Source organism: Prionailurus bengalensis, chromosome A1 (assembly GCF_016509475.1).
Source record: "Prionailurus bengalensis isolate Pbe53 chromosome A1, Fcat_Pben_1.1_paternal_pri, whole genome shotgun sequence".
In the NCBI taxonomy this organism is placed as follows: domain Eukaryota; kingdom Metazoa; phylum Chordata; class Mammalia; order Carnivora; family Felidae; genus Prionailurus; species Prionailurus bengalensis.
In genome coordinates this window covers 208,820,146-209,063,938 of record NC_057343.1, presented here as the reverse complement: position 1 = coordinate 209,063,938, position 243,793 = coordinate 208,820,146, and the positions used below count along the sequence as shown (strand labels likewise).

General features: G+C 39.2%; 2 protein-coding genes across 3 annotated transcripts; both read right to left on the bottom strand.

The window, feature by feature from the left end:
* Nucleotides 1-7,131: 7,131 nt before the first annotated feature.
* Nucleotides 7,132-161,134, bottom strand: FYB1 (FYN binding protein 1). Of its 2 annotated transcripts, XM_043599529.1 has the most exons (19): nt 161,029-161,134; nt 101,210-102,371; nt 57,083-57,239; nt 44,485-44,531; nt 42,229-42,248; nt 41,752-41,786; nt 40,672-40,792; nt 37,018-37,177; nt 36,391-36,535; nt 31,169-31,191; nt 30,086-30,152; nt 29,169-29,306; nt 27,662-27,687; nt 25,259-25,325; nt 22,317-22,407; nt 20,793-20,955; nt 11,603-11,636; nt 8,567-8,598; nt 7,132-7,788 (listed from the first exon to the last, which is right to left on the bottom strand). In XM_043599529.1, the coding sequence occupies exons 1-19, from the start codon at nt 161,029-161,031 to the stop codon at nt 7,766-7,768; spliced, it is 2,514 nt and encodes an 837-aa protein (XP_043455464.1). In that variant the 5' UTR covers nt 161,032-161,134; the 3' UTR covers nt 7,132-7,765. The 2 variants fall into 2 exon arrangements, with proteins under 2 accessions (XP_043455464.1, XP_043455472.1); XM_043599537.1 differs by lacking the exon at nt 29,169-29,306.
* Nucleotides 161,135-180,620: 19,486 nt separating this feature from the next.
* On the bottom strand, nt 180,621-236,761 carry C9 (complement C9). The gene is made up of 11 exons (XM_043599517.1): nt 236,607-236,761; nt 222,127-222,232; nt 221,582-221,726; nt 218,438-218,585; nt 210,645-210,783; nt 201,893-202,162; nt 197,067-197,307; nt 194,088-194,213; nt 192,203-192,381; nt 182,026-182,257; nt 180,621-181,051 (listed from the first exon to the last, which is right to left on the bottom strand). Exons 1-11 carry the CDS (start codon nt 236,681-236,683, stop codon nt 181,026-181,028), a joined length of 1,689 nt encoding a protein of 562 aa, XP_043455452.1. The 5' UTR covers nt 236,684-236,761; the 3' UTR covers nt 180,621-181,025.
* Nucleotides 236,762-243,793: the final 7,032 nt, after the last annotated feature.

Below are 243,793 nucleotides of genomic sequence, written 5' to 3'. Positions count from 1 at the left end.
TGGTAAAGTTAAGAGTTTCTTAAAAAAACACAAAAAGCATTGGGCAATCCCTATTCAACTGGGGGATGTGTATATTCCACTCTAGCATTTTCTATCCTGGATGTATGCCATAGAGAAACCCTCACACACCTGGAGAAACTCCAACAGGAATGTCCATAGTAACATTGTTTATGATAGCAAGAGTTGGATACAATCTAGCGTGACTTTGGTAGAAAGACAGAAATATCTGTGGTTTTTTTCACTTAATAGAATCTTATTCCTTTCCCAACATAATGAGAAGTAACAAAAGCAGGTTGCAGAAAAATGCATACAGTATGATACTTAGTCATACCAAATTAAGATATAAAAAAAATACTTGAAACATCTAATTTTTATTTATTTATTTTTATTTTAGAGACAGAGTGAGGCAGGGAGAGGGGTGGGGCGGGGGGGGGGGTGCAGAGAGAGAGAGAGAGAGAGAGAAAGAAAGAGAGAGGATGCTAAGCAGACTTTAGGTTCAGTGCAGAGCCCGACACAGGGCTAGATCCCACAAGTCTGGAATCATGAACTGAGCTGAAATCAAGAGTCGAACACTCAACCAACTGAGACATCCAGGCGCCCCAATACTTCAAACATTTTAAAGGATACATACATACATAAGGAAAGTATAAAGAAATGCAAGGGAATGGGAAACACCCAAATCAGGTACTGGTTTTCTCTGAGAAGGAGGGAAGGAAGGAGTAAAATGTAATTGGGATGAAGTAGCCACGGATCTTTTAATGTACTCATAGTATTTCATTTAATGAGAAAACAGTGTTTGAAAGGTGACTGAGAGAAATTCAAACCCGTTATACTATTATTATAAACTGAAAAATTAAGTATTCAGCAAAAAAAAAAAATCTATCTTTAGATGGTAAGAAAGGTTAAGGGGCATTTATGATGGACAAGAAACTGTCATTAACTTATGGTCATAGCTTAATTTCATAAGAATATTGCCTGTTTGTTCACCCATCTTAATTTTTTAAAATATTTTATTTATTTTTGAGAAAGAGAGAGAGAGACAGAGTGTGAGCAGGAGAGGGGCAGAGAGAGAGGGAGACGCAGATTCAGAATCAGGCTCCAGGCTCTGAGCTGTAGCACACAGAGCCTGACATGGGGCTTGAACTCGTGAACCACGAGATCATGACCTGAGCTGAAATTGGTCACTCAATCGACTGAGCCACCTGGGCTCCCCTCACCTGCCTTATACACCAGATGAGGTTTTAGCCTCTTGGTAAAAATTGAATCCGTTTTCAAAGGCTAAACATTTGCTATCTTTTGATAGAAAAGGTATTATAAATAAATTTTTCATAAGTTGCAAAGGCAAATTTGCAAGTGACATTCCTCCCTTTCTGGCAGAATAATAAATCTTATGCAAACCACTGAAATAAGTGTAGAGCACTATAATTGACTAGTTTGAAGGAACAATTCTACTTGGAATATGTAAATCCTGGTATTTTAGTTTTTAAAGGGTCAATCATACCAAGTTGTTACCATTTTTTTCCTGAAGTCATTATAGATTTTATAGCTCATGTTCTCTAAATTCAACATAAACTAAATATGTACTTTAGACTTATGAGTCTCTCTCTTGAAACTGGGTTCTGTACCTTATTTGACACGAACATTTCTGTTTGCCACCTGCATCAAAATGAAAAAGAACCAGCTATTTTCCTAATTTCTGGCTTCTTTGATTCTCACTAACAATTTTCATGATTTTCTGAGGCACCCGGGTGGCTCAGTCAGTTATGCGTCTGACTTTGGCTCAGGTCATGATCTCGCAGTTTGTGACTTTGAGCCCCCGGTCCGGCTCTGTGTTGACAGCTCAGAGCCTAGAGCCTGCTTTGGATCCTATGTCTCCTTCTCTCTCTGCCCGTCCCCTGCCCGAGCTCTGTCTCTCTGTCTCTCTGTCTCTCTCTCTTTCTCAAAAATAAACATTAAAAATTAAAAAAGAAAACAATTTTCATGCTTTTCATTATTATTATTCAGGAATCGGGAGAAGTGTGTATCATACACACGGAAAGCAGGATATCACAATAATAAGATCTTGAAACTTGGGCAAAGCACATATCACATCTACGTTGCATTTCTTCTGAGCCTGACTTGATAGGGTTGACATAAGTTTTAAACAGGACAAGGCTCAGAACACTCGGCAAAGTGTCTAGCATATAGTAAGCACACAAAAAATGCTAATAGATGGTGAGGATGACAGTGACAATGCAGCCCATATATGGAATTGGCTCGAATGATTTTACCTTTTGAATAAATGAGTAAGATACATAGAATAATGATAAACAGACTCATAATGAACATTCATCTTTCAGATGCCTCTCAACATACTTACCCAGTGTAAAATCTGGTGGCTTAGGTGACATTGCCACTGAAATGATTCAGGATGCTCACAGGACCTTGACAAGCTGGGACTACCCCTTAATGATGTAAGAAAGGCCAGCTTTAGTGTTTGGTCCATAATATATACACTTTTATGTCTCCTCCTGTTTGATGAGAAAGCCCACTATTTCTACAGAATTTTCTTTAAAGTTTATTTATTTGTGTGTGTGTGTGTGTGTGTGTGTGTGTGTGTGAAAGAGAGAGAGAGAGCGTGAGTGCACACAAAAGTGGGGGAAGGGGCAGAGAGAGAGAGAGAGAGAGAGGAAGAGAGAATCCCAAGCAGGCTCTGGTATGGCACAGAGCCCCATGGGGGGCTCAGACTCACAAACTGTGAGATCGTGACCTAAGCCGAAACCAAGAGTTGGACGTTTACCCAATTAACTGCCCCCACACCCCAGGCGACCCTCTGCAGAAGATTTACTTCTGATCTATCCCTGGTAACTTTTCCCGGTGGGTGCACCCATCCCTCAACTGTGTAAGAATTGACTACTGAAACTCACAGCTGCACCTTACTTGAGAGAGTTTCTCTCAGCCCAAAGAGGCAGTGTTACCCACAGTCACGTAGGAGATTGAGGTTGGGGGGAAGAAGCCTGCGGTAGCCAGCGACTGCTGATGGGGAGATACAAGCCCAGCTCCCTTGTCTCAGGGTGGCTGACTCAACGGAGCCATTTCTGCTCTGGCATTTTCTTTTGGAACCAGGCTGAACCCGGGCTGCAGTGAGACCCATGTCTTTATGCAACTCCTTCCCCTGCGCCATCCCGCTTCCTCATTCTTACAGATTCTTTTTCCTGCAGAGCCCCCTCAACAAATCCCTCACACAAGAATTCCAGTCTGAAGCTCTGCTTCTGGACAACCCTGCCTAAGATCCCTTCCGAGTATGTCTGTTTCTACAGCTATATTAGGAATAGGAGAGCACTTTCTGTTGTTTCTCTTGTAGACAAATGCATAAAAACCTTTAATACTTTGTGGTTTTGGTTTTCTAGTCCTGTAACCTGTGTATTTATTTAGATCTCGGAGGTTAGTAACCATTGTAGCTTAGTGCAACTCTTTTAGATCTACACATAGTAAAGACCAGAAACCAAAAAACAAAACAAGATAACGACAAAAACAAACCTCTGGTCCCCTGAAGCAATGTGGGTGGCAAGAGCATTTCAGTGCTTTTCTTTCTTTCTTTCTTTCTTTCTTTCTTTCTTTCTTTCTTCTTTCTTTCTTTCTTCTTTCTCAGTGCTTTTCTTAACACAGTTGCTACCATATAGGGTGAAGCTCTGACAAGCATATCATGTTAGCTAAAGAACAACAACCTAAATTTAGGGGTGCCTGGGTGACTCGGTTGATTGAGCATCCCACTTTGGCTCAGGTCATGAAAGTCTCAGGTCATGACCTCGCGGTCAGTGAGTTCAAGCCCCACGTTGGGCTCTATGCTGACAGCTCAGAGCCTGGAGTGTGCTTAGGTCTCTGCTCCTCCCCCACTCACGCTCTGTCTCTCTTTCTCTCTCTTCCTCCCAAAAATCAATAAATGTTAAGAAAAATTAAAAAAAAAGAACAAAACCTAAAATTTCATCCTAACTTAAAGAGTTTTACTCTCAATATTACTCCTAGAAGTATGATGGAGACTCAAGCTGCCATATCTGATGGTGAGGGTAAGATCAAGAGTTTGAAAGGGAAGAGATAGTTTACATGCCTGAATAAGATTCTTCATTAACTTTATTAAAGGTTTTGAAAAATACTACAATATCTCAAAGATCTGTTTCTAAGAACTGAAATGAGAAGGTGGTCGTAGAAGGTATTTCTTTGTTCTTCGTTAATAAGAACCCGGCCACTAATGGTCTGTATCAGCCATTATTATTCTCAGTTGGGCATGTCCCAAACCACAATTTGACTTTAAATTTCTGTTTCAGGCCATGGCATTTGCAACATATCAGATGCTAAGAAGTTAGTATGCAAGCAGCATTAGTTTTTTTTTATGATTATATTCCTGTTAGACCTCTCAATGGCATTCCGTGCTTCTAACAGAAATGTAATCTGGCTGTCCTAGACACTAAATAAGGTTTGTCCATCACTCACTCCCACAAAAAGGCTCCTTATTATTGGCAGGTTGGAGAGCTATAGTGTGGCCTGTGCTTCATCTGATTTATTTCGCATCATAAATGGCTGATGTTGCAGAAAAATGGAAAAATGTATGTGTGAGAGGAAACAGTGGAAGGGAGGCAGGGAAGGTTGGAGGAGCCATCGGAGAGCAATGCAAGTCTGACCTTAATGAAGAGGGGAGGGAAGAATGTCAGGAGGAAGCATCTCAGAGTACTATGCAGCGTAGGGAAGTTTTAGCAAGGCTGTTGGGGAGTCTTCAAGCCACAGCCCCACTACCTGAGGTCTTCTGTATCTTTTAGGAACAGGACTGCTATGCTCAGCCATCGGCTAGGAGCAGTCTATGGGAAGCCTGGTGTCAGCACAAGTGTGGTGATGGGTTTCAGAGTGTAGAAGGCAGGATCTATGGTGAATTAAGCTCCCCATAGTTGCAGGTCTTTGAAGCACATCTTTCTGATTGTCAAATGTTCCCTACCATTTTAAGATGATGGGATGAGAAAAGAAAGATAGAAATGGGCTGTAGTTAGAGAGATATTTAGATTCAAGGCAAGGTTTCTGTTGTTTTTTTGAATGGGAAAGACTTCAGTATGCTTGTAAGCCTAGAGGAGGGAATCTGCAAATTGGGAGAAGTTAAAGGAGAGGAAGGGAAGAAGGGAAAGGGCAAAAGATGGGTGGGGAGTTTGTGTGTGTATATGTGTGTGTGTGTTTTTTTTGGGGGGGGCAGGGGAGAATGAGAATGAATTGTGAAGAAAACTCCAGAGAAAGAGGAAGAAATTGGACACAAGTTGTAGCTTTGAGGAGTGGCATCTTATTCCCTGGGACAGTGTCTGAATATGATTAAGGTTGGACATTGTTGGAAGTTGAAGGGAATTGTGTTTGATTATTTCAATTTCATTCCAAATAGGAAGCAAAGTATCAGGGGCAATGGTGGAAGGTTTAGTCTTGAACAGGAGGAACAACATCCTCTGAGGTTAAAGCAAAAAGGTAAGATTGGGCTTAGAGAAAGACTTGCAGATGTGGGATGAAAATATGGGAGAGAAAGGCTGATGACCTCAATTTCTTGATGAAGTAGGAGGCAAAGTTATCCGTGGAAGGTTTTATTTGTAGCTCTTCTCATGTGACAAAATTCTATACACAAAACTATAACAGAAATAATATTTGGTATATTAAAATTAATATGTCAAATATCTTTTATATTAAGGTTATTACCTATTACATTAATCTTTTGTAGCAATGTGTGTGTCTGTTTCTTGGTGTATAACCCAAAACTCAAATATTCTCTTGATTTAATCTGGAATTTTAAAAACTGACATTGTATTGAATTTATGTTATTCTCAATCAGAAAAAATTACTGGAAATACATGGTCAGTGTATTATGTATATTTACTACCAAATTTAACAAAACGAAACCACTTTTGAGCTATGTAATTTAGTATTAAGATAATTTTATCATATGAGCATATACTGGCTTACTCCATCAAAAAGTAGACATCAAAGTATTTCATAATTGGGAGGGGACTTTGACATCATTGGTTTCTAGTGTAGGGAGTCTCAGACCTCCAGAAATCTATAAATTGAGTAGTAAAGGTTTATGATCAATTTTCAAATCTCAACACACCAAATGGAAATCCCACTTCACCTATATGAAGGCTGAGGTACAATTATTTCTTTTAAAGTTTATGTACTTATTATTTTGAGATAAAGAGAGAGTGTGAGTGGGGGAGGGGCAGAGACAGAGGGAGAAACAGAATCCCAAGTAGGCTTTGCGCTGTCAGCTCAAGCCTGATGCAGGGCTCGATCCCATGCATGACCTGAGCCAAAATCAAGAGTCAGATGCTTAACCAACTGAGCTACCACCCAGGTGCCCCTGAGGCTACAGTTATTTGAAATGATGTCAATTCAGTAGGGCCACTCTTCAGAAGCTCCAATGGGCCTTTGCAATATTACGATATGGAAAATGCATTAATCATTATTTAATCAATGAGTTTTAAAAATAAACAAAAGCTTCTGAAATATGAGGTTGGGGCTGAAATATGAGGTTGGGATTATAAAAGTTTGAGGTAACTGGTAGTCAAAAAGTTTGGAAAAACTGATTTAATCTAATTCTATAATTTCCAGATGAGCAAACGGGGCAGGGGGAGATAAATAAATTACCCAATCTCACATCACCATTCATTACTAGTAAAGCCAGCATTATGATTTGCATATTTTGGAAGTTGTGAAAAAATTACTTAACATGGGATTTTCCTGTGTGTTAGGGTTTTGCATTTTGTATCATGGTGTTTAGTGTTCTTAGCATTTGGAACCCAAATGCCCCATGTTTTGTTTTGGAGATGCTTTGGGAATGAATATGTATGAGTAGGGAACACCCTACTCCAAACAGTAGGCCAACTTTTCTGTAAAGTGGTTAAAAAAAAAAAAAAACAAACAGTTCCACAGAGGTAATTGAAAAACAAAAACCTTCAAACGAGGCTTTGTAGTAAAGAGGTACCATAAAAGTCTAATTAATTTCAAAGTCCGTTCTTCCATTCTTCATAATTTTAGGGTAGCCCTCATTTATATCTACTCTAGTTAAAACAGTACTTTAAACAGAGCACATAATTAAACTGTTAGTGGATGAATCTGCAAAAAGAAAACTTATTTTTGACTCTTCTACAGTTTTAATCTTAAATGTGCATACTAAATACATACATTCTTATCAAATAATTAACATATATTCACAATTAACAATCAGGGGCAATCTTTATACAAAAATTCTGCTACAGCTATAATTTTTGAAAACATTTATCCCCCCAGCAAGTTCTACCTTTTTAAAGATAGATACTTTGAATGAAGAATATAAGATACAATCATAATGAGCGGTTCAAACAATGGTTTTCCTTCTTGTGGAATGTCTTAAAATTTCCTTCCTTATATTTCTTTATTCTTTGTCCTCATGTTTCTTTAGACAACACAGTCATTTCTTCTTCTTTTTTTTTTTTTTTTAGGAAGGGGAGGTCTACTGATGGTCTCAGAGAAGCGCCTTCATAACTGTTGCTGAGGCAGAAATGGAATATTTAATAATTCTACATCTCATTGACGCAGTCTTCCAAGATGTTAAGATCATTTTCTAAGTCCAAAGTTTCAAAATTTTGTAAAGATAATCAGAATTTTAAAACAAATGGTAATAAGTCGTTTCTGAGTTCATTTTCTGTGATATCCAATAATAGGTCAGCTAAAGCTCAGATTTCATACTGGCGTCAAATGAACACGGCAGAATGAACATAGCTGAGACCTAGTCATTGTCATAGATGCAACCTGAAAAAAAAAAACAAAACGAATTTCAATGTAGTTATATAGAACACATATCTTCTAAGTGTTCCAAGGTTAGAAATGTGGGTGATTCACACTCCTCTGATTTAGGATTTAAAAAATGTAGAACTGGCTCACTTTATGAAAAAGTAGTTAAATGGAAGACCCTATATGTTCATTGCTCGGTATGCAATCCTAACAGAGTTTCTGGATAGATTTACTCTTTATCAAAATTAGACTCAGGAGTATTTTATCTGGCATTTAATTAAATGTACTCTTTGGTAGTCTTTCTAATTGAGATTAAAGATGTTAAAATCCAGCAAGAATCATGTTTAAAAGGAAACTAAAAGGCCACATGATTAACTCCATGTATCATTTCAGTTGAGATTAATTTTTTAGATCTTAATTTATAAATATGTGATGCTAAGAGAATATTAATGAGCATTATAGGTTATAAAATAAGTACCTACTAATTGGTCAAGTATGCGTATTTTTGTGTATGAAAGTAATTCATAGTAAGATTAATGGTATAATGAATACTCACCAATTATTTTCATACTTCTGTTTTCAAAGAAAATAAATAAGATTCTTGCTTGATTTTCAGTCATGTGCAAAGATAATTTTTTAAAATTATACCACGGCATTTACCTTTCCTAACGTTTTCAAGTGATTCAAATTCTGATCAGATTAGAAAGCTCTAATTTATCCAGCAAGCTATTTTTAGTATTTGTAAGAATGAATTCACTGTTACTGTTCTCTGCGGTGGGTGCCATGTGAAACTTACCATCAGCAATATCATCATAGATCTCTCCATCACTGTAAATGCAGAAAATAATTTTTATCTTAAAGAAGGTATCGTCTTAACATTAAGGCAATATTTAGATTAAAAAGTTAATCATATGATTTTATATGACACAATAAAGCATTTAAGGCTGAGAAGTTACATGTTATGCTTTTATAAGTGGGAAAAAACTTCATATTCATCTACATCGTCTTTCACTGGCTTAGCCTAATCTTCTGTTCTATTCTAAAAATAACCAAAAACCCACAACTTATTCCATATCATAGACACACAAAATAATGGAAACATGCCTCAAGAACATATACCATGCTTTATCATCTTTGGATCCAACCATGTGCCTAGCACACAAGCTATATCTGGTAAGAAAAGCTTATTAAGTTTGTGGAACTGAACAAGCTGAAAAATCATGGCATGATACTCCACCGGGGGCCCTAATGGATTTCTTTAAAATATATATATATTTAAGTAATCCCTACACCCCACATGGGGCTTGAACTCACAACCTCGAGATCAAGTCATATGCTCCTCTGACTGAGCCAACCAGGTGCCCCGTGGATTCTTTATATTTGTTAATATCAGATTTATACTTTTACTTGAACTTCAAATGTTGAATGAAATAGAATACATTTGGCATAGGAAGTAGGTGCACCATTTTTGCATGTTTCTAATTATAATTTGTAAATATTAATTATAAGATATGTAAATATTAGTGACAAAATGAGTAGCCAAGATGTGATTATTATGATGATTCTTATGTCATATAATTCTAAAAATATTTATAGTTATAGGTTACATGCATAATAATAGTTCTAGCGACTCTTACGTATTTTGGTTTTACTTGGTCCTGAATCTTTGTGAAATATTCTATTTAAAATATTTTTTTTAATGTTTATTTATTTTTGAGACAGAGAGAGACAGAGCATGAATGGGGGAGGGCCAGAGAGAGAGGGAGACACAAAATCTGAAGCAGGCTCCAGGCTGTCAGCACAGAGCCTGACGTGGGGCTCGAACTCACGAACCGTGAGATCATGACCTGAGCCGAAGTCGGATGCTTAACCGACTGAGCCACCCAGGCGCCCCGAAATATTCTATTTTATATACCTACTGAATCCCTCCTATGTACCAGGAGATATAAGTATGAGATAGGGGTGCCTGGGTGGCTCAGTTGGTTAAGTGTCCGACTCTTGATTTCAGTTCAGGCCATGATCTCACAGTTCGTGAGTTCAAGCCCACATTGGGCTTGCTGCTGTCAGCACAGAGCCTGCTTCAGATCCTCTGTCCCCCTCTCTGCCCCTCCTCTCCTTGCTTGCTCTCTCTCTCTCTCAAAAATAAGCTTAAAAAATAAAGATAAAATAAATATGAGATACAAGCTTTGATTTCAAGAAGCTTATAGTCTAATGGAGGAAATAACGATATATAAGTAATTAATATAGAAAGTGTTATAAATGCTAATATAGCCTTGAACTGTAGGATACAGTTTCAAAGTTCAGAAACACAAGGTGACTGTCAGACCAGACCTGCTTTGGGTTCCTGTACTGCCTCTGTGCTTTTATCATGGAAGCAGCAGCAGGCCCTCCAAGTTGGGGCTACTATGGCAGATGCTATGAGTTGCCTATGCCTTCTGTTTGGATCCTCTGAGACTGAGGGAGAGTTTGGCTCTTGGAAATCTGATATAAATGCAAAGAGGACAGATTTTCCTATCATTCATTCAATAAACATTAAGTATCAATTCACTTCTATAGATGGTGAACCAATAATTACTTAGAGTATACTTTCTTTTTTTTTTTTTTTAATTTTTTTTTTTTCAACGTTTATTTATTTTTGGGACAGAGAGAGACAGAGCATGAACGGGGGAGGGGCAGAGAGAGAGGGAGACACAGAATCGGAAACAGGCTTCAGGCTTCGAGCCATCAGCCCAGAGCCTGACGCGGGACTCGAACTCCCGGACCGCGAGATCGTGACCTGGCTGAAGTCGGACGCTTAACCGACTGCGCCACCCAGGCGCCCCAACTTTCTAAATTCTCTCTAATCATCCTGTAATAATCACTGATGAAGATGTGGTCCTATGGTTTGCCACATATTCTTTCTTGAAATTTGTATCTTTCATAAAATAGAAAAGTCCCTTGCCTACCATCGTGATTAAGGTTCTGAGAAAAATAAATATATTATGATTATCTTTCTTTTGACTCTTTACTAGTTTTCTGACAAAGCATTTGGCATTGACTTGCCTCTTTCTGATTAGTGTCGGTTGTTTATGGATATACTTTGTGAACCTTCCTTGACTTTATTATAATGCAGAATTCTGTAAATCTTTATGTTGGCATATGACCTGATAATGGAGGTCATTTCTTGCACTGATATGCTTGGAACGTTTGAGGGGGGACTCTAACAGCACACTGGTAACAGGCTGTGACAACATCTTATTCATAAGAATAGAAGAAACATTGACGACTATCTTTTTTTGGGCATGCTTCCAAAAAGACAACTTAATACTCTACTATGCCTAGTGTGAGTAAAGAAAAGCCCTCAATTGGGGGCCAAATTACTAACAGGTGACATTAGCACCTATTGTGTAGATACTAATTGGTCCCTGATTAATTCAATTCAACCAACTGCATTAATCAATAAGTGAAAGGCAAAATACTTATGAAAGTGTTAGTGGTTTTGACCTGTCTCCAATGTTTGCCATGTCTGTCTCCAATGAATGTGAACTGTATACTCATGAATGAGAAGGGTTCTTGTCTATTTAGAAGAGTAACACTTTATGAAAACCTTAACTTTATTAGGTATTACGATATTGACGTTAGTATAGCATATTGTTTTAAAATTTATTTATGATAGTTTGAAAACCTTAACTTTATTAGGTATTACGATATTGACGTTAGTATAGCATATTGTTTTAAAATTTATTTATGATAGTTCAGTAGGTTGTATTATTTAAATGATATTAGGAATCTTTCTTAAAGAAGAGCATAGCATTCTTTTTATAAGTATAGTAGTAGAGGGAAATGAGCTTACTTATCCACCAAGTAACTCCGAAGAACATAACCATCTATGAAAAAAAAAGAAAAGTAAATTTTATTAATAGTACAGCATTGAAAAATCTTTACCGTTTCTTTTAAGAAAGTGAAAAAGAATGGAATAACTAATATGATGTAATGTGATCTAATATACTGAATAATTAGATCTATCTCCAAATATGACCCATTTTTCTTACTTGTGTCCACTTTTCTCTCCTTCCTTTCTTCTCCTTTTCTAACTTTTCTTTCTCTCTCCTACACCTCTCTTTTCCTCCATTTACACTCTTTCCCCTTAAAGAGAAACAAACTATCTTAAAGTTACTGCAAGTTGGCACACAAGCCTCTTCCACATTTTACCCTATTTCTTCGAGGTGTTATCCATGTGCCCCAGTCTTGTGAAGAATATGCAGTTTCTCCAAATACAAAAGTAGTTCATAAATAGGTATTCCAAATACCACTGATCAGAACCTTAACTTATAAAATGTGATTAGGTTGAGCAGAGTCAAAACCGTGTTCAACTCCCTTCTCAGCTCAGCAATCTGGTGATTACTTGGGGGAGGATGGAATGGTTTGTATGCCCAGTGTGGAAGATTTTCCACCGCTGCTTTTGCCATTTGATCATGCCTTTTCATCTTTAGTGAATCAAATCATTATTTTTTAAAATAAACTAATTTTTTATAGAGAGTCAGTGAGCGAGCCAGAGTGGTAGAAAGAGAGAGAATCTTAAATAGTCTCTACACCCTTTGCAGAGCCTGACACAGGGCTTGATCCCATGATCTGAGATCAGGACCCGAGCCGAAATCAAGAGTCAGAAACTTAACTGACTGAGCCATTCAGGCACACCTCCCTTTCTTAAATTTAATTTTGTTTTTGAAACAAATCATTATTAGAAGAACACATACCAGGCAGTCTAGTGATTCCCTGTTAAACAGAAAATAGACCCATTTTATGCAAGAAAGCAAAGATTTTTTTTGAGTACCTTATCTGCGCCTCTATTGTGCAAAATAATCCTAAGAAAAAATATAAACGATTTTTCCTGAAAAAAAAAATGTCTGCTGACATTTAATTAGTATTACTAACATTTGGAATTCATAGTTTTGGACTGGCACCTAAACACTACTGTATGCTTGAGATTAGTACCATTTACTGCCTTGTCAATATAGCCTCTAAATTCTTTCACTGAATCAATCTATTGGGCTTGGTCCACTTTAGATATAAGTTTTATTAGAGTAAATGTGTAAAAAATTATAAAGCAGGAAACTCATAGACAAAGATTAATACAAATGATAATAAACTTACTTAGACACACTGATGTCATATCGCCATTGACTTAATATGCAAAAACATTTTTTAAAAAAAGCTGGGATCATACAAGTGAAACTCTAGATTAAAACTTAAGAAAATGAATTTTTCCTTGAAATATTCCAGGGTAAAAAGAACTCCATTGAAATATTTTATCAAGAAATTCACCACTTTTTTAAGAAATATTTTTTTAATGCTTATTTATTTTTATGAGAGAGAGAGAGAGAAAGAGGGAGGGCATGTGCCCATGAGTAGGGGAGGGGCAGAGAGAGAGAGGCAGGTAGAGAATCCAAAGCAAGCTCTGAGCTGTCAGCACAGAACCCGACATGGGGCTTGAACCCAACAACCACGAGATCATCACCTGAGCTGAAGTTGGACACTCAATCCACTGAGCCACCTGGGCGCCCCAAGAAAGTCACCACTTTTTAATGAAAACTTTATTAAAATCCTATTTGGAAAAGGAAAAATCAAAGTTCTCTTTGAATTCCTGTAGTATGGAAATAACGTAGCATATGTCAAAATGATAAAAGAGCAATAATGTAATATTTTCCTCAGAGTATGAAAAGTCAGACCTTGTTATACCTTCCTTTTTTATTTCAATTAAAGCAAAAGTGGCAAAAATTATTAATGTAAGAACATCTAAAATTAATATCCTTGGTTGTCTTTTATATCACAGTTCTTTTATCGATTTCATGTTAACAGACTTCTAAAAAAAATTAAGGTATATATCATAATTTAACACCATTTTTAAAGGGGAATAAGCTTGTCTCTAACAAATTCAATCTACATGTGTCTCTCAAAAGAGAAAATCTGTGCAGATAATAAGTTTTTAGAAGAAATTGTGGATTTTGTGTCAAGGTCCCAATAGCTGAAATCTGTCTTTACCTGTACTGATGTTTGGGGCTAAAATAAAATGTGAATAGTGCTCTATAGACAGTAATGGTCACAAACTCCCCACTAGTTAAAATTGGTGGTTCTGCTTATGTTTGAATTTTTTTCCTTAGAATAGAGCGGGAAATAGGGGTGCCTGGGTGGCTCGGTTGATTAAACATCCAACTCTTGGTTTTGGCTCAGGTGATGATCTTATAGCTTCATGACTCTGAGCCACCCCCCATCGGGCTCTGTGCTGACAGCACAAAGCCTGCTGGGGGTTCGTTCTCCCTCTCCGTCTCTCTCTACCCCTCCCCTGCTCACACTCTCTGTCTCTCCCCAAAATAAGTAAATAAACACTAAAATTTTTTTTAAAATTGGGAAATAAAAGAATACAATAATAAGTGTTCTCATGATATATTCATGTTTAAATTAATAATTTAAAAATAATGACATGTATGAGCTGAAGTTTTTACAGTGGAGGTAATCTCATTGTGAGCTGTTCAGGCTTTGCAAAGTCTCTGAACTAAAATTAGAAGATACAAAATTAGGAAAATGTTTAAGAGATTATAAACTGCTGCCAGAGGTTGGACTTACTCCAGCATTGAATATATTTCTGGGTTTTTTTTTTTTAGTCTTTATAATATTAAAGGAAATAAAGAACAAAACAAAGAGAATATAATCACCATTTTTGGATCTTAAAGTTTTCTATTTTCCTGTGCTTTTAGATAATCTACTTTCAAAAACTCATTTATGCTAAAATTTATAAGTAAGCAATAAACAGTCCTTCACATGACCAAAGTTAGTAACTCATGATATACGGCTTAATAGCCTGTCTTCACAAAATTAATTATAAAATACATATTCTTCTAGATTCTAAAGCCCCTATTACATTTCCTCCTATATCTTGCCTGTGTGAGAGCTCTAAGGAATGGCTTTCTCTTTTGTTGAATGCTCTGCTGTTGCTGTTGCTTGTGTGTGTGAGATAAATAAATATGACTGATTGTGAACATTATCTCAGAAACATGTATCAAGGAGATGCGGTGTGGGATGTACTGTATTCCTCTATTTTAGCTTTCTGAAGTGATAATTTGGGGCTCATTAGCTGTAAAATTACTATTGTATAGCATCTTTACAGGGTTAATGACTTTTAATAGAGCATAGGTTTTGATGTCTAGTACCTTTAAAAATCTCTAAAACTTCATTCTCTTAAAAGCATGATTCATGACAGTGTAAAAACAAGTGACTTACCATGAATTTTTATATTTTATATAATCTCCCCGTTATAGTCCCTAGAAATATTTTTTTTTTGCAGTAGAAAAATGATCTCCTTGCTTAAATGTTCCATGTACATCCATTATAAGGAAAATTAATGAAAAATATGAAGGAAATGAACAAAAAAGTCATCACGGCTCCATACCACGTAGAATGGTCGCCATGTTTACTGTGGGTGCTGGCGTACCACGGATTCTCACACAAAATATGAATTTATTATTTGGAAACTTCACATTCATAAAGCAGAACAGTGGCTTGAAACAAATGTTCTGAATTATGCGGTGGGTTAGAGCTAACTGAGAAAGTAATACCCATGCCTTACATGTGCCAGTTCTCAGGATTGACTCACCTTCCAGAAGGTTGTTGTGAATAAAATTATGAAGGAAATTCAAAATAATCTTTGGAAAAATAGAAAATATCTTCATTCTAATGTTTCTAAATTTTTTACTTAGTAATAAGCAACAAAAAAAGTAATGTTTTTTTTTATTATTTCATTTGTTCTAACAAGTCCAGATATAAAGTTAAATTTACTCAACTTGGCTTCACACAGTTTAAAAACAATAAAATCATGTTGCATAGATTTACCTCAGCAAATGGAATAATATTTGACTTCAAGGAAACATGGTCATAATATAACAGACAGAAAAAAATAAAACACTGCGTATAAGACTAGATATAAATTATTAGCCTTGTGTTATAGAAACGTTCTCTCTCCCTCTCTTCTTTCTCTCTGTCTCTCTATATTTCTAGGGCTTCAAATCAGTAGACTTTTAAAATTTCTGAATTAAAAAAATTTTCTTCAGTGAGCATGTTTTATATTAAACTGAAAACAAAATAACTTAAGGAAAGAAATGATCAACTGGATTTGAGAAAATCCAAACTCTCTTTGAAATTCCCCTTTCTTAGATGCCCAAAGGAAATGGAGAACATTTTAACCACAAATAATTCAGTTCATGTCTCCTTCCACACTTTTTATAGAAAATTTTTTCTCTGGTGACAGGAAGTGGAAAAACCCACAGCTAATGAGACATTGAGTTGTGGAATATGTGCAAATATTAGTGAGAAATTCTAAACATTTGGGAATGTGCCAGAAATACATATTTAAGATCTCAACACCTCTGCGATATGTGTTTCCATAAGTCAGTGAATGAACTGATCAAATGTGATAATGCTTGTGAAAGTGGCTTGTACTCCACTCCACAATGGGAAGAGATTATTGTTCATGCTTTCGCCTCTAATTTCTACCATTACAAAATAAGTTGAAGTAAACTATGCTTTCTTTTCTCTGGTGGATTGAAGAATGGAAAGTAAGGAAAATGTTAGGGTTACCATGGTGTTGGATTGCAAATGCCTTTATGGCGGTCAGATGTAGAAACAAGAAACTGAAAGATTTAAAATCTCCTAAATGATACATAACAAGCAAACCACATCACTAAAGCTAAGATGGAGAACTTCTGTCTTCTAACAAGTGAAACTATTCCATAGACTTCTTCCTGTGTGTGTTTATATGTCAGACTTTCATCTGGTTTTCCAACTGCAATCTCCAAATTGTTACATTCAGTTTAGTAAGCCAGCCCTGAGCAAGGTGCCAGGCACCAGGAGATGTACTGGCAATACAATGTTGAGAACATTTCAGTGAAGCTACTCTCAAGCTCAGAGGCTAATAAGAATAATAGATTGGTAAAACGGTAAGGACAATTACAGGGACAAAAGCCATAGCATGGTGGGACAGAGGAGAGATGAACTGTGATTGGTGACTGGGGAGCAGAGAGTGGATGTGCTCCCAATTTTAGATGACAAATGGATTGTTGTTAATAGACAAGTAGGGAGGCACCTGGATGGCTCAGTCGGTTATGCATCTGACTCTTGATTTCAGCTCAGATCGCGATCTCACGCTATGGGAGATCGAGCCCCGTGTCCGGCTGCGTGCTGAGTGTGGGGCCTGCTTGGGATTCTCTCTCCCTCTCACTCTGCCCCTCTCCCACTTGCATGATCTCTCTCTCTTTCAAAATAAATAGTTTTATTTATAGTTATTAATAGTTCAAAATAGTTATTAATAGTTATTAATAGTTCAAAATAAATAGTTTCTCTTTCAAAATAAAAAAATAGACAGTTATGGGCATTCGAAGTAGAATGAAATAGCACGGAAAGATAAAATAGCATGGCATATTCAGGGAATGACAAGGAAGTGATATATATTTTTGGAGTGTCAGTTGCAGATGGAGAATAGTTGATGAGCCTGAAGACAGATCTAAAGAGTTTTATGTATTAGCCTAAAGACTTTGTGTTTTTAAAAATAATATTTGAACAACAGTGTGGCAGGTGGATTGGATGAGAGTAACAGTAAGGTAGACATATCATTTGAAAGGCTATTGCAATAATCTAGATGAAGAAGGGTTAAATCTACACAATTATCCCAAATCCTATAGACATACATGAAGAATGGATCAGAAATTAGGGAAATTAAGAACATCAAGGATCCAGTTCAAGGAAGGAATAAGCAGGAGGTTTAGAGAAATTAAGAAAAGCAGGAGATTTGGCAAAATGAAAGTGAAATTAAGCAGATATGATAATTACAATTTGGAATAATGCTTAACATGAAAGGTAACAATAGATGCTCTAGGTGGCCTTGCCCATAGACCTTCACCCTCACCACACCAGTGACTTTGCTTCTCTCAACTTTCAACTGACAGCACTTGCATTTTTTTTTTTTAAACAGATCTCTTTTCTTTGGCTTCCAAAGCTCTTTGTCAGCTTGCCCAGTATCCTGAGTGGCTCACCACCTGCCCAGGAGTTAGGCTTCAACTTCACATGGACAGGAGTTGATGTATAAGCATCGCGATTTATTTCCCACTGGGTGGGATAACACTGCTACTCTGAGTTCCTAACTGGAATAAGCTCCAGTTATTCAAGTGGCAACCTTTTCCATAACAAGGCTTTGTTGACTGCCTTTCTCTTCCTGTCCACTTTTCCACTTGCGCATGATTTTTTCCCAGAATCACCTCCTAAATGGGGAAGCCAAGCTAAGACAAAGCCCAGTCAAAGAAAGTATTTAAATAAAAAGCAACAGGCACACAGCACTACTGGTTTAATCATCAGGTTTCCATTCTGTTTGGGATAGACCCCAAATCACCTAAGACTTGAATTAGTTATCAGTGAGCTTAGGAATTGTAAAGTGCACTTGGTATTGCACCAGAAAAAAATGATAAAAGTTACATGGAACCCTTGATTGTTGTCTATCAGTACTTCATGCAATCTTTCCACTTCTCGTTTTTAACTGATGATAAATTCTAAGAGGGTAGTAGCCCTCCAGTAGTCATAGCAGTATTCAGAATTAATGATATCCAAATAGGAAGTGATAGATTACAAAATCATCCCTGAGTAGTTATTATTTTCTTCATTCTTTTTTTTCTAAATGTTTATTTATTTTTGAGACAGAGACAGACAGAGTGAGAGCAGGGGAGGGGCAGAGAGAGAGGGAGACACAGAATCGGAAGCAGGCTCCGCCTTATCAGCACAGAGCCTGACATGGGGCTTGAACTCACAAATCACGAGATCATGGCCTGAGCCCAAGTCTGACGCTTAACTGACTGAGCCACCCAGGCGTCCCTATTTTCTTCATTCTTAAGGTCCACTGGCTTCTAGGAAGTTAAGGGTCTCTTTCAAATTTCTGTTTCTGGTGCCATATCTTCTTGCTCATCTACATCTATACAAGTTGTTGATGAGGTCATTTACACCTTTGTTACTCAAGAGTTTGTTCCGTGAACCTCAGCATCAATTACCTGGCAACTTGGTAAAATGCAGAATGTTACACCTCATCTCAGACCTACTGAATTAGAATCTGCGTTTTTGACAAGATTCCGATGTGATGTGTATGTATGTTGAAACTGAAGACCATTGCTTTAGATGGGATTAGTTGCTAAAGACAAGAATCTCAGGACAGCGTGGCAAGGTTGGTCTGAGGCTTGTGCCCTGGGGAAAGGGCCACATGACAAGTACTAGGATAATTTTCTCTTATGAAAAAGCAGAGAAAAGAAAACAGGTTCACTTAGGCTCATCACCTCAATCAGCCACTATTGGCCGTTTAGTTAATTTCTTTTATTTACATAATTTTTTGATATGGGTATAAGTCCTATCCCACATGAAGCAGGCTTCTTCCTTCTCTTTCTATTGTGTCATGAGAATTTCCGCACATTAATATCATAGTCATCATGTAAATATTCAGGCTGGTATATTAATCATAACTTACTTCATACTTTAAAAAATTTTTAAACTCTTATTTATTTATTTATTTATTTATTTTAATATGAAATTTATTATCAAATTGGTTTCCATACAACACCCCGTGCTCATCCCAACAGGTGCTCTCCAAAATTTTTAAACTTTTAAATGTTTTTTCTGACCCTTTCATGCATAGAGTTTTTCTACATTTGAAGCTATTCCTTGCGTTGCATCCTCACAAATGCTAGTGTGGATGTGGGTTTTCTTTGTCTCCTGGAGCACTGTCTACACATTATCTCCAGTGACCTTTGAGTGTTAATACTACACTACTCATGCCTTTTATCCTTTGTATCCACATTCCATTTTCTCCTTTTGAAAGCCAACCACACCTCCTCCATGATAACTTTAGATCCATTTCCCCAACCTTGAGTCACTGGTTTTATTCTTAAAACTCCCATTTCAGTTCCTGTCCCTGAGTCACCTTCCTGTCATTAAAATTCGACTCAGAGTTCATGTTTCCACACAGACTGGCCAAGCTGATATGGGGCAGCCACGCTGACCATTCAATTTTAAATACAGGACACATAATTTTGAATTACTCTTCCCCGGACTTTAAGTGAAATAAGCTTCTTTTTAAAGTTTGACAAAAACATTTCCATCTGTCAGTTTTAATAGCTGATCAAGTCAAAGAAGACAGGGACTCTCTTGTGTTCATTTGGAAGAGTATGTTGTATTAAGTGTGTCCAAATAGGAAATGAAAACAAGCAAATTTGCAAGGTAGGAAAACTGGAAATTCTGCACGTGACATGTGCTGTATAATTTCAAAACCAGATGACAGCAAGAGCCACTCACTGCTTAGCACAGTGGTTCTTGCTTCAGTATACTTAAGAATAAGCTAGGGTTCTTATGATCACAGGTTCCATCTGCCACCCCCCAGAGCTCATGACTTAGCAGGTCAAGAGTGGGGCCAGGCAACTGTGATTTTTTTTTTTTTTTTTTTAAATTTTTTTTTTTCAACGTTTATTTATTTTTGGGACAGAGAGAGACAGAGCATGAACGGGGGAGGGGCAGAGATAGAGGGAGACACAGAATCGGAAGCAGGCTCCAGGCTCCGAGCCATCAACCCAGAGCCTGACGCGGGGCTCGAACTCACGGACCGCGAGATCGTGACCTGGCTGAAGTCGGACGCTTAACCGACTGCGCCACCCAGGCGCCCCTGGGCAACTGTGATTTTAATACACAAAGGGTTTTCTGATGCTGGTGGTCTGTGGGACTGCATTTTGGGAAGTACTAATTTGGCATTACTTTGGTACCACAGTGCCGAATATAGCAGGCGAGAAACGATAAAGGATGAAAATAAGATACGCTGATTTCAGCACTGCAAATCTCTAGTTTCTTAATGTTTTCCACAATTCATAAAGCATAGAAAAAACAGTTAATAAAACAAGGGTGATCAGGAAAACGTGTCTGATTATTAAATCCTGGAATGCCATATTGACAAAGCGTAAGCAGTGACTTACATTTTCCTTCTTCATTCCTGCAGAGAACTTTCGTATCATCAGTGCTTTGTATAACTTCGAGAGATTCACCGGGCTTCACCTGTAGATCTCTGGTCCCCCACCTTTTAGAAGTTAAGGAGGGTGCAACTTTGGTTGAATATAAAACTCTAATTTCACCATCATACTGGAAAAATACAAACATTTATATTATTGATTGATGTGTATTATTAAAGTAATCCATTTACTGACAGATTTATTAAGAAAGTCTTTGCTAGGGCGCCTGGGTGGCTCAGTTGTTTAAGCATCTGACTGTCTCAGGTCATGATTTCATGCATTGTTCATGAGTTTGATCCTGCATCGGGTGAGCTGGAGCCCGGCCTCGGGTAAGCCCTGCTTGTCTCTCTCTCTCTCTCTCTCCCTCTCAAAAAAAAAAAAAAAAAAAAAAAAAAAAAAAAAGTCTTTGCCAAACAAGCAAAAAATAACGTAAAAGCATTACAGAAAAATTTTCGAGAGAAAAGCCACTCATAATCTCATGAAACTAATATAATCATTATTTTTAAAATTAAAAAATTTTAAGTGTACATGTGTGTTGATTTGATACACTCATATATTGCAAAATGATTAGCAATGTAGCTTTACCTAACACCTCTATCATTTCACATGATTACCACTTTTTGTGGTGAGAATACCTAAGATTTACTCTTTACAACTTCCAAGTATATAAGACAGTATTGCTAACTATAATCACCAGGCTATACCTGAGACCCCTAAAGTTCGTTCATCTCATAACTGAAAGTATGTACCCCTTTGACCAATATCTCCTCCATCCACCCACCCCAGCCTCTGGTAATTATCACTGTACCTTGTTTTTGTGAGTTTGGCCTTTGAAGAGTCCACATATAAGTGATATTATAGAGTATTGTCTTTCTCTGTCTGACTTATCTCACTTAGCATAAGGCCCTTAGGGTTGTCACAGTGGCAGGATTTCCTTCTTTTTCATAATTAATATTGCATTACATATACATCATATCTTTGTTTTATCCATTCTAGTTTTAGATTATCCTCTTACTAAAGTTCAAAGAACAACTAAATGTAAATGATTATTGCAGCATATATAGTGCATGTGTGAGACTTCACTTAATTTGTTATAAAATAAATTAAAATCTAAAGTAAATTTTGTAGTAAATAAAGGAGTTAGGATGGATAACTCATATTGATAATTACACTTAAACATTTTTTTTTAGTTTATTTATTTTGAGAGAGAGAGAGAGAATGCTCACATGAATGGGGGAGCAGCAGAGAGAGAGGGAGAGAGACAATCCCAAGAAGGCTCCATGCTCTCAGCATGGAGCCTGACGCAGGGCTTGAACCCATGAACCATGAGATCATGACCTGAGCCAAAACCAAGAGTCGGATGCCTGACTGACTGGGCCGCCCAGGTGACCCTATAATTACACTTTTAATAAGTGCATTGTGGTACTTAAAAGTCATTGTTTTTTTTTCATTAGCATTTTGTACTTTGTCTAATATTTAAATATGACATACTTTAAACTTTTTCCTGAAGTCTTTCTCTTCTTTTTCCTGCTTTTTTAGCTTCTTGGGGTCTTTTTCTTCTGTCTTAGCCTTGGCTCCTTGACTAAGATGGCAGAACACACATAAAACAACAGTTTAGTTTGAAAAGAATAGCGTACAATAAAGACTTCATCCATCACTTAACAATTTTGTTCAATTTTGTTTTTAGTTGGTTCCTTTTCTTAGAAATCTAGTACATCCATTGTAGTAAATGATAATATTTCATACCTGGAAGAGATTCTTCACAAGAACATAGTTAAAGTGGAAGTAGTGATTACTTATGTTGAACCATTGAAATGACTGAGGTATAGTGTAAACATGCTTACACATCAGAGGTTCCATATAATTCAGCCTATCATCAAACTCCCTATATATTTTCAGCCCTTCCTAGGTAATTAAGTGGCCTGGCCACTGTCATAGAAGAGGCTTTTTGAAAAATAATGTTTTTTAAAAAATTGATTTTTATGTCTTAAAAAGTTTATCTATTTAAAAATAAAAAAGTTTACAATTCTATTGAATTTTCTTGAGCCGTTTTTCATATCTTCTTAAAATGGAGCCAGGCTGGCATCTCATAGACACCAAATGGACTCCAGCTGGTTGTCATTAGAAGGGTGAAGAAGCCTAAGATAGTGATTCTCCAGCCTGGACACATATGGGATCACCTGGAAGTTTTAAAAAAGTACCACTACTTATGTCTAATTCCTAGAAATTCTAGGAATTAAATAAATTCTATATATTTAAAATTCTAAATTAAAATTCTATAAATTAAATAAATTCTAATTAAGTAGAACTGAGTGAGGTCTATACACATTTTATAGCTCCCCAGGTAATAGTAATTTGCAACCAAGGTTGAGGGACATTTGCTAGGGCTGAATGTCTATGTTAGGGAAAGGTTGGGAATCTCTGAAGGAGGGAATTTTAAAATCAGAATTTTTGGGTATAATGAAAAATTCTAAACAATGATATTAATTATTATCTAGCTTACCTAAAATAAATCTAGCAACTGATTTATTGAAAATGTTTGATTCTTTAACTTTTGAGTCTTGGGATTTAGTTCATCTACTGGGATTTAGTTCATGTACTGGATTAGCACATTATCCTTCCTTGGGTTCTGTATCCTTCCTCAGTTTCTCCTGTCTTATGGTCCTCTGGGCAGTAGTGGAATTGAGGTCCCAAATCAGCACTTTGGAGCCATCAGGACATACACGAGTGTTCAAAATGCCCCGTGAGCTCTCTTTAAAAATACCTTACTGAAATTTAGATTTAGCTAAAAATAGAATATTCTGTTAGAGAACATAAAATAGTCTTAAAGTCTGAAAATTAGCAGCAGTAAAGAGAACGGTACCTATCACATCAAGTTTAACCAGCTGGGGTTTATTCTACTTGAAGAAAAGGTCCAGTGCATAACCAGGTACCTAGAGAGCTGTTTAATGGAATGTGGTGGCATTTTTACAGGAATATAAAACAGAAAAATGCATTTAAAAATGTCAGGGATAGAAGTGACTTCCCAATGGTGAGGAATTTTCAAACTGAACATATCACTGAAGAAGATTAGATTTTCCTTCCAGAAAAAAAGAGAACAATTCTCTTTTCATCTTGCATGTTTGTTTTGCCTGTGGAACTTGATCTTCACATAGAAATGATAACGTATTCTCCCTTCAGTTTCTTTGATCTTGAAACTTTCATTCAGTAAAATTAGCTTAATGGTGTTGGTAAAAAATAAATGCTAAATGAATACATGCTCATGCACTCTTGCAGCATAGCTTAGAAGACGCTATGTATTGTTACCCGTTTATGTCACTTTCAGCCTTTAACTAATCAAGGCCAAGATCTTTTTATTCATCCTTTTTTCCTGAGAAAGCTACAGACGTGTTCTTGCTTTCATACACAGTATGTATCAGCTCATCGCTTGTGTTTATTGGAATATAGAAAAATCTTACCATGTTATTTCCTATTTCAAAAGAAGTTTCTTTTTTTAATTTCTTTTAAATAATTTTTTTTAATGTTTATTCATTTTTGAGAGACAGAGACAGAGTGCAAGTGGGGGAGGGGCAGAGAGAGAGGGAGACACAGAATCCAAAGCAGGCTCCAGGCTCTGAGCTGTCCGCACAGAGCCCGATGCAGGGCTCAAACTCACGGACCGCAAGATCATGACCTGAGCTGAAGTCGGACGCTTTACCGACTGAGCCACCAAGGCGCCCCTCAAAAGAAGTTTCAAAAGAGACTCCTTTTGTACTAACTGATCTTAACAGATTTTCATACAGTTTTAGCCTAAAATGAAATTGAAACCTTAGGTGAGCTGAAGAATGTCACTATTCACCTTGAACAGTTTTTTTTTTTTTTAATTTGAATGGAACCTTTGAGAATCTGATGCTTTTGTGAAAAAGAGACATAACAAAGTCCTTTTAAAACACAAATCATTTTTTTTCACAAAAGGAAAAAAATCTTGTGGAGGACAGAAGAGATTTGAAGAAGTTAGGTGAGGGTTGAGACATAAACTAAGAAGTGCATTCAAGACAAAAAGCTTTTAGGAAAAGGGTAAAGATAAAGGGAGGAGATGAATTGGTGAGATCAGTCATGATCAGGCTCTCAAATATTTCCCCAGTAAATGAATATTTGAATGAATAAATGAGTGCAGACATCAGTGAGTCACAGGGCAGGGGATAATCAGGGGACCAGCAGCCGAACTACTGGGAGAGGGGGAGGGGAAGAGGGAAAAGCAAGGGAGGAGAAAGGAGAAGGGGTATCAGGGCTCTCCACCCACAAATGGAGCAGAACCCTTAGAGCTTGGATCAGAGAGAGGACAGAGCAAACAGGAGCGAACACAGGAGATCCATAACCCACTGGGGTTTTATTCTAGTTGAATTTTCTGGAGCAGTCTGATTTCTGTCTCAAAATGAGGACATTTTAATTACCTCAGCTCTGCTGGTGGAGCAGGGAAATCAGACGCATCCACATCATCATAAACTTCATCTCCCATGTCTAACAAAAGACAAAATACCAAATGTTGAAACACTTTGGGTTTGAAGTTTTAAAATTATTATTATTATTATTTTTAAATTAAGTAGGTGCTACGTCCAACATGACCCCGAGATCAAGTGTCACATGCTCTACTGACTGATCCAGCCAGGGACCCCAGTTTGAATTCTGATATGAACATTCAGTCATGTTTTTAATTTAAAGATTTTTCTTTCAAAGACAACAAAAGAAGTTTCCCTGCGGTCTCTGTACATTTCTCCTGGAGGCAGTGTCTATTCCTTCAAAGGGAGAGGTTTTTCTCTCCCTAGATGCTTCTGTTAAATTTCCCTCAAGAAAGCCAGTGACCATGGTTGTAAGTAGCATCACCAGGATAAGTCCCCCCAAAACAGTGACTGAGATTATTTGAAGATCCACACTTATGATGAATGGAAGATAAGTAGATTGCTGACAAACAAATCAATATTACAGCCCATTGGCAGTAGGCAATAGAGATTGAAATCAAGATTCCTAGGGGATTTAGGATGCTAAGATAATATATATTATTTTATTTATATGCGTGTCTTTGTCTATGCCTGTCTATCTGTCCATCTGTCTATCTATCTATCTATCCATCCATGTATCATTCTTTTTTATTCACTGATCTGCTTTCTCCTTATTAACTTTTAATTTATAGCAATATTAGGTGTGGTATCACCTTAAAATAGAAAGAATATTTCTGTTAATAAGACAGAGCTGGTACCAGCAGGTATTGAGAACCAGTATTGGTGGAAAAGTGGCAATGACCTTAACTAGTACAATGGCTTTTCCAATCCATAGATACTTTTCTTCCTTCTAGAGCTCTTGTTAATAAAGTCAGGAGGATTGCTTCCTCTTTGTACCTATTGAGTTGCTCCACAGCAAATTAAGCTGAAGAGATGAGTTGAAGAGAGTAAAATGTTTTAAGGAATGATTATCATAGAAAGTTTAAATGCTCTCTGCTAGTGGCAAGGATTTAAACTCCTTTAAGAATTCCTCCTCTATCTGTAATGTAGAGAGTATATACATATATGGTATATACATATGCTACACACACATGTGTCTGTGTGTGTATTCCTCGCCCCCCCCCCCAGGTAATTAATTTCACAGCTATGTGAAGAATCCATAATTAATATATAAAAATATGACATATCATTGGTTTCCAGAACGGGAAACATTACTGTTCCATGCACACGCACTTAAAACACACTTGAGAACAAAAGAAAATGAAAAAAAAAAAAACCATAGTTTTTACTTACCTGATCACATTTGTTTCATTTTATACCTATCCTTTGTGGAGCTAAGATTCTTGAATGCTTTTTTTTTTTTAATTTTTTTAACGTTTATTTTTATTTATTTTTGAGACAGAGAGAGACAGAGCATGAACAGGGGAGGAGCAGAGAGAGAGGGAGACACAGAATCTGAAACAGGCTCCAGGCTCTGAGCTGTCAGCACAGAGCCCGACGCGGGGCTCGAATTCACGGACCGTGAGATCATGACCTGAGCCGAAGTCGGACGCTTAACCGACCAAGTCACCCAGGCGCCCCACTTGAATGCTTTTTGAAAATTATACATTAAGATATAAGCTCATTATCAGCTATTGATAAACTTTTATTAGTGCCTTACATACTTTCATATTGACAACTGAACACGAGGTCAGATAACCAGTTTGGAAAAAGAGATTATCTGTGTGTTTAGTTTTCTCTTTCAATTTATTTATAAATTCAAATAAACTTTTTGAAAGCCCCTGAATATTCTTATGAGGCATTTTATTTTGTTCAAAGTGAATTTAAGAAAAATCTTTTAAAGTTCTGTCTCAGATCTTTAAATTAAAAAAATAAGCTGACAGAAACTGTACAAAGAAGAAACTGTTTTATATTTAGCAGTGGAAGAATTTCCAAATACAATATAAATGATACATTTAAAAAAAACAAAGAAATTTAGATTTAGAAGGGCCTTGGTGGCATATAATCTGGTATATTTTTAGAAATCATTGCTCAGAGGCCCAATATATCAAGCTCTACTGAATTGGGGTGGATAAGAGATGGGAAATATCGATGTCCATCCCTGCCCACTTGTTTATTTCTCCTTCATGACCCCTATGACTGGGTGAACTGTTTAAAGACCATCAAGATGAAAAATTCTCCTCTTCCCACTCTTTCACTGTTGAAGAACTGTGGAGCAGTTACTTGACAGCTTTACACAAGTTATTTTTTCCAGAGTCAGAACTTTAATCCAGACACCATGACTATATCCAGTGCCTTCCCACCACCCTATCTGCAAAAAAAGAGATATAAAATATATACTTAATTTTTGTTACTTACCCAATTGTTTAGGAGGAGCAGGAAAACTGGAAGGAAAGTGAGAACACAATTATAATCAGACCAATCTAAACACAGAAATTGAGTCCTTTACTTAGGGATAGGCCTGAACAAGTAATAGCCCAGAGGCTTATAAAGGCCAATTAATCCATTGACTATCATTCCTTTCTCATCCTCCATTTTTCCACGGAGTTTCAGTTTCTGTCCATCAATTTGGAATTTCATGAGACTTTTTTTTTTTTAAACTCCAATGGTGGCCAAAAAGTCAACAGTCAAGACATTCAGTGGTTTATTTTGCCCATGGCCATTGGACCAGTATTTTCAGATTTGTCCTACGAGGTTTGGGCATATTATCACATCAGAGTAAAATAAATGGACTCAGTGTTTTGGAGTCATTGTGGCATAGCTCAGGCCAAAAGCTTTTATTTGACTAAAGGAGTAGAAATAGAGAGCTGAAATCAACAAAGGTCATAGGACTCTTTGCATGACCACGTTTTCCCAATATATGTACCCAAACAGGAGAATGGTGAATAAGAGAGGAATATCCACTGAAACTAGAGAGGGGGAGTTTATTAATAGAAGTGATCTGAAATTAGGACCGGGTAGCATTTAGTTGCAACAGAAAAAGACCTTCGCTTCTATTACTTTTTGAACTTTAAACACACACATAAACACACATTATTGGAAGAATGGTGCACAGTTACACTGAAGTGTGAGAGGTCATTAGTTCAGATTATTTAAAATAAAAATTAGGAATGTGCAGGTGGAGCAGGGAAAATAATCTCTGCTTTTATTTCTAAGTAATGTCTGCATTTGAATAATTCTGCATCAAGAGAGGATTTATTAAAAAAAAGAGGATTTGTTATGTTTACTTATAATTTTGAGTGTCCTGTTCACTAACTGTTGTTTTAGTTTTCACAAAAGAGTTTATAATGAGGAATTCTATGTGGAATTAACATTTTAGAAAGACTGTAATGAAATATGGAGACTCTAAATTTAACTACAAACACTTTAAATACTGTATTTAGAGAAAAGAAATTCCAAATTGCATCATTATTTCCAGAAAACTAATTTTTAAAAGAGAATGTATATTTTGAAGAGTAGTCACTATATTATATAACGTGGCATTGGAATTGTGAGCTTTTAGATATGATGCTGCAGTTAAAAAAAAGTCCTACTCAATGGAGTGTATGTGTATGAGTGTGTGTGTGTGTGTGTGTGTGTGTATGTGTGTGTGTTTTCATTTGTGTGTATTATCTGTGCATGTTTGTAGGGAAAGCAAAATATATCTTTGAACCATATGACAATTTTTGAAGACTTTGTGCTCTTCTGTAAATGTCTGAGTGTAAGGGTGACACAGTAAATAAGGCTCAGATGACTAATGGAAAATAACATTGAAATGACTTAAGCCTGTCAGAATTTGGTTATTGGTTATAAAATATTAGTAGCATTTGATTAAATTAATATTAGTGTAGTTATTGTGCACTGGATTTGGTTGGTTGACTCTTACGATGAACCTTCATTATTGTCTGACTCAGAGACTTTAGGTTTCTCTCGTATACTTTTCTTTTTGTCATCTTTTCCCTTTAACATCTTCAAAATCCCCCAGGACCACGAATTACTCTTCTCTTCAACCTGTAGTGTGGAGCTTAGGAGCATGCAGGCATTGATCAGAATGGAATAATCAGCGGAACACGAAGACATTGGGTGGACATTCAGATTTTTATAACTATACTGCATTGATCATTCAGGCAGTAAGTTACTCATTGTAATCAACAAGATGATGCTTTCAGGTTTATAGGCCTCAGTCTTTGAATACTGCTGCTGCTAGGTTAAGTAGTAGGTAAGTTACTTTTTTTCTATTTAGTGAAATTTCTTTTGGTTTTAAAATAGAAAGCTAAGTCAAAATTAAGTTTTAGACATCAATTTTGCTTTATGTTATATTTAAAATTAAGTAATTAACAGATCTTAAAATTTCAAATATGCCATTATAAAAGTTTAAGCAAGTACAGAATTAAGTCTTATGCTGATTTTGCCACAGATAGCAGATGGTCTCAGTGTATTTGGATTGCCTGTAACTCTGATCATTATATGGAGGATAGCCATGTATCAGATAAGCTCTCCTGAGATTACTGATTGATAAATGATTGGGAAAAGTTTGAAAAAGAATCTACAGCATTGGTAATTCTTTATTCCTTTTTCATTTCTCTTTTTTTGTTGGGGTTCTTTCAAACAATATACCACTTCATCTGAAATGTTGTGCAATTATACTTTCTGACTTAGGACTGCTATTAATTAAACATTCAAATAATTTTTGGTGTTATAATAAGGAACACTATATTTTGCTTTTTATTCTAACTAGAAATCAACATTAAATTTCAGTGTATCCAAAAATTTACAAGGAAGCAATTCACTGATTATTCTTACCCATCATCAGTATCTTCCTCTTCGATCCCATCGTAAATATCATCATCTGGGGGAGGTGGGAACATCCCTTCATGTGGATTGGCCAAGGGGAGAGAATCTTCTGTTAATTTTATAATTTTGTCAGGTAATAGTCACTCAAATTTGATAGTAAATCCGCCTTATTTAACTGCAGAAAAAGTTACTTAATAACCATGTAACTAAAAAATAACTTTATGTTCCTATTCTCACATAGATAGTAGGTAAATGAATTTTTTTGTTGAATATTTTTAAAGGAATTCTTAGAGATGAAATTTAGTAAATGTAGAAAGAGTGCCGAGCTTTGGAGATAAAAGGGATGGGGAAGAATAAATATGAGAAAAAAAATAAAATTGAATAGAGTGTAGAGTTAAATACTATGGAAAAGAGGACGGAGGAGGCAGTAAGAAAATTTTAATTAATAGTGAGGAGACATTCAGGAAAATATACTGATCAAGATATAAGTGAGGGAAAACAAATAGAATGACAGGTGAATTTGTGAATATTGGTAGTAGCTCTGGTTCATTTAATCAAAGTGATATTTTAAGGGTTAAACCCTTTGTTGTAAACCCTTAGGAACCTTGCTGTTTGACAAATATTTATTTAACAAGTGTTTATTGAATACCTCCTCAATGCAGAAATATGCACAAAGAACTTGAAATCTGACTTTTAGGATGAGTATTTTAGCACTGTAAATTAGTGCTAAAGGTATTAGTAAAATATCTTTATTTTGGTGATGAGCAAATGAGGAGTCTTTATACGTTATCATCCAAATAAGGATACTTCTGAAAGTGAAGGGGGACACTATTAATAACTGTGCTCAGACAACTGGCATAAATTAAGATTGCCGTGGGCACACTGGAAATGGAGTCACCCCATGACCCATAACAAACTTGGAAGAGAGAAGTGACTTCGTTAGGGTCACTCAGTGACCAGGACTGGAATCCAGGTCATTGGCTTCCAGTCCAGTGGTCTCTCTACCACTTAAAGATCTTCTTCATTATTTGCAGACAAAAGCATCTTGTAGTGATGACTCAAAGAAACTGCTGATAAAAGTTTGTGGCTTACCTCCACTTCCACTCTGACTGTGGCTAGGAAAAAAAAAATAAATTAAATTAGCATATGAATTATGTAGCTATTGGGAAGAGAAGTACATGTATTGAACAGTTATACAAGAGAGAAATAACATTGCAGTTAAAAGTTACCAGAATGTTTTATGTGAAGAGGAAGAGACATTGTTCCTTATCACAATAGATGAGTAGTAACAAGGCAAAAACAAAACAAAACAAACCTAATAAGGATCAGATGAGTAGTACTACATAAAGTTTTCAAAACAATGTTAATGTTTGCTTCTAACATTTCCCACGAGGTAGTTTTTAGCTTATACATTATTACACCATTCCATACATGGATAGATTTATGAAAAACAACCAACCAACCAACAGTATTATTCCAGGAATCATACAAACCCATTAGTTTTTTTAATGCTTTTTATATTTTACTTATTTTGAAAAAGAGAGAAACAGCATGGAGGAGGGACAGAGAGAGAGGGAGAGAGAATCCCAAGCAGGCTTCATGCTATCAGTGCAGAGCCGGATGTGGGGTTCAAACTCCCCTCACAAACTGTGAGATCATAACCTGAGCCGAAATCAAGAATCAGATACTTAACCGACTGAGCCACTCAGGCACCAGGAACCATTATTGCATTCAATTCAATTTTCTTTTAATATGTTATCGCCAGAGCATTTAACTCTTAGCCCAGTAGCATTATATTCTTTTTTAAAGGGAGAATTAAAAAAAAAATGGAAATCTTACTCATGAAATATTATTCTTATTATTACATATAATGTGGCCCCTGATTTTCTAAATTCAGATTGCCTGTACTTTTTGTTTATTTCTAGAACATTCTATATTTTCCCCATTAAAATTTTTTTGATGTTTATTTATTTTTGAGTGAGGGAGAGAAACAGAATGAGAGGCGGGGAGGAGCAGAGAGAGAGGGAGACACAGAATCCCAAGCAGGCTCCAAGCTCTGAGCTGTCAGCACAGAGCCCAAGGTGGGGCTCAAACTCACAAACTGTGAGATCATGACCTGAGCTGGAGTTGGACAATAAACCGATGGAATAACCCAGGCATGTCTATATTTTGCCTATTTTATAATCATCTATTTTCTTGCCTCAGTCTCCCACTAAAATGTGAGCTGTGCTACAGCAAAGGAAGAGTAGATTGTGAGAACTGGAAAAATCTCAGAAGCCTGGTTTAATCCCCTTGTTTTGCAGAAAGGAAATGAGAAATGGAATGACCTGACCAAACTCACTTCTAATGAACTGAAGAGTTGAGATAGGAACCTTGGTGCCCTGCCTTCCTGTATAGTGTTGTTTTGTCTATACCTCACTGCACTCCCTGTAAGCACCATTTTCGACCTTTGGATAATCTGCCTCCAACAGGTATCAGTCTGATATTACAACCATACATTATTAATTATACACTCATATCTGATTCTTCAATCTTAAGGTCAGAGTAAAGGAAATTGGCCTGACATAGATCTATGGGTTAATTTAGAAATAAAACCTACCCTTACTAATGGAACTCTGTAGCAAAGCATGCTATAAATGTCCTAATATATAAATAAGGAGTTGATTTTTAATGAAGTTTAAGTATATTCTCCACTTGCTTACATACTGTTTTCGCATTCATTTTGTCTGACATTTCCCTTTGAGCATGAAGCAAGCAGTCAGGATTATGCGAAAACTTGCAGTTTTGGTTGGCTGCCACTCCTGGCAAATAGAATTCATCCTGGACAATGAATACCAATCTCATACCAATCCCCAAAGAACAGGGTTTTAATAATCAGGAGCAAAGCTGCCGCACATCATTTTCTTTTTAGAGCAATTCTTCAATTTCCTAGACTTGTCTGTTTGGAATTCAAAGCACTCACCAGCTGAAGAGGAGGTAAGGAGAGGAGAGGGTGAGAAAAAAGGGAAGAAAACAAGGGAAGGAGAAATGTAAGGAAAAGGTTGGGGAGCAGGCAGAGAAGCAAGTTTGTCACGTGATGGGGAAGTATATATGTGTGTGTGTGTGTGTGTGTGTGTGTGTGTGTGTGTGTGTGTGTTTAATTTCCTTTTCTTCAAGGCCTCGTTAGTTATTACAGAAATTGCTTTAGTTGAGAAAAAAAGGAGAAAGACAGCGGTCAGGACCTGTGTTTCTAAGCCTCTTGTCTGCTCACAGAGTCTGAAGTTCGAAGTCAGTTCCCCCTTCTCTGGAGGAATAGGGGAGAGCAGGGTGCGGGGACAAAGGGGGCTTCTGGAGAAGGGGAAAGGGGATGGTGCTTTACTCCAACTCTAGCCGGGGCAGCTCCCGGCTGTCCTCAGCATCTTTCCTTGTTCTACTGAGGACAAAGCCTGTTCTGTTGTGAGATCTCACAGGCAACAGCTGTAGCTTCAAAAAAAGAAAAAAAAACACTTGTGTTTTCATTTTCTCTTCTTTCGCTTTCTTATTAAATATGCATACGGGGGGGCGCCTGGGTGGCTCAGTCAGTTAAACATCCGACTTCAGCTCAGGTCGTGATCTCACGGTCCGGTCCATGAGTTCGAGCCCCGCATCAGGCTCTGTGCTGAGAGCTCAGAGCTTGGAGCCTGTTTCAGATTCTGTGTCTCCCTCTCTCTGCCCCTTCCCCGCTCATGCCCTGTCTCTCTCTGTCTCTCAAAAATGAATAAACGTTAAAAAATTAAAAAAATATGCATACCGGCTGCAAGATGCTAGTATATACTCTGGGCCTAGATTTGTTTAAGATATTGAACATTAAAACCATGCACCTCCTCCAGCTCCATTTCATTAAATGGAAGATTCTTTTTCTGCTGCATGCTTACTAATCAGAGCATGTTTGAGAGTTGCTGTCTGTATGGACTCGATACAATGCAAAAAGTAATAGTATTAATTAGGGGAAATAGTTGCCACTTATGGTTAAATAATATTTCATTTTAAGAACATCACCCCTTTTCACGGATTTATTATTTTTTCTTGAGTTTGTATATCATAAATATGTATTTATTAATATTACTGGGGTTCTTTACTCTCAAAATAAGAGAATTTTTTTAAATAAATAAAGCTAAAGTATATACATTGATAACAGACACGGAATGACATACGCATGTACAGGAAATTTTGTACGTCTCATAATACGGCCTTTTAAAACTTTGACCTCAAAACTGGCATTTACCCCTACACTAGGTCAGAGTGTTTCTGATTACTAGAGCCAATTTATGATCTGTAAACTCCAGGGCACACGTGGCATGTTTTGATATGTGTTGCATAATTTATGGAGTATTTATTAAATGTACCACAAATTGTGCAACATATATCAAAACACGATGAGAAGACATTGCAGGTCTATTTAGAAAGACAAAACTGCCAGAAAGCAACATGACAAATTTAACTGATGACATGACGTGAACAACTACAGGAAGGAAATGGAATTCTTCCTACATTTTATATTACTATTTTGATCATTTCACATTTTAAAAATGTTTGATAATTGAAACATTTTTTTTGAACTTTGAGTTATGAAGAATGCAGACCCATTTTTACCCAAGTGAAGAGCTAGCCCAGATTGTGTGTTTTGAGATCACAGTGGATGTTTCCCAATTCTACAAAATGGGCACAGAAAACAAGGATTCTTAAGTGGGCTGGAGATTTTCATCTTCCTTTACCTTCAGCTTGAAGGGGTTATGGATTTACCAAGAAAAGGGAGATATTGGAGGGAGGAAGGAATGAAAGAAGGACAATGGAAAAGCAAGAAGAAGAAGAAGGGACAGGGAAGACCAGAGCTGGGAAAAGGAGCCAGAGAAGGAGGGATGGAGAAAGGCAGTTGAGGAACTGAGAAGGGAAAAGACGGGAAGAAAAAGTGCATGGGAGATAGCCAATCTCCCCTCCTGCCTCCTCCAGTAAGGATGTCTTGTTGTGTTCCTCTGCCCCAGGAAGACGTTCCCATAATTCCTACAGGGAAGGCCATTCCAATATACTGGAATGAATGGTCCAGGAAAAATAAATTGGACACTTTGCTGATTCACAGGGATCACAGAGAATTGAGCTTTTGCTTTTAATGTTTAAAATTTCTTTTTTAAATGTTTATGTATTTATATTTTTTTGAAAGAGAGAGAGAGAGCATAAGCAGGGGACGGGCAGAGAGAGGGGGAGACACAGAATCCGAAGCAGGCTCCAGGCTCCGAGCTGTCAGCACAGAGCCCGTCGTGGGGCTCAAAGTCAGGAACCATGAGATTATGACCTGAGTCAAAGTTGGCCGCTCAACCCACTAAGCCACCCGGGCACCCCTTACTTTTTTACATTTAAAGAGCAAAGTAGGGGGGTGCCCGGGTGGCTTAGTCGGTTAAGCGTCTGACTTCGGCTCAGGTCACGATCTTACGGTTCGTGGGTTTGTGCCCCGCACTGGGGCTCTGTGCTGACAGCTCGGACCTGGAGCCTGCTTCTGATTCTGTGTCTCCCTCTCTCTCTCTGCCCCTCCCCTGCTCATGCAGTCTCTCTCTGTCTCTCAAAAATAAATAAATGCAAAAAACGTTTTTTTTAAAAATAAAGAGCAAAGTAGAGCTGTATTAAAATTCATTCTTTTTTCTGTTATGTTTTCAAATAAGAACAACAAATACATTTAGACTCAGAGATTTCAGAGCAAAAATTTTTATATTTTTAGAGCTGAATTTTATATCTCATGCTTCATGTTTTTATGAAATCATATTTACTTTAGGCATAGCCCTAAGATCAAATCAGAATGATTATTATTAAACAGCATTTTGGAATGCTAACACATTTGGCAAGACCTGGCAAATGGACTATTCTTTTTTAAGTAGTATTTGATACATACAACCAAAGAGTAAAGTAAAAGACTACAGAGTTTAAAAATTTTTTTAATATTTATTTATTTCTGAGACAGAGACAGAGCATGAGCAGGGGAGGGACAGAGAGAGAGGGAGACACAGGATTGCAAGCAGGCTCCAGACTCTGAGCTGTCAGCACAGAGCCCAACGCGGGGCTTGAACTCACAAACCATGAGATCATGACCTGAGCCGAAGTCGGTCGCTCAACCGAGCCACCCAGGCGCCCCAAGACTACAGAGTTTTAAATGACCTTTCACCCCTATTGGAATACCTGTAGCTGTAAAAGGGTATTCAGGGATAGCAAGCAGTAAGAGACGCGGAAGGTAAAATTTTAGAATCTTAAAATACATCATCTGACGAGCCAGCAGTCTGATGTGTTTTACAATTTGTATTTGTCCATACCTGCTAATATCATCCTGCTCTGCGACGTCATCATATACCTCCTGGTCATCTCCAATCGGTCTTGATGAAAGAGCACCGAGAGAACTTTTCTTCAGCCTCAGGGAGTCGTAGTCGATCTCCACGGCAGTTGTTTTAATATAGCCGTCTATGGAGAGGAAGAAGGATTTATTGTCGGGCAACTGTAGTTTCAATATCTCAGAGCTGTAGACAGAATATCAATTGCACATCTGCACATCTTTCCCTTCATTTCTTTGCTTGCACTCCTGATTTATAGACTTCCGACACAGACACGTTTGACTGGACTTCGTCAAAGTCTTATGCTGTTGTGGTTTGGGATAAGCCTAGAGTCTATTTTAAAGATTCCACAGTGACTCACAGGACTCATTTTTTCACCTTTTAACATCAGTGAGGAACCCAATGCCCTTTGATTCTCCCTGGAATAAAACAAATATTTACACTGTTCCCCAGTAAAAAGACAATGCAGATGAAATGAAGATACGTCAATGTCGTTTTCAATCTTCCTATTTTTGTCCACCCTGTAAAATACTCCTAACTTAACAGAATGTCTTAAAAAAAGAAAACAACAACAACAACATTTGGAGATGTCATAGGAAAATTTGTACTCACATGACCCCCTGGCGGTTCTGCCCAGCCATTTTCCTTCAGGGTTGTCTGTGATGCGGATTATTTCAATTTGCTCTCCTTGCTTGAAGCTCAGTTCATTCTTTCCTCCTTTGACATCACAGCAAGCTTTTGCTTGATGGATGACTTGAATAGGGCCTGTTAGCTGCAAAGAAGGGGGGACATCACAATAGGCTTCCTTACTCTTCGGAAAATCTTTTAGAAATGGAGTTTTGAAAGCAACTTGCCGACCAGCCTATTTACATTTATGGTTTGAATTAGACACTGAAGGTGAATATCATCTAACAGATGTTCTTATAAGACGTGGTAGGGGAAAATCACAGTGGTGAGGCAGAACCAGCAAAGAACAGGTAAGCATGTGCTTGGGGTCCAGGAGAGAGTAGCAGTCATCTGTCGACCTTAGAAATCTGTGAAAGGCTTGCAGAGGAAGCCACTAATAATGGAATACGATTTATGTAAGACAATACACACTGGATGCCATGGTTTTTATGGGATATGATGGTGGTCTGCTTGGTAGATGGACGTTTTTTCATGTTTGCATTGTGTAGTTATTCTGATGGTTATTTTCAGGCTTCAAACAGCAAAGGGAAGGGAAGATGGTGAGTGGTTGTGGGCTACACTTATGGGAAAAGCATTTTCTTTTTTTTTTCTTTTTCTCTCTTTCTCTCTTTCTTTCTTTCTTTCTTTCTTTCTTTCTTTCTTTCTTTCTTTCCTTCTTTCACCTTGTGGTGTTGTCTGTCTATAAACTTAGAGTAGACATTACCTGCTATAAACAAGATAACATTCTAGAAATAGCTTTGTAAATAAAAAATAGCAAACAAGTGTTATGTGAAGTTTTAACTTTTTATTTATTTTACTTTTTAAAATGTTTATCTATTTATTTTTGAGAGGGAGGGAGGGAGATAGTATAGTGGTTTCTTGACAGTAGAATGCAGTACTCCTCCCTTGTCTGTGGTTACATTTTCTGGGGTTTCAGCCACCCATGGTGCACCATGGTCTAGCAACAGATGATTGCCCTTGTGGCCTATTGTCAGAAGATCAGTAGTGGCCTAATGCTATGTCATAACGCCTAAGTCATTCACCTCACTTCATCTCATCCAGTGGGAATTTTATTGTCTCACATCATCATAAGAAGGGTGAGTGGAGGACAGTAAGATATTTTGAGAGAAGCAGATGGACCACATTCAATAACTTTCACTACAGGAGAGTGTTACAATTGTTCTATTTTATTGTTAGTTATTGTTCCTTTCTTCCTGTGCCTAACTTATAAATTGAGCTTTATCATAGGTATATGTGAGTAGGAAAAAACATAGTATATATAGAGTTCAGTACTATCCATGTTTTCAGGCATCCACTGGGGGCTTGGAAATGTATCCCCTTGGATAAGACGAACTACTGTAATCTAGTTTAGAACATGAATCCTAAACTCCTAATCCTAAATGTGTGTCTTTCCAACATAATTTCTTAGATCTTTTGATATGCAAATATGCATTGTGATTTTTGAAGTTCTGCCTCATTTTATTGAACTCATGATGCTATGAATTGTGAGACATATCATCAATTTCGTATCACTGAGAAACAGCTTAATTTAAATTATGTTACACCAATGATGTTAAGATGCATTATTTCAGAATTTTAAAATGTGAAATATTTTATACCTTAGAATTAATGAAATATGGTGCTGTGTAACAGTTCTCACATTTAATTTCTTTAATTTTAGCATGTATTAACATTTTTGTGGAAGGAATATAGCTTGTGAAGTCCTAGTCTTTACAAACTTTGAATTCATATTTTAGTGGTATGATTTCCATACTGTATTTTTTCTTACTAAGAAATTTTATTTGAGTGAATGAGTGAAACAATGCAAAATTGATTTCTCCAAAGGAAACGCAAGAAAAAACTTCACATAACTCTTTCAAAATTACAAAGTACCTTCCTAAAAATGTGTTATGAAAAAATTTTTAAGTTTATTTATTTATTTTGAGGGGGGGGGGAGCAGCAGAGAGAGAAGGACAGAGAGAATCCCAAGCAGGCTCTGCACTGTCAGCACAGAGTCCAACGTGGGGCTGTAACTCACAAACTGTGAGATCATGACCTGACCTGAAAGCAAGAGTCAGACACTTAACTGACTGAGCCACGCAGGTACCCCTGTTATGAAGACTTTTTTTAAGAAATTAATTTTTCATATTTGCCACTTGGAAAATATGAACATTGGTACCCATATGTCTGTATGAGTTAAATGTCTTAACATTCATATTTATTCATACCTAATTTTACTTATATATAGTAGGCTTTTTCAAAATTTAATGAGAACTTTGGTAGATATAGTGCCTTATGTACATTATTTTATTTAATTCCACAACAAATTTTCAGGAGAGATACCATTTATTCTAAGAATAAGAATCTGAGATTCAAAGACATAAGAATCTGAGATTCAAACAAGTTTAATCATATGCCCACAATCACATAATTCACATGTACAACTGGAATTTGAATCCACATCTGTCCACTTGACTCTAAGCTGCTTTATGTTTTTCTTGCACCATGCTGTTGAACCTTTTTTTTTTTTTTTAATTTTTTTTTAATGTTTATTTACTTTTGAGACAGAGAGAGACAGAGCATGAACAGGGGAGGGTCAGAGAGAGAGGGAGACACAGAATCTGAAACAGCCTCCAGGCTCTGAGCGGTCAGCACAGAGCCTGATGCGGGGCTCGAACTCATGGACCGCGAGATCATGACCTGAGTCGAAGTCGGACGCTCAACCAACTGAGCCACCAAGGCGCCCCGAACATTTCTTTTAATACAACAAATATACTGGGGAGTTATATAGAAATCAAAATTTTTACAGCTGAAACCATATATTAAATGTTCCAGGGGAATTAAATGTTTAAAAGAACCTTGACATGAGTCTTTTTTATAGTGAAGAATAGTTCTGTAATACAGAGTCACCTTAAATATAGCTGACACACCAGACCCGTGCCAGATGGGCCATGTCATCAAAGACGGTGTAGCCAAAAGAGGATAGCCTACAAGCTTAGTGATGGTGGTAGAAATTTGAAATCAGGGGTCCGAAAAGAGAGAGGTCAGAAATCTAGGTGGGAAAAGAGGGATGGGAAATAGCGGGTATCAGAAGTCAACAAGTACATAAGCTAGAAATAAAGGCAAAAATGTAAGTCAGGTCTAGATACCAGCAGTGGGAGTAGTTCATAGAAACTTTATTCTGAGACAGGCCTGGTTCATCCAGAGACATTTACGTCCCTTATACCATTGTGATACCTGCCTCAAGGATACTTACGTGTGTGGTCCAAGCTCATAGTATAAGTAGGTTAATAACAAATATGAAATCTTGAGAGCCAAGAAGTGTTTGAGCAATGAGTATTCACTCACTCAATCAACAGAAAATTTCCTGGGTGCCCACTAATCATAAGCCACCATATTTTATCATATTACATTTTTAGTGCAGGGATAAGGAGGCATATTGGGTAAGATAATTACTGTTATGAAGGTAGTTACTTTTTAAGGAAACAATAACTAAGTAATTCTCCCACCAGGTAAGTTTTCAAGAATGGTGTGGTGCCCCTTTTGTGTGAAAATCATAGAGATCACTCTTTTTCTACCCATCAGCAAGCAAGCTCTTACTTTAAATTTCTTCTTTATTTCTTGTTCTTTCTTTTCTCGCTCTTTCTGTTCCTTTTTCTCCAGTTCTAATCTCTTCTTTTCCTCCTTTTCCCTTTTTTTCTCTCTTTCTTTGGTTGCTTCTCTGTGGATAAAAATTGTTAAGTTGTTTTGGCACTTGCGAGCATTGATGTGTTATGGCTCACATATCCAGGAGACAGTATCTCAAGTATAGACGAAGGTGAAAAGCCAGGAGTTGTCAAAATTACTGAGCGTGTGAGATTGTTCTTAAAACCAGTAGGAGGCAGACAAGTGGGGATACCTGCCAAAGGTTCTGTTTCCACTTACACCCTGTGCCAGCAAGCGGAAGACACTGCGTATATATAAAGACCCTGTTCTTTCTGCATATGGGCATGAATAGAATTGATCTCCGCCCCCACCCCTTCACATGCATGCTCTCCCAGGTACAGGGCATGCACATGTACATACATGCAAACCTTAGCTCAGAAACTTTAGTCAGAATTCATTGCTTAAGAACTAGGTAGAGCAAATTAAGATATTTGAATCAACAAGAGAGAAAATAACATATTTCTTTCTCCTTTCACTCACTTTCCAAGACATTTCTTAGTCCTGGGCTATGGGGAAGCCTGTTTTGGAGCTATTCTTTTAAAAATCTTTCTGCTGTAGCAGGTTGACACTTTGCCATCTGATGCTGTGGTAAATTATTTCTCAGAGCACCCTGGTGAGGTGGAGCACTGCCTCGATGGGGGAGTTGTAACACACAAATGAATTCATTTGCCCAAGGACACACTGAGCACAAGAAATACAGATTCCTAGCTCCGTGATTCCCTGCCTGTGGTCTATCCAGTAGCTGCGAGTCTCTTGCCTCTCACAGAACAACATTTTTAAGAGTCTTCCATGAAATTCTTAGGCAAATAAAGAATCTTTAGTCCTTTGTATTGAAATAAAGGTTATCATTATATGCCAGTCATTTGAACAATAAAGCTTTTTCCCCTTAGTGTTGAATATCCATCTATTCTCCCTCATACAAATCATAATATTCATTTTAGGCAGAAAAATCACGGTAAAAAATGTAACCCATACATGTCTTCATAGGTTTCTCCTTCACTCTCTTGTTCCTGCCAAGAAAAACATTAATAATGATTAATTTTAATTCCTAAAAAAGGGAACATACACATATTACATTGATCAAATACCTAGTAAAACAATCATAAATGTAAGTGTATGTAAATTTGTCTTGCTTAAAATGTTTTTTTCCCTTAAAGAGATACACTGGAAAAGTAAGCACAAAAAGATCTTATTTTATATTCTGCTATATAATTCAGATGTCCAGCCAGACTTAAGTTTATGTTCAGTGCTACAAAATTACTGTGAGTCAATGTAATGTTTGGTGTTTAATGTCCCAAGAAGTTCAGATGAAGTAATATTATAAATTGAAAAATATCATTATTATCCATAACAATTTTTAGTTGCTGGTTTATATCAACAGAACATAAATCACAGGAATGGTTAAATATTTTAGTTAAGCAATATAATATAAGAAGGGGGAAAAAAACTGACCTCATCTAGGTTTCCAGTACCTAAAAGTTTTAAAAAAAGAATAAAATTCAATATACTTTAATTAAAAAGCAGTTTACTACAAAATTATTAGACATAATCTATCCAAAACTGTTCATAATCTAACAGAACTTATGCTCTATAAAACACATAGAAGTACAAAATAGAATATGTGGATTAGATCTTTACTATGGCCTCTTTGATACTTGTAATTTCATTGTAAAACCATTTCATTGGCTTTCATAAAATAACACAAAAGCCAAAAAATAATGAAGACATTTTAACCTCTTCGTGAAAGGCATGCACATTTGGTTTTGTGGGCTAATGTGGAACAAAGGTATTACCAGAAAATCACAACTGGTTTGTTCTTTTTGACTTATTTGTTCCCAAGGATTTGTTTCCATGTATCAAGCAAATAAAGTTAATTAAGTTTTTTTTTTAAATGATATCCTTTTCTTGTTGTTGTTGTTGTTGTTCTTCTTCTTCTTCTTCTTCTTAATGTTTACTTATTTTTGAGAGAGAGAGAAAGAGACAGAGCACAAGCAGGGGAGGGGCAGAGAGAGAGGGAGACACAGAATCTGAAGCAGACTTCAGGCTCCAGGCTCTGAGCTGTCAGCACAGAGCCTGATGCAGGGCTCAAACCCACCATGAGATCATGACCTGAGCCGAAGTAGGATGGACGCTTAACCCACTGAGCCATTGAGGTGCCCCAAAGTTAATTTTTTTAAAAAAGATCCTTTACTATCCAAGTGTTTAGTAGTATCACCTAATTATTAGATATTAAGACATAATCTAGAGCAACAATAATAAAAACAGTGTGGGGTTGGTACAGAAACACATAGACCAATGAAATACAGCAGAAAACTCAGAGACAGATGCATAAATTTATGTATACTCTTTCATACACATGTACTGCCCACACAAATACACACACATACATGCATAGACATATATACACACCTGTAGAGTTAATGGAGTATAAAGATGGCATTAAAAATTATTGAGACAATGATGGATTTCGAAATATGGTAATGGGAAAAATGGTTCCCTAGGTGAGGCAATAAATCTGGATTTCTACTAATTCCTCAAAGGTACTCTGCAAATATAAGGAGAAAAGACTCAAATATAAGGGATAAAGTTCATAGAAGAAAGAGGAAGATAATAGTTTTATTTTTTAGGGATAGGACTCCTTAAGTAAAACTTTAAAACAAATTACAATGCAGAGTTTAATTAATTTGATTATATCAAAATTTATTTATGTTCGGTGATGGGAAGCTTGGGTTAATTGACCATGGATAGGATGAGAGAAGATAGTTGCAATTTCTGCAACCGACATGAGATTAATATCTGAAATACAGAGGAGCTCCTGAAAGTCAGCCGGGAAAGGATACCAACTCTAAGAAAAAAGTGGTCAAAGGATATGAAGTGGCAAGTTACAGAAGAGGAAAACACAAAGGCTAATACACAACTGAAGTACCCAGCCTCAACGGCAAGCAGAGATATGAAAATGAAGTGAGATATTATTTTATACATATAAGACTCAAAACAATTGGAAAGCTAAATAATACCAGGCACTGGTGAAAGGTAGGCATCTTGGAATCTTCATGCCCTGCTGATGTGAGTACACACAGATGCAGCTTTTCTGGAGAGCACTCTACTCCTAATTCCATACTACTAGAATATTCCACGAATATTCCATAGCTTACAAACAGCCATTCCACTACTGGATATATATACTTTAAAGAAAGTCTCTTGGAGGTCCACATGGAAATATGGACCAGAATGTACACTGGATTATTATTTGTAAGTACCAGTGAACTGGAAGTAAAATGCAAATGCATAGGATACATACCATGGAGTACTATACAGTAGTTAACAAATTAAATATACATATAGCAACATGGGTGGGACCCGTAAAACATATTATGCTGAGTGTAAAAAAAAGAGCAGAGTGAGTTCTAACATACTGTTTATGTAAATTCAAATATATACACCCATACAACAGTATGCAAAGAATATGTACAAACAGACACACACACACATTAAATGTATTAAAATATTTGTCTCTGGTAAGGGAAGCAGAGGAAAGGGAAGGGATCATGGAGATAAAAGGGAATACACACATAAGTAAAACAAGAGAGTGGTTTTGCAGGGACCAGTGATGACAATGGCCCAATAATGATCCTATCCAAATGATTAACTCACACTTCTGTATCTGAGGTAACAAATAAATAAATAAAATATCTTTGTGCCTCTTACCATCAGAGTGCATGACACTATCTTGATTTTCTTCATGTACAGCGCTTCTGAAAACAAGAAAGAAGAAAAAGTAAAAATGGAGCAAATAGATGCTTGCCGTACAATGAAAAAGGAAAAAGACTAAAAGGATCATATTTTAAATTATTCTTTTGTCTTTAACTTCTGCTCTGATTTAAAACTTCAGAAGTTATTAGAATGGGCTTTAGCCTCATATTTATGCTGCTACTGAGGCAAAAAAAAAAAAAGAGAGAGAATAGGGGAGCTTGAGGACAGTTCTGTCCATTCACAGTGGACACATAAAATCAATCCATTGCCTCAGGGTAGTAATATGTCTTCTGTTAAAATGGAAGTATATAAATAATTCAATTCTGGGATTCTGAAGGCATTTGATTCGTTTTATGGTATAGATGCCAAAGAGAATCAGTTCTAATCCTTGACTCCTTCTTTCCAGAGGTTCTCCTTCTGGCTTTACTTCCATCATTTGTGTCTTGGACTCTAAGTGCCACTGCACTCCAATTGCTCTTCACAGTTATCAGTACCTGGGCCCCACAAATCCCTAATGATTGATGGAACCATCTATATTTTCTATTTTTTATGCTCAGGTTGATTAGCATAGCTGGAGAAAATTGCCATTTCACTGATTCTGGATATTACAAATAATTGACATTTGATCTCAACTTTATCCTCAACACTCTTCTGTAATTTCATATACCTTTTCCTAATGAACCTTATTTTCCATCATCCTTCTCAAAGGCTATTCAAAACCATCACTACTTTCCTCAAATCTCCTGTCCCTGTCATCTCCCCTATAACCAGATGATCTTGTTTCTTATTTCACAGATAATAGAGCAAGAAAATATATTCTCTTTAGAAAATATATTCTTAAGAAAGTATATTCCTTTAACCCAACTTTTGCTTACCTTCTATCTACCAAAGTTCCTTCCACCTGTGTTCTGAATTCTATCTAAATTATCAGTGTTTTGCCCCATTTCTTTCTTCTGTGTGTCATTGTATCTTTTATATTATTATTACTATTCCTCTACTTTCACTTCCCATTCCTAAATATCTCATACTTTGCTTTCTCTCTCAGCCCCAGTTACTCTCATTCATAAAGTCCAAAATCTTCTCTTTACCTTTCTCAATTCTCCACATTACCACAGATACAGATAGTCCTCTCTTTCCCAGCCAACATGGAGAAGGCTGTATGGGCTCACAGACTTGACTTCTTTTTCTCTTGCTCATTTCTTCATGACTACCCTCTGGCTTCTTTTGCCAATCCTTCGCTGAAACCACTCTTAAAGAACTTACTTACCAAATCCACTGGCTACCTCTCCATGATAATCTTACATGATTACTTTGTGGCCCTTAACAGTATTGGCCATTTTGCTTTCCTGGAGTCTCTTTTGTTTCCATAAAAGATCTCTCCCGGCTCACTTGTGTTTCTAACCACGATCCCACAATTTCCTTTGTGGGTTTACTTGCCTCTGACTTCCCCCTTTAAGTGATGATATTCCTTTGTGTTCTGGTCTTGGTTTCCTTTCTTTTTCCACTCTACCCCTGTCCCTGAATGGCCTCATATATGCCCACAGCTGCACTTGTTCTCTTAGTGTTGGTGACTTCCGTATTGACATCTCCAGGGCAGGCCTCTCTTCTGAGTTTCAGACTCACATACACACATCTTGGATATTCCACAGCCAGTGCTACATTAACATCGCAGAAACAGAGGCTTTCCTCTTCTGTCCCAGCACAAACCTGTTTTTCCTACTAGCTTTCTTATCTTAGTGAATGGCACCACAGTTCCACATATCCACCTAAGCCTTAAAGGCATCCTCTTGCTCACTCTTCTTCGGTCCCTCACCAAGTTAATCATGTTCTGTCAGTTCCACGTATTTAATGTCTCCTCTAATTCACGGCCCCACTCTCCATCTCTCTCCTCTTTCCTGGTAGACAGGAGAAGAGAGTTCTATTATCTCTAGTGTGGACTCTTGCAGTAGCCATCTGCCTTGGCTTCCAGTGATGAGCATTGCTCTCCATCTTCTCCATCCTTACAGTCCCTTCTCCACACCACTGCCAACATTTTCTAATGCAAATGTGATTATATCACTCTCATGTTCACTACTCAAGCCACTTAAAGAACCCAAAAGATGCTGGTTACAAAGCCAACCCCATTGAAGAATCTGGGCTGGAAATGCCTCGTTATCCCTTAGATCATCAAACAAGCTCGGTGGGCACACTTGAGGCTCAGGAAGAATTGCCATAGATACGTGTCTCAGTCTCTACCTGGGATGGTAAACATATGTGGTCATCAATTGTTGATCCAATAAACTTACTTTTTAAACAAATTGAAATTTAAAAATTTAACTTATATATGCTTAGCTTTTAATTTAGGTTAAGTGTAAAGGCCCAATTAATCAATTCATTAACTTGATGATGACAAGACACTTGTTTCCCTTAGTGATTTTTTTGGTCCTTGAAAAATTCAGAATAAAATACAGAAATGATGAAGTAAGTCAAACCCATGGTACAAAAATTTGTGAAACAAGTTTTACAGTCATGGGAACAATGAACCTACTATGTTCAATATTATTTATTTATTTATTTATTTATTTATTTATTTATTTACAAATGTTTATTTATTTTTGAGAGAGAGAGAGGAGAGAACACAAGCAGGGGAGGGGCAGAGAGAGAAAGACACAGAATCCTAAGCAGGCTCCAGGCTCCGAGCTGTCACTGCAGAGCCCAACATGGGGCTCAAACTCACAAACCGTGAGATCATGACCTGAGCTGACATCAGATTGCCAACCGACTGAGCCACCCAGGTGCCCCAGTGTTCAATATTTTAAATGTTTGTAATATTTAAGAGATTTGTTACACTAGCAAATATTTAATTAGATGTGTCAAACTAAAATTTGTTATTTAGACTTTTTAGTGTAGTTGAAAAGTATGGATTCCTTGTGTCAGTATTGAGTGTCAATGGCTTCTCATAACAAAAAAGGAGTCAACCAGACTTTACAGCCTCCTGATAAAAGAATATACCATCACCTAGGAAGTAATCTGACCAAAGAAACTAGAACTAAATTTGGTCAGGCTACCTTTACCTCCAACTACCAATTTATAGGAAACAGAGGAACATACAAGCTAAACTATAGGAAAGCATTCAGCAAGATCTAGACTATGGATAATTATAGTCCCCTCAAAGAGCTTGATTTCTTCAACAAATAAATTGCAATAAATAGATAAATATAGTTATAGAGGGTAGACTTGTAGCTTCAAAGAGAATTACCAACGTATAAGCCAATGAAAATGTGCAGACTTTATATGGATTCTTCTTCAAACAAATTTAAAAAACCATACACACACTCAATTTAAGAGACAACTGGAAATTTGAACATGGACTTGATTTTTATATTATTATATAAAGTCTAATTTTTAGGGATACCTACTAAAATATTTATGAATATTTTGGCATTAGCTTAAAAATAATATGAAAGAGGGAAGTGGGTAGGGGTATTGATGAAACAAGACTAGTGATAAATTTATAATTGTTGAAGTTGGTGTAGGGGACATGGAGGTTCAGTTTACTCTTCTCTCTGCCTTTTACATATTCACCTTTTATAAATTTTTTCAAACTAAATATGCTTCTTAAAAAATATAAGAAAAATCCCATAGAAAATACAAGTGAACATTTAAGAGAACTGAATGTGCTTTAACAGATTTGTAAGAGTCACTTAAGTTCTTGAGAGGATTTGCAGTTATTAAATTTGTTCAGTCAGGTTTTTCAAATGCTTAAAAAAATTCAATATATAGATTTATCCATGCAACGTAAAACATGTAAGGGGGTAATTAAAACTAAATTTTTTAATGTAAGTATCCATTTGAAAGAATTTAACCTGAGTTGTCTAATCATTAATCAATGATCCCCCTGAAAGTAATTGTTCTTATTAAATAAAAATTACTAGATGTATAAATAAGATAGCAAGTTATATTATGTGAACTTAAGTACCTAAAATAAATTAGACTTTTGCCTTATTAAATTTAATCAACTGAGTATTAATTAAAAGCACAAGACATAAATACCTTAGACGTCAAAATACATTGACATTCTACAGAATAAAATTTACAGCCCCTTACATGGTATACAAAGTTCTTATGCCCAGCCCTATTCTCTTACAGTTTTGTTTTTCCTGTTTCTTCTTCTTTTTTTTTAAAATAGTTTTTAATGTTTATTTTTGAAACAGAAACAGAGACAGAGGGTGAGTGGGGGAGGGGCAGAGAGAGAGGGAGACACAGAATCCGAAGCAGGCTCCAGGCTCTGAACTGTCAGCACAGAACCCGACGTGGGGCTTGAATTCATGAATCATGAGATCATGACTTGAGCTAAGTCAGACGCTTAACCAACTGAGCCACCCCAGCGGCTATTCCTTCTTCTCTCATCTTCTTTTCATGTATTAATACCGACTCACTCTCTGAACACTCTCTGGTTTCTTGTTGCTCTGTGCTTAGCTCGCTTTCTTTTCCTTTTCTAGGATAATCTTTCTTCTCATCATCTGCTTATGGCCCTCCTTAATCTTTAAGGCTCTCTTTAAACATTCCCTCCTCTGTGAAGTTATCTCTGATGCCTTAAGCCCACGTTGTTGCTGCTTCTATGTGTCATACATTGCTTCATTATACTGATTATTTTGTGTTACTATAATTATAGAGCAATTGCTTGTGAGTGTCTCTTCCTACTATGAGACTATAATCCCCTTGATGAAAGAGATTGCCACTTTGCTAGTTTATTATTAGTTTATTATTATTATATTATTATTATTATGACTATCATTTTTAGAAAGCTATTAGAATAATTCCAGTCATGAATAAGACTTTGATTTTTTCTGATGAATTAATTTTGTCCCCATTAACTTTTGTTATGAAAGTGAATTGTTTATTATCATTAAAAACTTTTTTTTAATGTTTATTTATTTTTGAGAGTGAGAGAGAGACAGAGTGTGAGTGGGGGAGGGATATAGAGAGAGGGAGACACAGGATTGGAAGTAGGCTCCAGGCTCTGAGCTGTCAGCACAGAGCCCGATGTGGGGCTCGAACTCACGAACCGCGAGATCATGACCTGAGCCAAAGTCGGACATATAACCGACTGAGCCACCCAGGCGCCCCTGTTTATTATCATTTTTGAAAAAAAAAATTAAGTCAAAAGGACTACTGGACTTGCAGCTTACTTCCTAAAACACTTGGGTGGATGAGTAACAAATATGTGCAGAATGGAGAGTATCTGCATAGCACTTTCATACATATGTGGCTGCATGTTTATACAAACCATTAATCACTTACAGATAATGTTTGCATGCACACATTGGTTCATAGACCTAACACGATAGCGTGTAGATGTTAGTTTATATAGGTCTGAATTCACCATATATAACATGCAAATGTTCAATAGATATGAAATCGTAGAAGAATGAGAGTGAAGAATAAAAGGGAAAAACACGAGGTAGGTGAATGTCATGAATAAACCGAGATTAAACTGTTGCCGGGTCGAAAGGGTGGCTCAGTCAGTTAAGCCTCGACTTTGGGTCAGGTCATAGTCTCAAGGTTTGTGAGTTCAAGCCCTGCATTGGGCCCCTCGCTGTCAGCACGGACCGCACTTCAGATCCTCTGTCCCCCTCTGTCTCTACCCTTCCCCTGCTCATTCTCTTTCTCTCTCTTTCTAATAAATAAGTAAAAACTTAAAAAAAATAGTCACCAATTATTTAAAAAACAAAAAAAATAGTGCTGCAGGCTTTGAGAAACTCTGCTCCTGGAGGCAAACAATGAAACCAGTCACAACCCATAGTGGCACAGACTGTAAACAGAGGGAGCAGGTAAAGAAGAAAAGGAAGTTTATCGGTTGTTATAAGCCTGTGTCTGTTCACGGGGACCTCTCACGAGTTCTTTAGTTTCACACTGTGGCGTGCAGAATTACATAGGAAAGGCAAGGTTAACTCAGTATCAGGTCCATCATTTTTAGAAAGCTCTAATGTGCTCTATTTCCTGACTTTTAAAGATGTAAAGCTGTTGACCTTTATATCTTATTTGCTATTCATGACTTTAGCTTTTAATTGTTGGTTTTGTTTGTGTTTTTTAAAGAAGAAAGTCACACAACACTTTGTTCTATACCTGCTGTTGCTGAGAATAAAATCTCTGTGAACTTTTCTCTGGAACATGTCTTCCTGTATTGAACGCAGGAGGACTTATAAAAAGTACGACTCGCTTCAGCCAGTGCTTTCTAAATGGAGTTGGTAAGACCACCCGGGAGTGCCTGCCTGATAGGGCAAGTCTCAAATTCCAGAGAATGTTAAGAATTTATAACTAATAAAATGTTATAATGGTGTAAGTTCTGACTTTTCGTCTGATTTTAGAGCCAATAAACTCTGAAGCGGGCTACGAGTGATCTCATGGTAAGAACTGTTGAACTTCTCCCTCTTCCAACCTTAGTCACTTCCCATTATTTATTATTTCTTATTACTTCACCTTTCCTGTCTCGTTGCTATTAATAATCATGGAATTTGTTTTGTATACCAAAATATTCAACCGTTGGTTCTGCCTTCACATGAAGAATTAGTTATGCTGTTAAAATTATAGTTAATCTTTAACGATGGTGCCAAGAAACGTGTTACACTAAAAGATGTTGACCTGAACACTAGCAATGATACACGAGCTCTTTCGACGGGTTTCAGTTTCTCTTCAGATGCCTGAGTAACAGCAGAAAATGTAGCTAGCTGACTTCTCACCACTAGGTGGGGAAACAGTACAATTTAAAATAAAATAGAACTTTGGTCGCAACCACTTTATTGTTAAAGATGATTATTATTTCTGATTCTCATCTGCCTCCAATCTTCTACATTCTTAAGGCATCCTGATCGGAATGATGTCATTACAAGTGTCTTCCGGGGAGGTAGGTGAAAAAGGCCAGCCTATCTCCTGAAATTCCTTCCCTGATAGCAATTAAAAATTCGCTTTTTTGCCTTAAGCAACACAGACTCCACCCTAGAGAAGATTGTAGACCTTTCAGTTCTTTATTCCTTTGGAAAGCCACTCCCTCACCTGAACACTACTTCCCAGTTGCTCTAGTCTTGTTTCGAGAATTCTCCCCTGGCCGCCATTATCATTTTACTCTCTTTACTAGATCTTTCTCACTGCATGCAGACACGCTGCTATTTCTTCCATCTTAAAAAAAAAAACAAAAAATCTCAATTCCTTTTTTCCCAGCAGTTACCGCTCCATTCCTTTGCTTCTCTTTTCTCCTTGAGAAAGAGAACAACTCTTGAAAGAGTTGTTTACCATTGCTCTTTCCAATTCCTGTCCTTTCTTGGTCTTCTAAAGCTATTTCAGTCAAGCTCGATTCCAGGAGACTTCACCCACACTGACCTTCACAGGCCTCACTTATTTGACCTTCTGCAGCAGCTGACATAGTTATCACTACCTTCTCCTTGGGAATACTCCCTTTACTTGGCTTCCAGGACACCACACTCTTGTTTTCTTCCTATCTTATTCGTTATTCCTTTTTATCCCCCTTTGCTCATTTTTTCTTCTCCCAGGCTAGTAGAGTTGGAGTGCCCCAGGGCTCGGTTCTTCTCTCTAGTTATACTCACTTCCTTGGTGATTTTTTTAAAGTTTATTTATTTTGAGAGAGAGAGAGAAAAAATTAGGGGGGCAGACAGAGAGGGAGAGACAATCCCAAGCAAGCTCTGCACTATCAGCGCAACCCACAAACTGTGCGATCATGACCTGAGCCGAAATTGGGAGTCGGACACTTAACCGACTGAGACACCCAGCCGCCTCATTTCCTTGGTGATTTGAAGTCTCATGATTCTAAGTGGGGAATATATGCCTATGACTCCCTGATTTATTATGTTTTTAAACGAGAACTTTCTCCTAAACTCTTCACTTCTTATACCCAATTACCGCCTCGATATCTCTACTTGGATGTTTAAAAGATCCTCAAGCTTAAAGTAGCCATGCCTTCCTGATCTTCCCCACTCCCAAACCTGCTCATTTTTAGCCTCTCTCATTTCAGTTGAAGGAAACATCATCCTTATAGTTGCTCGAGGCAAAACCCCCGCAGTCCTCTTTGATTCTCTTTTCCCTTTAGACCCCAGATCCAAATTCTGTTGTCTCTACCTTTAAAATATATTCAGAATCTGGACACCTCTCTCCATCTCCACTGCCACCATTTTGATTACAGCTACCACGATATCGTGTCTGTCTTTCGGCAATATCTGCCTGACTAGTGTCTCTGTTTCATTTGCCTACTGTCTCTTTTCATAGAGCTGTTAAGGTGATCTTGATAAAACATAATTTAAAACATCACTGCTCTGCTCGACCTTTTTCAGCGGTTATGATTCCACTTAGAAGAACCACAATGTCAGCCATGACCAGCAAGGCCCTACACAAGCTAAATCTTTTCCTACTATTCCTTTCCTTGCTCACTCTACTCCAGCTCCAGTTACCTCCTTCCTAGTCCTTGAACATTCTAGGCGTTTATTCTGTCTGTTCTCTCTGCCTGGAATGATCTTGCTTAAGCTATCCGCAAGCCTACCCCCCCTCATTTCCTTGAGTCTTTACTCAAGTATAACTGCCTATAACGGGAGCTACCCTCACCTTTCTTAAAGTTGCCACATGCTGTCCCTAACCCCACCCTCTCACTACACCACCTAACCCTGCTCTCTTTTCTCCTACCTAGTATTTCCAAACATACTATCTCCTTAGCCTGTTCATTATTTTTATTCTTTTCGTCTGTTGCACCCTGTTCTATGTGGGCAGGAACCTTTATTTTGTTCACTGATATTTCCTGAACTACTATTACAAAAGCACTAAGTAGTGGCTCAAAAGAACAATTCTTGAGTGAAGGTAAAAAAAAAAAAATCTATTAGAGCTTGACCTGAGAGTGGCCTTTGACCAGTGAGGGGAGGAATGGCATTTGCAGGCTGGTAGAGAGAGCCTCTGGAAAACACCCATGTGTGTGTTTTAAAGGGTGGCAGCAGGAGCGCCTGGGTGGCTCAGTCGGTTAAGCGTCCGACTTCGGCTCAGGTCATGATCTCGTGGTCCGTGAGTTCAAGCCCCGTGTCAGGCTCTGTGCTGACTGCGCAGAGCCTGGAGCCTGTTTCGGATTCTGTGTCTCCCTCTCTCTCTGACCCTCCCCCATTCATGCTCTCTCTCTGTCTCAAAAATAAATAAACGTTAAAAAAAAGAAAAAAAAATTAAAGGGTGGCAGCAGGGGGAAAAGCACAGGAACACCCATATCTCACAATTTTACTTAAAGATTTATCCTGTAAATTTCCCTCTCACATGAAATATGAGTTTTTGAGCCTGAATATCAAGACTCATTTTGCTCTTATTTCTTCTTCGTATCTCATCTAACTTCCCCTACTTGGGGGAAAGTTTCTGACCCAGATATTTCTTCATTTTGGGATTTACTTAAGCTCTCTGATGGGAGTCTGAAAGTCTTTCACTACACACCACATTTTTACTTTAAAAAAAAAATTGTAAATGTCCCTTAGCTTTCATTCACTCTAATCTCTCCATCTGACAATTAACTTTCAGATTCCCCAATGATTGTTTGTCTAGGCAGTATAACATCCAAGAAGACTCTTGTTTCTCTTCATCTTTCTCCTGAGTGTATGCATTTTGTGGAGTCAGGAACTCTTAGATGAATCCAACTTTCTAATTAGGAGTTCTTAATAGGAATGAGGTAAAGCTTATTACAATTGGTGGATTTTGCTAATTTCTGATGCAAACAATATTACAAGAAAAAAATTTGAGTCTGGTTGGTTGGAAGACCCCTTTCAACTTTTTCAAGAATTTCCTGAAAAAAACCTGAGAAATTGACGAGCATTCTTATAAATTTGCAGTACAGGCTATAGGACTATTCTTGAAATCCTTTCTTCTGTAAACAACTTTTTATTTCCCACCATATCAAAATGGATTCTGGAGTAGGTATGGATTCTGGAGTAGGTATGCCAAAAAGAATTAATATCGCAAGTCTGAAGCTACTCATTTTAGAAGAATCTGACACCATGATTGGCCCTTGGCTTGCATCTGGGAATTCAGCTTCTAAAAAATTCCCTACACTGATATGAAAAATTGCCTGATTGATAAGAGTGATTTGTTGTGCCTACACTGTATAGACAATGTGACTTAGGTGAAAACCTCCTCTCCTTCTAGAAGTCTGGTATTTTGGTAGTGAATAGGCAAAAGGTGCCTATGTGACCAACTCTCAATAAAAATTTGTCTCTAATGGGCTGCCTGGGAAGCAGCATTACACATTTGCAAAGCTGGAGAAAGGAGAAATCTCAGCATGTCCCTCCAAGGTACAGAAGGACAGTGTCACTGTGATAAATCTTAGCCATGAGTACTACTATTTGCTGGTCCTCTGCATCCTTTAAACGAATCATCAAATATATGGTGGCCTTGGTAACTCCCCATATAGCAAGAATAGTGCTGAATACTCCTCTTCTCCACAGTTTCTTCAATCACATAATTATCAGTCTTCATGTCTTATATATTTTCGGGGATTCATGCTTAGGGTATTTATGAAAATTTCTCACTAGAATTGGATACAACTGAAGCCAGTAACTGGGATAGGTCACATAATAATATTCAAATGTACTAAGATCATGATCTAATGGATTACATTTATCAGACTAGGAAAAACATTCGGGAAAAGAAACAGAATTTTATTTATTTACTTATTTTTTGAGAGAGGGAGTGAGGGTGAGCGAGAGAGAGAGAGAGAGAGAGAGAGAGAGAGAGAATCCTAAGCAGGCTGCATGCTCAGCACAGAGCCCAACGCAGGGTTCTATCTCCCAAGTGTGAGATCATGACCTGAGCCAAAATTAAGAGTCAGATGCTTAACTGATGAGCCATTCAGGCACTCCAAGAAATGGAATTTAATACATGTGAAAGCAAAATAATTATAGAAGTCAAGTGTATGTAAGAGCACATGTTAATTAGTTGTTTTAACTAATCAAATATTTATTTAGCATTTATATGTTAGTAGGCAGATGGCTTAAACTCTTATTTGGTAACAAGATATCATGGGGTATTAGAGTCTTTCAACTAGAATTCTTAAAATCAAATGCCTGGAAGGCCACGAAGCCACGAAGTCAATATAAATGCATATTGCGGGCCACAAATAAGATAATAGCCACTATGCTGCTCTAACACTTTCTAGTTTCTGCATTTATACTCTAAACAAACACAATAAAGTGAAACATAGTGGTGGCTACCTATGACAGATGTATTTTCAACCCCTGCTCTAAACTATGATCATCAGTAAAGGAAAGCTGGCAATCAGGCATCGATATTGACAGATTCTATTATATAGACTATGGATATGAAGTACTTTCAATATAAAGACATTATTAACAGATTCTATTATATGGATTACAAATATTAAGTACATTAAATGTAAAGAACATCAGTCTGGTAAAGAATTGAAGTGGAGGAAAAACAAACTGTTGCCAAATATTTTGGGATATTGCTTATTTGTGTTCAAGGAGAACGAAGTAAAGCAATTTTCTAGAAGATGAAAAGGAAGATATAGTCTAACTTGCCATAAGGATTTATACTTGCCGTTATCCAATTATTTCCTTTTAAAACAGCATTCATTCTAGTCCAACTTTCTGTTTGCTTTTTCCTCAACCAGCTATTCTGGTCAATCATGGATAAAAAACTTGTGCATAGCAACCCATACAGTCTTGACATTTCTAGAAAGCACCATCTAAGAAAAGCAGGAGTGGGCTTGAATAAAAGTTTCCTAGTTTTTAAACACACTGCCAAAAATCTGAAGCTTGAGAGAAAAGCTGCGCTTTTTGCTTAAAGAGGTTATTTAGCAGAGTGGTTAAAAGCACATGTTTACTTTGAACTTAGACTGACCTTGCCTCAAATTTCTACTCTACATTCCCGTGTGATCTTGGAGAAGTTACTCAACCTCTGTAAATTCCCATTTGTTCATCTGTGAAATGAGGAAAACATTTTTCACGTATATATATATAAAGTTCCTAACAAGTCATAAGTAGTCAGTGAATTGTGGTGCTGGTGCTCATGATAATAGTGGTGACGGTGTCGATAATGCTGGTGGTGGTGATGGTGGTGATAATGGCCATAGTGGTGATGATGGCGGCAGTAATGATGATAATGGTAATGCTGGTGGCGATTTGATGGTGGTGATGATAATGGTGGTGACTTTAAGGATGGTGGTGGTGGTGCTGGTGATGATGATGGTGGTGGTGGTGGTGATGGTGGGGGCAGTGACGGTGATGGTGGAAGAGATAGTTGTAGTGCTAACCTGAGGAATGTTTCAAAACTTTTAAAGAGGCGCTGGAATTTTTTTTCAAATTAACTCCTAAAAAAAAAAAACCACAGTAAAAACAGATAAAACAAGAGTTGCTCAAGGAAGTGGGGGTATGAGAGCAGCCTGCTCAGCCCTTCCTTCTCCTTGCATCTGCTCACATGTGTGGCCCGCGCAGTTTACCACGGAACTCTCAGCGTTCAGCCAAGCATAGTTTGAAAATCTATGGCAAGAGACCGACAAAGAAATGGCAAAATAATCTTTGCTTACTTTATATCTAAAGGTGGCTTAATGTTTCTGGGAGGTAGACTTGGGACTGGCGGTTGTGTTGGGTGAGATGCTGGCAATGGTGGTTGGCTGGCTGGATGGGACGGTGGAGGTGGTGGGAGGGAAGTAGTTGAGTAACACATTTGGCCTTTGTTGGTACCTAAGAAGCAGAGGAAAAAAATACCATGAATTAAGATAAATCTTCAAAACACAAGAGCCGGCTATTCTGAGTATGCAGAAATGAAGATCTTAAATATAAAAACATAAGAAATGCATCCTAGGTTGAATTAGTGCTTTAAAGAATCTAATATTCTAAGTACCACAGAACGTGGCATTTAAATTTTCTATTTTTTTCAGATTTATTGAGGTATAATTCACAAGTAAAATTATCAGATATGTAATGTATGTAAGAGGATGATTTGATATATGTATCTATTTTGAAGGGTTTTCCCCATTGAGTTAATGAACACATCCATCATCTAACGTGTTTATCTTTTGGGGGGGCAGAGGGTGAGAACACTTAAGTTCTACTCTCTTCACAGATTTCAGTTGTACAATACAGTGTTAACTATAGCCACCATGCTTTACTTTAGATCTTCAGAACTTACACATCTTATAACTGAAAGTTTGTACCCTTTGAGCAACCTCTTCCTAGTTCCCCCACCCTAGCCCCTGAAAACCACTTTTCTACTCTCTGTTTCTATGAGCTTGACTTTTTGTTTTGTTTTGTTTTGTTTAGATTACACATATCAGTGATACCATGTGAGCTTTGTCCTTGTCTGGCTTTCTGGCTTATTTCACTACCGTAATGCCCTCCAGATTCATCCATGTTGTCACAAATGACATGATTTCCTTCTGTTTTTAAGTAGAATAAGATTCCACTTTATATATCTACCACATTTTCCTTATCCACTCATCCATTGATGGACACTTAGGTCGTATCCATTCCTTGGCTGTTGTGAATCATATTGCTATAAATATGAGAATACAGATATGTCTTCAAGATAATTATTTTGTGGCTTTTAGATATATACCCGGAAGTGGGATTGCTGGATCACATGCAGTTCTACTTTTAATTCACTGAGGAAAGTCGATACTGGTTTCCATAGTGGCTGTGCCAGTTTATATTCCCGACCGTGTAGACAAGTGTTCCCTTTGCTCCACTTCCTGGCATTTGTTATATCTTGTCTTTTTGATAATAGATATCCTAACATATGTGAGGTGATATCTCATTGTGCCTTTGATTTGCATTTCCATAATGACTAGTGATGCTGATAAATATTTCTTTTTTTTTTTTTGAGATAGATAACTTCTTTAATTCCCATTATTAAAAGGACTTTCTCTACTTCGCTTAGGAAAAGCTTAACAATTGTTAAATCTAGGTATTGAGTATATGGGTGACAAATTTCATAATGAAAAGTGAAACAAAACAAAACAAAAAAAGAATCTTACTTTTTTGAAGCTTTTGTAACTTTTAGTTTTAATATTCTGGACTTTATGAAGAAGCCTACATCAACTTTACTATGACATTCTTTATGATTTAAAACATGTAGATGATTTTTCATCAGACTCATTATTTTAGACGAAAGACGTTTAGTTTTTGTGTCTGATACTGGTAACACATTCTTACTTGTTTTCAAAGATTTCCTTGAATCATTAATGAGAAGATGTATTTTGTTTTCGGTGTGATTTCTCAATATTGAAGTTTATTAAGCAATCTCACAAGTAAATCATATATATAGTAGAGGTTATAATATAAAGACAAGCAAAATCAAACACATATAAATCACCCATAAACTCATCACCCAGCAATAGCTACTGAGTTCCATGTATTTTAAAACATTTTAGTGTAAACACATACTTTTATGGCAGAGGAGCAAAATGGGACCATTTTGGTATTTTGTTATCAGTTTAAAATTTTTCTCATTGTTCATAAATATAATTCCAGGTTAATATAATTACAATATGATTTTTAGTAACTAGACAATTTTTCTTTATGCAACTCTACCATGATTTAAAAAAAAACACACTAAGGCTCTAATATTGGATATTTGCATTAATTCCTTTCTTTTTTGCTATAATAAAAAATGGCTTAGTCTTTGCACATATTTAAAGTTTTTTCTTTTTTTTTTTTAATTTTTTTTTCAAAGTTTATTTATTTTTGGACAGAGAGAGACAGAGCATGAATGGGGGAGGGGCAGAAAGAGCGGGAGACACAGAATCGGAAACAGGCTCCAGGCTCTGAGCCATCAGCCCAGAGCCCGACGTGGGGCTCGAACTCCCGGACCGCGAGATCGTGACCTGGCTGAAGTTGGACGCTCAACCGACTGCGCCACCCAGGTGCCCCTAAAGTTTTTTCTTAGAATGGATTCCATTAAGTGGAAATGCTGGGTCAAAAAACTTTTTTTAAGACTTTTGATACAAAATACAAATTATTTTCTGGAGTGATACCAACTGCTGGCTCCATCACTTAGTATAGGAAAGTGCTGATTTTCACATGTTTTTGCCAACATTGGCATCATATGTTTTGAACTTGACAATAGTATGGAAAACTTCTACGTTTTGCTTTAATTTCATTTTATCAAAATATCAATATCAAATACCAAAAATTCCAACATTTTAGATGTTTCTTTTGCATTTGCCTTCATATACAGACACACACACACAGATACACATAGCTACTGCTTGAAAAAATTATTGACTTTCGATTTGCTAGATGTAGGTATTTTCCCTCCTCCCTTTCCTTTTCCAACATAGCAAAAGCATAAGTTTTTTTTTTTTTTTATTAAATCCATGTTCATGGTTTTCATTATCATGACTAGGTAAATATTGTGCTTCTCTGAATCAAGTAGGGTACTCTAATTGCATTTACTTATTCATTCAACTTACTGTTTTCCTGGAGTTAACAGCTGTCTTACTTCATCATTTACAAAGATTTTTCTTACTTCCCACAATTTCCAACAGTGCTGTAAAATGTCTTTAAAGATTTCCTACAAAACCGAACCTGTCAGATAATGAATCGGTCCAGCATAACTATCATCCCTGTCCGCTTGCTCTAATGTGCCGTGGTTGCTTGTAAAGTCTGCCACATATCTGACATTTGGAGATGTCTCTTTGCTAGCGTCATGGCTCTGATGCATTGAGAGAATGCATCTCTCAAAAGGGCCCAAGATCTGGAGCCAAAGTGCTCAGGTTTAAGTTCTGGCTCCACCACTTACCTGCTGGGTGACTTGGGTAAGTCACTTCTGGTTTCATCTGTAAAATGAAGATCATAATAGTGCCCCCTCATAGGGTTGCGGTGAGGATGTTAGACTTAATACACATAAAGCACTTAGGACAGTACCTGGCATATAGTAAGTTGAACATTTTGTTTTTATTTAACAAATATTTATTGAATGTTTACTGTGTGTCAAACTCTGTTCTAGGCACTAGGATACAATGGAGGAAGAAGCAGCCGCACATTTCTGCTCTTATGGATTTGAGGAGATAGATAAGAAGTAAATACATATAAAATTATGAGAAGTGCTAATAAATGGTGGAAAGACTATCTAATGGTATACTGTTGGCATCTCTTCCCTACTCTGCATTCAGTGACCTCACTATGGTAGATTGAACTTGGGCATAATGGGAGTAGCTAGGTCGTGGAAATAAATAAGAACTATAACTTTCATTATTGTTTTGTTGATTATTAGGTATAAGAAAGTGATGGAGGAAATGCTTATCATGCAGATTAAACTTAAAAGCGTGTTGTTTCTATACCTATTACATGGTAAATAGCATACAACATTCAAGAAATATTTTCCAGTATTTGAAAAGCTATTATACAAAGTCAGCAAAATATTCACTCACATCATTGACAAATGAGTGAACTTCTGACATAATATCTTTGTTTCTCATTCATCTTGTTAACATAAATGAAAACAATAATCAACATTCAGGTTGGAACTACACTCATTGCTTAATGTCAACCATAGGTTGGCTACAGGTACAAGAGACTGGCAAAAATCAACAATTGGCCATATGGAATTCTCAATAAAGAATATTGTATAACTTATTCTTATTTATATATTATGTGCCATGCATCTTTAATACCAAAAAATTTAATACATGTATGTATATAAACATTACACACATACACACACCCTTTCTTAGAGAACTAGTTAAAAATTTACCAGCATATCATGCTTATTCCTAAATAATTCATAGGTTCTTGTGGCTATATCATGAATAGAATGTCTCTGTATCTCCCCAATTTGCATTGACCCTTTCTGATTTTATACATTATGCATTGGAATTATGTATGTTGCCTAGTTTCCCAAAATATGCGGTTTGTTTTTCTTGTCCTCCTAATTTTGGGGCAATTTTTTTGAGAGGAAAAGGGGATGCATTCTTGAAAAATGTTTTCCTTTAATTTTACATGTCTTTGAGGTCCATCTTTTCATTTTTATAACCATTTTTCATTTTAATTGTATTATCTACTCAAATCCTTTGGCTGTTTTTATTTTATTAAAAATTTTTTAATGTTTATTTTTTGAGAGAGACAGAGAGTAGGAGCGGGGAAGGAGGAGAGAGAGAAGGGGACAGAGGATCTTAAGCAGGCTCTGTGCTGACAGCAGAGAGCCTGATGGGGAGGTCGAACCCATGAACTGTGAAATCATGACCTGAGCCAAAGATAGAAGCTTAACCGACTGAGCCGCCCAGGCGCCCCACTTTGCCTATTTTCAGAATAGTATTTGCTTTTTCTTAGTGGCTAGTAGAACCTCTTTATTCAGGGTATTAATCTTTTTGCCACTTATATGGACAAACAATATAAGAATCAGGCTGCTATGGCTCCTGCTTCTGCCTATTCATACCAAAAAACTCCCAACAACAAAAAGGAAAACAAACAACCAAACAAACTACAAAACATAGACCAAACTATGCCTCAACCAATAAAACCAAAAGTCTTCAAAACCTTTGAAGGAAATATAGTACTTCACTGTAAATTACCTTAAAGGGCTAATGGCAGGGTTTTAAATGACATATAAAAAGCTTCTTTGGTTGGTAGAGAGAATTAGTTCCCCTGAAAATCTGATAAATAAAATTTTCCAACTGATTCTATTTATGTTAGAAATATTTTTCCATCCCATTTTTGTAATCAGTAAAGTTAAACTTTTTTGACCTATAAGACTTACTGCCTTTTCTCTAATTCAATGAGTAAATTCTTTTATATATAACTTCTATCACTAGAGTTATGTTTAAGAATGCCATCCCTGCCCTGAGAATACATAATTATTTTTTATTTTATTTTTAAGGATTTTATTTTTAAGTAATCTCTATGCCCAATGTGGGGCTCGAACGTACAACCCAGAGATCAAGAGTTGCACGCTCCACCGACTGAGCCAGTCAGATGCCACAAGAACACATAATTATTAACCTTACATTGTTTTCTACTTCTCTTTGGACTCATTTTTTAACATTCAACTCTTTGAAACTATGAAAAATTTATTTTGGGGTTAGGAGTTAGGTGTGAGGTTGGGATCTAGTTTTATGGGTTTTGTTGCTACTGCTGTTGCTCTTAAATCATTTACCAAATGTCTCATCACCATTTATCTAATGGGCTATTACTTACTGACTTGAAATGACTCTTTTATCATAGAATAAACATTAAAAATTCTAGTGAATTTGGGGCACCTGGGTGACTCAGTCGGTTAAGCGACTAACTTCAGCTCCCGTCATGATCTCACGGTTCATGAGTTTGAGCCCCCGGAATCGGGCTCTGTGCTGACCGCTCAGAGCCTGGAGCCTGCTTTGGATTCTGTGTCTTCTTCTCTCTGCCCCTCCCCCACTTGTACTCTGTCTCTCTCTCTCTCAAAAGTAAATAAACATTAAAAAAAATTTAAAAAATTCTAGTGAATTTCACAGATGCAAATGACATTTCAATTTATAAATAATATGGTTTGATTGATTCATAAGTGATTTGACAGTTGTACGCATGGAGAATAAGCCACTATAGGTGGAAATTAATACGCTGTTGTCTAAAAAGAAGAAAAATGTTTTTCATCCATTTGTGACTTATCTTTTCATGGAAAAGATTTTGACGAGCTGGGGGCATTACCATCTGAAAGTGATCTAAGGCTTGGAGGTAAGAAGTTATAGTAACGGTTGGGGGAACAATGCACTGGAAACACTAAAATGTGACTTACCCCAAAACCCATGTACTACTTTTTCATTTTTGCACAGGCTTCTGAGACTTTCTGGTGGGGCGTCTGTGATGGACCCCTGACCTTCTGCTTGCTTGGCATCTATTCTCCTTTCCTTAGTGATAATAACTTGAGCTACCCAGAAAGGGGTGTGCTGGCTTCCCCCTGGACTTGGACCTTCAGGGAGGGCCCCTGGCATTGCCCTCTAACCACCGCCAGGGAAGGGTTTGACTGAGGATGTGGTGGAACTGGGGCAAAGTGCCCCTGAGAGACAGAGAGGGACTGGTTGGATTTTTTAAAAATTACCTTTGGAAAATTGCCAGAGATAATTTGAAAGGCTTAATGAGGCACTAAATTAATTATTCAAGTGTTCTGCTCCTCATCAAACTTGGGGGAACCTAAACTAAAGTCTTCCCATATTACACTAGTATTTAGCAGTGAAACATTTTGCTTTGCAAAATCTGCGGTCACTTTCAAATCCTACAAGGGATATATTTGCATGTATACAAAATAATTCTAAGGAAAAGCATCTTTGTTTTTCTGGGAAAAAAAACAACAACAGGAGGCTTACCTTAATGTATGGTTGGCTTTGAAATCTCTTTCTGGACTTTTAAAGTATGCTAAGATGTAATTAACGATATTGGAATTCTCAAAAGCAAAAATCTAGTCTGTTGTGACAGAAAGCAGAGGGTGGGTATTGAATTATAATAAAATAAGTAAAGAGGAAACAGAAAAAAGAAATCTATAGGACATTTCTGAGACTGATGACAACAACACTAAGTAATCACTTTTTTTTTTGACCCAGCACATTCTAGACATTTTACATATTTAATCTTATTCAATCTTTACAATAAATCAATGGGGTTCTTCTGTAGTTTCCATTCAAAAGTTAAGAAAACTACGCATGTTCAGAGAGTTTGGAAGCAACAGAAGTAGGGTTTAAATGCAGCCAGAATTTGAACTTTAGTCAATTTCTATGCTGTCTACACCCTTTCTGCTGTGTTCTGTGGCTCCTCAAGGAAAGGAAGTAGACATTACTGGTAAGTTCCAATGCACGTATTCACATACTTTCCAAAGATCTGAGTGTAAGTCTAGCTTTTCTGACTGATACCTTTCCTCATAGTGTGATTTTGTACAACTATTTTCAGTTTCGTGTAGGGCAGAACTAACTCTGGAAAATGTAAAGTAATTCTGGAGCATATACTCACATATTTGGGTGCTTTAGATGCTAAGTTTATAATTTATACCAGAATTTGATTTTGGAAACCAGATAGCAGGAAAGTGGACATTCAAGAGCTAGTGGAAGATGGGCCCCCAAAGATGGATGACTGACACAGGCTAGCAAGGAAAAAGTCCCAAGAAATGGAATTGAGGAATTCAAAATAAGGTCATAAAAGGACTTAGAAGATATGATATAAATAAGATAAAGGAAAAGACCAGTTTAGAGTTTAGTGTGCATTAAGAATTAAGGATACTGGGTACCTGGGTGTCCCAGTCGGTTAAGTCTTTGACTTTTGATTTTGGCTCAGGTCATGATCTCACGGTTCATGAGACTGAGCCTTGCACCAAGCTCTGTGCTGACAATGTGGAGCCTGCTTGGAATTCTCTCTCTCTCGCTCTCTCTCTCTTCCCCTCCCCTGCTCATGCTCGCTGTCTCTCAAAAACAAAAACAAAAACAAACAACAACAAAAAATTAAGGATGTAAGCTGAGAGATAACACCCCAAAATGATCTACTATGGGTCTTATCCCTGAAGGCTCAGGAGTGTTTGTTGCCTGGGTGATCTGTGGTTTTAAAATACTAGATCTGACAAGACCATTTGGAATTCCTCAAAGAATGATAGGATTGTGCAGGGATATGGGCCTCCTAGGAGTGGGCAGAGCTGCTCTCCTGGACAGTTCAGAATGACTCAGTGGAAATTAAACTAATCAGGTGAATTTGCAACCTACTGCCCACTCTCATCCCAACTCAGAATCCCCAGAACTGTGTTCCTGGACATTTTGGGAGTAGCTCAAGGCTTCAAGAAGGAGATATGGCGGGGCGCCTGGGTGGCGCAGTCGGTTAAGCGTCCGACTTCAGCCAGGTCGCGATCTCGCGGTCCGTGAGTTCGAGCCCCGCGTCAGGCTCTGGGCTGATGGCTCGGAGCCTGGAGCCTGTTTCCGATTCTGTGTCTCCCTCTCTCTCTGCCCCTCCCCCGTTCATGCTCTGTCTCTCTCTGTCCCAAAAATAAATAAAAACGTTGAAAAAAAATTAAAAAAAAAAAAAAAAAAAAGAAGGAGATATGGGGCATTTTGCTAAAATGTCAAGTGGGAGCTTGACTGGCATCTTGCTGTAACCTTTGAACTTTCACCAGAGATGTAATAATTTTAATAATGAAATTCTTTTTTTAATTAAAAAAATTTTTTTAATCTATTTATTTTTGAGAGAGAGACAGAGTGCAAGCGGGGGAGGAACAGAGAGAGAGGGACACAACAAATCTGAGGTTATCAACCTCTGATTCAAATTCTCATCTTGTGTAATTTTGGAACCTGAGAAGACGCCTTGCACAAGTCAAACGCCCCTGCTCAGGCAGGCCTGAGTGTGTGCCTAATGGTTGGAACGCCAGCACCATTTTACCAGGAAGAAACGACTAGGCCCTCCGTGAGTCAGTGGTGCACAGGGTTCTCTGGTTCTGCCCTGAATGCTCCAGATTCACTGAAACACAGGCTGCCCAAAGGGGTGACATTTTGTCAGGATCTAAAACTCTCAAAACTAGCAAACAAAAAACAGAACTGAGGGGGAAGAAAAATGGGATAGGGAGAAGGTGAGGGGGTAATTAACAAAAGACATAGTGAGGGTGGCAGTGTCCTCCTATTATGGAGAATGGAACAAACAAAAGTATACAAACTTTACACTTTGCAGTTTTTTTGCGAACGAAATACTGCTTCTAGATATTGTCACAATACTCTTATAATACGAAGATGTATGAGGTCTCAGGAAATCTACCCCAGAGATTCTGACATTTATGACTTTTGACTAAGAAGGTACCTATTGCCTTCATGTCCCATGGGGTCTGAGGAGCATGTAGCGTTGTGGTTCTTGATTCCCTTTTTAATCTATGGATTCCTTTACAAAACCAAGGACACTGCATCATACTTGGGGGCCTGCAATTGCACCCAAACCCTGACCCTAGACCAGGTGTTTTTAACTTTGTTTTTCTTGGGATGTCTTGAATTGGGCCAGGTATTAAAAAACTTTGATTTTACCACCAGCTCCATCACCAAAGAGCTCTTTGTCTTTGGCAAATCAGTTAATGAACCTCTGCGTTGAATTAGTTTTTCCATCTGTTGGGTGGCAGTAATAGGATCTCAACTACTTCACAAGGGTTTAAGGGTTAATGAGCTGATAGGCATGAAAGCATCTTGAAAAGCCCAAAGTATTGTATAAACGTAAAAGATGGTCCCACAAGGATGAGGGGTCCTGTAAATAAAATCATTACCAAGTTACCTTGACTTAGCATACCTTGAAATCCTTTATAAAGTTCATCATTTATTTATTTGGGAATTATGACATGCCTGCCCCAGGATTTAGCCATTGGACTGGCAACTCAGAATCTAGACTTTTATTTTCTTTGGGCCTGGGCAGGCACATAGCTACTGCCCACCCAAGAGGGAAGAAGAGCGCTAGCAGCTCTTTGGTATTTCCAGAGTCCGAACTGGCGAACTCTAAACTAGGTAATTTGTACAATACTAGGTGCACACTTAATGGAACCCCTAGCAGCTGCATGCCGATGCACATTCATTTATACCTAACTGAACAGGAACTTTCTCAGGACCAAATATCACTGAGATCTTATCACATTTACCATAATGGCTGTTTCAACGCTCCCCACATTCCTGGACCTCACCCATGCCTTCCTCTTTCACCACAGATAACTTTACTTTTTATTTTACTAAGAATAGGCAGAGCACTCTAACTGGCCCTCCCTACTCATCCTTCATTTTAACTTTTTAAAACCTCCTTATATTCTGCTCACTCTCATTTTTTTTTTTTTTTTTTTTGCCCCTGGTTCTCTGGAAAAATGTCAATCTTTCTTACTAATATTAACGGGCATTCTTGGCTCTTATCACTGCCCGCGTCCTTCTAGACCCTGTTCTGTTGATTATTCACTCCTTCACTGGCACTGAGTACAACCATTTAGTAAGCACTTACTATGTGCTCTGGACTGTGTGTTTCAACCTTTAAGGAGGACTTTTCATCTTAAACATGGTCAATCTTGTCTACTCCAAAGAAACACAATAGCCTCTCTTATCCTTGTCCTCCATTCTACTACCAGCTGCTTTTCCTTCTTCCCTTTATAGCCAAACTCCCTGGAAAAAAGTCTCCATCGGCCACTTCTCTATCTTCATTTTGCTTGGGTGGCTTCATGACAGGACAAAGAATGAACAGGTTTGGGGAGGTGTGGGTTTGAGTTCAGATTCACCACACTTATGAAAACCTTCAATTGCTTATTACTCAATCTGAGGCCTTGAGTAAGTTGCTTAATTTCTCCAAGTCTTTATTTTCTCATCAGTGAAGGAGTCATATACACCCACCTTGCAAAAGCACCTGACCACACTGTAACGCTCAATGAATGTTCCTACTCTTTTTAGCTCTTACTTGAGATGGCTACCTCATTGATACACTGCAGTCTAGCCACCTCAGCTGTAAACAAAACAAAACACCCTTTCCCCAAACCGATCATGCCAGTCCTTGTTCTGTTAGGATATCTTAGAATGAATGAAACATCAGGAAGTTTAACTTTAAATCCTTAGAACCATCGAATTAAGTACCCAAACAAACAAACAAACAAACATTACTTTCACTTTCCTGGTTCCTTTAAAAAATTTTTTTAAAAAAATATTTATTTATTTTTGAGAGAAAGAGAGAAGGAGAGACTGAGTACAAGAGGGGGAGGAGCAGAGAGAGAGAGAGGGAGACACAGAATCAGAAGCAGGTTCCAGCCTCTGAGGTGTAACCTCAGAGCCCGAGGCAGGGCTCCAACTCACGGAGTGAGAGATCATGACCTGAGCTGAAGTCAGAGGCCCAACCGACTGAGCCACCTAGGTGCCCCTCACTGTCCTGATTCCTAAACACGCCAGAAGCAATTTTCAACATGGGAAGAGGAATGGTCTGGTAGAGGGAATAGTTGTGCTGGGGTCATTCAAACTTGGGTTTGACTACCAATCCCAATCAGCACTAGTTGTGTTACACAGGATGACTTATTTTGCTTCTTTGGGTTTTCTATTCCTTGCCTGTTGAATTGAGACTACAGATTCCTAACTTGCAGGATGGCTATGAGAATGAGGAATTATTATACACATTATAAAGGTGTACCTGTCCAGAAAATGACAGGTGTTCTACTTATGAATTATCCTAGAACCTGCAACTGTTGTGTTTGTTCTATATGGGATAGGCTCTTCTTACACGTTTGAGGGCACATTTGTTTCCATCTGTGTAGACAGAATAGGATAATCATACTCTAACAACTTAAAAAAAAAGTTTTCTAGGGGTGCCTGGGTGGCTCAGTCAGTTAAGCATCTGACTCTTGATCTCAGGGTCATGAGTCAAGCCCTGCACTGGGTTTCACACCGGGAGTGAAGCCTACTTAAGAAAAAAGTTTTCTAGGGGCGCCTGGGTGGCGCAGTCGGTTAAGCGTCCGACTTCAGCCAGGTCACGATCTCGCGGTCCGGGAGTTCGAGCCCCGCGTCGGGCTCTGGGCTGATGGCTCAGAGCCTGGAGCCTGTTTCCGATTCTGTGTCTCCCTCTCTCTCTGCCCCTCCCCCGTTCATGCTCTGTCTCTCTCTGTCCCAAAAATAAATTAAAAATGTTGAAAAAAAAATTAAAAAAAAAAAAAAAAAAAGAAAAAAGTTTTCTAAACTACCATTTTTAGTTTTCTAAACTACCAGATGTATGCTAATTGCCATACATCTGACCATTTTGTGGAAAGAAAGCTTTTGAAAGGCCACCTGCCCTTTTAAATGTAGTGTGGTTGCACTGCCCTTCTATAGTGTTAACACTGATACAACCTAATGTCGCTCAGAGAGCTCTCCATTTGTACACAGAGCACACACAGGTGGTTTCTTACATTAATTTTATTTTCTTTAAAATTCCCAAAGTTTATCATCTGTGTATCTATGTATCTCTGTATCTATTTGTTTTTTTCCTGGTTCCACAGTGAACTTCTGAGGGTGGGTCTCCACTGTCAACATCTGTGTGTACCCAACACTCTGTGTCTATTTACTTGGCAGGGCATTTAATGTTCTACTGATTTGGACATTCTTTTTCCTTTACTCTTTTCCCTTTAGAAAAAACAAATAATAATTTGGGGCACCTGAGTGGCTTAGTCTGTTAGGCATCTGACTTTGGTTCAGATCACGATCTTGTGGTTTGTGGGTTTGAGCCCTGCATTGGGCTCTGTGCTGACAGCTCAGAGCCTGGAGCCTGCTTCGGATTCTGTGTCTCTGTCTCTCTGCTCCTCCCCCACTCACGCTCTGTTTCTCTCTCTCTTTCTCTCTCTCAAAAATAAATAAACATTAAAAATAAAAAAAAACTGATTTAAAATAGTTTATTGTAAAATAGATATATACATGGCAAATCATTTAAGAAAATAGAAGAGGGACTGTTGAAAAGAAATCTCACATTCTAGATCCTGTCTCCCAGTCTCCACCCTAAAGACAACTGTTACCAGTCTTTTAAGAAATGTACATTTTTCAAGAAATACTCCATTTTTTTTCTTATACAAATGGGACCATGGTACATGTTATTCTATATTTTGTTTTCTTCATTTAAAAAAAGAGATTATTCTATATATAAGGAAACCAAATTTCCCCCCATAGCTATGGAGCTCTTTGTTGCATAGGTTTACCATCATTTATTTGACCAGTCACCTTATTGATGGAAATTTAGGTTATTAAAAAAAATAACTTTATTGAGGTATAATTCAATAAACATACTAGTTTCAAGTCTACAATTCAATGGTATTTGTATATTATAGTTGTGCAACCGTCACCATAACCTAATTTTAGAACATACGAACCACCACAAAAATAAGCCCTGTAACCTATTAGCAGCTGATCCCTGTCCCTGCTCTCCTACTCCTGCTTTAGGCAACCAATAATTTACTTTTGGTCTCTTTGGATTTGTCTACTCTGGCCATTTCAAATTAATGGAATCATACAATATGTGGTCTCTTGTGACTGGTTCCTTTCACTAAGTTGTTTTTGGAGTTCAATCGTGTTGTAGCAGATACCGATACTTTATTCTTTTTTATAGCTGAAGAAAAACCTACTGCGTGGGTGCCACATCTATTTATCTATTCGTCAGTGGTGGGCATTTGAGCTTTTTCCACTTTGTAGCTACTATAAGTCATGCTGGTACGAACCTTCTTGTACACATCTTTTGTAGACATACGTTTTCATTTCTCTTGGATATATGCCCAGAGTAGAGTTGTCTGACCATTGGAGGGACTCTAGGTTGTTTCTTATTCTTCCATATTTTTGGATTATTAGATAATTACTATTATAAAATTATTCTTGTACCTGTGTCTTTGCCCACAAGCATAAATACATCTGTAACATCAATTCTTAGAAAGTGGAATTGGTGGGTCAAAAAAACCAAACATTAAAATAATTTGGTAAATAATGCTATTTAGTGAGATTTTACAATTCATTTGTCTTCTAGCTCAAGAGGAGAATACCGATTTTACCATAACCTCACTAACACTGTGCATTATCATGCTTTTTTAGTCTTTAACAATTTCGGGGGAGTAAAAAAAATGGTGTAAAATTTTAACTTGCATTCTATGTTTTTGAGTGAGGCTAAGGATCTTTTCCAATGCTTATATGACATCCTATTTGTGTGTGTGTGTGTGTGTGTGTGTGTGTGTATCTTTGTGTCTCCTTTATATATGTTAGAGGTATATGTAGCATTCTATTTAGCTAAATTGTTGAGAAAGAACATTACCTCTTTTATGATTGGCATTTGCTCTCATATAGAATATCATTTACAATACAGACATATAAGTAGATATTGCCATTTATGTTAAATTATCTTAAAATTTTTGACAAGATCCCCAGCAGCCTTCAAAGGCAGGACTTGAAACTTCTGGGTCACAGGCTTAGAACACCTCATTTTACCGAATTTCTCCTTGCCCTAATTCAAAGTCATCTGTTCTTATCTTCAAAGGATTTGTAAACCCATAGTGGATGGGAAATTTTGAAAACCAATGTAGTTGAAAACAAAGCACTGTAACTATATTAGTAAGAAACACTTTACTTTGAAAGCAAGCTGCCAAGAAAATCATGGCTGGCTTAGAATAGTCCATCAAAATGGAAAGAAAAGTAATACTGAAACATGTGTGTTTACATTGTTAATCAAAGCAGAAATTTGGATGAAGGTGAAGAAGTAGAGATCAAAACAATATGATCATCAATTAGAGAAAAATAAGTAAAGAAAGTCTTCATTATCTCAAAACTTCTCTATGTCAGACCTAACTAACATTCAGGGTCTCTGAATATTTTTTCACTCTTAAAACTTCACTACCCCAATAACTTTGTTGACTATTCATTTGTTGTCTATATAATTATTCATATAGTTATATGTCACCATATATCAAATGTAATATATTAAATATCAAATGTAAATTGTTTTTATAAATGATTTTATTTTCTATTCATAAGATGAAATTCAATTTATTAGGTGGTAATTTGACAGAAGACTACTGACTTTTGAATCTTTCCTTTTTGTAAAGACTATAAGTTATAATTTAAAAAGTCAGTATATAGGAAAGATTTATGGGTTTTTTTGGTCAAATGCTCATAATTTACCAAGTGCCTCTTTCTTACTCTGAGATAGAGCATATTTGAGCAGAAGACAAGAACTGTATTTCTTTTCTTCAAATACTAAAAGGTGTTTTAAAAGTATACGAACAACTTACATGGGAGCAAAGAAAGTACTAGAATTCAAGTTTTAGAAACATTTGCATGTGAACTACTTTATATGTTGAAGGGATAGTGAATGTTCTGGAGAAATTAATACTTTGAAAATAAAATCAATATAACCCAGATATATAACATCTATGAGCAGAAAAGGAGTAAATTTTGATGCTGCAGAGACACTATCACAGTTTTAGAATATGAGCAAATAGAGGAATAATTAAAACAGGGGGTTCCAGGTCAACTGTCATTGGAAGGCAGGTAGGAACATGCTTGTGCACACTGAGGTGGAAATGTGACTTTGGAAGATTTCATAGAAAAATCTAGATTCATTCGTCACATATTTACAACGAGCTAGAGCCTCGCAGTAGCCACCCCATTGAGACAGGGCACAAGTCTCCTGTTTACCAATTTCTGAATGTTGGCAACTAGGTAAACAAAACAAAATAAATAAATAAAACAAATAAAAATCTGAAAAATTCTTCACACCACACAAAGCACAATTATAGGCTATATTGATTTGTGACAAATCACCTTTGTAAGTTAAGAAACAGGAAGTGCCATAAAGAAAAGTTTTTTATTAAGGGGAATTGATCACAGGTTCATCCAGGAAGCCTTTTTTTCCCTGCTAAAACTATGGCATTGGGAAAGGGGTAAATTGGATTGTCAGACCAGGTAGAGAGTCATAGGAGTTCAGGAAAGAGGACAGAACTGCCAACAAAGAAGGAAAAGCTTCCCTGTAGTTCCTGGACAGAACAGGTGTCCTGGTGAGACTCCAAAGGAAGAAGCATTGGAAAAACAAACGTGACTATAACCCCGTGTAACTGCAAAAAGCACAACTATGTAGAAGGTGGGTGTAAATAGAAGGTATTCGGTTCAGTGAATGCCTACCTCTTCCATGACAATGACTATTATTGTCATTGCTGTTTTTGGAAGATCACCTAGGGAAAAGAAAGGTGGGATTCTGAGTCAAGAGCACAAAAGCATCAGATGATAAATCATACCTAGAGAAGGGGGCACCTGGGTGGCTCAGTCGGTTGAGCATCTGACCCTTGATTTTGGCTCAGGTCATAATTGCATGGTTCCTGAGTTTGAGCCTCATGTCAGGACAGAGCCTGCTTGTGAGTCTCTCTCTCACCCTCTCTGCTTGCAATCTCTCTCTCTCTCTCTCAAAATAAATAAACATTAAAAAAAAAGACCTAGAGAAGAGAAAGACATAGAACAAAAGTCATAGAGAAGCTCCTATTAGAGGTATGATCTTATGCAACTTTCTCTCTTCCTTCTTTTCTTAAAAAAAAAAATAAGTATTTTTATTTATCCAAATAATATATTAAACATTTCTGGAAAAAGTTTTACGGCACAGATAAAGTAACATTTCACATGACCTCTCACCCTCCATTCTGCTCTTCTTCCCAGAGGCAATTATTATTTATCTTTGCAGAACTTTTTCTATGCATTTACTCACCTATGAATGTATGCATAGAAATATTGAGTTAAAAACTCAAATATTACTGTACTCTGAATACAATATTACATATACTGGGCCTATGTCATTCTTTGTAACTGTGGCAGTGTGTTGTGTGATCAGGACAATCCATGGTTTGTTTAGTCTTTTCTGTTTTGCCTACTAACAAGGGGGCAGTGAGCATCCACAAACATGCTTCTGTGTATATGTGGCAGTGGTTTTCTAGAAGAGATGTCTAAAAGTAGAGTTGCTGAGATAGAGGGACTTGCACATTTTATATTCACAAAAGTCCTGTCAAATTGTCCCCTAGTGGCTGTCACTATAGACTAGCTGAAGTCTTGTCTCTTCATAACCTGTCTACCACTGGACGTTTTTAGTCATTTTTCAATGACTTCATCTTTCTGAGCCTCTGTTTAATCTGTAAAATGATAAAAATCCCACTTCACAATAATTTATGATAATTATGTTAGTTAACAAAAGTGCCTACCCAAGTACCTAGCTCACAGTAGGTACTTCGTTTAATGTTCATTCACCTTCCTTATTATGGATCTGTGAGGGAAAATTTAGTTAAATTAGGTGTATTTGTATAACTTTTTTATGGTGCTAATAAATCTTTGCAATTATTAGCATGTGTTTAACCATTGAGTAAACCCACTTTTTAGTTCATATTCATATTCTATTTTATTCAGCACCTCATTGGTGAAATAACTGAAAAAATACATGCTACTCTCTAAAATGAAAGAAGCTAAGGAGGGACTCGGCAAAAACAGAAAATCAACAACTGATAAACTAAGCAAACATGCAGGTAGAACTCTTCCCCTCATATGGAAACAGTTTCTCCAAGTGTTTTGTTTTGTTTTGTTTCTATGAAAAGGAGTACCTTAAAATTTCTCAGAAATCATGGCTGTATGTTTGCTTGCCCATCCATGCGTTTGCATGTGTGCATGTGTGTGCTGGGATGATTCTAGGGGTAAGCAAGATTGATCACTAACTTCCCAGAAAGGAGGGAAATTGTTGATAGTCAAATCTCTGAGCTAGGGGAAAGAAAAGGGGACCTGAGGTGGGAAGGGAGAATAGGGAGGCCATTTCCCAGGCAGACTCTCTATTGACTGTTCAACCTTTATGGAGAATCCAAGATAACATTACAGAAGTGACCCATTTGGTGGAGTGGGGAGTACGTCAATAGCATGTGGGTTAGACATCTATTTGATTGGGTTTGGAGAAGACTCCAGTTGATACAATCCAGCCATAGCTGGGCGGATTGAATCAAAACTGTTTGGAGGGGCACCTGGGTGGCGCAGTCGGTTAAGCGTCCGACTTCAGCCAGGTCACGATCTCGCGGTCCGTGGGTTCGAGCCCCGCATCAGGTTCTGGGCTGATGGCTCAGAGCCTGGAGCCTGTTTCCGATTCTGTGTCTCCCTCTCTCTCTGCCCCTCCCCCGTTCATGCTCTGTCTCTCTCTGTCCCCCCAAAAAATAAATAAACGTTGAAAAAAAAAACTGTTTGGAGATGAGAGTGGCTGACATGGGCTGGAGTGCGGGAGTGCCTGATTGTTGTCACTAGTGGGGGCTTCTTTTGACCTCAGTGGGGCAAAAAGCCCTGCCTTTCTCTGGACATCACAAGAAAAGAAGGACAAAAGTTTGCTGTGAAAGTATGTGGAATTGCTGCTTTGTAATTTCATAATGAGTTCAACTGTTAGGGCACCTTTTTGTGCAGCTTTCTTGCTACGTAGGATGTTTCTATGAGGTGTAAAACTGTAGTCTTATGACTGCTCACTGTTTCTCCTGGCCAGTCGTTATAGGATGCTGGGCAAAAAGGAATCTCAGGATATATCTGCTCATGGTTCCAAGTAGGGGTGGGGCAGTACCAGCTTCCAAGGAAGCATTTGGAATTAGGAGTGGGAGTGGAAGAGGGACTGTTTTCGGTTGCTGCGATGGCTCGTGAGTGCCACCAGCTTTCCAGTGGCTAGAAGTCAAGGAGGCAAAAATTCCTGCACTAGGCAAGATAGGCAAGACAATTGTGTTCAATGAGGAATAGTGTGTCCTCAATGGCCAGTGGCATTTAGGAGAACCGAACAGCTCATTTTATTTATGAGATCCAGGGGTTATGTGCTCCAGAGGCAGGTACGGAGCCTAGATCAGCTCTCTCTAAATACAGCAATGCAGTGTCCCTTCTACCAGAGCTCATTCTGCTGCCCCACCATGGCCTTCTCATAGCTACCATCTTGTATGCAGAGAATCCCAAGACATTTTTACATCCACCTAATAACATGATTGGAAAGGCAAGGTACTTTGACTAGACTCGACATCATCAACAAAAACAAATCCATACTTTCAAACAACTGAACATTTAATAACTTGCCGCTTTGAATGATCTTATGATTAGTCTTCTTCTGGCACCAATGATCATGAGTGGCTTTCCTCTGAATGTGCCAATCTTTCAAAAGATAAATGTTGTTTATCTCTCAAGACAATCATAAATCGTGCAAAGACAAAGATGCAAACATCGGAGTTTTTCAGAAATGTGGTTTTTTGTTCAAAGTAAACTAAAAATAGCAACACAACTTCTTGATTTTCTGATTCAAGTCATCTCATGTGCTAGTCACTTGGTTTGGTTTCCCAAGCCCACTTTAACTGAGATGGTGTAGGCAGTGAAAAAAGGGGCACTGGTAAATGTCTCACGAAGTTTCATCTTGAAAGGTGGGACTTAAACCAGAAAGGTAAAAGGCTAGCCTAATTTCCAGAGACTGAGTGGTTACAATTTCAATTAGGTATTATACACCCATAGAGGAAGGCAGTTCTCATTCTCATATATATTACATTTCTGACATTGAAAAATGTGGACTCTGTCTCAGGAATTTTGCCCTGGCAACCCTGGAATAGAGGTTTTTGGCAGCTGTCATTATTTCCAGGCCTTCATGGCCCAAAGTTACTGTTTCAGAACCATCACCCCGAATTTCATAACATTACACAGCAGCCTGCAGGCTAGGGCCTAGACACTTTTCTGGTTTCCTGGGGGCTGTGGCTAACCTCCAGCATTTATTGTTTTTTATCATTTTCTTGCGGCCTTCTTACAAGGCCCCCGCTATCCAGAGAAGTTTCTATTTCCTGGGAATTAACATAAAGAAGAGGTATGTAACCTACTTCTTTCAATTTCGCAGATTTGTAGAGCTGGAAGCTACCTTAGAGGTGGTCTAATTCACATTCTCTTCCTGTTTTGCAAATGAGAAGGTGGTCAAAGAAATTACTTGCCAAAGTCACCCAAAGTTGATAGAGTTGGGCTCCAAATGGAATCTCTCAACATTAAACACAACTAACTACATTGTCCCATTCAGTATCTGTGGGCTGATGAGGTTCGCTACCACTCAGAACACTCAAACTACCCGTTGTCATAGAATTAGGGAATCATTCGGAATACAAAACCATTTCTCCCCCACCGCCCCAGCAACTTTTTCAAACTTTGAAATTGCTTTACTTCAAATTTTTGAACCTCAATCTGTATATCGCAAAGGGTGCCACCAAAATCCCCAACACTCTTCATCATCTTGCTCATGTTCTTGGGGTTGTAGGTGTGTGTATGTGTGTTTTCCGAGGTAGGATGTCTTGCATCTCTGGCTCTGAACAACAAAGTGGCTGAAGCTGTTAGAAGCTGCAAGAATGCCCACTTCCTACTTGACTGGTGACATATTTTTGCAAAGCTGTTCTCACTCAGCTTCCCCATATCAAGCTAATTAAGATTTAGAACACTGACTTCAAGTTCCTTTTTATGCTGTTTCTGCTCTGTACAGTAAAACAACTTTTTTCACACATGCTAAATATTTGTCATCAGTGAATTTGAATTATAAGTATTATCTGCCACTCTGCATTTACCTCATACAGAATGTCTTCCATCATTAGTTCCTGGTAACATTGGTCCTACTGAACTACTTTGAGAGAAAAAAAAAAAGGTCTATGGCCAAATATGATTTGGAAATTGCCTTAAGCTATACTCTCATTAAAAAAATTTTTTTAATGTTTATTTATTTATTAGGGAGGGAGAGAGACAGAGCATTAGCAGGGGAGGAGCAGAGAGAGAGGGAGACACAGAATCTGAAACAGGCTCCAGGTGTCAGCACAGAGCCCTACGCAGGGCTCAAACTCGTGAACCATGAGATCATGACCTGAGCTGAAGCCAGATGCTTACTGAGCCACCCAGGCACCCCTATTATCATTTTTGATATTCATAATGCCCAGTAGTGTATTAGAGACCTTACAGTTAACAACGAATTTAACTTTGTTTAACCCAGGATTTCCCAAACATACTTGAATTACTTTTTCCCTAGAACATTTATTAATATCCTACAGAACTCAATGTCAATGGGCAATTTCAAGATATCATCTAGCCTTTATTGACTGTGTTCTACATGCTTTACAGGGTTCCAAGCACTTTATGGGAATGAAATTTTGCTAAGGCTCGAATATCAGAGTACAAATTCAGACTGTAGTCAAAAGGCTCAGGGTTCCATTTTGGTTACATCTCTTACTAGCTGCATAACTTTGGCCAAATTACTTAATAATCTCTGAGCTTCAGTGTCTTCGTTGCAAAATGGGGAGAATAAGAATATACTGATATAATGTGGGGAGAGAAGAAAGGAAGTACTGATACAATATCCAAGTAGAAGAATAGTGATACTTAGGTTTTTTTTTTTTTTAACTGCACCAAGATTAAAAAAGAAAACACAGAGGTCCTGTCATTATGTTTTTGATAACTGAGGCTAATTTTTTTTTTAATCTTTAAAGAAACTTATCTTTGGGTTTTTTCTCCAAATCTTTTAACATATTGCAATAGTTTTCTGATAGATACCTGAAACTTTTTTCATAATCTTAGGAAATCCCTTATTTTAAGAAAAATGTCACCTTCTGTAACACATAGAAAACTTACTGAGTTTTAAAACCTTCTTCCTAGCCCTGATTCTCAGCGGGTTGGGGCACAGAAACGTTTGTAAATTGCTTCCCGTGGAAATGTACGCTAAATGTTGATTTCCTCATTAGCGAACAAGAGCCTTTTTAGTTCAAAATAATAACAACGGATAACCTTTTGTAGAGTGCTTACTAGGTGCCTGGCACTAAAAACTCTACTTATGGAAGTATTCATGTAATTCCTCCAAAACTGTAGAAAGTAGGTAGCATCATTGTTCTCATTTGTAGGTGAGGAAACAAGCAAATTATTAAATTGCCCAGAGGCTGGCAGCTACTGAGGGACAGACTTGGGAATGAATGAAAGGCAGCCTGCCTGGCTCCAGACCACGTGCAGCAGCCCACCCTACACCAGCCCCTGTGTTGTAGCCCGGCAGCAGGATTGGTTTGGATTCCTGTGGAGGAGCAAGAAACATGGGGTAGAATAAGAAAAAGAAAAAAAAAAAAAGATGAGATCTTTTCTAGTTCTAGGGGACAGGGAACAGTATGTAGAGTTTATCTTTCCAGCAACCTTTTCACTTCCCACGCTTCTCTGGCCGATACTCTAAGTTACAGAAAACTGCATTTTGGCACTGCCAAGCTCTCACTTCTGCCCGGACGTCTGACCTGCTCATCCGTTCTCCCTCAAGCCCCTCTCCTGGGCCTCTCTCCTCTTTCTTCACTGGCCTGGGCGACACCTACTCTTGGGGCTTAGCTTAGGCATCAGCTCCAATAGGAAGCCTTCTCCTTAGACCCTCTAGGAATACCTAAGTCTCCCGGCACCCAGAACCTGTGTTCTTCCTACCTTATGGCTTATCGGTGGGCAGTATAGGTGCCCACTGACTTGCTCCTCTTACACGACAAGCAGGGAAGCAGAGATGCATTTGGCTCACCTCTGTTGGATCTCTAGGGTCTAGTGTGGCACCTAGTTGCTTGGTGCTTCATGATGATTGTTACTATCCACAAGCGTACCATTTCCCAGTGGTTAACCATGTCCAAAATACTGATTCTCACCTACAGTTTCCTCTTCCTAGTGCATAAAGAGGACAGTTATTTCAGACCCTATCATATGGCTGGAAGAAAGAAGAAGGGGTGTGTTTCTCCTCAAGCTTTGCCTATTCTATTTTCCTGTGCCTCTTCTTCCTCCCAAGCCTTCCATCAACACTTAATTCCTATTCCAGTCCTCCCATCCTTAGGTGTGATGAGGACATCCTTTGCAGAAGCATATGGAGGTTGGATGTTGACTAAGACTCTTAGGGAAGTCCCTATTGTGACACTGACCAGTACCAGGAAGACTATGTGGGTAGAACTCTCACCACAACTATGGCTGTCCGGCCAACAATTTTGACCCATTAGAGGCAGAACTCATGACAGAGAGAAGCAGAGATGTTATAGCAACAGACACTATTGCTGCTGTTGTCTCCACGAAGTGGCAATGGGTGGTAGATGTTACCCACTGAATGCTGGTCTGGTTCAAACTGACTGCAGTAGGGGCAGAAGGCAGCTTGGGAGAACACCTTCTACTTTCTACCTCTCCTTCCTCTCCTCTGATCATGTTATAATTATGTTTGATAAACTCTCATATGAAGCTCTCTTATAAGCCAGGTTATATTACTCTGATTTTCAATTTTTAGTAGCTGTATCATCAGCATAAAATCTAAGTAAGACATATTTTTCTCTGTTTTTTTTTTCTATATGTTTTTGAAACAGAATTTTAGATATTGGCTTACTCAGTTACTCACTCATTTATTCAACCAGTGCTAGCTAAGCATATAGTACAAAGTACTTGCTAAGCACATTGTGAGGGGCTTGAGAATGAGTAGGGCATGGTCCTTGCTTTTATGGAACTCACAACACACAAGGGTTCAGGCACAGAAATAACTAAAACCATATAGAATGTAACTGCTATGATATTGCAGGAAATGTTAATTCAGTTTCATAGATGTAGCTGAGAGACCAGCAGGTCATTAGATTAGCACTGTTTGGTAGAATGTTCTGGAATGATGGACATGTTTAGTATCTGGGCTGTCATGTACTATAATCATTAGACACTGTTGGCTATGGAGTATATAAAATGTGGTCGGTGCAACTTAGGAACTGAATTTTCAATTTTAATTAATTTCAATTTTAGCAGTCCCCTGTAGCTAGTGGCTGCCGTAGTGGTCAGTACAGATCTAGATAGTAGTCTATCAGATGAAATGTAAAAACTCAGAAAAGCACTGGGTCGCAAGAAGCAGGCTGACATGTCAACAATGTAGAGAGAGAACTCAAGTTATTATGAGCTCCAGACCCTTATAACTACCTGTGTATTTGAAACACCAAAGCCTTTTCTAATTGAATACGTTCAAAATAAAAATCATGGTCCTCCCACAGAGCTAATGCCTCATTTTCTAATCTATCTATTCTCTTTCCTGATTTCTACTGCCACCGTCTAGTACAAGCCCCTGCCTGGATTACTGCAATGGTCTCCGAATACTTTATATTGTTTCTAGAACAATCCTTCCCAAATACCAAATCTGACCAGATCACCCTCACACTTAGTAAAAGCTCCAAGTGCTGATTATGGCCTATAACAGTTGGTCCCTGCTTACCTCCCAGTCCCACCTTTTCCTGCTTTTTTCCCTTTATCTCCATTGCAACCTCATTAACCTTCTTATTGTTCATTAAACCATGGGGGTGTGAATGGAGAGCAGGTGGCACGTACAGATGCCATTAACATGCATGTGTGTGTGCATATGTGTGTGGTGTGACCAAATATTATATACCGCTATCATGTGGTTTCACCAAAATTTGAGGAAGCTTCCAGAGGCACTGTGCAGGTGCCTCTGAGCAATAAAAATAGATGCTTTTGCTTGGGCCTAAGTTCTGTCTTTGTTTAATATAAGCTTTGATTAACTAGAAGGCTTTCAAAGAGACTCATGGACATTTTACCTGGGTTAGTGTGGCCTATGCAAGTACAACATGGGAAAACAGAGTTTATTTCAGCACTATCATGTCCCTTGCTATCTAGGTCATCACAGATCCAAATCAGAGAGAAGATAAGGAGCCATAGCTAAAGCCCTTCAAAGGTCAGGGTCCTTGGTATGTGGGTGATGTCAAACATTTGGTAGAATACAGTGTCCAGCTGGAGGTAGAGAAATGGATAAGAGAAGGCTTTCTTTATGCCACTACTTTCTTTTACAGCAGTTGGTATCTGGGTCTCGCACACTTTTGTGGTATTGTTTCTTTTTCTATTTGTTGTCATTAGTTTTTCTAGGTGTTTCAGGAAAATTTCATTAACCTCAAGTGTCACTGAGGCAGAATTGTCTTCCCAGGAAAAAAGGAAACACACTGTAGGCAGCCCTAGCTCTAAGCCAAACTAAACTGACAAAGTCTGTCTTCCAAGACCCTATGCCTCCTCTTGACATGTTTCCCTCTGTGGGTATTTCCAAACTCTGGTCCAGGAAGGAAAGTGGTCGTATTCAAGGTGTTGTTAGTTACAGCTGAAAACCAATGTCATGTGAGCATTTGGTCTGCTAGGACCTATCTTAAGGGTACCTGCCTCTTACAGGAGGACCAGCTGGGCTTCCCAGCGTGATGGGAGAGTCAGTGCTGTCCAGGAGTCGTCTGCGATGCTACACAAGTCCACTGCCAAATGCCAGCTCGAGCAGCACGCCAGGACAACCCAGTGTCCTGACAAGATAATCTGGCATGGTTGCGACCAGCTGTCTGTTTTTCCTTGATATCTCCCCCCTCCGATCCCTACTCCATCCCGGGCTTTCCTAAGGAAAATGAGTTCCTAACACCACTTGAAACAATCTGTTCTTGACTTTGTAAAATCTAAAATGGTAGATGCCATTTAAAGAAAGACTGATTTGAGTTCGTTTTTTTTCTATTGTCAGGTTCATAAGAATCTCCTGGGCGAGTTATTAAAAATGGAGATACATAGGCCCCAAAGCCAGCAGTTCTGATTCAGCAAGAGGGCTATGGTGGTGATGGAATTGGGGGTGGGCAGCAGCAATCTTAAGTTTTTTGAAGTGTCTGAGCCTGTTCTGGTGTAGACTGTTCACAGGCCACCCTGGGAGAAACAATGCCTTGAGAAACGATGGGTAAAAAGAAAATTTTATAATAGGTGTCAGGTGAGATATTTTGAAGTGATGCAAATTTACTTCATCTAATGTCAAACTTAGTTGTATTTAGCAACTTAAAAGAAAACCCAATATTCAGCGATTGGAAAGAACATAGTAATGTAGTAAAGACTCATTTTCGAGGCGCCTGGGTGGCTCAGTCAGTTACGTATCTGACTTTTGATTTCAGCTTAAGTCATGATCTCACAGTTTGTGGAATTGAGCCCAATATCAGGCTCTGGACTGACAATGGGGAGCCTGCTTGGGATTTTTCTCTCTCCCTCTCTACCCTACCTCTGGACGTGCATGAGTGCTTTCTCTCTCTCTCGCAAAATAAATAAATAAACTTAAAAAACTGTATAAAAATGAATTTTCTAGGCTGATTTTGTGGCCATATCAGAAAATCTGATTATATTTTTCATAAAACTATCTAAAGCAGATAGTTTCCAAAATTTTGAGGTGAATTATAATTCAATGAATTGATCAGTGAAATCTGAAACATTTTGCAGTGCTGTACTTGAATAGAATAACAAAAAGTTACAATAATAAACAATTCGATTATTTTAACCAAAAGAAAGTTTGGTGATTTTCTTCTACAAAGAGGTATACCTATCTTAATAAAATCAATGTTGTTGACTAAATTATTTTAAGTTACTAAAATATGAAAATTTGAAAACTAAAGTTAAATGGGTTATTTTGAGACATTTCAACATGAAAATCCTAAACTATTGGGTAATATGTATAATTGATACAAATGTCTCTTTTTTCTGTTCACTCACAGACTACAAAAATGTTAATTTTCTTGCTTTTTCAAGAAAATTTCCAAGGAATTTTCACATTGAATGATTAGTCCATTTGAAGGAAAGACTAATTTTGTACTTGCAGAATGTGCTATCAAATGTGCTACCATTATTGAAAACTGGGATTTTCCTTTAATATTCTTTGTTGAATCAAGATGCTGAAGTAACTTACATCAATTTACTGGTGTGGAAAAAAAATCTCTTCAGGAAATGTATACATTTCTTGATGGTTCACCCTTTGCCCTCAAATTTATTTTAATGGTGTTATAGAGAGATACTTGCTGAATATAGCTTCTGAGCCAGTGCTTTCTCTCAAAAGTGAGAGATGATACACAACCTGTTCTGACATAGTTATAAAAATTTATAGAAATCACCTCTAGCTCATTTATCAGAAGTTAATTAATCTCTATCCCATGGACATCTTTCAATACCAATTTACATTCATTTTTTTTCCCCACTAAATGGAAAACACTTTAAGTAAAAGCAGTATTGACCCAGCTTTAGTTGACTTTGTTTTTTTGTTTTTTTTTCCCAACGTTTATTTATTTTTGGGACAGAGAGAGACAGAGCATGAACGGGGGAGGGGCAGAGAGAGAGGGAGACACAGAATCGGAAACAGGCTCCAGGCTCTGAGCCATCAGCCCAGAGCCGGACACGGGGCTCGAACTCATGGACCGTGAGATTGTGACCTGGCTGAAGTCGGACGCTCAACCGACTGCGCCACCCAGGCGCCCCTAGTTGACTTTGATTCAAGCTTATACTCTGCTAGCATTTATAGCATAAGTCTGGAATCTAAGAAAAACCTTTCTCTGAAGAATATAAAACTTTTAAAATTCCCAATAATAAATTACATGTCATTCAAAGCACTCAGCACTTTTCTAGAAGCTCTATCTTTAGATCTAATAAATTCTTAGGGATAGGAAAGAAATACTCATTAATGTAAACATTGTTTTTCTTGCAACATAGTTCAAAAAGTGAAAAACCTATACAATTTGCTTCTTTAGGACATTTATCTTATTTTTTATTACTAGATGCAAACTCTACACTGACATATACACACTACCAATACTTGTGGATGGTTGAATTTTTCAGTTTTTTTTTTTTTTTTTTTGCATTGTGTAAACCCAAACATTAGGTGATTCCTTTAAGATGACCCGTTGGGTATTTTTTCTGATATTGATACTTTATAATGGTTAAAGGTCCTATTAATATTTTTCCTCTTAGATACATGATTAAAAGTTCCCAGTCAAGATGACAGGCTGACTACATGCTGTAGTAAGCTCTCTTACCTCAAATCTGTAGAAATATTGGAAAAAGTGATAACAAACACATAAGCAAACCATAAATATACTGGAAAACAAGAAAGTAAATCCACAGTGAACTAGAAGCCATGAGAAATCCCTAAAAGACAGATTTAAAGAGAGATCAGCTCAAAGAGAAAACAGAAGTCCAAAAGGAAGACAAGAGAGAGGGTGAAAAAGAGTGAGAGCCCACCCAGAGTGCTCTATACCCAGAGATGGAGAATGCTGGGGGTAGGGAGGGGCTCCGGGTGAGTACTTGGGGGAACAAAACATGTGTAGCAAGGTGGTTGGATTTCTGCACAACAGGAATTGAGAGAATAACGAGGAATCTGAACAGAGCTGCAGGCGCTGCAATGTCCAGGAAGGAGGGGCTGTCCTTGGCAAAGACTAGCCAATAAAGTGCCCTCCCTACAGCACACTCAGCCACCCTCTTGCTCCACTGAACATGGGATCTTCACCCAATCTGACTGCACAAACAGAAACACCAAACAATCTAACTGAATCTCCAGTACCCCACGCACACAAATGAAGAACCTCCGCATTTAAGAAAAGCCCGTACCAACAAAGGAAAACTTGAGTCAACAAATAGTAGATCTCACACGGAAAGAAAGAGTAATGTGGCAAGAGAGATGCAAGGAGATACAACATCTTAAAGGATCAAACTGATATAGTGATAATGAAAATCTTTTACATGTGTTTAAATAAATCACAGTGGGATTTAATATTTGCGACAAGTGGGCGACATTGTGGCTGGTACTGGCTGATACCTGAGGCAACTCTTGATGGCCACCATTTACTACTCCTGTATTTATCAATGGGGTCTTTATTTGAGCATTTCTCCTTTCCCCCTTGGGAAAATGTAATTAAATTGATGCCAATGACTTGAGTCTTTAGGCTATATCAGGAACCATACTAACTACTTGTCATGCATTTCTGTTTAATCCTCACAATAACCCAACAGCAGAGTAGACTTATCTTTATGAACAGATGAGAAAACTGAGGTGGAGGGGGGCTGAGGACCTTCCTTGGGGTCCCACGGTAACTGTTGAAGCTTTTACTGGATCCCGAGGCTCTCTAACAACAAAGCCTCTGCTCTGAATGCTCCCTGATCAAAAACACTCGTGTAAACTGTGCTTTTCAAAACCAAAGAGTGTTCCTGTCTTAAAATACACCCCACTTCTCCTAGATCACTCAGTGCTCATAGGGCTTCCTGAAGGCTCTCCAATCAACTTTGCAGCAAGATTAAAAACAAGTTTCCAGCTCACAAAAATAGTGACAAGCTCAAAAAAAATACCTGTTTTTTATCTATGCCACATTCACCCACTCCTTTTCTCGTTAGACTCACAGACACAGGAATTTGTCCCCAGCATCAAAACTTGAGAGCACTTTTCTTCAAACTTGCATTCCTTTGAAGATCAACCAAAAAGCAGTAGAGAGGAAATGCACCCTTTATTTTTGGACAACCACCTAGCTTTCTTTCTCATTGGCTTAATTTTTTTGAAGTACTATATTAACATAGGCCTATTTTAAAGATTATATTCGTAATACCCTAAACATTGTTGAAGAAAAAGATGAACGTTGTTACCAAGTGATGTTATCTCCATGGTGGAGAAACTAGGCCAGTACAGTTGCACTTGAGTGGTGACCAGATTGAGAGCATAGAAACATCCAGAGCTTCTGATTCTGCTCTTTCCTTAGCGCTCCTGGTCAGTTTGGGTGGAGGGGAGAGTGAGGGCCCTCAGCAAGCATGGGGACATCCAGAGGGAACAAGTGAAGTCACCTTGGGCAGAACTGTGGGCTCCAGGGTCATCCTGGCCTCTGTCAACCAAGTGGCAGTTCTTACAATGGCACACAATTAATCAGGCTTCCTTCCTTCCTTCCTTCCCTCCTTCCTTCCTTCCTTCCTTTAGTTCTTATTTATTCATTTTTGAGAGAGAGAGAGTGAGCATGAGTGGGGGAGGAGCAGAGAGAGAGGGAGAGAGAGAGGATCCCAAGCAGGCACCATCCGCACTGTCAGCACAGAGCTCGACACAGGGCTCAAACCCATGAACTCTGAGATCATGACCTGAGCCGAAACCGAGAGTCGGACACTTAACCAACTGAGCCACCCAGGCGCCCCCATTCAGGCTTTCTGAGTCTGTTCATCTTAGGGAGCACTTGTGTTTTTCTTCTTTGCCTTTCAATACTACCTGTAGTGCTAAATAAGGGTGTTTGATTTGATGAATACTAATTATATGTGCCAGGTGAAAAACACTGTGCTGAGCTAACCTGAAGGCCACTGGATGGCAGAAGGGGAGAAAAGAGATGAAAACAAAAGGGAATAGAGAACAGAAAAAAGGAAGAAAGGAAAGAGGGGGAGAGACTGGCAGAGTCCTTGCTTACAGGTGTTCTGGGGGGGCCAGGGAGCACTACAGTACTCCAGGCTGACAGTCAGGGCCAGCTGGTGGGCACCAGTCAGCTGATGTATACAATTTCACCACCAGCTGTTAAAAGAATGAACTAGCTGAAGTCCTCCAAGGGTTCCAGATACCACTTAGTGACCCCTGGACCTCTTTGTGATCCAGCAACTAACAGGTCAATGCCTGACACAGTAAAGAATTTTCAGGATTTTGGTGCCAGCCATCCAGATGTTAGATATTTGAATATCTATCACCTTTGCACTTTCCTTAACTAGGCAAATTTTTAAGATCAACCATAGGATACTACCTGTTTGCTTAAACAGATCACTCACTCATTTCCATGTTTGGATGTAATCACTGACTCTCAGTGTCCTGTCTCAGTGGTACAGCATTTCTTTTGTTTTTTAAAAAAATACCTATGGCTTAGGAAGAAGCCCTTCCTCTCCCCACCATTCTCCTTCCCCTCCCCCACTGTAACAGCTCTCCCAGCCTGCAGTATTTCTTAATGTGGTCTCAGGACAACCTGCATTAGAACCACTTAGTGACGTTGATAACTATCCTAATTCCTGGGTCCCATCCGGCTTCTTGAACTACAAACTTTGGGGTTTTCTTATGCAACTTAAAGTTTGAGAATCTTGGAAAGAGTAAGACCCAATTTTGATGTTCTCTTGTTCCTTCTGAGTATATGACACATACACTGTTGATCAGACCATCTACCCATTTTGGCCATCTTTCTCCTTAGAGACCCATTTAGTGTCAGAATGGTTAGGAAAACGTGTAGGGAACATTGATTTGCATGGGTGTCCTTGTAATATTTTAATTCAGGAAAGAATCTGAAAACTTTCAAATCCCATGTGTGATAGAAGAAAGCCATCTCTAACACTTCTATCTAAAAATAGAACCTATTTTTTAAGGATCTTTGGTCATCAGTCACTGAAAATTGATGGGATGGGGCACCTGGGTGGCTCAGCCAGCTAAGCGTCTGACTTCAGCTCAGGTCATGATCTCATGGCTTGTGAGTTCAAGCCCCGCGTCGGGCTCTGTGCTGACAGCTCAGAGCCTGGAGCCTGCTTTGGATTCTTTGTGTGTGTCTCTCTCTGCCCCTCCCTTGCTTGTGCTCTGTTTCTCTCTCTCTCTCTAAAAAATAAACATTAAAAATTTTTTTTAAATAAAAAAATAAAAGAAAATGGATGGGAGGATCAAACAATCACAATAATTGGAACGGTTTAGTTCTCACACTTCTAGTAGCATCACCCTAACTCCCCTGGGTGTATTCTATTTATTAGCAGCTTGTTTCTGGTAATATAATGGCCATTAATAGCAATACAAAATAAAACCACTTCCTCCCCACTGGCCATCCCTCCCACCAATGTCTTCCACTTTCAAAGGAAATGGCATGGAGACTTTTGAATAAAGAACTTCTGTTGATATACAAAGGAAGGTAATAGTTTAGTGTAAGGGTTTGGATCGCAGACAGCCAAACTATCCTGAAAAAGAAAACAGAATGTTCTCTGGGCACCTGGGTGGCTCAATTGTTTAAGCGTCCGACTTCTGATTTCAGCCCAGGTCGTGGTCTCATGGTTTGTGAGTTTGAGCCCTGCATCAGATTCTCTCTCTCCCTCCCTCTCTGTGCCCCCGCATCTGTCTCTTTCAAATAAGTAAATTAACTAAAAAAAAAAAAAAAGAAGAAAAAATGTTCTGATTCTTCTTTGCCCTTAGTAAAGAAAGGTCAAAGAAATAAGGAAGGAAAGGAAAAGGTGAACAGCAGAGGATGTGAGGGGAACCTGAGGTGTAAAATCCCTAGCTGACAATATTCTGTTTTAAATTTCTGGCTTTGATGCAATGTAAATGACTCCAGTGTCTGACACATCCACTGAAGTCTGTCACGCACACAAACGTCTTCGGCGAGTGGTTTGTGGTGAAAACTGAGGAAAGGCTACAAGTCTTGTCTGGGCGACTGCAGTACAGCGCAGGGTCAGAGAGGCGGTTCCTAAACTGAGACAAGTTAGAAGAGGCAAGAGCTAGAAACCTGAAGTGACCTTGAAAATTCAAGTGGCTTTGTCCTTCATTGATCGGATTCAATTTTTCCATGAAACACGGGCTGGCATTTGAAATTAACTTTATCTAGATTAAAAAAAAATGTTTTTACTTATTTTTGAGAGAGAGAGTGAGAGAGAGAGAGCAGGGCAGGGGCAGAGAGAGAGGGGGGCAGAGGATCCAAAGTGGGCTCTCTGCTGTCAGCACAGAGCCCAACGTGGGGCTCAACGTGGGGCTCATGAGATCATGACCTGAGCTGAAGTTGGACGCTTATCCCACTGAGCCACCCAGGTGCCTGACTTTATCCAGACTTTAAGGAGCACACCAGCAGCTTTTCTATTTTCTGCCTTAGGTTTTCCATTTCAAAATCATGTTGGCCCATGTAATTAACCATGGTTTCTTAGTAGTTCAGAACTCAGCAGCCTCTTTGGTGGTCATGCCTCCATAAAGCTCAGCATTTTCTGTAGGTTCTACTAATAGGTTTCATTGACCCCAAAGAAAGGAGATTTGCAGTGATGGTACGGAGGAATGGAAAAGAATACGATTAAAAACATAATCAGAGCTTAGAAGACAAGAATGAAGAAGAAAGCAAGAGAATAGGAGGGAGGCAGTTGGGTGCATTGTGGCAGAGTACCATTTGCTAGGTTGAATGTCACAGGCCATCTTCTATACACTGAATGCGTCCCTCAAATTCACGTGTTGAAATTTAATCCCTAATGTGATGGTGCTAGGACGGTGCTGGGTGATGGGGTCCTGAGGCTGGAGCCCCCATGAATGGGATTAATGCCCTTACAGAAGAGACGCCAGAGAGCTCCCTCATCCCTCTGCCATCCCCACGCTGTGAGAAGACAACCAGGAAGTGGGTTCTCACCAAATCTGCCAGCACCTTGATCTTGGATTTCCCAACCTCCAGAACTGTGAGACAGAAATTTCTGTTGCTTCTAAGCCACGAGTATTTTTGTAACTAGCAGTTTGAGCTAACACACTGCCTCACCTTGTAACAGTCCACCCAACCAGTAGGTCCATTTAGATAATCACTCAGAGCTAGCGAAGAAAGCAAGAGTTCCCAACTGGCAGATAGAGATCTGGCAGAAGATCTACAAACCTCATCTGCTTTCATGCCACTCAGCCAGACATGATTGATTTCTCTCCGTGAGGACTAAGGACTCAAGGCTTCAGAGAAATCAAAGACGTCTTCTTTCTACAATATAGTGAGGTTTCCTGCCTGTTAAACTGCTCTATCAGGTCAAGAAAATCTTCTTTATTTTAGAGTAACATGAATGACAAATGTATTTTGTAAACTTGACTTATCCTCCTTCCACATGAGACTGCTTTTGAAGAAGCGGCTGAGGAGAAAGTCATGTGCGTGCGTGCGTGTGCGTGTGCGTGTGCGTGCGTGTGTGTGTGTGTGTGAAGCTGAAGTTCTGGAAACAGGGAGAAGGGGGTCCTAGAGAAGCTGCAGTCCAGATCCTCAGTAACTGAGAGGATGTGAGTACATCAACTTCTTTAAGGTGACAATTTGGAACAAAAATAGAAAATACTGTACGAGTTAAAAACAAACCACTACGAGGGGGCACTTTTAGTACTCATCCAGGATCCTTTCTCCCCTTAATGGAGTTGAGCAACTGTTATTCCTGAATAGGGGGAACGAACACTCGAACACAATCTGGATACCTGTGGTATTTATCCGCCTTGCACTTACTTTGGAAAGATTTTCAGCCGCCTGGTTGTACTCGTGGTATCACTACACACGATGCTCTTGAACGCCAGATGCACTACGTGATGGTTCTGAGAATAACAGGCAGATCAAGAGAAGAGTGGTGTTATGTGGCAAGAACCTTTTCCTGTGCCTCAACAGATCCACTGCCAGCCCTGGAAAAACACACTCTCGGTTGCCAGGAGCGTGCCGCTGGCTGAAGAAGCCGTTGTGTGCAGACGTGCAGCTGCAGAGAGAGGCCGACTGCTATAATAAATACAGATAGTGCTTCTACGACACCCGTTCTTACTTTGGGGAAAGAAAAACCTCATATGGTTTTCTGTTCAGATTTTTTTCTACAGCCAGATGTCTCACCTTCAGTTACTTTTTCCTGATAGTATCTATTGCTATTGGCTGTTGTATGTGTTTTCTCTACCTTTGCTGTGCCAGACAGAATAAAGTACAATCGTTTTTTCTTTAGTGGCAATTTAAACGGAAGAGAAACATGTTTGTGTGTATGTGTGTGTTTGCTAGTGGTTAATATGGCAGTTAAAGTCTCCGACTTCTAGAATCTTTCTTCCCTGTTTCTCAGATGCTGGAGAAACAAACAATCTAGTGCTCTAGGTGGTTCTCGGGGCTTTAGAGCCTTGCCATAACTATCATGATGGTGTTTCCTCTAAAAGAAACGGACATTTCCAGATATATTTGTAAAAACAAGCAGCTGGACTTCTCCTCCTGAGGCATAATTTGTTCTTTCAATAATTGGAGTTATTCATGTGTCATGTAAGTTAATTTCACTTTGGTTTGAAAATAAAAAACAGGGGCGCCTGGGTGGCGCAGTCGGTTAAGCGTCCGACTTCAGCCAGGTCACGATCTCGCGGTCCGTGAGTTCGAGCCCCGCATCGGGCTCTGGGCTGATGGCTCAGAGCCTGGAGCCTGTTTCCGATTCTGTGTCTCCCTCTCTCTCTGCCCCTCCCCCGTTCATGCTCTGTCTCTCTCTGTCCCAAAAATAAATAAACGTTGAAAAAAAAAAAAACATATGCACAAAGAGGTGTCATTAGCATATGAACCCATAATATTCAGAAATAATTTTTGTCACGGCCAAGAAGGAGCCTTTAGTGGCAAATGCATATGGTGGAAATCCAATCCTTTAAAAAAAGGGTACTGGCTTGGAAATAGTTTTAGCAGATTATATGAAGCAAGGTATCTCCTGCCCAGTGAGCAGACTGAATTATAACATTTACCCAATCTTCCTATCTAGTCTTTAAATTTCTTTTTTAGTTTTTAAAATATTTTAATGTGTGCAAACACAATTGAAAGTAAATCAGGAAGAGTGTGTATTTGATTATTAGGCTCAATATGTATTTGTTTTTGATTTTTAGATTTGACTTTCTAATTTTTCTTTCTTAAGTATTTGGCATTTCATTTTAATGCTTTTCCCTCTATGGGTTACATGACTATTTTAAGACTTAAATAATTTAAATCAAATTTGGTATATACTAAACATCTCATATGCATTTTATACTTTATTTATGGGTAAGTCAGTCACTATAAAAGAAAATATTTATGTTGTAAGTTGCTGTATCTTCTTTGATCTAGCACAGATCCTATGTTGACATAATACCACTAGATTAGGCAATATTTCCATATTTTCTTTTGTAAGCAGCTTAAAAGTATACCAACTTGCTGCTTGATCACAGGAAGTTATTACAATAGGATAAATCATGGCATGTTGCTCCAAACTGGGTTTTACAGAAATTTCTCTTCCCTAACTAAGAAAAGCCATAGTCCCTCATACAGATATGGTTGACTATCACTATAAAGAAAATTTCCCCTGCAGATTAGATGACAAGTATGGACCACTGTTGTGCTAAAACTAATATTAAAAGACAAGCTGGCACCTGAACAGTTAAGGAAGAAATTTAAAGCCAAAGAAAGCACAGAGCAAGGAACCAGGAAGCAAAATATGTGGAGGGGGCTTTTCGATGACAAAAATGACTTCGACCCTGAAGAGAGGAAGCTGCCTTCCTCAGAGGTCAGCCCCAGTGTCCTCTCCTTCTTCCGGCTCATTTTCCTCTCCAGTACTCCATTCTTCTACTAGTCTCAGTATAAAGTAATTGGCTGTTAAAAGCTTAAAATATAACTACTCTCAGGGAGTTTTCAGGTTTTTAGAGGTCAGACACTACCCACACTCCAGAGGTAAACTCCCATCAGGTAGCTGGAACTCTCCCTTGCCCTTCACCTTGATTGTGACCTGAAAAACTCTTCAGGATAGATTCCTGGAGTGGTCATCGGAATGTCTTTGACCAGCCAGCATAGTCCAGAGGATATGAAACAAGCAGTGACCATGCACTTCACATCAGTCTCCTTTCTGCCTTGTGAAGGAGTGCATTGATGGTTCCTTTGGAAGTGTTGCTGATAGCTAGATCATAACTGAAATACTTATTTTAATATTAATTAACAAGGGAGACTTACAGAATGTCCCTCCTCCAATTCCAAAATAAAATAGTAAAACTAAAATAGGGCAAGATAAATAATATCCCGAACTCACTTTAGTGGCCATCACCCCTAAAAATAACATAGTTGGATAAACATCAACAACTGTTGGCCTAGGGGAAGAAACAGAAGGTGGCATAGGAGGCAAATAAAGCTTTCCACTTGTTCCCTAGAATGAGGAGCAATACTGGGGGAAAACAGTGACTTGATTTGATTAATTTAAAATTTTTAAAGTTTGTTTGTTGAGAGAGAGAGAGAGAGAGAGAGAGAGAGAGAGAGAGAGAACACACATGCCAGGAAGGAGCAGAGAGGGAGAGAGAGAGAATCCCAAGAAGTTTCCTCACTGTCAGCCCAGAGCCCAACATGGGGCTTGAACTCAAGAACTGTGAGATCATGACCTGAGCCAAAATCAAGAGTCAGATGCTTACTGGACTGAACCACCCAGGTGCCTCCAGAAGACACTGATTTTAGAAAACCTGTGAGTTCTCCTTAGTACACTCCAGGTTGGAGAAGTGGGCTCAGGGGTGAGTGAACACTCTGGGGAAGGTCAAGGAGAAACCTATAGCGTGAAAGCCCTAAATACCATGACAGCATCATATCAGAGGCAGAAGGGGGATGAGCCACCATGATTGGCCTTGCCCTGGTATAGGAAACAAAATGAAATCTCAGAAAATGGAACAGCATCCAGCCCTCAAGACCAGCACAGCTATCTTTTGCTCCACAGAAGAGTGGATTAGAAGCAACACTCAGAGCTGGTGAGTTGATCATACTGGATTAGAACATATGCATTTGTCACCCATCAGCCAGATCTAAAGAAATTGGTGTGATCTCTATTCATATGGAACAGAAAATCCCCAAAAGCAAAGAGGAACATCTCTCAGAAAATACTGATGATGGAGTGATTGACACTAACATACTTTGGCTAGGTTTTTAAACCTTAAAGACAGAGGTTTCTTTGGGTATCCAGATAGAAAAGATAATCACGTTCAAAGGGGGGGAAATTCAGGGTGGTCCCAGACTTCTCCACAGTAAATTTAAATGCCAGAATGTAAAAATAAAGACCATGTAGATTGGTTATAAAAATGATGAAAACGTTAGATAAAAAAATGCCCAAAGGTTACTGTTGGGATAAGGCAGGTTGTTTGTGAGAACAGGGTTTAGACTGAGGAGCTGGTTTATCTTAGAAGAGCAGAAGTTGAGAACTTAGAGAGAAAGATGAAGAATGGGAAGCTCTTAAGATTTGAACAGTGGCTTGTGGGCTTTTGTGGTTAAGAGAGGGAATACTCTTTCAGAAGCATTTCTGCTTTATTTTATTTATCTTTTTGAAATATTTATTTATTTATTTTGAGGGAGAGAGTGCAAGTGGCAGAGGGCAGAGAGAGAGAGAGACAGATAGATAGATAGAGAGAGAGAGAGAGAGAGAATCCTAAAAAGGTTTCACACGGTCAGCACAGAGCCTGATATGGGACTCAATCCCACAAACGGTAAGACCATGACCTGAGCAGAGATCAAGAGTCGGATGTTTTTTTGTTTTTTTAAAAAAATTTTTTTTTTCAACGTTTTATTTATTTTTGGGACAGAGAGAGACAGAGCATGAACGGGGGAGGGGCAGAGAGAGAGGGAGACACAGAATCGGAAACAGGCTCCAGGCTCTGAGCCATCAGCCCAGAGCCTGACGCGGGGCTCGAACTCACGGACTGTGAGATCGTGACCTGGCTGAAGTCGGACACTTAACCGACTGCGCCACCCAGGCGCCCCAAGAGTCGGATGTTTAACTGACTGAGCCACCCCGGCACCCCAGGCATTTCTGTTTTAAAGTTAAACCTAGGTAAGCTGCCCAATTAACAGTCAATGGTTCCCCAGAAGTTTCAACCTGGAACAGAAGATCCAGAGGTCTTATGGCAAACTGCTTTCCCAAAGACCAAGGAAGGCAAACGAAGTAGAGTGGGCTCAGGATGGAGCCGAAAGTAAGAGTGACAACAGCCACAAAATGCACATCAGACACGTAGACAGTGAGCTAGCAGAACAACGTGGCCACCTGAAGCCGACCCATGCTTCACTTTCAGTCTGTGTACCATAGAGCTTTGCCTTTAACTTTTCAGTGTTCTGAACTGGCCCAATCTGTGAGATGTTTCAGAAAATGTGCCTGGGTACTGGCACAAAACCAGACACTCAGATCAATGGAACAGAATACAGAACCCAGAAATGGACCCACAAACATATGGCCAACTCTTCTTTGACAAAACAGGAAAGAATATACAATGAAATAAAGACAGTCTTTTCAGCAAGTGGTGCTGGAAAAACTGGGCAGTGACATGCAGAAAAGCAAACCTGGACCACTTTCTTACACCAAACACAAAAATAAACTCAAAATGGATGAAAGACCTCAATGTAAGACAAGAAGCCATCAAAAGCCTCGAGGATAAAGCAGGCAAAAACTTCTTTGACCTTGGCCACAGCAACTTCTTACTCAACATGGCTCCAGAGGCAAGGGAAACAAAAGCAAAAATGAACTATTGGGACCTCATCAAAATAAAAAGCTTCTGCACAGCGGAGGAAACCATCAGCAAAACTAAAAGGCAACTGACAGAATGGGAGAAGATATTTGCAAATGACATATAAGATAAAGGGTTAGTATCCAAATCTAAAAAGAACTTATCAAACTCAACACCTCCAAAAAAAAAAAAAATCCAGTGAAGAAATGGGCAAAAGACATGAATAGACACTTCTCCAAAGAAAACATCCAGATGGCCAACCAACACATGAAAAAAAAATGCTCAACATCACTCATCATCAGGAAAATAAAAATCAAACCACAATGAGATACCACCTCACACCTGTCAAAATGGCTAACATTAACAATTCAGGCAACAACAGATGTTGGCAAGGATGCAGAGAAACAGGATCTGTTTTGCACTGCTGGTGGGAATGCAAACTGGTGCAGCCACTCTGGAAAACAGTCTGGAGGTTCCTCAAAAAACTAAAATTAGAACTACCCTATGACCCAGCAATTGCACTACTAGGCATTTATCCAAAGGATACAGGTGTGCTGTTTTGAAGGGACACATGCACCCCCATGTTTATAGCAGCACTATCAACCATAGCCAAAGTATGGAGAGAGCCCAAATGTCCATCGATGGATGAATGGATAAAGAAGATGTGGTATACATATACAATGGAGTATTACTCGACAATCAGAAAGAATGAAATCTTGCCATTTGCAACTACGTGGATGGAACTAGAGGTTATTATGCTAAGCGAAATTAGAGAAAGACAAATATCATATGACTTCATTCATATGAGGACTTTAAGACAATTAACAGATGAACACAAGGGAAGGGAAGCAAAAATAACATAAAAACAGGGAGAGGGACAAAACAGAAGAGACTTAAATATGGAGAACAAACAGCAGGTTACTAGAGGGGTTGTGGGGGGGGATGGGCTAAATGGGTAAGGGGCATTAAGGAATCTACTCCTGAAATCATTGTTGCACTATATGCTAACTTGGATTTAAATTTAAAAAATTAAATTAAATTAAAAAAGAAAAAAAAACCCAGAAAACGTGCCTGGGATCTGTTTTTTAGGTTCCTTGTTCTTAGATTCCAAGTGTACAGTATTATATCAAATGCCTGTAGAAACTCTGCTGTAAAAAAGTCTACTTACCACCCCCCCCCCAATTTTTAAAATGTGTTTGAGCATAGAATCCCTTTCCCTTGTAATGGTTTGGAGCAGCACACATTGATATAATGTGATGTATAAATATCCAATTTTAGAGAGAGATAGTTTAGGGTATATGAAGGAGAATCGTGCCTCCTCCTATCCTTGCTGCTGAAAATAGCCCGGGCACCTTTAGGTTCCAAACTACTGCTGTCTGGATTAGTTGAAGCGATGCATAAGCAGGTATGGAGGGGTCAGTCACACCATTAGCCCTTTGCTAACACCCACTGGGATCCTGGCCTTACCTCTTCAATTGTCAGGATGCTTAACTGATCATTCTTAAAGCTAACATACAGAAAGATGAGCTTAGTTTCTCCCCAGTATTAAGAACAAGACCAGGAAAAGGGCTGGATGGAATATTTCCAAGCAGATTTATTACTAACTCCCACATGCAAACCAACAGTCAAGCCAGGGGATCTTAACAACCAAAACTTTGCTGGTTGGGCACACACTCATGCTTAGGATGAACTCTTCTCACCGCTGGCCCAGGAAACAAAAGGAACCAGAGACAAGGTTAGTTTAGAAAACATTTTGATATTTTGGATTTTTTATCTTTTGAAAGTTTAGGCTTTTGTAATCCCAAATGGTTCTGGGGGAAAAAAGTTATTAGCTTCATGTTCAGAAAAACAGTATGTTATATTCGAGCTTATGGTTTACTAGTAAGTCAGTCAAATAGATCTATAATATAGACCCCATGTGTAATATTCATTTCACATGGAACCTCTATTCAATGGAATGCAAGCCTACTGACAGGGGTTATCTAATTCGTTAAAGTAATTGCTAAGCTATAGAGAATATTAATACTAAAATCTGATTAAATAGACTTTGGTGGGATGACAGACCCGAGCAATGAACAAGAAGGTATTATTTCTATGCTCCAAATAAATAATGTTAAGCAGACTGGTGTCTGTCTTCATGTAGCTTACGGTGGTATTTGTAGTTAAAAAAAAAAAGTTTCAGCCAAAGAAGAGAGAGAGAGAAAGAGAAGAATGAGAATTCTTTGAATATCCCTTATGCCCCAATTATTATCTCAAGATATCCTATGTTTCAAGAGAAGGAGCCTAGCAGGGAGTGCGGTGAGGGGGACCCTAGCCCTGGAATTAGAGACACCCAAAGATCAGCTCTGCCCCTGCTTAGTCATGGTACAGTCTTGGGCAAATTACCCAACATCTCTGAACTTTAGTTTCCTCATAGAATTCTTATTTCATTGGGTTCTTGGGAGGAGCGAACAGAGTAGTGTGTATCTGGTATGTAACAAGTCCTCAATAAATAATACATATTTTTGATGGGCAATATACTGGACAAAGATGATAAAAGATGGAGAGTAGGTCTGGGGAAGAGGTTTAAGGGGTTGGATGTGAACCTGGAAAGGAAGGAATCAGGTAGAAGGCTAAGAAAAAATAGTTTTAGAGCTTTGAAAACCTGCAGAGTAATTAGATGAAGCATTGGTTAATTCGAACACTATATAGTTTCTAAATCTGGTATATTTTTAACCTTCTTAAGTGGAATGCTGAATTCCTTAGTGTAGTTTGGGAAAAATAGCAGTGGTAGGATCAGGAGTCAGCAGACCTGCCTGTTAGGAAATTCTCAGTGTTCAGAAAATAACATATAAGTCACCTATACAAGCTTATTTTTTGCAGCATTGTTTTGAAGAGAAAAGGTTTGGAAACAGTACAAGTTCTTCAATCGATTAGGTAAGTCATTCATTTACCAGAAGATTATGCAACTCTAAAGAATATTCAGTTACCTCTTATTAAAATATGAAAAGATATACAAGATTTTTTTTTTTTAAAAAGCAAGGATCAAAGCATTGCATATAATGCCCTACTTCTTGAGTATAAAGCCAAGAGGATTAATATCTATGTTTACATTTGCTTACATAGACATAAGGAAACTGGATGGACACAGAAATTAAGAAAAGTGGTTTCTGTGGGGCAGAGGCTGAGAAGACCCAGAAAATGACAGACAAGGACTGTATATCATTTTATGCTTGTTTTTTGTTCAGCCAGATGTAATTTCTATTTAAAAAAAAAATCAGTTAAAAAATTTAAACATTAAAAAAAAATGCGAATGCTTTAAAGGGGTGTTACCCACAATTTAAAGTTAGGAATCTGCTTGCTTTATCCTGACACTAACCTGAGGTCAGTTCAAATCAAGAAGGACTGAGTTTTGATTTGCGAAAAAGGTGGATGAGGAGGGAACTGCCTCACTTTTGGAGGATACTATATTCCAAGGGATCTGAGTTAGAGGTGGGATACATTATAGGAGGAATTAGAGTCTAAATTGTGTTGTGGGCACTTGAGCAGTAGGGAGGCAGGTCAGCGTGGGGGAAAGGGAGAAAAGAAAGCAAGGACCCACTCTGCCTACTGGGCAGTTTGGCCTCGGTCCCTTGGAACTTTATCGCACTGGTGGTCAGCTCAATACTGACCAATACTGACAGTCCCTTGCCGGGATTGTAGAGCAGTGGACTCCATCAGCATTTCAACAGCATGACACAAGACAACTGGTTACCACCTCAAACCTGGGAGTTGAGTGGAAATAAAGATGGAGAACATGGAATAAAACGCCTAAGGATTTCTACTTAACATCACTAAGTTTCCCTGGTTTGATGTTAGAGGTTAGACGGAGGTTATGATAGCTAATTTTTTTTTTTTAATTTTATCTGAGGCACAGAAGAACTAAGGGAAGTCAGAGGGGATCTTTTAGAAATTGTCACAAAAATAATGTTTCTGAGTTATGGACCAGTATTAAAATGAGAAGGTGACAGATGAGGAGGACACAAACGTGACAAGGCTGAATCCTTCTAGAAGATGGATAATCATGGCGTCATTTCAAATGTGCTTTCTACAGGATAGATTAATGGGGGATTTGATCACTAATCTGTTGATCAACAGCAAGATATTGATGTGAGGAAGATGATAGACTGCAAGATGCTTCTGCAGAACCGAAAAAGAAAAACATACTTATACTTAGAACTGCTTTAATTAGGCCATATTTTTGTAAGGAAGAAAATATGTCTGATAGTGGTGTGGTCACTATTCCACAAGCATCCTTTCTCCACCTTCCCCAATAATAAACAATAGTTGCACATTATTGGCCTAAAATATTAATCATTTCAGGTATAAGTGAGCTTCCATTGTCACTCTGCAGGGTTACAATGACGTGGGAAGTCAGGCCATTCAGCATCAAGTTTTAGCACGTGCCATAGGATTGTAACATCTCCGGAAGAAAATTAAGCTATTTACCCCGAAGGAGACTAAAGTGTCCCTTTGGCTTATCCTAGTTAGGTACTACTTTAGGAATCAGCAAAGTTCAGAAAGATTTGTGTCGAGAAATAGAAAACAGCTGAACTACAAAACAAAGTGGCATTTCCTGAGCCCTGTTTCCTCTCTTATTTGAATATTGGGCTTAGGAAACGCATGATGACATTTTGGACATTTAAGATCACTTGGAAGCGGTTTTCTCAAGCTCTGTACTATTGACACTGGGCTGGCTATTTTGCTGGGGCAGGCTGCCCTACGTGGTCCCAGATGTGTCGCAGCCACTCCGGCCTCTATCTGCTACCTGCCAGTAGCAACCTCCGGTAGTGACAATCACAACTGCCTCAAGACATTGCCAAATGTTCCCGGGCATCAGAATTGACCCAGTCTGAAAACCATCAACCGAAAGGTTTGCTCATCTTTCTGTCTAACTCTTTTGTGGCAGTAAGGGGAACACACCTTAGCCTCATCCAACAGAAATGAAACCCAGCTAAGGAAGTAAATGAAAGCAAAACCACTTATCGATCAAGTGGATATATTTCCCTTCCCACCCCAAAAGCGGCCCACCAAGGCACTTGCTCACAGAACTAAGGATTTTTGCCTCTCACACCTCCCATACTGAAGCAAAAAAAAAAAAAAAAAAAAAAATGCCAAAGAAAGGTCACCACATGCCAGGAGTCCCGGTGATGGAATCATTCCTTGTTATAATTTTTTTCCCCAGAAGGTAAAACACCCTCTGCTGTACAACAAAACTTGTTAAATAGCGAACGAGAAAAAGAACTCACTGTTTCCAGAAGCGGCTTTGCGGAATCTTGTCAGGTCAACATTTGGGGGTCTGCTGGGCTTTGGTGGCGGTGGGCCCAGGGTGAACAGGGGAGGCAGGGGCTTCTGCCTAGGGGTGGCTGAATTCTTGTCTCCCTTTTCCTTCTCCTGACTTTGGCCCCATGGCCCTGCCCCTGTCAGCTTAGAAGGCGTCTTAGGGAACTTGGCAGGAGGAGCCCCAGAGGCCGGGTCCTCCTGATTCATTTTGCTCAGGAAGACGTTCTTAGCAGCATCTATCTTCCTATCTTCTTTTTTCTCCTCAGCATTTTTGGAGAGGCCTGGGCTTCCTCTGTTCACGGCAGGTTTCAGAACCACGCCAGGGAAAGGTGAACTTGACGTCTCTCCTCCCTGGTCTTTATTTTCTTCGTCATGCCTTGTTGGTTTTAAAGGGGTCATTTTGGACTTGGCTCCAAGGGGGGTCGGGAGGCCTTTCTGTACAGACGCGTTCTTGGTGGTGTTCTCATCTTCGTGGCTGTCATCACTACTCAGGGATGGCTTCTGGCCAAAGATGGGCTTGGTTAAGAGGGGCTTGGGGTCGTGGTCTTGGGAGGCTGACCCAAACTTGCCTTTAACCCCAGCCAACTTGGGGAACACTTGCTTCTGCTCAGTTTCCTGGGCTGGGGGATTAGAGCCCGGCTTGGGGCCTGGTGGCTTTAGGTCGTGGTCTTCGTTTACATTGTGAAGCAAAGGCTTATTCCCATGGGGCCGGGGAAACACAGGTTTGGAATCTTCCTTGGGCACATTGATGGGCTTGGGGCCTACAGGTTTTGGAAATCCCACTTTTACCTCAGGGTCTCTGGTGGCTGAGTTTGCCGGTGGTCCAAATCTTTGGCCCACTCCCGTAGGCTTTAGAAACGGGGGCTTGGGCTCCTTGTCAGGCTTCTCCTCAGATGAAGGTTTCACTGCCAAAGGTGGCTTTGGGGACCCAAACCTAGGTACGTTGCTAGGTCCCGCAGGAGGGCTGGCACTTCCTTGGTTGTTGAATAGGTTCTTTTTAGCTTGTACTCCTGAAGGTGAGCTTTGCCCCGCGACTTTGAAGGGGCGGCTGTTGACAGAGACCTCCTCCGTGGGGTTGCCCCCCGTGTTAAACTTCGCCATGAGGGACTTCACATCTGCTTTTGTGTCCTACAAGCACAGGGAACAAAAACTAACTGAGAGCCAGAAGTCTCACTTGCACAATTTAAAATACTACACTCTAAAGGGCTTCCTGGTTTGAGGCTTGCAGCGTCCCTGATTGGTTAGGGAGACATTGTAACACTTATCTTCCTCTATGGCAAAATAATCTGTGAGAGTTTCTTGAAGGGGAGGGCTGTTGCTGTGCATAGAGTGTTTTGTTTTGTTTTGTTTTGCTTGTCTTAGACTGACTGGTCTATTTCTGTTTAAGTTACAACTTACCTTTTGTCTTTCTCCAGCTCTCCTGTTGGATTTCTTCTAAAACTTGGTGTGTTTCTCCTTAGTTTTACTTGACAAAATATGGAAGTGACTAATAAGGGACTTCTTCCATATTTTACAGTCGGGCCTCTTAAACAGAAACTGCACTTGAAAAAGTGAAAATAAGTTCTTCTATAAATCCAGCTGGCACGCTTTCTACGCACGGCCATGTTTAACATCTCTGTGGTTTGCAAGAGGACTTCTGGTCCCATCCACGTTTAAGGTGTTATCTGCTTGAGAACTGAGATGTGGCAGAAAAGCTCACTCATTTGGATAAGTAAATAGTAAGTGAGTTTTTCTACTTATTTGTAAATACTGAGTGCTGCTGATTCAATTGGAACGAGACTAGCAGGCAGAATGTGATCACCTCCCAAGCTGGTCCTCTCTTGGGAACCCACGGGGAAGGTGACCAGCAAGCAGTAGAGACTGGCTGGGAAGTCTCACATCCAGCCTTGTCGTTTCTCCAGTCTCCTCTCTTCTAGAAGGACATTTAACACTCCCTCTTAGAAGGCCTGCTGCACAGTTTCTGTCCTTGTCTAGAATTAGGATATTACTCAGTAAAGACAACAAATAGTTACCCTTCTCTGAATATAATCCCATGTAGTCTGGAAAAATTCATGGTTTGTTTGCTCTTTCTTTCCAAAGCAAGGATTTGACATTTTCTAGTTGTTCTAGAAATATTTGAAAATCTGAAGCATCAAAAAAAATCACTGAAGATACACCTGTGGCCGTGACAGTTTCCATTTTTGTGCTTTAATATTCACCTAGAAGATGTTTTATTTCTCTCCACTACCACCTATCTGGCCACATGTCCAAATACATCTCACTTTTCAATGCCCTACTCCATACCACAAAACCAGATCATGGGCTCAATATATGGAAACTATTATTAGAAATATTATTAGAAAAATTGGGAAACTATTATTAGAAATATTAGAAATAAAATAGAAAAATTATTAGAAATATTGAGCCTGGGTGGCTCAGTCGGTTGGGCGGCCGACTTCAGCTCAGGTCATGATCTCCCGGTCTGTGAGTTCGAGCCCCATGTCGGGTTCTGTGCTGACAGCTCAGAGCCTGGAGCCTGTTTCAGATTCTGTGTCTCCCTCTCTCTGACCCTCCCCTGTTCATGCTCTGTCTCTCTCTGTCTCAAAAATAAATAAACGTTAAAAAAAAAGAGAGAGAAATATTGGGGCGCCTGGGTGGCTCAGTCCGTTAAGCGTCTGACTTCGGCTCAGGTCATGATCTCGCGGTCCGTGAGTTCGAGCCCCGCGTCGGACTCTGTGCTGACAGCTCAGAGCCTGGAGCCTGTTTCAGATTCTGTGTCTCCCTCTTTCTCTGACCCTCCCTTGTTGATGCTCTCTCTCTCTCTGTCTCAAAAATAAATAAACGTTAAAAACAAAATTAAAAAAAAAAAAAGAAATATTAAGTAGCCTATTCAAGGGCTCACAGCCAGGAACTGTGAGCACAGGAATGCAAACTCAGGTGTATCTAGGGATCTGAAGTCCAGAAATGGTCTCATTCCTTCTTGTATCCCCACAACACGTGGGCTGGGGTCTGACACCTTCAGGCTTCTAATGCATATTCGGGGAAATAAGGGTTGGCAATGAGCTGAATGAATACTGCGACTTGCAATTTAAAAGAAGTGGTGCCCTCAGCTGGAGTTTTTCTTTGTTCCAAACCACAATGCATGTGTGGTTGCAGGATGGGGGAAGGGAACCTAGGTGCTAGGAGGAGAAAAGCAGATGAGAACACCATTTTTCAGTTTGAATTTGCTCCTTTAACTTACTACCCTGTCTTCAAGTTGCTGAGAACATCTTGTTTTTTACGTTGTCTACCTTGACCACTCTTTTTGTCCCCATATCTTCCAATCCTCAAACAATCCCTGAAGGCTGTAGGCAGGAAGACAGCAGGACTAGGGTGAGTTGGGGTGCTGGGGGATAGAATGGGAGAAGATGGGTCCTTCCCTGTGTCCTCCCAAGGAGATCACGGCTGCAGAGACTTCAAACCCTAACACAAGATGCATACAGAAGTATTAACACAAAAACGTGCTCCCCATCTGTAAGAAAGTTGGACTCCTTTATTCTGAACTCATTTTATATTTTGCAATGTATATTCTAGATCTATAATTTATTCTAGATTTATAACAAGAAGCTACATTGCAGAGTGGTTAATAGCACAGACTGGGGAGCCAGACTGCCTGGGTTTGAATCTTACCAGCTGTTGAACTTAGGGCTGGGGACATAAGGTCTCTGGGCCTTAGTTTGCTCAGTTCTATCATAGGAATAACAATGCAGCTTCATGGGGCTATTAAGTCGATTAAGCTAATAACTGTAAGTGTGCTTGTAACATCAGAGGGTCTCCTAGTTTTATACCGCAAGGGAAGCCTTAGGAATCATCTAGTCCTCTTCTCTCACTGCACTGGAGAGGAAAGAGCAACTAAAAGATTACGGCAATATCGTACTTAGTGATCGCAACTGCATATCTTGGGTTTCATGGGGGAAAACCCATGAAACAAACAAACCCATTGTCAAACTCCACGTCCTGGTTTTACAGTAGAAAATATGGAAGTGGTTGATTCAGAACTGGAACTTAAGTCTCTTAGCTGCTAGCCCAGACCCAGGAGGCCATGCAACATCATGGTTAATAACCCAGGCTCTAGGATTATTGACTTGGGTTCAAATCTTGATTTTGTCAATTACTGGGCATGTGACCTAACAAGTTACTTAACCTCTCTGAGACTCAGTTTTCTTCCTCTGTAAAATGATAATAATAACTCTCCGTTTTTCACAGGGTTTTGTTTTTAAATCAAGATTAAATGGATGAATGCATGTAACATTCTTAGATCAAGAATTACCTGTACTGCACAGCCAATGATTGTTTGCCAACCTTATTTTTAAAAAAAAATTTTTTTTCAACGTTTATTTATTTTTGGGACAGAGAGAGACAGAGCATGAATGGGGGAGGGGCAGAGAGAGAGGGAGACACAGAATCGGAAACAGGCTCCAGGCTCTGAGCCATCAGCCCAGAGCCTGACGCGGGGTTCGAACTCACGGACCGCGAGATCATGACCTGGCTGAAGTCGGACGCTTAACCAACTGCGCCACCCAGGTGCCCCCAACCTTATTTTTTATAATTCACTAGTCATATGATATCATTTTCTCCAGGTGATCAAATTCTGAAGTTATAATAGTTCACATTATGGTTTTTTAAAAAGAATTCTTTTTAATGTTTATTTCTGAGAGAGAAAGAGAGGTAGAGAGAGTGAGCAAGCACAAGTGGGGAAGGAGCAGAGAGCGAGGGAGAGACAGAATCTGAAGCAGGCTCCAGGCTCTGAGTTGTCAGCACAGAGCCTGACGCGGGGCTTAAACTCATGAACTGCAAGATCATGACCTGAGCTGAAGTTGGACGCTTAACCAACTGAGCCACCCAGGCACCGCAGTTAATGTTATGTTTTAATTTAATTTAATTGTATTTATTTTATTTGCTTTGAATTTTAAAATGTGAGTGTAGTTGACACATATTACATTAGTTTCTGGTGAACAACATAGTGCTTTGACAAGTTTATACATTATGCTATATTATGTTCTTTTTTAAATGTTATTTTTATTTTTTTTTTTTTAGAGAGAGAAAGCGCATGTGTGTGCATGTGTGTGAAAGGGGGAGGGGCAGAGAGAGAGGGAGAGAGAACCCCAAGCAGGCTCCACCGTCAGCTTAGAGCCTGGTGTGGGGCTCAATCCCATGACTGTGAGATAATACGAGAGACATTATCAAGAGTCGATTGCTCAACAGACTGAGCCACCCAGGAGCCCCATATGTTACATTATGTTGTAATTTTAAATCAATGTGACTGAAACACACATACTGCTGGATAACATAATGGAGTTACTGTGTTGGAGTTTGGTTTACCCACACTCTGAAACTTTTCACTGAATGTTGAAAGATAGAGAAAGAAATAGTAGTAAGTTCTTACATAGGATGGACACTTTGAAGAAACAGGAACTGCTAATAAATCTGGCAAATCAGTAGCCCAAACTCTACAACTATTTAATCACTTATTCTGACTGCTTAGCTTTAGGAGTTGTTTGATCATTATCATTGTTTTAAGTTTATTAGAGAAGATTTTCAACATCCAGATTTGCCCTTAATCTTAACAATAATAGCTAGATTTCTTGCATAATGGTAAGGATAGAAAGGTAAAAATGATAAAAAAATTTTTTTGACATTCTTTCATCCTGATTTCATTGCCTCACCAGAGGTAACCACTGTTCTCAGGGTCTTATGTATATTTCTAAGCTGTGCATATGCAATTATACACACACACACACACACACACACACACACACACACACACATTCTTCCTGTCCCCACTTTTTGCACAAGTGGAAACCCTTGCTTTGCAGTTTGCTTTTTTCCAGAACTGATAGTTGCTACATACGAGCCCAGCTGGATATATCACAAGCAACCATTCTGATTGCTTGGTACCTGTACAATTCCAGTGGTTAAATATTTTCAATATTATCTCTGTCATCTTCCCTTACAGTTGATCCACATCAGTGCATATTATTGGCACAATTTTTTAAAATAGGTTTTTATTTTATTTTATTTTTAGAACAGTTTTAGATTTACAAAAGCACTGAGAAGATGGTACAGGGAGTTGCGTCTGGTTTCCCTTATTAACACTTTACATTAGTTTGCAGAACCTTTTTAACTTTTAATGATTTAAAGATTGGGCCCTACTTATTCCTAAGAAGAGGTATTTAAAATCTGGAAGACCTTTTGAGTTCAGGATATTTTAAGTAAATCAAACATTTCATCTCAAATTACTCAAATTTCTTTTCCAAAGTCATTTGAAGCAATTCATTATGATTTCCCTCTGTGCCTACATTTCCATCTACTTATATAATGTTTAGTACAAACAACTCCCATCTCTTGCTCTATAATCACACAGATTTAACTGTAGAAATGCTCTTGATAGAAATGAATTTCCTTTAGCCCCCATATATTTTTCCCTTCCTCAGAATTGTGTATCTTCACTGGCATAAACTTACCACGCTTTCCACAACCCCCAGGGAGGAGGCTGTGAGTGAAAATGCATTTACTACACCCGCTGCATTGCTAGTTAACAACTCCAGATTCCAGAAAATCTTTCTTTGCTTTTAGCAACTTATGTGAAGGTAATGGATCAAGTACATACTTAAACAAAGGCTGAGATGACATTTAGGACAGGCATCAAGAAACTGAACACATTAAGAAAATGTTCCCCTTTGTAGCTAGTTTGTCTACGTATTTTCGTATCAAAAATTAAAAACACTTTATCACTGTTGATGATAACAGGGTTTTGCTTAGTTTGGGATTTATTTTTATAGTACTCATACTTTTAAACATATCTTGGATATTAGGTGAATCCAGTGGTTCTCAATGAGAAACATTTTTGGCAATGTCTGGCAAAATCTTTGACTGAGATGACTGACCAAGGGAGTGTTTTTGGCTTCCAGTAAGTAGAAGCCAGAGATACTGCTGAACATCCTACAATGCACAGGACAGCCCCTCAACAAAGAATTATCAGTCCAAATAGTGCTGCGGCTGAGAAGCCCTGAATTAATCTATCACTCCTGGATTATTGAAAACACTTTACCAGAAAGTCTGCTTTTGATTTTGGTAATAGAATATAATCTAATGCCTATAAATACCTGTGTGAAAACGAAATAATACAAAAAGCTGTTGCTAGAGATTGTTTTCAAAGTTCCATGTCTTTGAAAGTGTCATCTTTGTAAAGTTTCATTTATAAAGCACACAAAAGATAAAACAGCCATGAATCATGGGGAACTAATGAATTTAAAATAATTGAAGCCTGATTTTACCTCAAGATGTGTTTGTGTCATTTTTGAAATTTTTTTTAGTGTTTATTTATTTTTGAAGGAGAGAGACTGAGTGTAAGTGGGGGAGGAGCAGAGAGATAGACACAGAATCCAAAGCAGGCTCCAGGCTCTGAGCTGTCAGCACAGAGCCCGATGTGGGGCTTGAACTCAGGAACCACGAGATCATGACCTGAGCCAGAGTCGGACGCTTAGCAATCGACTTTTCTTTTTAAAGAAAAAAAGTCACTCCTCTTTTCTTTTTAAAGAGACTTAATCTTCTATACTCAGTGAACTTGGAAAAGGGAATTGCTTTAATCTGAAAACAAACTTTCTTAAAACTATTTATTGTCAGAGATTACTTAATAAAACCACTCTACTTGCTATTAGTTGTAAAGACAGAGTTAATAGAAGTTGGTTGAAAATACAGTACTTGTTACAACTTCTCACAAGATGATAGATGGCAGGTTGGGCACTAGAGACAGTGAAACTGCAATACGCCTTTTTCATCCCCATTAACACTTTCTAAATATTGAGGTACCTAGTGGATTCTAACTTAAGTACACACTGTGTCTACTCTTCTTCCCCAGTGAGTTGTAAGAGCAGGGAACTGTTTTTATTTTTCTTCCTCGAAAACAGCCCCCCTCTGCCACCACTCACCCAAACAAGACCTCCCTAATGCCTGGCACATTTCTTTCCATAATATCTATCACACATACTGGCTGATGGGCTGAGTTTACTTGAATTTCACCATGATTGAGCCCACACATGATAGCTGGGGACATGATTTCCTTAGCTTCTTGAAGGGTGTTGAGCCCCTCTCATGAATCTGTTTTTAAGAGCTCTCTGTCTCACAGAGTCTCTACCTCATTGTGAATGGGCCATGATGGATTCCAGTTGGCTGAGCCTCTGAGGTTGGAGGAGCACCAGGCCCCTCTTCAACAGGATGTGGGAACATGCTCCTCACCACAAATTGAGTTCTCGGGGCAAGCTCAGGCTCTGCAGAATGGGCAAGGGCACAGGTAGGAGGAGCTGATGGCGGAAGCGGTGGGGGAGCCCTCACAGGACTGTCGGTGGCTTGTAAAGGTGAAGATGGAGCTGCAGACAAGCGCGGCAGCCAGCCTCCTGCTGTGAGGCGTAAAGGAGGAAGAAGAAAACACCTGGCACGAGTGGGGTCTCTCTGGGAGCTGTGTTGCTTGGATCCCCTCAACACAGGTGAACTTGGCCATTTCGCTTCAGGAGGCTGGCCTAAGTACCTTAGCAGAAAACCTCTGCATCATTATTCCCCCTTGTATTACCTCAGGCACCTGTTCTGGATCCTTTCCTTGTTCCTACTGTGTTCTCTCTTCTAGAGGGAATTGAAGTAGAGGAAACAAGATAGTTCAGCAGCAAGTAAAGCTCAGCCAGTGATGGCCCACTTTCCAAATTCTGTGTCACCTTGGACTCTCAAGGTATATTGATGCTTTAGGCTTTTATGTACCTTCTGTATTTAAAATCGGGCTTGAAAATCACCATCTTTCTACAGAGTAGAGCCTTCAAACCTTTCTGGTTATCCTACCAAATAGCTCCTGCACCAACACGGTTCTGACTTTGTCACGGCTTCTGATGCCTTAAGCAAAATGGATCAGGAACTTCACTGTGACTTCTTACATGTTTCTGAAGTTTGTTCTGCTACAAGTTGTTGACTCCTTGATGCTAATGGAATGGTGACAGGATGTAGAGAATACGAAGTCAGATGTTGGTGGTAGGGAACGACAAACAGCCCCCAAACCGTTTATTTTTGTTAGCCCATTTTGCATAGCTTATATAGAAAATGTAACTTACATTTGCTTACTGTATAATTCACTCAGCCTGAGTTAACTAAATATATCAATTAGAGGATAGTCTCTGAGGAATTTACATTTTGGCTAACAAACTTGTAGGTAATTGAAGTGTTTTCATAGATGTCTTACTAGCGGCTTATTTGGATCTTAAGACAATATTTACGTACACTCCATTATGTGACAGAAGTTCTTTCATTTTTCCTGTGCCTCCAACTCTGTCATCCCAAAGAGATCTTAATTTCATTTACTATTTCTAGTGGTTATTCTATTTTTATATATATGTAGTACACACCAGCAAAATAAAACTTACTTTGCTAAAAACATACGAGATCTAAAATAAAAACGCTTGATGGCTGAGAAAGATGCTGTTTGACCTGGGAAAAAAATAACATAGAAATGTTCTGCTTCCTTTTTTCTCAGTCTCCATGTTCCCTGCAGCACAGACACAAACACATAGACACACATAGACACGGGAGCCTGGGCCGTGAGTTCTCTCTCTGCACTTGACAAGAAGTTAGAAACCGAAAGTGTATGGTCTACATGGAGTGGGCTGGGGTAGGGAGATGAGGCCATCTATGGGGTTTTCTAGAGACTTCCTTCCCAGCATGTGAAAGTCCTGTGAGAAGAAATCGGCTCAGAAGAGGAAGGTGTTGACAAGTTAATCAAGACCGGTTACAGTAAAGGATCCAGAGTGTGAATGGAGGAGAGTGAACCTAGCCATTAGAAGTGAAGGATTATGAAAGATTCCACAAACAGAAAGGGAAAATTTGAAACCCCACTCTACAGAACATGGCGGTATGAAGCCCTCCCTTCGTGTCCCCCTTTGCATTCCTGCTCTGTCTCTCCTTTTGAACTTTGAAAATAATGCATTCAGTATTTAGTAATCAGGATTTAACAGTGCGTTCACCTCACACCTCTTGCCTCGCTTCTCCTCTCCCATAAGTCACAGTAACAAGACTGTGTCATGAGATGAGCAACTTCTCTCACCTTTGTCACCACGGGACTTGTTAGAGCAGGTTGCACCCTTTCAAATTAAAATCGTGCTGTTCTCAATTTCAGACTTTTCATGGTGTATATCTTGCTCTTAACACCAGCTACCCTCTTTCCCTTGGTCCCTCATCTTTCCAAGGTGCTTCATGGCTTCCACTGCTCTGGGCTTTCACTTATCCATTCCTTCATACATTCCTTCATTTTCTTCTGAGAGAACTGATGACTCCTTGCTAATGTGCCAGTAGTTGTTGGATGTAGCACATGGCCACCATCTAGTTTAAAATTTGTGCTTATTAAGATTACTCATTTCAGGGTCCAAATGCCCTCAACACCCCCCCCCCCCCCAAACTATGTACACTTGCGTGATTAGCAAAAATTTCTAGAGTTTGGCATTTTATATCTGTTCTAATTCTATTAGACCTAATAATCACATTTTAAAACAAAATTTTACATACAATATCTTATTTGATCCTCTCAAAGCTTGATTTATTCCTATTGTCAGAGAAGGAAAAACCAAGCTCCAGCACATGGTAGAAAAGAGAACTAAACCTAGGTTTTCTGACTCTAAATCCCATGTTTGCCTAAATACATCAGAGGAATCATGACTTTCTTTCCTTCTTGTATGGTTACAAGTTTGAGTTTGAATCCTCAGCTCACATAGAAGACAAATTTCCCATTCTGATCCAAAACGTCTTCCACCTAACCTTAATGATTTACCTTCTGCCCAAGAACCCTTCATTATGGCAGGTGGTGTGTTAGTACTTGTTCTACCCATGGTCGCGACCATAGCAGATCTGAGATGAGCAAGGAGACAAAGCAAGACAGGGGATATGGGGCCTGAGGCCAAGACATCCTGCTGGACTTTGCAACATCACAGGCAATCTGAAAAGGGTGAGAGAAGACAAAACAAACAACGCTGCTGGCTTTATTTTTGATGTTTGGTCTCCGTGAGTGTCACATCAGGGTGGGATGTTTACTTGGATGACCTATTAGGTCTCTTTTCTCCCCAAACAACTGCCCCCTAGAGTCAGTGACATGAATAATCCAATCGGCAGTTCAGGGGCCTGGGGCACCATTCGGTTCATCCATTGTCCCCCTGGGATGGTGTTTGTTATTCATCTGGCTGCAGAAGGAAGTTGAAGGGTGTGAACTGATCTAGCTAGGGAAGGAGGCTATGATTTGGGAAGGCCCAAGGCAAAAATCAGATTGATAGCAATGAATTCATATAAAATAACTCCTTTTGTCTGGATAAAAAACAATGTATATATATATACACACACACACACACACACATTGCTTTATATATATATATATATATATATATATATATATATATATACACACATATATACACACACACACACATACATACTGTTAACATCGATGGTTCAAAGAACAGAAATAAAAAATTAAACATACCAAAATCCCTTCTTGTTTTTATGATTTTTAAAATTCTGTGGTTTTCCTAAAGAATGAAAATACGACAGAGAAAGTCACCTATTATTTTAAAATAAAGATATCCTTTAATTAAAATATTTAACCACATGAGCTATTTCTTCACACCCATTAGGATGGCTATTATAAAAAAAAAAAAACCCACCAGAAAATAACAAATGTTGGCAAGAAATGTGGAGAAATTGAGCTCTTGTGCATTGCTGGTGAAAATATAAAATGGTGAAGCCACTGTGGAAAACACCATGCTGATTCTTCAATCCAGCAATTCCACTCAAATAAGTGAAAATGGGGACTTGCACAGATATTTGTACACCCATGTTCATAGCAGCGTTGTTCACAGAAGTCAAAAGGGGGAAGCCATCCAAGTGTCAACGGTGGAGGAATGGATGAAGAAAGAGTGTTATATGCACACAATGGAATGTTATTCAGTCTGAAAAAGGAAGAAACTCTTTAGTCCTACAACATGGATGAGCCTTGAGGACATTACGTTAAGTGAAATAAGCTAATCATAAAAAGAAAAATATTGTATGACTCCACTTATCTGAGGTACGTAGAGTAGTCAAATTCATAAAGAGTGTAAGTAGGATAGTGATGTTCGGGGGCTGAGGGTAGGAGGTGATGGGGAATTAGTGTTTAATGGGCATAGAATTTAGTTGGGGAAAATGAAAACATTCTGGAGATGGATGGTGTTAATGGCCATACTATAGTGTGAAAGTACTTATGACCATGGAATTGTACACACTTAAAAATGGTTAAAATGGCAAATTTTATGTTGTGTATATTTTACCACAAAAAAGTGGTGTAAATAGTTGAGTAGTATCTGAAAGATTATTAAATTAAATGAAAACTCTTTGTAAATGATACAATTGTTTTGATATTTTTCCACAGTGGGATATTTTCTTTCTTTTTACCCTAGTTTTAGTAATTGGAAGAGGAAAATGAACGTGACTCGAAGTGGAGGAGAAAATGATCTTTCAACAAGATCAAGCTTTTTGAAGACATTCTACTGTCCGGATGAAATTTTGTTTGATTGAGAATATTTTTTCAAAACTTTTAAGACGTTTTAAATGACTTACATATAAATGTGGCAAAAATGTCACAAAGGACCAATGTCAGATCTCTAATATAAATAAAAACAATAAAAAATTACTTGAGTGGTATAAGCACACCTCACTGACTAAAGTTATTTTTGTAACTGATGGGTTAAATAAACAGAGGTGTTTTGGATGGTCTCCTCTGACACGGGACAGGGAAAGTTAGAAGCACAGGGCATGGTACAATCACCTTGGGAGATTTTTTTCAAGCAGCTCATGGTATATGACCCATCCTATCCTGCTGTGCTCATCTAAGGGTTTCTTTATGCATAAGACAATCACCAGCCCTGCCAACCATGAGGACAAATGGGAGCATGTGGCATGTTGGGATACCAAAGTGATTATAAACACTAATGAACTATCAGAAAGAGAAATTAAGAAAACAAACCCATCTGCAATAAAATATCTAGGAATAAGTTTAATCAAGGAGGTGAAAGTTCTTTATATTAGAAACTAAAAGACAGTAATGAGAGACTGAAGAACACAAATAAATGGAAAGGTATTCTGTGTTCATGAATTGGAAGAATCATTATCATTAAAGTGTCCATACTACTCACAGCAATATACAGATTCAATAAAATCCCTATAAAAATTGCAATGGCATTTTTCACAGAAATAGAACAAACAATCCGAAAATTTGTATGGAACCATAAAAAAAAAAAATAACCAAAGCTATTTTGAGAAAGGACAAAACTGGAGGCATCATGCTACCTGACTTCAAACTGTATTACAAAGCTATAGTAATGAAAACAGTAGGTATTGGCATAAAAACAGACACACAGATCAATGGAACAGAATAGAGAGCACAGAAATAAACCCATGCATGTATAGTCAATGAATTTATGACCAAGGAATCAAGAATATACAACAGGGAAAAGGTAGTCTTTTCCATAAATAGTGCTGGGAAAATTGGACAGTCACATGCGAAAGAATGACACTAGACCACTATCTTACACCATACATGAAAATTAACTCAAAACGGATTAAAGACTTGAATGTAACACCTGAAACCATAAAACTCCTACAAGCAAACAAGCAAACCAATTCTAAAAATGTGCAGAAGACATGAATAGACATTTTACCAAAGAAGATATACAGATGGCCAACAGACACATGAAAAGATGCTCAGCATCACTCATCATCAGGGAAATGCAAATCAAAAGCACGATGAGATATCAGCTCACACCTGTCAGAATGTCTATTACAAAAAAGAAAACAAGAGATAACAAATACTGGCATGGAGGTGGAGAGAAGGGAACCTTTGTCCAGTCTTGGTGGGAATGCAAACTGGTGCAGCCATTATGGAAAATAGTATGGAGTTTCCTCAAAAAATTAAAAATAGAATTACTATATAGTTCAACAATTATAGTTGAACTGACTTAGCCACCCAGGAGCCCCTAATTAAGGATCATCTGATGAGATCATCCTATATTATCCAGGTGGCACTGAATCCAGGAACAAGTGTTCTTATAAAATACGGAAGGGAGAAAGATAAGAGGAGGAGAAGGCCATGTGAAGACAAAGACCGATTGGAGTGATAGAGCCACAAGCCAGATAATGCCTGGACCCACCAGAAGCTGAAAGAGGCCAGGAATAGATACACCCCCAGGGCCTTTGGAGGGAGCATGGCCTGGTTTACAGCTTGATTTCAGAATTCTGGCTTCCAGAACTGTGAGAGAATACATTTCTGTTGTTGTAAGCCATCTAGTTTGTGATAATTTGTTGCAGGAGCCACAGGAAACTGATATGCCCACCTTCACAAAAGTCCAATACGCTTTGTGCTGTTTTTCTATGAATATCCAAGTGCCTAAATGGATGAAGCTCAGGATGAAGGCCAGAAAGTCTTTTTGCATGATAACCTTGTCTGGGCCACCATACGTTATCACCCTAGAGCAGGCATTCCTGCTGGGGTTGTCCCTGACTTGGAAAGACAGAGTGGGGAATCAGTTACATGTTGCACGTGAGCTTTTGTGTCATTTAACCTGCTCTTGGAAGCAAGATCTGACCAACATCCAGGGCGCGGACTCAGCAATATTATTAATAAATCATACATTGAATTTATATAGCGAATGGTTTTACTTGTTTCTTGTTCAAGTAAGGAGGCCAGTTAGCAGAAGTAGAAGAACAGGACAAGCCCTGAACTCTCCATATCTATGAGAGAAACCCTCTACTAGCTTCTGATCAGGTAATTTCAGCTTCTAAAATTTCTCATGGGATTTTCATCTCTTCTCAAACACATACATATTTGGTTTATTCCTAGTGGCTGATACAGAGACGATTCCAACATCCACTTCTCTTCACTCAGCAACTATAGAAATACATGCCTGGGACATATTGCCCCTGGGCTTTGACAAAAAGAGAGATTAAAATGGGCTAAGTGCTTGCACTTAACTTTTAGACCACTAGGTGTCAGTGTGACTGCTCGATGGGACCGCCATAACGTTCAAGAGTGAATTTCCCCTAGAAACAACTTTATTGAGCTCCGAAGTCCAAAGAAGGGGCCTATGGGATGTGGGCAGGAGCTGTGGAGCATTTGAAGCTCCTGGTAGTTAAGTGGATGGAAGTGACAAGCAGGCAGCATGAATTTGAGTCTTGTAAATAATTCCCCTAGAGAAATGGAATCCTTCCCAGACTTTTGTTTCTAAAACAGAAGGCTGACTTCTCCCAGGATGTCTCTCGAATACACTGCAATGCCTTTGATATTCGTGATAACTTTTAGTGGAGGATTTTTAAAGATGTGGTTTTACTCGAAAGAATGATGTCTTCCTCTTGCCCCTCACCTGTAACATTAATTTCTGGGTTATTATCATATTTGAAGTTTATTCCTTGCCTCCTATATGCACATGTTTTGGTCTACATAAAACCTCTCCTGACAGGTCTTGCAGCATGGACAGAAAAGCACAGCCATGACTTTGCCTTGTGTTCATAAACCTATCTGTTTTTACACATGGAATAATCTCTACCTAATGCCAAACTGCTTTAAGTGGCAAATATTAACAATCTACTATTACATATTAGTAAACAATAACTTTATATAATTTTATACTTACAACAGCTCACTGAGGTAAGTACTACTTTTGTCTTCATTTTTTAGAGGAAACTGAGGCACAGAGTGGTTAAGTGGCTCACCCAAAGTCACATAGCTGGTAGGAGGCAGAGTAAGAGGCCCATGCTCTTCTGTGAAATACCTCATCATAACTCTCATGAAAAGGATGGGAAAAGGCCTTATGAATTCTTCAGAAGAGGCAGAAACTCATATGAGAGGGCCAAAGTCTCCAACTGAATTTTGTTTTTAGTTACTGTCACTTTGAAAGATCTCCTCAGATCATTTGTAGTCCTTTGTCATCCTTTGTCCCTGTTTGCCAGGACTCCTTCTGAGATGGCAGGGTTGATGGCGGCCTAGCTTCCTTTCCCTGGTCTGTGTAGAAATTTCACACGAGTGCCCACCCCCTGCCAGATCTTAAGGTTGAGGGGAAATTGAAATTTGCTCCTCCTCATCAAAAGAACGAGCACACACTTGTTAGGAGCCAGGGTGAACTAAATCGTCTGTGCCCAATAGGACCAAGTTTCTTGTTCTGTTGTAAGACTTCGTTTAAGAGCAGCTGAACCAGAGGCTGGAACAGGAACATGTGAGAGGCCCTATTCAGTTACGAAACAGCAAGTGACAGACACATTTTTATCTGCTTAGCACCCTCTGGCCACAACGAGGCTGTGTTTTAGTGTCTGATGAACACCTCTTTGGCTATTTTCCAGCAGAATGTGTCTTTCTCTTAGTTATTTCAGCTATCACAGTTGATACTGCCAAAATTTGGAGATGGCACCAAATCCTGCTGTAAAAACTCACAAATTTATTTGAAAGAAGCGGTTACCTGACTCCTGCAGAATGAGGTGGGGGGGATGGCCTCATGTGGCTCATCTACCTGGGGCCAGGGGCTGCGCCCCCTCACTTTGGGCTGTTGTGTCTGCTCAGCATGCAGAGTCTGAGGACTGTGGAACTTTCTGATGCCTGGCAGGGTGATGTCCAGGGGAATGCTTGAGTGATCCACCCCTCCCTCCCCCCACTAGGCTGACCGAGTCAAGAAAAGTTCTTTTATGTCCTCAGGATATTGAGTAAGAAGGGGGAGAATAAGGGGAACTAAAAACTGTCTGTTCAGCCTGGACGCTTCTGCTGACATTCCCACCAAGCATATGACAGTTTTAAGGACAAATTCAGAACGAGGTTCTCCGGCCCGCCACTCTGGCATGCAAGGGGAGGAGCCAGAAGGCTGTGGTTCTGGAACCTGTTACACACCTGGGGCTGCCCTCCTGCAGGAGGGGTCAGAGAGAGGGCTGTCGATTAGGGAGGTCCACTCTGAGCCATGGAAGATTTGGGACTTAACTTCATCTGCAACTGGGAGATGAAATGAGTGCTCGGCTCTATGAGCTGATGGGGGTGCATGTGGCGGAAAGCCCAGTGGTTTCACTCTTTTCTGCTGTTGGTTAAACTTTCCTTCAAACTCTGGAACGACTGGAGTATTCAAGTCACAATCTCTGTTGAGAGACTACCATTGGGACTAAGTGGGATTTTAACAAATTGCGGTTGTTAAATTAACCTCCTTGCCTTCTTTCCATCCATCCATCCATCCATCCATCCATCCATCAGTTGTAAACATTAAGCACCTACTGTATGGGCCAAGCACTATACTGAGACTAGAAAAGTGAACAAGACAAGATTCTTCTTAGTGTTTATAATCTTGTAGCAGTCGCATCAGAGATGGTCACTTCCCTCCCCGTCTGGTTTCCTCCCCTTCCACGGCAGGGGATTGTAAACCATGGCCCATGTGCCAGCTCTGGCCTATGGCTTGTTTTGTATAAGCTAAGCTAAGAATGGATTTTTACATTTATAAAGAGTTAAAAAAAAAACAACAACCCAGAATCTAAAAAGAACAACACATGACAAAGGCTGTATGCAGCCTAAAATATTTACTATCTGGCCCTTTGCAGAAAAAAATTTGCCAACGCCTATTTTATGGCAAGAGAATTCTTGCATTTTTATCCAGGCATATGACTACACAGAAGAAAACATTTTCTAGCCCCTCTTGCCACTAGATGTGGTCATATGACTAAGATTTGGCCAATGGGATCAAAGTAGAAGAGATTTATGTAGCTCCTGGATAGTACCCTTAACCTAGCACACTTTCCCCTTCCTGCTGGCTGCAATGCTGTGGGGGCCTGAGCCGCTGCGGCTCACTGAAGAGGAAGGAGAGCAATGCTCTAGGGGTGGCAGAGCCAGAAGGGGGCCTGGGTCCTGACATCAGGGGGCAACTCTACTGTCCTGGGATTTTGCCGGATGAGAGAGGGAAAGACAGAAAGAGAAGAAATATTAAGGTTTCAAAGTCAGTCTTATGTTTTTTTTCTTGCCCACCAACCTCCCTCTGATGCCAAAGATACCACAAAACAATAACTCCCCAAACCCAGAACATGCCCTGCCTTCGTGAAATGCATCTCCTCTCTTCACATTTACCTGGTAAACTCCTGTGCGAGCCCCAAAGCCCAGTGGAGATGTCATCTCCATTTGAACTCAGTCCCTTAAGACTTGGCAGGATGTCCTTGCTCTGGCTTCTGAGGTATCTTTCAGTTTTTGGAGACAAGTCTGTCTCTCTCACTAGACCTTGAGCTTTTTAAGGGTGGGGGCTGTGGCTGGTCTTTGATCCATAGTTCCTAGTACAGTGCCTGGCACACAGAGGCACTTTATAAACATTGTTGAGTGAATTAATTTATTACGGGCCAAGGGAGGCTTCGTAGTTTGTGGGGTAGTTACTTTTTTTATGCATGTGTCCCAGGAAAAGGTGAACCCAGCAATTTACACCTCTGTGAGATAGAAATAAATTTTGCTCTAAAATAGGGGAGAAGAAATGTACACATTTACAAAGATCATATTTAAAAATTTAAGTATTTAAATTGAATGGTAGCTATGCTCATTGGTAGTGTCTGAAAGGTTTGGAGATTTAATAAAAATAAGTAAAACACTATGAGGTGAGTTTGGTAACATAATGAAATGTTCCTGAAATAAATGAAAAGTGTAGATACTTACCTGAATCTATCTTATATTGAGTTGATCTTATTATTACATAATAATAAACAATTTTTCTCTATTTTTATAATTCCTCACAAAGGAAGAAATATGCAATAATTTATTATTTGATAAAACCATGATAATGATGATACAAATTCCATTGGGCTCTCCCCATGCCCCTCGATGTTATGTGGCTTATAATCAGAACATGCAAAAGTGAAAGCATTTTTTCTGGCCTAAGCCTGTTTTACTGGGTGCTCTGGATACACGCAACGATTTTTGTGAAGCAGCAAATTAATGTAAGATTTTTAAGTCACTGTATAGCAGCAGTATTTTTCCCCTTCATTTAAAGGAAAGAATACAAAATATGAGAGGTATATTTTTCTTCACATATAATCCTTCTTGAGATGGTGCTACCAGAGGATGGAGTTGGAAAGAACTACTTGCATTGTATTTTTAAAGGGAAACAATAGTGTAATATTGCGTTATTATTCAAACACCTACTTTTCATTATTTTTGTAGCTACTCACTAAAGCTTTTAACAAATTACAAGGAAACCTGAGCAATTTCCTAAAATAAAATCATTCGAAGGTTTCTTAACTCAAATACTAGATCTTACATTACATCTGCTGCAGAATTATAGCTAACACCTCAATGCTTCTGGCTCTCTTATTAAATGTTTAGGACTCTCCCCTCCTCCAGCAAGAGCAATTCTAAGCAAATGATGAAGGTCTCAAATGAATAGCCCTTTCATTGTGGACTTGAAAACCAGGCTCATTCTTCTCCATTATGTGCAGCTCTATTGTGCAACACAAGGAAATAAAATACCATAGGGGGAAAAGTAGTGAGTCAGGGGTTATGTTAGGAGGCTGGAGGAAGTCAGCTTACTCAGCTCGTTGCTACCTGTAACAATACCTATTTAGGATGCCAGAATTTCTATCTTTACAACCCAGGTAAATTCTTCTAGTATTCCTATCTGACCGTCATCTTCACCTGTACCCCAGGTTGAGAAACCTTACCCTATTTCTGTCTGCAGCATGGGACTGTTTATACGTGTGGCCTGTCAATGTGCCTGCTTTTCTGTTCTCTAAATTAAATGCTGTACTTAGTGTTCCTGAACTGAGCAATTATAACATTTATTTCCTCTCAATTAAAAAAAGTGACAGTTAACATTTTAGTTCTTCAAGAAGAGACACGAAGCCAATGGCCAGTGGAGCCACCTTTCAAGGAGAGGTGATCTGGTTCTGGTGGCTATGCCTGCTGTGCTGTGCCTTTGACGGTCTCCAGGGACTTACTCGGAAAACAAATCATGAATGTGTTTGGGAGTGAAAATGATTTGGTCTCAAGTTAGGCTTTAGCACAATCCTGATGGCTTCCCTTCCCATGAGGATCTGGAGATGGTGTGAAGGCAGACTGGGTGGGCTTCGACCTGGCTTGCTCAGCAAGGGAGTACATTTGTCAGGAGAGCCCCAGCCTCACCACCGCTCAGATTAAGTAGCCGCAGGTAAAGCACAAATGAGGCCACACCCTCCCCAAACTGGCCCCGTCCGGCTGATGGACTTCCCCTTGTCAGGAGCTTTGTCTTGAAGCCAATCAGGCTCTGGTCACAGGTTATGTAAAGTGTAAATTCCCAGAGTGAGTTCACTATCTGCTGTCAAAACTCCCCAGTGTGTCCAGACACACTGGTAACTGGGATGAGAATGCATCACATAGGAGAGAAGCCAAGAAACAGGTCCGCTTAGTTTCTGTAACTGTAACAGTTCCCTCCCCTTCCACCCCTCAGTATTCCCACACACAAACCAGACAAACATTACAACCTGCAAGGGGCAGGACAGGCTCCAGGTTAGTGTGTGAAAAAAAAGATGGTTTTTCTCTACTTTCCTCCACCCTGGATCCCTCTGACCCCACCCTCCTTCCTCCAACCTGCCCTTTCTTTTTGCTTCTCGGGGAAGCAGAAAACTAGCTGATCAATATCAAAGGTTTTTCCAATGCTCAGCTTCTTAGATTCTACATATGCATTCAAAATAAGAAAAGGTACAAGGACTTGAATAGCTTCCAGGGGTTCTGCTGTGTGGGGTTTTGCTAACCGGCAAAACTTTTTGAAAGATGCCAGCAGTCTCTGAGAAGTCGGCATGCGAGACCCGGGCCCATTTCTCCCCTTCTCCTCCTGGAGGCTCTCCTTTCTTGAGTTTTTGTCATGCAGAAGAGTGGCCACTCAAGATTTTTGATTATGTGTAGCTAGCAGTAAGATATATTAGAGCACATGCCCCTAGTAGGTGGATATCTTTTAGTGAGCCTTATCTATCTAGCTAACCGTCCACACACACAAGTGCATTACTTTGCAAATATACTTTACCCATGATAAAGTGTAAGCAAAAATAGAAAAGCAAAGGTGAGATTTTAAAAATATAATCCCGCTAACAATTTCCCTCCTTGTCCAACAAACTATCTTGAGCCCTCCTTCTGTTGTGTTCACTCCATTTTGGAGACCGCTATTGAGAAGAGTGGAGAGAGAAAATCAATGTGCTAGAAGTAGGCAAAGGGCACAGGGGTGTCAACAAAACCATGGGGTTTCGTACTGGTTGGTCGTACCCATTCAAGTGGGCTTGCAAGGTCCTTCTTGAGCACACATGTGCGACCCAGCCTTCTGTCTGATCTAGAGCCTGTCTCCCCTCACCATCCTGCCCCAGGTGCATCGTCTCACGGTGCATGTGTTCAGTTCTGAGGTACTCGCTTACTCTCCTGGCCAGGTGACCACCTAACCTCAGGGACATCTTCACCTGAATGTCCAACAGGCATCGCGGGCACCTATTTACATGAGACAAACAGTGAGCCGAGGATCAGCCTTGGACTCGCTTCTCTGACTCCTGCGTGCATGCATGTCTCAGCAGCGTGTCCTGTGGCTTCTATGAAGTGTCTTTTGAACCCCACTTACCCTCCCTCCCCAGTGTGCTGCCTGCATCACTGTCTCTTTAGCTACAGTGGCTTCTTATGAAATTGTTCTGCCTCTAATCCTTTCTTCCCAAGGCTTCCCAGTGTGATCTTCCTATGATGAACTGGATCGTGTCTCCAGAGACCTTCAGTGGCTCTCCAACCCTTCAGAAAAAAAAAAAAAAATCTAAACTCCTTAACATGGACTATGAGGATTTCCTTCATCAGCTCGTGCCATGTCACATCTCCAGCTGCATGCGGCTGAGCTTCTCATTCTATTTCCATACCTTCTTCCCCTTCCTCTTCACCTGGGGTAACCCAGTCTTCTTCAAACCCCACTCAGAGGTTACCTCCCCCACCAAAGCCTTCTCTGACACTTCCTCAGCCATTCAGAGTACTCATGGCATCAGAGTACTCATGGTTTTATGTCTTGGTCCACTCGAACTTGCTGGCGGGAGGGCCCAATTCTTAATTTATCTCTGTGTCTTTAGTAGTCCTCAAAGTTTAGTGTTCTGAAGAATAAGTGAAGGTACTTTTAAAAGTGTGATTCCTGGGGCACCTGGGTAGCTCAGTTGGCTAAGCATCCTACTTTTGGTTTCGGCTCAGGTCATGATCTGAGTTCATGCGTTCGAGCCTCGCATCAGGCTCTGTGCTGGCAGTGTGGAGCTTGCTTGGGATTCTGTCTCTCCTGTCTCTGCCCTTTCCCCACTTGTGGTCTCTCTCTCTCTCTCTCTCTCTCTCTCTCTCTCTCTCTCACTAAATAAATAAACTTAAACAAAAGTGTGGGGTGCTGAAGTGGTTCAGTCAGTTAAGCGTCCGACTTCACTCAGGTCATGATTTCACAGTCTGTGGGTTCAAGCCTGCATTGGGCTCTGTGCTGACAGCTCAGAGTCCGGAGCCTGCTTCGGATTCTGTGTCTCCCTCTCTCTCTCTCTCAAAAATAAATAAAATAAACATTAAAAGAAAAGAGTGATTTCAGATTTGGTAGATTTAGGGTAGAGCCCCACAATCTCATTTGTAGCCACTTCCTCTCCCAAGTGATTCTCATCTAATTCATTCTTAACACTAGTCAGTGCTAAAGCCTTCAACAAATGGCAATGAAAGAAAGAATTCTCTTTCTCATCTTTCCATGCCTAATAGGTAAATGCGCTAATAAAGACTATATATATATATATATATATATATATATATATATGCTTTTGGAAGTGGGACTTTGGATGGACCATACCTGGGTGCAGAGATAGGCCTCCCAGCATGAATCTGGAGTGTGGACCTGCTTTTGTGGCCTGTGTGTACCAGGATGCGTACACACACATACACAAATTCATATAAATCATATTCATTAGCAACAATTAAAAATAGTTTTGAAAAACATAAAAAGGTAGGGGAACTCTTCTAGATTAAAAGATGCCAAAGGGATATAATAAAATGCAGTATGTACAGCTTGATTGGATCCTGGTTTGAACAAAACAAAATTATAGAATAATGTTGGGACAACTGGAGAATTTTAAAGTGGGCAATTAAATGATAAAGAAATTTTTACTTTTCTTAGGTGTGATAATGGTATTATCGTTAAAATGGAGACTGCCCTTGTTATTAAGGTGATGTATGCTTAAATTTTCAGGAATGATTGTCATAATTTGCACAGCTAACTTTCAAATGGTTCAGAAAATCATTCTACATATACGTATAATGTGGCAAAGTGTTAACCTTTGGGTGAATCTAGCTGAAGGGAATATGGTTGTTTGTTGTACTATTGCTTACGCTTTATTGTAGATTTAAGGCTTTAAATATATTTAAAAAATGGGGAATGTAAAAACTAGAGTGATTTCATGTAAACATTCAGATTTTTGACTTTCCTTGAAAAGTCTGGTTTCTCAGTGCAACAACTCGCTGGAACTTCACCGGGCCTCCATGTTTTGCTGTAACTATTTGGCTCATTGAAATCATCTGTCTGATGAAGCATTTGACTTGCAACCCAAGAGCCCTTGAAATTCTGCTGGATTCTCTTCATTGGGTTGTTTCTCTTGAATTCAGTAAGACTGACCTAAAGTGCCTTTTGCTGGGGAAGGCCTTTCACCTTGAGAAGCCCACATGGGAACCAGAAAACAGAAGGCTTGAGCTGGTTGTGTAGGCCATGTCTGTCCTTGGCACACACACAAAACCTAGGGCATTTCTTCCGGGGTCAGTAACCAGATCTGTATGAAGTGAAAGATCCAGTCAACAGCCGGGGGTGACTCTTAACTGGAGCAGTCATTGTCTCCAGCTTCTGGGGCTTGGGGTCCTGGTCACACAAGTCAGGACGGGAACTGACCTTTGCTAGTAGACAAAAAAGCAACCTCAAAAGAGTCACAGTGAGATCACAATAGAGACTGTCTTGGGGAAGCAACAGTGGGAAACAGAACTGGGGGGGAATGATGACTGACTTCAACTTAATCCTACTGTTTATTCATTTCAGATTGGAAAAGACTTCAAACAAAGATGAGACTTCTTGGTGGCTGGACCCATTGGTGTTATACATTTCTTTGTGCTGCTTACTATTGTTTTTTTGTATTTAAAAAAATTCTCCAAAATGACAAAGCAAAACGTGGCTTCTGCCTCACGAGGGATAGAAAGATTTCCAAAAGTGCTCTACACCACTGACAGGCCAACTTTGGAAATACTGTCACTTACAGCAATGTGCTGCCAGCCTCTTTCAAGAACTGAAGGAAGAGGAAATAGAATCATGAGGCTCCGGTTTTCCTTAATACTAAGAACCACAAATTTTAATTTTAAATCACCAGAGTCAATATTTTTTGATGTGGTATTTCCCCTTAATTCCCTAGAAGCTAAAAAACAGAGGCTAGCAAAGGAAAATACAAGACAAAAAATGTATGAGGTCTTTCTTATATATGATATAATTTCCCTTCACTTTTTCTCTTTTTTGACTCCAGAAGTTAATAAAGCAAGATCCCTCACTTATGATGTAATCTCTTTTTTTTTTTTTTAAATTTTGGAAGCTAATAAAATTTAAAAACACTCACTACTACAATTGATGACTTCTCTGGGATTTAGTTAAATATAGCCTTTTCTCACTATAAAATTAGAATGGTTCTTTTTGTGCATTCTAATCTCAGCAATGCATGAAAATAAAATGGGATAGTGTAGGGGCTTTCCTTTGTGGTGGCATCATGCAAAGCATCTCATTTCTCCATGGGACAGGGTATGGCTGCTGCACATGGACTGGGGTCAGTTCTGATCGAATGTCCCATGTCATGGGCTGTGCTGGGGCTGGGCTGGGTATTCTAGGAATGTGAACTGGGTCTTTTAGAGGACAGGGGCTGATACCCTCTTACTAAAGGAAAGACATAATGCACCAGTAGGACTAAAGACTGTCCTAGGTTGGGACTCAGGGCATATATCATTCCTTAAGTTGACAAGTGGAGACAACTGGTTGTCTACACATGATGCTAATCTGATTTGTCCCACAGACCTAGTCTGTGTTGTGCGAAGGGAGTAGCTATGAAAGGAGAAAAATCCGAGGAGAAATCAGCCTTTGCCAGAACCAAATGAACAACTAACAACTCTCCTGAGCTGTGTCAGTTTGCAGATGATCTAAGCAGAATGAGTTAGAGCTCTAAGCTCCTTTGAGTCTGATCAAGAGGGGTGAGTTTGGGGTATATCCCTGGAGAATCACTTTTGATATTTACTTTTGCCATAACTTAGGGATATAATTTGACCCATACTATAAAATTCATAATTACAGCTACGTTTTATTGGGTGATTAACATATGCCAGGCAAGCACCCAGAATTTTATATATATTACCTAATTTAGTCCTTATATAATTATTATGCCCATTTTATAGATAAGGGTACTCTGGTTTGGAAAGGTAAAGTGAGTAACCTAAGGGGCTGAAGAGGCTCTTAAACTTAAGTTTGTGTGATGGTCCAAATCCACTTTCTTAAATACACCCAGTGGCTTTCTTTTTTTCCTTTTAAAAATTTTTTTTAAATGTTTATTTTTGAGAGAGAGAGAGAGAGAGAGAGAGAACGAACCAGCGCGCGAGCAGGGGAGGGGCAGAGACAGAGGAAGACACAGAATCCAAATCAGGCTCCAGGCTCTGAGCTGTCAGCATAGAGCCCCAGGCAGGGCTCGAACCCATGAGTAGCAAGATCATGACCTGAACTGAAGTGGAGCGCTTAACCGACTGAGCCACCCAAGCGCCCCCACCCAGTAGTTTTCAAACATGCCTTCACAATAGAGTAATCTGGGGTACTTTTAGGAAATGCTGATGGCTAGGTCTATGTGGTCCAGTTAAATCACAGTATTTGGGTGAGTGCCTGGGCATTTGTTTTCTTTAAAGTTCCTAAATGATTCTAATGGTCAATCAAGAACAAGAATCTCTGAGTCACCTTACACTACTCCCAATATAACCTAAACCATCTCATAGTGTGGTAGGCAAAATAATGGTCCCCCAAAGATGTCCACCTCTTAACCCTAGATGATTAATATGCTACCTTATATGGCAAATGGGAATTTGCAGGAAAACAATTAAGTCAAGGATCTTGAGATAAGGAGACTATTGTGGACTATCTTGGTTGGCCTAACGTACTATAAGAGTCTTATGCAGAGAAGAGGGAGGCAGGAATGTCAATACCAGGGTGATGCAGCTTGAGAAAGCCTGCACCAACCATTATTTTCTTTGATGATAGAAGGAAGCCATAAGCCAAGGAATATAGGCAGCCTCTAGAAGCTGGAAGAAGCAAGGAAATGAATTCTCCATGAGACTTCCAGAAGGAACACACACAGCTTGAACCTTGATTTTGACTCAGTGAGATCTGTTTTAGACTTCTGACTTATGAAACTATAAGAGAATAGATTTGTGTTGCTTTAAGATATGAAATCTGGCCTTTTGATTATACTGTAAGTGATATATGTCAGAAAATTTTACATATGCTCAATGGCTATCCAATTGTCCATCCACCTGTCTGCCTATCCATTCAAATGTCTATCTATCTATCCAGAGAAAATTTGCTGAAAACATACTAAATATTGAAGCATGGATTGTCATCTCCATTTCAGTGATGGACAGACAGAGAAATTAACAGCTAAGGCAGGATTTGATTCCCAGTCTTTGGATCCGTAAATACACTGTTTTTTGTTTTTGTTTTTTTTTCTGTATATTGTTTCCTCTAGAGTTTATAATTACTAGAATCTCAGGCCTTGTGGGTAGGGATTCAGATATTGCTATAGCAGACCAATAGAGGAAATGTTTTAGTGCATGTACAATTTGGTAGCATTCCTTAAGGCATAAATTTGGTGAAGTGAGTTTGCCCTCCATAGTTGCATGACTGGGATAGTCCTGCCAGATGAATGTTTGGTCTTCTCCAAATTCTGACCTGTATAGCATAGGATATCTAGTAATGGTTAGGCCGGATCTTACCTCTTTGCTGAGAGTGTTGCCTATAGCAACACAGCACCCAAGGCCTGAGATTGGGTTTTAGAAGATTTCAAGATTTTTAAAAGTTGTACAAGACTTTCTTCCAAATGAAATTTGTGTTAAAATAGATATAAGTTAAAACCACTCTAGTAGAGGAGGGAATGGGTATGTGAGAACCTCTTGTTTCCCCTACACAACCCTCTGATGTATATACTTGAAATTGCCTTGCTTGCTTGCTTGCTGACTGACTGACTGATTTATTTATTTAGAGTGAGAGGGAAAGGGGCAGAGAGAGAGAGAGAGAGAGAGAGAGAGACCTAGTAGGCTTCACACCCAGTGCAGAGCCCAACATGAGGTTCGATCCCACGACAGCAAGATCATGACCTGAGTCAAAATTAAGAGTTAGATGCTTAACCGACTGAGCCACTCAAGTGCTCCAGCATCCCACCATTGAAAAATTATTAGGCTATAGTATTAGTGAGAGAGTAGAATGACTGATGGCCTCAGGCAAGCCATAATAAGAATAGAGCATAATCTTGTACAAATATCTTTCCGTCTTAAAAGGAAAATATATTCAAGTTTTATATTCTGATATTGATTGATATTGATTAGGAAGAGGAGGAAGAAAGAAAAGATGAGAAGAGCTATTAATTAAGACTTATGTACTGGGGGAGGCAGTGTGATGAAACAGAAAAAATATTGCTCAGCTCAGAGCCAAAAGCTTCAGCTGCCAGCCCCAACCATTGTCGCTCTCAGATTGCCGTGTTACCTTGGACAAGTCCTTTCATCCAATTCAAGGATTAAATTACACAATATATGCAAAACCACCTGGCGCAGTGCCTGGCACATGGCAGGTATGGAATAAATGTTGGGTCAGTCTTTTGTATCTGAGTACCTTTCAGGCTACGAAGCATTCTGTCTGGTGCTGTGGTCAAAGATGAATAAGACAGAACCTCTGCCCTCAAGAAACTCAAGGCTGTTTGGAAGACAGATGATGTATTTCTGGAAAATTCATAGAACAATACTATTATAGGGCAGTATATTTCAAATGCGAAATAAGCAGGCCAGATGTGAGAAATGACCATGCATTAGAATGATTCAGAAATGCCACTTGAGGCATGGGTAGAAAACAGTGTAAATACTGGGAGGATTGTTTGGATTGGATGAAGTGCTAATCCGGAGTTGCTCAAAGGCTACATAATTCTCAAAATTCTTCTTACATGGCTGGGAGGTAAACAGAGGTACAGCCAAATATTTCTCTTTCACAGAGCCAGGAACTGAGACAGGGAAGTCTAAGTTCTCACAGAATCAGCAATTCCCAGCTGTACTCTGTCCAGCTGGGTTCAGTCACTAGACCACATTGCCATCAGCCTGGTGTGGGATGCCTTTGAGATGGCCTCTAGGTAAGATTGGGTCACCCAAGCAATAATAGATTGTTACATAGGTGATAGGACTTGAAAAGTGATTTTAAGCAGGATGCAAGATAGAGAGAAGCTACTGAGACACAGAGAAGTATGTTCTCAAACTGGCCTTGCTCTGAGCTCCTGGTGAATGGATCAGTGTACATCAGTCAGAAATGATGACCCTCCTCTGAGCCAAAGATAAGAGTGGTTGAAAGAAGGAGATTGAAAGATACCTGAGATCATACATACATGCATGCACACACATACACACACACACACACACACACACACACACACAGGCATGCCAATGCCCTTTAGTTAAGTCAGATTTTTGAAAAATTGGACATTGAAGTATTTTACAAAAGGGACCAATTTAATATAAACTTTCCTGATATTATCCCATGTTATCTAAAAATATAAATCATATGACACTAAACAAACTAATAAGATACTGGGAAAATGAGTTGGGACTGTTTTGGACACTGGTCTACCCATTCTCTTTGCAATAGCCCATGGATGATGTGCATCAGGTCTCAGAAATGGTATCTGTGTGCCACTACCACATATCCAACCTCAGCCCCAGCTGCTGGCAGCCCCAACCATCTCTGTAACGTAAAATTGAGTCCTCGTTTGAAACCATTGTAAATGCGGCATTTTAAAGTACATATTGTATGAGAGAAAACAATTTGTATGCAACTGGTAAGAGCTAGCTAATACTTGGCTGGGCAAATGAATGGTTTGGTTTATGAGAAGAGAGTAAAGGAAGACTTAGATGTAGCCTCCAAAAAGCTGTGGGTAATTTAGTTGATTGGATGAAGAACCATGGTCAGCATCTTTAGTAGAGTCTGGCCAACTTAGAAAGAGTGTTCTATTTGATCTTTCTCTTCTTGAGTTAATCATTGTCTGGGAGCCCATTTATCTTCTATCTGTACTCACCATAGTCTAGAGCAGTAGTTCTCAAACTCTTTGGTTTCAAGACCGCTTTGCATGCTTAAAAATTATCGGACGACCTCAAGGAGCTTCTGTTATTGTGGGTAATAACTGAGACAATGTTTATTGAGTGACTCATTTAAAATAACAGTAATAAGTCGTTACATATTAACGTGAATAACACTTTTATGAAAAGTTTGGTTTCCAAAACAAAACGTTTAGGGAGAGGCACAGCATTGTTTCACATTTTTGCAAATGTCTTTAATGTATGGTGTAATAGAAAACAGCTGTATGCTCATGTTTGGTCTCCATTCAGTCTGTTGTGACATATTGTTTTGGTTGAATTATATGAAGATATGGTCTCACACAGATATGTAGTTGGAAAAGGGAAGAATATCTTAAAAGCTTTTCCACATAATTAGGTAGCCTCTGGAAAATTCCACCGAATGATCATGAAAGAATGAGAATGAAAAGGGCAAATAACATGTTAGTATTATTATGTAGATAGTTTTGACCTTGTGGATGCCCTGGAAAGGATTTGGTGATCCCTGAGGCTCCTCAGACCACATTGAGAACCGCTGCTCTAGCCCTTCTCTAGATTTTATGTGCCAGATTTGTTTCCAGGGAACTTGGGCTTTCCTGTTATTTGTGATGATTCTTCAAATAAACTAACTGTGGACTCCAAATGTTTGATGATATCCAGTCTTCTTTCTAGGTACCCTAACAGAATTTTCTACCTAGTTCCATAATAATTACTCCATCATTACATATATCAGTCTTATTTTACATGGACTTATGAGGAATCTGAGAAAAGGTCACTCATTAAAATTGTCTTGTTTTTGACTGTAATTAGTAAAATATTATTGATACTTAAAAGACGATTCTGGAAGCTCCTGGTGACTTGGTCGGTTAAGTGTCTGACTCTTGATTTTGGCTCAGGTCATGATCTCACAGTCACAAGATCCAGCAAGCCCGGAGTTGGGTTCTGTGCTGGGCGTGGAGTCTGCCTAAGATTCTCTCTCCCTCCCTCTCTCTCTGCCTCTCTTACGTGCATGCTCTCTGTCTCTCTCTCTCTCCCAAAAAACCCACAAAAAACAAAAAACAAAACAAAACAAAAAACAATGAAACAAAACAAAACAAAACCAAAAAACAAAAACCACTCAATTCCAGTCAAGGTTACACATTTGTTAATCTTCATTAATTTATATATGTAAAAGTATTTATTGATTGTCTTTTATGGGGCCATGTCCTAGGTAATAGAACTGTAAGACTGAATCAAACAGTTCTATTGTGTCAAGAAGCTCACAGTCCTTGAAATGCTAAGATGATTATAAAATCACACAGTACATAAACAAAAACTCAACAATCAATTTAAATTCCTTGGAAGAAGAGAGACCAATGTGGCTTGTGTGGCAATGGAATTGCTTTCTGTTCATATCACAGCTACGAATGGGGCAGAAATGATGACTGCCAGAAAGTCTGAAATGAGGGAATTATGGATAACACCCCAAGGAGCAGCTTTTCCTTTCACAGTCAGCACAGATCTTAAAAATATTTTTCTTGAGAAATGAACAAAGGTGACATTTTTACCCTTTGGGCTTAGAAGCAGGTCAGTGCACATTTCGAAAATAAATAACTCTTGGCTGATTTGATGCAGATGTCATCCACAGCTGTCCAAGCAGGGCAGAGGGCTGTCAACGATTTGCCACAGATTTACATTGAGCATTTTGGCAGAATTCATGAAATGTAGACTACTTCCTTATAGAATAGTTTGTTTCTTTCTGCTGCTTAAATCTTTACTTTTAAAACAAATATATACTATGATACCAGGTAACTGAGTAAAGAGCCATCTTTAGTCTACAAACACATGTTAAACATTTTTGAGCACTTACTAGGCACAAGGTGTTATGCTGAGTGCTTAAAAGATGGATGAACACAGGGGCGCCTCGGTGGCTCAGTCGGTTGAGTGTCCAACTTTGGCTCAGGTAGTGATCTCACGGTCCGTGGGTTCAAGTCCCGCATCGGGCTCTGTGCTGACAGCTCAGAGCCTGGAGCCTGCTTCAGATTCTGTGTCTCCCTCTCTCTCTGACCTTCCCTGAGTCATGCTCTCTCTCCATCTCTCAAAAATGAATAAACATTATAAAGAAAAAAGATGGATGAACCCCTAATGTATGACAGCTACTTATTGCAGAAACCTATAGTTAATGTATTATCAGCTGCTATCAATGACATCAAATATATATTTCTCAACAGAACTGTTGATAAGTTTCTAGAGAAGTACTGTCCAATAGGATTTTTTGTGATGTAGAAATATTCTTTATCTGTGTTGTTTAATACGGTAGTCATTAACCATCTTCTGTTATTGGACACTTGAGATGTGGTTAATGCAACTGAAAAACTGAATTTTAAATTGTATTTAATTTTAATTAATTAAAATTTAAATAGCCACATGAGGCTAGTAGGCATGGTATTGGATAGCACAGTTTCAGAGGATCAGACCAATCAAGAAACCTTTGTTTCTAAACCTCTCAGACACATAAATTTTAAGCATGCAGGATTTTAAATGATACTTTTATATTAAATAATATTATTCATATTGCTACTAAGGCTCAAATCTGGGTTAATGAGACGATTATACTACTTACTTAGCTCTGAGGTTAAGAATGGATTTAAAAACAAACATTAGAATATGCGATTAAATATATAATTTAAAGACAAAATATGTCTTGGAAAATCTACTGGACATTCTGGACTTTCATAGACTAAAGAAGACACTGGGGCTTTTTGATATTATAACAATCTGGAAATTGAAAAATTAAGGTATTAAATAACTTTGGCAAAAGAATGAAAGCAAATACAGAAAGTAAAAGTCATTAGTGTCAAGCCAATCTCTTGAGGAGGAACTATAATGCTTTGGCAAAAATTCAGAAATTGAGAAATTGAAATGTCATGTCCATAGAGACAAAAAATACCTGAGAATTATGGGGGATACAAGTTTTACAGTCAAAGATTCTCAGCCCAGTTGGACAAATAAAGATAAAAATGCAGACAGCTATGTATCAATGCAAGAATCAGAGAACAAAAAAGAATAATCAGAGGATTATCATATGATAACAAATTATTAATTGTCAAATTAGAGGTTTATAAAGACATGTTGTGAGTTCAGAGGAAGCCAAACTCACATTGGAAGTCAGACTGAGATTTAAAGTTTTAGCTCTCTACCACTTAATCAATTTTTCTCCTTGGCCAAATTACTTAACGTGAGTTTCAACTTTCTTATCGATAAAATTGGAATAATGTTGCTATGAAGGCTGGTGTAGTACCTAACACATAGTCACATACTAAAGACTACAAGGCTACTCAAGTGGTTACAACTATTAATTACGACCACCAGGATCTTCTGGAAGCAGAGCAAATATAAGAAGTGTGACAATGTTGGTGATAGTCAATGAATAAGTTAATTTAACTTGAATAGAGGTTGTTGGGGGAAATAGTAGGGAACAAGTTTAATGGGTAGGATCGGCCCACAGAATTTCTTTTCTTTGAAATCCTGACAAAAGAATTTGGGTTTGACTGTCATTGGTAATGAGAAACAATTGTAGGCTCATGCCAAAAGTACTAAGTGGCACCACCAAAGATAATTTGAAGAAAGGCAAGGAAAACAGTTAGGAGGATATTATAATAATTCAAGTATGAGATAGTGAACTTGAGTGAAATGGTAGCCGTGGAAATGGAAATAAAAGGACAAATATAAGAGACATTTTAAAGAAAGAATGCGTTACACTTGAGCTTCCCAGACTGTGTGCCCAGATGTTATAAGTGAGTTGAGATACTGATCATGAATGACTTGGGGGCAGTGGGGATCACCCTACGCCTCGCTGGGCAATTACTTCCAGACACAAGCAACTTTTTTTTTTTTGGTTTATTCAATGCATCTAATATTATCCTTGCCTGTGCGGGATGTGACATGAAAAATTCTGATATCACTGAACTCAAGTGCTCAGTACCAGAGTAGATATAAGGAAAGAAGTGAATCAAGAGTTCAAATGACTATAATACTTTCATTCTTCAAAACAACGTGGGTGGTTCTGATAGAAATGGTATTGTGGATACCATTGGAATTGTGGATATTCCCATTCCTGTGATATGGAATATTCAAGTAAACAGGTGCTTGGAAAGATAGGATTAGAACAAAGATGAGAGGTTTCTTAGAGATGGTATTGCGTGCATTTATAATGGAATACAGTCAACTGCATCAGGCTAAAACAACACCCACAGGCTGTGGACTAATGCTTTGCCATCAACTTGTCTATATTTCCTTTGTCTCTAGGTCTATTCTATTAACTATTTTCATTTCATCTTCATCTTAGAGATAGAGAAGCATTGTGATATTTACAAATCATACAAACATCAGAGAAAAGGCTAATACCTTGGCTGATATAATCGAGTTAGGGGCGCCTGGGTGGCTCAGTCAGTTAAACACCCAATTCTTGATTTCAGCTCAGGTTATTATCTTGTGGTTCATGAGGTGAGTTCGAACCCCACATCAGGTTCTACGCTGACAGCATGGAGCCTGCTTGGGATTCTCTCTCTCCCCCTCTCTCTGCCCCTCTCTAGCTCTTGCATACTCTCTCTCTCTCTCTCTCTCTCTCCCCCTCCTCTCTCAAAATAAATAAATAAACTTAAGAAAAAAAGATTCAGAATGAGTTGTTTACTCTAAACCAAGAAGATAAAAATCAACAAGTGTACCTAGCGATGCAAAGGTATTTGGTGCCACTGGACCATACGTTATAGGTAAGAGTACTGTGGGAATATGTTTCAAGGAAGCCTGAGAAGAAATAAGGGAATGCTTTACCCTTTATTAGGTTAATTTTTCATTCTTTTCTTCAGGTCCCTTCTGAAGAATTTGCTTGTAACTTGGCAAAGTTCCAAATATCTAATTAAGCTAGGATCGATTTGTTTGCAATACTTGTGGTGGCCAAACCACCTGTCTACTGCAGAAGGGGCAATAAAGAGCAGCCATTGTGTGAGGAGAAAGCTCAAGGAGAACAACGAAGCCTCTGTAGTAAAAAATGGAACTACCAGGAGAGAGAAAAAGGAAGCCTCAAGCTAGCCCTCTAAGTATTGGTATGTAATTTTTACAATAGCCCCAGCAACTCAGCAGAAATCGTGTCTAGGGCTGATGCAAAATAACAAACAAAAAGTAAGTAACATCATGTAGGCTTAATAAACCCATCGAAAAGCCGAGTGTGTCAGGGTGGGGCTTTGTTTTATTTACCTCTGGCCTCCAACAGCTGAGCTTTCAAACCACTTCCCCTTCTAACACCTGAAAACCACTGTGCTGTGTGTGAGGTTGCTGATTATTTCTGCTGTGTGTGAGAGCGCCCTAGTGCCTGTTCCATCAGCCCCGGGTGCTTATGCAGTCCGGGGTATAAGCGGATCACTCAAAAGAAAGTGTCACCACCTCAGGGCCTCCTGGACTTTGGGGTCTGGGAGATGGGCAAGGTAGAAAGGGACATAAGCTCCTGTTCCCCTCCCTGGATTGGGAGTTATCCTCAGGTCAGCTTATTCCCTCACCTTCCTGTTTATTCCCATCTCCTTCTCTTCTACTTCCCCTTTTTCTTGCTTCTCAAAAACTAAAGTGGTGGAGCACCAGCAACAATAGCCAAAGTATGGAAAGAACCCAAATGGCCATCGCTGGACAAATGGATAAAGAAGATGTGGTATATATACACAGTGGAGTATTACTCAGCATCAAAAAGAACAAACTCTTGCCATTTGCAACTATGTGGATGCAACTGGAGGGTATTATGCTAAGTGAAATTAGAGAAAGACAAGTATCATATGACTTCCCTCATATGAGGACTTTTAAGAGACAAAACAGTTGAACATAAGGGAAGGGGAGCAACAATAACATAAAAACAGGGAGGAGGACAAAACAGAAGAGACTCTTAAATATGGAGAACAAACTGAGGGTCACGGGAAGGGTTGTGGGAGGGGGGATGGGCTAAATGGGTAAGGGGCACTAAGGAATCTACTCCTGAAATCATTGTTGCACTATGTGCTAACTTGGATGTAAATTAAAAAACAAACAAACAAAAAACTAAAGTGTTGGAGAGGTAGTGAAAACAGAGGGAAATGAGGTCAAGGTTGGGAGTTGGGGTGGCATTCCATGCTATTTCCTTTTTTCTCATTTTTTTTTTTAAAGAGAGACAGAGAGTGCATGAATAGAGAGAGGGAGAGAGAAATAGACATGGAGAGAGAATCCCAAGCAGGCTCTGTGCTATTAGCACAGAGTCCGACGCGGGGCTCAAGCCCATGAACTGTGAGATCATGACCTGAGCCGAATCAAGCGTCAGGTGCTCAACTGACTGAGCCACCCAGATGCCCCTCTCCTCATTTCTAAGGTGGCTCTGTGTAGGCAAAGGAGCAAGTCTAGCTAAGTTGATTGTGCCCTGCTGCACAACCAGAGGGGATGCCATTTACAATGTGGCATATGATACAGACCACTTCCCCGTGAGAAATCTACCTTATTGGATAAGCAGGTGCAATGGAAAGGAGGCTCATTTATTTTGGCTCATCTGAATTCATCCTGCTTCAGTTTAAGTTCTCCTTTTTTGCCGGAGGGCACCTGCTTACAACCATTTGGTCAGGGAATTTGTTATTTAAAGTGCAGCTCTCTTATAAACAGATAGTAAAGCCCAGAAGGAAGTTTTCTCAGATCAGGGATTTTCATTAGGTTCCCTCTTGGTCATATTCCCCACAAGTTGCTCTGTCATCCTGAGGGTATACGTCTGAGAAACTTCAGAACTCCTTGTACATTGTTTCATATTCCAGAAATGATAAACTTACTTTATCTTTTTCTCCAGTTGAAATAATCCCAACTCTCTTAGGTTGCCTTCCAGTTTTTTTTTTCAATCTATTTCAACAATTCTCTTAAAGCTGTCAAATGCTAGAATCCACAGTTAATTATAAGTCATGTGCTGTTCTACCACAATTTAAAAAAAAGTGTACCTGTATGCATGAATGGGGAGGCTCTTCTAAGCTGTATGGTGATATTTTCCCAACTCAAAATGAAATATATGGTCGCAACCCCCATAAATCTCTGAATTAATCAGGTAGTTAATAAATATTTATCCATGTTTTTGTGGACGAGTGCGTTTTTGGGAGACTGAGGTAGAGGGGATGGAGAACATAAGTTGTCAGGGCTCTCTGAGAGAGAAGCAAGAATAAGATGATGATCGGTTACATTGGTTATTCAGAATGGGTTCTAGGGGAGAATTCTCTGCTGTCTGGCGAATCTCTACAGGCCCTTGGCGCAGGAGGGCAGGGAAGGGAGTTCCTCCGAGGGACAGGTGAGAGAAGAGGCTTTGGGATCAGGATGTGCAGGCGGGATGAGGACGAATAGGCTTTTGCACAGCTTGGCAAGCAGACTTATGAGCTACTAGTGGTCCTTCTCCAAAGAAGACTATGTTGTAAGACTTGGAGATGGGTGTTTTGTTTAGTTCTATGGTGGATTTTTGTTTGTTTTGTTTTAGCAATTTCACAGCAGGGGCACTTGGGTGGCTCCATTGGTTCAGCACCCAACTCGATTTCAGCTCAGGTCGTGATCTCACAGTTTGTGGGTTTGAGCCCTGCATCATCAGGCTCTGCACTGATGGCATGGGGTGTGCTTGGGATTCTCTCTCTCCCTCTCTCTCAGAATAAATTAATAAAACATTTTTAAAAAAAGAAATTTCACAACAACTCTACTGTGCCACAGAAAGAATGAGGGTTTTTTTTTTCTCCTTCTGTTCTGTTTTGTCCATGTCTAATACAGACAGAAAAAGTAAAGCAATGTGCCTCTGTTTGTGGTGGATGAGTGATCCAGGGAATAAAAATGAGAAAACTCCAAAATAGGGGTGAAGTTTAGAGGCAGATGGAAAGCCACTCCTGTGATGAAGAGAGGCTGTGACCTCAGAGCTCGAGCTCATCACTCTGTCTACTAAACTGTGAAATTGCATATTTTTTAAGCCCAAGTAAAAGAGCTATTTTTTCCCTTGTGTGATAGCCAGCAAATGTGGTGGATGTATATTATCTAATAAAGAGAATTATGTGATTATAATTTAGCTTGGGGCTATTGCCTGTCAATTCATAACAGTAGGTTTGGCAAGATCAGCTGATTTTTCCATAACGATATCTTAAGCTCTCCGAGTTCCTATCACACAACTCATTTGTGGGGGAAATGAAAATGTCCTTTCCTTCCACGAGAGATCCAAGTTATACAGTCCACACACTCTTTCACATGGCTCCTCTCTTATGTCACACAAGTAACAGTTATGAGAGTAGAAAGTGACGTACATAGTGGAAAAATAAAAGTTCAAAGTCCACAGGTAGGGTACAGGCAAGACAACATATCGTGTATCTAGACAAAGGAAATGCCATTCACCTATGAAAAAGATGCTCCTACGTCTATATTAACTGAAAGGAGAGATGTTCATGTTGCCAGTCCTGTGACAAAGGCATGGCCAGGAACAGAATGGAAAATGCAGCATCCCATTCACGACAAATAACAGAGAAGTTTAGAGCTTGGCTCTGGGAGCCAGATAGCCTGGGTTTGAATGTTAACTGTGAAAGTTTGGGCAAGTGACTTCTCTGTGCCTCAATTTTCTCATCTGTAAGTAGGAATAATGATGGTGATAGGACCTACCTCATAGAATTGTGTTAATATAGGACAATGTCACACACACAAAGTAAGTCTTAAAATTTAAATACTCCCCAAAAGGATGACTTTCAAAAATGGGTCACTTTCTTACCTAATGGATTATAGTACCAGATGCTAGTTTTTGAAATGTTTAAAAGATTTTCCAGTTCATATATCTTTATTTGGCTCTGCAGACCTGATGATATTTTCCATCATTATATGGTATGTGTATGAAGAATTTATCTCCACATGATAAAATGATAAATCTTTTGACACATGATAAAATCTTTAGTTTGTATTTACAGACACCAGCATTCCATTTGCCTTAAAGTTCTTCCAAGACTGTTAGATATAAAAAGGAGAAAAATCATAGTTTTGGTACAATTCAATAAACTGGATTCTTGTCTCCAGATTAGCAGCCCAAGTGGTAAGGACTCTGATTAAAACAAACAAACAAACAAACAAAACTCTCCAGGGGTGCCTGGGTGGCTCAGCTGATTAAACATCTGACTTCAGGCCAGGTCATGATCTCATGGTGAGTTCAAGCCTGGCATGGGACTCTGTGCTGACAGTTCAGAGCCTGGATCCTACTTCAGATTCTGTGTCTCCCTCTTTCTCTGCCCCTCTCCTGCTCATGCTGTCTCTCTCTCTCAAAAATAAATAAACATTAAAAGAAATTTTTAAAAAATCTCTCCAAATAGAGGACTAGAAATATAACTTGTATGAAATATCATTTATATTGGATATTTCTTACCCCAGAAGTATGTGTACAGACCTTTTTATTTATATGTCAACAGTAATATTTCCCTATTTTTCAGTATAGCAGATGGGGAAGTAAATATATGCACGGTTAGTTTTGGCAAACTTCATTCCCCAAACATTTGCTGAGCATCTAGTATATGCCAGCACCATACTGTGCTTTTAGAAAAGTTGGTACTTATAAACACTTGAAAGTTTGATGTTCTGGCAATATTTCCTTTTGTAAGCTCTGGGTGTGCTTTCCTGTATTTTTTCAGAGAGCTTTCCTGTATTTTTCTTCCTGTAGTTTTTTTTTTTTTCCTAAGGTTTTGGAAACTTGGTCCAACAGAATAGAAGGAGTCAAAGCAATCTTCTTGGGTTGCTGAAATGTAGCAAGAGGAAAACTATTCCTATTTAAGGGGGTCCCTACTCTGACCACCCTCTGGTGGGTCAGGAGTCAGGTGGAAGCATTGCATAGAAGCAATCATTTTCCCAGCCTCGGTCTGATTCACATTCACGGATGATATTTGGTTCTTTCCATTTCCCGTATCCCCAGAGAAATCCAGATGTTTCTAAGCATAGTTAGAGAGTAGGCCATTGCTTATTTTTAAATAAGATTTTTGAGCCCCTCAAAGCCATTTTGAAGGAATTCAAATCCTTTCGATTTGAAACTAAGGTTTAAAAGCATTTTCACTGAGGTTTGAAACATTGTAAAGAACACAAATAACAGTGAACATTCCATGAACACGTCTCCTGTGGAAATGCTTTCCTGCAATACTGGCTCATTTGACATGCATCAGCATCTACAAGGTAGAGGCTATCATTGCCTGCCATTTTATAAAGGGAGAAATCAGGCCACTGAGGGTTAAGCAGCCTGCCTAGGACGAGGCAGGGAGCAAAAGGTAGGACTTGGACTCACACACAGATTACTAGCTCTGCAGACTGTTCACAGCCATTGTGCAAATCTGTCAGACAGGTGATCCCAGGACTGTGTATGGCCAACACTACCTGCTTGGTAGGAAGATGAAAGAGAGACAATCAGATAAATAATAGAGCCCTCATCATTCATTATCTTATCCTTCTTTCCCTACGTTCTCTGATCCTACAGGGGTAAGGTATTAGAGTATAAATAAGATACTAGAGCAATACAAAACCTACTTGAAGAGGATCAAAATCATCTGATTTTAAACCTCAACTATTTAAAATATGTCAGTTTTGAGAAAGTGTAAAGCATTTTGCAGTAATTTATCTTAGAGCTCTTAATTCTACACAGGCAAAATAAAAGCTACTAAAAATTATCATTATTTAATTTGGAACTTCAAAAAGGAAGTGTATGGAAGCTTTGCTTTGATACTCTGAACCCTATAAACATGTGTAGTTTTAGATTCTTGCTGACTTTGAAATCCCACCTGACTGGGCTAGATTGCTCAGACTTTCTCAGAGCTGACATCAATATTTTTCGGCTCCTCCTTTTAAAGACTTTTGATTGTTATTTGTGCCACATGCACTATTTAACCAACTGGGTTCATATCTGTAGAAAACTCAAACTGTAGAGTTTTGTATTGTTTTTAGCATACATAATATTAAACGTTGCTCCAGCTAAATAAAAAAAAAGTTAGCTGCAGTAGCTGAGGGTTTTACATAAGCCACAAATAGGCAGTGTGTTCTCCAAAAAAGCAGAATTAACAAATTTCATAGAGGTCAAACGTGTAGGTTTGGCAGAACGGTCATGGATGCCTCATTACAGCTTTTAGAAGAATGTGGCATTTTTGACTCTAAGTATCAAAAATGCTATTATTAAAGTGAATTTTAAAAATGTGTGAACAGAATCATGTTGCCAAGGGGATTGTAGTCAGTTATTTTTTCCAGAGAGATGTCAACACCTAGTGGAGGGAGGGTGAGGGAGACAGGCTACTGGGCTTTCTTCGCACTTGTGTGAGTGGTCGTTCTTCATTTGTCAAAGCACTATAGATGAAGGAAAGTGATTTACATGTTGAAAAAAACTCTGAATGTGACATTGATCAACCTATTTGACCAATATTAATTAAGCTTCTGGCATAAGCCAGGCACTGGATTAGGAATTTTAAAGCAGAAACAAATTGAACAGAGATCTGCCTTCAGGAACTGTATCCTGGTTGGGGTAAAACAGAAGTTTCCTGGTAATATGATGGCACAGTGAAAGCACAGGAAGAAGAACATCCAGTTCTTTGCAGGGGGAAGGGGGGAGACATGGACATGGGAATTTGCAAAGCCTCCTTAGAAAGGGTGACCCTTAAGTTAACTGCTGAAATGAGAGTGTTTCCCAGATGCACACAGTATTCTAAAATATTTAAAATACTCCCTTAGTGGAGCGTCTGAGTGGCTCAGTCAGTTAAGCCTTTGACTCTTGATTTCGTCTCAGATCATGATCTGATTCTTGAGATCAAGCCCTGCATTGGGCTCTGTGATGACAGTGTAGATAGAGCCTCCTTGGGATTTTCTCTCTCCCTCTCTCGCTGGCCCTTCCTCACACACACACTCTTCTCTCTCAAAATAAATAAATAAACTTAAAACAAATAAAATACTCCCCTAGAATAAACAAAGACACCGTTGGTGACATAGTCTAGCACTGTACTGTCTAATGATGTAGCTCACTTGTGGCTATTTAAGTTTAAATTTATGTTAATTAAAATTAAATACAATTCAAAATTCAGTTTTGCAGTTGGACTAGCCACATTTTCATCACTCAGTAGCCACATGGGGCTAGTGGCTACTGCACTAGACAGCACAGTCAGACAACAGATCCATCATCACTGAAATTTCTGTTAGATCGTGCTGGAAAACTGCTAGCGGACAAGAACCGCTTGAATATGAGGTTTAAGGGTGTGAGTGTGGCAAGGGCTAAGCCTGGACGTAGAGGCTGCACTCAAAGAATGGAGGGCTTACACGTCACACCACATTGCTCAGACTGTATATCCTTTAGGCCAAGCATCAGCAAATGTTTTCTGTGGAGGGCCACATCATAGATATTTTTGACTTTTGGGATCACATAGTCTTTGTCGAAACTACGCAACTTGCTGTTGTAGCATGACATCAACCATTAGACAACACATATGAGTGAATAAGCGTGGCTGTGTTACGATGACATTTTATTTGTATAAACTGCCAATGGGCTGGATTTGGCCTGTAGACCATGGTTTGCTAACCCCTATGCTAGACCACTAGGAGCCATCTGAAGGGTTTGAAGCAAGAAAGTTGCACAATTAGATATCTGCTGTAGAAAAATCATTCTAGTAGCAGAGAAATGATGAATTTAAGGAATGTGAATTGCAAGAGTGTAATAGTCCAGTCATAGAGGATAAAGGCCTGAATTCTAACTGTAGCCTGTTAAATATGGTTAAAGAGAAGGAAATGTATATGTGCTTTTAAGTTGGATGGCAGGGAGTGGGCGGCAGTGGAGAAATATAAAATGACATAGAAGTATAAGGATTGGGTGACTGGGGAGATGGTGGTGGCACTTATTGGGTTAGAGAATATGAAGACAGCTCTGGACAAGGATGATGACTTCAGTTTGGGTCAGGTGGCATTTGAGCTGCCAGACATGTGAGTCACCAGCTGAGGTACAGCAGCTGAAGCCTTGAGAGGGGGGGACAGGCAAAGTGAGAGGAAGGCAGAGATGGTACCTTACTTATTTCCAACCAAAAGGCCAGAGTTCCAAGGGAACTGAGAAGGAATTGTTACAGGCATAGGGAGGAGAGCCAGGCAAGAATCAAGGGAAGACTTGCAAGTGTTATTGAGAAGAGTAAAAACATTCCATGGAGTTTGGCAATTAGGAGGCATTTTTGGGATGTTACTCAGAATAGATTTTCTAAAACAAAACAGAACAAATAATCACCACCAAAGTGTCTGAAGCTTCCTTTTGTGGAATGTGAGGCGATAGCTATGACTTTTCATGTTCTTGGGTTTTCTTTCGGTGTTAAATGTTAAAATTAAAAGCAAGCAGATGATTTAGGTCCTTGGATCTCACCTTGTAAATGACATGGTCCACCAATCACTCTATCTGGGGTGAAAGGGCAGGTGAGATATTGTCTGGTCACCACTGAGGTAATCTCTGTGCAAACCTCTTGGGTGAATTTCATGCTGTGGGGGTTGGAAAGTTGCTAGACAAACCTTATAAAATGACATGGAGTTCTGATTTTAGGGTACTTGCAAACAAAAATAAACAAAAATGGTGGACATAAGACAAGGGACCTAGAGTAAATGCGTAATGACCACTCTTGATACATAAAAATATTTTATCCTGAAGCCACCTTAATAAAGAAACTAAGTAGTAACAGCTTTAAGATAGAATCATGTGATTTGGAAGTGTTCCATTTCACAACTTAATGGTCAAAAGGATTAGTCATCCTTTCGATGGAGGAGTTTCAAATGACGATTTATAGCCATCTTTGAAGTTTATATTAGGAAAATATTTTAAATGCCTAGTAGATGAATATATCTTGCTCAAACTTTGAGTGATCCACTGTTTAAAATTTTGTCCTAACACATGGAAAAACTCACAAAAATTTGCTCATCGTTTTCAAGAGTAATTCTTGAGAGAATTAGAATTTGTTCCTAAAGGAATTGCTTAATCAAAGCATGGAAGTCTGAAAAACGCATGTTTCTGGGCATGTTCATTTTACCTCTATAACCACTTTAAGGGAAAAATTACATTACATGACAGTAACACAGCAATAACAAAAATAAAGTAAGGAATGCTTTCATCCTCAGTGACCAATTGGCTCACCAGGTTAGACAGTTTTACTGGGAGATGACTTCTTTCTCTGTATGAGCTGCTCTCTTCACCTTGGCCAGACTATGCCCTGACCTGAAGAGCCATCCTGGGAACATGTAGGTTACTTGAGGAGGCAGGGAAATCTCTACAGTGGGACAGTAGGCTGAACTGTATAGACTGAACTCTATACAGAGAAATGCTAAAAAGGAAAGCTGGATACTATACACTAGTCCTTTCTGTTTTTATTTTTTGATACTGAAAGAATGGCAATTCGAATCATAACTGGAATTTTAAAGAACTTAATAAATTTGTAAACTTTACATAGGAAAATTATTTGGGTAAGGACATCAATAAATATTGTGAAAAAGAGGACCCAGGATGGAAGGAATGGGGAGATTAACCCTATTTGATATTAGAATATATTGTTAAATAATAATCGTGAATGTATGATAATAGAAAAATGAAATATAGATCGCTCAGAAGAGACCCATAATGCATGATAATCTAAAAATTAAAAAAATAGGGAAAGAAAATATTAAATAGATATTATTTTAACTTCACCTTTACTTCCTTCCATGAGTCAGAGTAAGTTTCCAATGGACCATAGAGTTAAGAAGGAAAATCAGCAGAGGATAGACTATAGTATTTATCCAAAACGGTGTTGGTTTTTAAAGAAATTATAACAGAGAAAACCAACTTATATAAAGGTGGGAAGCCTGCCATGCAACTACAAACAGCAATAAAATACAATGGAAAACAAAATGTGTAAAATATTTATATAAATGGGATCCAAATTTAATATATTCTAAACTAAGAATTTACACGTATGAATAGCACATCAATTGATATCAATTGATAAGACCCCCTGCCCCCACAAATCCTATGTGAGAGGAAATTCAAGTAGTAACCTAATGTAACTGAAAGTGTTCAACAATAAACGAAATTTATTTTTTTTTAAATTTTTTTAACGTTTATTTATTTAAATTTAAAAAAAATTTTTTTTTAACATTTATTTATTTTTGAGAGAGAGAGAGACAGAGCATGAACGGGGGAGGGGCAGAGAGAGAGGGAGACACAGAATCGGAAGCAGGCTCCAGGCTCTGAGCCATCAGCCCAGAGCCTGACGCGGGACTTGAACTCACGGACCGCGAGATCGCGACCTGAGCTGAAGTCCGACGCTCAACCGACTGAGCCACCCAGGCGCCCCTAACGTTTATTTATTTTTGAGACAGAGACAGAGCATGAACGGGGGACGGTCAGAGAGAGGGAGACACAGAATCAGAAGCAGGCTCCAGGCTCCGAGCCATCAGCCCAGAGCCCCACGCGGGGCTCGAACTCACGGACCGTGAGATCGTGACCTGAGCCGAAGTCGGAGGCTCAACCGACTGAGCCACCCAGGCGCCCCTAAAGGAAATTTATTTAAAATGGTTCCTTAAAATTGCTTTATTTATTAAATAATCAATCTGAAAAAATTAAAAATCCCATTCTGTCAGCATATATATCCATAAAGTAAGAAAAGGAAAAAAACTTGGAGTGCTTGGATGGCTCAGTTAGTTGAGTGCCCAACTCTTGATTTTGGCTCAGGTCATGATCCCAGGGTCGTGGAATTGAGCCCTGTGTGGGGCCCTGTGCTGAACGCAGAGCCTGATTAAGATTTTCTCTCCCTCTTTCTCTGTCCCTCTTCCCTGCTCACGCTCTCTCCTTTTCCCTATTCATGCTCTCTTTCTAAAGCAAAGAAAAAAAAAAAAAAGAAAAGAAAAAACTTAATTTCCTCGATCACCTTTAGGGCTTTAAGGAAATCATTCAAAGTAAGAGAACAACTATCAGTTAGATGTATGAAAATATTTGTTGCAATTTCTCTAATTGGAAAAATCCTGGCAGCAACCAAAATATTTAAGTAGATTATGATACCTTAACTGCATGGAATGTGTTACAATCATTAAAAGGATAATGAACAGCATTTGGTAATGTGGAAGAATGCTCATGAAGAAACCGTGAGTGAAAAAATGCTATGATAGTTAAGGACAAATACATACTTATAGATAAAGACTTAATGGTCATATAAGAGAAATCACTGTGACTGTGGATTGTTTCTCTTTTTAAATTTCCTTTATGTATTTATTTATTCTAAGAACAATTTTTTAATGGTTTATTTTGAGAGAGAGAGAGTGTGTGTGTGTGCAGGGGAGAGGCAGAGAGAGAGGGAGACACAGAATCTGAAGCAGGTTCCAGGGTCTGAGCTGTCAGCACAGAGCTTGATGCAGGGCTCAAACCCACAAACCACAAGACAATGACCTGAGCCAAAATCAGATGCTTAACTGAATGAGCCACCCAGGCACCCCTTCAAATTTCCTTTAATATATTTGGAATGACACATGCAAAAAGAAAAAAAGTTCGTTGTGCACAAAAAAATTGGTAAGGAAGCAGAAATCAAGCAGCATCAATTCACCCTGATTTTTTTTAAAGGTCAAAGATATCTCTTAAGGTAAAAGCACATAGAATCAATTTAGCACACTTAAATAATAATCTGGTACTGATCTAGTAAGAGTCACATAGAAAGTTACAGGTAGACTCACACTAAATTTATGAAACAGTAGGTTCCTACTGCACCCTACCTCTAGACCAGTGTAGTGCCTTTTTTCTTTTTGGACCCTAGAGAGTCAGGTAAATGGAATAGTTTAGGCATAGGCTCTAGAGCTATCTTAGTTTTACCACTTAACTTGCTGGTTGCTAATTCCTTAACCTCTCTCTCTCTCTCTTGGTTTCCAGATTCGTAAGATGGAGTAAAAGCAATATATCTCTCACAACTTTAAGAATTTAGTAAATTGATATTTTTAAAAACAACAATGTCTGGAATATAGGAAGCATCTAGTTAAGTGTCAACTATTGTTATTATATTCCTTATTCCTCAAATGCAAAGTATGAAAAGTGATTTGAACCTTGATGTAGCTCAGGACCGTGCTGTAATAAAAGATAGAAACAATCCATTTTTCTATTCCTAAAGACTTTTTATAACCCAAATAATCTAGTCTACTAATATATTCTTTGAGATTCCATGAAAAGAGTTTGCAATGGGACCAAGTAAGGTATTTCTATAAAATTAGGAAACTGCTTATAAAATTTGCAGTGCAAGAAAGTGAACTCATGGAAACTCCATGAAGTAGATGTTTTAAAGATACCTCTCAGATATTAGTACGGATACTTCTTTTTACTTTTTAAAGAACCAAAATCTAGTTTAATTTCCATGAAATAAAAATGTTCATGAACATTGCCAAAGCCCGCCTGGAGAGCCTGGAACCTTCCCTACTCTTCAGAGACTGCCAATAACTCATTGTGAACCCATGGGAGATAGCAGTGACAAAATCCAAGTGAAAACTGCATGAGCTGAAGTTGGCTTATGTTTTCTAAACTAAGAATTCTGTGTGTTACAGTTACAATCTCTGTGTTTTCCATAACTCAACAGATATAGATTGGCCTGGATATTCTCATTTCTATCAAGAGTGAGAATTTGGTTTTAAACTGTGTAGTTACTTATTAAGTGAGATGGATGGTTTTGCCTTAATCAGATTAGACTCTTAAGAAATTATGAATCCAGTAGCAAATATGAGGCTTCGGGTATGCAAGACAGCATGGTGGAATGCAAAATAATTGGAGAGAAGATACACTTGAATATCAAAGGTGCTTGATGAGAATTTCAAGTCACGGACAAGAAAAATGCTGAAGGCAAAACACTGGCAAATCAAGGGTGATGAAGAGTGGGGAGTGAGTGAAAAGTGAGAGCTTTTTCTCAAGTACAGATATGAGATGTCTCATACTGTCTAGTTATATGTCTAGAAAAATATTTCCTAAAATGGTAACAGTGGTTCTCATCACATGGTAGGGTTTTTACTTTCTCTACGTTCTCCTATATTTTTTTTTTAAATTCTCATCATCATGCATCTCATATTTACAAGAGAGGAAAATGATGAAGATAGTTACATCTAGAGGGAAAAGGGTTTTGTGTTGATATAGTGATACATGGAGGATGCAAAAGTGCACTGGCCAAAAAGTATGTAGAATGAAGTATTGTGTTAAAATTTCCAGCTCTGTTTGTCCAGTCTGTCTGACACTTAAACTTTCCCCCTTACTTTTTATTATGAAAAATTATAAGCATATCTAAAAGTTGAAAGTGAACATCAATATACCTAACCTAGATGCTTTAATGGTTTTTATTTTGCTATTCTTCGCTTTATCACATCCATTCACCTTTGGTTTTTGATGCATTTCAGAGTAAGTTGCAGAATTCAATACCCTATTTGATACCAAATTTTTAACAACCTCCCCCACCCCTATACCCACATACAACTCAAGACTGGTTCAGAAACCCGTGGTAGGCTGTTACGCATTTAAATCGGATCTTTTTCTTAAACCTAGACACTGTTTCCAATCCAAACATGTCCAAAATCAGCTGCCTACCCAGAAGGCAAGGTTTACCAAACCTTACCATGACTCTTTCTATATCTAAATCTATGTAATTTATTCCACTCATAGAATATTAAAGCCAGAAAGGGAAACCATCTAATCTGGAGTTGCCAATGGCAGTGTTTCCAGGAACCAAGCAGGTAACATAAAAAGTGGGTAACTCATGTAAAAAATCAAGTGGATCTCATAATGGAGACTGACCAAGCCTCAGTGTGGGAAGGCAGCAAGGAGAAACAAAGCTACCCAGAGTGCATGTGAAAACAGAATTTTCAGTCGGGGCAAGGCTTCCAGCCTCAGCCTACTGGTTCCAAGAGCCCTTTATCATTTTTCATGAGGGCAGAACACTTAAACATACAAATTTACTAGAATAATTAAAGTAGTATACTGTTAAATAGAATCCTTCTCTAAAAGTATTTATAAATGCAGTATCCATAGCTGTTCAGTTCAATACAGACCTTAACAATGGAACCAGTAATGTAGATATTACAAATGCAAAGATGTGCTATGTTTCTAATTCTTGCAAATTACTTGCCCAAGAAAGCAATATTCTCTCACTTCTGGATTGACTGCCTGTCTGTAATGAACCCTTAAAGAAGAGAGAAACCAGTGTTTTCACTGATCAAAGAAAGAGTAGTTGTAGCATCATTTCTTAGGAATGTTCTGGCAGATTTTTTCTTCCTTCCTTCCTTCCTTCCTTCCTTCCTTCCTTCCTTCCTCCCTTTCTTTTCTTTCTTTCTTTCTTTCTTTCTTTCTTTCTTTCTTTCTTTCTTTCTTTCTTCTTTTCTTTCTTTTTTCTTTCTTTTCCATGTGTGTGGCTTACAAATTAAATAGGAGAATTTACCACATGGAAGGGAAGAACAGTGAGAAAATAGGGATGTAGGGGCGCCTGGGTGGCACAGTCGGTTAAGTGTCCGACTTCAGCCAGGTCACGATCTCGTGGTCCGGGAGTTCGAGCCCTGCGTCAGGCTCTGGGCTGATGGCTCAGAGCCTGGAGCCTGTTTCCGATTCTGTGTCTCCCTCTCTCTCTGCCCCTCCCCCGTTCATGCTCTGTCTCTTTCTGTCCCAAAAATAAATAAACGTTGAAAAAAAAATTAAAAAAAAAAAAAGAAAATAGGGATGTAGAAGAGTCAAGACATATAGAAGTTATATCTGAGTTTTCTTGTCTAATTAATCATAAAGACGTGGTTATTCTGGCTACTTTCTAGAATTTTCTCCCTCCATGCCCCGCTTATCAAATTCAATCAATGTTTGCTTAAGTTGGTTAATTTTTACATCTACTGAGAATTGAAACCATCTAAGCTCTGCATACTCAGTAGCCACAGGTGGACTTTGCTTAGAAATCTGAAGTTACAATCTTCTCTTTGTTTGCCTGATAATTAACAACAGATAGTTTGGAAATTCCCCTGCTCATCCACACCCTAGGTAACTAATTTAAACAGTATGTATCTAAGCCCTATTGTGTTGGAGTGGCTGTGTTCTGCTATTAAAAAAACTCCACCCAGCCCTGAAATGCTGTCTCATGCAGTTGTGGGTACAAGTGATAAAATTAGTTTCTTTCTGGTGAATGTCCTCTGGTGATAAACTCAACTTAACTACTTGTCTTTCAAAGTTGTAGTGATAAAATTGCTGGTGGTTCTTTGGATGATGTTTATACATTCACACCTCAAAATGTATTTACTCAAGTTAAACCTCCCACGTATCTACCTTATTAAAATGTTTTCACCATATTTCACACAAATTCTTTCAGCTAAATATCTGTCATAGATCAAATTCAGCAGATGTTTATTTCAATTCCACTTCTTCTGACCTCTGCCAGGATTTACATAAGGGTTAAATTTATTGTTGGCTTATCAGTTTATGAAGCTCAAATTTGACTATAGAAAAATGATTCTGAGCTCTGGTTTTATAATTCCACTAGCTGATGTTAAAAACCATATAGTAAAATTCTAAAACATTTTAATGAAAGAAGTTAATTTTTATTGAATCAATATTTTTAAAGAGGATATAACATTTTTGGGAGAAAGTGGGTCTTCTAAAGCAAAGTTTCCAATATGAAAAAAAAAAAAGAAACATTCTATAACTGCTTTTTAAAAAATTTTTCCTTCTCAAAACACTTATTTTGACAAGTTTATTTTGAAGGTGCTTTGCATGTTTTACTTACAAAATAAATAATTCAGAGAAATGTTGTGTGGCTTTTGTTGTGTGACAGGCATTATTCTGAAGATATTCCTACATCAGCCTATGTAATCCTTACAACAACCCTAGTAATAGGTATAGTTATTCATCCCGTTTTTTACAGAGGGAGAAACTGAGGCATACAGAGGGTAAATTGTTCAAAGTCACATAGCTGAAAATGGGCAACACTGAGATTCAAACCCAGGAAAGTCCACTTCCAGATGAGATTGATTTTCAACTTTTTCACTAGAAGTTTACCCACTTCCATGTAGAATTCCTGAAATACTGGGTAAGACTTGGCATCAGTGATCATTAAAATGGGTGAGGGGCGCCTGGGTGGCGCAGTCGGTTAAGCGTCCGACTTCAGCCAGGTCACGATCTCGCGGCCAGTGAGTTCGAGCCCCACGTCAGGCTGTGGGCTGATGGCTCAGAGCCTGGAGCCTGTTTCCGATTCTGTCTCCCTCTCTCTCTGCCCCTCCCCCGTTCATGCTCTGTCTCTCTCTGTCCCAAAAATAAATAAATGTTGAAAAAAAAAAATTAAAATGGGTGAGTGGGACATGAATAATGCAAAATTGAACTACATATTTGAATCATTTGCGGGAATTTATTTATTTATTTATTTTAAATCTTAATTTATGTATTTTGAGAGAGAGAGCACGCGTGTGAGCAGGGGAGGGGCAGAGAGAGAGGGAGAGAGAATCCCAAGCAGGCCTCTCACTGTCGGCACTGAGCCCCACTCGGGGCTCAATCCCACCACTGTGAGATCAGGACCTGAGCCAAAATCAAGAATCAGATGCTCAAACAACTGAAGCACTCAGGTGCTGCATCATTTGGGGGAATTTAAAAGATAAAAGAACCTGAGCCCTGCCTGAGCTGAATCAGAATCTTTTGGGGAATGGCTCATGCAATTGTATGAAGTTTAACAGGCAATTACAATGTGCAGTCAGGCTGAGAATCACTGGTTCAAACCTCTTTAGCTAAGTCTTAGTGCAGGAGATCTCAAACTTTTTTATGCATCGGAATCACCTGGAGGGCTTGGAACACACAAGTGGCTGGGTCCCACTCCTAGAACTTACTTAGTCAGTCTTGGGTAGAGCCCAAGAATTCCTATTACGTTCCCAGGCGATGTTGATGTTGCTGGTTTAGGGAGCATACTTTGAGAGCTGCTGTCTTAATAGGTTGGGATAGGAGTAAAAGGGAGAAGTGGAGCCCTAAAGACACTGAACTAATTCTCCCACTAGCTCATCAACCCTGGTGATGACATATTTCTTCCACTTTGTTGATTTACCCAATGTCACTGATCAAGGATGAAGGGAGAGAGGAAGAAAGAAAGATATGAAGCTAAAGGGAAGTGAGGGAAAAGAGAAAGAGAAGAAAAATTAAGTTCTGGTCAATAAATTAAAGTTTTGTGGCTCTCTCACTGACCTAACCTCATGTCAGTGATAGGTAGAATATAAAATGAGAAAATTTAAAGATAAACATTTCTATATCAGAAACATAAGGCTGTGAGTGAGACTAGTGGGCAGGTAAATTGGGCTGTCAGTTCAGGTTATGAAGACATTTGTTACTTCAGCCCTATAGGGTAACCTGAAAGCCAGAGCTAGGGTCACTCTTTGAAACCAAGGGCAAGGACAGATATGCTTTTTTGCTTTTTTTTTTAGTTATCCAAGCTTTATATAAGGAGACCAGATGACCTGCCACTAAGAATTGCCTTAGGATAGAGCAGCAGTTTTCAACTGGGGGTGATTTTAATAGAGTAATAAGTCATGGTGGGGCATTTTGTAATTCCTAGAAATGCTTTGTATATTGCCACAATGAGGGGGGCAAGGGTACGACTGACATCCAGTGGGAAGAGGGCAGAGATGCTATTAAATATGCCACAACTCACAAAAGTGCTGATTTGAGAAACCCTGGGGTAGACACAGTCCCAGAACAGGAACTGGGCCAAGATGCCAGGTGACTTAGTAATGAATATTCCCAATATTACTGTGAACCTGATCACACTCCAGTCGATATAGACCTGGCTCTGGGCTGGAGTCCTCAAGAAGAAGTAGTGGAGAGAAGCACAACACTAGAGAAGGCAGTTCGGATGAAAAAAACTAACCAACTGAGAAAACCTTTTCAAAATGGGTCTACAACACAAAATTCCAACATATGGGAAGAAAAATATTAATAAGAAATAAAACCCTAACAAAAGCAACAATTAAAATATGAAGATTTAATCTATTCAATTAAAATAGTAGAGCAATCTGAAAATGACTTTGCAAATTCACAAATAATTAGGAAACTAATATATGAATAACATCCATAGGAGAATATAAGAATATTTGAAACAAATTAGGTAGATATTAGGTAGATGTTAGGTAGATATTAGGTGAAAGCAATTAATTCAAAGTTGGAAATGAAAACTTAATCATGGAAACAAAAATTCAGTATATGGGATAAAACATGAATTGGGAATAAATAGGGTGAAAAACTACCCTGGCTTGTCTGAGCCTTAGAAATTTCTGGGGCATAAGACTTTAGTGCTAAAACTGGGAAAGCACTGGGCAAGCTGAGAAAATTGGTCATCCTGGACACAGGTGAGGGAAAACTTAGTGGATTGAAAGATGAAGTTGTGGGGCGCCTGGGTGGCGCAGTCGGTTAAGCGTCCGACTTCAGCCAGGTCACGATCTTGCGGTCCGTGAGTTCGAGCCCCGCGTCAGCCTCAGAGCCTGGAGCCTGTTTCCGATTCTGTGTCTCCCTCTCTCTCTGCCCCTCCCCCGTTCATGCTCTGTCTCTCTCTGTCCCAAAAATAAATAAACGTGAAAAAAAAATTAAAAAAAAAAAAAAAGAAAGATGAGGTTGATAAACTGACTTAGAATTCATCACACAGAGACACAGAGATAAAAAATTTGGAGGATAGCATGGGACTTTTATCTAATAGAGATTCTAAACAAAAACAAAAACAAAAACACCCCAAAAACCCAACCAACCAACCAACCAAAACTAGGAAGGACAAAATGATAGAGTAATTGTTTTGAGGAAATAATAGCCAAGAATTTTGCAGAATTGAAAAAAGTTATTAGGCTTCAATTCAGGCAACTACAGCCTGTGGGCCAAATTTAGCCTGCCACCTGTTTTTATAAATAAAGTTTTATTGGAACACAGTCATACCCATTTGTTTATGTATTGTCTGTGGATGCTTTCAGGCTACAGTGGTAGAGCTGAATAGTTGTGAGAGAGACCGTAAGGCTGCAAAGCCTAAACTATTTACTATTTGGTTCTTTTTATAAAAATATTGTAGGCTCCTCATTAAATCAATATGCTGAGTACCAAGCAGGATAAAAAAAGTAAATTCACATCTCTATGAAGTGTAGTAAAGCTGCAGAACATAAAGATAAACATCTTAAAGGGAATGACAGAATCTCACCTACAGAGAATGACAGATTTTACAGCACAATTATACCAACAATAACAAAAGTTGGAAGCCAATGGAATAAGTCTTTAAACTGCTGAAAGGGGGGTTCCTGGGTGGCTCAGTTGGTTAAGTGTGATTTCAGCTCAGGTCATGATCAGGTTTGTGAGATGAAGCCCTCCATCTGCTGTCAGCGCAGAGCCTGCTTGGGATTCTCTCTTTCTCCCTCTTTCTCTGCCCCTCCCCTACTCTCTCTTGTGCTCCCACTTTCCCTCACTCTCTCTCTCTCTCTCTTTCAAAAATAAATACACACTTAAAAAAATAAAGTTCTGAGGGAAAGTAACTATCAATTTAGAATATTTATACACAGGTAATCTATCACTTAAGAATGAAGTAAAAATTAAGATGTTTTCAGTCACACAAAGAGCAATATACATTGTAGTATATAGTACTCTTCTTCCAAGTGGGTCCCCATCTCTACCATTACCCTGAATGCACGATGATTACACATCCCTACATGTCTGTCCTTTTATCTGAGATATGTGTGACTTATTTTGGTCAATTAAGTGTGAGTGAAAATGACACACATCTCTTCCAAGAAGAAGTTTTAAGAAGTAGGAATAGGATTGGAGGATTGTGTTCAATGAGTAATTACACTATTTTTAGGTTCCTGTTGTGTTGGGGAGAATAATAGTGGAAATCCTCAATAACTGTAGAAATAGTTAGATAGTAGGCAAGAGTGTATATATTTGGGTAAAAGGATATATGAATCTACAGCAGATGAGTAAGACGTAAGAAACAAACTTGGAACTTTATGAGACATATTGACCAGTATGACAGAATCGGGAGCCTAGAAGCGGAGTCACTCATATATGGCAAATGGACATATGGCCAAGGAGGCATTAGAAAGTGGTAGGAGAAAAGAACAGACTAAAATAAATAGTACTAAATTGGTTATCCACAAGGGAATATATTAGATGACTACTTCACATCACAAGTATAAATAAAATCTTGATGATTAAAGCGAAAAGGGAGAGGTTAAGAAATAGCTTTACTATTTGGGAGTGGGGAATAACTTCTTTAAAAGGACATCAAAACCAGAAGTGATAAATGACTTATTTTTAAATTTGTTAGCATTAAGATGTAAAACTTCTCTATAAAAAAGAGACACCAAAAAATAAAGAAAAAAGAAGCCATGGGACATAAAATTCACAATGCACACAATTGACCCATGATTAGCGCCTAGAAATGGGTAAAGATTTTTGATAAATCAATATGAAAAACCGATCTATGAGAAAATAGACAAACCATGTGAAGAGGACAAACCATGTGAATAGTCAATAAACTTAAGAAAACATGTTTCATCTTAGTAATAATCAGAAAAATTAAATCAACAATGAAGTGGGGTTTTACATATAACAAATTCTCAGAGCTCTGTCACTAAGCCTGACAAACTGATATTGGGCATGATATGGATTTATTAAATCCATCAATCCTTAAAGTAGGCTCCACGCCCAGCATGGAGCCCAATGTGGGGCTTGAACTCAAGATCCTGAGATCATGACTTGGGCTGAGATCAACAGTCAGGTGCTTACCCAACTGAGTCACCCAGGCACCCCAGGGTAAGATGTAAATTGTTACAATGACTTTGGAGAACCATTTGCTATAACATTCAATAACCTTGAAGGTGCCCATTCCCTTTATGTAGAAACATACTCATTCTAGTATCATTTGAAATTGAAAATAATGACAACAAATTAAATGTTGAGAGTCTACATGAATAAATTGCAATAACTACATAACAAGTAAATAATTTGAACCAGACCTGCATGTGACCAAATGGATACATCTTGAAGACATACCAGTGAGTGGGGCGCCTGGGTGGCGCAGTCGGTTAAGCGACCGACTTCAGCCAGGTCACGATCTCGAGGTCCGTGATGGCTCAGAGCCTGGAGCCTGTTTCCGATTCTGTGTCTCCCTCTCTCTCTGCCCCTCCCCCGTTCATGCTCTGTCTCTCTCTGTCCCCAAAATAAATAAACGTTGAAAAAAAAAAGACATACCAGTGAGAAAAAAGCATACGCAGAAATCATAAGCAAATGAAACCAAGCAAAACAGTTCTATATATTATTTTATAGATACAGGCAGATGAAATAAAAACATAAAAACATGGCGGCAGGTGAGATGCTGCTTTCAGAGCAGTGTCCCTCTACCGCTGGAGGGAGGGACATGGAACTGGGAAGGACAAAAAGAGAGATTCCACTTTGTCTTTTTCATTTTTTTAAAAAGATGGCAAAATGGCAATATTATGGCAGAATGGTAATATGCATGAGATCTGGGTGGTATGTGAGAATTTGTTATATGATTTGTTTCATAACATACCATAATATTTTATTTTACTTTTTTCGTGCCATAATATTTTAAAAATGGATGACATGAGAGGACAGAGAGGGCAGATGGGATGCAACTTGGAGAATTGGGGAAGTGATACTGAAGTTACCAAATCAAGAGCTGGAGTCCCACACTCGCTTGCCTTAAGAACAAGGCTGCAACACATTTAATGTATGCTAAAATGTGCTCCAAGAAGTGACTCTCATTTCCTCCTACAGGTCTTGACGTGTGGATGAGAAAGATCCTTTAGGATTTGAACTCTCATCCTTGACTTAAAACTTGCTTATCATAGCACAGGATTTTTTTTTTTTTTTTTTTTTTTTTAACACATCAAGCTAGATTTTGCTGGTGTGGCTCCTTTTGCAGGAGAAAAGAATACAAGCCAGGTTGTGGAGATGGGGAAAAGCATGTAGAGGTGAATGGGTTTCCATTTGGGGGGGTATCAGCATATTATTCAGGCCCCTCCAGCTTACACAATAAGAAAAAGAATCACATTGTCCTTGAAAGATGAGGGTTGGAACCCTAGCTCTTAAAGGGATCCTTCTAGCTCACTTTTTATGTTCTCTGATTTCCCTGGGACACCAGCTCTCAACTGGGCTTTCACTAAAGCCATCCAAATTATCTGAAGGTCCCTAAACCTGTTTCCTTCAGAAACCCTACACTATTTATTCTCTAACTTGGCTGCATTCAAATTAGAGCCAATTTTAAAGGATGAGGGAGAAAAAGTCAATATTTAAGACCAAGCATAGTCAAGGCTGCCTGCAGAGTACGAATGTCACTTCAGAAGTAGCCCTCTTCTCAAAATGTAAACCAGATAATGGCACTCACTCCTTTGCTTAGGGGTCACCAATGACTGCTGGGGTGAACAACATAAGATCGAATCCCTGGGCTGATGCCTCTTCGTTAAAACCATCTCTTGCCACTCTTCTCTTGATTACCCTTTAGCCATTCTGGCATCTTTGCCAATCCAAGCTGTCCCCTGTCTTACATCTTCTGCACCTGCCATTTCTACTGCTTGAAGTGGTTCTGACTGCCACGTTTCCTGTGTCCTGCTCATTCTTACTGTTTGGTGCAGCAGTTCTCAACCCTCACTGGGCCCCACCTCCCGCCTCAAGGTTTTGATTTAACTGGTCTTGTTTGGCGCCTTGGGAATGGGTATGACTTGTAACTGCTCAAGTGATTCTAATGTGCAGCCAGAGTTGAGACCCAGCGCTTTGGTTTAAATATCACTTTATCAGGGATCAGAGCCCTAAAGAGGATGTCTCCTTTCTATCTTCTATCTCAGCTCCTATTTACCTCCTTCAGAAGTCACTACCAGGTATTTCATGTGTTTACTTTGATTAACTTGGATCTATCACTTCTACCAAACTGTGGTTCTCCAAGTGCCTGGGTCAGCAGCAGTATCTGAAAACTTATTAGAAATGCAAAATGTTAGGCCCTGTCCCTTACCGTCCGGTGATTCAGATGCATGCTAAAGTTTGAGATCCACTGCCCTAAGTGGAAGCTCTAGGAAGCTGGGACCCCACTTGTGTTGTTCACCCCGCATTCTGATCCAGCCAAACCCCAACCTGGAGTAGAGACTCAACAAATCTTTGTTGAAAGGTTGTGTGGGTGATAGCACATTTCTTTTGTCAGTAGCTCACATGTCAACTGAAAGTTGAATGAAAGGAGCAAAACAAGCAAACACACACACAGAAACTGCAAAACAGATTATTACTCCGTTTCTTAAACTTCCAAATGTATTCATAAAAGATTTTTTTCCTCACCCACCATCAACATACAAAAATTTCTGCATTAGATATCTGTTCCACCTTTTTCATCCAGAAAATTAAGCAAATTGAAATGTACCTAAAATTACTTGTCATAAAGATGAGTTTACCCTATTTTTTCCATTTTCACCATGAGGTGAGATAATTTGTCTAAGTTATCAAGTCAATTTACACAGGGGAAGCTGTTAACAATTAGAATTCTGTTCCATGTCCTTCCACTTCTAAAATGTGGAATCACGTACTAAAGAACATGGGCCAACTCTACGCCTTTCTTGAGTAGTGATGTGTATAAATGAATATATTGCCTGTATTACCATGAAGAAAGAAAAATAAGAAACAATCTAAATGTCTAACTATATGGAAATGATTAAATCATGGAAAAATGATTCATCGTTAAAAATGATAGCATAACTCAGATATTATTCAAGATATTTTAAATAAAAAAGCAGGTAAGGAAATGGCTTATAAAGTATGATAGCACTTATAGAAAATCATATTTATAAAATATATTTTAAAATGATGAAATTCTAAAGGATCTGTATTTACTTCACAATGATCACCCCCAGGTGTTGAAACCACAGAAAACATATATTGTTTCATTTCTGCAGATCTATATTTCTAAGAAATTTTCTTTAACACTATGTGTTACTTCTGTAATAGGGAGACAGTAACCCCCTAAGAAAACATTGCTTATATATTGCACCAAATACACACTATCCAGTTAAACTTTTTTTTTTTTTTGGTGTTATTCATCTTGTTTCCCCTGAAAAAAAATCTAAATACCTCGGTAAATATCACTTATTTTGGGAAAGGCTATCAGTAATTAAGGTCAAGCATTCTTCTAAGAATCTGAAACCTAAAGGCCCAGTTGGGAACACTGCAAGAACTTGTAAGTGCCATCTTGACAGGTGACTGCTTTCCTCTAAGAGTGTGGCTGCAGGTAGGATCCGTGTGCCACCATTTCCTCCATGGCTGCTCATTCGTCCCTGCTCTGAGTCCATAACTCTGACCCCGTCTCTTCTCCTCCATGGCAAAGTTACTATGTCTCACCTCTGTAGTTCCCCATTCTGGCTTGAGTTTCCAGACTTATAAACACATCCCATGAACCCTTTGCCCTCTCTATCTCAATGCCTGCAGGGCATTCCCTTCCCCAACTGAGTAGCTGCAGGAGTCATTGTCTCAATCCCCGTCTTTTCACCAGGGGCTGGCAAAGGAAGCAACCCTCTCCCTTAGGAGAGAAAGGGTAACTACGTCTCTAATCTTCTGGGAACTGGGGAGTGGTGGAAGGGGCATATGGGATAGAAAGTTAGCTCTCCTCTAGACTCTGGGAGCATAAGAACACTACATGTATGAGAACACAGGCCATTTTTACAGAGAAAAAATGGGAAACTGTGTAGCACAATACCAACACTGCAGTTCAGCTATACCACGGGTTAAGCTAGTTTTTATAGTACAGCTGGGAACCCAGTCACTATTTTAAATGTGCTCCAAATAATGAGCTTCAATTAACTTTGGGAACACAACCTGTCCCTAAGGTTTGGACTATTTGGGTTTTGTTTGCTTCTCTTAATTAAAATAACAAAATGCATTTTTAAACTAAAGCGGTTCTTTATAAAATCCACAGTGTGGTCAAAATGGCACTCATCGTCAGCAATATTGCCCAACATTTATCATTCGGGTTCTCTTCTGGGATCCAAAATGCTTATAATAGGAAACTTGCCTACATTACTGATTCTGGCACCTAACTTTCTTAAAGAGGCAAAGACAAAGAATGCAGCTTTTCTTTCCGTAAGTCATAGCCTTTCCTCTAGTCTGAAGGCTAGAGTCAGAAAGGGGAAATCCTGAAGCCACAGACACTCAACTGGTATAACACTCAGCAGTTTTATTTGCAAATGGAACAATGGGTCAAGCAAAAATCCCAAAGGCTTGGAGGACCTGGCTGAGAATCATCCCTACCCGTTTCTGCCCTAAGTAGAGAAGATGAGATGTCTGCCAGGAGACCAGGGAGAGTCATAAAATCTATTACTTACCATTTTACTGAAAAGAGTTGATATGCCTGACACACGGCGCCCCTGAAGATGCTGTAACTCGGACAGTGAATGTGCAAGTTAGCTTTGCAGAGTGCACTTCCTATTTTGAACTGTGTGGTCTGTCCAGCCTTCACACATTGATATGTAAGGTTTATTTGCATGTTATCTCAGCCCTCAGAATATTTGTATAACTGGCCAGGTTTATCAAGTTATTATACTTTAGTAATATGAGAACAGGTATTGGTGAAGTTCTGAAGTCCAAAAGATGACATGGAATTTTAAAGAAGTGCCTGGATATTAACTTTTGTGTACACTATTAGCCTGTTTAATATAAAATCTGTATTTGTGAATCTATCTATCTATCTCTATCTATCTATCTATCTATCTATCATCTATCAAAAAAGGACACAATCTAAAATGTTAACAGTGGTTGACTTAGGTCAGTTTTATTACAAATAATTCTTGTTTTGTACTTTGATGAATTTTTGACTTTTCTATTTTGAGTATATAGTACTTGTTGAAAACATAGCTATAATCTTAAGAGGAACAAAAGGAACATGATAATTTTAATCAACAATCCCAAATGTATTTAACTTTATCTTACCAATATTTAAATGGTAGAGCTATCTACCAGCTTATCGGATGGCATTCATTAAAAATATAGCCATATGCCAACCTAGCTTCATTGTTAGGTTTTTAGCAATTTTTATTAGCATCAGATGGCTTAATCCCTCATGCTGGTAAATTAGATATTTTTAAGGCATGGTGTTTGATGCTGAATCCCATCGATTATCTGTAATACCTATCTGAACACATTCTGCTACACACATTTATCACCTTTATTTTGAATATGCAGCCTGACTCTAAAACAATTTCAAGGGCAGAAGATCATCTTTGTTGCTTCTTGAAAAGGAAAAGCAACTTATTCCTTAATTTTGGGTTGCAAATTTCTAGATCTTTTTGTAAGTACCTTACCTTTTTGTAAGTACAGCATTTACCTAGTAGAGAGGCACATTTTTTTCACTTGATGCTAATACTGATTACCACCATGAGAACACAAATCCTTTATTTAAAAAGATGTTCCCTAGTATTTATTCTCTAAAATGGGAAATACCTTTTCACACTCAAGATATACTTAGAAATGTGGATAGAATCATTTCCAGGACAAAGCATGAGGACAGAGCAGGGGGCAAGTTCCAGGGGTGGAAAAGAACCTGATACTGCCTTGAAACCTGCAGGTATTTTAAAGAGGGAGTGATCAGAACCTATGTGGGTAGGCAGGGATCTGAAATTGCAGTCAGTGGCACACAATAAATGCTCAATGAATAAAAGGAGGATCAAGGTAAGACAGGTATAGGAATGAGGCATGCTTTTAGATATAAAACATTTGTTGGCAGAAGGCCTTGAAACAGAGACATTCTTTAGCTTAACCAGAAAACCTTTTATCTACTATGTGCTGAAACAGTTTTTTTTTTTTTTTTTTCAGTGCAGGTACAGTGTAGGGTCTAAAGCAGTGGTTTTCAACCTGGTTGCCCATTAAAATCACCCGGAATGCTTTAAAAAATCCCAGTTTTCTGGCTTCACCCCAGACCATCAAATCAAAATCTCTAAGTTTGAGACACAGTCATCAGTATTTTTTAGTTTCCGGGAAATTCCATGTTGTAGGCAAGCCTGATCTCCAAAAGGACGAACAGATGACTCATGCCAACAAGATGGTGAACAGCTCACCAGGCAAGCCTTGCAGATAGAAATGATCTTGATGTTCTGACATGGTTTACTACTAAGTTGAACAACATATTTTCACCATGCAGTACATAATAATTACTTATTCTTGGTCATTCCATGATTTTCCTCTCTGTACCAGTAAGTTGGACAAAAATTGTATCATGAACAGAAATCTAGAAATTTCCCTTAACAATGTAGCAGACTGGACAAGTCTCTGATTAAGAGGACTTTGAATTTCAATTCATTCATTTGAATTCCATTTCAATTTGTACTTATTTCCAAATGATAATTAAGGTAAATTTTAGTTGTTATTGACATAAATTCAGCAGTCTGTCAAAAACATATGTTTAAGAGACGTAATTTGACTAAGAAAATAAAAGGTAAGGGCTGAAGCTCCCAACCATAACTCATAGTCCACCAAGGAGTTTTAATTTTTTTTACTTAAAATATATTTCAAGTATCACATATGTGAGTATATTTCCTGTGAAGTGAATTAAGGACCGAAGGCCCTGAGCAGGAAGGTGAAACAGGAAATGCAATAAAGATGACGGACAATATAGAGATACCATCTAAAGAAGATAAAGTTCTATTTTCCTGGTATGGGCACTGCAATTATTTCTGCTAGTGAAGGGCAGAAGTAGCTCAGAGGATGCAAGTCGTTAGAATTCTTTAAATACGTAAGCATGCATTCTCTTTTCATAAATTTGCATTCCACAGGACAGTTTTTGTTCAGGCAATGGTAAAACGAGTCTGCCATTTTGGTATTCATTGAAGGTGACGGCTAGGGGGAGACAGTGAGGCCCAACAATGTGGGGTGGGTCACAGAAACCAGCTTCAGTTTTCAAAGTCAATTTACAAGATGATGGAGGGAAATAGCACTCACAAATTTAGCTAACACTACTTACTGATTCTGATTATTATTTAAAAGCATTGTCAGTGTTGTCTCTATCAGTTTCTAAAAGGAACCTGGTCAAAATGGCCAGCAGAGGGTTACAATTACTTACACTCTTACACAATTTCAGCTTTATAACCTGAATGGCTAACATGTTAGAGAAGAAACAAATGATTACTTACTTTATGTGCTCAACACGAACATGCCAGGACAAAAGCCTGAGATAGGAGAACAGAGGGATGTTGAATCTCACCTCTTCCAGGAAGCCTTCTCTTCTGCATACTCACTCTTCTCCCTCTTTTTCTGGCCTCCCGCAGACTGCACCACAAAATGAAGCTCTTGGATATGTTTGCCTTTTATGGTTCTCCCATTGTATCGGCTGCATTAAGTTTGGCTCCCTAATTAGATTTCCAACTCCTCCAGTGCGAATTTATTTGCATACTTCCTTCCGTCATCCTGAGATCCTAAGGCAACTTGGATTTTTCTAAACCTGTTTTTTGGGTTCATGGGTTCGTTTCAGAATCCGATAAAAGCAGTATACAGTATGCACACTAATTCTGCATGCGTACAGCCTCCCCTGAAACCCATTGCCTAAGAGAAGCTGTAGGAAAACTCAGGGCCAAAATATCATCAGACACTAGGAGATGGTCGCTACATGGCTGCTCTGTGATGATGAAATTAAAGCACAGAAAAGCTAAGTGACCCATCGAGTTTCCAAAGTGGGAAACTGGTTAGCTAAAAAACTTCATTACTTTGTAAACTTGTCTCTTTCCAACAGCATGCATTTGAGCTTGCCAGCAAAGAACAACTCGAACTCACAAAATAGATTCATAGAAATTCAAGGAAATTCTAGTCTCCCTGTTTGGCTAGATATGGAACAGCCAAGTGGAAAATAGCAGGAAGAAAGTGGGATAAGAACAGGCATGTTTAAAAAGGGTGTGCAGGAGGAAATGGGCAGTTCCTTGATTTGGCTTATTTCTCTTTCACTTTTTGTTTTGAGAACAAAATGCATTTTCATTCTTGTACTTTATATTTTTGATGAAAACAGGCTTTAACCCATTCAGAACATTAATGCTCTGGAAGAAGTAACTAATCAGCTTTAGTAAAAAAATGAACTTATTCTTCAACAGAAAAGGAGTTCCCACTATATTTCAACAGGATGAGTAAATTGTATTTAAATTCAAGAAGAGCAGGAAAGAATTTTCTTTACAACTTAAACCCAACCCCAGACAAACGTTTACTGATCTCTAAGACAACTACTGAAACAGGACAATGGAGAAATAATCTAAGCTTTATTTAAGGGGTGTTTTATCAAACCAACTAACTTGGAAAGCAAAGAGACAAAGAATAAAGTTTATAGAATTCTATGTTATATATTAATTTACTTATGATTTCCTTTTGCTATTTTGGCTATAATTTTTATCTTACACTTTCTTGGGCTCTGGGGGCTCATAAGGCTCTTCAGGGTCTGTTGAGTCTTGTTGTTTTCTATTCATGGCTCTTCCTATTCTCTTTTCATGGCTTCTCACCTCTTCAGTCCTTATATAGTCTTCTCGGGGTGGAATCTAAGTTGTAATCCTATTATCTCACTAGGTCTCCAAGACAAAGAAATTCAACTGACATCATCAAATTGCACACTCTCGTTGGGTCGATCATTGGGCTTGATCATTTGTTAGTAATAATCTGAACTTTAATGAATGAAACAAAGCTCATACATGAAAAATTGATCTATTTCTCCTTTTGTCCTTTCTCATTCTTTCATTCATTCCAGTTTCCTTCCCCATTATTAGGATAGGCCAGAAAAGTTGGAAAATGAACAGACGTGCCTTGGGATTTCACAGACTCAGAAAAGATGACAAAGGGGAAAATAAATCTCTTTGCTATTCCTTGAGTTTGTATTATTTCCCACTGTCAGTTGATTGCAGGTATGAATATATGCACCCATTTTCCTAGTTTGTTGTCTGTTTAATTTTAAAATAGGAATATTTCCATTTTGGTATAGAATAAATATTGGTGAAGCTTTACATTCTTTTTTTTCTTTTTTTAAATACCTTATTTAACAAAGTAGTATTTGTCAGGCAAGAAGACTACCTAAATACAAAATTATCTGTCCTAATATAAAATTAGTCAGACCTGGGTGTAACCTAGTGACAATTTTTCTTTTGATCAGAGGAATATAAATGTTTCCATTTTAAATTCTATAGTATCATTTGGAAATTAATACTACTGTTTAGTAATGTTATAAGGAGGACTTAAGAGTATCTATAATGTAGCTATGAAACAAACTTATTAGAACATAATTTGTGAAATGATTCAATGTCATCCTGACCACCTTCTTCTTTTTCTTTTTTAATCCCTTGTAGGCTGATGGACTCTATTAGGCTAGGTTAAAAAATATCACTGATCAATAAATACTGGGAAAACTAGATATCCAGAAAGCAAAAGAATGAAGCTGGAACCTTACCTTATACCATATAAAAAGTTAACTCAAAATGGATCAAAGACCTAAACATAAAACCATAAGGTCCTAGAAGAATAATAAACATAAAACCATAGGGTCCTAGAACAATAAAGAACAATATGCTGGAAGATATTCACTAAGTGAAATAGATGCAAAAGAACAAATGTTCTTATTCCACCTCTATAAGGAGCCTGAAATAGTCAAATTCGAAGACAAAGGATAACAGTGGTTATCAGGGCAGAGAAGGAAGGGAATGGAGAATTACTGTTTACTAGGTGCAGAATTTCAGTGTGGTATGATGAAAAATTCTGCAGATGGATAGTGGTGGTGTTTGCACAACAATGTAAATATACTTAACACCACTGAACTGTACATTTAAAAATGGTTAAAATGATAACTTTTATGTTGTGTATTATGTCACAATAAAAAAAAATAACTCCTCTAAAAAAAAAAAAAATCACCGAGCCCACTAATTATTTAGAGGCAAGTACTAAGCCATTCTGCCATAAAACCTTATTCTTAGTTTTCAGATTTAATCTTCTTGGCTTTTTAAATATCATAAGTTAGAGTCAGTCAGACGGATTTGTATCAATAGCCTTGCATGATAACAATAGCAACAGCTACTGTTTACTGTTTGTCTATAAAGGGCAAAGGTCATTATATGCATTACCTCAATAAATTAACCCAAAAATCCTATGAAGGGAATATTATCACCCCTGGGCATATCTTGGGTTTGGAGGTTTAGTAACTTGTCTCTTGTTAAAAAGCCACACCACTCCCTTCTCTTGAACCATTTCCCTGCTCTTAGCATGGTAGTGGGTAATGAGCATGAGGTGTGGATGGAGAGGTTGGGGGGCTGGGGAGGAGCAGAGAGATAGATGTTTGTGAATTCGTTATATATGTGTGCCTGTGTGTGACTAAGAGAGAATACTTTCATTTCCTTTAAAATAAACGTAAGGGGAGCCATTCAAAGGGCCCTGGGGAGACAGTGGTGTAAAGCCAGGGTAAGGATGTTGACCCACACCTCAAACACTTATTAGTTGGCAGGTATATGTTGCTGCCTACCAGGTGATCAGTAGAATGAATAAGCTACCTGAATTTTGAGTATAAAAAGGGGTAAGTGTAAAAACGTAGTGATTCTCTGAAGCTTCTTTACCCATGGGGCCCAAGGGATAGGAGTGCCCATCCAGTCCTCTTGATAATGGCTGGAGTTCAAGGTAATAATCAGAATGTATAGCCTGAGCTTCAGAGGGCTGTTTCCCTGCTGTGTTCCTTTCCTTGAATTTTGGAGTGCTCCCTCAGTAAACACGTGGGGGTGGGGATATACCATGCTCCGTCTGCCTGAATCAGGTGATACTATGCCCCACGTGTGCCTGGACCAAGCTCTGCCTTTCCTTCTCAGGAGTCCGCTTTCTCACAATCACAATCCAGGCTGAGCCAAGTAAGGCCTGCCTGGCTGCCTGAGGTCCCTATCTCTCCCAGTTTCTGGTGATTCTTCCCCGGTTAAGTCTAGAGACTTTCTTCTAGGAGCTGATGCCTATTGGGTAGTTTCTGGTGTCTCAATGGTGCACCCTGCTGGAAATGCTTTACCAGATAAGTCACTTTTGAAGGGAAGTTGGAGGATCTCAGGATCTACAGGGAACCTGCTCTCCCCTGCCCCCAACCATTTCCAATAGTAGGGGCTCTGACAAATCATTAAGCTGACCCTAGGGAGTCTGGTTGGGGCTCAGCTCATTTGTTGTTTGACATTTATAATTCACAAGAGTGCAAGGAATTCTCAGTAGTTACTATGATAATTCCACTTAATCCAGATTCTCTGCAGCAGAAATCCTCTCAACAGTGAATTATCTAACAGCTGAATTCAGTATTTGCATGCATTGTACAAATCCTAATTCTTTCTGATTCACCTAGATTCTGGGGATAGGGAACAGGAATTCTTTTGAGCTCCCATGGCTATTTTCATATTCTTTAAAAATTTTTTTTTAATTTAATTTTTAAAAAAGTTTATTTATTTATCGAGAGAGAAAGAGAGAGCACAAGCAGAGGAGGGACACTGAGAGAGGAAGAGACAGAGAATCCGAAGCAGGCTCTGTGCTGTCAGTGTGGAGCCCTATGTAGGGCTCAAATCCACATGCTGTGAGATCTTGACCTGAGCCAAAATCAACAGTCTGATGCTTAACTGACTGAGACACCCAGGCACCCTATTTTCATACTCTCATGGGCCTGGAACTTCTATTTTTAGAGCTCTATCTCCATATCACACCAGCATATTAAAATGCATCCCATATCCCAATAACCTTTTTTCTTAGTTGTGTAAAAATTTTTTTCAAAAATCATTTTTTAAAGTTTTGGTTTTGAAATTATTTGCAAATAAATAATTTATTTACCATGATCTTTCAGTAAGTATGTGCATTCTGAATTTGTGCAAAGCGAGAAAAACTAACAAATTTATTTATAAATGCTGGAAATGTTTATGCACAATAACAATGGAGTTGACATGATCATATTGTTTATGTTTATTAAATATTTATAAATTTTGATTTTACTTTTTCCTTTGTATTTTGAGTATTTTTTTATTTTATTTTTTTAGGAGAGGGAGTATGTCAGACTTTTTCAAAAGCTCTGAGGCCCTAACAACCACACTATATAATGGATAAAATCATGAAGTCAGTTCCCTTAATCACTTTCTTACGTGGGCAGCCTTACCTTATACAATTCATAAGGTTAGGTATTAAGTTGGGCCATATGAAATTGCTGGGTATTTGTTTTTTGTGTGTTTTGGTAAAATAAAGTAAAATGGCTGAACAAGAGGCAATTTCACATGATGTCGCTTAATTGTTTTTGGTAACAAAAACAATACACTTCTCCCCTCAGAAACCTAAACTGGAGAGCTAAAACTAACAGTAGCAGAGTGCTATGCCCGCAGTAATTACTCAGTAAGTTATTTGCTGAGTGAATGCACGTAGATACCAATCAATGACCCAACAAGAAGCAACTACGTACACCAGAGTGAAATTGCATGTTACGAACTTAGGGTAATGGAACTGGTGGAACGTATTAATCATACAAAGCCCTTTGGCAATTACTTTAAAAACCAACACTCTTTTGAATTTAATTTTGTTTTGTTAGCAAGAGATTGGCATTGCCTGTGGGAGAAAGCAGTTCAGGCATAGTTCACTGCTGACTCCTGATCCAGGAATGAAAAATGGAAACATCATAGGAGTTTAAGGAGGAAAAGAAGCATTGTGGATCTGAGAGGAGATTTCAGAGGCCAATAATATGTTCATGTTGCTTTTCATTTGGCAGTAAGAGCTATCTCCAGGGGCAGGATCCTTAATTGGAAAGTCCTGGTGGTTTTACTTTCCTATGATCCCAGGGAAGCCAATAGCTTTATTTATTTGTCTTTTGGCTGGCAAGCCTGGAGAAAGCAAAGAATTATCAAATCTTAATGATTAATAAGACTTCAACTTTGGGTCCATCCATCTATCCATCCATCCATTTATTTATCCCATTATCTGTTGTTACCATTATGTGCCAGATACTGTCTAGGTGCTGGAAATAGAATGGGGTTTAAAGTATAAGACACATTTCCAAACTAAAAGGATACTCATCCTGTGTAGGAAGATTAAATGTCACTATTTCTGGAAAAGCAAAGGGAAAGTGCTCAAGGAGCATAGATAGAGAACTGATTCCTTGGGAAATTGGAGATTTCACTGGAGAGATGTTAATTGTTCTGGGTCCAGAATAAAGGTTTATGACCTCGGCTATAGATTAGAGCAACCAGAGGATAAAAGGAGAAGGGGAAGAAGAAGAAGAGGAGGAGGAGGAGGAGGAGGAGGAGGAGGAGGAGGAGGAGGAAGGGGAGAATAGGGAGGGGAAGGAGGGATGGGGAGGAAAGAAGAATGAAGAGGAGGAAGAGGAGGAGAAGGTGAGAGAGAAGGAAAGAAAAAAGAATCATGCTCCAGGAAGGATCCACCACAAAGGTTCTGGTTTAATTGGCTTGAATGGACATCTGTTTTGTTTTTGGTTTTGGCCTAAGCTAACCAGGTAAATCTAGTGAGGATTAGGTTGAGAACCACTGGTCCGGAAGGAGTAGAAACACACAAGGTGAATGAAGGAGGTGGGGGAGGGGGAGTGGATTGGTTAAGGGAGAAGAAAGTTGGAGAGCATTCTGCTTTAAGTATATAGTATGTTTAAAAAAGGTGATGTTTGGGAGGAGCCAAATTGGTGGAACAGCATGGACGTTTTTTGTTTTTTAACGTTCATTTATTTTTGAGACAGAGAGAGAGAGAGCATGAACAAGGGAGGGGCAGAGAGAGAGGGAGACACAGAATCTGAAACAGGCTCCAGGCTCTGAGTGGTCAGCACAGAGCCGGACGTGGGGCTCGAACTCACAGACCGTGAGATCATGACCTGAGCCGAAGTCGGATGCTTAACCGACCGAGCCACCCAGGCGCCCCAGCATGGAAGTTTTTTGTGTCTCACGTCCATGAAATACAACTAGACCAACACTAAACCATCCTACACACCTAGAAAACTGACTGGAGGATTAACACAGCAATCTACACAACGTAAACCACAGAATTCAACAGATACGCAGCACGGAGAAGTGAACTTGGGGAGTGAGAAGGTGCAGGAAGGGAGGTGCTTTTGTGAGTGAAGAGAGGACGGAGACGTGGGGGTAGAATACAGGAAAAGCACCCCTCCCCAAAAGCAGCTGGAGAGAAAGTGGAAAATTCAAAACAGCCGCAGGGACTGAAGTAAAAAGGGAGAAAGGAGAAAGGAGAGGGTTTAAATTCCATTAAGACTGTAAACAAGGGGAGTGCAGTCTGCAACTCCACAGCTCGATACCTGGCGGTGCTCTGATGGGAAGGGCGAATCCCCAGGAACAGTGGGGCCTGGGAGGTTCTCAAGCCACACGGGGAAAAGCGGTTCCACTGCTGGAAGGACATTTGGTAGAGACTGTTGAAGCCACCTGGTCCCAGCAGACCCTAAAAAATGGCCACATTCGCTGGTGCTGGAACAAGGTCATTAAGGGTGAAGCCTGGTACCAGATGTGTGTTGTGATTTTCCATAATCCCTGAGATGCTGCTGCTACAGTTTCTCGCAAACATTTTCTGGGGCGGGCTGGCATGTGGCTGTAGTCTCGGGGCACCAGCAGCAGCAGGGTCCAGCAAGCGTTCCTGGGTGCAGCCAATATTCAGCCATTGCTCAGTGAGACCCTCCTGCAGAGGGGTGGAATGGGTCAAAGCTGCAGTCCTTCACAAGTAAGGGGCCGGGGAAAACAGCCGCATCTGAGACAAAACCTGGGAGAGAGGTACTGCCTGGGGCCTGGTCACGGAGAGTGGAAAAGCGGAGAGTGGAAGAGAGCTGAAGACGGGGGACTAGTGCGCGATTGCTGACCCGGAAGAACAGACTGGGTGGCTGGGTGGCACCATTTTTCACGCTCCCGCGCATGCGCATGCGCACCGACGAGAACCACAAAAATCCACCCCAGTAGGCTAGCAGCGCCATCTAGTGGAGAACGGAGCCATACACTGAGCTCCGCACAACTGGGCGGACTTTGCTCTCAGGAACACAAGTCTCACCACCGGCTTAGTTAAGGACTATAAAGTGCTACATAGACTGACTTCTAGGGGAAAATGAAATAATTTTAGTCCTACTTCAATCTGTTAGCAGGTCCATCTATTCAATTTTCTTTTTTTTTTTCTCTTTTCACTTTTTCTTGAATACAGAAAGAGAAAAAACTCATTTTTATTTTCAATTTTTATTAAAAACATTTTTCTTTAATTTTTATTACTATATTTTTTACTTTTGTATAAATTTGTTCAAATTCTATTTTACTTCCATCATTTTGTTTTAGTCTACTTCAGTGTATTCAACTTTTCAAATTTTCAAATGATTTCCTTTTATTTCTTTCTTTTTTTTCTCTTTTTGTTTCTTTTCTTTTTCTTTTTTTATTTATTTTTTTTATTATTTTTTATGAAATTTATTGACAAATTGGTTTCCATACAACACCCAGTGCTCATCCCAAAAGGTGCCCTCCTCAATACCCATCACCCACCCTCTCCTCCCTCCCACCCCCCATCAACCCTCAGTTTGTTCTCAGTTTTTAACAGTCTCTTATGCTTTGGCTCTCTCCCATTCTAACCTTTTTTTTTTTTTCCTTCCCCTCCCCCATGGGTTCCTGTTAAGTTTCTCAGGATCCACATAAGAGTGAAACCATATGGTATCTGTCTTTCTCTGTATGGCTTATTTCACTTAGCATCACACTCTCCAGTTCCATCCACGTTGCTACAAAAGGCCATATTTCTTTTTTTCTCATTGCCACGTAATATTCCATTGTGTATATAAACCACAATTTCTTTATCCATTCATCAGTTGATGGACATTTAGGCTCTTTCCATAATTTGGCTATTGTTGAGAGTGCTGCTATGAACATTGGGGTACAAGTGGCCCTATGCATCAGTGCTCCTGTATCCCTTGGATAAATTCCTAGCAGTGCTATTGCTGGGTCATAGGGTAGGTCTATTTTTAATTTTCTGAGGAACCTCCACACTGCTTTCCAGAGCGGCTGCACCAATTTGCATTCCCACCAACAGTGCAAGAGGGTTCCCGTTTCTCCACATCCTCGCCAGCATCTATAGTCTCCTGATTTGTTCATTGTGGCCACTCTGACTGGCGTGAGGTGATACCTGAGTGTGGTTTTGATTTGTATTTCCCTGATAAGGAGCGACGCTGAACATCTTTTCATGTGCCTGTTGGCCATCCAGATGTCTTCTTGAGAGAAGTGTCTATTCATGTTTTCTGCCCATTTCTTCACTGGGTTATTTGTTTTTCGGGTGTGGAGTTTGGTGAGCTCTTTATAGATTTTGGATACTAGCCCTTTGTCCGATATGTCATTTGCGAATATCTTTTCCCATTCTGTTGGTTGCCTTTTAGTTTTGCTGGTTGTTTCCTTTGCTGTGCAGAAGCTTTTTATCTTCATAAGGTCCCAGTAATTCACTTTTGCTTTTAATTCCCTTGCCTTTGGGGATGTGTCGAGTAAGAGATTGCTACGGCTGAGGTCAGAGAGGTCTTTTCCTGCTTTCTCCTCTAAGGTTTTGATGGTTTCCTGTCTCACATTTAGGTCCTTTATCCATTTTGAGTTTATTTTTGTGAATGGTGTGAGAAAGTGGTCTAGTTTCAACCTTCTGCATGTTGCTGTCCAGTTCTCCCAGCACCATTTGTTAAAGAGGCTGTCTTTTTTCCATTGGATGTTCTTTCCTGCTTTGTCAAAGATGAGTTGGCCATACATTTGTGGGTCTAGTTCTGGGGTTTCTATTCTATTCCATTGGTCTATGTGTCTTCTTTTCTTTTTCTTGAATGCAGAAAGAGAAAAACTTCATTTTTACTTTCAATTTCTATTAAAAATATATTTCTTTAAATTTTTACTATATATTTTGCTTATGTAAATTTTTTCAAGTTCTATTTACTTCCATCATTTTATTTGAGTCTACTACAGTGTATTCACTTTTTCAAATTTTCAAAAGATTTCCTTTTTTTTCTTTTTTTAAATCTTTTTTCTCTTTTTCTTTTCTTTTTCTTAAATACAGAAAAAGATTCATATTTATTTTTAATTTTTATTAATTTTCTTTAATTTTTGCTACTTTATTCTTTACTTTTTTGTATATTTTTTCAAATTCTATTTTATTCCCATCATCTCATTTTAGTCTACTTCAGTGTATTCATTTTTCAATTTCTCAAATGAGTTCCTTTTTAAAATTTTTTAAAATTTTATTAATTTCCCCCCCCTTTTTTTCTAATCTCTAACACCACTTTCAACACCCAGACAAAACACACCTAAAATCTAGCATCATTTATTTGATTTTTGTGTGTATGTGTGTTTTTAATTTTTTAATTTTAATTCTTTTTAATTTTAATTTTTTTTTTAATCTTAATTTTCCTACCTCATTAATTCCTTTTTTCCCTTCAAAATGACAAAACGAAGGAATTCACCCCAAAAGAAAGAGCACGAAGAAACGACAGCCAGGGATTTAACCAACACAGATACAAGCAAGATGTCTGAACCAGAATTTAGAGTCACGATAATAAGAATACTATCTGGAGTCGAAAATAGATTAGAATTCCTTTCTGCAGAGATAAAAGAAGTAAAAATAGGCAGAATGAAATAAAAAATGCTATAACTTAGCTGTAATCACAGGTAGATGCAGTGGCGGCAAAGATGGAAGAGGCAGAACAGAGAATCAGCGATATAAAGGACAAACTTATAGAGAATAATGAAGCAGAAAAAAAGAGGGAGATTAAAGCAAAAGAGCACGATTTAAGAATTAGAGAAATCAGTGACTCATTAAAAAGGAACATCAGAATCATAGGGGTCCCAGAAGAGGAAGAGAGAGAAATAGGGGTAGAAGGGTTATGTGAGCAAATCATAGCAGAAAACTTTCCTGACCTAACACAAACTTCAAAATCCAGGAGCACAAAGGACCCCCATTAGATTCAACAGAAACTGAACATCAAAAGGCAGACCTATCCACAGAAACTTGGCAGGCTAGACCAGAAAGGAGTGGCAGGGTATATTCAGTGTGCTGAATCAGAAAAATATGCAGCCAAGAATTCTTAATCCAGCAAGACTGTCATTCAAAATAGAAGGGGAGATAAAAAGTTTCCCAGACAAACACAAATTAAAGGAGTTTGTGACCACTAAACCAGCCCTGCAAGAAATTTTAAGGGAGACTCTCTGAGGGGAGAAAAGATGAATATATATATATGTACATATATATACACATACATATATATATACATATATACACATATATATGTACGTATATATATACATATGTATGTGTGTGTGTATATATATATATATATATATTCTAAAAGCAACAAAGATTAGAAAGGACCAGAGAACACCACCAGAAACTCCAACTCTACAAGCATCATAATGGCAATAAATTCATATCTTTCAGTACTCACTCTAAACGTCAATGGACTCAATGCTCCAATCAAAAGACATAGAGTAACAGAATGGATAAGAAAACGAGATCCATCGATATGCTGTTTACAAGAGACCCACTTTAGACCTAAAGACACCTTCAGATTGCAAATAAGGGGATGGAGAACCAGGTATCATGCTAATGGCCAACAAAAGAAAGCTGGAGTAGCCATACTTATATCAGACAATCTAGACTTTAAAATAAAGACTGTATCAAGAGATGCAGAAGGGTATTATATCATAATCAAGGGGTCTTTCCACCAAGAAGACCTAACAATTCTAAACATTTATGTGCCAAATGTGAGAGCACCCAAACATATAAATCAATTAATTACAAACATAAAGAAACTCATCGATAGTAAGACCATAATAGTAGGAGACTTCAACACCCCACTCACAGCAATGGACAGATCATCTAATGAAAAAAATCAACAAGGAAACAATGGTTTTAAATGACACACTGGACCAGATGGCCTTAACAGATATATTCAGAACATTTCATCCTAAAGCAGCAGAATATACATTCTCCAGTGCACATGGAACGTTCTCCAGAATAGACCATATACTGGGACACAAATCAGCCCTAAGTAAGTACAAAAAGATCGAGATCATACCTGCATATTTTCAGACCACAACGTTATGAAACTCGGAATCAACCACAATAAAAAATTTGGAAAGGTAACAAATACTTGCAGGCTGAAGAACATCCTACTAAAGAATGAATGGGCTAACCAAGAAATTAAAGAGGAAATTAAAAAGTATATGGAAGTCAATGAAAATGATAATACCACAACCCAAACCTCTGGGACACAGCAAAGGCAGTCATAAGAGGAAAGTATATAGCAATCCAGGCCTTCCTAAAGAAGGAAGAAAGACCTCAGATACACAACCTAACCTTATGCCTTAAGGAGCTGGAAAAAGAACAGCAAGTAAAACTCAAACCCAGCAGAAGACAGGAAATAACAAAACTAGAGCAGAAATTAATGCTATCAAAACCAAAAAAACCCAGTAGAACAGATCAATGAAACCAGAAGCTGGTTATTTGAAAGAATTAACAAAATTGATAAACCACTAGCCAGTTTGATCAAAAACAAAAAGGAAAGGACCCAAATAAATAAAATCAAGAATGAAAGAGGAGAGATCACAACCAACACAGCAGAACTAAAAACAATAATAAGAGAATATTATGAGCAATAATATGCCAATAAAATGGGCAATCTGGAAGAAATGGACAAATCCCTAGAAACATATACACTACCAAAACTGAAACAGGAAGACATAGAAAATTTGAACAGACCCATAACCAGGAAGGAAATCGAATTATTAATCAAAAATCTGCCAAAAAACAAGAGTTCAGGGCCAGGTGGCTTTCCAGGGGAATTCTACCAAACATTTAAGGAAGAGTTAACACCTATTCTCTTGAAGCTGTTCCAAAAAATATAAATGGAAGGAAAACTTCCAAACTCTTTCTATGAAGTCAGCATTACCTTGATTCCAAAACCAGACAGAGACACCACTAAAAAGGAGAACTATAGACCAATTTCCCTGATGAACATGGATGCAAAACTTCTCACCAAGATATTAGCCAACCGGCTCCAACAATACATTAAAAGAATTATTCACCATGACCAAGTGGGATTTATACCTGGGATGCAGGGCTGGTTCAATATCCACAAAACAATTAACATGATTCATCACATCAATAAAAGAAAGGACAAGAACCATATGATCCTCTCAATAGATGCAGAGAAAACATTTGACAAAATACAGCATCCTTTCTTGATAAAAATCCTCAAGAAAGTAGGGATAGAAAAAGCATACCTCGAGATCATAAAAGCCATATATGAATGGCCCAACACTAATATCATCGTCAATGGGGAAAAATTGAGAGATTTTCCCCTAAGGTCAGGAACAAGACAGGGATGTCCACTCTTGCCACTGTTATTCAACATAGTATTGGAAGTCTTAGCCTCTGCAATCAGACAACACAAAGAAATAAAAAGCATCCAAATCAACCAGGAGGAGGTCAAACTTTCACTCTTTGCAGATGACATGATACTCTATATGGAAAACCCAAAAGATTCCACCAAAAAACTGCTAGAATTGATTCATGAATTCAGCAAAGTTGCAGGATATAAGATCAACGCACAGAAATCGGTGGCATTCCTATATACCAACAATGAATCGACAGAAAGAGAAATCAAGGAATCAATCCCGTTTACAGTTGCACAAAAAGACCCATAAAATACCAGAAATAAATCTGACCAAAGAGGTGAAAAATCTATACACTGAAAACTACAGAAAGTTTACAAAAGAAATTGAAGAAGACACAAAAAAATGGAAAAAGATTCCATGCTCCTGGATAGGAAGAACAAATATTGTTAAAAATGTTGATACTACCCAAAGCAATCTACATATTCAATGCAATCCCTATCAAAATAACACCAGCATTCTTCACAGAGCTAGAACAAAAATCCTAAAATTTGTATGGAACCAGAAAAGACTCTGAATAGCAAAGCGATCTTGAAAAAGAAAACCAAAGCAGGAGGCATCACAACCCCAGACTTCAAGCTATACTACAAAGCTGTAACCATCAAGACAGTATGGTACTGGCACAAGAATAGACACTCAGATCAATGGAACAGAATAGAAAACCCAGAAATGGACCCACAAATGTATGGCCAACTCATCTTTGACAAAACAGGAAAGAATATGCAATGGAATAAAGACAGTCTCTTCAGCACATGGTGCTGGGAAAACTGGACAGCGACATGCAGAAGAATGAACCTGGACCACTTTCTTACACCAAACAGAAAAATAAACTCAAAATGGATGAAAGACCTCAATGTAAGACAGGAAGCCATCAAAATCCTCGAGGAGAAAGCAGGTAAAAACCTCGTTGACCTCGCCTGCAGCAACTTCTTACCCAACACATCTCTGGAAGCAAGGGAAACAAAAGCAAAAATGAACTACTGGGACCTCATCAAAATAAAAACCTTCTGCACAGCAAAGGAAACAATCAGCAAAACTAAAAGGCAACCGACAGAAGAACAGAGGATTACTGGAGGGGTTGTGGGAGGGGGGATGGGCTAAATGGGTAAGGGGCATTAAGGAATCTACTCCTGAAATCATTGTTGCCTTATATGCTAACTAATTTGGATGTAAATTTAAAAAAATAAAAAAAATTAAATTAAAAAAAAGGTGATGTTTAAGGTTTTCAATCCCAATTTAAATGGGATGCTGGAACTGAAGATTTTGTAGGAAATGGGTTGTCTGGAAGAGCTTCCTTTGAGAGAAAGATTCAGCAAGAAAGATTGCACCATAATCTAGTGTCTCATCTAGGAACTGGTGGACCATCCTGGGTCAGGTATGAAAAGTCAACCAGAAGACACTAGAACTATCATGTATGTAGGGGAAGGGAACTTGATCTTCATTATCCATTAAACACAAAATATGGAAACTGAATGAAGAAACTTACATAAAAAACTGGTACAAAATAAGTGAAAGCAACAGGACTTCATAAAAAACAAGTGAACCTTAAGACTACCCAGAGTAACAGGATTCCCACAGGAAACAATTTCCACTGAGGATCAAGCCTGTAATAAAAAAATTACTAAGTACACAAGTCAGAAAAAAATGCCATGAGGATGAATTAGTACACTCAATAGGCAAAAAATTGCAGTGCAGAAATTATATATTCTCGAGCAACTAGATAAAGACTCCCAAATGAACATGTTTAACATCTTCAAAGAGATAAAAGTATGAAAATAATCCAATAGCGTAGGATTAATTAATTCAAAATGGATTAAGGTCTTGAAGGTGAGATCTGTAACCATAAAGCTCTTAGAAGAAAACATAGGAAACTCCTTGACATGGGTCTTGGCAGTGACTCTTTGAATCTAACACAAAAAGCAAAAGCATCAAAAGCAAAAAAACAAAAGCAAAAAACAAACAGAAAAACAAAAACAAAACACAAAATGCAAAAAACAAGTGGGACTACAGCAAACTAAAAAGCTTCTGCACAGCAAAGGAAATCAACAAAATGGAAAGGCAACCTACTGAATGGGAGAAAATATTTGCAAACCATATATCTGATAAGGGGCTAATATCCAAAATTCATAAAGAGCTCATGCTACTCAATAGCAAATAATAATAATAATAATAATAATAATAATAATAATAATAACTTGATTAAGGAATGGGCAGAAGAAGATCTGAATAGACATTTCTCCAAAAAAGACATACAGATGGCCAATAGGAACATGAAGGATGCTTAATATCAATGCAAATCGCCACCACAGGGAGATATCACCTCACACCTGTTTGAATGACTATTATCAAAAAGATAAAAAACCAATAAGTGTTCGTGAAGATGTGACAAGAGATAACAAGTGTTAGTAAACCCGCGCACACTACTGATGGGAATGTAAATTGGTGCAGCCACTATGGAAAATGTTACGGAGTTTCCTAAAAAAATTAAAAATAGAACTACTATATGATCCACCAATTCTGGTGGATCTTCTGGTTATTTATCTTCTGGTTATTTATCTGAAGAAAGTGAAAACACTAACTCAAAAAGATATATGCATCCCTATGTTTATTGCAGCCCTATTTATAATAGCCAAGACATGGAAGCAACTTAAGTGTCCATCAATGGATAAAAGTATAAAGAAACTGTGGTATATATATGCAATGGAATATTATTCAGCCATAAAAAAGAACAACATTTATGCACCTTGAGGGCATCGTGGCAAATGAAATAAGTCATACAGAGAAAGAGAAGTGCTATGTAACCCCTTATATGTGGAATCTAAAGAAACAGAAAAACAAAACACCAAACTCATAGATACAGAGAACAGATTGGTGGTTGTGAGAGGTGGAGGTGGGGGTGGAATGGGAGAAACTGGTGATCTGTTTTTTTTAGCTTAAATAAAAATGAATAAGTAATAATAATAATAATAATAAACAATAAGGAAACATCTCTAAGATATATTTTAAGTGATGAAACCAGACATGGATCAGTGTATATACTACCATTGGGTTAAGAACACAAATCGAGAAGGAAGGTGTGTGTGTGTGTGTTTCTTATTTGCTTGCATATTAAGAAAAAGATGTAGAGATGACCATCAATAATAATAATACAAAATAGTTCCTGAACACCTTCCCCAAATTCAAGTCTTTGGTTAGTCTTTTACAAGTGTATCTTACTGTGAGTCCATGAGTCCCAAGCACCTTCTGTGCCCACAGTCTAGTTTTTGCTTTTAATTAAAGCAAACATAAAAACCTTGTTTTAGATAATTGACCCTGCTACTGTGTCCCTATATGTTTGAAACAAAAGTCAGTGCCTTGGCAAAAGTCTGCTATATATAGAACAGACATAAGGAACGCCAGGAGCTTATGCTATCATTAGAAATTCCTCCTATTCGGAACACTATGTACTGGATAATGGAATAATATTCAATTGACCCAACCAGATTTTGTAGCAGATAGCATTTCCTTGGAAAGAGACTCTGAGCATCTGAGTTTGTATGCAATAGATTTATTAGCATGTGTTTTGGGGGGAAATATGTTAGGAGTATGGGGAGCACAATTGGGAATAAGGGGAAGTTCAATTGTAATGTCTTGCAACAGAGGCTTCAGCAAATCATACAAGAAGCTCCAAAGCTGAATAGTGCTCCAGAGCTGTCCCAATTGACGCAAGAGGGAGGGCCCATCAGATACCAACCACACTGACCAGTTATCAGATATGGGCTTCTTTCAGACTGGGAGCATAATCTTGGGCACCACTCCCTTGTTACAGGGCAATTCCTGAAGAGGGACTCAGCTGTGAAATGTCAGCAGGTAACACTCATAGGAGGTGGGGGATGGGTGCTTGATCCTGAAGGCAGACCCGGGCTGTGTACCATGACATCCTCCATAGAGTCTTAGGAAATTTTGAATGCAGAAGGCACTGAGAAAAGATAGAAGCAGTAGAAGCAGAGGTGATAAAGACAGAGAGAAACCGAGTCATGAAAATGGCAGTATTATTACAGTATTAACAACAAGATAATTAGGTTGCTACAGCAATTTTTGAATATCTTGAGAGGGTTTTGTATCTTTAACAGTGATAAATTATATTTCAGATCTTCATAAACATGAACTGTAATTGTGGAGGCGATTGTATTGTCTGTATCTGTTTCTTGCAATCTGAAAAAGCAAACCTAAAAGACATAGGTCTTGGGTATTCAACTTTGAAGTGCATCTTATGCAAGGGTATTTATAAGAACATGTGAAGAAACCTTCACTGAAAAATATTAAAAGACTTTTAGAGAGATTAGGAATTTTGCTTACTTGCTTAAAAAAATTACAGTTGACCCTTGAACAATGCTAACAAAGGTTAGGGGTACTGATACCCCACACAGTTGAAAATCTATGTATAACTTTTGACTCCCCCAAAACTTAACTACTAAGAGCTTACTGTTGACCAGAAGATTTACCAATAGCATAAAGAGTTGATTAATACACACTTTGTATGTTATATGTGTTATATAGGGTATTATTACAATAAAGTAAGCTAGGGAAAAGAAAATTTTATTAAGAAAGTTGTAAGGAAGAGAAAATATATGGATAGTACTACACTGTAAAATATCCACAATTGAGCCCAATAAGTGGGCTCATTCAGTTCAAACTCATGTTGTTCAAGCGCCAATCATTACAGTTAAAAAAATAATAGTTCTGTTTAAATGTAGAGGTAGAAGATGTAAAATTGCATGCTAAAAGACCTATAAAGTCTGCTTTGTCCATTTTATGTGTTCACTATTTATCCTCTGTTTACATGGATAGCCTAGACGTTTAATACACGTTAGTTTAAGACCTAATTTTCAAATTAAGTAACCTCAAAATGCAGAGTTTTGTCCCTAGTGATATAAAATAAGTTGCTCTCACCTTGAGAAGTTTTTGGGTTTTTTCTGGTTTCACAGGCAATTCCTGTAAATGCCATTGGGCAGGTACACAGACATTCTCCATCCAGCAGGATCACAGTACCTCCATGTTGGCATGGGTTGCATTTCCTCACATTGAATTCAGTGATATAATCTTCAAGGGCTCTTTCTAAATTCTGTTTCTTTAGGTGTGCGTCTTTTATTTTCACTGGAACCAGATTATATATAGGAGACAGCTACAAGAAAGCAAAATATTTAATTTTAGAACTTTTTCTACTGATGGAGCTTGTGCAGTACCATTCACTGAATTATTTGTCCATTCATTAATTCAACAAAGGTGTTTTTTTTTTTAACGTTTATTTATTTTTGAGACAGAGAGAGACAGAGCATGAATGAGGGAGGGTCAGAGAGAGGGAGACACAGAATCCGAGGTAGGTTCCAGGCTGCGAGCTGTCAGCACAGAGCCTAACGCGAGGCTCGAACTCACAGACCGTGAGATCCTGACCTGAGCCGAAGTCGGACGCTTAACCGACTGAGCCACCCAGGTGCCCCTCAACAAAGGCTTATTGAATGATTATTATTGGCAGGTATGATGTTTGCTGATAGACTATAGGAGTGATCAAAGCTAGGCATGATCTCTATGATCATTATGGAGATAAGGAGGTCACATTATGCAAGCAAGAAGACTGATATTAAAATAACCACACAGATAAAACGGAAAGCATGATAGGTACTATACGGGATGGGTATATGTGTTTTAAAAATGGACAATCATGGACTTAAACTTTTCTCAGGATAACATACTGACATTATTTTGTGAATTGTTTATGCTGCCTTTTCCCCTCCTCCTTGCTTCCAACAGGTAGCCAGTGTCTCCTGTCAAACTGGGGCTTTGTGTGCAAGGCCAAGATCAGAAAGCCCCTGAAGGCAAATTCTTTGTTGGCTTTCCCCCACCCATAAAAGCCTGAACTCACTGACGAATTTTTACTGGGAGAAAGGGTGTGAGAAGAATGCCACTGAGGCAGGAGATTCCTCCTGACTTAGTACATCCCTCAGGGGACAAGAAACCATAAACTGGATCTCTGGCAGCTATTTGAGGAAAAGCAGATAGTCCCTAGAGAAGGCAGGTCCATATCAAGGACTAGGGATCCAGTTTTGCCAGGGACTCCCATGTACAGTCTTGGCATAGAAGGCTTGGAACCACTTGACTTCAAGGGAACATGTGAGTTTGAACAATGAGGTTATTAGGGTGACCACCGTGGATTAAATATATACATATATTCCCAGTTCCCCAACTGAAGCATCAGGGTTCTTGTATTGATCTGGGCAGTAAGACCTCCCTGAACCCCATCCAACAAATGATTAAAGGATAAATTTTCCAGCAGTAGGAAGGGATGGAATCTCAATACCAAATTTAATTAGAATTAAAGAAAATGAAGTAATATGGTTTCTTCTGCATAAATTCCTGGGGTCAAATACATAGTTGCTACAACTGAATTGAGGAAGCTTGGAAGGGCTTTCCTGAGCAAATGACCCTTCCGCTGAGATTTGAGGGTGCTGGGACAGAAAGAAGAGCATTCCAGTCATACAGAATTTGAAATGTCGCTATGGTGGAGGGGTGCCTGGGTGGCTCACTCAGTTGAGCATCCCAGGGTCCTGGGATTGAGACCTGTATCAGGCTCTGCGCTGAGCCTGGAACATGCTTGTGATTCTCTCTTTCTCTACCTCTGCCCCTCTCCCCCACTCACTAGCTCTCTTTCTAAAACAACAACAACAACAACAACAACAACAAAATTCTTATGGTGGAAAAGCCACAACATATGTAGAAGGTGTCTATATCAGCAAATTCAGTTGTGTGACTCAAAGACTTGTTTGAGTAAATAAATCATTAGAAACTGAGGTCCTTGGGTGGCATAGCACTTTGAAACAGGAGGCTACAAATTTAAAAGGAACTGGAATCCGCAGACTCAAGAAAGATTAAAACAAAAATACTACATGTGGGTAATGATGGATTGAATAATGTCAACTGAACTTTTTTTCTCTGAGGGCAATGACAAATAAAACCAAAGTTAAAAATCTGCTTGAAGGCCCTGGAGAGTCAATGAGGTAATACATATTCGGCTACGTTCTGGGAGGAGGTGGAAATTCAGGGAGGTGAGCCTAGTATTTTTGGGCCACAGTCCCCTTTTGACACATTTGCCTAATTTGGGAACAGGCTGCAGAGGGACTGAGGTAAAGGAGTGCATCACTGGGCTGGTGGGGGTGGGGGGAAAGGTTGGTATTCAGGGACAGCAAAGGAAAAGAAGCCATGCTTTGGGTTGGGATCCAAAGCCCTACAGTCCTGGAAGTGAGAGGGAGCCAGAAGTGGGTGGCCTTGCAGAGACTGCAGTCTGGTTCGCATTAAAAAAATCTTGAATCATTGTAACCCCAGAAGCTTGCCAGATGTAAACATATATTTTCTTTGGAAGAAAAGAAAATCATTCCAAGGCCTCACGCTACTCCTAGAAGAATTTTTAAAGTGTAATATTCAGCCCCCAATAAAAATAACTAGGTACACAAGGAAACAAGGTGACATGAATAAGAACCAGTAGAAACCCTAGAAGCTAAAGCAGAGCTGTGAGGATGACAAGATTTGATCTACCAGACAGACTTTTGAAGCGCTATGTTTACATGAGTCGGACCATAAGGGAGAAGATCAGCAATTGTAGCAGAAAACCAGAAGTTACTTTTTAAAACAGAGGACTTGGGAAAAATAAACAAATAAAGATATTATAAGTTGATATTAGGGGCACCTGGGTGGCTCAGTCAGTTAAGCGTCTGACTTCAGCTCAGGTCACCATTTTGAGGTTCGTGAGTTCGAGCCCTACATCGGGCTCTGTGCTGACAGCTCAGAGCCTGGAGTCTGCTTTGCATTCTGTGTCTCCCTCTCTCTCTTGTCTCCCCCCACCCTTGCTCTCTCTCTGTCTCAAAACAAATAAATAAACATTTTGGGGGTGCCTGGGTGGCTCAGTCAATTAAGCTCCTGACTTCTGCTCAGGTCATGATCTCACGGTTTGTGAGTTCAAGCCCCCCACCGTGCTCTGTGCTGACAGCTCAGAGCCTGGAGCCTGCTTCAGATCCTGTGTCTCCCTCTCTCTCTGCCCCTCCACACTCATGCTCTCTCTCTGTCTCTCAAAAATGAATAAATGTTAAAAAAAAAAGTTGACATTAATATGCCAGTTTATGGACTGGTTAAATAGAAGCCGTGATACAACAAAAGCAAAATTAATGAATTAGAATATTGGTAAGGAGAAAATACTGACAATGAAGCATAAAGTGATAAAAGACTGGGAAATACAGAAAGAAGGTAGGAAACATAAAAGACAGGGTGACTGGGTGGCTCAGTCAGTTAAGCATCTGACTCTTGATTCTGACTCAGGTCATGATCCCAGGATCGTGGGATCCAGCCCCGCATTGGGCTCCATGCTGGAGCTCTATGTCTCTCCCACTCTCTCTCTAAAGTAATAATAGTAAAAATGGATAGGGGGAGAAGAGAAAAGATCCATATAATTTGAGTCCCAGAAGGAGAGAATATTTAAGAAGCAATATTTGAAGAGCTAATGGCTGAGAGTAAAACAAGCCAGTGGAAGATACAGAGGTACCCCATTAATGAAAAGCAAGGCTATAATTTTTTCTTTTCACACATAGCCATATCAGGGTAAAACTACTAAAAAAAACAAAGATAATGGAGTAGATCTTAAAATCATCTAAGTAAAAAGTCATAGCACTTTGAAAGTAGACTGATATTTGATTTTAATAGATATAATCAATGATAGAAATTGTTCTTGGACAATGAGATATTCATAGGAGATTTCTTAAAAGGTCACTTCAAAGGTTATATCACTCACAGAAAAACAAATCTAGTTTGATTGTAGATCAAAAAGTAAAAGCAAAACAATAAAGTTTCTGCAAGAAAATATATAGGACAGCATCTTCAAGACCTTGAAGTAGGGAAAGATTTTAAACAGGACATAATGGCACTAACTATAATGAAAGGAAATATATATATTTGACTATGTCAAAATAAAAAAAAACCCAACATTATAATTCCTGATATGATGTACTGAGAAGGACACAACGTCACTTCTGTGGTATCTTTCCAAATGGATGACCTCAATCTTCTCTAAGCCTAAATTGAGGGACATTTGACATAACAGCTGACTCATCAAAAAATGTCAAGGTCCTGAAAGATGAGAAAAGTCTGAGAAACTGTCCCAGAATCGAGGAGACTAAGGGGCCATTACAACTAGTTGCAGTGTGGGATCTTGATCGGATCTTGGAACAGATAAAAGATATTAGGGGAAAAAGTGGTGAATTTTAAATAGGCTCTGTAGGTTAGACAATGTTAATTTTCTTATTTTGATTAACTGCACGATGGTTGTGTAAGTTGTTAACGTCAGGGGCTGCCGGTTATAGGGTGCATGTGAACTCTGTGCTATTTTTGCAGGTTTACTGTCTGTACTATTTATGCCATTTTACAGTAAGTCTAAAATTATTTCAAAATAAAAAGTAAAAAGGAGAACATCTGTTACAAAAAATATCATTGAAAGGTGAAGGTCCTCAAATGAAAAAAAACCTTTTATAATACCTTTAACTGAGACTAGGCTTATATCCAAAATATACCAAGAACTTCCACAGTCAATGGAAATGTTCACCAGCACACTCTTTTATAAATTAGTATATAGGATTTAGATTTTAACTATGTTATATTTATTTGGAAGAAAGTAGCCTCTTACAGACATTGCCACATTGGCATGAACAACATAAGCATGTGGCAGAGTTATTTTGATTTTTGGGAAAAGACATTCATCTTGTTTTACCTTTTAAAGGAAAGTCAAGGCCAGATAATCTAAGATACGGGAAGAGAGGGTCATGGGGAAACTACAATGTGGATGAAATGCATAAACAAAGTGTTCAAAGAGATAAAGAGGAAGGTCATGTAATGACCATAATTTCAGAGAAGCCTCAAACCCTGGAGGCAAAACTCCCTCAAGAAGACAAAGAACAATGAAAATGTACTTGGTGAAGTGTCTTTTTCTGATAAACTTTGGCTTTCCATTAATTAAGAGAACAGTTCTCCTTTGTCTCCTACACTAGCTAATTGTATCTTTCTACTATTTGTAGTCATGAAACATGAAACATGCTAACATACAAATAAATTGAAATATAGTTTAAAAATGAAGTGCATTAAAAAATAATAAATAAAATGAAGTAAATTGAGGTTTCTTATATATACAGAGAGAGAATCCCAAGCAGACTCCTGCATTGTCAGCACAGAGCCCTACGTGGATCTCAAGCCCACAAACCATGAGATCATGACCTGAGCTGAAATCAAGAGTTGGAGGCTTAACTGACTGAGCCACCTAGGCGCCCCATATGAGTGTTATTTTTATCCCTATACAAGTGAGTTAGGACTGACTTTCACTACATCTTTATAACTGTAATGAGGACAACACAGAGCACCGTGACTACAGGTCCTTGAAATACTTATGCTCTTTAACATCCGATGCCTCACTGCGAAGAGTTGCACAACAAAAATGGTAGGTAAATGATTCATTATTACCTAGGTTGTTCCAGAAAGTGCTCAATATAGCCTGACATGTGGGTGCATAAGATTGGTTGAGGGAAACAAGAGAGGGAGGATGGAGGATAAAAGGCAAGATGAAGGCAAAGGCGACACAAAATTCATGCTAGGAGGACTGACCCACTGGCATGAGGTGGGTCACAAATTTGGGGATATTTTCTAGTGCACTAAGTAAGACAACTGAATTTAATGGTCACATGCATTTAAGAAATATTTACGTTGTTCACAAGAGAAACAAAATGATCCATGAAACTGAGTTTAAAGAGTAATATCTCCCATGAGTTCTCATAAAGGAGACACTGTATTATGTAACATCCTTTTAGTAAATAAAGCAGTGAGTTATATAACTTGGCAAAAACAAAACTTTACAGGAAGCCAATTTGCTACATGCTAGCTATACTGATCTCTGCTGCTATTGCTTTAGAGGAAATAATAAACTTTATATCTCTCAGGCAATCATTAATAAATGTAATTTCCTCAACTGACATTTTTATAACTAGTTTGTAGTGGTAAGCTTAAGAAGAAACCAAAGTTCAGCTATTCTGTTGAGATAAAATGTAGAAATGTTGTGTTAACATTCAGGCCAGCTGGAAATAGAAATAATATACTTTCATGAAAGTTGAAGACTCTGACAAAAGCGAATACTGAAAGTGAGGCTCTTTCTCCTCTGCCTGAAGAAGGGCTGAGAAAAAATTCTTGGGCTGGGTCAACACATTCCTCAAACAGAGGTTTGGGGTCTGCTGAAGCACACGGACAAATGCAGAATCAGAGCCATGAGGTTCTACTTCATAGAGCATGGCCATAGTTATTTTTTATTTTATTTGTTTCTTAGTTTAGTGTGGGCAAATATATTAAATTATCCTGTTATGTTGTGTTGTGTTATATATAACTGCTTTACTTAGAAAATCTCTGTGAAATTCTTTAGAGTAATATAACCTCCCAGTGTTTTCTCCAAGATAAACTGTTTGCAACATAAATATCTAGATAATGGATTTCATTTGCTCAGAGGATTAAACATAAGCCAGTTAATAGTTTAGTGTGGTGGGGAGTGTGGGTGGGAAGAGGTTTCACCAATTCTTTAAATAGTTAAATAGAAGGATCTATTCTTAAGACTATCCCTGATGTTTGAAGGTGTCATCCATAGACAATAGAATGCTTCAACTTACCAAAGAATTAATTAGTGATTATAGATTGCCTAATTAGCTCATGGAATAGCTTCTAATTAACCAAAAAAAAAAAAAAACACTTCTACTGCATTTATAAAATCAAAATAACTTGGAATCTATTTCAAGGTCAAACCACACTATATCTCATATCTCTTTAGGGATTTAAAAGTCATGCAAAGTCAATAAAGAACACAATATTTTAACTATTTTCTGAACTTTATTTACAAGAAGATAAATTTTAAAAAGTGGTTGCTGGGTGACTCACTATAGTTGCCATTTTCTTAGGTAGAATATTGATCTGAAAAGCCCAGGCTTCCCATGTATGAATAAAGAAGGTTATACAGGTATTTTAGATGGACTGCCTACTAATCTAAAAATCTGGAGGTCAGGGCACCTGGGTGGCTCAGTTGGTTGTGTCTGAGTCTTGATTTCAGCTCAGGTTATGACCTCATGGTCATGAGATTGAGCCCTGGGTTGGGCTCTATGTTGGGTGTGGAACCTGCTTGAGATTCTCTCTCTCCCTCTGCACTCCCTCCCACTTGCTATAAATAAATAAATAAATAAATAAATAAATAAATAAATATCTGGAGTCAATAGTTGCCCTTGAAAATAGGATAAACTATACTTTGCATCCAGCCAGCAGGACTGTCCCATAGAGTTAATGAAGGTCTTTGAATAGTTCTGGTAAATCTAGTAGTAAATCTTCAGCAGATGCTTTATTTACTTGAGATTCTTTAAATTGGCTCTAGAATATACTGGACTACGATAAAGATCAGGGAACAAGTTTGGATCCATACAAGGACAGCTGAATTTAGAGATGAGAAGACAAGACAATTTGTGTCCATCTGGATGTAAACATCTTCCAAATTAATTCTTATTTAAGATTTTCTGACAGATCTATTTTTATTGAGTTTCAAATTATTATTTCAAATAAATATTATTTAAACATAATAAAACAAAAAGGATCTCTTCTGGCTTTAATTTCACATATAGACATGCAAATTTGGCCAACTTTTTCTCCCTTTTTGTCCTACCTGTGGGGCAAAATATTTGAAGTTTCATAGATATGTCAGCACATTTATGAATGGCTAGATTTCTGCAATCTAAAAGGAAAAGACTACAATTTTCCAGTTTCCGACTTCTTCCCTCTCATAAATGAGATGGTTTTGGTAGCTTCACTCATTCTTTAAGGACAATAAAATGGGATGAAGTGACAAAAATCTCTAATAACTAGTCCTATCAAAATGCCAACATGACTGTAACTCAAGTTAATCAAACTGAAATTGAGGTAAAAGATAACTTGACCTGAGGGAAAATTTTATAACACACAGGGAAAATGGAAAGCTATAAAGGGAAGTAGGAAAACAAATATGGAATAAATGAAAACACTTACTCTTTTTAGTTAGTTTGGGGAGAAGAATGATGGGGCTAAATGACACTGGCATTTATATCTTTATGATTACAATGCAGTGTGTTTCCCCTAGAAATAAGTACTAATGGGTTTATAAACTCAAGACTGTAATCAAGATACAAAAAAGAAAGAATTTCTGGACCATAAGAACGGCTCACCCTTGGTCTTATTTTCTGAGACCTCATGCACTTCTCTTTCATGAAGGCCCTTAAAGATTCTCCTGTGTTGGAAGTGGTGGTATGATGCCACCTGATGGCAAGGGACAACCAGGGGCAGATGGAAGGGAACTAACAATTCTTGGGCACCTATTTGGTGCCAGTCTGTGCCACAGGCTCTACACAAGCAATCTTATTAAATCCTCAAAATAAACATGAAGCCCTGGAATTTAGCCCTGGAATGTAGCATTGCAGAGGTCAGAAAACTTTACACATTTAGAGAAGGACAGAGAGCTGAACTCATCCTGGGCTGGTGTGATGCCACACGTCATGCCTTTCCTCTATGTCACACTTCTTTCCAGGGATGACATAGGAGTGCATTTGAATGCTCACATCTCTTTCAGAAGAAGTTAACCGTTCATCTGAACCAACAGTTACATTTAATAAGAAAATTTTAAAGTCTTCTATTTGAAAATAAACATTCCTGAAACTAGACCACTTTCTTACACCATTCACGAGAATAAACTCAAAATGGATGAAGGACCTGAATGTGAGATAGGAAACCATCAAAACCCTAGAGGAGAAAGCAGAAAAACACCTCTCTGACCTCCGCTGCAGCAATTTCTTACTTGACACATCTGCAAAGGCAAGGGAATTAAAAGCAAAAATGAAGGACCTCACGAAGATAAAAAGCTTCTGCACTGCAAAGGAAACAATCAACAAGACCGATGGAATGGGAAACGATTCTTGCAAATGACATATTGGACAAAGGGCTAGTATCCAAAATCTATAAAGAACTCACCAAACTCCACACCCAAAAAACAAATAATCCAGTGAAGAAATGGGCAGAACACATGAATGGACACTTTTCTAAAGAAGACATCCAGATGGCCAACAGGCACATGAAAAGATGCTCAACGTCACTCCTCATCACGGAAATACAAATCAAAACAACACTGAGATACCACCTCACGCCAGTCAGAGTGGCTAAAATGAACAAATCAGGAGACTATAGATGCTGGCGAGGATGTGGAGAAACGGGAACCCTCTTGTACTGTTGGTGGGAATGCAAACTGGTGCAGCTGCTCTGGAAAACAGTGTGGAGGTTCCTCAAAAAATTAAAAATAGATCTACCTTATGACCCAGCAATAGCACTACTAGGAATTTTCCCAAGGGATACAGGAGTGCTGATGCATAGAGGCACTCGTACCCCAATGTTTATAACAGCACTTTCAACAATAGCCAAATTATGGAAAGAGCCTAAAAGTCCATCAACTGATGAATGGATAAAGAAGATGTGGTTTATATATACAATGGAATACTACGTGGCAATGAGAAAGAATGAAATCTGGCCTTTTGTAGCAATGTGGATGGAACTGGAAAGTGTTATGCTAAGTGAAATAAGTGAAATAAGTCTGTCAGAGAAAGACAGATACCATATGTTTTCACTCATATGTGGATCCTGAGAAACTCAACAGAAGACCAGGGGGAGGAGGAGAAGGGGGAAAAAAAAGTTACAGAGAGGGAAGGAGGCAAACCATAAGAGACTCTTAAATACTGAGAATAAACTGAGGGTTGATGGGGGCTGGGGGAGAAGGGAAAGTGGGTCATGGGCATTGAGGAAGGCACCTGTTGGGATGAGCACTGGGTGTTGTATGGAAACCAATTTGACAATAAATTTCATATTAAAAAAATAAAAAAATTAAAAGCTTATGATTATATGCATGAAAATAAAAATGTATTATTACCTTTAAAAATAAATAAATAAAAATTTTCATTGGACCTTATAGAATAGGAAAAAAAAAAAGAAAATAAACATCCCTTACTTTTTGACTTATGAGCACTGGAGAATCATTTAAGGAAGTGGCCCAATTTACAAAGTCAGTCATATCAACCGTTTTGGCTCCTTTGAGAAGCTTCTCTTTCAGCTCATATGCATATTTTTGGGTTCCTCCTCTTATGAGTGAAATAACATCATCTATAAGGTTATCACTAGTGATGTTTACTGAGAAGAGAAAGAGGATATAAGTGAAACATTTATAGTTGTGACATTTGATCAACATTTATTGAACCTTTTCAAAAAGTATAGTCTAATATATTTATTGAATTTTACTTATATAATTTTTCACCCAAAATCTCCAAGAGCAAGTTTTATTAGTAGTCAATTGTAGACTCCAGTTGTCTTTAAAAAAAATGATGATTTAGATACATTGATGATTCCAAATTCATCACTTATGCCCATGCCTACGTGGGAACTAAACGTGACTTTTGGGATGTGCTAGAAATTTTTTGTTTTCAGACTTACTTCATAATTACATTTTATTTAACTTTGCTTCAAACTAATTTAATATTACAAAAAAAATCAGAAAGTGTAAAAAAGAATCAGGTGAAAAACAAAATTTTTTTCCATCCTAAATTCCTACTCCTCTCTCCTTCAGTTTCTCTCTCCAGACTTTTAACACACTTTTGTGAATCTTATAGAGTTGTAAATTTTTTGAGCTGGAAGGAATTTCAAGATTTTTGTTTATCTTTTTTCATTTTTATAGATGAGAAAACTGAGACTCAGAGAGGTGGAGTGACTAGCCCAAGACTAACCTGAGGGTCAAATATTGAAATTAGGACTTTCGATGGCAAGTTCAATTTTTTTTTTTGCACTCATCAGTGGTTTCTTAACATGGCCACATGTTAGTGGTTGGTATGCTTTTAAAAACACTAGGCTTTTCTCTCACTACCTCCCCACTATCAGCTGCTTCTCTAAAGGGAAGTCTCAAGCATTTGTATGTCCAAAAATATTCTCAGGGATTTCTGATTAGAGTAAAAATTGAGCATTCCAGCACTATCTCATGCTTGTAAATCTGCTAAGTATTAACAACACAAGCAACATTTACACTAAAGATATTTATGTTTTTAAAAAAGTTATGCACTGGTTGAATGTTAAGGATGGGTTGGGATTACTCCCCCCCCCCCCCCCGTTTTATTGAGATATAATTGACACACTGTAAAAGTTTAAGGTCTACTTACAAAGAATGCTTTGCCATACACATATATCACAAAATGATTACCACCTGCATCACCTTGTACAGCTACAAAAAAATTATCTTTTCCTGGGCTGAAAACTTTAGTTTCTGCTCTCTTAGCAACTTTCCAGTATATCACACGGCACTGTTAGCTACAGTCATCAGGTTGTACATTACATCTCCAGCACTTATTTATCTTATAACTGGAAGTTTATACCTTTTGACTCATTGGACGAAGGCGGATTAGAGGTTTTGAGCCGGGAGGAAGGCTGAATTAGGGAAATGGTTTCAGTCTTCTCCTCTGTTTATGGTTACATACAGTATGCCACTAGTCTATTCAGCAACTTTGCTAAGATTGGGGGGGAAAGGAGATTTTTGCTGAAGACGTTTTCTACCATTGGCCTTCTACCATTGCCAGGATAAATGTGCAAATCTACAAAGACTACAGTGTAAGTGCCTTTCTGAGAGCTGCACACTGTGTGGCCTGAGCAATGATGTTTCCAATGAATACATGTCCATGGGTACTTGTGTTCATACCACTGTAAAAATAAAAGTTTTAAATCACTCAAAGGTTTTGCTTGTTTGTTTGTTTAGTAAAGAGGATGGACAATAAAGCGAGTTCATAGTGATGGGGCAGTGTTCATTGACAACACCTCCTCCTTTTTTTTAAACTAGTGAGGTAGGCCATACTTACCAGTTCCACCTTCACCCCGCTTTAAACAATCGTTTTTATTGATCTTTCCTGTGAGTTCAGCTCCAGCATTCAGAGAAGCATCCAAACTAAACCCGAGGCATCTCTGTACATCCCTTATTTCAACACCTGTTTAATGTATTTAGTTGAAAATCATTAAATAAGGTCTAAATTATTTCAATAAATACATTTCAATTGTACTATTTGTAAGAAACATACTCGGATTCCTAGCCATTATTACTGAACTCAGATGCAAGGTCATATCTGCTCTGCTTTGATGCATAGGACACTCGTACCCCAATGTTTATAACAGCACTTTCAACAATAGCCAAATTATGGAAAGAGCCCAAAAGTCCATCAAATGATGAATGGATAATATTAGAATCTAGTGGCCTCCTTTTGAATTTGCTCGTCAACTTACTAACAAAGGACATATAAATTTACTTCTTGTTTAAAAGAGCCATCACTCAGAATAGGGCAGTTACAGTAAAGTCCTTTACTTCTAACATCATGGGAGACAGACTCTGATGTCTAACATATATTCAATGCTCATCATATACCCAAAATCTTTCCAAACATCAATTAATTTAATCCTCACATTAACCTTTCAAGGTAAGTTCTATTATCCTCATTTTACAGATGAGGATATGGAACAACAGAGCAGATAAGTTACCTGCCAGTGGGATTCAGCAATTAGCCAAGTTACCATATGAACCAGAGTTGTCTGGCTGTTAAGCACTTCTCTGTATTGACTTCATAATTTGGTCGTGGGATGCATCAGCATCTCAGATTCCTCTTTGGAAGACTCTGTTCATTAAGGTAGTGAGTTCATTGCTTTGAGCAGATGGCTTATACATGCGACAACTCTGCTTTGGTCCTATGAATGCTACTTAGTAGACATCAGTTTTGGAAGCTGACTCACTGGTGTGTGGATACTACAGTTACTAGGAAGAAAAATCCTAATATTTAATTCAAGTATATACTTTATTATCTATTTAGAAGAGAAAATGATTATTTTATTACAAGGGTAAACTGCCTCAGTTCATTGACCATGTCAGTTTTCAGTCTTATTTATCATTTCAGAACACACACACACACACACATACACACACACAAATGCTTTGTGAAAAAGGAAAGGGAGAAGTGAAGTTAGTTCCAGGGTTTCATAGTAAAATATAGAAGTAGGGATCTGGGGACATTTAAGCATTCATTTATTCAGCAAATATTTTTTGTGTACCCACAACTAGTGAGAACTTGAGAAATATCAGGTGGATTTCCCTATGATATGAAAGGAAGAGGGAGGATAAAAATGGAAGGCCATGCAAGGAATCCAGAATACTAGATTTCCAACTTTAACCTAGGAAGCATAAAGACTTTGATTCCAAACATAGGTATGAAAGTATCTAAGTGATCCCAATGAGCTTAGATTTTCTGCCTCAGCTGTAGGCCTTTTCTTGTCCAGACAGGGTCTGGACATCCCAAATCTAGGTGTAGGACGTGGTTTGGTCCTCAGGTATTGCCAATGAAGAAGCAAGAAAGATGACTTCCTTTTCAAAGGATTGACCTAATGATCCTTTTTACTAAGGTCAGACGATAAGTAAATTTAAGTGGGTAGGTCTGAGTTACCCAAGATTAAAGATTTTAGCTCATGGAGCTTTTCCACCAAGGCAACTCTTAGCCTGAAGTGTTCCTTGTGTTTTGATCCCCGTTGCTGAGCCTTTCTCTTCTGATTTTCAGGTCACTCAAGACACAGTCCTCTTGTGCCCCTTGCCCATGTGCTATTTATCAAAATAGCCTGCTGGACAGGACTCAGGAGGCTTCCTTATGCTGTCTCACAAGGTATAGCCCTATGAGGCAGTACATGTCAAACAACTTCATATTCCATTTCTCCTGGCAGCACCTCTACCCGCTCAAGACTAGACTGAGGCATCAAGAGCAGTTAGTTCTGGCTATTCATAGTTGTTTCATCTCTAAAATGTTTACAAACCGTGAGGACAGTGTCCGGCTGTAAGCTCATAGCCATATCCAATTCTTCACTTGAAACAGACAGAGGTTAAAAGAAAGAGCCACGGAAACGTTTTTTTGGCAACACTTCCATCCCTAAGAGACACGCTGAAAACATTTGACGGCAGAGAAAGGAGATGTGCTGGCATCTATCTCCTCTGTAAGGAATATTGCAACTAGCCACAATTTCTCACGAAATGAGTAATTAAAACTTATTAACACAGTCACTTTGCATGCACTTTATTCTTAAAAGGCTTAGATGAAACCTTTAGGCCAGTATGGTACTTATGTAGTACATAGGCTTTTCCTGAACCCATGGCAGACATTGATGATCAACCATGGCCTTCTTTCCCATAACTTCAAACGTGGTCAGACATCTGCTCAACGTGGAGTCAATTCAACTACCACCATATGATTAAACTTGTCATTCTATGGGGTAAAACTAATTTTCCACCTTTGCTTTAAGACATTAGATTTACATCTTAATATTACTTTCTCCCTTCTCCCTCAGAGAAAATTTAGAACACTATTTCCCTTCCAATGCTCAAGAGTCCTTTGGAAAAGTATTGACAAACATGTAATGGAACCCATTTATCGATTAAGAAATAGATGATGTGAATTATGTCTCTTGTACTTTTTCTACTTTTTAAGTAGTATTCCACTCAAAGCATCGTCGCCAACTGATCTTAAATTGCAGTGTAATTTTGTGCATTTTGTAGTAGTGCTGCTGATCAAGTCATGATCAAGTCATCGTGATCAAGTTCATGATCAAGTCATCGTGTTTGAGGTCTAGAAGTCAATTCGCTATTTGCTGTTTTAACAGGATTTTGATGCCAAAGGGCAGAGAGAGAGAGTTCTCTCAAAGAAGCAGTGTATAGGAATTTATCTGAAAGCCTTTAATCATTGAAAGAGGTTAGCAACAGGAATAATGATTGGTTAAAACAGCTTTAGAAGTAAGAGCTCTGTTTCTAGGTGTACCTTTCTCTTCCATGGCTGCTTTATCCAAAACATATATTAGTTCATAGAGTCCTCCTAGAGACCCAGAGCTACTGTAGTGGGTTCCGTAGGTTTCCAAAAATGCAAAATATTCCCCCTTTGCATAGGTAGGTGGCAGAGCTTTTATGTCCTCCAAGAAAGTTGTTGTCAGCATGACATCCCGACTTCTCATCGTAAATCTTCCCAGATGAATTACTCCCTTCACATGCAGGAACACTTTTTCCTTTGTTGTAGAGCAGAAGAAAATAAATATGAGTTTAGTAGCCATTATTTCAAAGTTAAAAATCAAAAAATTTAGAATTTCCCCAGGAAATAATTTGTGTTTGTTTGTTTTGTTTTGGTGACCATAGATATTTTGACCCAGTAGGGTGGCAAACTCAGAATGCCATTAGTCCCAACTGTTGATGAAAGTGTGCAGCATGGGGGCTCTCAAACACTGCCGGTGGGAATGTAGAATGGTCTAATCCCCCTGGAGAACAGCCTAGCAGTTTCTTATAAAAGTAAACACACATTTACCCTATGGCCAGTAATTTCACTTCTACATATTGACCTCTGGTCAATGAGAAAATAGCCCACAAAAAGATCCATACAAGACTTTCATAGCAGCTTTAGTCAGAATAGCTTAAAACTGGAAACAACTCAAATGTCCACCAACAGAAGACTGATAAACAAATTGTGGTATGTTCACACAAAGGAATACCAGTTAGCAATAAAAAAGGAACAAACTACTGATACATGCAATAATATAAATAAATCTTAAAAATAGTACTCTGAATGAAAAAAGCCAAGCACAAAAGAGTATGTACTCTGTGATTTCACTCATATGAAGTTCTAGAACAGGTGAAATCAAGCTACGGTCAGAGAAATCTGGAGTGCTTGCCTCTCAGGCAGTAAGGGAGTGGCTGAAAAAGGGCATGAGGAAATTTTCTTGAGGTGGTGGAAACGTTCTATATCTTGTATCAGGAGGTGGTTACACAGATGGATACCTACAATAGTCAAAACTCATGAAGCTATAGGCTTAAAGTATTTGTGTGTTATTGCTTATAAATTATACCTCATTAAGTTGATTTTAGAATGTTGGCAATGAAAGAAAAAGTAGACATTATGTATACAGCCTACTCTTCCCATTTTGCAGACCAAGAAAGTCTGATCCAAAGGTATCAAGTTATTTGCCCCAAATCACAAAAATAGACTGTGCAGTGATTGGTCCTATAAATGTAGGATTTAGGTCTCCCTGCTCCGTCTACTGGGTACTTTCAATTTTTTTTAAGTTTATTTATTTATTCTGAGAGAGAGAGAGAGAGAGAGAGAGACAGAGATAGAGACAGAGAGAGGGAGAGAATCTCAAGTAGGCTCCACGCTGTCAACATAGAGCCCAACACGGGGCTTGATATCATGAACGATGCTACCATGACCTGGGCAGAAATCAAGAGTCAGACGCTTAACTTACTGAGTCACCCAGACACCCCACTCAATTTTTGGTAATAATAAGGTGGACAATATTTTAAGACCTAAATAGGTGAACAGTTAATCATTCCCAGAGATGATGGCTTAAATTTCCAGGAGAAAACCATAGACTGTCCCAGCCAAAACTAAACTATAATTGACACCTATGGTTTTGTAGATGGTTCATTTAAGGTTCTTCTAGAGTAGTGGTTAACACATGTTGATTGCATAGAACTTTAAAGCATATTATTAGTTTTTAAAAGTATAGCTTGGTATATATGAACATCACACCAAACTTTCTGTGTTCTGGAAGCACAGATGTTCACAGTGTATAACTTCACTCCATGTGATGGTCGGTGATTCAGTCTTTAACAAAAATCTTAAAGAAACTTACTCCATATACAATAAATCATATGAGTTCTCCTGATGACCTCCATCATAATTCTCAGTGGAGTCTCAAGGATGCACAAAAAATATTTGGATTCCTTTTCGTTGTTACTAAATCAGGAGTGTAACTTGTCAGAAAGACATTATATTTTTTGGCCCCAATTATTTTAGAGGTAGATGTTAGATCATTTCCATCCAAACATAAAGTTGTTCCTTCTGTGTCAAAATCTCTTGGCCTCACTTGTCTAATGATTTGCTACCCATTTCTTTGTCCTCATTAAAAGCAAAATTCATTTAAAGAACTCTCTGTACTGGCTGTTTTCAATTCCTCTCTCCCCATTTTCTCTTGAATCTAATCCAGTCATTCAGCTCTCCTCACTACTTCAACAAAACTTCTCTTGTCAAGGTCACCAGTGACCTTCACAGTGATAAAGCCGGTAGCAGTTACTTCTGAGTCCCTCTTCTTTGACATATTAGCACATTTGGCACAGCTCATTACTCCTTTCTCCTTGATAGTTTCTTTTCTTATCTCCTAGGGCAGTTCTTCTCAAGCTGTAAAGTGCGAACACATCACCTGTAGAATCTTGTTAAAATGCAATTCTGATTCAGCAGGTCTGGCTTAGAGGCTGAGGTTCCAGCTTCCCAGTGGTGCTGATGTTGTTGACCCATGGACCACACTTTGAGTAGTGAGGTTCTAGGGCATTATACCTGCCACATCTTGCTGTCCTCTGCTGCTTCTTCCTCTTTCTATTGATGTTCCTTGAGTTTAGTGTTGGATCTTCTCTCTCTCTCTCTCTCTCTCTCTCTTTTTTTTTTTTTTTTTACAAAATGTGTAGTCATTTATTTTGAGAGAGAGAGAAAATTCCAAGCAGGCTCCATGCTGTCAGCACAGAGCCCAACATGGAGCTTGATCTCACAAACCATAAGATCATGACCAGAGCCAAATCAAGAATGGGACACTTAACTGACTGAGCCACCCAGGTGCCCCATCTAGCTCGTTTGGTAGCAACTTCATCTTTTCAGTTGCTCAGGTGAAAAACCTTAGAGTCATGCTTGACTCTACACTTGTGTCCATCATCACTCACCTGGATTCTTACAAAAGCTTTCAACAAATCTTGCTTTTGCTCTTAACTCTCATATTTCTTATCATTTAAATTATATTAGAGTATGTCAATCTTCTATTAAAAAATAATTCTAGTGACCTCCCATACCACTCAGAGAAAAAGCTAAATTTCATGACCTGGTTCAGGGTAACCTTTCTAACTTATTCTCCTTCTGGTTCACTCTGGGCCAATGGACAGATATGGTCATCTCTAACAGTTCCTTTTGCCAGGTGCGTCATCCCAAATATGACTATTTGGTTATTTCTTCTCCTTCAACTCTTCACTCAGATTTCCTTGAGCTTTCTTTTTAATACTGCCATTTCCCCAGCACTCCTGATTTCCCTTCTGTTACTCTACTTTTCACTTTATTCCATAGCACTTAACACTTTCTAAATACTACGTGGTTTGCTATTTTGCGCTTATGTTTATTTTATCTATCTCTCTGCGATGAACTTTCAGTTCCATGAGGACCGGAATCTTTTCTAGTTTGGTTCACAAATGTATCCTAAGTACCTGGAACAGTGCCTGGCCACGTAGGAAATCTACATTAAATATTTTCTGCATGACTTAAAGGATTTTCCAACTACATACTTGGGATGGGTATGCATGTTAATATAGAGACAATGTACAGACCCATGCAAAACAATTATAATGATTGAGCAAAGTACTAAGAGTGAATTATTATTATTTTTTAAAGGAGGAGAGGGTATCTAAATAAGTGACTGTGTTATCAGAAAATGAAGAAGGAACGTTTTACCAGCATCATACTGATTACAGAAAGTATATTCTATATTTATTTCAAAGGGGATGAAACAAAATTCTAAATTGGGATTCAATATTAAAAAACAAACACATTTGCAAAGCTTCAAACTAAAGGTGTGATTACAAAGGAAGCAGACAAGTTTCATACGCTACGTGTATAATTTCATGGCATCATTACTTTAGAGACACTTTATAGTAAGTACATAGCCATCAGTGTAAGGCATTGCAGTAAATTACCAACATTCCTCAGTACGATTCTTCATTGTAATTCTGAAGATAGCATAAATTGAACAGTCTATTACCACAATCTCAGTCCAAAGGTATGCTCTGAATTCTAAATACGCTTGTTCTCTGTTCGTCACCACCAAACATCTCACCCCCTTATACTACTGCAGATCCTGTCAAGTTCTTCTCCAGTCTGCATTCTTCTTCCTGACCTTCTAGCTACATATTTGAGGATTTGTTGACTATTATTACCTCTCTCTCTTTTTTCTCTCTCTTTCCAATGAGCTCTATGTGCTCCAAACACTTAAAAGAAACAGTTTTGGGGGAGTGCCTGCATGGCTTCATCTGTTAAGCACTGACTCTTGGTTTGGGTTCAAGTCATGATCTCATGGTTTGTGAGTTCGAGCCCCACATCAGTGTCAGCCTGGAGCCTGCCTGGGATTCTCTCTCTCTCTCTCTCTCTCTCTCTCTCTCTCTCTTTCTCTCTGTCCCTTCCCTCCTCACTCTCTCTCTCTCTCTAAAAATAAAAATAAACTTTACAAATAAAGAAAAAATTTTTAAAAACCCATATCTTAAAAAATAAATAAATAAAAGAGGGGGATGCCTGGGTGGCTCAGTTGGCTGGGCGTCCGACTTTGGCTCAGGTGGTGATCTCGCGGTGCCTGAGTTTGAGCCCTGCATCGGGGTCTATGCTGACAGCTCTGAGGCTGGAACCTGCTACGGATTCTTTGTCTCCCTCTCTCTCTGTCCATCCTCCACTCATGCTCTGTCTCTCTCACTCTCAAGAATAAATAAACATTAAAAAAAATTAAAAAACATGAAGAAGGGGTTTGGTTATTTTGAAAAATATCCCATCATATTCTCTGTTTAAGTGTTTGAACTTACCTTCTTTGAAGAATGTGTCAAAAACAGTTGGTAAGTTTCATTTTTGGAATACCCAAATCGAAATTTAGCCTCGGCATTTGTAAGACCTAGGGGTGCTTTATTGTCAGAAGTTTCTTGAAGTTTACTTTTGGACTGTTCAATTGCTTCCGTAGGTGTGAATTTTAAATTTATGTCTGCGTTAAAATTCGATGTCCTCTCTTGGACAATTTGTTTGAATGCTTGCATCTGTTCTTCATAATATTCAGTTCTGAAGTTTTTATCGGCTTTGGTCTAAAAGAGAATCACGAGATGTTAAAAACAACATACAGAAAACCACCCTAAATAAGCATGGAATAAAATAAAAATCAAGCAATGATTTGAAAGGTATTTGAGCAAAGGAGTTAAGAGTGAAGCACTGAAGCGACATGGCTGGACTCCAGTAGGGACTCCATGACTCTTGAGAACAGGACACAGTAACTTCTCTTGTGTGTCAGATTCCTTCCGCGAAATAGAGAGACTCACCAGAGGGAGCCCAAAGGGTGTTATGAGATAATCCAATGAGACACCGCATAGGAAGGGCTGAGAACGCAGCGAAACTTTCAGATGTTAAATATGTTAATAATTACAGAACAATTTGTGTAACAGATGTGCAGTATACTTTCATTTGTGTAAAAAAAAAGAAAGGAAGAAAGAAATGATAAAGCTAATCCTGACCACGAAGGCTTCTGGGCCAGCTCGGTTTTGAATAGTTTCTGCATGTTGATTAATTTAAGCAGGAAGGTTAAGTTCTGCATTGTCTCTTAACCTTTACACTTCTACTGTCTGTTAAAAAGTAAGTAAGTAAGTAAGTAAATAAATAAATAAGGGAAAACAAGCAAGCAAAAAAAGGCTTTTACGTGCATAGGAAATTACTGGAAAAATAGACAAAGCACAGAGTGTTTGCCTTTGAGAAGGGAAACTGTGGAATGGAAATCTGGAAATCTTGAGTGGCAGCAGGCTTATATTTCCTTGAACAATCTTTTGTGATGTTCAGACTTTTTCACATTTTTTTTATACCATATTCATTTTTTTTTGCATGGAAAAAAAATACCCTGAACAACCTAGTTAAAAATTAAAACTTTCAATTAAAAAATTCTTAGCCAACTTGGCAATTGTCAGATATGAGTGGGAGGGTTGCTAGTCTCAGTGATTAACCTCTCTTTCCAGAGGTCCTCTGTGATAGGCTGTCGCTCCAGTGTGAGAAAGAGACGCCCATGTCTTCAGTCAGTGGCTGGGACCAGATTCCCTAGCATATACTGGGGGACTGTTCCGCACAGGGAATGCTATCGTCTGAAACTTTAAGTTTCATAGCATATGTTAAAATCCCAGTGCCCGATGTGATGGTAGGAGGTGTGGCCTTTGGGAGGGGCTTTCACAAATGAGATTACTGCTCTCATACCCGTGACCCCAAAGAGCTCCCCAGCCCCTTCCAGGATGTGAGGATGTGAAAAGTTTGTAGCCTAATAGAGGACCTTAACTCAACCAGATGAGCACTCTGATCTTGGACTTCCAGAACTTCTGATATTCTCATCTCCAGAACTGTGAGAAATAAATTTCTGCTTTTTCTAAGCTACTCTGTTGGTGGTATTTTGTCATACCGACGTGAATGGACTCAGACGGGGAAACTAAAGTTACCATCTAATGGAAATGACTAAAATGTGTACAGTTTTCATTAAATCAAGGCATCCTGGGGAAAGTGCTCAACATAAAGGGGGAAAGTAACTTAACCATGTCACTTCCCGGCTTAAAAATTTTCAGTCTTCCCACTGCCTTTAGGAGGTAATCTAAACTAGACTTATTCCAAGTTAATCTCTCCCTGAGTGTACTCCAGCTTTTAGACACTTTTCTATTTCCACAGCCTATGGTTCCTGCTACCAAAGGGCCCATTTATGCTGCTTTTACCTTCTGGAATGTTCTCTGACATCTTTTCCCCCTCCCCCCATCCTCCCATAAACCAAACACATACACATTCTCTCACACACACACGCTATACAGCTTGACCTGGTTAATTCCCACTCCTATTTCAAATCTTAGCTTAAACATCACTTCTTCAGTGGGGAGGGGTCTTTCCTAATCTCACAGACTAGCAAATCCATTTTCTATAAGCTGTCATGTCTTTTAAAGTAAAACACAATGAAAGACCTTTTCTTTTATGATTGCTTATTTAATAGACTCTCAGATGGTAAGTTCCAAAAAGTCTGGAAACATGTCTATCTTATCCACACACCACTATCGCCTCGTGACTTGGTAAAGTGTCCGTCACGTAGTAGATACTAACAAAAATGTATTAAATTTAATATGCAGGTCCAATGTTGCTAACCATAATAGTGAATATTTATTGAGTGCTTACTCTGTGCCAGAGGCTGTTAAAAGTGGTTTATGTAGGATTAGACATTTAATTTCTTATCTTTAAGATGATTTCTGTAATCTTCCCCATTTTACCAATAAGAAAACGCAGGTTAAATTTGTCCAGGGGCGCCTGGGTGGCTCAGTCGGTTAAGCATCTGACTTTAGCTCAGGTCATGATCTCACAGTCTGTGAATTTGAGCCCCGTGTCAGGCTCTGTGCTGACAGCTCAGAGCCTGGAGCCTGCTTCAGATTCTGTGTCTCCCTCTCTCTCTGCCGCTCCCCTGCTCATCCTCTGTCTCTCTCTGTCTCAAAAATAAATAAAAACATTAAAAAAAAGAAAGAAATTTGTCCAAGGTCACACAGCTAGGAAGTGGTCCATCCAGCATTGAAACCCCGAAAGTCTGATTCCAGGGCCCAGCTGTTAATTCTTATGCTACACTGCCAAAGAGGGCTTGACAAATTCTGACTAGTAAAATAAAGAAAGATTCACGGAAAAAGTTGCCTTGAACTTAGCCTTTGAAACATGAATAGGATTTTTGTTGCCTTGAGATCTAAGGCTAGTGGAAGTATTGTTGGGTGAGCTGGGGAGACCCCGGGCCCTAGGGCCTTGACCCAGCCCACCTGGAGGGAGTCAGGGAAGGTGACTTGTTGGTCTTGACCTGAGAAAGAATTTGAGGACAGACACTCAACACAGTGGATGAGCGACATAAATGGAAGTTTATTAAAGTAAAAGATACATTCTTTATATAGGTGATTAGGGGAGAGAGAGAGAGAGAGAGAGAGATGCACCCTGGGAGTTGGGTTTCTATCTTTTATTGATGGTTATTAACTAAGGGGCAGAATATGGCCAGAAGCAGGGCCTTGTGCTTTTTCTCCCTAATTTGGTCAGGGGTTTCCTGTCATGGCACCTGCCATTTTAGGCCTGTCTGGTTTTATCCAGCTCCATCTGGAGTACTGCCAGGATAGGCCTCTGACCTTCCTGATAGTAGGCCATGACTTCCTTGTTGTTGATCTTTATCCTGTTAAAACTTGACAATCTATTCTAACAGTAGCAACTGAAGACAATTCTACTCAGTCTTCAATGCTGGGAAGTGGCAAAGCCGAGCAAAATGGCACCAGGAAAACTACTCCCTAACTCTCCTGGAAGACTGAGCTCTTCTTAGCTACTGTGTTCTAATTGGCTGCAAGATAGGAGTGGTGTAATCTGTAGGCACCCGCCCTTATTCCTGACATGACTAGAAAGAAACTGGCACTGGCAGAGATCAGCTTAGCAGTGTGGAGGATTGCTTGTAGGTGTAAGAGAATATTAGCCAGGGTGTTAGGGTGCTGTTGAGCAATCCTGTCTCACTATGCCAGGATGATAGTAGTCAGTCTGAAACGGTGAAGGTGAGGTCACTCTAGAAAGCACAGAGACAAAAGCTGGGTTGAAAAAGGCAAAGAAAATATCCATTCATCCAAAAAGAAGTCTGAGCTCAATGCCAGGCATTCAGAGATGGACCAATATTGGGACTCATCATGAAGAAAGAGCAAAAATCTTTAAAGAGAGGCCAAGAGGCAAGATTATAGAAAGCAGGATGATGCAAGGATAGAAGCAAGGTTCTTTCCTTCTTATTTAGTGTTTATTTATTTCTTCTGAGGGAGAGAGCATGCATGCAAGTGGGGGAGAGGCAGCAGAGAGAATCCCAAGCAGACTCTGTGCTGTCAGCACAGAGCCCAGGGCGGGGCTTGTTCTCACAAACTAGGAGTTCATGACCCGAGCTGAAATCAAGAGTTGGACACTTAACTGACTGAGCCACCCAGGTGCCCCGCAAGTTTCTTTATGAAAACCAAAATAAACCGATGTGGAGAAGCTGAAATTACAAAGAGGGGCAAAGGGTGTTCCAGAAGGCCATGCACATTATAAAGGTCAGTTAAAGCTCTCCTATATAAAGGTTTATCCAACTGATACTTCTTGAAAAGAAAGAAACATTACTTCTGGCACTGGGAGTGGAGGAGATAGAATACAACCGATAAATATTTCAGAGTTCAAATCGAAAGGGAGAGGTGGGAGAGTGACTGGAAATAGAAGGTAAAGAGATAAAACTGTTAAAGAGGCCACTGAGACTTTGTGCAGATAATAAAACCATCTATTATCTATTATTATTACTAATGCCATCTCTCACTAATTGAGAGAAGGACCTAGAAAGAAGAGACTGACTGCAATCTCAGGAGCCGCCCTCAGCCTAATTGTTTAGCTACTAAATTTGGGGGTAATTTGAAATTTAGCCAGTATCTTCGAGAGATCATTTTCCCTGCCTGTGTCTTAAATGTTAGCTGTGCTCTAGGACCTCATTCCTATGTTCTTTGTTCTCTCACTGTATGCTTCCTGGAGGATCTCAAGCACTCTCAAGCTTTTAATGATCATCTGCATGCTGATGATTCCTAAATTTCTGCCTCCAATTCAGATTGTTCTGTCTCCGCTCACATTTGTATAATCTACTCTTTGCAGGACAACTTCACCTAGACGTCACACAGAACCTCACACTCAAAATTATCAACACTCAAATCATTATCTTGTTCTTGGAATTGACTTTGACTCTTTTTTTGGTGGACTCCCTCTTCCCTGACTTCCCACAGCTTTTTTGGTGGCCTATCATCATCCAGTGGGGGGGGGGGGGGGGTCACCTTTGACTGTCTGTCTCCATACCTTACATCCATGGTGAGTTTATTTGTTATGTAAGATCAACTGGGAGGAAAATAGATGCCAAAGAACTGGGTCTCCATGGGGCCCAAGAGTAGGTCTGTGGTCTAAACAAGTGTGAGAGCAGAGAGACTGGTCAGTTGCAGTGAGGCAAAGAGTTAAATGCTCGATTTCCTGATGTTCAGATTTTTCAGAGACAGCACTGTTTTGGTGAACACAGGTTAAGGATGGGGCTCCAGATGTGAGTAGCTGTTGTAGAATAGATACAGGATGTTAAGAGGCAACAAGAAGTTATTGGCAGCCACAGGATATAAGTCACCCAGGGTTTTGGCAGGATTTGGGCAGGAAAAGATGATTATAATCCAAGCGCATTTTACAATTCTTTGTTGATCTCATAAATCTTACATACTTACGGTGATCCAGTTTAAAGAAAATTGTAATGAAAACCTGAAACCTGATTTACAAATCATGACTTTCAACAACAAAAGTGGAGAGGACCAGAGGAAAACAAGTGAAAAGGAACTGATTTGTGCATGTAACCATCACTGCTTTTTCCCCATAATTGCGGGCTTCAGTGGTTCTTAGCCATTACTTCTGACTTACAAAGTAGCCAACAAACCTTGACGTGTAATGTGACTATTAATTACACACTTAATTGTAGCTAAGCCTTTTACTAATTATATTCTTAAGAAAGAATAATACAAATATTTATTGGGTGTTTGCTATGTGCCACTAATTTCCTGAGTGTTTTAGATTCATTTATCTTTACAAGGTAGGTATCATTATTTCTATTCTAAAGATGAGTAAACTGAGGCATGATGAGGATAAATGATATGCCTGAGATCTCACCACTGCTTAGGGGCAGAATTGGGATTCCAACCTATGCAGTGTGTTCTAGAACCAGAGCCACATTTGAGATAAGAGGCACTGAGAGAGTGTGAAGGTATCAGGGAAAAATGACTTTATTAAGAAATATTCTTCATATCATGATAGGCCAGTAAAGTTCTTTCAAAAAAAATAAAAGCAGTAAATTATTGTCAATGAGTAATAAAATAGGATTTAAACAAATGAATTCATCCAATAAAAACTTGTTGAGCATATTCCATATACATATATTGAGTTGGGTATTAGTATAATAGGATATAAAGAAGTATAAAATGAATTCTTTGCCTTCATATGGGATATATATATATATATATATATATATACACCACACACACACACACATATACACACACACACATATATACACAATGGAATATTACTTGGCAATCAAAAAGAATGAATCTTGCCATTTGCAACAATGTGATGGAATTAGAATGTATTATGCTAAGTGAAATAAGCCATTCAGAGAAAGACAAATATATGATTTCACTCATATGTGGAATTTAAGACACAAAACAGATAAACATAGGGGAAGAGAGGCAAAAATAAAATAAAAACAGAGAGGGAGGCAAACCACAAGAGACTCTTCAATACTGAGAACAAACTAAGGGCTGCTAGATGGACGTTGAGTGGGGGGATGGCTAATTGGGTGATGGGCATTAAGGAAGGCACTTGTTGGGATGAGCACTGGGTGTTATATACAAGTGGTGAATCACTAAATTATTCTCTGAAACCATTATTATACTATATGTTAACTAACTTGAATTTAAATAAAATAAAACGAAACAAAACAAAATAAAATAAAAATGCATTCTTTGCCTTCAATTACTGTAATAATATGCATGAAAAAAGAGGTAAAATATTACATTGAATATTAGAAAGTGCAAAAAGAAATTCTAAGAAGCCAAAATAGAGATTTCCACTTAGGTTCTTTTCTGTATGGCAGAAACAAATTTGGCTATTTCCCAAGCCTACAACAGATTAGGGTGGGGGGAGCACCAGCAGTTGTGGCACCAAGAAGGTGATTTGGGGACGTTAGCAAACTCCCAGCCAACTTATCCTATCAGTTGACACCAACTAAAAATCCAGGTCCACATCCAATGTGTTTGGTTATGGGACGTTACTCCCAGCTCCCCTGGGGGTGTAAGTAATATACAGGGTAAGCAACACATCTCCTCTGTAAAATCCAAACTACTCTGAATGCAGAAGTCCCTCTGTTTCCAGGGTTGCAAATAAGAGAAAACACTGTATTTGCTCTCCGAATGTAGCTTCAGGGTCAGTCCCTCGCAATGCCCCAGCCCTCACCATCTTGTGTCACTTGCAGCCATTCCTACCTATAGAGGAGCCAAGAGGCTGGTCACAGTGACGACAGGAAAACTGTGACGCAGATGAGAAACAAAATTAAGTAAGACAACAAGCCCTTCTTCCATCAGCAATGACAAAGGTCACCTTATCTTTGGTATGTTCTTTTTTTTAAGAAAGTGGAACATTTGTAATACTCCTTAGAAAGATCGTCTTCCCCTCAAAAAAATGTGTGCTTAAAGAGGGTAAATCTGGCATCGACGGGGAAAGATCAATAATCCAACATGTTCCCTGAAATTTGGGGGAAAATCATTTCCATTCTGGACTTACAGGTACAAAAATATAGGGTGATGTGGTTGCATATGGAAAAAAAATGCCCTCCAAATAGTTCAGACTTTAAACTCTTTAGTACTTATGGGAAAGCATGATCACTTCAGGTTACAATGGGTAGGTATTGTTTTACAACATTGTTAAAAATAATAGAAATATCAACTGTATTCATTTAAAAGTGTATGTGTTTTTGAAACCATTGTGAGTAACAATAGTAATAAAGGACTCTGTGAAAACTGAATAAAGCAAACTTTATGGGTCACCCATGAGACCATTTAAGAAAACAAATTGTTGTCGCTTCTGGTTCAGAATAAGCCAATTATTGTTCTTTATTATATCTTGCTTAGACCAAGTCTCTCTAAAGGTGATAAATACTAATGTTTTATTTATTTAAAATTTTTTTTAAATGTTTATTTTTGACAGAGAGAGAGAGCGAGAGAGAGAGAGCGAGCATGGGCGGGGGAGGGGCAGAGAGGGAGGGAGACACAGATTCCAGAAGCAGGCTCCAGGCTCTGAGCTGTCAGCACAGAGCCCGACGCGGGGCTCGAACTCACAGACTGCGAGATCATGACCTGAGCCGAAATTGGATGCTCAACCGACTGAGCCACCCAGGTGCCCCAGATAAATACTAATCTTTTAAATGGACAGGTCCAGTTTGTGATGGTTCTAGAGAATTTAGGTGACTCTTAGGAAGATGATTACGTTTGGGGTGGCATTGTGTAGAGTAAAAGTCATTTTAAGAAATAGCTTTACAGGAGCTAGAGAGGTGTGAGGTTAGTGAAAAGAGCCATTCACATTAGTCAAGCAGGCTTTACCAAGGGGAATATAAAGATGGGTTTTCACTGGTAGGCTAGCAAAAAAATGGTCTTGAAGAGCATGCAAGCAGTGTACCCAGGACTTAAATCAGCATTAATTTAATTTTTAGTTTTATCAGGATCTTAGATGATTCTCTTTATGGGGTCTAGGTATTTGCCAAAACTCTATTGCTATGTGCACATTACTGAGGATTGGCTGTAGACCACCGTGTGTTTTCAAAAGAGATTGAAGCCACACCCCTTTTTCTTTAAGTCAGTCTTATATTCACATCAAATTCTTATTCCATTGGACTTTTCAAATTATTTAGTTTTAAACTTATTGAAGTGGCTTTTCAGCTAAAAGTTGGGCAATGTGGTCGCTTCTGAGACTTACTTCATAGGCCAGAGAAGCCACGTTCCAGGGCCTGCGGTAGTAGACCAAGGTATTTCCGTCCCGAACCCGGTCACAGAATCCATTGTAGAACTCATTGTCAAAAGGTGTGCTTAGGGGATCCATCCCTAAGATGTTGATGCTGAGAATGAACAGAGTAGCATTAGGTATGGCGATACCAGGAGCTAATGCAAGGCAGTCCTCTGTAGCTGGGGAAAGAGACAGCTTTGGCTCAGCCCCCCCACTGCCCCCAACATATGCGTGATATAATCAGGAACAGAAGCAAGAGCCTGCTCACTTCTGCTTTACATCTCTGGCAGGAAGCACACCTTAGGAAGACCTTATAAACTTCCAGGCAACCTCGGCACTGTGGAGACTACAATGAAAGATATGCAGTAAGTAGGGAGCAAGGGACCATCTGGCTCCTAGAATCTTAACCCCAGTGTTGTAACTCTCAGCTAACTTCCCTTAGTGAACTAAGAGCCAACTCTGTAATACCACCTATTTAAATTATTTGAGAACAGAGCATCTCAGGGGGGCAGTATAACATATGCATGTAATTTTTAATCTACGAATCAACATTGGGGCTCTTTCTCTCCCCATGCTCTTTAAACTTAAGCTTTTTCCTCCATCTGCCTCACTGCTTGTCAAGAACCTCATTCCCTCCAGGCTTATATCATCTCTATTATATTTTCCAAAGGGAAACACAAAAATTTCAGCATCCTGACAAGGCATTCTCAAAAGTTCTACTTTTTCCTCCCAGCAAAATATTTTTATTTGGAAAGGTTCAATTCAGAAATAGAAACCTTATTTAACTTAAAAGAAGTTAAGTTTGAGTTGTAGGGCTCAAAGCAACGTATGAACAAGAAGCATTCTCTGAGAAGAACACTTCTGTTTATTGGAGGAACAGTCATTGCTATCTAGACTGCCTCTGGAATATGGGGTTCTAGACCAAGGAGGCCAAGACGGAGGTTTGATCTGCAAAGTTGTAACTGAGTTTGACACAAAAGCAGAAATTCTTCCATTTCTCTAGACCACGACCCAAACTTTTGGGATTCGCTCTCTCTTGCTCTCTGCCCCTACCCCGCTTGTGTGTGATTTCTCAAAATAAGTAAATAAACTTTAAAACAAAAGAATCCAAAGACGAATACACATGTGCCAAATGAACAGCACAGATAAGTGCTACACAGGTTCCCGACAGGAAGAAACCCCATTTCAGGGTCATAAATAGAGTTTTAGAAGAAGTAGGATTTGACTTGGGTTTTGAAGGATGGGGACGCAACGGCAGGAGGAATGGTGTGCATAAAAGCATGGAGGTGGAAATGTGTATGGCATGATTTCACGTAGAAGTGTCCAGATTTTCTGCTTGTCTACTCTATAAAAGATGATGTCCAACTCAGCCTGCCTGCACAATTTTAGCTTGATATATAAAATTTTTCATCTTGGGGTGCCTAGGTGGCTCAGTTGGTTGAACATCTGACTTCGGCTCAGGTCATGATCTCATGGGTGGTGAGTTCGAGCCCCACATCAGGCTCTGTGCTGAAAGCTCAGAGCCTGGAGCCTGCTTCATATTCTGTCTCCTTGTCTCTCTGCCCTCCCCTGCTCACGCTCTGTCTTTCTCTCTGTCTCTCTCTCTCTCAAAAATAAGTAAAACATTAAAAAAAACTTAAAAAGTTTTTCATCTTAAGTTTGAGTAGTTGCAAAGGGTATAATTTCTCAGCAGTCTACAAATATTTATTTACACCTTAAAATACGATTGTTTTGCCTCTTTTTAAAATAAATCCAATGAAATGCCATAGTATTGGGTGGGTATCAAATCACTGCAATGTTTATATATCTTTAGCAACTAGACAGTTTATGGTATTCTTTTTGATTCCTTTTTTTTTAAGACTATTTTTCAGAGAAGTTTTAGGTTCACTACAAAATGAGTGAAAGATACAGAGATTGTTCATATGCACTTACCCCTTTTTATTCTTGGATCCATATTTCTATTCCAATTCCACAGAATTTTCATCTAACGTGATGTTATTTTAGCTTGGAATTTTTTTTTATTTATATAATTTATTGTCAAATTAGTTTCCATACAACACCTGGTGCTCATCCCAACAGGTGCCCTCCTCAATGCCCATCACCCACTTTCCCCTCCCCCCACCCGTCAACCCTCAGTTTGTTCTCAGTATTTAAGAGTCTCTTATGGTTTGCCTCCTTCCCTCTCTGTAACTTTTTTTTTCCCTTCCCCTCCCCCATGGTCTTCTGTTAAGTTTCTCAGGATCCACATATGAGTGAAAACATATGGTATCTGCCTTTCTCTGTATGACTTATTTCACTTAGCACAACACTCTCCAGTTCTGTCCACGTTGCTACAAATAGCCAGATTTCATTCTTTCTCATTGCCAAGTAGTATTCCATTGTATATATAAACCATATCTTCTTTATCCTTCGTCAGTTGATGAACATTTAGGCTCTTTCCATAATTTGGCTATTGTTGAAAGTGCTGTTATAAATATTGGGGTACAAGTGCCTCTATGCATCAGCACTCCTGTATCCCTTGGGTAAATTCCTAGCAGTGCTATTGGTGGGTCATAGGGTAGATCTATTTTTAATTTTTTGAGGAACCTCCACACTGTTTTCCAGAGCGGCTGCACCAGTTTGCATTCCCACCAACAGCACAAGAGGGTTCCCATTTCTCCGCATCCTCGCCAGCATCTGTAGTCTCCTGATTTGTTCATTTTAGCCACTCTGACTGGCATGAGGTGGTATCTCAGTGTTGTTTTCATTTGTATTTCCGTGATGAGGAGTGAGGTTGAGCATCTTTTCATGTGCCTGTTGGCCATCTGGATGTCTTCTTTAGAAAAGTGTCCATTCATGTGTTCTGCCCATTTCTTCACTGGATTATTTGTTTTTTGGGTGTGGAGTTTGGTGAGTTCTTTATAGATTTTGGATACTAGCCCTTTGTCTGATATGTCATTTGCAAATACCTTTTCCCATTCCATCGGTTGCCTTTTAGTTTTGTTGATTGTTTCCTTTGCAGTGCAGATATCTTGGAAATTTTAATTGATTACTTTTTTATACTTTTCTGTACTAAAAAGATATTAAGTGAAATTTCTAAAATTTCAAGATACCTTTTGACCATAGGGTCTAAGTAATTAAAAGTTCCTCTGGATTGAGTTATTATTATTATCATCAGTATATATAAGTATTAAAAATTTTAAAGTAATAAATAAACATAAGTAATTGCGAAGTAATGGTGTCTCAGTGAAATGAATGGGACTTCTTTTTAAATTAATTGATGAGTTCCTGCCCTTGTGGGTGAATATTACTTATTGCTAGAAAAAGACAAGATTCATGATCAACTGTATTCCTACTTTCTATTTTTATAGGTGTAAATGCTGAGAAACTTTACTCATGTACATAAGTAGATAAGAATAGAAGGAATTTTGCCATGGCAATGTCACTTGATTCTTTGATCTTCTGAGATGTATGCCAAAAAAAGGTCACAGACTAGTTTTTCATTAAAAATTATTTTCATAGCCCATTGTCTGACAATTGATTAGAATATCTTTCAGTGTTGTTGATAAAAAGGGTGAGAGACCAGTTGACTTACAAGGCGTTGGAGCCCAACTGAGCAGCAGTATTTGGAGACGTTTCTTGGTTCTTCCACATGGTAAAATTTAGATGGCTAAGGGGTGTATTCTCCTTTTGGAAAGTGAAAGCTCAGTGATTTTAAAAAGGGAGATGAAAGGGGAGAATGGGTTTGATAACCTGAATGCCACGGAGTTGTTAAGCTTATCAAGTTTATGAACAATATATATGTATGGAATCGAAGATTTCCTGTCAGTCCAATAGAGTAGTTAAGCCACTAATAGTTGAGGAAACTACTATGTGAAAACTTACCTGCCCCTTAGAAAGTCTTTTTTGCACCCCATGGTATGCATACCCCACTTTGTAGGTTTTGTTTTACAGAACAGCAAATTGACTAGTTGGCTGCATCCATCTGGAAAGTTACAATGAAGCTGATCCACAGTCTAAAGCACAACTAAGGAAGAAATGTTTCAAAACTTTTGACTTGGTTCCACTACTACAGAGACAGCCAGTCTAGTCTAGAATGAGCCAACTTTTTTTTCAGCCAAGAAACATGAAAACTTCTCATGGATGGAATGTCATCGCCTGGGAAATTAAAAAAAGCATGTATATTTTGTCAGCACCTAGAGGTGCCTGTTTTCACGCCAGCATCTAGAACCATAGACAGTTCCAATTTACCAGGTAAACAGAAAACAAAGATCCTTCCACGGAAGTGGTGTTATGCTTAGAGCACATTAAAAAAAAAAGTAATTCATTGCATGCTGTACATCATTTACAGATGGTTTGGATTTATATTTTTTCAATGAATGCAAGATGAGCTGGGGATTTCCCTAAACACTTCTGGAGAATCTCAGATGCCTACAAGGCAAGAGGCGGAAACATTTGTGATACAAGGGAATTCTCTTGGCATTAAGAATTTAAGTGGGAGTCCTTCAAATGAAAAACACATATAAGTTAAGGACTGTAGGTAATGACTTGTGACTTTCATGTGTAAAAGAATCTGGCTGTGTATGACTGCTGATAAGGCTCAGTGAGAGTTTCCAGTTTGGACTGTGTAGAAGCAGTTTACAAGCATGTTGCTCTGACTAGGGTGTTTACTCCTATTACCTCTATTCAATATATCCCATTAGGCCCTTAGAAGAATAATGGAGATGCATCGTAAATAAATCTGCAACATTAATGGGATTGAAGAATATCTCAAATCTAATAAAGCATGTCATTTTGGAAACTCTTCTTAAATATTAATTACTGAGTTATACTATTCTTCAATATTCTTAATTCAAAAATGTGGGTAATAAATAGCCACCTAAGGAGTTTCATTTTCTAAGGTTAGTTTTACTTTGAAGATAAAGTGTTGATTCATGGGCTTTGCAGTGATGGTGATGGGGGTGGCATGATGAGCATGTGGACAGAAGGCCAGGGTAATGGTGAAACAAATCTAGTTTTATAAAAGTCAGAGAAATGTGGGTTTCAGTTCTACTAGAGACTAAAGAGTTCTGCTAGAATCTAAAGAGACTAAACTGGTTTTATTTGCTTCACTCAGTTTTTTTTTTTTTTAATTTTTTTTCAACGTTTATTTATTTTTGGGACAGAGAGAGACAGAACATGAACGGGGGAGGGGCAGAGAGAGAGGGAGACACAGAATCGGAAACAGGCTCCAGGCTCCGAGCCATCAGCCCAGAGCCCGACGCGGGGCTCGAACTCACGGACCGCGAGATCGTGACCTGGCTGAAGTTGGCCGCTTAACCGACTGCGCCACCCAGGCGCCCCGCTTCACTCAGTTTTTATCTGTAAAATGAATATAATAACTCCCCTGACAGCCTCACAGGATTATTATGGAAAGCTATAGAGAAAAAACGTAGAAAAAGGTGCTGAAAAGTTCAAAGTATTATGCAAATGAAAGCTGTTGGAGAGTAATAGGCTTTATGAAGCCTAAGTTAGTTATAGGTTATTGCTCATGGTAGTAGGGAATTTAATTAAAAAATGCTGGTGGACTTATTCTATGGGGACCAACCTCATTTTCCACCTCTGCAGCCAACCTTCTCCCATAGCTGGGGCCCCACCCTCTTTCTTGGTCTCGAACAGTCAGCCCTCTGACGTTCCCTTCCATCAGGCCTTACGGTGGTAAAGCATGATGTATTTAGGGAGTCCCAGCCAGCTCTCTGGAATGCCTCATCATATAACTTCCTACAAATGCTTGATATGAAATTTTTCTTTTCTCTGAGCAAAGAAAACCAATAGATTATGAATGATTGTGTTTCAGCTAAGTGGGCTACAATTTCTGTAGCCTTTTATAAGATAGGGTGTAAATTTGCCTTGTGTGAAAATACATAACATATGCAATGCCCACCTTCAAGCCCATCTGTGTAGAGAGAAAACTGTTTCTTGGATCTACAACAAAACAAAACAAAGTGACAATGGACTTTCACCAGGGGCTCACAGTATCTCCTTGAAGAAAACAGCAAGAAGAGTCAGAACTCACTGGAGCATACAGCAATCTGGTTATAAGGTTGCAGAAAACCCCCATACCATTTACTAACAATTGTTAAAATAACCTCCTGAGTCTGGAGACAAAAACTATTATACATTGGATTCAAGACTCCTACCTTTAGGCTAAAGGCCAAAGACACTTAGTATTAGTGGGCAATAGTTGAATGCTGCTAGGACAAGATTTCATAAAGTGAATAGAGGATGTGTGAAATGTTTTATCTGGCGCCTGACTCTTGGTCTCCTGCACTTTTTTCCTTACTGTGACTCAACAAGCACAAGTTCCATCTGGTTTAGAGAGAGAAGACGTCTCCACTTGTAGCCAAACTGATGCAGGGGTCTTACCTTAGGAACTGCCCCCTGCCTTGGTATAAGGTCTCAGTCTGAGCACCAATGACATTGTGGGTCCTGTGCACTGCAGGATGGTTAGCATCATCCAAGGCCTCTACCCACTGAATATCAGCAGGGCTCCCTCACCCCTTGGGTCCTCCATCCCATACCCCACTGTTGTGACCAGCAAAATAGTTTCCAGACATTGCTAAATGTCCTCTGGGAAAAAAAAATCGCCTCTGGTTGAGAACCAGTACCTTAGTTCCTCCTCTTGCTTTTACCGTCACCCACATCTTCCTCTTGCCTCTCCCTATCCCCATTTCCAGGACTCGAGTCCTGAACCTGAGTTTCCAGGTACCCAGTTTCAATCTTACCTGATGCCAATTGACGGTATTTTAGAAGCATTTATTTTCATTAATCAATCAATTAATTAATTCCTCTATATATCTACCCACCAGTATTTAATGAGTGCCTATGATGAACCAGGCACTGGGATTACGAGGTTGATAAGACACATTGCACTACAGGCAACGAAACAGAGCCATGTGCCATCTCTGTCAATACACCACTGGATGTGGGAACAGCTGTCTCTGTTGAGTACAATTTGCCAACAAATCCACCAAAAGTACCTTTACTGAAGAAAGCTCAGAACCACAATTGGAAAGTATGCTGTAGATATTCCTGGGGTGTCCTCTATTTGGAACAGGATAGCACCTGGGGCTTATGTCATTTTTCTAATTCCTAGGGCACAGATCTCTGGGTAATGGTCCTTATTCTGCAGAACTCTGAGTTCTAAACTGTCCAAGGCTTCTCACCTGAGCTTAGCTGCCCAGAGCTCCTATGTATAGAACATGGATGGAACTTCATCTGGTGATGAGAACCAGAGTCTCAACGCCATTGCCATCAGGCATCAGAACAGATTATTCTGCCCTATTCCTCCTGGGTCAACTCTACAAGGCAGGAAACTCCTGAGAACTTACAACCAGGTGTAGATGCGGGACAAGTTCCAGTGGAAGGCAGCCTTGCTGACAATTCAAATATTTGAATTGAATTGCCGGACCAACCACAGGCGATTTCAATTTCAAGTGTTAACATATCACTTTAACATTGCTATGGCCTTCCAGAGGTTCACAAATGAGGTGCTTCATCTCCTGTTGGACTCAAATAATCACCTATCATCCTGATTCTATGGACCCCCTACTAAGGCTGGACAGCGTGTCCAAATTATCTGGAGATACTGATTCAGCACTTTACCTTCTTTCAAGCTCAAGCATAATTCAAACAGAAAGCGGACCCATGAGCTACTCTCTAACTCAGACCCTCCGTCACCCCAGCACAGCAGGGGAGATAGAGGTCACTTTCATCCTCAAGGAGAAACATTTAAGCCAAGTACAGACCCATAGCCTGCTGTCCGGGCCAGTTCGGATTCTTCCACTACTCTGTCACGGCAGGGAAGACGGGGATCACCTTCACAATCATCCTCATCTGAAAAGTCCCCGCAGTCATTGTCACCATTACACAGAAGTCGCCTCTTTATGCATCTGCCTGCAATCAAAATCAAGAAAGACACTGTGGCAATGTTTCATTCTTTCTCATTGCCAAGTAGTATTCCATTGTATATATAAACCACATCTTCTTTTTTTTTTTTTTTTTTTTTTCTGAAATTTATTGACAAATTGGTTTCCATACAACACCCAGTGCTCATCCCAAAAGGTGCCCTCCTCAATACCCATCACCCACCCTTTCCTCCCTCCCACCCCCCATCAACCCTCAGTTTGTTCTCAGTTTTTAACAGTCTCTTATGCTTTGGCTCTCTCCCATTCTAACCTCTTTTTTTTTTTTTCCTTCCCCTCCCCCATGGGTTCCTGTTAAGTTTCTCAGGATCCACATAAGAGTGAGACCATATGGTATCTGTCTTTCTCTGTATGGCTTATTTCACTTAGCATCACACTCTCCAGTTCCATCCACGTTGCTACAAAAGGCCATATTTCATTTTTTCTCATTGCCATGTAATATTCCATTGTGTATATAAACCACAATTTCTTTATCCATTCATCAGTTGATGGACATTTAGGCTCTTTCCATAATTTGGCTATTGTTGAGAGTGCTGCTATGAACATTGGGGTACAAGTGGCCCTATGCATCAGTGCTCCTGTATCCCTTGGATAAATTCCTAGCAGTGCTATTGCTGGATCATAGGGTAGGTCTATTTTTAATTTTCTGAGGAACCTCCACACTGCTTTCCAGAGCGGCTGCACCAATTTGCATTCCCACCAACAGTGCAAGAGGGTTCCCGTTTCTCCACATCCTCTCCAGCATCTATAGTCTCCTGATTTGTTCATTTTGGCCACTCTGACTGGCGTGAGGTGATACCTGAGTGTGGTTTTGATTTGTATTTCCCTGATAAGGAGCGACGCTGAACATCTTTTCATGTGCCTGTTGGCCATCCGGATGTCTTCTTTAGAGAAGTGTCTATTCATGTTTTCTGCCCATTTCTTCACTGGGTTATTTGTTTTTCGGGTGTGGAGTTTGGTGAGCTCTTTATAGATTTTGGATACTAGCCCTTTGTCCGATATGTCATTTGCAAATATCTTTTCCCATTCCGTTGGTTGCCTTTTAGTTTTGTTGGTTGTTTCCTTTGCTGTGCAGAAGCTTTTTATCTTCATAAGGTCCCAGTAATTCACTTTTGCTTTTAATTCCCTTGCCTTTGGGGATGTGTCGAGTAAGAGATTGCTACGGCTGAGGTCAGAGAGGTCTTTTCCTGCTTTCTCCTCTAAGGTTTTGATGGTTTCCTGTCTCACATTTAGGTCCTTTATCCATTTTGAGTTTATTTTTGTGAATGGTGTGAGAAAGTGGTCTAGTTTCAACCTTCTGCATGTTGCTGTCCAGTTCTCCCAGCACCATTTGTTAAAGAGGCTGTCTTTTTTCCATTGGATGTTCTTTCCTGCTTTGTCAAAGATGAGTTGGCCATACGTTTGTGGGTCTAGTTCTGGGGTTTCTATTCTATTCCATTGGTCTATGTGTCTGTTTTGGTGCCAATACCATGCTGTCTTGATGATGACAGCTTTGTAGTAGAGGCTAAAGTCTGGGATTGTGATGCCTCCTGCTTTGGTCTTCTTCTTCAAAATTCCTTTGGCTATTTGGGGCCTTTTGTGGTTCCATATGAATTTTAGGATTGCTTGTTCTAGTTTCGAGAAGAATGCTGGTGCAATTTTGATTGGGATTGCATTGAATGTGTAGATAGCTTTGGGTAGTATTGACATTTTGACAATATTTATTTTTCCAATCCATGAGCAGGGAATGTCTTTCCATTTCTTTAAATCTTCTTCAATTTCCTTCAGAAGCTTTCTATAGTTTTCAGCATACAGATCCTTTACATCTTTGGTTAGATTTATTCCTAGGTATTTTATGCTTCTTGGTGCAATTGTGAATGGGATCAGTTTCTTTATTTGTCTTTCTGTTGCTTCATTGTTAGTGTATAAGAATGCAACTGATTTCTGTACATTGATTTTGTATCCTGCAACTTTGCTGAATTCCTGTATCAGTTCTAGCAGACTTTTGGTGGAGTCTATCGGATTTTCCATGTATAATATCATGTCATCTGCAAAAAGCGAAAGCTTGACTTCATCTTTGCCAATTTTGATGCCTTTGATTTCCTTTTGTTGTCTGATTGCTGATGCTAGAACTTCCAGCACTATGTTAAACAGCAGCGGTGAGAGTGGGCATCCTTGTCGTGTTCCTGATCTCAGGGAAAAAGCTTTCAGTTTTTCCCCGTTGAGGATGATGTTAGCTGTGGGCTTTTCATAAATGGCTTTTATGATCTTTAAGTATGTTAAACCACATCTTCTTTATTCATTCATCAGTCGATGGACATTTGGGCTCTTTCTATAATTTAGCTATTGTTGATAGTGCTAAATCTTGCCATTTGCAACAACGTGGATGGAAATGGAAGGTATTATGCTAAGTGAAATAAGTCAGCTAGAGAAAGACAGATATCATACGTTTTCACTCATATGTGGAAACTTAACAGAGGATGATGGGGGGAGGGGAAGAGGAAAATAGTTTCAAACAGAGAGGGAGGCAAACCATAAGAGACTCTTAAATCCAGAGAACAAACTGAGGGTTGAAGGGGGGAGGGAGGGGAAAATGGGTAATGGGCACTGAGGAGGGCACTTGTCGGGATGAGCACCGGGTGTTGTATGTAAGCAATGAATCATGGGAATCTACTCCCGAAGCCAAGATCACACTGTATAAACTGTATGTTACCTAACTTGACAATAAATTATATTTAAAAAAGAAAAAAAAAGATACTGTGAGTCTAATGCCAAATTTCCTCTCTTCCTGAAATTATCAAGTGTACTTTAATGACAGAGGGGAGGGAATGCACATACATTTGAATTCTTTGTACAACATTTATAGGTGGCCCTTTTACTGGTACCTTTCACACTTGCAACCATAAGCGTGTCAAAGCAGACGTGTTTTTTTTCTGCTCGTGAGTGCACACAGAAGCCCACAGTGAGCAAGGAGGATGCAAGGATTACCTGTGCCACATTTAAACTCATTCCCACAGTCTTCCTCCAGGTCTCTGCAGGGCTCAGTAGGCTCACACAGTCTTCTGTCTCCCACAGCATCCACGCACTTTTGCCCCTTAAATTGCCCAAAGGCCTCAATGTTCCTTGAACGAAACTGCACAAAACCAGCTGGAAACATTAGAATTTCTAACGCCAAAAAGGAATAACGTCTAAAACTGCATCCACAGCACTGTAGCCTTCTACTCCCAGATGAGTCTATGGTTTTACGATGGAAGCCCTAAAAGCAGTCACTAATGCTTGTGACAGTGACACCTGGCGTTCTAGGGTCGGCAGTCTCTCCTGCAGAATCTGGTTCCTCGTGACGCTCATTTAGTACTATCCACCACATTCAGATTTCCGAGCAGGATGAGACTCTTCCCTTTAGATATCCATCTTTCCATCTCAGTTTGGGATTCAGCTGGGGGGCTCCCTCCCTCCAGTCCTTTCCCTGGAGATACCGGCAACCCAGTTTCCATTTGGGGACATCAGCCGAGGGAATGACAATGAATACTTACCATTTGTTTGAGGCAAGGGTCACATACTGACCATTCGCTCCAGGAACTCATTCTGCAGTCTATCGGAAGTGGTGTCTCATTCTCTTGTCCGGTCTCTGGGGTAAAACTAAGACAACAGAATGCGTCAACTTCGTGGCATGACATGTGCCTGTTTCCAAGAAGCCTTCACAAGCCAGTCTAATTTCTTTACTACTTTTCTGCCTTGTAAAATCAAAGGACGTATCCGTTTACCATATCTCTCATTTGACATTTGATCACATGCTGCTTTGTATTTTCAACTGGTTTTGTTGTTGAATTCTCGTACAGCTTTGTAATTTAACTTTGAATCTAACGATGCCTGGAATCATGGTGATGAGGAGAAAGTGGGTGACGGGCACTGAGGAGGGCACCTGTTGAGATGAGCACCGGGTTCTGGATGGAAACCAATTTGACAATAAATTGTATTGAAAACAATGGTGATGAGGAAAACCAGCAGGTCTTCCCGCTACCTGTTTTACACGGATTAGTCACTTATTTCCAAACAACTTATGAACTCAGTGAAGCACCTTGTTTCACTTTGCATCCCCCAGAGTCTGAGAAAACCTCTGGTGACCTGGTTCTCTTGAAAATTCCAGCCAGGGGGCCCAGGCACTCTGGGAGCTTGCACCTGGTAGACGAAGACCTCCTCCCGCTGCACCGTGCGTGGCCTAAACTGCAAGCCCGACCACTTCACTCTCCGCTTCAGGACTTACCCCTTACCGTAATGGATTTTAAGGCATATATTTTGGCACTTGTAGCCTTCCCCTCCTCCCTCTAGACCCAAAGCTTAGCAGCGTTTTTATGGCTTTGAACATTTCTTTCTTCTTCTGTTCACTATTTGGATCTCTTCTGGTTGCAACACCTCCTTGGATTACTATATCATTCAATGAAAGAAAGAAAGAAAGAAAGAAAGAAAGAAAGAAAGAAAGAAAGAAAGAAAGAAAGAAAAAAGAAAAAAAAAGAAAAGAAAAGAAAAGAAAAGAAAACAAAAGTAAAAGCCACTGAACAAGAATCCTATAAATGTCCTGCCCCCACTTCCCTGAACTGGTACCTACTCTTTCTAGAGCACAGTCTCACTCCAGAAGGGTGGCTAGGTAAGGCCAATCCCTCCACAGAGTCTCCAGATTCCAGCACTTCTCTGAGACTTTGACCAATTATATTTGTCCTCCATTAAAACTCTTCCTTGCTACCAACTGTTTTTCAATTTGTTATATATTGTGTTCAAGTCTTTGCCATTAAGCAGAAACAAGCAAATGAATAAGCAAATAAAACACTCTTTCTGAGTCCCTTCCAGGCACCCCCATTTCCCTCCTGTCCTTCACAATGTCACTTCTTATTTAAAAAAAATTTTTTTTTTACTGTTTATTTTTGGGGGACAGAGCATGAGCGGGGGGAGGGGCAGAGAGAGAGGGAGACACAGAATCCGAAGCAGGCTCCAGGCTCCAAGCTGTCAGCACAGAGCCTGATGCGGGGCTTGAACTCACCAACTGTGAGATCATGACCTGAGCCGAAGTCGGACGCTTAACCGACTGAGTCACCCAGGCGCCCCTCCACAATGTCGCTTCTTAAAGGAATTGTTATAAACATATTTATGTTTCTCTTTCATTAAAAAAAAAAAAAAGTTTCCTCTCTTTCACCACTATGTGTCCCGTTAGCTACCTCTGAAATTCTCTCCTCCTTTTTTCTATCTTCAAAGAGTAGTTTGCACCCTATCTCCTGCTCCTAACCTCCCAATCACTGTTCAGCCCTCCTGCCCCAAGGACACTGCTCTTGCCAGAGTCAATGATGATAGACAGCTATGTGGCACACTTGGTCCTTTCAGTGCCTGTCTTATTGACTTCCTCACAGCTGTCAATGCAGTTGGCCATTCTGGCTATTTAAAAACAGCCTCTTCGGGGCACCTGGGTGGCGCAGTCGGTTAAGCGTCCGACTTCAGCCAGGTCACGATCTCGCGGTCTGGGAGTTCGAGCCCCGCGTCAGGCTCTGGGCTGATGGCTCAGAGCCTGGAGCCTGCTTCCAATTCTGTGTCTCCCTCTCTCTCTGCCCCTCCCCCGTTCATGCTCTGTCTCTCTCTGTCCCAAAAATAAATAAACGTTGAAAAAAAAATTAAAAAAAACCACAACAGCCTCTTCCGTTGGACTGAATGATACTGAACTCCTTTAATTTCTTCTTTCTCTGCTGCCCAGTTCTCCTAGACTATGTAGGCTCCTCCTCCTTAGACAGTCTCTGAAAGGCTGTTTTTCCTCAAGGCCCTGTCTTGAACCTGTCTTTTAAAAAATGTCTACACTTTCTCAGGGCTTTGGTTTCCATGCACATACTAATGACATTGAGAGATAAGTCTGCAGTCCAGACACCTCTCTTGAATTTTAAGCTCTTGGATATAACTCCCAATTGGATGTCTGCACTTGGATTTCATTATGCCCCATTGAACTCACCATATTCTCCAAACAAATTCATTATTTTCCCCTCCTTTCAAAGCTGCTGCTTGCCCTATATTGTCCTGGTAAATGGCACTTCCATTTATGCAGTCGCCCTGGCCAGAGACTTGGATATTGTCTCTCTTAGCCTGCAACCCTCCCACTCATCTTCTGTATCTAATCAACAACGAAAACCTGTTATTTAGTCTCATAAATAACTCTCAAGTCCATTTGCCCTTCATCTCTGCCAGACACTTTTCTGCTCTACACTAACATTACATCTCTCCCAGATGACAATACTTTTTTCCCTAATCCAGTTTCCATAAATCATACACAAGGATCTTTTAAAAATGCAGGATTTGCTCGTATCATTCCCCTTCTGAAAATGTTTATTTACGCTTCCTATCACTTTTATGATAAAGCCCAAATTTTCTAACATGGTGTGGCAGGCCGAATAGTGATGCCCAAAGATGTCCACATCCTGATCCCTAGAATCTATGAATGTTCACCTCACATGGCAGACAGGACTTTGCAGGTGTGACTAAGAGAAGATTATTCTGTATCATCTGGGTGAACTCATTCTAAACATGTGGGTTCCTAAAAAGCAGAAGAGCATATCAGGGAGGTGTGAAGACAGAAGAAGAGGTAGGAGAAATTCAAAACATGAAAAGGGACTCCACCGGCTATTGCTGGCTGTGGAGAAGGAAGGAAACCATGAACCAAGGAATGTAGGCATCTTCCAGAATCTGGAAAAACCAAGAAAATGGATTCTTCCCTAGAGCCTCCAGAAAGGAATGTAACCCTGCTAGCACTCTGATTTTGGTCCAGTGAGACCCACTTGAGACTTCTGACCTTTAGAACTGTAACATAATACATTTGTATCACTTTAAGCCACCAATTTGTGGTAATTTGTCACAGCTGTAGTGGGAAACTAGGACACATGGTCTAGAGAGCTCTGTACAGCCTATCTCCTTCCTCATTCTTCATCCTCACTTTCTCCATCAAAACTGTAGCCACATTGAACTTGAAGTTCCCAACATAAGCTACTTTTTCTCATGTCTTCAGGCCTTTTGACCTTCTATTTCCTACTTATTACATGATCTCATCTTGGGCATAATGTGTTTTTTCCCCATGAGCATTCCCTAAACTCCTTGTGTAATTTATTTTTCTCTGCACCTATTTGTATATAATCTTGCTCTCTATTCTGTCATAACCACTTTTGCAATGATACATTTCATTTAATTAGCTCATTCCTTCACGCATCCTTTCATTTATCCATTCATCAAATATTTATTAACTGTCTCTATTTGCTAGGCATGAGGGGTATAATGGTGTGCAAAAGAACAAAACAAAATAAAACAAAAACTATGATCCCTGATCTAAAAGAGATTTTATTCTAAATAACAATATCAGTGAGCTAGGAAACTTTCAATCCTGTTCAGCTTGTTATTGGAATAGGAATGCTAACTGGTGCGACCATTCTGGAAAACAGTGAGGCGGTTCCTCAGAAGGTTGAAGATAAAGCTACCTATGACCCAGCAATTGCACTACTCATTCAAATGTTACAAAAATATTCAGTCAATGCACCTAATGTTTACAGCAGCGTTATCAATAATAGCCAAATTGTGGAAAGAGTCCAAATGTCCATCAACTGATGAATGGATAAAGAAGATGTGGTATATGTGTGCATAAAGGAATATTACTTGGCCATCAAAAAGAGTGAAATCTTGCCATTTGCAATGGTAATGGAGCTAGAGTGTATTATGCTAAGGAAAATAAGTCAGAGAAACAGAAATACCATATGATTTCACTCATATGTGGAATTTAAGAAACAAAACAAATGAACGTAGAAGAAGGGAAGGGAAGATAAAATAAGATAAAAACGGAGAGACAAACCATAACAGATTCTTAACTATAGAGAACACACAGAGTTTCTAGATGTGAGGTGGGTGCAGGGATGGGCTAAACAGGTGAAAGACATTAAGGAGGGCACATGTGATATATGTAAGTGATGAATCATGAAATTCTACTCTTAAAACCAATATTACACTATACGTTAAGTAATTTGAATTTAAATAAAATCTTGGAAGAAAAAAAAAGGACCATAGTTGATTCTCATATTCATGCAATGTTGGGAAATGATGCTTGGCTACGTCTGGAGGATATGCATGAATCTGAAGGGGTAGAATTCAAGTTAGTTGGGGTACCCATTATATCAATAGAACCCAAACTTGAAGCCACCACGAACCTGAAAATGTCACTGAGGTACTTTATCATTAATTTCAGGAATTCCTCTAGGTTCTATCTACTAATGTCTGCATGGATCTTTCCAATAACTTTGTTTCTCTAGTATTAGTCCTGTTGCCTTCAACTAGGTTATCTCCTCCTGTTTATCTTTTTTTTATATTTATCACTTACTCAGATGATCACATTAGAATTTTGTCTTAACATCTCCCCCAAAGAGATTATCTCTTGGTTGTAGAAACTGCACTGATAGGCCAGGGGTATACTTTTATCTTTCTCATCTGCCGATGAGATCAGCTTCAGTGAATAACTAGTCCAGAGGGTACAGTACAGACTGAAGGATCATGTATGGGGAGGTAAAATCCACTGCAAATACTCCAGAATGAGTTAGAATCCTTTGTTGAGCAAGCCTAGGACCCAGCCAGTGATGGGGGCTGATGAGAAATGTGGTTCATCTATTTCACACATAGGTAACAAGACCCTGCTCCAAAAATACTGGCATTGCCTATCGACTGTTCTCTAACATCCTTTGCATGAAAAACAGCACCACATCACACCGATTCCCTTCCTTTTTAGCTTCTAACTCGAGAACTTCTTTTCTTTTTTGTAGATTTAACTCACACTCTGGACTCAGTACAGAGCTCTGCCTTTGATCTTTTATTGCCCCCCAGACCATGATTTGGATTTATCTCATGAATGACCCATGAATGACCCCATAGGAACGTCTCCTGATGACATCCTTGCCTTGGGAGGAGACTTACAGCCCTCTAGATATCAGGCACAGGGTATTTGTTGGTTTACTGGTTCTGTCATAACCAGATACTACAGACTGTGTGGCTTAAACAACAGAAATTTATTTTCTTACACTTCTGAAGTCTAGAAGTCTGAGATCAAGGTATCTGCAGGGTTGATTTCTTCTGAGGCCTCGCCTTGGCTTCTAAATGGCCATCTTGTCCCTGTGTCTTCACATGGTCTTTCCTCTCTATGGCCTGTGTTCAAATTTGTTCTTCTCATAAGGACTCTTTTTATAAGTCACATTGGATCAGAGCCCCCCCCCCCCCAATGAACACATTTTAACTTGATTACCTCTTTAAAGACCCTGTCTCCCCAAACAGTCATTTTCTGAGGTATTGGAGGTTAGGGCTTCGACATATGAATTGGGGGTGGGCACAATTCAGCCCACAATATTCAAGAAATGTATTTTTTTTTCTTATTAAGTAGTTTCTTCTATATGTCTACTAGTTTTACTAGTCAATTTTCAAATCTCATTTTCTTATTAATCTTTCATTCTACCACCGAGGGGTAAATTTGGTAGGTGTTATTAGTTGTCTTTTACAGATGAGAAACTAAAACCAGAATTACAGGACTTATCCAAAGTCGGGCACTAATGGCAAAACCAGGTGGAGAATTTACCTCTCTCTGCTCCTAGTTCACTGCAATTTTTCCTTGTCCCCCATGCTACCTCCCCTTACATCACTAATCAAAGCCTCTTTGAAATGACTTAAAAGGTCATAGCTTAGTCAATAATTTTTGGATATAATAGTTTAATGATTTTTAGACATTTTGAGATATGAAAGTTAACAAAAACTTCCTTCCTTCCTTCCTTCCTTCCTTCCTTCCTTCCTTCCTAGTATAGCAGTTCCAGGTAAACCACATTAATTGGACAACTTGTTTCTTTCTTGGATCTATTTTAAGTTTAAACCTAAATGATATGAAATTAGGCAAAAATAAGTTAAAAAGTGTGGGACCTTCTGGCTGTTTTCCCTTCATGCACCAGGTACCTGGATACTTGGAGGCAAAATATGGCAGGACTGTGGGGAATTATTAGGAGGAAATAGTAGATTGTGCCAAAGGAATGGGCTATTGAAATGAATGCAGTATGCAAATGTTAAGATAGGAGGTGAGTGTTCTTGGATAGGGACTTCTGAGCCTAACGCTCCCTCCCAAGCTCCTCTGACTCACTAGGCAGATAATCTCTTGTAGTTCAAGGGCTGTATATGTACAATGCTTACCACCTGCCTTTTACCCTGCTGAGTTATTAGACTGAGTGGAGAAGTATTTGTAAAGCACTTTCTGGATTCCTAGATGAAATGTGTTTATCAAGTAAAACCTATCTCCAAGTGTTTCAATCTCAGCTTGAAAGTCATTTCCCAGATCAAAGTGATGTATATCAGCATGACAGGAGGTCTAACTCTGGGCCAGAAATGCATTCAATGAAGGGTCATTGATGTACGCCTGGTTCCATCTCCCAGCCATAAAATATTTCCAGCTTTAGTAGGAGGAAACCTCCAGGAGCAACTCACACTCCAGGCGAAAAAACACCTGCTGTGGGAAGGAATCTTTTTGTCAATAAATAAGACAATGCGGCTCCTCTGAGTGGAGAAATATAAGCTAATTAGGACTGCATTCTTAACCCACGGATCTGCCAGTTTTCTTAATTCATGCGATTCATCAAGATGAGAAGACAATATAACAGCAGTGCCCAATGCTAATTTTTTCAGGACCTTTCCTGATTTACCAAGACTTATTTAAGAGCTTGTTTTGTGTGCTCCCAGTGAGCCTATATTCAAGGACCTTTATGGAGGGCCTGCTCTGTGTCAGGAATTGTTCTAAGTGATTGGGGCTACAAGACAATGTTCTTGCCATCATGGAGCCTACATTCTAGTGGATGAGAACAATAACCGAGGATCCAGCAAATATAACATGCAGTGTCAGTTAAGACGTATGAACTGTAAAGGAAAATAAAGCAGGGTAAGTGGATAGAGTGCCATGGGGCTGGAGTAGGGGAGGGAGGTTTCTTATATGGGGTAGTCAAAGGGCCCTCTCAGAGGAGGTGTAGTGATTTAACAACGTGTTCACGATTTTTTTTTTTTTTGGTCATTCTTCCCATCAAAAATGGGGTCTGTGTTCTCTCCTTTTGAAGCTGGTAGTGTTTTTCTTAATGCCTTGATGAGTGGAACACAGTTGAAATGAGCCTGCCTGACTTTTAAGACTAGGTTAGAAAAAGCCATGCAAGTTCTGCTGGCTTATTTAAAAACATTTGCTCTGGGAGCCTTTTCCCACTATGAATAAAACTGACTACCCTGAGTCGACCACATGGAGAGCAGAGAGAAAGAGAGAGCACGAGAGACAGATTCTCAAGGAGAATCAACTGTTCCAGCCCCTAGCTGTTTGGGTCTTCCCAGCCCAAATGACAGACACATGAGTGAAGAGATCATCATAACAATCCCAGGCCCAGCCACCGTCTGACTACATCTACATGGGATACCCATGAAAACCACTTTACCGGGCCCAGTCAACCCTTGGACTCATGAACCAATAAAATAATTGGTATAGTTGTAACAACCGTCTCGGGATGGTTTGTTACACAGCAAAAATGACCAGAACAGAAGGTGATATTTGATTAGCTACTTGGATGAATTCAGAGAGAAGCTGTGTGAGTGTCTGGAAAAAGAGTGTTCGAAGCTAGGGGCAAATAAATGCAAAGGCCCTGAGGGCGGTATGTCAGAAGCACAGAAGTAGGGCGACAGAGCCGCGTGAGCAAAAGTAAGCAAGTAGCAAGTAAGCAAGTGAGCAAGGTAGCAGAGGTGCCTGGAGAAGCAGGTAGGGTGCAGCTCCTGCCTTGTAAGCCGTGGTGAGGAGTTTGGATTGGATTCTGAGCTTGATGGAAATTCTTACAGGAGTATGAGACCGGGAGTAACACCCGGAGTTATGTTTTCAAAAGATTTAGAAATGTCTCTGGTTGCCAGATGGAGAGCTGACTGGTGGAGTGTGGGCAAGGGTGGATACAAGCCAGAAATGATACTGATTTGGGCGAGAATAGTCACAGTGGAGATAGCAAGCAGTGGGCAGATTTGGGATATATTTTCAAGACAATATCAACAGATGTGCTGTTAGATTGCACGTGGGAAGGATACGAACAGAGGAGTCAAGGGTGAGTCCCGGGTTACCGCCTGAGTAACTCAGTGAGTAGTGGTGCAGGTTGGGTGAAGATGGGGAGACAAATCAGTGGGTATGTTTCGGACACGTTAAGTTTGGGCCGTTAGATGTTCAAGAGATGCTGACTTAAGTAACCAGACATTGCGCTAAGGGAAGCAGTGGGCACCGTGCAAATAAATGTGAGCGTTGTCTGAATCTAAGTGCCATTTCCCACCATGAGGCTGGATGTGAGTGTGTAGGTCTGGGGTAAGCCGGAGGACTGAGCCAACATTTAAGGGAAATGTTACAACATGTCTGTATGCTGATGGGAATGATTCGGTACAAAGGGAGATGTTGATGATGCAGGAGAGAGAGGGAGAGTTAGAGGAGCAAAGTCCCTGCGGAGGCCAGGACAGATGAAGCCAGTGCAGAGTGGAATGGTGAGGCTCATAGGAGTCCACCTCTCTTAACACCATGGGCTTCACTCAGAGAACTGGGCTGAGCTTCAATTGCTGTTTGTTTATTTATATTCCTTACTAGACTGTCAGCCCAGTGAGGGCAGAGACCCCCATGACATGTTTCGTACTACCCTGTAGCTCCTGATCCAATGTCTGGCCCATGTCACAAACCCAGTAAATATTTGCTGTATTACATGGATGAATAAACAAAGACTGTCCTTGTCCGATAGTAGTTGGTAAATAAATATCTGTTAGCTCGTATTGAATATGAATATCAAAAACATTAAAAACAAAGACTGACATTTTGGATATCTTCAGTTTAAGAGTTAAGCCTGGCTTTCCCATTAACAGAGGTGTGGGTATTTGTCCAGATTACTGAGATAAATTTAATTCAAATAAATTGAATAATAATTGCTAACATTTGGGGCGCCTGGGTGACTCAGTCGGTTGAATGTCCGACTTCGGCTCAGGTCACGATCTCATGGTCCGTGAGTTCGAGCCCCACGTTGGGCTCTGTGCTGATAATGAGGAGCCTGGAGCCTGCTTCGGATTCTGTGTCTCCCTCTCTCTCTACCCCTCCCTCACTCATAGTCTGTCTCCCTGTCTCTCTTAAAGGTAAGTAAACCTAAAAAATAATCATTGCTAACATTTGTGAATGCTTAGTTTATGTCAGAATTCCTCTAAGTCTTTATTCTTATTATTTCACTTAATTTTTACATCAGCCTTGTAAGATATGTTACCAGTATTATCGCACATTAGAGATAATGAACTGAGCCTCAGAGATGGTGAGTAATTTTCCTCAAGTTACACAGCAGAGGGTACTTGATAGCCAGGTTAGGATTCAAATTCAGGCAGTTCCTCTCCAAGGGCCACCTACCAAATCCCTCTCAGGATTTCTAACTCCCAGTCTAGTGCTCTTTCTTAATTATTTGAAAATAAAGAGTAATATAAATATGAAAATTATAATCACACTAAAAACACACCATGTATATGGTCAAAATACGAATGACAAATTGGGGAAGTGTTTTTAATTCTTACCAGAGACAAGGACTGGTTTTTTTTTTTTTTTTTTATAATTTTTTTTTTTCAACGTTTATTTATTTTTGGGACAGAGAAAGACAGAGCATGAACGGGGGAGGGGCAGAGAGAGAGGGAGACACAGAATCGGAAACAGGCTCCAGGCTCTGAGCCATCAGCCCAGAGCCCGACGCGGGGCTCGAACTCACAGACCGCGAGATCGTGACCTGGCTGAAGTCGGACGCTTAACCGACTGCGCCACCCAGGCGCCCCAGGACTGGTTTTTTAAGTGGCCATAGAAATTCATAAGAGAAAGACAAGAGGCTCAATGAAAAAATGAGCAAAGGATATGGACAGTCACGAAGAAAAACATACATATGGCCTTTAAACATATGAAAGGATGTGCAATCTTATTGTGGGAATTTTTTTGCAAGGTATAAAAACATCAAATCATCATGATGTACACCTGAATCTAATAGGATACTGTATATCAATTACACTTCAACTAAGAAATAATAACAAGAAAAGAGAGAGGGAAATTAAAACTATTTGAAGATACCATTTTTTCACCTATGGGACTGGCAAATATCAAGAAATTGGCAAGGCTGTGGGGAAATAAACACTGTCATACTCTGCTGGGGACAGTGCAAAGTAATACCAACCTCCCAGGGCCGTAGGGCAATTTTAGCAAAGTCACAAAGGTGATTTCCTTTTGACTCCTTTACATCACTTCTGGGAGTTAATCCTCAGGTACAACTATCCACTTGCAAAATGATATAGGAATAAAAGTATTCATCGCAACACTGTTAATAGTACAAGAGATTGGAAACAACCTAAGTGTTAATCAATAAAAGATAGATTACCTGAGGCGTATAGCCACACAATGGAAAAGTGATCAGTTGTGTGGAGAATTGATACAGAGAGGTTTTCTAGGATATATTGTAAAGGAAAAAGGAAAAAGCAAAGTGTAAGAGAGTATGTAAAGGAAAGGGGAGGAATAAGATTATATATGTCACTATGTTTTAATCTACACTAAGAAATTCTGGAAGGATACACAGAAAGCTAATAAAGATGGTTACCTGTGGGAACAGGGTATACTGGGAGAGGGGTAGTATTCTAAGTACTTTATACGTAATAACACAAATCTCTCTCAAGACATTTCAATGTATATATTATTATATTTGTTGGTCTTTGAACCATGTAAACATGTTGTTATTTACAAATCAAAAGGAAAAAGATAATGAGAGCTGCACTCACGGAGCACTCAAAGCCACCCCATCACTGTGCTGGGGATATTGCCTTTATTATCTCAGGAATTTCACCCAGCAAGTCATGTTTGCATTCCCATTTTGCAGGTGAGGAACAGATTTAGAGACATTAAGAACTTTGCCAGGGTCACAGAGCTAATAAACTATGGACCCTGGAATCAAACTCGAGCCCTCTGGCTCCGAGACCAGTATTATGAGCTACTACTCTACTCACGCATTGGTTTTAACATTTCTATCCTACCTTGAGAAACAGAAGAGATGATGCCCTGCTCAGGACCTATTCTCATGGGCACTCTTACGTTTGCAAACAAACGATTCTTAATATCCCCAACGGTTCACCAGTAGCAATAACTCACTGTCGCTGTGGCTTCAGATGAAGTATCTGCAGCCATATGATATCCCCTGAAGGCTGGCTGGAACTTTATCCCTCCCTTTACTAACCAGAAAGCATATCAAAGTAATAGCAAGTTATAATTCTAAAGAATATTTCACATGTACTGAGTTTTTACCATGTGCCAGGCACAGACATTGTAAGTACAATATATGGAATATAATTTAACTTTCACACAAACCCTTATTAGGTAAGTGCTATTATTGTCACTGTTATGGGGTAAATTGTGTCCCACCCCCCCAAACACAAGTTGAAGTTCTAACCCCTGTACCTCTGAATGTGATCTTATTTGGAAAGAGGGTCTTTACAGAAAAAAAATCAAGTTAAAATGAAGCCATTAGGGTAGGTCCTAATCCAATATGATTGGTGTCCTTCTAAGAAAAGAAAATTTAGAACGTGACAGACGTGCACAGAGGAAAGGTGAGGTGAAGCTAGCCCTGTGGTGACAGAGGCAGAGACTAGAAGGATGTAGCCATGAGCCAAGGGGATGCCAGGGATCACCAGCCACCGCCAAAACTGGGAAAGAATCCCGTTCAGATTCTGAGGGAGCACTGCTTTGCCAACACCTTGATTTCAGACTTCTAGCCTCCAGGATGTGAAACAATAGGTTTTTGGTGCTTGAAGCCGCCCAGTTTGTGGTACTAGGAAACGAATACAACCCTTGAGGGAACCGAGGTGCAGAAACGTTGAGTAATCTGCCCAAACTTACATGGTTTGTTAGTTAGTAATGGCGCCTTGAGTTGGGGAAGGCTTGCTCCAGAGGAGTGCTCCATTCTGATCAAATGTGTGCTTTAAAAAAATCATTTGTGGGGCACGTGGGTGGTTCAGTCGGTTAAATGTCCAATTTTGGTTCAGGTCATGATCTCAGGGTTTGTGGGTTTGAGCCCCAGGCCGGGCTCTGTGCTGACAGCTCAGAGCCTGGAGCCTGCTTCTGCGTCTCCCTCTCTCTCGGCCCCTCCCCCCTCGTCCTCTGTCTCTCTCTCTCTCTCTCAAAAATAAAATAAACATTAAATAAATTTTTTAAAAAAGTCATTTGCAAACTCCAGTTCTCTGGCTGAACTATGTGTCTCACTTCACGACTGATCCGAACACTGTGTTTTGACCTCAACCCTCTGTCAAAGGGCAGAGCACGGAGTGTTCCAGCCCGGGCAACCCTAACAAACTCTTGAGAGCCTGGTGGTGAGAGTGCTTGAAGCCAAATCCAGCTCAGCGGTGCAGCTGCTGGGAGCTGGGGGGCCCGCTGGGGGCGGGGGGCTTTCTGGTCCCCCCTGAGACAGCTGAGTAAGGCCAGGACCCAAGGGCACAAACTTCAAAGCAGATGTAGCCTTCCTCACAGCCTCTCATTTTTGATCAGCAGGAGTCTCAATCCAGGAATGTGGGTTGCTTGAATTATTTTTTTAACTTAAGAAAGCGTCAGGGTGGAAGGCTAAAGCAACTTGTAGTGACCGCCTTCCCAAATCCCCTTTGCACCCAATGCCCAGTAAGCGAAAATATCTTCCGAATGGAAAAATGCTTTTTAGCTAACGCAGAAGAGGAAGTGAGGGTGCAAAGGGAAGCCTGGTGAAGCGCTTCACCCAGACCCGTGCTGGTCTGTGCAGCACCTCTGTGTCCCCTTCTGCTGGAAGCTGTAGCCCTGTGAGCAAACCACAGGCCGAGGGGGGCCCAGGAGGCATGGCGGTCCCCACTGGAGCCGACAGGGAGGCAAAGCTGTGCTCGAGATGGACATCAGATCCCAGAATAGAATTTGGTTAAACCAAGAGTCAAACGACCAAAGTGGAAATGGAAGCACGTTGCACTTAGTGTCTGAACAGAGGAGACAGTGTTTGGGCAGATAGTATCCCCTGACCATACTGTCAAAGCCAGAAATACTTCAATACTGTCCCCAAATCAGATCATGCCGTATCGGACGGCACAGATCTACATGTTCTCCAGCAATTTTGGATATGGCGTAGTTGTTTGGTAAGCACATCCTGGCTTGGCCTGGAATGAGCTACAAGTTCCCAAATAGGATCAGAACAAAAGGAGAGAAAGTAAGTCTTTGCCAGAAGCAGGGCTGACAGGTCTGTGCTATGGTGATTCTTCTCGAAAGGAGGAAATTGAGGGTGGATGGGGGTGGGAGGGAGGGGAGGGTGGGTGATGGGTACTGAGGAGGGCACCTTTTGGGATGAGCACTGGGTATTGTATGGAAACCAATTTGACAATAAATTTCATATAAAAAAAAAAAAAAGGAGGAAATTAACCCTAGGCCTAAGGTCAAAATGTGTGCCTCTGGACACAACTTTGAATGTCAAGGAGGAAAGGCCAAATGTTTAACCTTTGCCTGACATGGGAGCAAGAAGGTGATATATCCAAAAGTTAAGAGTGCTGGACATTGAGGCAGAATAAGGGAAAGATTTTTTTTTTTTAATTTTAACCTTCTCATATGTTAGATACTGATAAGCTCAGGTTTATCAAACATACTCTGGTGAAAACCAGCTTTGCTTCATAATTCCAAGTATTTAAAGATTATCTCGGTCTGAACATGTGAATGGCTTGTTTGAAAGAACTTTCTGGAAACAGCAGCAGGTTTCCTTACAAAACTCTCCAAGACACACCCCTGCACTTTTCTCACCCCTTTCCAAAGTTTAAACTTTGGGGCTGTCTACCTCAATGTGGGTTGAAATTTTATCTGCTTTCCTGCTAAGAAGTAGGCCTTGAGATAAATATCAAAGCAGTGAAATTCCAGAGACAAACAGAAAAAGGGACTCACCTAGGAGTGGGCCCAGCACTCAGGACACCTATTTGTAAAATGCATATTGCAAAGGCAAACCTCTGGCCGGCAGACATCTGCTCTCTTGAGGCAGCTCCGTGAAGAATGGCCAGACAGGTCCTGTAAGGCGTTTATTTGCAAAAGGCCAGAGAACTGTGGGACAATTATTGCCTGTTTTCTGTCAGGATTTTTGTCAAACAGGACTTCCTGGGAGCCAAAGTCCAATCAAAGGAGAGTCATTTTGTAATTCGTGGCCTACTGTCCTCTCATATCGATGAGCATATTCGGCCAACGAGACGGTGAGTGCTAAATTGGCTCACGTGAACCGGAGTGTTGAAAACAAAAACAAAACTCCAGTGTTTCCCGTCTCGGGAGACTCTGGGAGGAAGGGATCAGAGTGTGTAATTTGGGGGAAAAAGGTCTGTGGATGATTCTCATAGAGGCATAAACTCAAAATCAGTAAAAGAACTGCCCTGACTAGAAAAGGAGGCACGGACATATACGACACAATTTGAGAACGAGCTGTGGGGGTTATTTCCACATGGGTGCAGCAAAGGGTGAAACGCGGTTATAAAGTAGCCTTTCTGTATATGCTTGGGGGATCATTGTGAAGAATCTAGGTAAACTCCCTAGGGCTTTACACTGTCCCACAAGAGGACACGTTCTCCTTATCTCAGAAACACACTCGTCAACAAGACAGATTCTGAAATGGAACAATTTGCTCCAATCCATCGTAAAGGATGCCCTCCCCTTCGTATTTTCACTTTCTCCGGGACTTGTGCAAAGGGTAAGATGTTTTTGAAGTGCCAGGGAATGTGGATACCACACCCATTCTTAAAACACTAGTTGTACGATAGAATAGAATGGTCCCCGGGCGGGACCTGTGAAAAGCCACTGATGCCTGCCCACCCCCTACCTGATTCTAATTTCATTGATCTGGGATGGGACCCTGCATCGGTGTTTTTTTTAAAGCTTGCTGGGTCATTCAAATGTGTGGCCAGGGTCGAGAGTTTGAATGACCAGCTTGAGAAACACTATGTCATTAAGTTTTTGGACAAATATTTGCTGACGCAGGACTTAAGGGGCCTTCATCAATACTCATTAATTACAAATAGGCAGTTTTCACCTTTTGGGATGAGCACTGGGTGTTGTATGGAAACCAATTTGTCAATAAATTTCATATATATAAAAAAAATAAAAAATAAGAGAAAGGTTAAAAAAATAAATAAAATGTCAAAGCAATAAGAATAAAAGAATGTATTATGTTGAAATAAATAAATAAATAAATAAATAAATATTTAAAAAAAACAAAAAAAACAAAAAAAACACAAATAGGCAGTTTTCAAACATGAGCACATACACAAACTGATAAAACAGAGGGTGGGGTGGAGGGTTAACAGACAGCTAGTTTTTCTAGCACAGTCTTACATTTCTTCTAATGGTCCTATTTAGAGTGGAAGTTATTTACCCCCCACGGGCTTTCTTGCCTCCCTCTCCTTGTTGTGTGGAGAGTTTAGTGTCTAAGGGGGCTAATTTCATTGGTTCCTGAGCTTGCTGTTAACCTGCAGATGGTGCAGAATTGCCAAGTAATGCGGTGATTCGAATGTATGCAGCAACGTTGTCACTATAGCAATGATTAAATCTATGCCCAAGGACGCTTCTTGTAAGTCTTAGCTAACGACAAGGGGGCCAGATACAGTAGGAATCGGCTCTGGACCCTGTCAGGATACCTCCCGAAAGAGGAACTTGGGAGAAGGCAAGATAAGATGATGTTTAACGTTAATTAGACCTAATGCTAATGGGTTAGACTTTGTGTTACTTGACTTGATAATTCAGTGTGAACGGAGATTGAAAACCACCTCTGTCCCTGGAGACTGACTGATCCCCCCAGAGGCAGGGAGGAGGGGACAAGGGAAATTTCTTACCTGGCTGGTTGAATGCTGAATTGCTCTGTAGAAGTTCTATTTATTTTATTCCCGTGGTTTGGGCTAAATGTAACGTAGCAAATGGTTAGGAACAGTAAAATATAACAACACATTAATTATATATTATATATTAGGAATATATAAAATACGATATACATTACATTTTTTGTATTTAAGTCTTCTCTGTCCTTGACATCTATGTATCTGACATATTTTCATATTTTTATTCTATTTTATTAAAAAAATTTTTTTAACGTTTATTCATTTTTTAGAGACAGAGAGAGACAGAGCATGAGACAGGGTGGAGCAGAGAGAGAGAGGGAGACACAGAATCTGAAGCAGGCTCCAGGCTCTGAGCTGTAGCACAGAGCCCATCATGGGGCTCGAACCCATGGATCAGATGGTGAGATCATGACCTGAGCTGACGAAGTCGGACGCCCAACTGACTGAGCCACCCAGGCGCCCCTCTATTTTATTTTTTTTTAATATTTATTTATTCTGAGAGGTAGTGAGAGAGAGCAGGGAAGGGATAGAGCGGGGCGGGGGGGGGAGGAGAGAATCCCAAGGAAGCTTCACAGCATCAGCCCCTGACGTGGGGCTCAGTCTCCCAGACTGAGACCAGGACTTGACCCGAAACCAAGAGTTGGGCGCTTAACCGATTGCACCACCACGTACCGCTCTGACATGTCGTTAAGTGACGTTTATACTTCAGTGTTTATCTAGGAGAAATGAAGCATGCTAGACTAGAGATGTGAAAAGGATAATATTTTTATTTAATATGTAATGGCTTTCAAAGAAAAGAAAGGATAAATGTTTATCAAACTTCTATAATGTGTGAAGCTTATATATATACATATATGTATATATGTATATATATACATATATGTATATATATAGCTTCATTTAATCCTCAAAATAATCCATTTTACAGTTGAGGAAACCGAAAAGCACTGAGATTACATCACTTGTCTGGCCTCGCCCATCTCTGGTTGGTGAGAAACTAGAATTTGAACTTGGTGTGTCCGACTCCACTTCTCAGGCTCTTCCCACCACACATACGTTCTGTTGCTATTATTTTAATTATGTCATGTTAAACACCATGCAACTAGAAAATTTCTCACTAAAGCCTCTCAACTGCATAAAAGATAGGCTTCTGGTTTAGCTTTACAGATGAGCCTCAGGGAAATATAGCCAAGGCTTCACGTATGAAGCAGGAGAGGTGGGATTTGAACAAACATGCCTTCAAGCTCGAATGTCAGAGTTTTCCACTCTGCCGAGGGCTCACAAGGTTTTCTCTACTCAGGAGCATTAAAAAAAAAAATTTTTTTTTTTTTTTAATTTCCCTTTGGTTTCGATTTGCTTGGAAACTTTGTGGCATTAAATTATATTTATTGCACAATAATAATACTTTTTAAGGCAGAGACACACACATGTGTGCATTAGAATGTGTGACCATCAGGCAGAAACACTTAAGTTTGGCTAAAGTGGTGTGAATGTGTTGAGCATAATTTCCATTTGGCTCTCTTAAAGTGATGGAAAGTGTTCTGCAAGTTTGTTATTAGCCATTTTATGGACTCCCTCAGTGTCCAGGGATCTCAAGTTGGAGCTGCCATCTCGTTCCATATCTGTTTCTGACTAAATCCTGAAAGATCCACAGGTCTTAGACCACTACAAATGAAATTGTGGTGCTTTCACTTAGAACATACACACTTGCTGGAGGAAATGAGAACCCTCACATGGCAGGGCCTCTTGGTTTCGGGTGTGCCTTGCTTGCTGCTATGTCCCCAACATCTAGGATTGTGCCTGCCACCCACTAGGCTTCAACAGATACTGGGAATTACACGCATCAATCGACGAATACATAAATACAGAGGAGGAAGATGACGCCCGGGATGGGAAGTGACGCTACCAAGGTCACACAGTCAGGGGTAGGGGCAACATCAGATTCCAGCTCTCTTCGCTGCTGGTTCTGTGCCGTTTTTACAGCACTTTCAAATGAGCTCTTTTGTAACGAAAGAGAGAACGATTTTTCGATCGAGCGGTTCTGGGGTTCTTTGTGAAGGTCAGTGGGAGTGATGTAAGTCTGGCGATCCCTTTACAGTAATGAGAATTCCTGTGGCTCAGATCTGTTTAGAGTCACATGGAACTACTTAGGGCCCACTAGATTACGTTACAGCACTTCATTTAAGGAAAGACTCAGTACAATCCTTTCCTCTTTAGAAGTTGACAGGGTCTAGCTGGGTCGCCTTCTACTCTTCTATTTACCAACACTCTTAACTGTCCACATTCACCCAGGACTTTTGACACTGCCTTCTATCTCTCTCCCCGCTCAAACTCCAGCCTTTATTTACTTTAAGTTATTTCAGTGTTCTCTGAAGTACCACCCTGACTCACTCTTCCTTGATTCCATCATCTCTATGAATATTTATCTTAATTCCATCTAACCCACAGTCCTAGCATCATTCTGACGCCTGTAATGGCTTCATCTTTGAAAATGCCGGTATCCTACTGTCTGACCATGATTTCCTCACTCGCATGCTCTCAATATCCTCTTTCTTTGTTTTATTGAGACATCCAGCCCCTTGATTTCTTCATTTTGGTTGTCTCTTATTGCTGTTACCTTTGTTAACCACATTGCCTTTTCAGTCTGTACCAACTTTCTTCCCTTACTACATGATGATGTTCAACCTATTGCACTTGCCTTTGACCTTTACTAATCCATTGAAGACTTCTTATTGTTAAATTTGAGCAACACTTCTTGCCCTGATCTTTGTCCTGTAGAGACATCTGACCTGACTGGCCATTCTTATGCTTTCAAACTCTCTGTTCCCTTAATTTTTGTGATGTAACATTTCCTGATCTTCTGCTTCTTTTTTGCTAGCTCCTCTCCCTTGTCCATGATACAAACATTGGTAATCCTCAGGAGTCTGTACTCTACTCTCTCTACTTCTCAGCCTATCCCTTCTTTCCTTACCTACTCTTAAGATTAAACCTACTATTTAAAACTAGAAGTCTCAAAAGAGTGGTCTGTTGAAGTTCCTTTACCAGAATCTTCTGGGTTCTTGTTTTAGAAGTATAGATATCTATAAAAAAGTGATACTTTTCAAAAAATGCAGAACTTAATGGTGTTACTTTCAAGCTTAACAATCTTCAAGTACTTCTAAGAAATCTCAGGGTAGACTTTGATTTGCCCATGGTAATTTGAACTTGCTGTGTATAAAATCACACAAGTAATTCTTGCCCTGTCCCTGTCAAGGAAGCTCTTCTTATATTCCTTAGTTTCGCTAATAAGTCAACATTAACTGTCTTTCTGGTTTCTATATCTGGAAGTCATCTTTGTTTTTTATTGCATTAGTATTTTGACAGTGTGCATAGTGCTAAGCAGGTTCATAATGGTTGCTTCATAGTTATTCCATGGTTATGTCATAATTACTGGATGACTGGTTGATTTCACTTGGCTCGGGCATGTTTGGTTTCTGAAACTTGGAAACTCGGCAAAAAGAAACTAGTATTTGAGGACAAAACTATATACAAGTTTATCAATTAATGACATGTAAACCCAAGTAAATATAATAGTGGATGATGCTTTGCAAATCTTAAATTCTTTTTAATTTTCTCTTTTAAAGTTATGTTTTCTTGGTCCTGCAACCTCAAGGCTGAACCATGAGACTTATTGCCCGGGGAAGGAGATGGTGGGAAAATAAGCAATTGGTCACCCGTGGCTCTCAAAGCAGTGAGGACAGCATGGCTCGTGGTGCAGGTAACGTGAGAAGTCTGCCTCTCCAGCTGGAGCCAAGCAGTTGTGAGAGGGAGAGAACAAGAGGCTGGAGAGGCCGGCCTAGAGATGAGTGTCCTCAGTAGTCTTTCAGGCCACACTTCGGAATGGGGCCAGCATGGTAAGTGGGTTGAGGTCAGAGACAGATGTTTCTTTCCCTGCCATCTGTAACTCCGGGAGAGCAACTTCCAGACTTTCCCAGTATGGGGGAAGCCAAACCAGAACAAAAGTGGCTGTGGTGTGTGGTTGGGCAGAGGAAGGACAGTTATTTGGCTTCCTAGGTTTCTTTGGATGCTGTGAGCCACAGAAGATACCGAGAAGATCCCTTTGGCTCTGAGGAGGGATAGGAGGGTAGCTGGCAGGTTTGCTCCATCAAGGACAGTGTAACCCTAGATCTGAGTCAGGCACAGAAGCAAAGGCACTCGGGGGTAGATCTCTGGAGTCCAGTGTTGGGGAGGAGGGCCAAGGTGGGGGCCCAGGCCATGGGGGGAACCACCAGGTTTCTGTAGGCCCATCAGCTGCATGGAGAGGAACAGACTCCTCATTCTTCAGCCAACAGCATTAGCTACAGATCCCACAAGGTCGTGCCCAAGTAGATGAGACATATGCTGTAGAGACTGGAAGGACCAGAAGACAGTACAAGGACCTGTCTGAGGATCAAGGCCCCTCTCAACATTCTCATTCCTTCATGAAGCTAACCATTATCAAGGAGAAGACCAGGAAAAAGGGAAAAAATGTGAGACACTGGGCACATAATCAAGATAGAGTACTTTAGAGGGGTCCAAGGATCCAACTAAATGTTGCCATTCACACCCAGCAGAGTGGAGACTTGTGAGGAAGATCAGATTGGAGAAAGAAAGAAAGAAAGAAAGAAAGAAAGAAAGAAAGAAAGAAAGAAGAAGGAAAGAAAGAAAGAAAGAAAGAAAGAAAGAGGAAGGAAGGAAAGGAGGAGGGAGGGAGGGAAGGAAGGAGAGAGGGAAGAAAGGAATGGAGGAAGAAAGAAAAAAGGACAAAAAGAAAAAAGAAAGAAAGAAAACAGAATGTGGATATATTTTTCTCTTTCTGCCCGAGTGTAGTGTAAGCAAATTTTTGACCCAGTTTAAGAACAAACTTTTTTTTCTTCTCCAGACATGTTTTGCTAATCCTTCTTCTCTAGAGAAAGGGCCAGTGGGTAATTACAGATGACTTAACTCAGGAACTTAATCTTGTTTCTGGTCTGGCATCATCTCCTTCATTTTTTCCTCTTTACCGATCTGTGCTTTTCCCTGTCAGGGGGGTTTTGCGTGTGTTGTTGATGGGCTGCAAAGCATCTCTCTGCTCTGTGTTTACATATTCAGTTTCCAGTCTCTGCAGTGCAAGGGTTTGTGTTTGTCAAATTAGAAGATGAAGAAAGTCATCGCCACTGATGGGCTTTTCAAACCCTGAATGACTGACAAGAAGAGAATGAAAAAGTACTGTGTAAAATAAACTGTGTCATGAATGCATAA

Bases quoted from the DNA above. Each gene is read 5' to 3' on its own strand.
- FYB1 (XM_043599529.1), bottom strand. The intron at 20,956-22,316 runs GTATGTCATATT...GTATTTTTCCAG, and splicing joins ACTTCAGGAAAAAGTTTAAA to TATGATGGTGAAATTAGAGT. The intron at 11,637-20,792 runs GTAAGTCACTGC...TTTTTTTCATAG, and splicing joins CAGGAATGAAGAAGGAAAAT to ATGGTTATGTTCTTCGGAGT.
- C9 (XM_043599517.1), bottom strand. From the start codon at position 236,683: ATGTCTGCCGGCCAGAGGTTTGCCTTTGCAATATGCATTTTACAAATA. The intron at 210,784-218,437 runs GTCTGTACTTGG...GTTCATTCTCAG, and splicing joins GCCCGGACAGCAGGCTATGG to CATCAACATCTTAGGGATGG. The intron at 202,163-210,644 runs GTAAGTCTCAGA...ATTCTCTTTTAG, and splicing joins TGGCTTCTCTGGCCTATGAA to ACCAAAGCCGATAAAAACTT.